The following is a 246,362-nucleotide window of genomic DNA, read 5'->3' on the forward strand; positions in this document are numbered from 1 at the left end:
ATACCTACATGGCTTTCAGCTGCAAAATGCAGTCTCAGATATGAGCAACACACATGTAAAACAGCTTTCCTACCTGTTAGCTTTGAAAAGTACCCTGTGTCATCTAGCAAGAAACAATTCCTCTTGTGTTACGAGACAGAGCTTAAACACGGTTTTGTCCCATGTTAATAGTTAGAGAATGCAATATGGCTGTAGAAGCACAGAACTGTTTGTGTAGCACTGAATATACTACAAAATTATGAGATTTTACTTATTTTGGTATAGTTGTTGAAGTGGAACATTACAGAAATACAAGTAGGAGCTGGCTGACTGGTTAGAAAATCTGTCATTTACCTGGGAAGCTGGCTGAAAACACAGAAGTTGGAGGAGAAGAAAGCAGAGAGATTAAGGAAGAAACAAAACAAAATAGCTGTAGATCTAAAATCAGAAAACTTTTCACTGTGTCTTTTTTCAAATACACTGTACCATTTAGCAAATTCCAAAGCAGACTGCACTTCACTGGGAGCCAGGAGAGGGAAGTAGGACAAAAGCCTTTATTAACAAAGGTTCTATGAATCTGTAAAGCTCTTACAGTTAGCAGTGAAAACTAATACCATGGAGATGCTAACGGTGGAGTAAGACTTTTCTAAGAAACTAGATATAGTCCATAATTTTTCAAATTTCATTATACTGGAACCGACTTGGTTATCCTACTTTTTTTATTCTTGGTTTCCTTGGGTTTTGAGGTTTCTTTTTTAAATTTTTTTTTTTGAGGCATGTGCTTTTGTTATTGCTAGGATTTTTTTACATGTGGTTTTTTTTGGTTGGTTGGTTTTTGGTTTGTGGTGGGGTTTTTTTTTTGGGGGGAGGGTTATTTTTTGTTTGTTGGTTGTTTTTGGTTTTTTTCTGGCTAACTGACAATCATTTCCAAACACCATGTCTTCAGGATGGGACTGATGCCATTTTTTCAGTACTGTGAACCCTGTGACCACATGTAACTTTCAGCATCTTATCCTAACAGGTAAAACACTACTAGGTGGAACAGAGTAATCTGTCATGTTACTAGTTTGATTCAAAAGAAAATCCTCTTATTTGAGGATGTGGTATATTTTTTCATTATCTGCTTCCCCACAGAAAATATTTACCAGAAGACTGAGACTTTTTTCCTAATCAAATCAGTGGTGCCTATAAATTAAGTTGTGACTTCTTTTCCAACATACTTGTAAGCAGTTTTGAATTACAAAATCCAGAATACATATTTTTGCAAATTCTAATCTGTCCGTTTCAAGGTGTCAATAATTAAATCAAGTTTAGACACAGTAATTCGAATTTGTAATGCTTCAGATGTCTAGAAGCCAAAACCCAAAAGACTAAATACCCACTATCCTGTAAATTTGTCTTCCAAGTTTTAATTTGTCCATCTGTCTATACTTGACACAGTTTTTTTTCATTATGTTTTTTTTTTTTCTCTCAGGACTGCCAGTAACAGCTTCCCCCTCCCTCCCTAAACACTGTAAAACTATCCTGTGTTGTTTCTTGTGCTATTGAGTTTGACATAAATGAAAATTAATTTGTATAAGGCTTGCTTATTAAGAAAATAAGGAATTCTATTTAAATGAAAAATAAGTATTCTAAAAGAGTGCATTTGTGTCCTCATAAAAAACTCATTCTGGTTTTAAGTGATCAATAAATAGACAAAGCTTTGTAATTTGGGCAATGCTGAATGCAGTGCCTATTGTTCAACCTAAGTCCTTTCCTGTTCACCACTTGGTGTATTAGCCTGTCCAGTATAAATGACACAGAAATTTGTCCGTCAGCTGATTTGTTCTCCAGCATGTTGCTCTTTCTTGTAAATTTTTGTATGACACTTGAAGAAAAATTACTGTATTTTCTCATATCTAGTTCCTTTTACTTTTTTAATAACTGAATGTTCACAAAGAGAAAGCTCTTAGCTGTTGCAGTCTGTTTCAGGAGAGATACTTCCAGTATTCTTTCTTCTGAAAATTCAGCAATCCTCTTGCTATTACTTTCCTACAGTGAGTCATTTTAGACTGTGATTTTATACAACTTGGCAATAGCCACCTTAATTGTTATTGACAAAACTGCTTCTCGAGCATTCACACACCATTTAGGGACTTGCATCTGCACAACGCGAGACTTTTAACTGCTTGGACTGGAGTCCCTTCACAGCAGCTGGCTCCGGCGAGCTCTGAGTGACCCTTCTGACTCCTGCTCATGCACACTCTCCAGACCTTCCCCTTCCTGCAGACTTGACCCTAGGCTTCCTGGACCAGAGCCTCAGGCATCTAACCTTATTAGAAAAAATAATTTATTCAGATGGTAAAGCTGGATAAAACAGCTCGAGCTGGGTGCCTCCTGAAAGGGAGCAGTGGCAAATAAATCCCTGGGCCGTTACACACTTAACGGTCTCTGCTCTCGCCCTTCACACACTCTTCACGTGCCCTTCTGGTGATTTCTGGTCTGCAGCCTTCTAACACCTTGTTGGATTCTTCTTCTGCCTCCAGGCAGGCCATAAACAGCTCTTACCTTGTCCAGCTGCAGCTCCTGCTGGTTTGTGCTTATGGTGCACCGGCTTGCTGGAAACATGGGAAACTGAAAAGTCCTAGGCTTTGGGTAAACACAACTGCAACTGAAACATCACTGTGTTGTCCATGTTCTTCTCATACGAAATCCAAACCCCTGTACCAGCTACTGGGAAGAAAATTAATTCCAGCCCAGCTGACAACTGATCTAGGTCAAAGTCCACGGCTTGTGGCCTAAGGTTTCAGCATATCCAGCTACTTGGGTTAAGTAAATAATAAGAATATACCAAATTGCACGTTATGCTTTAACCACTGCATCCTAATGCTAAACAATGGACTCTGAATGATTATTTCTATTTAAAACTTAATTTAAACTAATCAACTAGATTTTCTTGACATTTGTCATTCTTCTGATTTCCTGTACAAATCTTCAACAGTATTACAGAATCACAGAATCTCTGGGGTTGGAAGGGACCTCAAAAGATCATCTAGTTCAACCCCCCTGCCAGAGGAGGATCACCTAGAGCACATCACACAGGAACGTGTCCAGGCAGGTTTTGAATGTCTCCAGTGAAGGAGACTCCACCACCTCTCTGGGCAGCCTCTTCCAGTGCCCTGTCAGTGACACAGTAAAGTTTTTCCTGATCTTTACGTGGAACCTCCTGTGCTCCAGTTTGCACCCATTGCCCCTTGTCCTATCACTGGACATCACTGAAAAAAGCCTGGCTCCATCGTCCTGACACTCACCCTTCACATATTTGTAAACATTAGAATAATAGAATCACAGAACCATTAAGGTTGGAAGGGACCTCAAAGATCATCAAGTTCCACCCCCCCTGCCATGAGCAGGGAACCCTACCCCTAGATCAGGTTGCACAAAACCTCATCCAGCCTGGCCTTAAAAACCTCCAGGGATGGGGCTTCAACAACCTCCCTGGGCAACCCATTCCATTTCCTCACCATCCTTAAAGTGAAGAATTTACTCCTAATATCTAACCTAAATCTCCCTTCTCTCAGTTTAAAACCATTACCCCTTGTCCCATCACTATCTTCTCTGATGAAAAGCCCCTCCCCAGCTTTCCTGTAGGCCCCTTTCAAGTACTGGAAGGCTGCTACAAGGTCTCCCTGGAGCCTTCTCTTCTCTAGGCTGAACAGCCCCAACACTCTCAGCCTGTCTTCACAGCAGAGGTGCTCCAGCCCTTGGGTCATCTTCATGGCCCTCTCTGAACCCTTTCCAACAGCTCTGTGTCTTTTCTGTTCTGAGATCTCCAGAACTGTACACAATACTTCAGGTGAGGTCTCACCAGAGCAGAGTAGAGGGGCAGAATCCCCTCCCTGGCCCTGCTGGCCACACTTCTTTTGATGCAGCCCAGGACACAACTGGCTCTGGGCTCCAGCGCACACTGGCAGCTCATGTCGAGCTTCTCATCTACTACCACCCCCAAGTCCTTCTCCTCAGGGCTGCTCTCCAGACATTCTCCCCCCAGCCTGTGTTTGTGCCCGGGGTTGCACCGACCCAGGTGCAGGACCTTGCACTTGGCCTTGTTGAACTTCATGAGGTTGGCACTGGCCCACCTCTCCACCCTGTCAAGGTCCCTCTGGACAGCACTGATGAGGTTGCCCCTCAGTCTCCTCTTCTCCAAGCTCAAGAGACCCAGCTCCCTCAGCCTTTCCTCATCAGGGAGATGTTCCACTCCCTTAATCATCTTTGTGTGTCTGTGCTGGACTCTTTCAAGCAGTTCCCTGTCCTTCTTGAACTGAGGGGCCCAGAACTGGACACAATACTCCAGATGTGGCCTCACCAATTTCTCACCAATTCTCCATCTGTTCCAGATTGTATATGTAGCAACACAATAAACCCTTTTTTTTTTTTTTTTTTAAGGGTTATTTAAAAAAAAATAGTAATAAAAAAATTCTGAATCTCATAGCCAAAGGTGGGCTGGTTAACCTAGAACAAGGAGAAGGAAGAGGAAAAAAGCCCCTTTTTCCTGAACATTAGAAGGAGTTTAGACTGCATAGGTTTCTTTAAAGCAATACTAGCTACTGATACAAGTTTCCCATACTGAAATAAATTTTGGGGAAAAAAGATTCTGAAATTAGGGGAACTGAGAGGTCTTTGCCCAAAGAAACAAAAAGCTCCACAGAGGTTAGGGAGACCAAGCGGCTGTTGCAAAGACACATTGTACATTCAAAGCGGAGTTGGAAAAAACCTGCTGAGATGGATATGACTAAATACAACTACAAAACTTTAAATACTATTTTTGTGAATCTAATCAACAAAAATAAGTAGAGATAGGGCTTAGGCAGAAGGGTATGATTGGAAAATACGTGTTAACAGCTTAGGATAACAAAAGTGATTACACATTTTCATAGACTTCTGAGTGCGTGCTTCTAGCTAAGAACACACAGCTCAGGGCTCTGCTCATGTCTAATGATACTTTTATGAAGATGCTTACTATGCTTAGTGTCTTCCAAAGAGTAAAGTAATGAAAGTGAGTCAGCAGCATTTCATTTATTAGAATTAACTGATGAGCTAACAAAGATGTTGCCCTCTGTTTCAGATCTAGCAAGGCATACTGCTTGTCATTTGCTATGCCAAAGGCACAGTATCCACAGTGAGCCCCACGTCTGCAGCAGAAGGTAATTACTGCCTATCCAGTTATGCTTCAACTTGCAGCTTTTTCAATTTAACTGCTTTAACTGTGTCCAAACCAAGAGTCCTAACCTCTGTTCTGACAAATGAGTAATACATATAATATCTTTTTAAGGTCATATGAAAGCAGAATTCTATGCACTTCCCCTATACATCAAGAATAAATCACAAGTGTTTTTGTTATATTTTGGTTTAAATATTCAGAAATACAGAGAAGGTTATACATAGTGTATAGAAAAACTTGTGAGATCTTGCATGTAAGTTTTGCTGTCATTAGGCCATCTCAGACCTTGACTAAACTCAAAATTGTGTCACTAACTTCAGGTAAAACATTAAAGGGAGTTTAGCCAAACTGGTTCAAAACCTTTTACCAACATTCTTAATTTGATTTAATTTAACTTGAGCCAATATTTTCATTTTTATGCAAAACACCTGCCAGTCACTGCAAGTTCATTTTCTGTTTGTTTATTTGAAGCCAATTCAGGTGACTTTGCATTGGTTTAAATCAACTACCTATGGAAAAAATACCAAACTGAAGATGTTCAGTTGGAGTTAGGAATTAACCTGAACTTCTGCAGTAAATAGCACAACCATGGCTGAGGAAAACAGGGTGACATAACAATTAGGCTGCTTTCTGTAATAAACATTTTGAATTATATTATTTAGGATCAGAAATCAATAAAGAAAAGTTGCACAGATGGTTACAGAAAGGGGAAATGAAAGCACAGGTGGAAGGAAGTGGGAAAGAAAAGGAAGAGGAAAAAAAAGGAGATTTTTAAAACCCTTCAGCCTAAGGAGGATTAAGAACTCAAAACTATTTGCTGTATCTTTTTTCTGTTCCGAGCATTGTGTATAAACCATGTTCTTAACTATCTGACTATGAACGCACACGCATGTTGTCCTTGTTTAGGGTATTTTCTATCTGAATGTTTCCAGTACAGACAAACAAGCTCCCATATCCCTGTTATCTGTACCAAAATCAAGATGAAGAAACAACCATTCTTTATTAAAATTTCCTCTTTGCTCCACTATGAACTTTTGATAGCTTCCAAGTTACTTTCATTAATTTGTTGTGTCCTTGTGCCTTCTAAGAGATACACATCAGTAAAAATTACTAATTCCTCTAACCTGTAAACCTCTGCTAACCATAATGAGGCAGCAGCTGTGCTACTCAAGCACAGACTCTATTGAAGTTCATGATACTGTCAGCAGGAGCTGAATTATAGATTATAGATTATAGACTGAAGCACAGCCTGGGATGAGGAGCATCTCTTTGCACTTTGATCTGTTTGATTTCTGCTTGACATCCTTGCTTGATCGCAGTGCAAAACAACACTTCATAATGTCCCTCATTCCTGCACTCGACGGGACAAGGTAGCACTGGCATATGTCAAAGTGCTCCCCACGTCAGATTTCAGTGCCTAGTACAGTCCTGACTGACACGGAATGGAAGGAAGCATGACCAAGCAAAGGCTCAGTGGTTAAACATGCCTGGAAAGAGCCGAAGCTCTGGGACAGGCAGAACCTGGAATTGCATTCAGCCAGTCTTTGGTGTCGCTATTTGAAAACCTCTTAGCAGGTTTTAAATTCCTTGAGTGAAAAACTGTAGAGGACTGGAGCCCGCCGTGCTGTGTTGCCATGGAATTAGTGTCAGCTGAAGCAACACATGGAGGGAGCTCCAGAGAGATTGTCCCAACAACAGACCAAGCCAGCAAATCACCTGACGAGTCAGATTCCAGTGAGAAATGCTGATTCTTGGTTTAGGACATGGAAGAAAGGGCATTTGGCTCTGCAACCCAAAGCCACATCTCACACCAAAACCCAAACAGGCATCTTGAATTTCCTGGGGGGCGGGAAAAGTCACTCACGTGTTGGGAGGACACCTCGTTTGGGGTATACTAGGTTTTATCAGCAATTACAGTTTTTGTGGTCAAGGTTTGAGGAAAACCTGACTCCCAGCTATGGGATGGGTCCACAGCAACGCTGCTTTTGGAGTCCTAAATGTATCGTTCTTTATTACTATTACTCTTCGTTACTATTTATTACCCTTTAACTACCTTCAGAGCAACAGGTGAGGTTTACTTCCCTGGGGCAGGTCCCGCAGCTGTTCCCAGTTTCCCTCCTTGCTTCCTCCCCCCGGCACAAAGATCCTCGCAGGCCCCCACAGGCACCTCCCACACGGACCCACCGCTCCTCCGGCACGCAGCCGCACGCCGCGCACCCCAGCCCGGGCACCCCAGCCCGGGCATCCCGCCGCTCCCGCCGCTCCCGCACTGCGCATGCGCCCCCCGCGCGGGGGTGGTGCGGGGCCTCCCCGCCTCGCCCCGCCCCTCCCCCCGCAGGCCCCGCCCCTCCCCCCGCAGGCCCCGCCCCTCCCCCGCAGGCCCCGCCCCTTCTAGTACCTTCCCCCGCGGCGTGCGTCATCAGCGCGCGCCGCCGCCGCGCCGGGCTGTTTCCGGGCGCCGTTGCGGGCGGGGCGGTCGCTGCTCCCCCGCCCCGGGATGTCGGAGGGCGCGGAGGGTCCCGCGGGGCCGCCCAGCCCCCCGGGCTCCCCCAGCCGGGGCTCCGCCGAGCCGCGCATCATCAAAGTCACGGTGAAGACTCCCAAAGAGAAGGAGGAGTTCGCCGTCTCCGAAGGCAGCAGCGTTCGGCAGGTGAGGGGCCGAGGGGCTGGCGGGCAGCGGAGCGGGGCCTGGCGGGAGGCGCCGAGCCCAGGTCAGGGCGCGGCACCGGGCGCGGCGCTGCCCGGAAGAGGAGCCCGGGCCTGTGGTTTCCGCCGCCGGCGCCGCAGGGCGAGGGCCCTTCCCGGTGACAAAGCAGCTCCTGCTTGCCCGGGCTGCTCTGGGCGCTCTTGGGCGAGTATCAGGGCCTATCCTGGCTCCGGAGAGGACTTGGGCTGTCTGAGGCGAGTGGCGGTAGCGGAGTTACCTCCCGCTTCGTCTCTGCCTCAGTTTCTCCCCTCCGTTTTGCAGTGCTGCTAGCCGGCTCGGGAAGTGCGTGCAGCTCGCGTTCTAACCGTGAGTTATCTGTTGGAGCTGAGTCAGCCTGCACGTAGGAGGCTGGCTGGCTGGCTAGCTAGCTAGCATGACTATAGAAAACATACGCAGTCACTTGGTGTCGCAGGGCTGCGTTGCCAGTGGTTGTCTTGGTCTAAAACCATCTTAAAAACACCCAGAAGTTGTTTTCATTTTAGGGGAGTTACGTACTTTGGCTGTTCTTGCAAAATCTTCAGTACAAATTAAGCACACCTTCTGCTGTACTTAAGTGTGTTACTTATTGATACAGTACTTAGCATGGCAGTAGTGTGAATTATTAGAACCTCTTTTGCATTCTTGAGAAAATTTGTGCCCCTTGGTGCCTTGGACTCTACAGAAGCAGTGATACCTGAATCATCAACACTATTTCTGTCAACTCTTTGGTTTTCCTTGGAGGTTTTCCATGCAAGTATTGGCTAGAACTTAATTTGTTTAGATTAGAAAGCTATAAATCATAGAAAAGGTGTAAGGTAGAGAGTCTGTAAAGCTAGTGTCTTGCTTGTGAAGAAAGTAGATATTGCTGTGTTAAAATACTCTAGAAGGAGAAGTTCCCTGAAGGAGTTTGGGAGCTTACATTATTTTCCATAGAATTTATCTGAAATTCTCACTGAAATGTCTCTGAATGAGGCAACTCACTTTGACTTCAGATTTTTTTGATTGGGTTGGTAACTGCAGACCTCAACAAAAAAAGGATACATATGTGAGAGCCTGTGTGTCTGACTGGTGTCACAGAACTTGAAATAGTTCCTTATGGATCAACTAAAAGACCGTGTGGTTATCAGAGGGAGGTACTAAAGATGAATTAAAGGCGTTAAGTTTAAAATCTAGTGCCAGCACCTTAACTAGTATGTCAGACTCCTGCTCCCCCTTGCTGCTGTGAAGAGACAAAATGCTACTATTTCTTTAAAGTTTCTACCCCTGGGTCTGTTTTGAATACAGATTTTTTTTTTATGGGAGCATTTCGCTTATGAGTATCCCATACATAAGTTTCATTGAGATCTTCTCTCCAGTTGCCAGATGAGTGAGACTGCTCTGTTGTCCTCACTGGTCTTTTGGCAGCTGCAGTATTATATGCAAGCTTAATCTAGGCTTTTCTCCCAAAGGTAAAATGACTGTGTTTGCTTTTTAATGTTGTCCACTGCTTTCCTAGCAATCTCAGTCTGAAAGAGGCACTTGTGATTTTTCTGGTCTCCATGTATTGAGCAGTGTCAATGCAGTTTCTGTAAAAGTCTTTGCAGGTTTGGGTTATTTTTTTATTTTTAAAAGAGAGATTCGTAGGCTGGATCTAACGTGAGGATTGCAATTGTCCTGAAAAGCAGTCTGCCATTCATTTGGGTTCTTCAGGAAATATAAACTGATTTACATAAGATGTTGTCCTGGTTTGAGCCAGGATGAAGCTAATTTTCCTTTTACTGTTTTTTTTTTTCATTCGGTAAGCTTTCTTTTAACTAGCACCAGAGTGTTCAACTAAGATTGATAACAGTGGAATGTTTTTCTAACTGCTGGGGCTTCAAGGTCACACCTTCACTCTGCCGGCTCAGACACTACCGGGAGATCTGTGACCCTCCTGTAGGCAGCTGGGTTAGACAGACAGCAAAACTGGCCAGAGATGTTCCATTCCATGTATCTACGTAAGCTCAGAGGAAGGTCAGAGATCACAGAAGACAACTTCCTTCCTGCTTCTTCTTCCCTTCTCTTCCCTCCATGGCCGGCATCTGGGGAGGACTCCGTCCATCCATCACTGTCGACCCCCAGGCTCGAGCTCTCCTGACCCTCATGACTCTGTGCTTTCTCCAGCAGCAGCTCTGGGATTTTTCGGGACTGTTTCCAGCTCAGGAGATGCTGTGGGAGTTGCTGGGGGTGGGGGGAGGTGAGAGGCTTTTGCACATACCTGAACATATTTGTATGTAATTGTATATATTTTCTTATATCGTCAGTGTTTAATTAAAGCTGTGTAGTTCAGTTTTCAGTCCAGCCAAGTCTCTCTCTTTCTCTCTCTCCTTCCCTACCTGGGTGGAAAGGGGAGGGGATCGAGAGCATTGTTGTCGAACCTGAGTCAAATGGTGACAGATGTCAATTTTGTAATATATATGGCTTTAACAAAATTGTTTCAAAAGTGAATGCCAGTGGGATTGCTAGGTTTTCAAATAAGGAATTGTTTTTTAAAAAAAGAAATAGTTACACAGCCTAGCAAGATTATGAATTTTTACTGACAGCAGCCATACAAGTTTAAGTAATTAATAAAATGCACTGCTTAAAATGTCTTAGTTGTCCACAGTTATCTTAAATCCTGGATGTTGTGTCTCTTGGAGCTGCCGTTATTATATCTGCAGTTGTCTCTTGATTCTTGTGAAGTAAGATTGCCCCTGTGGGTTGACTGATTGGAGTCCCATACTGTCTCATAGCTGGTGCTTAAAAACTGAAAAACGCTGTCCTTGTGTGACTGGCATCAGCTGTTTCTCTTGAACTGGAAAAGTGAACTGTTGTTAATAGTAAGCATCAGCAGTTGATGAGATGTATAGAGCTAGCCTTGAAAATAAATTAGTCTCAAATGAGAAACAAATTGAACATCTGTTCAAATGTATCTGGGATCAACAAGTGGTTTCTTCTATTGGCCTAGGTGGGTCAGGAATGCCTGCCTTATTTGCAGTTTGAAAGAAACCCAAACAACTCTAAATTCTTACAGCAAAATAAAACCCATTCAGTTTTATATTTCTATAGCTGATCTATGGCTTGGTGAGCTGCAGTCATTTCAGAATACAGGCACAACAAAAATGTAGATTTTTAGGGAAATGTTTTGGGTAATCAAGGCCAGCCTTCTGTATGTTGGAAGACTTCAGCAACATAGCATTTGTTATTGCTGATCTGGTGTTGTACAGCTAAGACAGCAAGTACGAAGGTTGGAATAGAAAATAACCTTCAAATACATAGCTGCTCTGGAAGGTAATTTAATTGCAAGTGCCACCCATCTATCTTTTTTTCTGTGGAACCTGTTTGATTGTGCTGAGCACAGTTTGGCTCAATATTAGGACCAAATGCTTTCTTTCTTGACTGGCTATGATGCTCATCTTGCTCTGTGCACAGACTTCATGGATACATGGTAGGGATAGATGAATGCCCATAAGTCTGCTGACTTTAGCTGACCCTGGCACTGCTGACACTAGCTCAGTATAACTGTTTGTCTTCTGTCTTTTCTTTTTTTTATTTTCCCTTTGGTTTATTTTCTGAGTTCATGGCAATAAAATCTTTGCAATTGCTTGCTTAGCAGAGTTGATTTAACAATTGTTGTATGCTACGAGTGCTCATATTATGGACAACACAAGTCTTAATGTCTTAGGGAATGACCTGAATTTTAAAAGTGGTAAGATGTTGGAACTAGTTACGTTGCAAACCAGTTTCACTTTCATAGTTTAGACTGGTAACACCATAAGGGAATTTTGCTGAGGTGTCATGGTGTGCTTCTTGTAATGCCCAGTGTTGGAAGTTCAGATTTTCTGTCTGCCAATGTGCATGCAGACTGCAAGATGCCAAGGTATGAATTCCACAAACATTACAACTCTGAAGCTGAACAACATGCCTCGCTGTGTATTTTTAACTGTTAGGCCAACAAAGAGTGGATACAGCAAATGTGCATGAATAATTTCAGAATTTTGCAGAGAATTATTGTCAAACCTGTAATTATCTGAAAATTTCATAGTAACATCCATCCAGAAAAGTTAACAAAGTTGTATTTAGTTCCACATAAAGCAGATTTATTTAATTTGATTTTTTTTCAATTGTTATTTAATTCTGGCTTTTTTATGGAATTTTTCTTGAATGTGGAGTAGTTTTCAGTAATAGCATACTTAACAGCTTGTGGTAAGTTTTTAAAGCTAGGTGAACACAAATACTGTGCTTTCTAAACTACACTGTTATAAAAAACCTGACCTGAATTATACGTGTAAATATATATATTGTGTTGCGACTCTGCTTATTGTCAAGTGGAAGTCTTAAAGTTAAGTTCTCTGACTACAACTTGTGTACAGTTAATAGTTGAATCTTTTAAGTTCTCAGAATCCCAGAGTAGTTAAGTTCTGATAATGAAGATCACACAGTTGTAAATGTTAAGGAGAACATTGGGTGATTTGGTACAGCAGCATCTTTCTAGTCTTGCTTACACTTTTAGTGTTTTAATGTTTTACCTCATAAGAGCAGTTTAACTTCATTTTTTTTTAACTTAATCCAGTTCTTTCATAGTGTTTTTTTTGTAGTCCAAAGATTACTGAAATGCTACAAACAAAAGCATTTAAAACTATATAATGGAGTCCAGTTTGTTGCTCTTTTTCCAGAATTATGATTTAGCTTTTTGTTGGCACTCGTCACTTGAATATGTGAATTGTTTAACATTAGGTTTTTCATGGTCTGGTGTCTTAGTGTATTGAAAGTGTGATTCTTTGTGGGGTCTGCCTTGCGATACAGGCTTAGCCATGTTTCTTAAGCTTTTTTTTTCTTATTAGAATAAAACCTTTAGAGTAAGTTATATTTCCCAACAGTTGGCTTGGTTAGATGTAACTCAAAGTATCGGTTATATAACCACAGTACTTAGCAAATGTTTACTCATCAATGACAGGCAGATATAGTGAAATAACAATACATATTTAAACAATACTGTCAAAGGTCTTGTGTGGAGATACTTCTCTGTAAAGGAACAGTTTCATGTTGATATTTGATTTTTTTTACTCTTTTTAAACTTTATCCATGTCATATAGGACCCACCTTCTTGCCTGTGGATTTGTTCTGCTGGCATCCCTTACCTGCAGTTGTGGGTCATGGAATTTTCAAAGATCATCATGCATACTGTTAAAATTGCCAACAGCAGAGAAAACCCTAATGAATTAACAGCTGTGCTAGAGGTGTCTTGGCAAGATATTCTATACATTTATTTCAGAGCCCAGCCAGCTTCTCAATCTAGTGACTGTAAACCTTGGCTATATAAGAATGGTCATTGGGAGTAAGGTTAAGTCAAAATCTGAAAAACTGGGAATCACAGGGTGACATGGAGAAAAATGCTTTTGGATAGATTTCTTTTTGTTGATGGGGTTAATAGTTCCTACCACAGACAGTTTAAAGAGGATGTTAGCCATTATGTCTGTAATCCAGTCATTATTATATTGTGTCACCTTAAGTTTAACACTTGTTAAAGTCAGACAGTTTAAAGATGCTTACCTACAAGGTCTAATGAGAGAGAATTCTTCTATTGGCAGTAATTCACATCTCAGTGTTTCCTCAGGAGAAGTGGTTGTTGCCCCAGCTTCTCTCAAGTAAGTTGAAGGATAAAATACCTTACGCTGTCTCATGAAAATGGAAGTCTAGGGTAGAATCTCAAAAAAAGAGCTCTACTCTAGGAATCCCATTTTACACATAAACCTTTTCTGCCCTTTCCGAGTCTCAGTGACTTACTAGAGAACAGACTAGTTCTGTTGTAGCTACAACTCTTTCCACCAGTAGATTGCAAAGTGCTTTTATCGGGAAGGGAAGTACTGCTTGCCATTTCTTTTAAGTTAAAGCATGGGGTAGTGGAATGGATTGCTGAAGGGTGCCTGGAAGGGATAAAACTGGCTAGAACAGGAATCTTGAGCCTTCTCCACTAGGTTGCAGTACTGCAGTTTTTCTTTCCTGGGCTACTAGCCTTGTAAGCTCATTGAGAGTCTTGAGTTTGTTTCTTGAGATGAGGTTTTTTGTGAGTTTGATTTGTTTCTGGTAATTTGGTTGTGAAGCTAACATGCACCACGGGCAAAAGCACAGGAAGACAGTAATTTCATCAAGTCATAAAAGACAAAATAGGCTTATGTAGAAGCCCAGTTTCGGGTCTGCTTGCTAGCTACATGTCATCTGCTGCAAACAGTGGGCGGTGGGCCAAAAGTGCTTTCCTGCTTGAAACCACAAATTCTAGTCCCGCTTCCTGTATAGAGTCCAAGAATTGTGCAATGAAACCCTGATTTCACTGACTCACTATAATCCACAGTCATAAGTTTTCCAGTTATAGTTCATCAGGAATGGAGGCTACAACTGTTGGTGGCTGTGTTGCCATGGGTGTTTGGTTTCTTATTTGTAGGGTCAAGAAGACCTGTAGTTCTATTGTATAAAAGAAAGCTGGAGCTCATCAAGGTTAGCCTGTATTAGAAAACGCAGGATGTGGGTTTAAGAAAGACTACAGTCCAGCTATTATGTTTAACTGTGTAAGCTACGAGGAATGGCAGTTGAAAGTTTAAATTATCGTGGATGTGTTTTGAAACAGCAGTGCTGGACAAGTTAATGTGATTTGAAAATGCTACTTTGCAGTAGAACTATTTGAGAGACTGCTGGGAATATAAACTGCAGTTCCACCCTCTAGATACAAACCTTTGCTTCCATGGCATCCACTACTGTGTTCAGACAGAGTCTGGTGTGGGGAGAGTCAGTGACTTTGCTTTTTCATTGTCTAGATGAAGTTGTAGATTAGTATTTTCAAAGCAGTTGCAGTTTTTAGGGGCCTGTTTTCTGTTTTCTTTTCAGTGGGAATTGGATGTTAATTCCCTGAGGCCTCTTTCAGACTGTTACTGTATTTTAATTTTTAAAATGTGTCTTATTAAGGTAAGGTTTAAAGAATTTATTTTATTCTTGTCACATGAATGGATAGTGATATTAGTACAGTTGCTGTTTTTGTTGTCATAGAATGAGTCAGCAAAAGCTTTTGAATCATTATACAGTGGTAAAATATCAAAGGACAGTTTGCATGTTAAGATTTTTACTTTGCCTGGAATAACTTTTTACCAGGCCTGTCAGATGGTCACATGTTAATAAGTTAATGTTTAAAGTATGGATCTGCTCTGCATAATGAGAGTGCAAGAAGGTGTCTGTTTTAGTCAGCTGTTCTACTTCATGTGTATTCAGACATTTGCTTTGTTCAGTGACAGAATGTTTAGTTTAGCTCAGGTATGAGTATGCATTTGTTCAGTATTGGACATCAACACTGTGGTGTCCACCCATACCTTGCAGAAACCTTCAAAGGCAGTCAAGTTGAGCAGGTGTAACAGAAGTCATAATTGGCTTTGTGGAGCCTTTTTTTGGTGTGTGTTAACATGGGGGAGTGGGAGGTAAAGCAGAGCTGTGTTAGCAGAGCATCAGGCTGAGTTTTTTAAGTTGTGTAGTTATAAGGACATTTGGCATGGAAATTAAAAGTGTAAACAAAAAGTGCTGGTGTGCTGCTAAAAAAATGTGGGTGTTCTCAATGTGGAAAAATGACACTGTTCCTTTCCTTCAAAAACAAAAAAGGTTGATAGAAATTAGTTACCTTGAGGTAAAATGGTAACGTGGGCAAGGTGCTTCAATGAAACTAGCTTCAGATTTGCTGTAATTAATGTCAGATCTACAAGTTGGCCTGCTTGAATTACTTCACTCTGGTTAAGAATGCTTTCTCCTTTTCTCCCTCCAGAAACCTGAGCTCGATCTAAATGCTAGTCATGTGTTTCAGTCTGATTCACACTGTTTCTCTCCACTGATTTGTCTAATAATAATGTATAGAATTGACATAATTTTACATTTTAGGTATTGTATTGAGTTACTAGAGGGAATACAGTGGACTAGTTTGTGTGAATATGCTAGGTGTTGGGTATGGTGGAATATTCTTTGTTTTTACAACTTCAGGTCCTTCTTGATGCTTAGATATAATACCTTTGTGATATCACAATGTCTAGTATTATTACTATGAAGTAAAACCTCTGTTTTACAACAGTAAAGCAACTACTGCTTGTACTCCATGTTGATAAAAAGGAAGAGTTGGTGCAGTAGGAGCACTGGACAGAAATGCTCCTAACAGGTGACAAAGTATTTTAACTGTAATGAACAGGCTGCCCAGAGAGGCTGTGGAGTCTTCTTCTCTGGAGACTTTAAAGACCTGTCTGGATGCCTGTCTGAGTGATCTGCCCTAGTTTTTGTTCCTGTTCTGGCAGGGGGGTTGGACTCTATGATCTTCAGAGGTCCCTTCCAATCCCTAACATTCTGTGATGTCCTATTTATAAGTTCAGTTTTACAAAGTGAAGATTTAAACAGTTCCAACGTTTATTTTCTTACAACTGTCTAAATGTATATGAATTTCTGTAATAATCTGATTTCCTTTATTCCCATTGCTGTTGATAGGTTATGTTTAATTTGAGGCTTTGAGGTGATACATGCTAGATTGACGTTTATGGTTTTCTTCATTGTTCACGCTGTTTTTCATTACCATGATGCTGTAGCACCTTATTCCTCAAATTATTTGCTGCCAGTAAGAGTGGTGAGAAGTCCTATGAAAACTACATAAATGAGGTCTGTGGGAGTAAGAAAGCAATTGCCAGTCATTTTTCTTGTTCTTTTACTGCCTGAATTTAAAGAAACGTCTGGATTTTTCTGTTTACTCTGGGAGAATGGTCTTGCAGTTTAGTTATCCTTAACACTGAGCAACTAGGAATGCTGAAGATAGGTGTTTGCCCAAGAGGATGGCAGAGGGTCACAGATCTTCCGCCCTCCTTGACTGCATTTCACGATGCAGACAGGAGTGACTGGTGCCAAACTCTGACCAAAGGCTCATAATCCTCCAATATTGGCAGAGATCATGTGATGCTGAAGACTGGATTATTCAACTTTTGATTTTTAATTTTTTTTTCCTCAGAAGAAACATACTAGATGCTGACAGCTCAGATGTATTTAAAATGTTTTTGACCTTCTGTTCTACAAATGGATAGACAATTTGCTTCCCCCGCCTCAGCACAAAAATTGCAGACCTGATCTGTTAATGATGTTATAATTGACTGTTGACACTAGTCTGCAGACTCATTTGCAAAATGTCTTGCATGTTAACCTAGGTTTTGTGTGGTAGTCTTCTGTGAGCGAAGAGTCAAAACCAGAGGGCTTGGTCCTGCTTATACCATGTCGTTTCAGAAGTCACAAGGTTGTGCTGAACACAAGTGAAGCTGATGAAGAGACCTCACTCTTGTTTGGCGTCTTGTTTTTTTAATGTAAAAATTCCTGTTATCCAAAATTGGCTCAGTATTCTTGACAGTTTTATTACTGTGGCTGTAAAGAGATCTGTTGTGCATTTTAGATGATGCATGTAGAGGTTGTTTTGGGGGTCCTGATGCATTGGCAGTTGCATTCATGTCTTACTTTGGTATTGTTTTTCCAGATCATCTGAATAGCATTAAATGCAAGTAGGGAGAAGGAAGTGCATAGCCTTTGAGGCTTATAGACTAGTAATATTAGGTAGTGTTTGGTTATGTTCTATAAATGATGTTCTGCTTCCTTAACCTTGTGGTCTAGAAATGTGTGACAGGGCTTGGTTTAAGATATGAGTGATATGATTTATTTTAGGTAGTCCTGTGAGGAGCAGTGATTTGGACTTGATGATCTTTATGGGTCCCTTCCAACTTGAGATATTCTGTGATTCAATGAATATTGCTTATACTACAGATAGCATGAGCCTTCTAATGAGAATTAAGTTGTCGATCACACTGTCATAATGTATTTTGGAAAATATAATGATACATGAGTTCCGGTAAGTGACTACTCTTTCATTTGGCACAGTACGATAATCGTTTATTCTTATGCATTATCTTTGTACCAAATTGTGAGTATTTCTGCAGGTTTTTTGTTACTTTGGAATGCATATGAGGAATAATTAACCAGAAGAATGCAAAATAGGAAGCAACTGTCTGAACAGTTGCTCTGCAGGGAAGGTTCTGGAGTTTATAGTTGTTAAATGAGTCAACACTGTTACATGAATCTTTTCCCACATGGATTTCTTACTTTTTCTTGTAAATAGGAATATAGCTTGCAGGATGTGGGGTTGTTTATCCTGTTGTTCCACTAAATATAGATAAGAACTGGTGTGGAATATCTTGTCCAATTTTGAGCCCACACACTTACAAGATGTAATTGGTTTTGAAAATCCAAAAAGAGGTGGGAATGATTGGAGTAGAAAACAACCCTCAAGGAAAAATTAGCCCTACTGCAACCCTTTATTCTAAGGAGAACACCTATCTGTTTGCATTGTCTGTTGTGGGCAGGTCAGCGAAGTAACAGGATATTGAGACACTGGAATAGATTTTGGAAGAAAGTCACTGGAGACCTTAAAGAACACACTGTATAAACATATCAGGAATAATTCAGGGAAGTTAACCACTTTGGGGAGGAATGGACTGAGTGACTTTCTGGAATACTTGCAAGTCTAAATACTGCCAATATAAATGTTGATTTAAAAGTTTTTTCCTCAAGAGCTTGAATTAGCTCTGTGTGTAGACTTTTTAACTAGCCAAGGGCAACCTCCTACCCAAACACAAAGGCTTTTTACCTCTGTCTATAAAACTTCAAAAAAAATTTTTTTGCCTCTTCCTGTGCTTTAAACTCTTCTAATTATACACTTTCTAACCATAATGCAGGGAGATTTAAATTTTTTAGTCCTACCTGTTGTAAAATGTAATTATTAGTAATTAATTGAAATATTTTATTTTCCTATATGGAGTGAGAATTGCTTAAGATGTTTGGGAAGTTTTTGAAAGTAGTATGGTCAATTTAATTTTAAAATGTTAAATAGGGTGAACTTCTGAAGGACTTCCTAACTGCATGGTATTGTTTTAAAAATGCAACTGACTAGTCTTGTAGAATAAATTTATCTGACTTTCTTATAATACAATAATTCCTTAGCATTTTTCTTGTCTATCTTCCTTTTAAGCTTCATGGATTTTTGCTTTTGGTGTGAGCATTTTTGTAGAGAATAATAGATCTCAGTCAGAACTCAGTCAAAGCATAATCTGGTTACTATTGGCTAGGAATGCAAGAAGGTATATAACATGTTTTGTTGTTTTCATGAGGGACATTAGTTTGAGTTGGAAGGGACCTTCAAGATCCTCTAGTTCCAGCCCCCCTGCAGGAGCCTTCCACTAGACCAGTTTGCTCAGAGCCCCATCCAACCTGGTCTTGAACACTTCCAGGGATGAGGTTTCCACAACTATGCTGTGCATCCTGTGCAGATGTCTCACCACCCTCACACTGAAGAATTTCTTCCTAATATCTAATCTAAATCTCCCCTGTTCCAGTTTTGATCCATTACACCTTCTGCTATCCCTACAAGCCCTTTTAAAAAGTCCTTTCCCAGCTTTCCTGTAGGCCCCTTTCGGGTGCTGGAAGACCACTGTAAGGTCTCTTTGGAGCCTTCTCTTCTCCAGGCTGAACAGCCCCAACTCTCCCAGCCTGTCTCCATAGGAGAGGTGCTCTAGCCCTCTGGTCATCTTTGTGGCCCTTCTCTAGACTTGCTCCAACCTCCATGTCCTTGTGTTGGGGGCTCCAGAACTGAACACAGTACTCCAGGTGGGTTCTTAAGAGAGCTGAGTCAAGGGGGAGAATCATCTCCCTTGACCTACTGGCCATGCTTCTTTTGATGCAGCCCAGGACACAGCTGGCTTTCTGGGCTGCAAGTGAACATTTCTGGCTCATGTTGAGCTTCTCGTCCGCCATCATCCCCAAGTCCTTCTCCTCCAGGCTGTTTTCGATCCATTCTCCACCCAGCCTGTATTTGTGCGTGGGATTGCCCTGACCTAGGTGCAGAACCTTTCACTTGGCCTGGTTGAACCTCATGCGGTTTGCATGAGTCCACCTCTCAAGCTTGTCAACATCCGTCTGGATGGCCTCTCTTCCCTCCAGGGTGTTGACTTCACCACACAATTTGGTGTCATTGGCAAACTTGCTGAGCATGCACTCAAGGACACGGTCCATGCCTCTGATAAGTATGTTAAACAGCACTGGTGCCAGTACTGACCCTTTGGGAGCACCACTTGTCACAGGTCTCCACCTGGACATCGAGCCATTGATCAACACTCTTTGAGTGCAACCATCCAGCCAATTCCTTACCCGGGGAGTGGTCCATCCACTGGTTTTGATACCAGGATGTTGAGCGGGACAGTGTCGAAGGCTTTGCACAGGTCCAGGTAGATTATGTGAGTTGCTCTTCCTTTGTCCACAGATGCTATTACTCCATTGCACATTAGGCAGGCAGGATTTGCCCTTGGTGAAGCCATGTTGGCTGTCACCAGTCACCCCTTTGCTTTCCTTGTGCCTTAGCAGAGCCTTCAGGAGGATATAGTCTGTAGTTCCCTGGGTCTTCCTTTTTCTCATCTTGAAAAAGGGATTTGTTTCCTCTTTTCCAGTCAGTGGGGGTTTCTCCAGACTGCCCCGACTTTTCAAATATGATGGACAGAGGCTTTGCAACTTCATTGGCCAGTTCCTTCAGGATCTGTGGATGAATTCCATCAAGTCCAATAGACTTGTGCACCTTCAGTCCTTCAGATGATCACAAACCTTCTCTTCTCCTACAGCGGGGAGGTCTTCCTTTTCATAGTCCATGCTTTTGCCTTTAACTGGGATGGTTTGACCAGAGCCGTTGCCAGTGAGGACTGAGGCAAAGTAGTCATTGAATACTTCAGCTTTCTCTATGTCCTGAATGGCCAGGTCTCTATTTTACTTCTGAAGCAGGCCCACAGTTTCCTTCATTTTCGTCTTTCTGCTGACATACCTGAAGAAGCTTTTCTCATTGTCCTTAACATCCCTGGCCAGGTCCAACTCTCTCGGTGCCTTGTCCTTCCTTACCTGATCCCTTGCTTTTCTGACAGCTTGTCTGTACTCCCCCAAGGATACCCCTGCTTCCACTCTCTGTATACCTTGTTTTTACATCTGTGTCCAGGAGCTCCTTGCTCATCCATACGGGCTCTCCTGCCAACATTCCTCTTTGCTGGGACTCATTGCTCCTAGGCATGAAGGGGGTGATCCTTGAATATGGACCAGCTTTCTTGGTCTCTCCTTCAGGGCTTTGTCCTATGGTACCCTTGCAAGCAGATCCCTGAAGAGATGAAAATCTGCTCTCTTAGAGTTGAGGGTAGTGAGCTTGCTTTGCTCCTTCCTCTCCACGCTAAGGATCCTGAATTTAATCATGTTGCTACAGCCTAGTCTCCAATTAAGTCTTACATGATCAACCATCAACAACATCATGTAGCTATGTCATATGTTGAATGAGAAAGCAGAGCTGTGTGAGAGATAACTTAGCCTATGTGGAAAGGAATGCTAGTTTTGATACATGGAAGGTAGCAAAAATATCTCTAAGAAGAGAGGATACTTCTCTATTTGATTACACCAAAAGTGTAGACAGATTTATCATACTTGTGACATTGCATCCTCAGTCTTTCAATAATGGGTGGCTTCAGTGGTGTGTGCGTGTGTGTATATATATTAGTGTATGCTTACTAGTATGTAATTATGTAGATGCTTTACTGTGTGTGCGTATATATAAGTAGTATATGTACTAGTACCTATTTATTGTTACAGATGCATGCCCGATTGAAGCTGCAGTAGTCTTTACATGGAACCAAATTTTTGTTGCTGCTACTTATATATATAGTGATCTGTACGAAAAAGGAATAATTTATTAACTGTCTTCATATGGATATAAAAAGTCTAGAAAACTTATTAAAGTATTTCTAGATTGTGTAAAGCAGAAGATACAGTGCAAATGGGATAATACATTAAATATGAACAAAGCAGCCTGTCCTTAAATTATTTAAAAGTTACAGTTAAGTATTCGGTTTCACAAATGTATAATACTAACTTTTTTGTTTAGTTCAAGGAAGAAATTTCTAAGCGTTTCAAGTCCCACACTGATCAACTTGTGTTGATATTTGCTGGAAAGATTTTAAAAGATCAAGATACTTTGACTCAGCATGGAATTCACGATGGACTCACTGTTCACCTGGTTATCAAAACACAAAACAGGTAACCATAATGATGAGTGATCTTTTGTTTACCCCTAAGAACTGAAAATACTCTGAATTCTTAACAGTTTTTTGGGCAAGCCTAGATTTGACTAAATAGATTTAGTCCCTGTTGGTGCAGCCTGAAATTACAGTGCTCTTTTCTTTGGTGTGTTTTGCATTTTAATTGGATTAATGTTTCTAAATAAAAGTCTCTTGCTTTTTTGTTATTTAGCTGTCTGGGTTTAGTGCTTGCTTTGTTTTGGCTCCATAATTCTCAGATAATCAGCTCTTAACTGTCCATAGATAAGTTGCGAAGCTTTTCTTTTCACACATGAAAACTTGCAGTACATCCTAGTGTTCCGGTAAAACAAGGAAAGGAATTTTGAGAGAACGGGTTTAGTGCAGCTAATTTATCTGGATGAACTGGAAGTCTTGGATTTTAAAATGTTATTTGTTTTGGTTAGGCAACTTTAAAATGACAATGAGAAAACTACTTCCTGTGAAGTGCACAGAAGGAAAAGGCTCAACTAAAAAGTCCTTCCAGTGAGAAGGGTAAACATAACCCTCGGTTGAATCTAGCTTGCTTAGTCAATAACATGTTTGTTGTTCTAGACTGAAATAAAGAGTTCTCACATCTGTTCTTCTTAAGTCTTTTTTGTTTGTGGTGGGGAATTCCTCTGGTGCGAAAATGTCATATTATGAAGGAAAGATAGGAAACACAGGAAAGAAAAGAAATACACTTTCACTTTCCAGGCCTCACCATGTCAGAAAGGCCTATTAATGATGTAATTAGATTTAGGCACCGGTTGAAATCAGCAGCATTAACATTAAATGTAGGTACTTGTTGAAACTGATGTCTTGAATTCCGTTTTCACATCCTGGCAGGACTATCTTGTCTGTTCTGGAGTTGTGTCTCTGTCAAAACACTTCTGTTTGCTCTGGCAGATCTCTCTCTTCCCAGCCTGAGATTTAGGCCTGACAGTCATCCCAGTCTTGTATACAGCATTAGCTAATACTGCAGTTTTGTGCTCCATACATCTAGTATTCTGCTGTTGTCCTGACTTCTGCTTTTTTTGCCTGCAGTCTTGAGTGTGGTGAAGAGGCTTCATAAGTAATGACAGCAGGATGCTTGTTGCCTGGCACAGTCTTCAGAGGGTTCATAAGTTGGATCTTCACTAACTGTACTGAAATACCAGTGCCAGTCTTTCCTACCTTCTTGCACTTTTTAAGCAAAGGAGCACCCATGTGCAATGGCACATTTATGGCTTTTGGGGAGTTTTAGGTTTCCCTGCATAGGTCCTATCAGCATTCCAACCCATGTCTCCCATCTCTCCCACCTTTTGTGAATTATTTTAGAATAGTTATTACCACTAGAATGTTTTAATCGTGTCTCAGGAAAGGAAGTACAAACAAAAAACTACAGACCCTTTGCTTGTATCTACTCTATCTTCAAATGAGGCAAGTGTTTTAACCTACTAGCTTTGCTCAAATGAACTAAACATACGCACCTAACACGTGCTAAAGAGAATTTCCAATGTAGTCAAAATCATCTTTGAGAAAATATAACGTTGTCCTGAACCATCTTAATATTCTTCTTACTAAAATACTTCATTTTTATGCTTGACCCAAAAGGCAAGACTTCAAACAAGCTGCTGTGGCCTGGCAAATGCTGATTTTCAGCCACAAGTATCAAGACTGAATAGTTTCCAACCACTTCATGCCATGCCATTTGCTTTTCTGTCGAATGTTGCTGCTGTTGTTGCTGCCACGTATGTGAATAAGCAAAAGCTTTTTCCAGAACTAGATCTGAAGATAACCTTTTCCCTTTGAACAAAATTAGATTTTTAACTTCAATTAGGAATCCTCATATATCCCAATCAATCCTTATTGAAAAAATATTGTATTACTGTGCTACATTTTCCAGAATGATACAGGGTTCCCATGTCATTTTATAACCTGGCCTATGCAGTGAGTAATTAGCAGTAAAACAGTAAAGATACAATGAATTTCTGAATACAAACTCCCAAGTCAACACCTGTAATTTTTTTTCACAAGTGACAGGAGGGGACCCAATGGCAAAGTGGGTATAAAAGATGATGTGCACTTTACAGGAATTTCACTCTCTCAAAGACTTGGGGCCAACCGACTTGACATTTAAACCATTATCTTGAGGTTATATGTCTGCAGTTTCTGCAGAAGCACTATGAACTGCAAGTTTCAGTCTCATATACTTTTCTGTCCTCCTTTACAAACCTTCTTGTCTGTTACATGAAGAGGTACAGTTGCTTCTAAAAATAGTTTCTCAGTAGAAAAAGCAAAATAGAGTTTTATGCTTATTAATTTCCTTTTGCTTACGAAGGAAAGATTTGTGTTCTCTAGACCAAAGGAAAACAAGTATCTCTAGCAGAAGATCCGTGGTCAGTATAAAGTCTGTCGTCTGACTCACTGAAGTTAGAGCTCCTTGGCTAATGATAGTTGTCTTGTGTTCAAAGTTAGCAGTTGCTGTTAGTGTTACTGAGTATTAGCGCTTGTTGTTCTCAGGAGCCCAGAGTTACACTCAGATGCCTTATGTCAGGGCAGTTTATGTCAAAGCTAGGTGTCCAGGTATTCCCATTCCTGGATTGTTATTGTCTGTCTGGAAGACTTCTTCTAGATCAGGTTTTTGTTCAACAGAATCTGTATGTGTTTTGATAGACTTTAAAGTAAGCAAGAAAGGAGTTAAAATTAAACTATGCAAAACCAAGTGAATGGATTAAGGTTTTAAAAGATCTTGGGGATTCAAATTAATCTGTCCTCCTTCACACCCAGAACATTAGTAAGAACTTTAATGAGGTAATTTGGTTCCATGGCATCCTATATCTTCATGACTTGGTATGGCATGTTATATTTACCTGCTTACACAAGCACACAGCTCAAATCAGCAAGGTATATCAGCAGATTGAGACTGCTTAAAAGCTAGATGATTTGGTGAAAGAGCTTGCTTTCATTATTTGTTTGGTTTCTGTCTTTAGTTTTGGTGACTGATGTTTAACCTGGAGTCTGAGAACTCTTAGAAACCTCAGGAAAGCCTCTGGCCTAGAGGCATCTCTCTGGCTTGTTGTTTTGATTGCTTTGCTTGCTTGGAATTTTTTTAGGTGTGTGGCTTGTTTTTGTTTTGTTTTGGTGAGGCTTTTTTTTGGGTGGGTTTTTTTGTTGGTTTTGTTTCTAGGATTTTGTTGTTGTTCTTTCTGGCCTTTGTTTTCGTAAAAGGTACTCTGAGATGAAATAAGGTATGAAATTTAGTGGACTGTCAAATCCTGGAATCTTAGGGCGAAGTCTGAATTCTTCATTTCTGCAAGTTACTCTAGGCTGTAGTTCTGCAAATACAGGCATTTGAGATTGATTGTTGGAACAAGCAGGGAAAGCTGATACAGGTTTCTTTTGACTAGAGGTAAGGTTATCTTTACACAAGCTCAGTTCATTGATCTCTTTTACTACATGGCAGGCACCAGTGTTTGTGCCTCAGCAGTACAAAAGTCTGTTGAATATAGGACTTGGGCAGTCTTTACAGCCTGTGCTAAGTTATGTTGGCTTTCAGTTTTTATATGTTACCTTTTCACTCTGTTCTTGAAGGTTATTAAGTTTCTGATATTTGTCTTTTAAAAAAATCTGTCATTAAATCTTGCTATGCTTTATTTCTTTAAGCCCCAGGCATGTAATCAGTAGTATTTGATTATACTGGAATAAGGCAAAGATCCTTTAAGCAAGGACAGAGGAAACAATTAATTTGTGGGCATCACAGGGATAGGATGAGAAACTGGTAATGGCTGCAGTGGTGTCCATCCATTGTCTTAATATTTCAAAGTACTGTTCAAAAAAACTGACTTAACAGGTGTGTGAGAGATTTGTTTGCAGGAAGCCATCTAGAGATAATAGTGTGATTTTTGAGAAAGAATCAAAATGTAACTTAAGATTCTCTGGTATGATACTACTCCTGTATTTAATGGCATTACTTACATTTTCCTGTTAAACTTTTAAACTTGATTTTTTAGATCACAAGACCACCCAACTCAACAAGCAAACACCACCGGGAGTACTGCTACCACATCAACATCAAGCAGTAGTACCTCAACACCAGCTTCAACAAATAGTAACCCTTTTGGCTTGGGTAAGAGTATTTGTTAGGTAGCATGGATTCAGGTAATTGTCCGTGAAGCTTTATTCTAATGTAGACAGAACTTTAAAAAAAAACAAACAAACAAGCACACCACCCAAAAAAAACTTATTACAGATACCTGTGGAATTGCTTGTAGAAGGTTTCTGATCAGTAAGTTATCAGAGGAAAGTTATTTCCTTAATTTTATATGCAGAACTTCAGACATACTGTTTCACCATCAGTAGTAAAGTGCCACTGATTCTATTTTCTGGCAGTATGGGTAAAGGAGCTCCTTCCAGTGTCAGTGTGCTCCTGAAAAGTGCACCTGAATTGCTGTGAGGAGAATACTGATGTAGTTTTTAACTGTAAGATGAAGCCAAGATCTGGAACAGAAGTAACAAAATTGCTGCTAATTTTACAACTTGGCATTGTCAGTCTTCTCTTTCATTAATAAGTAGGCTACAGTCTATTGACTTAAAAAGACTACCTGTTCCCATAATCAGAGTAGGGTATTTGATTTATTCTTTTTAACTTACTTTCTTTTTGGGGTGAGGAAGAAATAGATTTGGAGAAGATAACCACAGTAGGCAGTTGCTCTTTTAGGTGTAAACTGATCTTCAGACTGACTAGTATGTTCTTAAATGTTTTGTTTGGACTTGGCAGAGGAGGGGAATTCAAAGCATAATTAGTTATTGATGCACTAGTAAGAAGAGGAGGTCTACTTTTAATTAGAATAGGAAATATGAGTCATATGGAAACATCTCTCTTGGTCTCTTCCAATCAAGAGGACACAGATAAATCATTGCTATAAACGCATTGGAAAGTGTTGTGGGGGGTGGGCGCATGGACACAACAGCATGGGACATAAGGTCCCAAAACTTACCTCTTGTACCTTAGCTGTGGAAAATGAGAAGAAAAGCTGCTAAAATGGTGTCAAGTTATTTTCAGATGCAGTTAGTTGGATTTTTAGTTAGAAGTTTTGTTATTTAAAGAAGCAAATTCTTAGTGGATAACACCTTGACAGCCTTGCAAGGATGGACTTTCCATTTCTTTTTGTTGCTTTGAAGTGTGGGATATGTTCCAAGTATTTTGTATTTAGAATCTGGATGTGTTCAGAAGTATATGAGATGGTGAAAGTAATTTTTATTTTTTTTCATCCTCTTAAAGGTGGCCTTGGAGGTTTGGCCGGTCTGAGTAGCCTGGGCTTAAATACATCAAACTTTTCAGAGTTGCAGAGTCAGATGCAACGGCAGCTTATGTCCAACCCAGAAATGATGGTTCAGATAATGGAAAATCCATTTGTGCAGAGCATGCTTTCAAATCCTGACCTAATGAGGCAGTTAATTATGGCTAATCCTCAAATGCAGCAACTGATACAGAGAAATCCAGAAATTAGCCACATGCTGAATAATCCAGATATAATGAGACAGGTATGTAGAAGGATCTCTTAAGTTCAAGAGCTTTGGTTATGCTGTAACTGTGAACAACAGAGCAGGAATTCGATGTGCTTAGTTGAATGCTTCAACATTCTTCAAGTATTTAGGCTTTAAAAAAATTCCACGAAAGTTGCTATAGGCAACTATTGTTTGTATTTCTAGTTGTTAATGTCTAATAAACAATATCTATAGATACTGATACAGACTGATAATGGAAAAAATCTGCAGCATAGTTTAAAAAGATACTGAAGACTGTAGTCATATCATCTGAGGTCAGAGTTGGATGTCCTTATGTATGCTTGAAACCTGTTTAGCCAACAATGAGTTTACTGAAAGTAGTGGTTCTCCAAAATACTGCACATTATCATTTTATCTAACTATGGGTACTTCTAAGTGCTTTTAAAGTTAGATTGTATGGAGGATACGCTGTGTGGCAGAAGGTATCAAAAACCAAATAGATGCTTTTGAAAATGTAGGTATTTTAAAGTTCCTATTATAGGCTGCCTGTCGTAATGATGTTAGAAATAGTAGGAGTATATTGTATTGAAAAAAATGAAGATGGAAAATAATAGTTTATTCAAGCTTTTTCTTCTGTTTAGCCAGTCCTTCCTGACCCCATCACAATAGTGACATTTGTGGCAGCATGTCTATAAATATCTAAATATCTAATTCTGTTGAGTCCCACTAAGCTGACTTCTTGATTTGGCTTAATCATAATTTTGAACTGGGTTAGACAGCAATAACTGACATATTGCCAAATACTGATGTTTTCACTTAAGAATGGATTTCTTATTAATACAGATTAAATGTTCCACTTCCCTAGACTCTAGAACTTGCTAGAAACCCTGCAATGATGCAAGAAATGATGCGAAACCAAGACCGAGCCTTGAGTAACCTTGAAAGTATACCAGGTGGATACAACGCCTTGCGACGTATGTATACAGATATTCAGGAGCCTATGTTGAATGCAGCACAGGAACAGGTGAGAAAAGATTGCAAACACCACTGGAAGTAAACATTTTTTAAAAATAAAAACATGTAACGTAAATTTCCAGATGTGAACCTGGCAAAGCATGTATTGAAGCTTGAAGTTACTATGTGACTCTTTCTTCTTTAGAGGAAAGACCTCTAAAACTTCTGTGCTCTTCTAGGCTTGAAGAAATACAGAAACCACTTTGTGAGTTTGAGAAGCTGTTTTAAAGTTAATGAATTTCTGTATTACTTACATTTGAATTCCTTTAAATCTTTGCCTTAGCATTTTGAGGTCCAGGAATGTTTTTTAAGAGTGTGTGTAGTCACTTGGAACCTAAGATGGGAAGAAAAAAAACCTTTGAAGTTGGAAACCAGTTTGCAAGATCTTACTGTGAATGAAATACCAGTGTAGCAGCATCACTACTTTAAAAAATAAATGTGATGCAGGTTTTTTTGAGGTGCTGGTGTCTCTCAACATTAGCATCTTTTCAGAGTACTTACAGTGAATTACTGTAGAATGGTGAGTACAACTGATAACTGATCAAAAGCCATCACCATTTATCTTTAGGTGTAATTTTGGAAAGGTATCTTACCATTTATAACAGATTTTCAAATGGTTGACTTTAGTAGATGGTTCATGTTTGTTTTCCTTGCTTTGTAGTTTGGAGGTAACCCATTTGCTTCTCTGGTAAGCAATGCATCACCAGGAGGGGACAGTCAGCCATCTCGTACAGAAAATAGAGATCCTCTACCAAATCCCTGGGCCCCTCAGTCCAGCTCGCAAACTGCCACAAGTACCAGCACCAGTGGTGAGAACGATGGCAGTAGTAGTGCTGGAAATAGCACCTCTGGCAGCTCGGGACAGAGCTCAACTGTACCAAATTTGGGACCTGGAGTAGGAGGTGTGTTTGTTATTACAATTGTATATATTTGCACATACTTGAGAGTTTACTGAAATGATTCTTTCACTGGAAAGAGATTTTTTTTTTGCATCAGAGTATTAATTGCTATTTACTTTTATCTACTTTTGTAGAACATTTGACTAGTATCCAAGTCCTCTGTAGGAAGGACAAACATGAAAAGTAAACTGGGAGTGGTAATAGTACTTGTGTATTGCCTTAAAATAATGAAAGGTCAGTAATCTTTAAATGAATGATAGTATCTTTTTGGTTTAAAGGCAACTGTGAAAATAGCTAATAATATAGGTACTTGATGGGAATGCTTGTTGGTTACAGCCTCTGCCTTAGCTTCTAGAGCAGATGGGTCTGTAAGCAGAACCACATTGAAGTGTGCTTCAAAGAATAAAACTCTCAGAAACCAAGTGGTTATATTGTGGTTTTAGGGAGTCTAATCTGTCTGATGATAGTCAGGATGTCTACTAAAGTGGCCTTTTACTTTTTTTAAGCTGGCATGTTCAACACACCAGGAATGCAGAGCCTATTACAGCAGATAACAGAAAACCCACAACTTATGCAGAATATGTTGTCTGCACCCTATATGAGAAGCATGATGCAGTCATTAAGCCAGAATCCTGATCTTGCAGTACAGGTAAACGTGTTTGGTGCAGTAATGTGTGTATTGAAGTTAAAGACATACAAAACCACAAAAAAAAACATATACAGAAAAACAAAAAACCAAATCCCAAAACAAAAATAAAACAAGCAAACAAAACAACCCACAACCCCGAGAGATGAGTTTATGATGTAGTTAAATTTTCACTTGTGCCAACATCCCAACAGTTGTCTCTAGTCAACCGCCTAGATTTTAATGTTAATGCCGAACTCCCTGGAGTTACTACCTACGTACATTTAACAATTTGTTGCAGTGAGATTTTTCAGTTTGTAGTTGGACATTATGCCAAGCATGCATCTAAAATAACTTAGAAGTTTGTGTGCATTTTATACAGTCCTAAATTTTTGATCCAGCACTAGGACCAATTAGACAAAATTAATATTTGGTTGTAAATTAAGCTAGATGTGCCAGTTAAGAAATGCCTCCTCTAGCTCAGGAGGAGGAAGCATAGGGACTGGAGTTGGTGTCATATCTACATGCTCTTCTGGTTTTAATTTCTCTTTTGTGACCCACGCTCACTGTAAAAGTGCAGATACTGTTTATGAATGGTATCGTAGAAGTTCTTTTGAATTTTACTTAAAGCTGTAATATCCAAAGTCAAATCCTGGACAGAGATTTTTTTAAAAAACATATATTTTTTCAGTATTAAATATTCACTTGGAAAATATCCTTGACTTTGGGTGATGTTTACAGGGAAACTGTCACTTCGATCTGTCATGGAGGCTGAGCAGAAAATTATTTTCTTGTAATACAAGTGAAGTTGTCATGGCAGGTATCTGGCAATGCATTAACTTAAAAAAATCAACACTGAACAGAACGAAACAGCAACAAAAACAAAAGCAAAACCCAGTCGACCCCTGCAATGTGTTTAGGCTGTTGGTTCATAACAAATTCTGGCCAAAGGAGAAGTAGATTTATTATTATTATGTGAGGTTATTTTCATAGACTATTTCCCTGTCACTACTTGTCTTAAAACTCCCTCTGTAGTTCTTACTGCTTGGTCTTTGAAGGTAAATATTTTTAATCCCATAGATGATGTTGAATAATCCTTTATTTGCTGGAAATCCTCAACTTCAAGAACAAATGAGACAACAACTTCCTACTTTTCTTCAGCAAGTAAGATGAGATACAAGCTGTTAATAAATGCAAATCAATTAGCAATAATTTCAATACTCACTACTAGAATAAAGTTTCACTATGCTTTTCACGTGCTCCAAGCCTGCCTTAAGTATTTGGTAAAGATATTATGCTGCACATTGAAAGACCCAAGTTATTAGCTAATAAAAAAGAACTGGATTCTGAAGCTTTTTGCTCATAAGTGGTGTCCTGAGGCCGTCTTCCCCTTTTAACAGCATTTTGCTGCTACAATATGTAGTAGTACTGTGCTCTCTAAATAGGAGCAAGCAAGATTTAGGAACAGAGGACAATAGTGCTTGGGTTCCATCATTAGGCAGTCCTTATGAATCAGAGTAAGTGTGTGTTGCCAAGATCTGATTGCATGCAGGTGGTTGTATGAGTAAAATTATTGCATGCATGAATTACAGTAGCAAGTTCAGTGTTCAGAATAAACGGTTCAAATTGTTTCAACGAAGGCACAGGAGGAATAATTTGTTTCCTTTGAGCATCTCCTTTTGTCTGTATCGCCCTGTGGTTTATCTGCACAGCTAGTTTTCTGTGCTATTCAGTATGTCAGGTCAGATGATCAGCAGCATTAGCAGGTGAATTAAGTGGAGAAATACCTGTGTATTCTCAGAATGTTGACAACATTGCAGCTCATGGCATTTGTTTATATTATGGGAGTTGGTGACAGAAGCCATGGAATGTTCCTGTACATATGGAAGGCATCTTTTTCAATAAAGGGCAATTGCCCAGCAGAGGTAGAAAAGAATTTGTGCTACTTAAAATCTAGAATTAGTAACATTAATGTAGACAAGATCTGGGTGAAGTAAGTGCTCTAAGAATTGTTGGGCCACCATTTCTGTAAAACAGATCCAAAATTTGGACAGTAAGTCAGGATTTAAATATTTTCTTAAAGTAGTTGCACCAGTTTTCTTTAGGCAATTCATAATGTTTTCCTCTTAAAAATTTGAGGAAACTTGGCCACCTAAACATTTAGTTATTCTCTGACTTAGCTATCAGGAAGACGAATGTAGAATACTAACAACTTGCTGTACCTAAGTCTTGTTATGCACCCATATTTCAGACCAGTTTTTCATGTTGTATTCTGCAATTCTGCTCTGCAGCAGAGGAAATTTGACCTTAATCTGTGCATTTCTATATGAATCCAATACATTTTTGGAGCAGAAGGAATTAGATCTAGTTTCCAAGTGAAGGCTGCTAAGATTAGTAGTCCGTCTACTATTTGAAGTAGGTCTGACTATCAAGACTGTGTCACTTGTGACTGAAACACATTCTTCACTTATGTGTGGCATCTTGAAGCAGAGGCAAGCATAAGCCATTAGTTTTGGTTTTGTATCTACAGTAGTCAGGTTTCTGGACATTTAATTTCAAAAATGAAAAGGACTTGCCTTTTAAATTACCTGTGGCTATGAAAGCCAGTTTTTAATTGAAGTCACAGTAGAGGGAGATCACTTGAATGTTATGCATATGCTTGCTAGTGTGCTTTGTAGTGTATTTGCAGTTCTCTAGGTTGAGGGCACTACAGGTATGAAGACAGGCAGAAATATTCATGATCAAACTCCTGTGGTCTGAAATTAGTTAGGGGAAATAAACGTGTAGGTTTTTTTCTTGCACATCTGTTAGTCAAGTTACATTGTGTTCAGCATTGTTGCTTACCAGTAGTATAATACAGGAGACTACCTCTGGAATAATGTGGTATAATACAGTCCTATGGCTTTGAAAGATGGTGTGGTCTGCTAGAAGAGATAACAAAAAATACTTTTTCCTTGTGTACTTCTTGTTTGAAAGGCTTTGTCTGCATCTAGAGAGTTCATTGATGACCTCCTATGAAAGTTTTCTCAAAAAAGAATATTTTCATGTAAATATTCAAATATAAAGTTGAAAAACAAGTTCTGAAATTATGTGGGATTCTATAAAACATCTAGTGACAAAGATTAACTTTGAACACCTGCATATGGTTAAGAGTTTCTCTCCTTTCTTAGATGCAGAATCCTGACACGTTATCAGCTATGTCAAACCCTAGAGCAATGCAGGCTTTGCTACAAATTCAGCAGGGCTTGCAGACACTAGCAACAGAAGCACCGGGGCTTATACCAGGGTAAGGATTGGTTTTGCAGATTTAAACTTGAATTTTCTCTTCTGTTATGTTGTTCATTCTTTTTCAACACATTTACTCTAGTTTTTACTATAGAGTCTTCCTTCTGCTTTTTTTTAGTTTAAATAAGCTTTTATAATTTGTCATATTGTTGCCTGCCACGAACTTTTAAACAGTGATGACTCTCATCTTTGTCTTATTGCTTTACTTAAATTGTCCTCCCCTCTTTGGCAGGATATTTACTTGGTAATTAAATAATGAGAAGAGACAAGCTAGTATTTATTATTCAAGTGGTGTATTTCTTTTTCTGTAATTTATGCAGATTCAGTCCTGGTGTAGGTGGATTGGGAAGCACTGGAGCTCCTACAGGGTCCACTATACCTAGTTCTGTTCCTAGTGAAAATACAAGTCCAGCATCAGGAACTGCTGAACCTGGTCACCAGCAGTTTGTCCAGCAAATGTTGCAGGCACTTGCTGGTGCAAATACTCAGGTAAAGTACATCACTATATTCTAGATTTGTTTTATTATTACTTTTTTTTTTCATAGTATGCTGCTAGAAGGGAGGCTGAGGGGAGAATTCCCTGGATACTTCTGGTCAAGGCAGAGAAGAAGAGGCTTAAAAGTAGTGTTGCAGCTGTGTGAGTAAATGCTGAAAAAACACCAAATTTGAGTAAAAGTGTCCTCTGAGCAGTTGGTTTTTATACCCTTGAATTTCTGCAATGCTTGGGAAGATTGATACAGATTGAGGTGGTAAAGTTCCCTGGCAAGTGAAGTGTGGGCTCAGGCAAGAGAAAAAAATTAAGCATGTTGAATACCATTACCTCTGTGTTTTTTTTACTGTATTGCTGGCTGTTGCTCTCTAGCTGTGACTAAGCCCCTGTCCTAAGTTTGGAATAGCCGCACCCTGGTTATTTGAAGCCTAAGTTTGCTGGATGGCTTCACTGACATCCTGCTGGTCCAGACTGCAAGTGAATTTTTTTAACATACTGAGTGTGATCAAGGCTTTGCATAGAGCTCCAGAAGTCCAGCAAAGCTTGCAGCTTGATGGGTAGCTGTAGGGTGGTGAGCAAGACTGGCTTCAAAGGATACATGCTGCTAACTCTCAAGAGTGCTGTGTTAAACAGCAGCTTTACACTATGGTACAAAGTAACGGCAGGCTGCTGGTGGAAAAGGGCATTCCTGCTTTTTCTGCCTCTTGGCCACAGCATGAATTCAGCTTGCAGATCTGACAGCTTCTTTCTCTTGTTGAACCACTAACCCATCTTGGTGGGTGCCACTTTGCAGAACCATATTCTCATACATTTTTGGCTTATGCTGTCAAATCTTACATACTGAGTCAAAATTCTGTTTAGCTTTGCTTGGGGCGAGTGGGTAGTGGGGGATGGTTTTTAAAGTTAATCTTACATCTTGACATTGTATTGGTTTGGAACCATATGCAGATTTTAAATACTGGTAGTAATCTCTTTGATGTATGGAACTGTTGAACTGAACAAAAGGAGAACTCGCATTAGCCACACAAGTTTTGTGTTGGTATCTAAATCAACTCATTGATTGAAAAAAGTGACTTCTCAGGATTATTCCCGCGTATTATTTTCTGATAACTGTTCTGACTAGAAAATGCCTCTGAACTGAAGATCAGCCACTGAAAAGACGCAAAATATTGCCATGCGTTTTTGTGAGCAGGATCATCCCGTAAAGCACAACTGTCAGTTTACCTTAGACTGAACCTTTCTAACAATTAGAATTTTTGTAGTTTTAGTCAACAATACTTGGAGCACTAAAAAAGAGGTGATTTTTATGGCCAGGAAAAAAAAGGCTCTAGGCATTGCTGAGAGTGACATGATCATAATCCTTGCTGTTCCATGATACTACCTTGAGTTCTGTTTAATTTTAAAAAATACCTATATGCACATCTTTAATAAATTGTTCATGGGACATAAATTTACCCTGTTTAATTTTAATTATTTTTTGTCAAACAAGCAGCTTTGCCTGTAGTTCAAGAATATTATGTAAGATATGAAGGTTCTCTCACTTGTTAAAATTCAATTGCAAATTTAATTTATCTCATCATATAGTTTGAGGATCTTAAAAGTGATGTAGTCAGAAATCAATAAAGATGGAGAGTGGTGCAGAACCAACTATGTTTTTATCCTATACTTTGATAAATGTGTGTTAGGCTTTTATAGCTTGAAATTTTGTTTTTAGCAGTTGCAAAATCCAGAAATTAGATTTCAGCAACAACTGGAGCAGCTGAGTGCAATGGGCTTTCTGAACCGTGAAGCAAACTTACAAGCTCTAATAGCAACAGGAGGAGACATCAATGCAGCTATTGAAAGGCTGCTTGGCTCTCAGCCTTCATAGCAGTGTTTCTTTAACTTGAAAAAATATAATTTATTTTTGATAACAGCTCTTAAATCTTTAAAATATTTGCTTTATTTCATTCTGACTCTTTGGATTGTCTTACTCGAACTAAAATTGGTCTGATGCATTTTAAGGTGGAGTGCAGTAGTTTTCAAACAGAATCAGTGCATTTTCACTCTTGTTGCATGCATCACACTTCTTTTGCTCTGCATTATTTGTGATTTCTTTTTTTTTTTTAACAATATCAGCTTTCACAGTTGGGTGAACGGGTTTTGTCAGACCTACAATTGTCCAGTTTATTTACTTCTTAAACATTAGCCTTCTGTAGTAATTTATGTAGAATAAAAATTAAAAAGGAAGCAAATTAATTGAAGCTACAATTCGTGGGTACCAATACTGCTTATTGTGGTTTTTGGCATGTACTTTTTTTTTGCTAGCAAAGTGCTGTAAGATTTTTACCACTTAAGTAATCTTTCTTTTTTTGCTTTAATTTGTATAAAGTATAAACACAATATATATACAATGGAGACAGCTCATTTCTAGAGATTGACACATTGCAATAGGATGAGATTGCAAGCAATGCTAAAAGTAAGGAAAAAACCCAAGTAATTAAGACCTGGTTTTGGTGTAGGATCTTCCAAAATCTTTGGTAATCATCTCAGCAAAAGTAGTTAAGCAAGTTCAGTTAAAATATACTAGAATTACTGTTCTGGTTATCTTTTTACATCTGACTGTACAGAAACTTGCATTATTACATTGTCTCAATATTCACAAAGATTAACTGTAAATTACCTTTACCATTGTGCAAATTAAAGGGGCACTGCTTTGTGCTCTGGACCTGCTTCTAATGCTTTTTGGCCTGTTCTGTTGAGATCCTAACATGAATTCTGATTTGTAATTGGAAACATTTCAATTCATGGTCATGTGATACTCTTAATTGCTTTTAACCACCATGTAAAAATAACTGTATATCTTTTAAGTTTTTATTGGTAGTTACTTCTCTTGTGCACAGGTAATAAATGAATTAAAAAAATCTTTAAGCGCCATGTCTCCTTGTGTTTGCAGTTGATGATTACCTAGAATTCAAGATGACTGACCAATTCAAGAGCTGGCATTTGAGTGTGAGCTCTGGGATTATTCACCAACTCTGGACTAAGATCAGTAAACGACTCTTGAATTGTGAGGTGGAGAGAACAAAGTGGGAGGCATGTGATGTTGGAAGACTACTGGTTTAGATAAAGTGGGGGTAGCAGAATAAAAGGCATCGCTTTGTGTGTTATTGAATCACATATGCCTTTTATTGGTCTTTCATGTCAGTATAGTCGTGAGCATGCTCACTGAATTCCTGTATTGCTTTTGAACACTTGGTTTGAACAGTCTTTTTGTTTTGATGGTACAAGTGTAAATTAACTTTGCTCTAAAAAATAATTATTTGCAAATGGTTTTAAATTACTCATTTTAACTCAAAATTTTTAATCAATTTGACAAAGCAAAATGATAATGTGATATAAAGGAAGAAGTTGAGCACACTTCAGCTTATAGTGAAATTTTTTGGCAAAACCATGGATGCCATTTCGTTGGCAGTAACTGTTGTATTCTTATGACAGAAGAGAAATTTCACTCACTGTCTGGTTACCTTGTCTCTTACTTTTGGGTAAGTAAATTTGTCAAATACTGCTGATGTGTTGGGGACTGCGAAATGTTAAAGAAAATCTTCTGATTGGTGGCCTCTGCCTTTGGGTAAGAGTTTCATTGATGAAACAGCATAGATTGTGAAATAAACAGGAGTAAATTAAAATATAAACTATCAGTAACACTAATATAACCAAAACCTTCAAAAATACCTACAGTTAGGGTACAAAACTACTATTTTTATTTCCTAAGCAATGATCAGACCCATTGCCATACCTTCACAGTGACTTCTACTGGGTGGGTAGCTTTCATTGCACTGAGGACAAGGCTGTGACAGGGAAGTGATAGAGATAACAAGTAGTTTCTGTATAATAGTCTACCTTTTTACAGTTATTTCCACGATGACTATTTATTAGAATCTTCACAGTAATTAATTTGACTTGACCTGACAGTATGCCTTACTGAGACCTTGCTTTAAAGACATAAGACTCCTCATCTGTCAGAAGGTGGCAGGTCTTGAGAATATAATCCATAGCACCCAAAAAAGGCTGCTGTCAACTGAAGGGGGAAGGGTGAGGTGAGGGAGTGATTTTTGCCAAGCTTTACCAAGACGCTAAAACATTGAATCTAACTAGCATGAACACTTCAAACAATGTGTTTCAGTTGCATGTTACAAACTAAGAGACACTATATGTTAAGTAAAATTTTACTGCAATTCAAGAAAAGGTAAAGCTTGACCTAAATTCTACCATGAGCCCTTGAGTTATGTTTCCTTTGTGATACAATTGATAATTATCAGTAACTGTTGTCAACTGGTAGCAACCGTTACAAACTGTCTTGTGGTAAAACACTGCCATCTTTTGCATAGGAGGAAATCAAGTCTGTGAGAAAGCACAGTAAGTGCATCTAGGTTTATAGTTAGGGTAGATGTTTTATTGCATCTTCAACAATAAAAGGAATATCATACTTGTTGGCTTAATAGCGTACTAAAATGTTCCTGGTTTTGTGCCCTTCCCATAGTACCACTTATTGCCCTGTTTCTTCTCCCTCTTCAAAATTCATTATTCAGAAGCACCATCTACCTCTTCTTTCAGAAGTCATCTTTTAGCTTTCATTACTTGTATTTGAGCACTTGTTTTGAGCACTTGTATTTGAAATCTGCTGCTTGCATTTTGGACCAGAAAAAGGGCATGTGTGCCTCAAGCTTGTCTCTATTTTCCTACTTTATTCTTTTCCCCTACATTGGACCAAATGATCTGATAGGTTTCTCTACAAAACTGCTTTGCTTGATTATCAAACTATTGCTAGAGAAAGTAACTGCTGCTAAAAGAAAAACCTGGAAATCATGGAAGAGTGAACTGGTAGATGCCGTTTAAAAGGTTTAAAATGTGTACATTCAAATCAAATGCTGTGACAGTACAGCTGGGAATGTGAGAGCAAGAGGGCTAGTTTTGTAAAGGAAGTGGTTGAATTCTCTTGGTTTTATGTTTTTGAAGTTGAGCTATATGGTACTGTGGCAAAAGTTTACAAACTAGTAAATTGCAACAATTCTGTCCAGCTAAGTACACAAACCTGGTTCTGTCCTGAGAAAAATAAATAAATTCAGGTAGAGCTAATGAAGATTTTCCCAGGAGTCTTGTAACCTTTTCTAAATAAGCAAGGAGGAGCTTTTGACACTGTCTCCCATAGAATCTTCACTGGGAAATGGAGGGAGTGTGGGCTAGAAGAGTGGACAGTGATGTGGATGGAGAGCTGGCTGTGTGACAGAACTCAGAGGGCTGTGATTAATGGGGCAGGGTCGAGTTGGAGGCCAGTAACCAGTGGTGTCCCCCAGGGGTCAGTACTCAGTTTGGTCTTGTTCAAGATACTCATCAATGACCTGGAAAAGGAGACAGAGTGTATAGTCAGCAGGTTCACTGAAGATACCGAACTGGGAGGGGTGGTGACACTCCAGAGGGCTGTGCTGCCACCCAGTGTGACCTGGACAGGCTGGAGGGCAGAGAAGAACCTAATGAGGTTCAACAAGGGCAGGTGTACAGTCCTGCACCTGTGGAAAAAGAACTCCATGCACCAATATAGGTTAGGGGTGGAGCTGCTGAAAAGCAGATCCGAGGAGAAGGATCTGGGAGTCCTGGTAGATAGTAAATGATCCATGAGCCATCAATGTGCCCTTACTGCCATGAAGGCAAATGGAATCCTGGGGTGCATAAGGAAGAGTGTGGCCAGCAGGTCAAGAGAGGACATCCTCCCCCTCTACTCTGCCCTGGTGAGGCCACATCTGAAATACTGCATCCAGTTCTGGGCTTCCCAGTTCAAGAGAGACAGCGAGCTACTGGAGAGAGTCCAGTGGAGGGCAACAAAGATGACTGGGGGATTGGAGCATCTCTGTTATGAGGAAAGGCTGAGAGAACTGGCACTGTTTAGCCTGGAGAAGGGAGATCTTATTGCCTTTAAGTATCTCAAGGGTGGGTGCAAGGTGGATGGAGCCAGACTCTTCAGTAGTTTCCAGTGACAAGGGGCAATGGGCACAAGCTGGAATATGAGGAAAAACTTTATGGTGAGGGTGATGGAGCACTGCAACAGGCTGCCTGGGGTGGGTGTGGAGTCTCCTTGTCTGGAGATATTCAAGACCCACCTAGATGCAGTCCTGTGTCATGTGCTGTAGGGGATCTTGCTTTAGCAGGGGGGTTGGATGAGGTCATCTCTAGAGGTCCCTTCTGACTCCTGACAATTCTGTGATTCAGAATTTAGAGGGAAGGCATCCGTAAGAAGTGTTCCTGAAGATTTCACCTACACTTTCCAGTGAAAGTAATGGCTTCTTGGTTTATACTTGTTTGTTGAGGTGGGCAAGTTCTGTGATATGTTTTTTTCAGCTGTATCTTTCCCTCTGGGATGGAGCCAACATAGAGGCAATCTCCTTTCTCTTCTGAGAGAGAAATGCATTATAATCAGATCAGCAGTCTGAAAAAAAATGGTGTAACGTTTAATATCTTAGCATGTTCATCCACTTACTGTCAGCTGTCCCTTCTTAGAAATTAGTTTCTCATGAACACTAGGTCTGCAAAAAGACCAGCTTCAGGGGCTGATAATGTCTAGGTAATGTGGAGGCTGGGAGAGAGGAGGTACTGAGGTGTCTTGTTTTAATGGAGGGTTAAGTGGGAATTAGAATCTTCAAGCACAGGGCATTAGAATGTAAGACTAAAGTATTGAACTCTAGTAGTGGAAACTGCACCTTATCATTCACAAGATTAATAGCATATTAATTTAAATGGTTGCTTTGTTGTCCTTTCACAATCATTTGAACTGTGGAAATGCTTTGCATTGCTTGGAAGTAAAAGCAAAAGGCAAACTGTAAGGTTTAAGGGAAGGCAATATTCCTGTCATTGGAGCAAATGAGAAATCCCTGACCTAATTTGAAGCATTAACTGCCTGTTAAGTAAGAACATACTATTTTGTTTAGAAAAGACTTCCAAAACCTAAGGTGCTTTTCTTTCCTAAGAGGGAATGCTTTTTGAGTGTTGGGTACAATTTTCTGTTAGTGCCAGACACTTCATAAGCATGCTATAAAAGGTAACAAAGCAGATCTGAAAATTTAAGTCCCACCTTTTGGGACTTAATATTATGTAAATGTTGCCTGATATTTTTTATTTATTTAAAGGTCTGATCATCTGTTTGTGACAGGATGCAGCTGCTTTCCTGTCACTGTACAGTTTTGCAGAAGTTTCATTGTGTCTGAAAAAAGTAAGCATAAATCTTAATTTTAAAATGGGTATATCAGAAGAGCTCTTTGTGCAATGGTGTATTGGGAAAATATGAAGACTTCATTAAAAGCAGGGGTCCCACAAGGGGGTGCCATTTATTTGATTTTTCACAGCTACTAAACTAACTTTCACCCTTCTGATGAGTCACTTGGTCTGAAGAGGTGCCTAGTCTCTGAAATTTGAAGGTGTTAAGAATCAGCTAGACCTGCCTGTCTCTTGCACTTTCCCTCTGGGTCTGAAGCTTGCACCTTGGCTCTGAAAACAAACAGGCTCTGAATTCAGAGGAAGCATTTTTTCTAGTGCTGCTGTAGTGTGCAGCAGCAGACTACAACTCGTAACTGCCCGGTGTTCTCTCTCCATGTCACAAGCAAACATGGAAAGACCACTTCTGGGTTGGTCAGTTAATGGCTAAAATCCCAAATCTTTACAAATGCCCATGTTCGGGAAGATAACACCCATTTATGGCACCAATCTAAGCACATTAGTTTGTTCAGTAAACCATAAAGCCCTTACTACTCATATAGAATGAGATCCAAGGCAAACATTTTTCAACAAGTGTCCAGGTAAAAATTACACCAAAGATGCTTTGAAACATGAGGTTTTCTTCTGAAGAAGTTAATCACTTATCCTAGAAATAAACAACTTGCATGACACACTAAAAATCCATGTGCAATGGCACATGGGGATGACTCCATTCAGATGTGGCTCGAGTCTTTCTTACAGAAACGACTGCAGTTTTCATTAAAAGGCACCGCTTGTGTCAGAAGGCATAAAGAAATTTTTAAAAAACTTTAGCAATAAAAAAGGATTTTAACCTTAAATTCTGTGAGTTTGGTAACTGATTGGAGATTTGGAATTTTCTGATGTGAAAAATGTGTATTAGAAATAGTTTGATACTAAGCTTTAAAGCAGTTGTATGAATACCTATCCATAAGCATATCTTAGACTGGAGATGGGCTGAGGCGAAGACCAAAGCACCAGAAAAGGGAAGTGAAGGAGAGGGTCCAGCTGTGGAAGTTAGCTTTTCTAAAAGGAAGAAATGTCTACCAAGCCAGAAAGAAGTATCTTAGATCACTGACTGTCTTGCTCTCTGCTGCACTTCATCAGTGGGTACAGTTCATACTTGAAAGATGCAGCTTCAGAGCCAGTATGATGCCACTTACACTTTATTCATAAGGCTTTCCATACAATGATATTCTGTATATTGCCTCACCACCACTACCTTTTTCTTCACATTTTTCAGGTGTTCAAGGCATACAAAAAGAGTTCATGAAAGCTCTCAAGTCACCAGTACCCTGGTGAGATTAGCAAGGACACAAACACTACCACTTGTTGAAAATCTGCCAGTAAGACAGTGGTAGGATCAAGCATGGAACTTCATCATGCCATTTCTGCCTCTTCTAGAAAAATATACAAATAAAACAAATCTATTTCATCTCTCAATAGCAGATGTGCCCATCTCCATGTTTGGCAGTAAAAATTTAAATGTGTGACTTTTGGCAGGATTTGAAAAGCAGGCTCTTCCTACAGCAGGAATTTTAACTTCATATGGTGAAATGTTGAAGAAGGTAACAGATTTTGAGAAAGTGCTCTTACAAAGTGTTTTACAAAGCCATGATAAAAATGCCAACAGCTCTTAAGATTGCAATCCATTTAATTATTGGGGAAAATAAGGGGTTTTTAAGTTGATAATGAATTTAATACTTAAAATGCAGTTTCATACCTTTGATATCCTTAAAGGAATTTTACTATGTGTAATTCAGAAACTCACTCAAGAAAAACTTCAGCCTGAAAAATGGCACGCTCGATCTCCAGTACTATTTCAGGGAGAGATTTTTCTGGACTGATAGTAATAAAGTTTTCTGGTGCACTAGGAGGCTCCAGGGTATCAAACTGAGACTTGAGAAGTTCAGGTGCCATAAAGTGTCCTCTCCTCTTCTCCAGGCGGCCAGCAATGACATCTATAGGCCCATCCAAATGAACAAAGAGGATCTTAAGTGCTGCTTCTTCTGGCTGCACTGGCTGCCTGCTTTCCATGGCAGATGCACCACTCACTAATATATGCCTATACATCGTCTTCAGTGCAGAACAGGCCAGAATTGCATCTTCTCTAGATGAGTCTTTTCTATTAAAAATAAATAAAATACAACCACATGTGGTATAACAAAACATCACATTAGTTCTGCTAAACAAGGGAGACAAGCCCTTGATCCTTGCAGAGGACAGCCTTTGGTGTAGTGGCATTTTTTACTAATTTTGACAGGATTTTCCCACCAAATTTCCAATGCAGAAAAAAATGTGATTTGAAAGTGAGGTCAGGCTAGTCAACCTTCTGGTAAAATTTCAGTCTGGAGATCATCTTAATAAGCCACCACTTCTTCCTAAATTAAATTAATTTCTAGCACAAGGAAGTGTCATGGTAATTTCCTTAATTGCAAAGAACAGGAGCAACTGAATATCCATACAAACTCCCACCCAGTATCTATGAAATTCTTATACTGATCTGTCTAGAAAGTAAGTAGCTGCTGAACAGTACAGAGCAGGTATACTTCCAACATCTGTTTTCACCATCTCAGTTTTAACAGCAATGTTAAATTTCATGTTTCCTGTAACCATATTAATTGGCAGGACTGCATATGTGCCCATTTCAAGTTAAATAAGGAATTAGATGCAGGTAAATTAATGCCTTGCACATGTATTGTTTAACAGCAAGGTTTCTTAAAATTAAGGAAGAATTAAACCATGGGGGTGTGTTGCACCAAAAAGCAAATCCAGAATTAGTTTTCTCTATGAAGAGTGACTGAAACTACTGCCTAAGAAAATACTTCCTGTAATCAAACTAAAATTGGGTATAAACCTATTGAAAATCACGCTACATGCATCAGATTTTGGTTCACAGGGAAACAAGAACACCTACCATTCCACCTAGGCAAGCCAATGCCAGCCTCAGCTATTTTTAAGTACTAGTAATTAAACATTGGCATCAGGCTCTTTTAAAGTATACTTGATTTTGCAAAGTTTCTGGAGCTGGGCAGTGGCCTTGGGCTAGGAGGTAGTACAAAACTACCTCCAGCATAAGATCCAGCATAAGAATCCAGATAAATTCCTCAGTTAATTATTAACCCATGCTCCAATGAGATACACTCCCCTGATGCGCACAAGGCAAGTAACAGTCACTGTGTAAAGCTGGATTAAACAGTCCCTGCTCTCCCACCCCTTCCTAGATATTCTCTAGTACGTCTCTGTCTCTCACATAATGGGGAGCCCAGAACTGGACTCAGTGCTGCAGGTGTGGCCTCAGAAGGACTGCCTCCCAGCAATACTTGGCTAATGAAGCCTGGGATATTGCTGGCCTGCCTTGCCAGAAGAGCACATTGCTGGCTCATATTCAACTTAGGTGTCCAGCAAGGCTCTTCCAGGTCCCTTTTCTGCAAAGCTGCTTTCCAGCTGGGTGCCTGTACTGGTTGTTCCTTGCCTGTGCAGGGACTCTGAAGTTCTTAAAATGCATGAGGTTCCTGTTGGCCCATTTCTACCAACTGTCAAAGTCCCTCTTGATCAGCCACTCCTCCCAGTTTGGTGTAATCTGAAAACAACTATCATTGGCAACAATTTTCCCCACACTATTATTGGGGATTTTTATTCTACTACATACATTTGCGATTTGGAATGCAATGGGGAAAATACTTCAAGTACCTTTTTCATCTTTAGCCCAAACTCATTAAAGCTAGATGTTTTCTTACCTCCTTAGTATATCATGCAATGCACAAAGCCAGGGAATCCTGTCCTAGAAGGAAAACAAGTTAGTTCAAAATTGTTTATGAAATTTAGTTGAATCAATTGCTTCTAAAATCTAGAGCATTTGACTAAATGTGAAAATTAGCTTTAAGCTGTACAGCAAGTTCAGTTTTGATTCTCTTTCTTCCTTATTTGCTACCACTGCTTGGTGGCTAATGAGAAGTGCTAGGCATATTAATAAGATATTTTTAGTGAGATAGTACTTTTTATGCTACAAATACCTAAAAGTATCTGATGGCAGTAATAGGTATTTATGTGTAGCATGCACCTTGTGAACCTTTGAAGGTTTACAAATGAGCTTACAAATCAGCTCTCTCTTGCTTCTATGAGACAGTTGAACTTTACAGCCTGTACATAAAGCTTTGAATCAAAATTGAGGTTTTCAGGAACAGACCTTAATTTAGTTGTCTGCAGTAACTTGTGTTGTTTTTACATCAGTAGCACTCACAGATAAGTGTAGTCATAGCCACAATCTGGCAACACCTTTTCTCAGTAGTTAGACAATGTGAGTAATCATATTAGCTTCTGATCAGCTTCTCATTATAGTATTAAAATGTAAGTTCCCACAAACTTTTTCATACCTATTGAGAAATAACCTATTGCTCCCATTTCTTCTTTCAAAGCTGTTGCTGGTGGATGAGCTCAACAAATGATAACACAAATAAATGCAACATTCTTTTGTTACTGTAATTACAGAATAACTTCCTGTTGGCATTAAGGCCCTCACAATTCTGCCATTATGTATTTAACTCAAAGAAGCAGTATGTAATCTAAAGCTGCAACTCTGGATATGGATGTAGAGATTTCTCAAAAGTCCTGAATCAGCTCCAAACCACTTGTGACCTACCAAGCACACTTTGATAAACTTTTTTTTAATGCAGAATCTTTTGTGACACAAGAAGCTTTCCCCTCCTGCCAGTTGCAGACCTATAAATTCAGCTTATGCTTACAGTCATCCCACTCTTACATAAAGTACAATCCACTGTGACACCCCTTTGCTGGGGTTGCAAAGATAGACGAGTCAATGACTGTTCTTCCAAGGTTTATATACAAGGTACCTCATCATTTAGTGGTATCCCCTCAGCCATCTTCTTTTTGTTCTCGAGAGAATGATAATCATCTGCATCATAGAATGTCCATCCCAGCTAAGGAAAAACAACAACAACAAAACAAAACACCAAAGTAAAATTATGCATCATTCAGCCACGGCATGTGAGTTAATAAGGATCCCAAAAAGTATGAAGAAGACGCCTGAGAATTACAGGCCTCTTACACCACGCAACTGGTTAAGGTTTGGAAGGGACCCTAAAGATGATCAAGTCCCAACCCCCGTCGCTATTTATGTCACGATGATTAGTGAAAATCACAAAGCTTAGCAGCAGCAGCAGCAGCTGACGCGTCCCGGCGCCAAGGTAAAGTCCGCGCAGGCTGCCCCGGGCAGGCGCAGCCGCCCCGAGGGACGCGGGGCCGCCCCGCGGGCAGCAGCGCTGGCCCCGCCCGCGCACACGCGCGGCTGCGGCCGCCGGGGCGGTCCCCGCCGTGCGGGGCCGTTCCCGCCGTGCGGGGCGGCCGTACCTTCGCTGCCAGCCGCGACCCAACCGTGGTCCTGCAGGGAAGCACAAAGAGCCGGTTACAACCTCCCGGCCCTCGGGCGAGGGCCCGAGACCCCGCACGGACGGGACCCAGCAACGCCAGAGACGCCGCCCGGGGCAGCGGCCGCGGGGCCGCCCCGCTCCGCCCGCTGCCCGCCCGCTACCTACTTCCCCGAGCCGCTCACTCCCATCACCACCACCAGCACCATGGCGAGCCCCGCCGCTCCGAGCCCGTCTTGTCGCCTTGCACCGCCCGGCCCAGCCCGGCCTCCTGCGCTGCGAGGCGGGACGGCAGCCCGCGGCGGCCCCGGACAGCCCGCGGGCGCGGGAGGCGTGTGCGGCCCCGCCCGGGCGCCCGGCGCGGGGCGGTGGCTGGCGCGGCGGGGCGGGGCGCGGGGGCAGCCGCGGAGGCGCCGCCTCCCGCCCGGGCAGCCTCGGTCCGCCGCGCCCAGCGGGGCCGCGGTGCACGCCCTGCTCCCGCAGTTGCTCCGTGTGCTGGAGTGCCCTGGTCGCCCTGCCCCTCCCTGTCCGCGGCGGTTCTGCCTGCTCGGGCGTGTCTCTCCAAGGGGTCCCAGCACAGCGGGCTCGGTAGCGCGGGCGGGTGAAGCAGACTGATTTCCACCATGCGTGTTAAAGCTTTAATACCTCTTGGACGCTGTTTTACCCTTTGCTCATGAACGTCTGCCTTTAAAATTTAATCAACCCCTTAGCCATGCGATGGCTAGCTCTGTTTTTAAGGATTGATCAGGTCACTTGTAAATGGTTGAAACGCTCCTAGACACCAAGTCTAGGCCACTGCAAGGTCTCCCCAGAGCCTTCTCTTCTCCAGACTGAACAGCCCCAACTCTCTCAGCCTTTCTTCATAGCAGAGCTGCTCCAGCCCGTGGATCATCTTGGTGCCCCTTCTCTGGACCCTCTCCAACAGGTCTGTATCTTATGCTGAGGGCACCAGAACTGTACACAGTACTCCAGGTGAGGTCTCACCAGAGCAGAGTAGAGGGGCAGAATCACCTCCCTGGCCCTGCTGGCCACACCTCTTTTGATGCAGCCCAGGACACAACTGGCTCTGGGCTCCAGCACACACTGGCAGCTCATGTCGAGCTTCTCATCTACTGCCACCCCCAAGTCCTCCTCAGGACTGCTCACAATCCATTCTCCTCCCAACCTGTATTTGTGCCTGGGGTTGTGCTGACCCATGTGCAGGACCTTGCACTTGGCCTTGTTGAACTTCATGAGGCTGGCACTGGCCCACCTCTCCAGCCTGTCAAGGTCCCTCTGGATGGCATCACTTCCCTCTAGGGTGTCAACCACACCACACAGCTTGCTATCATCAACAAACTTGCTGAGGATACACTCAATCCCACTGTCCATGTCTCCAACGAAGATGTTAAACAGCACTGGTCCCAACACTGACCCCTGAGAGACACCACTCGTCATCTGCCTCCATTTGGACATTGAGCCATTGACCACAACTCTCTGGGTGTGGCCATCCAGACAATCTCTTAACCACCGAGTGGTCCATCTGTCAAATCCATGCCTTGTCAGTTTGGAGACCAGGATGTCATATGGGACAGTGTCAAACACCTTGCACAATTCCAGGCAGATGACTTCAGTTGCTCTGCCAGCATCCACCATCTCTGTAGCCTTGTTGTAGAAGGCCACCAGATTGGTGAGGCATGACTTGCTCTTAGTGAAGCCATGTTGTCTGTCACCAGTCACCGCTTTATTTTCCATGTGCCTTAGCAGACTTTCCAGGAGGATCTGCTCGAGGACCTTGCCAGGCACAGAGGTGAGACTGACCGACCTGTAGTTCCCCTGGGTCTTCCTTTTTCCCCTTTTTAAAAATAGGTGCTATATTCCCTTTTTTCCAATCAGCAGGAACCTCACCAGACTGCCATGACCTCTCAAATATGATGGACAGAGGCTCAGCAATTGCATCCACCATCTCCCTCAGGACCCGTGGATGAATCCCATCAGGTCCCATAGATTTATGCACCTTCAAGTTCTTTAGATGGTCACAAATGTGCTTTGCTCCTACACTGGGGGGATAATTCACTCTCCCAGTCCCTGCTTTCACCTTCTGTGGCCTTTGTGTTGAGGTTGGAGCACTTGGCCAGAGAAGACTGAAGCAAAGAAGTCATTGAGGACCTCAGCCTTCTCAATAGCCTGTATTACTATCTCACCCCTTTCCTTCAGGAGAGGGCCTACACTCTCCTTGGATGTCCTTTTCTCCTCAACATACATAAAGAAGCTTTTCTTATTGTTCTTAACATCCCTGGTGAGATTTAATTCTAGCAGGGATTTGGGTCTCCTAACCTGATCCCTAGATGCTCAGACAACCTCTCTGTAATCCTCCCAGGATACCTGCCCTAGCTTCCACCCCCTGTATGCTTCCTTCTTCAGTTTGAGCTTTTCTAGGAGCTGCTTGCTTATCCACACCAGCCTGCTGGGGCTTCTACCTGGCTTCCTCTTAGTTGGGATGCAACGCTCTTGGGCCTGGAGAAGGTGATCCTTAAATATCAGACAGTTTTCATGGGCCCCTCTACCCTCCAGGATGTTATCCCAAGACACTCTCCTGAGCAGATCCTCGAAGAGGCTGAAATCTGCCCTTCTGAAGTCAAGGGTATTAAGCTTGCTGTGAGCCCTCCTTGCTGCCCTAAGGATCTTGAAATCCACTATTTCGTGGCCACTACAACCAGGGCTGCCCTTAAGCTTAACATCCCTCACCAGCCCTTCCTCATTGGTGAGGACAAGGTCCAGCATAGCACCTGTCCTTGTTGGTTCCTCCCCTACTTGGAAAAGGAAGTTATCATCCTCCACTCTAGGAACCTCCTGGATTGTGTTTTGCATAGTGGTTCTTCCTACAGATGTCAGGGAGGTTCAAGTCTCCCATGAGGACCATGGCATGTGAGTGTGAAGCTGCTCCTATCTGTCTATATAGTGCCTCATGTATATTACCCTCCTGCTCAGGTGACCTGCAGCAAACCCCCACCGTGATGTCACCTTGGCCTTTCTTTCCCTTAATCTTAACCCATAAACTCTCTGTTGGCTCCTCATCCATCCCCAGGGAGAGCTCCTTGCACTCCAGCTGGTCTTTGACATACAGGGCAACACCCCCACCCCATCTCCCCTGTCTGTCCTTCCTAAAGAGTTTGTAACCCTCCATTCTGACGCTCCAGTCCTAGGAGCCATCCCACCAGGTCTCAGTGATGCCAATGAGATCATAGCCCTGCAGGCTCACCCTCATCTCTAACCCCTCCTGTTTACTCCCCATGCTGCATGCATTTGTATAAAGGGATTTAAGCTGGGCCTCCAGTGAGGTTGCCTGATTAGCTGACCTGACCACCACACCACCCCTAGGCTCATCTGTAGTAAGCCTCGCTTTATTCCCTACCCCCTTCCAACCTAGTTCAAAGCCCTATCAATGAGTCCTGCTAATTCCCCTAGTACCTTTTTCCCCTGTGGGACAGGGTCTTTCCATCCAGTGTGAGCAGGCTCAGTGTCCTGTAAACCATGATCAAAAAACCCAAACTCCTGCTGGTAGCACCAGTTTTGGAGCCAGGCATTCATCTGTGAGTTCTTCTTGTTAACCCACTCATCATTCCCCAAGACTGGAGGGACAGAGAACACAACTTGTGCACCTGAACCCTTGACCGGTCGTCCCAATGTCCTAAAATCTTTCTTTATTACTCTCAAACCTCTTTTCTCCATCTCATCACTACCTACCTGAAAGATCAAAAGAGGGTAATAGACTGAGGGCCGTATCCGACCAGGAAGCTTCCTGGTTGTATCCTTTATCCTGGCTCCAGGGAGGCAGGATACTTCCCTGTGGGAAGGGTCTGGCTGGCATTTGGGACTTTCAGTTCCCCTCAGAATGGTATCACCTCTCACTATCACCCTCCTCTTGCTCTTCTCAGAAGCAGTTCTAATCTGAGGAGCTGGTTTCTTTGGCAACTTCTTAGGAGCAGTCCTGCTGCATCGAGTTGGCAGCTGTGGCAGCTCCCTGGACATGACTTCTTCAGCATCATTGTTTGACTGGTCCCCTATCTCCAGAGCCCTGTATTTGTTCTGTAAGGGCACCTGGAAACATGGGGAGGGTCTGGTGAGAACTCTTCTGCTACCCCTAGCAAGGACCTGCTTCCATTCCCCCCATCCTCTCCTAGTTCCCGCCCTTCCTCCTGGTGATAAGATGGCTGGGGATCTTCTGCCTCTTGTGAAGCCACCACCTGCTGCCTTTTCCCTAAGGACGGCAGGGTGCAACTCCACCAGTCTATTTCCCTTTCACATTCCCATATGGTCCTTATCCTCTCCACTTCCTGCTTAAGCTCAGCAACCAGGCTGAGCAAACCATTTACCTGGTGGCAGCACACACAGATGTTGTCTTCACTGTCACCTTGTAAGAGTGACAGACTCAGACACTCCACGCAGCCCGTCACCCAGACAGCTGCCTGCCCCTCCAGCAGACCAGCCTGGGTTCCAGCCCTGCTGTTAAACGAGGCTCTCGGCTGAGTGGAGACCATCTCCCACCCACCCTGCCTGCTGAGCCCTCCCCAACCTTCTGCGGTAGCTTTGGGAATGACCTGGTAATGCTTTAGAGGCCACACTTTTCAATATAGAGTAGTGCACACTGTTCTTCAGGTTACAGGTATTGAGTTGTTCCAGAACAGGCAGTAAGGCTAATTCTAAATACATTGATATAATGTCATTTGTACACTCATGATTATCTGACATGATAAATTTATCTGTGGTTAGAAAAATCTGGATCTTAAAAATTATGTTGTGGGGTTTTTTAATTTTTTCTTAAATATGCTCTCCTACAGATTTTGAAATGGTGTACCGTACTAATTTATCTATGGCTTCATGCATTTGCTTGAAGAATTGAGGTTTGAAAGAATAGAAGAAGTCTTAAATGAACATGCTATTAGCCTTTCTCATCCATCTAGTTAGCTGTAATTCTTTTGTTTCTACAATTCACCTTCTGATTTCTCTGTTAACATAGAGATAAATAGAAGAGTGTTTTTCTTTTTCTTTAATTAAAAATAGTTTGATGGGCACTGCCACAACAAAAGACATGTAATTTGAAAATTTGATTTTATGATAAAACATCTCCCTGTTTTCACTATATGCATTTCATTTCCTTTTTTTTTTTATATATGACTAAGTTCATTACTCTGGACAGAAAGCAAACCAGCCAACCAAACCCCAAACTTTATTTAGGTAATAAATCTGGTAGTGCTGGTGATTGTTAGTGAAATAAATTAAGTTAGTTTTTTCTTTACAAGTATTTTAAGTTAGTTCCTCCTTGAAGGAATATACTTACTAAATGCATATCCGTTAAGCACATTGTGTCTCTAGTTTCTCAAATAGAAGTCCTTCTCCAAAATGAAGATGATTGAGTTAATTCTAGTTTTATAAGCTAAAAGGGGTAATGTGACCTTATATGAATCAAGCTATAGAAGAAATTCTCAGAAAGTACATTAAGCTTCCCAATCTGCATGAAATGCTATTTCCTTTGCAGGGCACTTCAAATAATATTAAGAATGATAAGATGCCTTGCATTTTTTACTGTTTTCTGTCCCTGATATTTTAACTGAGGTTGGAGCTGCCTGTATTTCACATACCTATTCAGAGTTCCTTAAGAAAGACCAGAACCTTCCACATTGTTAGGCTACAGCCTGAAAGCCCAGTCCTTAAATTACTAACATACCACAATTATTCCTTTGATGTGCCCAATGGCTGAATAAAAATGATACTCTAATTGCAGTATGATTGTGCTAAAGTAATTGAATTTGTCTGCATCTTTTCAGTTTCCTGGCTGATTGCTTGTGAGGCGGGGGAAATATTTAATTCTGATGAGAGTTCTTGGAGATTCACATGAACAAACCCAAAAGTACCCTTGGTCACTTTGACCCTGGAAGAATTATCACAACTGCTGTTCCTCTCCTCAGAACTAAAACTTTAATTTCTCTGTCACAGCAGTCCTTGAGATTTTGTTAGCATCAAGAGTAACTGACTGCTCTACCTACAGTGCACACCCAACCACTTTTGTAATCAGATTATCACAATTTTATCCAGCCTGAATACTACAAAACATTAAAAGAAAAATCTGTTTCTCCATTTGACAGCTGTTTTTCATAATGCATATCTTGATATTTCATAAAAAAACTCTATGCCAGGCTGGTGTGATGTCGTCTAAAAGCTATTTTATATTGGTGTATTAGCAGGAAGTCTTGCCAGAACTTCTGTTTTACTCAAGCCTGGGCTAACAAATCATGAGCATGTATCAAGAGCTGCAAAGGCAGCAGTTTACTCTGCAGATGCTGCAGCAGGGAGGGGAAACAGACAGGGAGAAAAAAAAATCAAGTTGTGCTAACACAGGAGCCCATAGGCACTGTGAAGAAGGCAATTTTATTCAGACTCCCTGCTTGTGTGGTTATTTTGATTTGTGCAGCTAAAATTCATTTTAGTAGTCAACTGGAGAGATGACTGGATAAAACTCAGCCAAAGGGTTGACTTAACAGGATCACATTGTGTACGCTTCAGTATCCACTTAAGATCCATTTAAATTTTACATTCAGTAAGATACATGGATCCCTCTGGTTTGAGTTGATTGAGGATTTCCTTTCCAGTCTGTCCTAGTCCCAGACAAAATAAATATTTTCCCCACTTACTCTTTCTTTAATAACCTGGAGGAACATAGTCTTAAACTCTGTCATTTAATGATATATGCACATTTTAGGAAATTAATTCTGATCCTGTCATCACATTGAAGACCATTTGCTATTAGTGGCATCAGGACCTTTTCTCTAGTGTTTGAAATTCTTGTAATTTCCAATGTTGGTAGAATATATAACTTGATTCTGAAGCTCTGATGTAGTTATGTAGAAGATGTATGGTTTAATGAATTCCAGAGTACATTCACATAGCTGAAATAGGAGATAATGCAATGTAACTGTCTTCCAATGTTTTACTTATTACATGTAATAACAGGAGGAATTAAAATATAATGGTGAAGGATGAATGGTTAAGAATTAAAGGCAAAAAACCCCTCAAGAATACTATCACAAAACCTAACACGTGCTTCTAATCCCCAAAGAATTATCTAGATACCATATTTTAAAGAACATATTTAAATGGCAGTTAGTCTAATTTATGACTTATTGGAGTGTTTTCTGTGTCTCTCAGAGCCTCTCTGGTTTGACTAATTGTTTGATACTGAATTTCTGCAATTCAGTAAAGCTTCATCAGCCGCATAAATTAGTGGCCTGATTTTGAAGAAGGATAATAACAAAATATGAATGGAAGAATTTTTGTTTTCTGGAGTTATTTCTGTTTGCCTTACTGTATCTGCTTCCTTCCCAATGATACTAGAAAATGTCTGTTGTATTCAGAGTATTGCCAAATTCAAAGTAGAAAAGAAACATTCCCACCCTAATTCCTAAGTGAAATTCACCTCAGCATAATGGTGAACCACTACAGAAGCACACAGACCAGTTAGAGCTTGCCAGCAACATGGACATCTGTTTCTCATAAACATGAGGACTCACATACATTGAGTAATCTGGACTTCCTGTATCTTAAGGAGGGAAGGACTGCTTTTCAAGCTGCTAAGGCTCAAATGTATGTAAACTTTAGGGGTTCAGATTAAATCCTGCATATGTATTCACAGTAAATACAAGTTAGAGTGTTAATAAAGTGTGTTCACTCTGAGGATATGCTGGGATAGGCTATACTGTGGTGTTCTGTTAGTCTTCATTATTAAGTAAATAATCTTTAAATTCTGGCTGTGTTAGTAAAACTGCACTAACAATTTTCAGAACTTTTTTCTATGCAATGCAAAGTCCGTCACTACACTGCCTGAAATCCTTTCCTTTGGATTGTACAGTAGATAGTTGGGGTACTGGGGAGAATTTTCTACAAACTGGCTCTCTATACACAGGATTTCCCAGTACTGGGAAAAAAAACTGATCAGTTTGATGAATCTGTCAAGCTTCCAGATGTTTGAGGTCAGTAAATCAAACTAAAGCTGTTACAGGTTTCAAAAATCACATGAAGTATTTGTACACACAACCTCATCACATTTTTTCATCCTCAAGTCCAGAGCTTTAGGGTACAACTTTCATTAACTAAGTGGAAAATAACTTTTATTTTTCTAGTACAAAAAATCCAGGTAAGCGGGGAAAGACTTTGTTGCTTCTAACTGACTTAAGTATGTTCTTAGCTTGATTGCAAAGGTGAAGGAATGACAAAATCAATTGAACCTAGCTATAAGTAAAAGAATAATGCAATACCATGTTATAACCTGTATGTGTCATAGCTCAATAATTTCTGTATAGAAAAGCCATCTAAAACATTGATCTAAAAGTTGACTATGCATAATTCTAATAACATAAGCTATTGTTAAGGCATTTTTGTTTTTCTCATGACAACAAAGGAAATACTATAATATGCTTATGCAATGTCTAGTTGGCTCACTTTCAAGATAATTAATGTAGGTAAGCAGTGGAAGATTATTTGTCTTTTTATATGGTTGTTCCTTACTGTGGGAAACTGTTCTACTGGGGGTAGCCCCCCAGTACCGGCTTGTGACACATTTTGAAAATATCTTCACTTTATGATAAAGCTGATATTTATCAGTGTAATCCAGAGTAAATCTTTTGATACCAACTCTAGGGGCACATAAGAATCTTACAAAATTTAATTATGTATAGGAAACCAAACTCTGTTTTTCCACATAAAAATTTCTCCAGGTGACATGACCAAAATCGTTGCATTACCACATAAAGAATCCTGAGAAGTGCTTGACAAAGCAAAATCTGTCTGAAACCGTGCAGTCATAAAGTACTATTCTGCCATGTCAAGAGTGTAGAAAAATGGCAAATTTACGGTGGTTTCAGTTCAGAGTAACAAGTGGAGCTGCAGCATTGTGATTCAAAAATGACTGTGAAAGAGATGCTCAGAGCAGAGTCTGGAAAATAGGTGGTTCTTCCTGCCTGGGTGGGGAAGGCTGCCAGTGTATGTAGTGCTCATTATGTGTGCGCAGCAACTGCTCGCAGGCCACAGGCATGTGCAATCTGGAGTGATTTCAGAGTTACTGCAGTGGCAGACTGGGAACAAAGAAGACCACAGAGTTGTGGGAAGACAATTTTCTTTTATTACTCTCTTCAAAAAGACACCAGCCATAGCTAAAGAGAACATATGGAGAGCTATGCTGTTTCTATTCCAGTGTGAGACTAGAAGAAGTATCTTCTCCAGAATCACTTAATCCCTTTGAAAACTTCTGATCTCCATTGGAAGTACAGGCTCTGCAACAGATGCATTATTTATCTTCTCATCATGTACTTGTCTTTGAGTAACCGGGGTGCAAAAGTTACATGTTCTGTATTTCAGCATCACTTACAATAGCAACAGCACACACTGATGCAGAAACATCAAATGTGAAAGCACTCGAAGTCTTAATAAGAAGTAGCCACCTGCTGGCTTTGGGAAGTAGGAGGAGAAAACCACGTATGTCTTAAAGTACTGCTCCTACAAGTAAGTTGCAGTAACTGATGAACACTTTTGAAGTGTGCTTTCTTACTGTCTCTGATGTTTTATGCATTTCATTAGTCATATCCCTTCCTTGGACAGCCAAGTCTTCACTCTGCAATCACCATTGTACTTAGCTCTAATGCCATTGAGCTTCAGATGTGTAAGGAAGTTTGGCAACAGAGGTAACTGTAACTTTAAATCCTGTCCTTATTGGCTCTTATGCAATTAAAAGAGCCAGATCAATAAAAAGCAATAGTCCTGACAGTGATTTGGAAGGGAATTAATGACAAAGATCAGAGCTACAAAAAGTGCTGTAACAGAAACTGAATACTGTTGCATATTATTATTTAAAAAACACTGTGCGAATTACTTTAATAACAGACTCTGGATAGAGGTTAGAGCTGGCAAGATTAACGAACTTGAAATACCTGTTGTATGATACACGTTTTTCCTGTACTACTAAATTGGTTCACAAAATGTACTAGGAACCTGACTTACGTCACATGCAAAGCAGAATTTTTATTTGCTGGACTTCACCTTGATTTATGCAAATTAGACTTGGTGTAAAATTTGATTCCTCACAGAGACCCCGACTTTGATGGTCATTCCTGGCTGGAAAAGCACTTTCAACACATTTGAAGTTAGACAACTGCCAATGCAGACAAAGGATGTAAAATTCAAACTGTATGATGGGAGTATTAAAAACCAGAATAACCTCAAAAGAAGAAAAGAAAGAACAAAACCTATCAAAACCAGTCTAAACACTTTCGGCTGTTTCTGTGCAGCAGCCACAGAATGAGGATGTTGCTGCAAGTGGATTCTGCTCATGGGTAGCCAGATTCTAACCAGTAACAAAAAAAAGAAAAAAAAAAAAAAGGGCACAGCAAAGACTTGTTTGGTGGGGGATTATTTCTCTGTGCATTTGGTAAGCAAGGCTTTTGGGATGCTGAGAGCTCTTCAAAGCCTAGCTCTGAAGAGCTTGCTGGACTGGCTACCTGGTAATTGATGCTAATGTAGCTTTTATTTTATGGTTACTGTCAGCATTACTATAACTATCAACTTTTCCTTTTGTTTTTATCCTCCCTGCAATGATAAATTAAAAAAAAACCTGACTAATTGGTGTAATATTAGACTAGATTTTTAATTGGAGCCTTGCTAAACATTCATTTAGGTGAATCCTATTAGAAAGAGGAGCTGTTCAATCTATAGGTACGCAATACCTTTTTTCGCCAGCTGCCAACACTGTCTGCAAATATACCTCTACCCACTTAAAAATGAACTTTTATGATGGACAGATTTGCACTGCTGTGTTCTTTGTCCACGCACAAATACAGTCAGGTGACCCAAGCTCTGCTTTTCAGCTTGATAAAGAGAAAGACTACTAATTGCCTGGTATGGGAATGGTTGTTAAATTCATCATAGGCTGGGGAGATACATGGATGTGACAGCCACCCTGCATTCACCAAGATACTGCTGGGTACCTGTAGGTATTGAATTAATGACAGACATCTGAAACCATCAGTTTTGTCACATGCAAAACCTGTTCGTCTTTCAGCAGTGTGACCTTCATACTTTTTCTGAGGCTGTTAACAAGCTCATAAGCTTACTGCATGGATTGTGTGAAAGTACTGAGAGAACCAGTAATGAAAGAAGTGTTTGGAAAGAAACATGGTCCTCAAAGGAGAGAGGCTTCTTGGAGGGTATGAGGGAGCAGCACTCCAGATCTATTTTGGGAAATGGTATCAAAACCCCATTGTAGCCCCTGCTCATGTGCATCCCAAAAGGCCTGCCTGGGAGGATGAAGACTGCAGTAATGGCCTGTGTACGGCCTTGGGCCTGCATAGATGAAATAACGATGACGATGATCGAGGGGTGGACGGGGCATAGGTCCACTCCAGCTCCTCACACATGTATGGCTCAATCACACGTACTTGTTGTGAAATAAAGATTCTAGGCCTATAAAATAGGGGGCTGCAATGGTGGGCTTGGGGAGTTTCATCAACACTGACTATCAACACCGCCCCTGCCCCGTTGGCTGGACCAACGATGCTGGATCCAGGACTGGTGATTTTCCTGTCCTCTTTATCTCTCTCTCTTTGTCTCTCTCTTTCACTCTCATCTCCCCCTACCTCACCTTTTTCTTCTCATCCTTTTTTCCTTACTTAATATATATATGTGGGTGGTTTTGCAAGGGGGTCCAGTTCTAATCTTCCTGGGTTATTAAATCTGGGCCATGTCAGGGGGCCAGCAGTGAAAATCCTGAGAGAGTACACTGCCTGTGGTAGTTTTCCTGGCAATGGCATTAGAAAAACAGGACTGGCTATATGTTCCCTTAAAAGAGAAGGATATTAAAGATACATTTCAGTCCCTCCTGATAAAAACACCTTGGCAAGTCCCAGGACCCAGTGAACCATGATAATAATCTCACTGACTGTGCACACTCTGAATCAAAGGCTAGGAGCTGACATTTGCCTTCATGTCAGTTGTCTTGTATAGATTAAAATAAATGTAAAGTTTCTTCCAGTTTAAGTGACTCTCAGGGGTGGTATTGTGCAATACAGTTTAACTTGGACAAATGCTGATTGATATACTTTAGCTTCCAGGTGATACCTGCAGGAAGTTTGCTAAGAAGTTTGTACAGTAAATTCAACCCATCATTCTCCACTGGAAGGGAATATTGTAGTGTTCTTCCCATACCTACTTCTGAATCTTTGCAGATGTTGCTAAACTTGAGCAGTGGAGGAAAATGCATACTTCTTACACACCCCTGCTCCCCCTGTGAGCCCTGCTGTGACTGCCCTCACAGTTACACCTGAGGAGTTTGGAGGCCAGCAGGACCACCAGTTCTGTGCAAGTTGTGATACATCTGTACAGACTTCAGTAGGACTTTAGGTATTTTTGTTAGGGTAATTGTGGCCAGATATATCACTGATAGTTTTGCCTTTTTCAGCTGATTTGGAGTGAGAGCAAGTTTAGCTTATAACAGATTTTCCCTCAGAAGTACAAACACGAAAAACCTAAATACCTTGCATATTGCTGTGAAATAATGTCATATTTTTACAGACCTTATTGCCTTTTCATTCATGTAGTGAATATGTGATGGTTTTGTAATCTTTTTGTAATGGAAAAGAAAGCAGAAAGCCTATGTGAAATAAAGTTTAAGCTTCTGTGTTGATTCTGTGCTTACTGCAATCAGTAGACCTTTTGCTTTTTAAACATTTTTTCTTTGAAAATGATGTATCTTTAAGTACTCTTAGGGTTTGTAAGTACGGGAATAGGCATTATATAAATAGGCATTAATATTTTATTTACAGTTTTCAAGTTATTGGTGTAATGTTTAGGTGCAAGAGACCTTTCATTTCAAGATTCAAATCTCCCCTATTTCCTTACAATTGTTTTCTGCTATAAAATGAAATATATTTTTTTACCTTCCAATACTTAAGATTGAAGCAAAAGTATCCCCTATGTGTGGGATCTCTCTTTGTACATAACAACTGACAAACTTACTTGTCTTCACATTTTGAGTGCTGCCTGGTATGCCCAGCTTTTCTTAGATAGTTCATTGCTAGTTTCCACTTGGCTTCTGGGTACATCTTACAGAAATACAGTGTGTGTCTCAAAGACAATTCCATTTAATAAAATAAAGTATAAGCACAAAAATTTGGGGCCCTTGTATGAACAAGTTTTTTGGCTGGTGAACGGCGTCCTTCAGAAACCATCCAAACCTTCTGTGTAATGGAACCTTTAGGAACTGAGAAAACTAGCTTTCCTGTGGACCTTATGGTTTTGACAGTAAAACTTACACTTTCCTGACTATAGTAAAATGCTCCTTGAAATACTGGTTCATGGCTAGCTCAACCGCCACCCTCCGCTCTTTAGGAAGAAGCCTAATGTTCAGATTATCTGTCTTCAGCTGAAACATTTTAGAGCTGGAAATCCTAATCCTATTGTGGAAGGAACTGAGTCAAATCTAAACTGTGCTAGACTTCATTAATTTTAATGAAGTTACTGTTGCTTGCTTAAGGCATCGTGGTCTCTGAGAGTCATTGTGCAGGCTGTACAGCCTAGCTGTGAGAACCTTGAGTGAGGCCCATGCCGGAGGCAATGGGTAAGTGTGCGCCTAGGGGAGGGAGGTTAGTGTGTCATGCAGGACACCCCTGTGGGGACAGTAAATGGCATATCTGCTCAGCCCGTGGTGGAACCCAAGGTCTGGCCTAAGGCAGGCATGTATACAGCTGCAGAAGTTGCATTTATGTATTAATCTTTCAGTATCTGGAAATACATATATGCATACACATATATAAAAATAAAATTAAAGAGGCAAAGCTGCTGTGATGATTGGTCTCTGGAGGGAAAAGCCTTCACTATTATATTCTGTAATTTGGCTCCATAAAGTCATCCAAAAATAAAAGCCCTGCTGAAGCTCGTTAGTGCTCTCTGCTGTCCCTGACCGTAACTTCACATCTGGCAGCAGTTCATATGTAAAAAGAAAACATGAGCTGCTGTTCCTCACTCCATCCAGACATGCTCAGCCCAAAGCAAATTAATTCAGTGACCAGAGAGATGAACAGAGAATGAAAAACACGACTGTTGCATTGAGTGGTGGTAGTCTTGAGACTAGAGGATCACTCTAGGTGATCCTGCTCTGGCAGGGGGGTTGGAGTAATCTTTCGAGGTGCCTTCCACCTCCTAAGATTCTGTGATCTCGAGTGCATTTCAAACACATGCTTGCACACCAGCATTTGTTCTTGCAGCCATAATTATCTGGTATGGAGATCTTCCATGCTCTGCAGTATGAAGCCAGGTGAGCGTTTGGATGGATCTCTCTACAGCATGCCATGGTCTTGGCAGCAGTAGCAGTGGTGCTCCACTGAGTGAGAAGTGAAGAGATGTTTGTGCAAGGTTTTCTGTTGTTGTTTTGTTTTGGCTTTTCATTGTTGTTGTTTCATTTTGTATTAGTACTTTGTTAGCTCAGCATTTGCTGGTAACTGAATTGAATTTATCCGTATGTTGCTTTGTGTTTTCTAGTATTTGCCATACTATTTAATGTCAGTCCCTGAAGTACTTGACTTTTCAGGTGATCTTTCCAAATGCTAGCTGCAAAAGGGTTGTTTGACCTCAGAGATACTGCTAAACGATAGGGGTGAACTCAGTCAAACATGGCTGTTGAAATATGTTTGAGGGGTTTTCTGTGTAACTGGTAATGGTATGAAACATTTAAGAGCCGCCTTCTTGTAGGGAAAAAAAAAAAAAGCCTATAATGCTTTTTGGATAAGGATGGGATGCCAGTCCTAACCTCTGATGCAAAATCCATCTGATGGATTTATATGCTACAGCTCCTACTGGGCAGAGTGTTATCTTTCATTATCTGGTTGTTTGGGTTTTCACTTGTTTGTTTGTTTGCTTTTCCTATGGGGAGGAGTACTTGGTTTTGGTCATTTCATACATTTGGTGACTTCATGCTAGACAGCTGCTGTATTCTGTACTAGTAGTGACTGTATTTCTGTGGTAAGTGAAACAGAGAAGTCTGTAACTTGTCTCACAGGGATCTCGGGCACCTCCAGTCTACAGTGTATGGGGTACCACAAAGGCAAACAAGGTGTCAAAAAGGCATATGTGACTTGTCTTTAAACCAGGCAAGTAAAATTCTGCTGACCTCTGTGCTTCTGTAGCTGTGCTGCTGTCTTTACACACCAGTTCACACTTGCTGTTTAGAGATGCGAATTTCACACTGCAATTATCCTGGTGTCTGTAACTCTGAGAACTCTTGGGAAGCTCATCCCTCTCCACATGGTTCTGGGAATAAAGGGGAAAAAAAACAACAAAAAAACAACCCTTGGACAAAAAGTGTTATTTTATTGTTAGTGAGTGAGTGTCCACAACTGATGTCTCAGCTGATAAGGCTCTTCTTCCATACTTTGTGGGCTGACTCTGGTTATTGAGGTGAATAATCTGTTTTAAGTACTCACTGGCTTGCTTCACTATTCACTAGGCAATTGGAAGCATTTATCATTTATGAGAGGCATATACTTAGAGATTTTCTTTTATGTTCCACATTAAAGGGCTCTGCATTTTTATCAGCTGGTGAGGGTGAGCATTATGCACTTCTCATTTGTTTGTGGTTGCATTTCCTGCTGTTAGCAGTCCAGCAAGAAAGTCGAATGAAGAGCTTACAGGAATAGCAGTGCTTCAGCTTTGCCATTGGATTTTCAAAAGAGCATTACAGAGCTATTTTCAAAATATACAAGTTTACAGAGGAAAAATAGGCAAAATGACTAAAATACACCTTGTGTGTGGCTGCTAGTATGTTTTTTTTTTTTTCTTTATAGGCTTCCAGTCACATCCCATTTCACCCTGTTTTTCATTTCACACTGGAAAAAGGAAGTGCTCCTTTTTCAACACAGTGCTGATGCCTGTTTCATGGCTGGTCCCTTTAGTGCTTGCTTCCTGCACGGTTTTGCACAAATTTATATGGCCTTGTGTGGTGGAGAATGTAACAGTTCCAGAACATAACCAGATGCTATTTGTTTTCTTTCCCGCTTTCACAACAACAGGGATGAGACTGCACCTCCCTTACGGACTGTTCTTCTTCCCTGAGGAAACAAGAGACTTGCACTATTACAAAGTTGCATGATGTTTTTGTCTGTTCCCCTACAGCACACTTACCTTCTTTTGTAAATGTTGTTATATATATTACGGAATACATGTATGTACTTCACGGAGTCCTCCGGCGTCGGGCTGTGTGTTGGGGTACCCCGGCAACCCACGCAATGGGCAGGCAGGCAGCTTGGGGACCTCACTCCGCGCCGGCAGCTGAAGGGATGTCCCGCTTTCCAGGGCACCGGACACTCCCACGCGAGTACCAGTCTCTCAGGAGCTCTCAAAGCCCGGCGCAGCACGCCTGTGGCGGGGAGGGCAACCCACCGCCCCGCTCCCGAGGCTCCTTTTTTTGCCCAGCCCGACGGAGCGAGCCCCTCGGGGAGCCCGGCCGGGGCCGGCGGGGCGGAGCAGCGGGGGGAGCAGGTGAGGGCGGAGAGGTGGTGCCGCCGCGGGCCGGGCCGCCCGGCGCCGGGGGCGGGCGCAGGAGGATGCTGAGGCGGGCGAGCAGAGCGCAGCCTGACGCAGCGGCGGCCCCAGCCGCGGCGGGCGGGAGGGCGGGCGGGCGGCGGGGCGCCGCGGGGCTGAGGGGCGGTGCCGTGCCGTGCCGCGCCGCGCCGCGCCGCGGTCAGCCCGGCGCCGCTGCAGGCTGGCCCCCTGCGGCTGCCTGCGGGGCGGCGGCAGCGGCGGCGGGCCGGCTGCCGGGATGATCCGGTTCCGGAGCTCCAGCATCAGGTCTCTGAGCCAGGAGATGAAATGCACCCTGCGGCTGCTGGACGACTCCGAGATCTCCTGCCACATCCAGGTGCTGGCTGGGAAAGGGGTGGCGGCGGCGGCGGGGCGGCTCGGCGAGGCAGCAGCAGCCCGGATCGGAGGCGCTGAGCTCGGCTGGGACTCAGGCGGCGGCTCCCCGGTGCCGAGGCGGGCGCAGGGCCCGGGCAGCGGCTCGGCGCGGCCGCACGCCCCATCCGTCCCTCTGCGCGGGGCTCCGCGCACCTGCGGCGCCGGCAGCCGCGGCTTCCCCGCCGCTTCCCGGCGCTGCGCCACGGCGCTGCACGGCGCGGAGCCCGCCCGGCCGCTGCCGGAGCCGGGAGGACCGCCGTACTCCGGCAGCCCCCTCGGCGTCGCGGCGGGCGGGAGGGTCCCCCCGGGCTGCGGAGCCCTCGGTCCCGGTGGCCTGGCGAGGCGGAGGGACCCTGGCGACGCCTTCCCCGTCCCGTCCCGCGGCGCGGCCAGGGAGCGGCCCTGTGGGCACTGCTTGCTGGAGCTGGTGTGCGGGGGGACCCGCTCTCCGGGAAAGCCCTGCCCGGGGAGCGAGGCCCGCGGTGTGCGGTGTTAGGAAACGCCGTTGCTGAGAGAGTGGGCAGAGTTCAAAACGAAGTGCTGCTCCCCCTTCCTCTTAATTTAAGGCAAAAACTAACTTAGAGAAGGTTTTTCACTGATAGCAGTTGCGCTGTTGGAAAGAAATAAACTTTGCTTTGTGGTCCTTCTTCTGATTACATAGTCCCTTTTTATTCCTTCAGGTAATGAGGAGGCAAAGGGTCTGAATTTCTGGCAGAGCAGCAATGCTTGTAGCATGTGCAAGCAGGAGTATTTTAGGTTAGGAGTATTAGTATTTTGTTAGAAGTGTCCTAACAAGACCCATTATAGAAGTCTTACGGATTCTTAAACTGCAAGCATTGGAAAGCAAGTCACTCTGCTTGAAATTTCCATGGCATTCATAGAATAGAGCATTCATGGCATCTATATCAGAAGTGGTCTTTAAGGAAGTTGTCACAGTTGGTCTGTGTGTCTCTCTGGTAGTATGAAATATCCTCAGTTTTAAATCAAGTTCGTGGTCTTTTACAAAGACCAGTTATAGCTGAAAAACTCAAGTGACATGAGATGCAAGATGCGTTTTCCCTTGGACCATATTCTGGCTTTTATTAGTTTCAAAGGAGCTGTTTAATACTAGAAAAGGATCTAATAGTTCCAGTTGGAAGGGACCTACAATGCTCATCTAGTCCAACAACCTGACCACTTGAGGGCTGACCAAAAGTTAAAGCATGTTATTTAGGGCATTATCCAAATGCTCATTTTTAAGGCATTCACAGGCATGGGGCATCGACCACCCCTTTAGGAAGCCTGTCCCTGTGTCTGACCACCCTCGTTTTAAAGAGAAATGTTTCCTAATGTCCAGACTGAACCTCCCCTGGTGCAGCTTAGAACTATTTCCATGTGTCCTGTCACTGGATTCCAGGGAGAAGAGCTGAGCACTTCCCTCTCCACTGCCCCGCAGGAAGTTGCAGGTTTCCAATGAGGAAATGACAATGAGGTGACAACCCCAGCCAGAGTCCTCAGCCACTCCTCACAGGACGTGCCTTCCAGCCCTTCCACCAGCTTTGGTGCCCTCCTCTGGACGCATTCAAGGACCTTCACCTCCTTTTTAGATTGTGGGCATTCAAGGACCTTCACCTCCTTTTTAGATTGTGGGCAGAGCTGCAGGCAGTGCTGGAGGTGAGGCTGCACCAGCGCTGGATACAGCGGGATAAACCCTCTCCTGACCAGCCGGTCACACTGTGTGTGATGCACCCCAGGATGCAGGTTGCCCTGGTGGCTGCCAGGGCACGGGCCTGACTCACACTGAGCCTGCTGTGACCAGCACCCCCAGGGCCCTTTCTGCCGGGCTGCTCTCCAGCTGCTCCTCTGCCTGTCGATACTTCGGTACTAGCTACACTCAACACAAGGCCTGAAAGCAGCAAGAAATTACTGAAACAGCTTGTACCTGTAATCGTTGTAGTGCTCTTGGTATTGAAAAAAATGGTTATGCATTAATAGCTTTAATGTATAAGAAGCAGAATGGCCTTCAAAGTCCTCTCAGAGCTTAACACAAGCTTTGCATCTTATGTGGCATCTTTAAAAATTAGTCCCTTTAAACAATGATTAATTTAAAATCAGAAAGTGAGATGGTGTCATTACAGCTCAAGAATACGTACATTCTAAGAGAATGCCCTGAGATGCCCACAAAGTAGAAAAATAAGTCATTACGTATTAAATTGTTAAGGTGAGGTAATGAGCTCAGAACCACTTGAATTGTATTGTGGTGTTGTGGTTCATTCCGCAGGTTTTACACCACAGTTGAAAATGTTTTAATTATCAGTATTCTAAGGGTAATCCTGATAACTGAATTTTATTATAAACTCTTCTAGAACTTGTTTTCCTGAGTCTGCACACTGGACAAAAATATTTGAAAGGTGGGAATGGCTCCTGCTTTTTTTTGGCCTGGGATTTTTAGGTGCTGAAATTCTAACCATGTAAATGCAGACCCTACTGTGAGAAACTACTTTGCACTTGGTCAGTTCAGCAGAAACATGCAATTCTTTATGGCATTTCATAGTTCTGACTTACCTTTCACTCTTTTCTGTGCCACATGCTTCAAAATGCAGTATATACAGAGGAGATAAAGTTTAGCCATATAATATATTTATCCTCTTGTATGTGTGTAGCTGTTGAAATATTAGACTAACAAATCCCAAACTACTCAGCTTTTTTGTCTTTAGCCTCCTGATCAGGTATGTATTTGAACTTCGTAATTTGGATAAAACTTTTTAGGAGCTTTTACAATGCTGCAAGTTTATTTTTGAATGGAAAAAAAAAAAAAAAAAAAGTTGTGAGTTTTGTACTTGCATATCAGTGCATATTCAGTGGTACAAAATAGTGCAGATGATGTGCTGCTGGCTTAACAGCAGAAGATGCCAGGGTTGTGCCAGCTGGAACATGTTGGAAAGCTTTGTTTTGGTCATTAAGAGGATAAGCCTAGTTCTACAACACTGAGAAATGCCAACAGAATCTCTTAAGGACACAAAATGCAGTAAGAAGTGGTGATGACTGAAATTCTAGCTGCGGATTTTCAGAGTGGAAGAAGGGGGGATAGGCAGCTAGTCTGGATGGCAATGTATGTAGCTGGTAATTTGCTGCATTTTGGCGTGCAAAGTTTTGCCAAACCCTACTTTGCAAGTTTATCTTTTCAACAGTTGACTTGCACACAGGGGCTGGTATCAAGAGGACCCCAGTACTGCTTCAGTGCACTTGAAAACTTTGCAGATGCACTGTAGGTCTTTGGCCCTACAAAATGTGCAACCAGAATAGTCTATTAGCTAAATCATTGGGAAGTAGTGTTAGGAAGAGTAAGCAGGAGCAGTTCTATTTAAGTGCTGCATATATATGTCTATTTTTTTTTCTTCTTGTGCACATTTCATAGTGTTAAGGTAGGAAAATGAAATGCATTTTGCTTTTTACTATTAAAATTCTTTCAAAGCAGTGTTTCAGCAAGCCAGGATGTTAATAGAGCCTCCTTTTGGAAATTCCGTTTTATAGCAAACAGTCTAGTGACAGCATATGGGGTGGTGTGGGGAGAATCACAGATGAATCACGCATTTGCAGACTCCAGCCAACTAGTTCTCGAGCTGTGCAGCTGCCATGTAGGTCACCAAGCTGCTGAAGGCTAGATTTGCAGCTCAAAGGTCGGGATTCAGGATTCAGTGTGCTGTCCTTCTTATCTGAGAGACTTTGTGACTGCAAATTAGCTGAAGAGGTGGCAGACACAGGGAGGGACTTGAACTTGAGAGACACTTAACTAATTCTTGTGATGACATTTGTTTTCTCGAGGTTTTTGTTTGTGAAGCCTCTCTAGGTCCTCTATGTTGGATAGTTTTACAGCAGCACTAGGGTGAAGTTATGGCGGCACAGCTAAAATGCAGAGCTTATGAAAAACAGCCTGAAGGGCCAGTGGCCACTGTGTTTCTGTGTGCAAGGAAAGCTTGTGGTGACCTGCTTGTGCAGGCTGCCTGATAAAGCACGGAACGACGGCTTGAAAGAAGGCAGTGGAGGAAGCAGGTCTTCAAAACTATTGGAAACGTGTCTGGAGCAGCAGGAAGACCTCCTTTCTGCACGTACTAAAGAGATACTTATTTTCTGAGTCATTGACATAACGAGCACTTTACTCCCATTTTTGCAGGCTTCTTGCAAAAACTTCAAGCATCTAATTAACCTTTTAGTAACAATAGACTAAACAACTTAAAGAGTAAGGAGTTATTATTTTATTTTGCCCGTACTTATTTCAGTTGTGAGTAAAGTTAACTGTCAAGGTCCTACTATGGTAGACTGTTTGTTACCAAATATGTAAGTATACCTTGGGTTCTGAGGTGCTGGCATGCTTTAAATAGGCATGGGCTTCAATATACCTTGTTTAACTGAAGTGACTCTTCAGCGTGCCACCATTCCTTTAGCTTTTTAAAAGTGTAAGTGTGTATTAGTAACCATTGTAACTCTAGATTTGTTTCTCTGTATGAGATTAATATGAAATTTATAAGTTCACTCTAGAAAATGCTGCATTTCATTAATTATTTTTTAAATTAATAAAAGTTTTACTTCACTGCTAGAGCTGCTCAGGTCCAGCTGTGCAAAACCAGAGATAAGGTTGGCATGAGTGAGACTTTTCTCTCAGCTGGAACCTATTATTGACAGTGGTTGTGAACTTTCCTGTCTCTGTGTTTATTTTTAGAAATAGTGTATGATCAGACCTTCTGATGCCTCAGCTCATATGCAAAATTGTGTAGAAATGGGGACTTTGTAATGACACAGGTTTTGCTTTTCATTAGCTATCCCAAACAATAATCCTGATAGATACCCCAAAAATATCACCTGGCTACACTACTGATTTGTTTTTTAAAATGTATCTAAATTATTATTTGATTGCTGTTTAAAAGAACAAGCTTGAATTCCTGTTCAGCTTCTGGGCAAGGAGAATATGTAATTTTAAAAAACTGTTTTAGAAATCAGGAAGAAATCAAGAATAACAAAGCTTTGGTTTACTCATGGTCTATTCTTACACCTTTACCTTCATTTGCATAAGTGAAAAATTGGGTGACAAAAATCTGAGAAGACTCATTTCTTTCTGTGGCTGATGGTCCAATAGTGTAAGATCGCCTTGTGCCTTTTTAATCTTAATTCAGAAGCAGTTTCTTTGTAGTTTGATTACTGCTGCCTGTAATCCAGTAGTTTGGCTAGTAATTTAATAGCTTCACTTTTTTTTTTTATTTTTTTTTTTTAATTCCTTCCTTATAAATGTGGCAAACACTGTCCTGCCTAGTTCTTTTTGAAACACACTGATGACTGGAGACTTGCCTTCTTGCTTAGTATTTTCTGCTTGTCTGTGTTTTACAGGCAAATGCTAAATTTAAAAGAAATCTGTTAGCCAAAGAACTCTCTTTAAAATTTCCATCCCTCAATAAAGTGCAAAAAACCAAAACAACATGTTGGAGCAGGCTGTGGTAGAAGAGTCCATGTCCATGAATCTCTCTGTGAAGATGTGCCGAATGTGAATGATTTGGAAAAATAAGTGGGAAAGGGAAGGCAACATGAGAAATGAAAAGGGCAGAGAGGCCAGAGATGGGAAGAAGATAGAGAACCATGGCTGTGGAAAGGGAGAGGTTAAGGGATTATGCAGGCACCAGGCAGGAGATTTAGTGAATTCGTGTTTATCCTTTAAGCGATGTCAGAACTATTACCAGAAAGAGTCTTATGCTGCTGGGATGATGCTGTAATGGTTCAAAATAGTAGGATGAGATAAGGAAGGGGATGCAAGTGGACAATGGATTCTGCACTGTGTTCTGTTGACATATTTTGGAAACTGCATACTAGGGTTTGTATTCATAACTTCATGCTTGAGCCTCTAATTATACAGGTATTCGTGGTGAAAGTTGCAGATGAGAAACGTCTCATTAAGCTAAGCCTATAGGTTAAAGCTACCTCTGTTGTTTCATTTGTTTGATGAAATTTGCAGTGATATGTTTTCTTTTTAATAGCACTTACGGATGTGCTCTTAGCTCCTTTGAGGGCTGAAAAGCAAATGAGTGAAAAGTGCTACTTGGAAGCTACAAGGGTGTTAGGAACTCTGATTTACAAATTAGCAAGTCTGTTGTCTTGATAGGTTTTGGTAAGTGTTTGTGAAGCTCAGCGTTTACTGAACATTGGTTTCTATATCTGTGCTAGGGGAAAGACGTATCAATGTGTATTACTTAAGTGTTGCTACCAATTCACAAACTGTTGTTCATTCTTTCCAGTTTAACTGTGTGTTTCTTCCGTGTTGCACTTACCGTTATTCAGGTTCTGCTTGCTAGTAAGCAAAGGTGGGGGAATTGCCATATGTGCTTAAGGACTTGTCAGGCCCAGGTTTGAAGATGAACATGTATTTCAGTAAATACAAACAACACAGATGGTAAGTATCTCAATATATTGGTGAGGCCTGATGCTGCAGTGTGAAAGAAAAAAAATACAAAAAGTGCAGGTATCCCTAGACAAATTGAATTAGTTAACAGGGACAAGCTAAAAGGATAATTACTGATTTAAAATTTGTGTCATTTGTGTTTCGACACTGGCTGACACAGTAGGGATGGAGCTGTAGTAGTAATAAAAAGCAACTAGAAAACTATAATGCAATGCATCACAGCTTACATCTCCAGAGTCTGCAAATCCTTGGTTTGATTCTGTGAGCTAGAAAGTTGCTCCTGTGAGATACAGGGTGCTTTCTGCTTGCAGGAACTTCATACACTCTTCCGTCTTGAAAGGGCTCTTAGCATCTCACGAGGCTTAGTCTTCTTCCACCTTGAGGTGCTCTCACCTGTCCAAGCATCTTCAGTGCACTGATACAGATCTAATGCAGGAGGCAGCTGAGAAGTGGTCATTTGGCAGAATTAATTGACTTAAGATTAGAACCAAAATGAATGATTTGTCAGGAAGATCTCTATTTCCACTTTTTGGTTGTATTTGCCTAGACTGAAGTTTCTGTATAGGTAAGGAATGCTCTAACAATGTATATCAATTATCCTGAAATGACCTTTAACAAATGAAGAGATTAGTGCCTTTCCAATGCGGGGGTGAAATAGGGAGACTGGATTTTGCCTGTATGCTGGTCCTCTGAAAGAGACAGTTAGTAAAACCCCAAAGTTTAAACACTTAGGTGGAAGAAATGGCAGCTGGTTTTTCTCTTCTACCCCCAAAATAGCAGGTGAGAGAGTAATTCTTTCTGTGATAAAATGCTTGTTTTCTGTAGCACAGGTCTCTGTCCTTCTGAGTTTTTTGGCTCATTGAATCAAACATACTGAAATCTGCTCTCTTCATCTTCTTCAGCTCTCTCTTTATGCACTTCCCTTCCACTCCCTGTTGTGGATAATATCAACCTGTTGTCAAGGTTCGTAATGTCCAGATAATCTTTCTCTTCAAGTCAAGCTGTCATCAGATGGCTTCTGCTCTGTCTTTCCCTGCTGCGTATGGAAAGTATCTCCTCATAGTTCTTCCTTCAACTGGAACTGCTTGTCTGTTCCTTCGTTCTTTGTTTGCTTAAATACAGCCTCATTTTTCTGCCTAGCCTTGCTTTGTTTGAGACTCTTTCTAGACCTTACAAATAGTCATTTTGTTCTTGTCAGATTACCTTGTTCTCGCTCTGTTTCATTTCCTTGGCTGATAGTGAAAACTCAATTGTAATAATTTAGCAGTAATTAAATTCATACTCCGTATTTTTCTTTCTGGCATTAAAGCAAAAGATACACTCTGTCTTCCTTCACTCCTATACAGTTTATTTTTTCCTTTCTAGCTACAGGGACTCAGTTCATAAAAGTGTTCTTGTTTTCCTCTTTTCAGGGCTTAACACATTTTTTGATGGAGGTGTGTAGATAGTAAGTTCTTGCGGTTTCAGGGTGCTGTCAAGATAGATACTGTTCTCCAGCTCATTGTTAATTATGGCAGTAGTAGACCAAGTGTGAATAGTAATCGTCCCATTCATGGTTGGTGTTTATGGGAGTTACTGATAAAATTGGATTAAAGAGGACCTAAGTTAGAAGGATGAACCTTGGTGCTCTAGTAATGTTACACTTAAAGAAGATGTTTCTCCTTACTGAAAGTAATGCTGGAAACTTGGGATAAAATGCATCATACCAGTCTGTATAAGGTTAAGTATATGTATAAAATTTCTCAAGGTTGCTCACAGCTGGAAATGAGAAGATATGGGCTATATATAATGAGTTCTTTTTTTGGCATAAGGGTTTGCCAGCAGAAGTGACTCCTGCAATAACTAGAAATCTGGTCATTCACTATAGAGTAAGAAATGTAGGTATTAAGTGGGTTCAAAAAGGTTGCTATTTAGAGGCTTCCTTTAGTCAAGTATTAAATGAGTCAACATATTAATTTAAAACACTTACTATTTTCCCTTGTTGATTTAAACTTCAGGAAGAAATAAGCAATCTGAATTGAAGATGTACATTGCTCCTTGCAAACATATTATCTCACAATTATATTTTCCCCATAGCAACTCTCTTCATAAGATAATTGTGCTTTCAAAAAAGAAAAGAAAAAAAAAAAAAAGTAAAAATAGTAAAGATTTGCACCTGGCAATTTTTTGTCCTGGTGTTGTAATATATAAAATTACTGTAAGTGGACACATGTTGCAAAGATAACTTTGGGTATTTCTGACAACACAGTGTAAAGTCTTTTTCATACAGTCAGTCTGTACTCTCTATGCCCGCTTTTTTGGGTCTTTCATGTAACTGCAACAGAAACAAAGTGGGATTGCAAAACGGAAACTAACGAACAGTCCCCCCCAAAAAAAAGGTATCAGGAGAATTTACAACATGACTTAATTTATAAAATATGAAGTAACAAAAAATAAGTTAAAAGCAATTTCAAGTTAATCATGAAATCCTGTGGAAATTGATGCATAAAGTTCATGCTGTAATGGTGTATTTGTATGGTTTCCAGGCACGGAGGCTACTGAAACATTTTTGTCTCCAAAACAAAGTGTCTGTGTGTGAACTGCCTTTTGGAAATTGTCCTGGACTGTTCTAGCTGCCAGACAATGCCTGGAAACTGGTCAGCAAGAGTGCTAGTTTGCTGGCAAGGCTGATGGATTTCAATACCTCAGAATGCTTGGAGGGTTTTAGTAGTTTTAGTGTAGATGCAATCTCTGTTTTAAAAAAGAAAAAATAAAATAGGTTTTGTGAATAACCAAAGGTATATTTTATAGTTTTGATACTAAAATAAGTGAAATGGTAACTGTGCTCATAAGACTGTCCTTCTAAGTGGAAAATCTGTATTGCATGGAACATCTTAACAGTTGGTGGTAGTCAGACTAGGAGTAGCACTAGTTTTAGTAGTGGTTTACAAAGCAGCTGTGTTTAGGATCCCTGGCTGTGATCTTGTAATTTTTGAACCTGTACTTTTTTTTTTTTTTTTTAAATTAATACTTTTAGCAATAGAGTCTAATGGGAACATACTCTGCAGGATGGTTGCAGGATCAGGAGAGCAGGTCATATGTTGATGGCATTTTTGTTTTTATGGACACAAACTCCAAACCTTTTGTGGAGTGAGAAATGAGATGTGGTGATTTGAACAGTATTTGCAAAATGGCAGATGAGATGCTCTATGGGGTGTTATACATGCCCCAGAGATGCTACAGAAGGTACTTTTAATCCTATTTCTTTAGATTTTTCAGAGTAAGATAAAGCTGATCCTTCACTGTCACTTTAAAATCCAGTAACAAAGAGAAATACTTTGCAGTCAGAGAGTGATGTTTGCTCTTGTGTTAAATGGGACAGCTGCTGGGGTGCAAATTGAACTCTGAAACTGTGCAGTGCCAGCCTGAACTTCGGTGACTTCAGGGATTTATCTTGAGACATTCAGTGTGCCAATAGGTGAAATGCCGCAAGCATACTGACTCTGCTTGATCCTGCTCTGTGTAAATTTTCTTAGCTCCATCCAGGTAAGAGGAAGGAAACAGCAGAGGTTTTTACAGATGGTGCTGTGAATGATTCACTGTGTAGACTCAGCCCTTCACATGAAATCGCTCCAGCAGCTCTTGGTTTCCCTGCCAGTTACTAGGTGCTGATCCAGGGAGGCTTTTATGTTTTGACTGGAGAATCCACTCATTTTGCCAAGATTTCTGATTTAGTTTTCTCATAGGATCTGGCAGTTGGTACTTCACAGCAGCTAGAAGAGAGAAGATTTGAGCAGGAATTGTGGCTAGTGGTCATTAAAGCAAAAAGAGTGGTACATCTAAGTGAAAAATGAACAATAATCTACACAGTTTCAGGACAATGTGTTCAGAGAAATTCTGGTTATTTTTTGGGTGCGGATTACGTACATCAAAGAAGTAACAATTTTCGTTCTGTAGCTTCTTTGAGAATCAGAGGCTGGTTTCTATCTTGCCCAGAAAAGTTAATGGTGTAATTTCAGGGAAAACACAGTAAGTGAATGCTTCATTTATGTGATGATTATGAGACCACGTAAAATAATTAATTTACTTGGCCTGAGCTTTAATTTCAATAAAGGAGGGAGAAATACAACTGTAGAATAAGATATTTCTGGAGTTGGATGCTGGTGTGTATGGGAAAGAGAGCAAGACTTGAGTTGTGTAGAGATTTCAGCTGTTACATGGTACATTGCAGAGAAGATGTCAGTATTGACTCCACCCTTCCAGTGTTTGCACCAGTTCTTTGTCTTATTCTGTTACTTAGACACACTGTCCAGTCCCAGATGACTGGAGGCTTGCCAATGTGATGCCCATCTACAAGAAGGGCCTGAAGGAGGAGCCTGGGAACTACAGGCCTGTCAGCCTGACCTCAGTACCAGGGAAATTCATGGAGATTCTCATCTTGAGTGTGCTCACATGGCAAGTGCAGGACAGACACGGGATCAGGCTCAGCCAGCATGGGTCCAGGAAAGGCAGGTCCTGCTTGACCAACCTGATCTTCTATGATCAGGTGACCCACCTGGTGAATGAGTGAAGAGCTGTAGATGTATGTCTGGATTTTGGAAAGGCCTTTGACACCATGTCCCACATCATTCTCCTGGAGAAGTGGGGGCACAGACAGATGCACTCTCTGCTGGGTAAAAAACTTGCTGGCTGGCTGAGCCTGGAGAGTTGCAGTGAATGGGGTTGGATCCAGCTGGCAGCCGGTCACCAGTGGTGTCCCCCAGGGCTCAGTTTTGTGTCCAGTCTTGTTTGGTATCCTTATTAATGACCTAGATGAGGGGATTGAGTACTTCCTAAGAAAGTTTGCAGATGACACTAAGCTGGGAGGAGGTGTCAATTTGCTTGAGGGTAGGCAGGCTCTGCAGAGAGACCTGGACGGACTGGATTAATAGGCTGAGGCCAATTGTATGATGTTCAACAAGGCCAAGTGCTGGGTCCTGCACTTGGGTCACAAACAACCCCATGCAAAGCTACAGGCTTGGGGATGAGTGGTTAGAAAGCTGCATGGTGGAGAAGGACCTGGGGGTGCTGGTTGACAGCTGCCTTAACATGAGCCAGCAGTGTGCCCACATGGCCAAGAAGGCCAACACTGTCCTGGTCTGCATCAGGAATACTGTGGCCAGCAGGAGTAGAGAGGTGATCATGTCCCTGTACTCAGAACTGGTGAGGCCACAAGTGGAGTCCTGTGTGCAGTTCTGGGCCCCTCACTACAAGAAGGATGTTGAGTTTCTGGGGTGTGTCCAGAGAAGGGCTACCAAGTTGGTGAAAGGTCTGGAGAATAAGTCCTATAAGGAGAGGCTGAGGGAACTGGGATTGTTTAGTTTGAAGAAGAGGAGGCTGAGGGGAGACCTCATTGCTCTCTACAACTATCTGAAATGAGGTTGTGGGGAATTGGCGTCTTCTTTCAAGTGAATAATGAGAGGAAATGGCCTGAAGTTGCTCCAGGGGAGGTTTAGACTGGATATTAGAAAGAATTCCTTTACTGAAAGAGTGGTTGGACACTGGAACAGGCTGTGCAGTGAGGTGGTGGAATCACCATCCCTGGAAGTATTTTAAAGAAATACAGTGCTTAGTGACATGATTTAAGCACTGAATGGGTAAATTAGGTAATGGTAGGGGGATTAAGGTCCTTCAAGGTCCCTTCCAACCAGGATGATTCTATATTTCTATGGAAAACGCATAATTTATGTCTGTGATCCCAACTGCTGAGGTAATTTTTACTACTCTAATCTGTTTACCTCCTTATTTCTTCATTTTTGCTTTAAGGTGTCCAGAGGTGGTCTCTGTTGCAGTTAGGTTTGTGTAAAAAACTTGCCATGTCCCTGCTCTGTTAGAGGCTGGTAAAGCTTGAGAATGTGGCAAGAGTCACGGAGTGGGTTGGATTGTGGCAGCAGGGGAAACAGGAATTGTAATTCTACTCTGCAGACCTACTGGTTTTGATTTCTTATCCTTCCCTTTTTTTTTAATGGGGCAATGTACTGCGTTGGATACACAATACAGACATCAGTTGTTGAACATCATTCCCTGGTTTTCTGATTCCCGTCATTATTTCACAGAGCGAAGAATTGTTCTAAATTTGTACTAATCATTGCTTACTTTTTTCTGATTGACTTTGTTTATTCCCCAAGCTGCTTCTTTGGGTCATAATTTTCCTGATGATCTGGAGTCAGTCTTTGGACATTGATTACCTGTAGTGGTCTGCATGGTTGTAAGGCTTTTACAGTACCCTAGTTGTTTATATGTTTGTGTTTCACTACCTGTAATTTATAATTATCAGGTTTTGTTACAGCCAGGTCATATCTTAGAAACTTTGTTTCTTTGCCTTCGTGTTTCTTAACTAATTTATTCTTATCAATTTAATTTATTTTCATTTACTTTAAAATCAGAGAAGTCCTTATTTTCATTGTCTGCTAGGCTGACCCATCTCAGCTCATATTACTTTTTTTTTTACATATCTTTCTCAAAGCCTTAATAGAATGTACATATTATAAAGTTGAGATTCAGCACTTTCAGTCTTTATAGTACAGATTTTTGCCTGTTCTTTACATTTGCACTGTTACATGAAATCCTGAATAATACTGGAGTGGTTCAGGTTCTTTTTGCATCCAGCAGAGGTTTTCCTATAGCATGAGGAAATAAACAGTTTTTGAAGACCAAATCTTCCTTCCTCCCTAGCTGGATTTCCTGTTAAAACTCTTAGCACCACTGACAACACTCTTCTGTATGAATATTCACTGATTTCTTTCTTATTGTGCTAGGATGTGTTTAGACATCATGTCTTGTTTGCGGGAAATTATAGTTAGTTTTCTGTCATTAAGTGATAAATAGTTCTGTGAATATCTTGTGTCCTGAATGAATGTATTTGTATTCATAGCTCCAACATCTGTATTTTAAGTTCTGTTTTACTCTGTGAATATTTCTGCTGTTGTTGCTCTGTGATCAGAACTATTGTTGTAATCCAAAAACTGCAAGAAAGTTGTATTACCCTTCTAGTTTTCTCATATATAGCTGGTATTCTGAGTGTGGAGGGACTGTTGTAGATGATGCAGATGCAACAGATTTTATTGCATTTGATGCTTTTCCATTAACTTGCTTTTAAGAGTTCTGTGATTAGCTTAGTGATTTTGGTGCCCTCCTTCTGCTTAGTCAAGTTGTGCTTTGGTGCTACTCTAACAAAGGTGAAAATTCTACCAGGTATTGGCAGGTGTGGCCCAAGACATAATATATTCTTGATGTCCAGGCAGGTTGCTAGCTGTGCCTATGATGTCCTTACTCCTCTCTGGCCTCAAACCAGCCTCTATGATTCTGTTACTTGCTACCTGTCTCAGTGTCACTAGTATTATTTGTGTTGCCCTTCTTCTTTATGAAGGAAACCCCTTTGCTTTCAATCTTGACCACAGAGATAATCTGTTGAAGAGGGAACTTACTGTTTCTTTTGTTCACTGCATCAAAGTGGGTTTTTTCTCTCTCTCCTAGTTTCTGGGTTTTTAAAGAACAGATAGGCACAGTGACATGTAAATCCTTTTTAAAATTCCTAATGCACTGTCTTGACAGTACTCAGAGAAGACAAAAAGAGCTATGTTCATGGTGAACCTGCAGAGCTGGTTTGTGCCCTACATAATACTTGGCAGTTTTCTGAGAGATACAGAGGGAAATGCATTTTCTAACCTCTCTCTGCCTTCTCTCTCTCCTGAGATTCAGTGCTTACGCAGAAACCAAAATGTTTGCTGGAGGAGGATACTGAGTGTTTTATCCAGCAGGCTGAATGATGAAGAAAGGTTATAAATCTAGAGGGAAACCTGTTTAATGAATTCTGTTTTCCTTTTGTGTCCATACAGATTTGATAATGCTTTGTAATTAAAATTGGGTCTGCTTCTACAGAATATTGCTTTTCTCATTTTGAGCTATGTAGCCTTTCCCATGCATTCCTGAAATAGAACAACTAAATGTATGCTTAAAAAAGGAGAGAAGGCCGAAGTACCGTCCTCCCAAAGGTGTACTGGGGTTCCTGTAGCAGTATTTACTTGCAGAAATACCATGAGCTGAGTTTCCTTGCCAAGAAGGAGGTTTCTGCTTTGTGGACAAGATAATTGTGTATTTCTGTTCAAAGTAAACATCATTCTGACACATTTCATGACCGCAAGATATTTTATGCACTCACTGGAATAAACAACACATAGGGCTGTCTTGGGCACTTAGTCAATGGATAGTGTTGTTCCTGCTTTTACACATCTTTCAGCTAAATCAGAGATAAAAACTAAACCCTAGCACTTGAGGGTGTGTGTGGAGGATTTTTGACACTGGAGGGAAGCGAGTCTGTAAAGCCTTAATGACTGTTCTGTCGTCTATGCAGAGTTACTTTAACCTGTTCCAGATCTGCTGTAATATTGATGACATCCTTCACCTTGTTAATGGCCCAAATGTAACAAATTGTATGCTGGTAGTCTAATTTTGTTCTTCATGTAGAGACCAGACATAGTGAAGACCACATATAAGGATGTGAACTATAACTACAACTTTCACATGTAACATGCTTTCTGTTAAGTGAATGAAAAATGTTTAAAACTTTGATTTTCTGCGCTGGGCACTTGCTATTGCTTAGCTGGCATGAGACATTTTATCAGGCATATTCTGGAACAGTTCCCTGACAGTGAGGCAATTAATAACATTTTGCGAGATACAGTGGTCAAGTCAAATGTTGAGTGACTGCCTTTATCCTAAAGAGAGCATGAGCATCTGGGTCGGTACATAATGCCTGTTGCATTTCATCCATTGTGGTCTGTGTGGTTTGGAGTTTTGCTGAAGTGTTGCACAGCTTGGTGTTCACAGTTGGTGAAAAAGTAAACAAGGGTCATAAAAATGTTTAGCTAGACTGAGCAGTAGTGAAGTTCAGGTTCACAGTATCGGTTTGAAAATGCCTGAAGTGGGGCTGCAATGACCCATGGTTATAGTCAGGGCTGCTCCTCGGAAATGGGCTTGCTGAGGTGGCTCAGTCCCTGAGATAAATAAGAGATGCTTTCCGTGACTTTGGTGGTCATAGTGGAACCATCTATCCTCAAATATTTATTTATAGTGTTCCTTTGGGCACACTGAGAGGTGCATATCTGGATTTCAAGGATAAAAGCTGCTGTTGGGAGAGAGGCTGTAATGGAAGCCTTCTAATTTGGAGTGCTATATGAGTTCTGCAGGAATGACTACAGACTTCCCAAATCTGGGATACAAACAGTAATGCTCTCCCCTCTGTACGTGTTTGTATGCACACAGGGGAACATCTTCCCTGAGATTCATAAAAAGCATTTAGTTCCTCAAGTGACTGTGTGGGATGGAGTGTCTTGCACTGACCTGGGACTTGTGTGCTGCAAAGCTGGTCAATGAGAACGTACTTTGCTACATGTAGTGTGGAAATCTGAATTACCGTTCGTCTTTATTGACTGCCTCTTGAGCCTCTCCTGCTTTGCAGAGACAGGATGGAGCCTGCATTGATCACAGCATAGCTGTAACACTCTTCGTAGATTTGCAGGGTTACTCTGTCCCTTCAAAATGCTTGGGAGAGAGCCAGGCTGTCTGTAGAATCCCAGAATCACCAAGGCTGGAAAAGACCTTTAAGATCACCAAGTCCATTCTCCGACCTAACACCACCACATCAGCCAGACCGTGGCACTAAGTGCCACATCCAGCATTTCCTTGAACACATCCTGGAACGGTGCCTCTACCACTTCCCTGGGAAGTCCATTCCGATGTCTAATCACCCTCTCCATGAGGAAGTGGTGCCTAATATCCAACCTAAACCTCCCCTGGTGCAGCTTCAGGCCATGTCCTCTTGTCCTGTCACTAGTTGCCTGTAAAAAGAACCCAGCCCCCTTCTGACTACAGCCTCCCTTCAGGTAGTTGAAGAGAATTATTAAGTTCCCCCCTGAGTCTCCTCCAGGCTCCAGAGTTTCACTGCTCCAGAGCTGGAGGGGATTAATTGACAATTGTCTTCTTCTGCTGGGTGAGATAGATACTGCATCCCAGAGGGATGCTAAGCATTAAGCTTTCCTGTGTCTTGTATTTCTTGCGAGCAGAGGTATGGCCCTGTGCACAGCAGTGCTACTGCCAGACCTCAGTTACTCCTGGTCATGTGAAACATTATGTTTTTCTATATTATTTACAAGATAATAATTCAGGAGTACAAAAAGAGAGCACAGCACAGGAAGAATTCAGAATTTCCAAAAATTATACCATAGGCCTTTCAGAGGCTTATAATTTGGTGAAGGCAGAATAATTTCTTTCATAGCCTATTGTTCCTCAGTGCTAGTATTACAGATTTTCAATGTACTGTTTTTTGCTTTCTTGCAAAAGGGACTGAATAATTGTCCTCCATGCTAGTAATCTGTTTTTCTCTACAATGTTACAATTTTGTTTTTGCAGGATTTCCTATTTTTAAATGATAAATTTATGCTTTAGAAGTTTGAGTGACTTTCATTAAGGCTGTCTGCTATTTCATTTATGTAATTTAAAAAATAAAACAACAAACAACCACAACTCAAATGCTTCAGTAGTCTCAGTATACCTAATGAATGCAAGGATCTTAGTGCCAACATGCAAATGGCAGCTTGACATAGAGAATGAAACATGTGGAGTACATTTCCATGGGCAGTGGTAGCAGTGATCACTGTGTTTTCACAATAGTGCCCCAGAGCCTAAGGTGTGAATAAGGACCCCATTTTGCTATGCAAACAGGAAGTAAGATACACTTCCTAGTCATGTCTGAAGACACAAACACCTAGTGGAATAGCATGTTGTATAAATAAAATGGCTTGTTGCCATTTACGTGAGTGTATATGAATCTACATTTGCCCTTAGATCATGGCAACCAGAAGTGAAAACACAATAGTCTGAAGCCTTTTTCCCCAGTACATTTTAACATATTGCAACAGTAATCTAGTAAATCATGCAACTGAGTTGCAACTGAGTGGGCAATTGTGTGCCCACATTCTTAAAATGCCAAGGCAGGCGTGGGCAAACAGAGAAACAACATGGGCAATGTCATGTAGTGGTTTCTATTGTCATCTTTGCCAAGAAATGAGAAGTTTATAGAAGATTATGATGGAGTGTATTTTGTGTTCCCTCCCTCCTGTCAGAAGAGCTGACCCGGAAGGAAGTAGAGAGCTGCTTATTTTGGAAATTTACAAAAGGGACTGTGGGATGTGAGAAGGCAAGGTGATCACTATTCTCTGTCACTCAGCAGGAAGGAGACAAGGAGCCATGAAGTGAGAAGGTCCTGGTAGTCAGGGGTGAGTTACAGCTGGGAACAGATGGATGAAGAGTAGTTGGTGGAAATGACAAAACCACTGGAGGGATGCACAGAGGGATATGATGAAGCAATAGACCAGGGATGGTAACAAAATAGTAGCTTGTTTTATATACCTTTGTCTACTTAGTGGTTAGGAGGAATAATTCTTACTTGTAATAAGAATATGATTTTAAGAAAGAAAGTAGATGTCTGTTAGGAGAACATGAGCTTTGTCATACTTAAAAATTAATTGAGCAAATAAGATCTTTTTAAGAGCGTTCTTTGACAGGCCCAAGGATGTATGAGATGTGAAGCTGGTTGTATTATGTACCAGGTGTGCTTCCAAGAAGTTAATAAATCTCTGGACACTATGCTGTAGAACTCCATTTTCAATTACTGAATGATATTACAATACTTCTTTGTTTTGAATTTGGCATGGAGAATCCTGAATGATACGCCAGGACCCAGTGGTGTGTTGGCAGTGCTGCAGTCTTCTGGATGATATAATCTAGATTTAGACTTGCCTTGTTTTCACAGAATCACTGAATCTTCATGGTTGGAAAGGACCTCCAAGATCACTGAGTCCAACCATAAACACAAAAACCACCCCGAAACACAACCAACCACACACACTTCACCAGAAAACACCAACTAAAAAACCCCACAACCCTACAATCTCAGAAACTAGTGCATGTCCTGAAGTGCCACATCTACATGTTTCTTGAATACTTCCAGGGATGGTGACTCAACCACTTCCCTGGGCAGGCTCGTCCAGTGCCTGACCACTCTTTCAGTATGGAAATTCTTCCCAATATCCCAGCTGAACCTCCCCTGCTGCAACTTCAGGCTATTTTCTCTGGTCCTGTCATTATTCATTCGGGAGAAAAGGCCAACACCCACCGCCTTTCACGTAGTTGTAGAGAGCAATGAGGTCTCCCTTCAGCCTCCTCTTCTTCAAACTAAACACCCCTAGTTCCCTCAGCCTCTCCTCATATGACTTGTTCTCCAGACCTTTCACCAGCTTGGTAGCTCTCCTCTGAACATGCTACAGCCCCTCAATGTCCTTCCTATAGGGAGGAGCCCAGAAATGCACACAGTACTCAAGGTGCAGCCTCACCAGTGACAAGTACAGGGCATGATCATTTCCTTACTCCTGCTGGCCACACTATTCCTGATGCAGGCCAGGATGATGTCTTGGCCACCTGGGCACACTGCTGGTTCATGTTCACCTGGCTTCCAACTAGCATCCCCAGGTCCTTTCTGCTGGGCAGCTCTCCAGCCACTCATCCCCCAGCCTGTACATTTACTAGGTTTGTTGAGACTGAAATGCAGGACCCAGCACTTGGCCTTCTTGAACCTCATACAGCTGGCCTTGTCCCATCGATCCAGCCTTTCCAGGTCCCTCTGCAGAGCCTTCCTCTGCCCTCAAGAAGCCCTCAAGAAGATCGACACTGCCATCCAGTTTGGTGTCATCTGCAAACTTACTCAGGGTGCACTTGATTTTTGCATCCAGGTCATTGATAAAGATATTGAACAATTGTCCACAATATTAACTACAGGCTTGAAAGGTGAATCTCAACTCTATTGAGCTCTTCAAACTTCTGCAAAATTTCTCTGTTTTTACTATGTACACTCTGACCTAGAATGGTATGATTTTCAATATGAGAAGCAACTTTTAAACTTCCAAAAGTATTACACTCTTTAACAATAAAAAACAGCTGGTATATCTGACATGTTAATGTGAAAAATGTAGAGGTTATGTAAGATGTAACAAGGTATTAGGAAACACTGCAGTAGGGTAAAAGTGCTGGTGAGCTACTTATTGCCTTCCAGAGTAGTTTGCTCCTTTGGAGAAAAAAAGTTGAGTCACTAGGGAAAATGAAAATTCATTTATGAAAAATAATGTAAATGTTTCATTTAATTTGTATCAGGTATTTGACTAGATAAAGTTGAATTAGACTAGATTAATTTGCTAAATGAGGGTAGTTAAAATTAGACTAGATAAAAGACTTTTGGCAAGAGGCATTCATGTTAGTCCTGGAAGACTGCAATATAGGGAATGTCTGTCAGAAAATTAATAAAAACTTAAATACTTTAAAATGAACATTTCATATTTGGCTTTTAAAGGATTGTTTAATGTGATTAAGACTTATGTGGTGAAGAATGCCAACAGACTGTGACTGTTCTCAATTCCTGACCAAAAATGTGAAGGAAACCAAGTGCATGCTTACTCCATTATTCAGGAACTGCTCAGAGATATTACATGTAAGGTTTAACATGGCACACCTCAATTATGACGGTGGTTTTCTTGCTTGCAACAGATTTCCCCTAAACTTTATTGGATATTCAGAAGTTAATGCAAGTGTACATAGTGGTCTTCTTACTGCTAGTGTCAGAGATGTAGGAGTGAGATATGCAAATGCACGTACCTTTCATTTCATCTAGAGTACTTAAAATGTTTTTTTTCATCAGTTATAACCAAGCTATGTAACAGATTACATGTTTGTTAACTGCAAAATGGGCATTGAACCAGTGCCTTTGAATATGAAGGGACAGAAGTTCAGGTACTTTAAAATGCATTGGTGCCAGTTACATTAGCATGTAAATGATTAGCATGTGACATGTAATTCCTGGCAGAGTGGGTTTGGAGGTAAGTTAACAGTTATGTATACTGCTTTACAGCTAATGTATGTTACTGTGGGAAAAATGTTATAATTTGCATCTGCTTTAGGCGAAGTTGTACTGTGAATAATACACAAAGCTTATACAACTTTTTAAAATTTAGATGAAGGTGTGTACAACTCATTTGTTTAACCAGTTAGTGATGTCACTTAGAAACAAATCCTTAATGCAAAACATACTGCAGGAAATGGATCAGTTTTCAGGTGTAAAGCACTTCACAAGCTTAGGGTGGGAAACAAACAACTTTATATACAGAAATTTTTGTGTGGAGAAATGGTTAGCTCTTTTTAAAGAAATCCTCCAAAGTGCGTTAAGTGAATGGAACCAACTGAGGGATCTCAGTGCAGTCTGTGGAATCAATATGGCTGGGGACATATTCCTTACAGTCCTCCCCTGTTTCCCCATGTGGTCCCTCCCATGGGAAAGAGTCCTTTATGAACCTCTCCAACATCAGTCCTTCCCAAGAGATGCAGTCCCTCAGGAGCAAGCTGCTCCAGCATGGGCTCCCAGAGTCACAGGCTGCTTTGGGAATAGTCAGCTCCCCTGGAGTGGGCTCCTCCATTGGCTGCAGGTCCAAGTCCACAGGCTGCAGGTCCACATTTGCCCCTCCTGGTGCCTTTAGGGGATGCTTTGCTGTATTTCTCCTTCATGAGTGCAGGGGTACCGCTTGTCATCTCGCCATGGGCTGCAGGGAAACTTCTGGTTGGGCACCTTCTTCCCCCTTCTTCCTTAACATCCTTAGGATCTCCACTCGGGCACTGCTCTCAGCTCTTCAGCTCAGTTCTTCTACTTGCTCTTGGCTCTCAGGTCTTATATCATCAGTTCTTTCATAATGTTAATTGCAGAGGTGCATCTATTGCCTCTCTAATGGTTCAGGCCTTGGCCACCTGAGCTGGAGGAGGTTTTAGTAGCTTCTTACAGGAGGCACCCCTGGGGCTCTGAAACCATGCCAGAACCAAACTAGCACACTGGATCTGCTAGTGTAGACGTACTGACAGTCTTGTTTTTTGAGCAGGAACAGTAGCTGCTGGTTTAAATGTTACAGCTGTTACCTTCAGTACTGTTTTTCCAAGAGAATGAGAATGCACTACCAAAATCACATGAGCATCATGACCAGCTTTGAAGGTTAATTTTATGTAACAACTCTGAGGTCTTGTCAGACCAAATTAATAATTTGTATGAGCCTACATAGTTCTCATGAAGACATCTGTTTGCAAACACTTAGAATGCTGAGATTATTTGTTTTATGTGCTATAATGTCTGATTTTAGGGCTGATGCAAGCAGATAAGGAACTGGAGCTTCCTGTTGTGATGTTGCTAGACTTATTGGTGATTTTTGAGTTGCAGTCAGGGAAAAGCAAAGGTTACAAACCATCCTGTTGTCATAAGAATCCAGTAATCCAGATTTTGTTTAATTTTGTCTACACAATACATTGAGGAATAGATAATGTAATATGTAGTGGAATATAAAATTTTACATAATTAATGCCAATTAAAAAAAAAAAGTCAAACTTTGTGAAAGTAGAATTTTGTATTTCTTTATCCAGTATTTACAACAATAGCTTTTTCTTGAACAATCATAGTTTGTTCACCTCAATGACTTGTACAGACTTCAGAAACTGACAGTATAAGGCTTTTTTCCTCTTTAGTATTGTGAATGAAGTGGTAACAAGAAGTTGCAAGTTCAGAAATATACATTAAAATAGTACCATAAACAGTCCATATCTTCAGCTGTACATACTGCTTTCTTTTTTTTTTTTTTTTTTTGGTAAACTGTTTTTATGTGTAAAATGTTTAAGTAACTTGCTGGATTACCTTCCAATCCATAGCTTAGTTTTAATTTGTGGTTGTCTATTTTGTTTGCTTTTCAGTTGAATTCTAGTGCCTATCCCATTAGAACAGAAGACAAATAGGAGTGGAGCATTGAACTCATCTTGGTGATAATTGTTTAAAAAGTCATGTATGTATACTCAGTACAATGGCATGGTTATGTTGGTTAACATTTTCAAGGATTATTAACTAAAGACAGTTAATTGAAAGAAAAGTGCAGATATTAACACGGAATTGTTTATTTTGTGTGCTAGTAGTTTCCTAGTTGCTATTGTAAAGCCAGCATACCTGTACAGTGGCTGCAGTGCCTATTTGTTGTCACGTTTTACTGGCAAAAATAAGCAAACAAAAATCTCAACTAGTTTAGAGTTGGAGATTTTTCCCTGCTACCATAGAGTATGCCTGACCAGGGATTTTGTAAATGTTTCCACCTTTGCAGTTTCTATTATGGTTCGGTTCTGCCTCTAGATGCGAACTGCTGCTTGTCACTGGTTGCACAGGGTGGACTAAGTCAGGGCTGTGGGCTGCTGGACTTCTGCTTTGATGGTATTGCTGTATTGCTTGCTCTGCTGGTATGTAAAACAGAGTGAAATATCAATTGAAAGGGAACTTACAAGGCTGTTTGTTCTTTTTAAAAATTGTTATGCTTAGGAGGAGAGAAATATAAAGGTCTGAAATATTCACATTTACTGAAATAGATATTTCAGTGTAAGTAAATGTTCTTTGCAGAGGGGCCACAAAAATGTGACAGTCCTAACTTTGTGGGTTTTTTTGTTTTTTTTTTTTTTTTTTTTTAACCACAACAAAGTGAATTTTGAAAGCATTTTGAAGGAAAGAGACAGCATTAGGTTGGAAATTTCCTTTTTACAATTACTAATTTTCTGGGAATAGAACATCAGTGGTTCTCGACATGCAAGTCCTACTCTGCTTACAAAGTAGCTGGTAAGAATCAAGCCCATTAAGGATACAAATTTTTGTAACTATTTTAAGAGCGAATGTCTAGCTTCTGCCATTTTCATTCCCATAAGGCTGATCTATCCTGTATAAAACAGCTAAGTAAATTATTTAAGTGGGAGACTGTCAACAGACATACTTCAATTGAAGGGACAGAAATTTGGGAGTTTTTAATCTGTGATGCAACATAGTTTATAGAAGGGACTACAATGAAGTTTTTTTCTGATTCCTGCTGAGTGCTTCACTAAATGCTACATAATAATACTAAAGACTGAATTACACAGAGGATTTCTGTGTCAGCAGAGGTTTTTAGGTAAATGGGAATGAGTGCATTTTATTACGTAGCTGTTAAAACATCCATTTATTTATTTGTGCATATATTTATTTTTAATATTTATATTTATTTGTTTATTTTAGGGAAGTCATGTTTGCCTGAAGGGAGCAAAGCAGAAACAGCATCTGTATTACTTGTGGAGAATTCTTTATTTTTAATTCAACTCATCTTACTTGATCATCCTGAAAATCCCTGAAGTCTAGAAGCTGCGGCCATCATAATCAGAAATTTTCAGCTCAATTATTTGACCAGAACCAGCTGGTAGTTTGAAAAGGAATCCTTTCCTGCCTGTTATCTTTTGATGTGTGACTAAAGTCTCAGACATTTAACATTTCTGGCCTTTAATCAGTTCTATCCATCTGTGGTGTTGTTGGGCAGTGTTTCAGAAAATATTCTGCTCTCTTGATACACATGCACCCCTGTTTATATGGATGTCTTGCTTACTGGCATAGGAGGCAAGACCCAGCTTCTGCCCTGGGAAGTTTTTTGTGATGTGGTGTTAAGAACAGGAGCCTTGGCATTATTGCAGGTGTTTCATATGTCCTTCCTCTTGTGCAAACCCCCTTCTGTCCCAGAGCAGCAGGTTTTCTCAAAGCTGCAATTTGAGAATAGCATCTTGTATTAGAGGGGTGACAGTGGTGGCCTATGACTGTGCCACCAGAAGTACAGGCCACCCATTGGTGGCCTCTGCTATGGCTGCTTCCTTGCCTTGAGGCAGGAGAAGGTCCTTTGTCCTGGAGCTTGACGAAGAGTGGGGCTGATTAGGAATGGTGCTGGGGGGTTACATGGGATAGGGATAATTGCCTCCACACCTGAAGTATGCAGTAGGGTTGTCCATGGGAGAGGTTTGTGTATGCTCTTCTGTGAGAACATTTTATTTGTAGCATGCAGTATTTATTAATTAAGATAGAATTTGAGTAAATTATCAAAGTGGTGATTTTGCTGTGCTTGAAGCTGTGCTGTTTTTGAAGGTCAGGAGTAATAATCTGTTAAGACTACTGTTTCTGATTTTTTTTTAACCTTATTTAAAAATTTATATATTTGCTGTTATTTAAAATTTAACCAGAGCCCCTCCTCTTTTATGTGAGCTGTACCAGATCGGGACTCCAGGTGTATGTGTATTATGAGGAAAAAAATATGTGTAAATGGAAGGCTGAATGGTGGTTTATACTTAACCATCTCTGACGTTAGTTTTGATGGAGTCAGTCCATTCTGTAACAGGTTTTTTCATTGGTAGCTGACATTCCTCAGTTCTCAGTTTTTGCATTTATATGACTGCTTACAAAAACTGTTCAGCTTTTGGACTTTTGAAGTGTGAAAACTTTTTTGAATGTTTTCTTCTGCAGTACCGCAGTGTCAAAACATTAAATTGCAACTGCTGCATAATAGTAATGGCCTTCCTATATTGAATACTATTAGATTGTATATGTGTGTGGGCATGTATGTGTATAGTACTTTCATTATTATTTTTGTTGTTATTTTTACTTGTATTATTATTTCTATATTATTATCATTATCATTATCATTATCGTTATTATTAGGTGTATAAGGACAGGATCAGGTAAAGTAGAAATGTGGAGATGTTGGTGCTGAGTTTGATGTGTGCCATGCGTTTCACACACCTTTTGAAACTTCAGTCAGAATGTCTAATGGAAATGTTACTTCTTTTTTTCCTTCTTCTTTATCTAATTTAAATGATGTGGTCCATTCTTACATAATCCTGGTTCTATATGAAATGTAAATATATTATTACTTAGTCTACTGCAAATCCCCCACAGACCATTCTGTAACCTGTGCTACTTTATTCCTCCCTTGCCACATTGGTTGAACGGTGCAGGTGGTGAGGATTTTTGCTGAAATTTGTGCTTCTTGTGTTCTGCATTCCTCTCAGTGCACCCCTTTCCACATCACGTGCTTTTCAAAGCTATTGCACAAGGTGACATAATATCTGATTCTGCTGGAGAAACTAATGACGTGTCTGGCTCAGTTTCAGAGCCTGGGCTGATCCTGACTTTGCTTTTTACAACTGCAAATTTTTTTTTTTAATTTTTTTTTTTCCAGTTGCTGCTGCCCCATTTATCATGTTATTATTTTTGGCTTTTCAAGTTGATCATATAGTCTCACTAGTTGTGCTTTTTTAACCTGTCCCACTGTTGCTCTTCCTCCTCCCTGCATACAAACTCATTAGTACATCTTTGATAAGCTTCCCTAAAAAAAAAGAACACAGATTATTTCTTCTGATTCAAGTTCTCCCAATAGGCAATTCTTAGAGAGCTTACAAAGGTTTCTTTCATGAGGGCTGCACGCAGCATCTGAAATGCTTTCAAGGGCCAACTTCCCAAACCAGCTCCATCCACAGGCTTTTGGTGAAAGTGTTGTCCCCCTTTGATGATCTGTTATCATTTTATGAGTTACACTTGCTTGGTCATTAAGGTATTTGCTCTCTCAGTATCACAGTTAACAAAGGACTAGGTAATTTATATGAGTCTCCTGAAAGTAGACCTTGATTAATTCACTGTCCACATGGTCAGGCATTAGGGAGTAGTTGCTGTGTGCTGACTCTAGCTCTGCAACACCGAAATGCGCTGCATGTTTCCTAAGCAACTGGGAAGTGCATGTTGCAGCTACTTCCCAAAGCCCTGGGAGAGCAGGGGAAGGATTTCCTGCCAGAGGCATTGCGTATCTGGGCCATTAGTGGAGCCTTGACAAAGCACAGCCCTGGCTTGCTATTAAAAATCACTGCATGCCTGGTTTAATGTTAGAAACCCACAAACAGTAGCAACTCATTAGCAAATGAAATTGTTCAACATCAGACACTGATTTCAAAACACTAAAGAATTAATTTGTAATAACACTCAAAATAAATGTAGAGTCTTGTGCATATAACACTTTTTGATTTATGTTACACTGCTTGGTAGATACTGCATTATAGTTAAAAATTAAACTACAGTCTGCTCTTACTGCTGGACACCTTCACTTCTCTTTTCCTTCCTCCTGTATTTTTTTCTGCTTCCTTTGTAGTGCCAGTTTTTAGTAATTTAAGACTTACTGATAAATCTGATTTGGACAAGGTAGGAAGAAGAAAAGGAGAAATAAGGACTGAAATAAAGCAGGAAATGTAAGAAATAAAGCAGGAAATGTAAGAAATAAAGAAGAAAGGAGAATATAATGCTGTGGTCAGACACCAAAATTTAAGAAAATTAACTACTTTTCAAGCTTTAAAGAAGCATAGCAGATGGTCAGTTGCAACTTTTAAATTGTTTTCATTTTTAAATTCTGTCAGATGATTCAGCATCTTTTGAGAGGGTCGTAATTAAGCCTGCTCCCCCCTGCAAAAGAAGTATGGAGGACTGGAACAGGCTGCCCAGAGAGGTTGTGGAGTCTCCTTCTCTGGAGACATTCAAAACCCACCTGGATGCATTCCTGTGTGATGTGCTCTAGATGACCCTGCTCTGGCAGGGGGGTTGGACTAGATGATCTTTTGAGGTCCCTTCCAACCCCTACGATTCTATGATTCTATGATTCTATGATTCTATGACATCATATTTCAGCCTTTTGCTGAATAGCACTAATACATTTTCCTGATTCTCTGACCCAGGATGTGGTTTGAAGTTAGGCTGAATTTCCCACTCTATCAAACTCAAATGATGTCTCTTCCTATTTCCTAGTTATTTGTAATGAATTTGTATATACTGCCATATATAGATAAATTAATTGTATTGCTTTTGTTACTTTCTGTCACTTGCACACATGCATGCACATGCAAACATGTTTGTGTATCTGTTTTAAAACACATTTACCTGAATCAGGCTGTTTCCCAAGAAAGCGAGACCAATTCTCACTTTATTTGCTCATCTAAGATACATCTCATTATGAAGATGAGATTTATCTTACCTCTGCTGAAGTTGTACCTAGTGGACAACAACTTATCCATGGAACAACAATGTGCCCTTGTGGCCAGGAGAGCCAGTAGTATCCTGGGATGCATTAAGAACAGTGTGGCCAGCAGTTCAAGTCCATCTACTCTGTCCTAGTAAGACCACATCTGTGTAATGTGTCCATTTCTGGGCTTCCCAGTTCAAAAGGGACAAGGTTATGCTGGAAAGAGTCCAAGGGAGGGCTGCAAGGGTGATTAAGGGACTGAAACATCTGTCATATGAGGAAAGTCTGAGAGACCTGGGGCTGTTTAGTCTTGAGAAAAGAAGACTGAGAGGAGACCTTATTAATTACTACAAATATTTGAAGGGTGGATGTCAAGAGTGGGCCAGGTTCTTCTCAGTGGTGCCCTTTAATAGGATGAGGGGAAATGGCATGAATCTACAACACAGGAAATTCCACCTCGACATGAGTAAAATCTTCTTTACTGTAAGGGTTACAGGGCGCTGGAACAGCTGCCTAGAGAGGTTGTGGAATCTCCTTTTCTGGGGACTTTAAAGACCCCTCTGGACATGTTCCTGTGTCATCTGCCCTAGGTGTTCCTGCTGCAGCAGGGGCGTTGGACTTGATGATCTTTTAAGGTCTCTTCCAACCCTTATGATTCTGTGATTCTCAAGAAGAGAAAAAAGTAAAAATCTATGTTTCTGGTATCATCTCATACTACTCCTTTTGGCTGGTTGTCTCTTGCCACTGTTTCTCTCTGTGCCTCCTGAAGCCATTGAGTGTGGGATTTGAAAGGGACACATTAATGCTCCTTTGCTAATTTGCAGTTCTTCTTGGGTGTAAAAATGTACTAGAGACAGTGTGGCCACTTAGCTCTGAAGTATTTTCTTGATTTGCACCAAAGGCTTTGGGCTCTATGCAAGTTGTAAGAGAATATATACCTGCCTGGGATGATACATAGTTGGGAAAATGCTATTATCTTGCTGCTTTGTGGGCAGAGCAATTAAGTCTTATACCTGTTAATTTTTTTTAATAGGCTGTGACCTTATATGCAAGTCACGCATCTGAACAAGGAGTTGCTTGAGACTGAGACTACCAGCTCACTCTGATGTTCTAGGTTCATGCAGCTTCCACTGCCTTTTAGGATGAGGTGTTACAAAATGGTGTGTTTTTACTTGTTTTCTTTATGTGGTTTAATGGAAGAGTGGGATACAATTGCTGCAATTTGTTGTTCTGTTTTCTTGTGTGATCTCATGAGTTTAAATGGTTTTTGAGATGGCCTTGGTGAGGCCACACCTCAAGCACTGTGTGCAGTTTTGGGCACTGCAGAATAGGAAGGACATTGAGGTGCTGGAGAGGGTGCAGGGAAGGGCAAAAAGGCTGATTAGGGGTCTGGAGAACAGGTCTTATGAGGAGAGGCTGAAGGAGCTGGGCCTGTTCAGCCTGGAGAAGAGCAGGCTGAGGGGAGACCTCATTGCTCTCTACAACTACCCGAGAGGGCGTTGTGGTGACGTGGGTGTTGGCATCTTCTCCCTAGTGACTAGCAATAGGACAAGAGGAAATACGGTCAAGTTGCAACAGGGGAGGTTCAGATTGGATATTTGGAAAAATTTATTCATAGAAAGAGTGGTGGGGCATTGGAACAGGCTGCCCAGGGAGGTGGTGGATGCACTATCCCCAGAGGTGTTAAAAAAATGGATAGATACGGTGTTCTGGGAAATGGTTTAGGGGTTAGGGGTTAGGCTTGATGATTTTAAATGTCTTTTTCCAACCTTGATGATTCTGTCATTCTGTGAAATGTATGGTATGAGCTTGGGGGAAAGGTCAATGGTTTTGTGATATACTAGTCCTCAGCTTGTTTTTTTTTAAGATCTCTTTTGCTAGTATGCAACTCCTGTCTGTGATTATGGCCTTTCTTTGTCACAGCTGGGTGTAAGAAATGATGGAAGGAGCCATGGAGGGGTCTGTGTTTGTCAGCCTCTCTAACAAAAAATAAAATAAAATCCAGCATATGGGGAACCAGAGACCAGCTGAACTGTAGCCAAGTTGCATATTAGCTAAAGACAGCAACTGCTGTGTAGTTCTTGTCAAAGGACAACACTAATCTCATTGAATCATTGTTTCCTACGAGATAATTTTCTCCTTTTGCTTGGCTCAATAGCTGTGGTTAATACTGTTTGCTAGGCAAGATGCATACTGCTAGGATTGACTGAAAGGCCTTGGTATGGTGGCCAGTTAAATCTGTGGAGAAGGTGGTACAGGTTAACTGTGTCATAACACAATCATGCATAAACTCACTAAATTAAGTACTGTAGCCTCAGAGAAATTTGAATTAATTATGTGATTTATTTTAAAACGTGAAGGGGGAAGACAGTAATTTGAATATTGGTTGTGAGTTAAGTCTGCCTTATAAAGATAAAGAAATTTGATAAAATGACAAGATGGAGTGTGTTTTGCTTTTCCAGTTGCAAACTCCATCTCCCAGTTAAAGTTTATATACTGCAAAAATGGCACCCTGTTTAGTTCAGTATTTGCTGGTACTTGACTCTTCTTAGACATGAGTGGTGTAGCTAATTTTAAGCCAGTGGTAGAAACTTATATTTGAACCAAGCAGTTCTTTGATTTCTGCCAGAAGAGTGCTGTTCAGAGTTCCTGGGATATCTTTACCTGGCACTATATTTTGCTACTTCAATATATGCCAAATGTTGAGTCCCTTGCTGCTACTGCTAGTGTACCATGTGCTTTCCCTTCTCTACATCTGACAGAAGGAGAAGCTGCAGCTGCTAACAGGAGATGTTAGCCACAACCAAATTTCATTATCTTCCTTCTTAGCTCCAATAATTGCCCTTTATACTGCCTCTTGACTTCTTGACTGAAGAAACAGGAAATGCTGCTGGTAAAATTTCATGGGCTGAAGTGGCTATTGCATATTTTCTGAGATACAGCATTGCAGATAGAATCACAGAATGTTAGGGATTGGAAGGGACCTCTGCAGATCATCTAGTACAATACGCCTGCTAAAGCAGCTTCACCTAGAACAGGTTGCACAGGGTCATCTCCATGTGGGTTTTGAATACCTCTGCAGTAGGAGACTCCACAACATCTCCGGGCAGCCTGTTTCAGTGCTCTGCCACCCTCACAGTAAAGCAGTTTTTCCTCATGTTCCGATGGAATTCCCTGTGTTCCAGCTTGTACCAGTTGCCCCTTGTGCTGTCAGTGGGCACCACTGAAGAGATTCCGGCCCCATCCTCTTGTCACCCACCCTGTAGGTGTTTATAAGCACTGATAAAATTCCCTCTCAGTCTTCTCTCCAGGCTAAACAGTCCCAGCTCTCTCAGCCTTTCCTTGTAAGAGAGATGCTTCAGCATCTTTGGAGCTCTCAGCTGGACTTTTTCCAGTAGTTCCCCATCTTTATTGTACCAAGGAGCCCAGAATTGGGACACAGTATTCCAGATGTGGCCTCACTAGGGCAGAATAGAGGGGGAGGATGACCTCCCTTGACCTACTGGCCACACACTTCTTGATGCATCCCAGGATACCACTGGCCTTCTTGGCTACAAGGGCACATTGCTGGCTTGTGGTTAACTTGTTGTCCACCAGGATTCCCAGGTCTGTCTCCCCTGAGCTGCTTTCCAGCAGGTCAGCCCCTAATCTGTACTGCTTCATAAAGTTATTCCTCCCCAGGTGCAGGACCCTACACTTGCCTTTGTTGAAGATCATCTAGTTTCCTGCTGCCCAATTCTCATTTGACTTCTGGTGTTCCTAAAAGCAGCTGAGAAGATCTGTGAGAAGAATTCAATAATCAAAAGATCAGAAAATAAATTATAAACACACTAAAAAATACTCTTACTTCAAAATTGGTCAGTGTGTCTACCGCCATATGTTTTCCCTATTGTAATCTGAACATGCTTCTAGTTGATATTATCTGCGTCTAGACTGGAGATTAACACTGTATGCCATTTGAAAGCTCTGGTTATAAACTCATCTGGAAGGCACATTTACTTTAATTCTATCAATTCTGCAAGAACAGCCTCATGAAATAGTGTGAGGGTAGGAGGAAAAGAAAATAGAACTGAAAATAAGAATCTTTTGTTGTAAATTCAGTTGAGGAGTGGATATTGCTAAGACTTAGATTTCCAAGAAACAATTAAGATTTTTAGGAGTTGCAGGGGTTCCGGGTTGGTTTCTGTACTTAGAACCCTCAAAGCTGTGCTGAAGATAAAGATGCTGTTACCAAACAATCCAGCACCTTTTATAACAGTCTGGAGTAGAAAGCCTTACAGCTTTAATTTGGGTTTTGTTTAGTCAATTTACAGGCCGCACTTTGAGTAACCAGTTGAAGCTTTAGCTGTAATCCTTTCCCTTGAAGTGATCACTGCAGTGGCTCTTACCAGGGCTCCAACCAGCTGAGCATTTTTTAGAAGTTAGCAGAGAGATCTATTGAGGAGGCTGGGACTGCAAGGTAAAATTAACTATTATGACATATTAGGTCTTTATGCCAAAGTAAGAGCCAAAGAGAGTTTTGCTTTTCCAGGAGATCATGCTTGATTTCTGAGACAGAATTGCAGAAGGACAGCTAAGATTTCTAAATGCCCTGTGTTAGGGCTTACTAATATTGTGGGTCCTCTTAAGAATGGTCCATTTGCTGCTTTTGTTTGGAAGAAACACAAGTAAAGATGAATTTGGGTGCTGAGTGGGATGGGTGTCCCAAAAGTCTTTTATAAAGTGATAGTTTACTCTAAAAGATTATTCAAATCCAAAATACTGTTGCTGGTAGGGAATTTTGCTTCTTTGTAACTCTTAATATATGTTTGGGACGTTTGACTCAAGTCTGACAACAGTGCTCTTGATCCCCTCCCACCAGGTAGGGAAGGAGAGAGAGAAAAAGAGAGAGACTTGGCTGGATTGAAAACTAAACTACACAGCTTTAATTAAACACTAATGATATAAGAAAATATATATGATTATATACAGATATGTTCAGGTATGTGCAAGAGCCTCTCACCTCCCCCCACCCCCAGCAACTTCCACCTCACTGCCCTGAGCTGAAACAGTCCTGAGAAATCCCAGAGCTGCTGCTGGAGAAAGCAGAGAGTGATGAGGGTCAGGAGAGCTCGAGCCTGGGGGTGGACAGTGCTGGATGGACAGAGTCCTCCCCGGACACCGGCCATGGAGGGAAGAGAAGGGAAGAAGAAGCAGGAAGGAAGTTGTCTTCTGTGATCTCTGACCTTCCTCTGAGCTTATATAGATACATGGAATGGAATATCTCTGGCCAGTTTTGCTGTCTGTCTAACTCATCCTCCTATGGGGGGGGTCACAGATCTCCCGTTAGTGTCTGAGTCGGCAGAGTGAAGGTGTGACCTTGAAGCCCCAGCAGTTAGAAAAACATTCCAATGTCTTACCAGCCTAGCTAGAACAGAATGTTGCTTGTTAGAAGAAAGCTTACTGAAGGGAAAAAAAATCAGTAAAAAGGAAAATTGGCTTCATCCTGGCTCAAACCAGGACAAAGGTGTCTCTGTGCAATTATTTTATTAAAGCAAGAATCTTTACCTGAACTGGTGGTATTTATTTTTCTCAGGTAGATGTTCCTGAGGGCCAAGTAGAGAAAGATTCCAAAGGCTTTAAAGGTAGAAATTTGAATGCAACAAAGAAATTGAAGCTGAACTGCAAGCAGCTGCATTTCCCCTGTTTTAAGTATGTACTCAGATGTTTGACCTAGGGTGATGCCAAATCTATACATTTTACCCTAAGGATCTTAATTTCCAAGGATGAGAACCCTCTGTTTAATGATTTGAGGACACTGTGATGTCTATTAATATTGATTCCATGGTGATAATGAGTGAAGCTGGTGATATTTTTCTTTTAGCTTTATTGTGTATCCTCTAACTGCTGTTCTTAAAAAAAACAAGTGAAATATAAAACTTCTAGTTGCTTTCATTAAAAGGGAAAAGTAGTAGTAGAGGGAAGAGGGAAAAAAGCTCATAATTGAGGTTGACTATAAAAATGGATGTAGTGATATAATCATACACTGCTTGTCCTAGAAAGTGCAGTACAGAGGGAGTATTTACTGTACTGCATATTGTGTTTTTCTATAATCATATCAATGGTGGTATTTTATAATAGTTGCTGGACATGCTGCATATTAAGTTCTCTTAATATCAAAGATATTGTTCATTCTGTAATGAAAATGAGCACATATTTTGGATGTATCTTGTGTTAGCCAGTAGCAGTGTTTCAAAATTTAGAAGCTGTTATGCCTTGTGCTAATTTTTACTGGAAATCACCATTGACAGAAGCAAAGTTCTTCTGTCTTTAAATAGATACTAATTTTTCTCTTTTCATGGCTAGACCTCATCCAGTATTTTTAAAAGTATTTTTAGCATTTGTAGGAGGAGTGTGCTACAACCATTCATCCTCTTGCCTGTCAGTTGTGCAAGTCAGGGGAACTCTGATGCGACCATGCTTCTCAGAGAATTTGTTTATGCCTTAGGGTTTGTATGCATGTGGGCTTCATCACACGTTTGCAAGAGATAACTATTTTGTGCATCCATACTTAAAAAGAGTTTTTTGCATATAGTGATTTGTGACAGCTCTTGAGAATATAAATGGGAAGGTGGGAGGAGAAGATATGCCTCTTCAGCCTAGTTATATTGAGAATTTCTGTTTTGATTTATTTTTAATCTTGTTATTGGTTAATGTAGATTAGTGGTTTTGGTGCGGTATATGCCTTCAGTGATACTTTACAGGTAAACTCAGATATTGAACAGCTGGTTGCAGTTGCTGCTGGTACACAAGAAGTGGTTTAGATATGTTAAACTTCTTAGTTAGAATAAGATGTACTGATCAATATAGACAAAGTAAGCAACTAAACATAACATTTTCTCTTATGAAACAGAATTCTGCCTTAAAATGAAGCTCAGGATTTAGTAGCTTGTTTAAGAATGCTTGTTTGCCAAATATAGTTAAAAAATAAGATATTAACTTGCTGCTCTAGGGTCTGGAGTTGCTTTTAAGCCAGAAGTCTGCTGAGAGAATACAGTAGAAGCTGGAAAGTAAATGGGGGCCAACACTTGGGATCTTACTAGTTTAGTGGTTGTCAGCTTTCAGACTAGTTGACAGGGATGTACTCAATGTGGAGGATTTTCTGACAGTAAGATTGTAATTCCATTCTGCAAAGGATGAAACTTTTTTTTTATAAATAGTTGAATATAGTTAGTCATTAAGGAAATAAATAAATTTTTCATTAAAATGTTATTTTTACATATTATTTGATATCTTTTTTCCCTCAGCTGAAGTGACTGTCAGCCTTATTCACTCATTTCATAAGTATGATTGTACTGAAACTGTAAATTACTGCATTAATTACTTTCCAAGTAAAGGCTGTCCAGCTTGTTGTGCAGTTTTGCCCTGGACTGATGGATTGTACAGGAAGGGGCTGATACGGAGCTGCACACACTTTGGTTTTAAGGAATGATTTGAAAATGGTAAACAGTATTCTATCTTGAACTAAATCTGTAAAATATGAAACAAATTTAAGCAAGAAGTAACTGAGCTAATACATTGAGACATTTCTGCAGTTTATGTACCTTTTGCATTGGTGGTAAAGGCAGACACCACAGATACCGCTGCAGTTTGTCATCTTTTGATTTACACAGTAGCAGTTCTTCTGTGCAAGGGCTCATTCTGTTTCCCATGCTTTCTTTTTAATTGATAGTGAATCTGAAACTGCCTGCTACCTGTAAATTATTATATGAGTGTGTTAGCTGTCTGCTGTTTGACCATTACTCCCAGTGTTTTCTTCTGCTTTTCTGTAGATGTTGTTACCTACTTAACATCTGAAATGGGAAACATGTTCGAATTAGTGCACACCATGCTCATATCCTCTGGTGGCTGGGAGGGGGCGTTCTGCCTGCCTTGCAGTTTTAAAGAAACATTTATGGTAAATCTTTTGCATAGTGATTTCTAAACACTGAATTTACTGAAGTCTCTTCTTTGGATTACATTTGGACAAACGTTTAGTCTTTAAGTTGTTATTTTTAGCCTGTGTTCTGATTTAAACGCATTTATTTTCTTCTTGAGGCCATGGAAATTGGAAAACTCCAATGAGCAGAGGGCAGATGGTGCAGGCTTGGAAGACCTCAAGTTTTATCTGCCTCTGCTGATGATTTCTTATTTGTGTGTCCACGAGTCTTGTAGCCTGTTTCTTCTTCTTTTTTTTTTTTTTTTTTAAATAATTACAGTAAGAAATCCTCTGAGTGGAAGGAAACATCAAAATGTAAAGCTGGTATATTTCAGCTTCTTTGTCCCTTATGCCATTATATATAGTTTACCTGGCAAAAATACTATGTTGTGATTTCAAGCAAGGAAACAGTAAGCCAATAAGGAAATAATTCCTTTATTGACACTTTCACTGTAGTGAGCTTACATTTTCATACTAGCCATTTATGATGCATTTTTGAACGTGCACTTCCTATAGAAGTCTGCATATAGCCACTTAGCTTCTCCAGAGCGTACAAACCCTGGTTTAGGAGAAACAAGAAGCAGTGTATCTTTTTAATAGAGAGTTAGTGATGCAATCCATCACAGTACTGCTGACTGAGAGAGACCAGTGTTAATCCTGTAAACTTTACTCTCATGTTAATCATGTATACTTCACTCTCTTTTCTTACTTGTGTGTGTTACAAACAGATGTACTTTCAACTGTATTCAGAATTCAGTGTTGGAGGCAGAAAAGTAAGAATGAAGAGGCTGGCAACAATGGGTCTACAGCTAAAGAAAGCACATGAGAGACACTTGTAATAACCCTGTAAGCAGTTGCCTGATCTTAAAGCATACCAATGCCCAATGCTTAGAACTTAGGTATCTATAAGTGAATATCTTTACCCCTCCAGTTTTGCATGAAAGTGTAAGTGGTGTGCATTTTCTCCAGCAGTTGACAAAAACACACAAGTAGCAAAAGCCAGTTGCAGCGGTGCCACTTGTTCTTTGTTATTGTTTCATGCTTGTTTCTAGACACCTCTCACAAAAGTTGATGTGGCTGCTCTCCTGTGCCAACTACCCTGCAGATTTGAAAGGGTTAAGCTTCTTATCTCCCTTCAGAAATGTTGATTACTACAACAATAGATTTGAAAATAAATGTAAAAAATTTAAGGAGCTATTTACAGGCCCTAACAGATTGGATTTTTTCTGAGAGAAAGGCAGGTAGCTTAAAGCCATTTCACAGGACAGCCAAGACTCAGATGTTCAGAGATTTGTCCAGATTCACACAGGCAGGGTAAATATTGGACTACAGAAGTTTTCTTTGGTAGTGGGAAGCTTAGACTCCTGTGTTCACATATGGTCAGAGAAAACCATATGGTTTGAAGTCTTGAACAGACATCAACAGTTCTAGTGCAGCTTTGGTAAGGCTTGCACACGTATACTTGCACAGGAAGTGAAAAGGGATAGATTGCTTCAGCAGCACTCTGTGTATGTGCACCTTTTTCTTAAATTGGTAACATGAGTATGCAGATCCTGTCCACAGTGACAGAAATTTTGAAGTGGTGTCGTGCAACAGTGTCTGCTTATAAAGTGATTTATTGTCAGGGAGTTTTCTGTTTTTTGGGAGTCTATGAAGCCTCTGGAATGGTTGCATTAGTTTTGAATGAGATTATTGTGGTGAACTTTCGACCTCCAAAGTAAAATGTCAACATGCAAAGTAGCACATCTGGTGTTTTGATACTCTACTAAATTTTTACTTCTCAAAATGAAGTTCCTAGCTGCTGCCAGGTGGAAGGACGATGGATTCCTTATGTGCATTCTGTGTGCTTCCTCATGTGTGACCCTGATTCTAGTCCATGCTTCACAGTGACTCCCTATGGAGTAATTTTGATAGTGTGTACTTTTGCAAAGTACACAGTAATCCTACTTTGAAAGTAGTCTTTAAATTCCATACTAGTGTTCTTTGAAAAAAAGACTATTTGTGTGGGTTGAAAAAAGCTAAATATTTTAAAATCTGTAGAGCATTCTCTGAGCTCTGATTTACTGATGCCATAATGATACCACTGAATTTACCTTCATTAAGCACCAATATCTAGGTACTACAGGTTTATATAAGGTAAATTTTAGGAATGCAAGCTAGTTTGCCTTTTTATATAAACAATGAAGAGAGACTTCAAGGCTCTGGGACAGCTGGTTAGGGGGGTCTGGAGTGCAGGTAGTGTTCACCTCCATACCTGCTGCAAGAAAGAATGAAGAGATAAACAGGAGGAGTCTGCAGATCGATGCATGAGGGTGTGACTGGTGCCAAAGGCCGGGCTTTGGGTTTTTTGATCACTGCTATGTGAGACACCTGGCCTGCTGGTGGCAGGGGTGATGCACCTGTCCCAGCAGGGAAAAAGGCTGTTGGAGCAGGAGTTAGCAGGGCTCATTGACAGGGCTTTAAACTAGATATGAAGTGGGGAGGGGAGATAACTGGGCCTGTTAGGGACAAGCCCAAGAAAAACATGCCAGGGCTTGAAGGATGGTGGACTAGGGAGGATTCTCACTCTGTTATTTCATTTGAGAGAAAGGTTAGATGTTTAGAAATCATGGAAGCACCCAAGAAGGGTCTGGTAGGAAATGGGGCCCACAGTGGAAAAAAGGTGTTGGAATCATTAGCTCATCTGAAGTGCATCTGTACCAATGCACTCAGCATGAGCAACAAACAGGGAGCTTGAAGCCCTCATACACCAGGGAAACGATGACATAGTGGCTGTCACAGAAACGTGGTGGGATGCATCACACGACTGGAGTGCCACAGTCGATGGCTACAAGCTCTTCAGGAGGGATAGAAAGGGAAGGATAGGGGGTGGAGTGGCCCTATATGTTAGAGAATGCTATGAGAGCTTGGAAATCAAGTATAGTTATGATGAGGCTGAGAGTGTTTGGATCAGCTTAAGGGCCAATAAAGCTGATATCGCTGTGGGAGTCTGCTAGAGACCTCCCAACCAAGGCAGTGGGATGGATGAAGCTTTCTATTAGCAGTTGGGAGAAATCTCCCAGTTGCTGTTGTTCTTGTGAGGGACTTTAACCTCCCAGACATCTGCTGGGAATACAACACAGCAGAGAGGAAACATTCCAAGAGGTTCCTGGAATGTATGGAAGATGACTTCCTCACACAGCTGGTAAGTGAGCCGACCAGGGAGGGTGCCCTCCTGGACCTGCTTCTGGTGAGCAGGGAAGATATTGTGGGGGAAGTAGAAGTTGGAGGCCATCTAGGGCACAGTGATCATGAGATGATTGAGTTTTTGATCCCTGGAGAAACAAGGAGAGGGGTTAGTAAAAGTGCCACCTTAGACTTATGGAGGGCAAACTTTGACCTGCTCGGAAGACTGAGTGACAAAGTCCCATGGGAGGCTGCCTTGAAGGATAAAGGAGTCCAGGAAGGCTGGACATACTTCAAGAAAGAAGTCTTAAAGGCACAGGAGCTGTCCCCTGTGTACCAGAAAACCAGTAAACAGGGTAGGAGACCAGTCTGGCTAAACAGGGACCTTTGGCTGGACCTTAGGAACAAAAAGAGAGTCTATGACCTTTGGAAGAGGGGACAGGTCACTCATGAAGTCTATAAAGATGAAGTGAACCTATGCAGGGTGAAAATTAGGAGAGTCAAAGGACAGCTGGAGCTCAAACTAGCTACAGGTGCTAGGGATAATAAAAAAATGTTTCTACAAGTTAATTAACAACAAAAGAAGGATTAGGGAAAATCTCCATCCTTTATTGGATGCAAAGGGAATCTTAGTAACAAAGGATGGGGAGAAGGCTGAGGTGCTCAACACTACGTTGCCTCAGTCTTTAGCAGTGGAAGATGTTTCATGGATATACAGGCACATGAGCTAGGAGACAGGGAGGAGATGCAGAATGAGGTTATCACAATTAAAGAGGAAGTGGTCAGAGACCTACTACACCACTTAGACACACACAATTCTATGGGAGTGGATGGGCTACATCCAAGGGTGCTGAAAGAGTTGGCAGACATGATTGTCAGGCCACTTTCCATTATTTACCTGAAGTCCTGGCTAACTGGGGAGGTCCCAATGGGCTGGAGGGTAGCAAATGTAAGACCCATCTAAAAGAAAGGCAGAAAGGAGGATCCGAGAAACTACAGACCTGTCAGTCTGACCTTGGTAGCAGGGAAGGTCATGGAGCAGATTATCTTGAGTGTTACTAGAAGACATATACAGAGGACAACCAGGGGGTCAGGCCCAGTCAACATGGGTTTATGAAAGGCAGGTCCTGCCTGATGAACCTGATCTCCCTCTATGACCTGATGACCCGACTATTGGACGAGGGAAAGGCTGTGGATATTGTCTGTCTGGACCTTCAAAAAGCATTTGACACTGTTCCCCATAGAACTCTCATAAAAAAACCTGGCTGCTCATGGTCTGAATGAGCATATGATCTGTTGGATCAAGCACTGGCTGGATGGTTGGGCCCAAAGAGTAGTGGTCAATGGAGTCAAATCCAGCTGGTGGCCAGTCACAAGTGGTGTTCCTCAGGTCTCAGTGTTGGGACCATTTCTGTTTAACATCTTTATTGATGATCTTGATAAGGACATAGAGTGTATTACCGGTAAGTCTGCAGAGGACACCAAGCTGGTGGGAGTGCTGATCTGTGGGGGAAGTAAAAGTTGGAGGCCATCTAGGGCACAGTGATCATGAGATGATTGAGTTTTTGATCCTTGGAGAAACAAGGAGAGGGGTTAGTAAAATTGCCACCTTAGACTTGTGGAGGGCAAACTTTGACCTGCTCAGAAGACTGAGTGACAGAGGATAGGGAGGCTCTACAGAGAGACTTGGATAGATTAGATTGTTGGGCTAATGTTACTGGTATGGGCTTCAACAAGGCCAAGTGCCAGGTTCTGCACTTGGGCCACAACAACCCCAAGCAACACTACAGGCTGGGGGAACTGTGGCTAAAAAGCTGCCTGGCAGAAAAGGCCCTGGGGGTTCTAACTGACAAGCGGCTGAATATGAGCCAGCAGTGTTCCTAGGTGGCCAAGAAAGCCAGTGGCATCCTGGCTTGTATTAGAAAAATTGTGTGACCAGCAGAAGTAGAGAGGTGATTGTGCCCCTGTACTCAGCACTGGTGAGGCCACACGTGGAGTATTGTGTCCAGTTTTGGGCACCTCAATTCAAGAGAGATATGGAGGTGCTGGAGTGAGTACAGAGGAGGGCAACAAAGCTGGTGAAGGGCCTAGAGAATAAATCTTATGGAGAATGCTTGAAGGAGCTGGGAATGTTTAGTTTGAGGAAGAGGAGGCTGAGGAGACCTCATCAGTCTCTACAACTACCTGAGAGGTCATTGTAGAGAGGTTGGTGCTGCTCTCTTCTCACAGGTAATTAGCGACAGAACAAGAGGGAGTGGCTTCAAGCTGCAACAAGGTAGGTTTAGACTGGACATTAGGAAAAAAAATTTCACAGGAGGAGTGGTTAGACACTGGAATAGGCTGCCCAGGGAGGTGGTTGAGTCACCATCCCTGGATATGTTTAAGGGTGGTTTGGATTTGGTGTTGGTGGATATGGTTTATGGGAGAACTTTGTAGAGTAGGGATGATGGTTGGACTCTATGATCCCAAGGGACTTTTCCAACCTGAATGGTTCTATGATTACATGATTTATACAAGTTTTCTTTGTGCTAATATCCTATGTTACAGTATTTAGAATATTTAGTTGTAATATTAACTTTTATTTTAAAGAACCCGCAAAAGTTAAAGCAGTTGTTGAAGTTTGCATTTATTTGGAACGGAGTTGTTGATCTCAATGAACTGAATGGCATCACTGTAGTTCAGGGTCACAGGGTTAATTTCTCATTCTTGCACATGAGAATTGGTATGCAAGAGGGAAGTTGAATGGGTGGTAGGAGGCTTTTATCCTTTCTCCCCAGAACAGTTTGGCAGAACTTGTATGACAGCAGTGGGACACATGCCTCTGTCATCCTATTAAAGAACAGTGAGCTTCTGTTGTGTTTCTGTTAAATGCAACCTCTGTGGTATTTTTAACAGGGAGCAGATCCCTTGTTCATGCATGTTTCTGGAGAAAAATGACATGCAGATGAATAAAAGTTGTAGGCTGATGCTACATCACATACCTGCCAGCCAGGCTGGCAGGGAAACAAGTGAGATTATTAGCTGTGGACACAAACTGGCATTTCTGCAAAATGTTACTCTACTGGGGCTTGTTTTAAATAGTCTGAACAGCCTTGAGGAACTTGACCTGGTAGGGTCTAAAACTGGTATGGAAAAGGACGAGATTGAGGAAGTGAGCAACAACTACAAACCTACACTGCCAAGCAGCAGACACCTCTCTGTGTTGGCATCCTGTTGGAAATGTTGGTGTAGTTCACTGGGAACTGGTTTGCAGTAGAGGCAAAAGAGGAGAAGGAAGGATTTCTGAATAAAGAGAGGATGTCAGAGGGGAAAAAACCTCAAACTCAAAATACTGTGGCTACGGTTTTCAAAACAGTAGGGTCCCAACTTCTCAGGAAATAAATTCACAGAGGTGAGTTGCAGGCAAAGTGCTGAACTTTCTTTCACTAGGAGCAAGTGAAATTCTCAGTCTCAGCTTCTTGAACTCAGTGTCTCAATCTGTCTTGATCTCACTTTCTCAGACTGGATTCAAAACTGGTTTGGCCTTGGTGTCCTTGCTGAAATAGGAAGCATAGTGCCAATTTCCATCACAAAGATACCACACGAGAGATGAATCTATTAATATTTATTGGAAGTGTTATGTGACAACAATGGGAGCTCATATTATGCTCTAAAATGAAGGATTGCAGAACTTTCTGCATAGATTTTTTTCAATAATGTGGTATGTGGCCAATTTGGTAATTAAGTCAACACCTTATTTAATCTGGCTTCTGCAGCTCTGATGCATACAGGTCCTGCAAAGCAATGTTGTTGTACAGATTACTTTTCCCTAGGAAGTTCATGGTTCTCAGTCTGCTGAAACTGAAGGCCCATGCTGAACTCTTCATCTTGGAGGAAATGGCTTTCAAGTGGTGAATTTTCAATGGTGTGATTAAGGACTGTTTCAACTGTTTACTCTTTCCACATACAATTGTTTAGTAATTGTCCATTCATTTTATATCTCCCTGTATTAAGTAATAATATTTTAAAAGGCAAACCTGTTTGATGTTTTATTTCTAGTTATGTTTCCGTCAGCAGCAATTACTTCATTTCCTTACTTGTGAATGTAAGAGCTGTAGGACAATGGGAATCTTGTGCATGACTTGTAAGTAGAAAGATTACAGACTCCTTTTTTAATTTTATTTTTGTTGCAGAAAATAGTAAACAGTTTCTCTCAAAAAAAAAGCTTAGCGTGGTGAATATAGAAATAGAAGGAGGGAACTAGGGGAGGGAGAAATACTCCTGCCCAGGCAACATTTGAGTTTCTCTGATGAACCAGAAGAGTGTTTAATTCAGTTGTTTTAGTTTTTATTCTGCTTTTTGTGTTGCTTCCTTAAGGGAGCAGGCACTGATGACTTTTCCCCCTTGCATTTTCTATTGCTTTAGGCTTTCATTTCATTCCCATGGTGATTGCAATTTTTTGAGACTTGGCCCAGAGCACAGTAAGCCATGATCCTATTTTCGTCATCTTTTGTACCACCCTATTGCCACTGGTACAGTGCTTATCAGGGAGGTAAAAAACCTAGAGAGACAAACTGCAGAAATTTGCGTGTATGCAAGAGACAGTTCCTCTATGGTCAGGTTATGCAAACAATCAACTTAGAGGTAGTTCTCCCTTCTTGTTGTGTGAAATGTTTGCTTACACACCCATCACATTGCCCTAGAAGTCTGTAGCCTTTTTCTAGACAGTAAAATAAACTTATTTCAGATGAAGTAGTAAAGATTTGAGACAAGTCTTCTAGACTCTTCAGGTGTTTCATAGTCTGAATATCTTGAAATGCTAGCACTTTGTGAGCCTTATTTTTGTAGTTGTTTTCAAAAGATAATATTTTACTTTATAAACAGATAGAAAATAAACGTGTAGATGACTTAAAGCCCTCGTGTCTTAACCAGAACCAAAAGGAAGAGAGTTATAAGAAACTTGTTAGTGCATATAGTTGTAAACTATAAATAAATAAAAACTTATCAGTGTATGAGCACGTGTATGTGCATCTGTACAAGTAATGGTTTATAGCTAGTAATGCATGTGTCTTGCTTTCAGGTAAAGGTAGCTCTGTTAGCTCTCCAGACAGAAGCCTTGTAACAGGTGGCCATGATCCATGCGGTGCCTGGAGTGCTGAATGGCCATGGGAGTGCATAATACGTGACTGCTTGATGTCCTGGGCAGAGGGTGATCTACTTACTTATTTTATCCATTTTTTTTAAACTGCAGAAGGAGGGTTTTGCTGTTCATTCTAGTCAGCTGCCCCTGCCTAGATCTCGTTGTGGGGCTTTTATGCTTCTAACCCCTGAGCATGGTGCAGGGATGGAGGTTGTGGAGTGGCTCCTGGCTTGCTGTAGAGAGGTTGGCCTTGTCCTGTGCCTGGGCTGCTCTCTGCGAGGAGAGCCTGAAGCACAGGAGCTGCTTGTTGGAGGCCACTTTTAGGTCAAGCTTTATCACTTCTGTGCCAGATACAGGAGAAATAAGGGGTAGGAGAGAATGCTTCATCTTTCTCCTGCTTTCCCTGAAATTTCTCCACCTTGCTGCTTTCTTAGGTGTCACAGCTCATTTTCTATACATCTTTAGGGCATGCATTGACCAGGTGGGATACATCAGAATTTAGGCATCACCATATAAAAGAGAAAAGCAGCCAGACTTAAAAGCTAAGAGGGGATTTGTTTAGGTAAATATAAAACCAAAATATAGAGAATAGCATTGGGCATGAAGTGTGAACACACTTGTCAGCACTTTTCAGTGCTAATAATAATTTCATGTTTTACTGATTTCAAATGCAGTTGGATTGAACACTTTGAGAAATTATTCTAAACCTTCCGTATGCTTCTGGTGGACTGTGTAGAAAAGGTCAGATTTTTTAATTTGAAACTGATGATCACTGAAGAGCCTGTTGTCTGAAGGATTCTCAAGCCTGTTCTTCAGGAACAGGTATCTGTATTTTGTAGAGCCCTTCTGAAGCCAATAGCATCTCTGTTGGTTTCAGTGTTTACTTCTCAAGGTAACTTTGGAAATTCAGGACCTAGTGGTGTGCACTGGCTTGAATGCTAGATTTAATTTAACCCTTATCTAGATGGAGGTGGAAGTAATAAACGATTGATCAGGAAGAAAGTATTTTTTGTGGCTCTAAAGAAAATGGCTTCTTTTTCTGAGAAGGAAAATTGTCCTTTATTTGAGAAAGTAAGTGAAAGCCCCGCATTGAAAATGTCAATAACTATGGTGACTGAATGATTCAAGGAAGGGTTTCTAGAACCTCTGATAGTACATGTTGCTTTTTAAATGTTCACTTTCAGTAGGTATTCAATATGAGGTTTTAAAGATATGAAAAATACCTATAATTAGTTTTGCATGTATAGTTTAGCATCATATTCTTTTGACCCTATTTACAAAATGTTCTTTGGTAGCTTCCCCTCTGTACTGATGTGATCTATAAAAATTATCAGAACTGTCAGTACATATGAAAGGAGTGAGAATTTCCCATCTGCTCTATTGAATATGTATTGTAATTAGATTTCCTTGTGTTTTTGCAAGCGTAAGTGCTGTTAAGTCATCAGTGCTCACTGGCAGTGTTCTGTAACAATAGAGCATGAAAATGGGGAAAGGCACCCTGCTGGCAGCAGTGCCATCCATTACAAGTTTTGCCTGAAACAGCAGAGAAGAAAATCCTACTGTTACAGTCCAGTAAACATGGGAAGAATGTGCGTGATGTTAGCAGCAAGCTAAATTCTCTTGCCTGTCCATAATGGTCACTTATGCTGTAAGAAGTAGATCATGACCCAAGTAAAATTATAGTATCTACTGTATACTTGTGTGATTTTTTTTTTTTTTAATTTGATTGGTGATTTGTTTTATTTTTAGTTTCCCTGGCACTTTTTTTGTATCATGATACAGTTTTTGGTGTGTGTGTTGTTGTTGGTTTTGGTTTTGTTGGTTTTTTTTGAGGGGGGTTGGAAAGCAGAAAGGGGTTTTCTTGTTTTTTAAAGGTATTTATAAGTACGAAATTTCCAGTGGAAGAAATGGGAAATCTGCTTTGAGATCAGAGCAAGGTGAGTAATTGCCATGAGCCATGGAGCATGTGCTGTATAGGTTAACTCTCTATGTAGTGACATGTAGAGGAGAATTGAGGAAGACACAGTGATAAGTGCTTTGCTGAACTGTGGGAACCCGTGGAGCAATTCACTTTACAGGCTGTGCACAGGAGGCGTGGCTGCAGTAATGTCCAGAATGGTGCTTTGAACTAGGAAAGCATTTAATTTCCTTGTTTGATGTATAATTCATACATGCAAAACCCAATTGCTTCATCTTTGTGCACTAGAGGAAAAGATTACTCTAAATACTGGATTTTTCATTATATGATTCTAAATGCTGAATTTTCTGTTTCCATTATTTAATTTAAATTATTTTATTTTTTTGTTTTAAGCAGCAATTTTTCAATAAATACTCATTGCTATATTAGTAATATTTATTCAAGTACTAACTGCAAAGAGCTTTTTTTCCTCTGATTTTTTTTTTTAATAAAGAAAATCAGTATCCATTTATTGTAGTTTCTTATTTGAAATGTCTTTGGTAGTATTACATGTGCTTATACATAAAGGGGATGACTGGCATTTCCTGAAAAGAAAGATCAAAGATCATAAGGATGGTGCAAAATAGAGATCAGATGCGTTATTCAGTTTCCTAGGGAATTTCAAAGTAAGTTACTTTAAAGATATTTAAGATTTACACAACTTATTGGTCAGCTTACTTTTGAACTAACGAACATAAAAGCAGAACTAATTAATTAGCTTTTTCATCTCTAGAAAACTTTAAAATTAAATTTACTCCTAATCAATGAAATGAATACACAGATGTCTTTGGTTTAATTGCATAATTTACTCAATCCGTTTGCCTTGAAGATGTCATTCCTCTAGTTCTGCTGGTTTGAGTTCATACCTTTGCCAAACAATGCTCTGAGGTAATTTCCCATGATTGGGAACAAACCTACCTCCTCTGGCTTTCCTTTGGGAATATAGTAAACTTTTCAAAGGGTCCTGCTGCAAGTAGGTTGAAGGGGTCCAGCAATCTTGGATCAGTAGCTGTTTCATCCTGGGTAGTTCCCGTGAGTATCTTGGGGTGCTAGGGGTGCAGCACCTTTACGCTTGTGCAGTGTAACACTCCTCTTGGCTGCTGGTTAGCTGCTGGTATAAAGCTATATGTATTTGCCCTATCTCTTTCAAGTGGATGCCCCTGGGCTCTTGGTGAGTCCTGTGACTGCTGAGAGTTTTCTGGATTTCCCTGCCCTGCATGGAGGACTTGAAAGTGGACAGGATTATCTGGGTCGACAGCTCCCCTTCTGCAAATCTGAGGCTGGCCCTCCTACTTTTTCCTAAGAACACATGATCTGTGTGTGTGTAATAATACCTTAACACATGCATGTGTTTCAGACCTTCAGAAGTCTGTGTGATGTGCAGTGCTATATCTCATAATGTTAACACATTGAGAACAAAAACTATTAAATTGAGAGTAAGGAAATAGGTAAGTAAGTTGCTACAAAGAAAAGCATAAGAAAGCCTGATCCTGGCTTGCTCACATTACATAAGCCTTTGATTTGATGGAGATCAAGACAAGGGAACTTAAGCACTGAACTCTTTATTCCACTCTAGGAACTGTGTACAATTTTGAGAAACATAAATTAGCACAAAGAAGTCCTTTTGTGATGTGCGAATAGCAGCTTGCATTGTAGGCTGAGATGCTATCCTGAGACTGCAAAAGGCTGTGTGGTGTGTGCTTCCTTCTTCCCTCCCCCTTCCCTTTCCCATTCCCCTTCTCTTTCCCCTTCCCCTTTCCCTTTACCCCCCCCCTCATAGCTGTTAACTTCTTCAGCCTCCATCAAATGTGAGGTTAGTGGGGCATTTCACTCTTGCAGAGTTAAGCTCTGAATTTTTAAAAATAAAACCAGTAAGATTTGCAGAGTGGGTCCTAGGATGTGTAATAACTTAAAAATACAGTATTTTGCAAGGGTAATTCTCTAAAATCAGCCTTTGAACTAATATTTTTAAAATGCAATTTGCAAGTAAATTGAACTGTATTATTTACCCAGGGTGGTTTAATAAACTTACAAAAATTCTTCTCACACGTATTTTTGAAAGCAATGAAAAATTTGTCATAATAACCTGAAAGTCTGTGTACCTAGCAGGCTCAAAGCTGGGGTTGCTGAGGTGGTAGCAGTGTAGTGTTTTATGCTGATTCTGTTGCCACTCTCACTCTTACGTGTTTTAGGCATGGAACACCCTGAAGTGAGTTAGAATTAAATGTTTGAAGGGTTGAAGGTGCTTTCAAGGTCCTTGCTTTCTTCCATCTCACTGGTAAAACTGGTGTAGAGCCAGCCTCAGTGAACTGTCAAGGCACAGCTGAGTCCATTGCTGTATGTATTCCAGAGTGCCCTTGTAATCTTTCCCTCCGTCGTTATCTGGGATGGTTCCACCTTCCTCTGCCCTGTATAGTAGTGTGCCAGCAGTGGAGTCATCTGCCTGTCGTGGGCTGTAACCCAAATGACTGATTGTGGGATACAAATGATGCCTCTTATTTCCTCTACGTGATCTTTACTGTGTGCTGGACTGTGACTAATGGTCAGAATAAGACCTTCAGTTTTCTGTGATCTTCTCTGTGAAACCAGGATAGGCAAGAAAGTCTGCAGTTATCTATCTATCTATCTATCTATCTATCTATCTATCTATCTATCTATCTATCTATCTATCTATCTATCTATCTATTTCCTCTGTGGTGCTTTGGTGGAGGTGGGACTACCGTGTTTTTCTTAACTTAGGATGCATCTAGGAAAGAGCTGGGATATTTCCATAGTTCTTTTTTTTTTTTTTTTTCTGGTGGGGAGGGGCTGCCAATACAGGCACTTGCATGCATATGAAAATAAACTCAAAAATTGCAAGATCGGCTTCTGAGAAAAGCAAACTGTATTTGCACAATATAGTCTGCCTATTTTTTCACTTCCTGGTCTATTGAGGGGGATGTTTTTTCTTTAGCTTGTGGGGCCTGATATCCTTGTTTTTGTGTTGTTTTTTTTTTGGTTCTTGTCCAGTTTTATGGCAGCTGAAGCTTTCAGGAATAGATGAAGTATCATCATGATGTAAATGGCATAATCGAACTTTGATGGTCAGTTTAGTAGTATCATCCCTAACACCAAGTGATGTGTGTAGATGTTGTCACAGAGAAAGATAGGATGGCTGCTACCAGATCCTGCACCTGAGAGGTGGAGACCTGGTCTTGTTGTACCACTTGTTTTGAGATATTGTGTTTTTTATTTTGGTGATCAGATAAATAAACTGAAAAAAGTGTGAACTTTTAGTGAATCTGTCAGAATTTAATTTTTTTCCCCACACAGATACAAAATATAGTTATCCAATAATGCTTGTTCAAGTAGAAGAATCATAATGTTTTCATTTTCTGGTAACTTCAAAACTCTCCAGCAGAGTCCATAATTCAGAGTAGCAGACGAGGAAGAGTGAAGTAAGCTGGGAAATGTTCTCATTAAAACAGGGGAGAGTCTGAAATGGCTGCACAGGGTCTAAAGTGGGTGGAATTGCCACCCACTGTGATCAGGATCTGTTTTCTATGTCTGTTTCCTTCTTAGCTAAGCCTTTTTTAGGGAACTTGGCAAATATAAAATGCAGCTGAAGTGTTCATTGTGAGGCTCTGAGGGTTTCACTTGTGTCTGCCAGGAGGAAGAAGCCAGGCTTATTTTTTCTCTGATGTAGGGTAACATTAGAAAATTGTCCTGCCACAGTGAGACTGTAACACAGCCAGGGCTGATGTGTGGTCCCTCATGATTTTGGGGCTCAGGGTGCGCAGTTTCATCCCCAGGCAAGCTGCCTGCCTGACTTCTGTTTTACTGATCTGTCGTGAACTTACTGGAAATGGGTGTTTCCAGTGCCAGTGCAACAGGGATGTCCATATGCCTTATTCTTTCCTAGCTCTTCAGCAGCTATTGCAGAGCAGGGCAGAAGGCACCAGTGCAGGAAAATGGCTTTGCTTTGCGAGCTTATTGTTGTTTGAGGCCTGTGTGTGTGTGTAGTCTGCTGGAGTCAGCACAGTGGTGCTTCTGGGGGTGGAGAGAGTGCCCAAAATATATGGGGACAAGATCTGTACTTGAGCAAGGGGCTAAAACTCACTGGACTCAGGAGAGCTGTTCTCATATCAGATAGTGGCTTTGCCCACAATTATAAGAAGCTGCAAGCCTGTAGTTCTCACCTAAGATGACAAATAGAGCAAGTTCATGGCTTTCAGCATAAATCGGGCATCTGAACGGGTCCTCATATGTGATTTTCCTAGTGCTTGAAGGCTTTGTTGTTCCTTTCATACTTTTTGGAGAAAGGATATCTAAATTTCACGGCTGTTCAAAATATCAGGGGCTTGTTGGTATGGTGAAGTTTTGCATCATTTTAAAGCATGATACTGAAAATCAAGGTAGATTTTTGAAATTCGTTCTTGTGTATGTTTATTGTAAGGCTAGTTTGATTGGTCTCTGAAAGTTTCACCCTATATGGTGCTTCATGTTGGCTGTTCAAAGATATTTTAGGGATTTAACAAAATAAGGTTGAGGTGATATTTTAAAACTTTTTAGGAAAAGCTCTGATTAAAACTTTGGAATGTGTCCTGATTTGCTAGAAAGTAGATGTTATTAAATATGACAGCATTTATATTTTTAAAAATAACAGGTTTTGAATTTTGTCAAACAGATCATGGTCCTTCATGAAATCTATTTAATCAAAGTAGATTGTTCCAGACAGATAGCTCTTTTTTTCAGTATATTTATTTTAGTAAATATGTTTGTTGGGAATTATGGTGCTCCATGTTTCCATGCTGACAATTTAACTGAAGCATAATATTTTCCAAGTGTGTTTTTGAAAGCTTGTAAGGCAGTAGAATTAAACCAGCAAAAGAATCTGTGGATTTTAAACCTTTTTTTTTTTCAAGCCTTAAATCAAGATTTACTGTCTCATATGAAGACACAGTGCAGAAAAAATGTAATTATTGAGCTTGACGTAAGATAAAGCTGGCTAGTGTGAGACGTAAATCGGATAAAATTGTATGTTCCAAATTATGCAGACAGCCAAATGATCTAATGGCCTTCTCTAATTTTAGAATCCTTTAGGCCTTCTTCTTGACATCTTTCTTAGATATTTATATAATAAGTGTTTGTGTGTGTATAGACACATGTGGATAAAAAAGTATGGTGTGTATATGTGTGTATATCAAAGATGCATTATAAGCCAGAAAAGGAAGTGCCTTTTATGAGCTGAATTCATGATAGCTGAACACATGATTTTTGATCTGTGGGCCATTGCTATTACAGGATCTTTAATATTTCAGGATTAATATCTGCTGCTCTCTAATACAGCTATGTATGACTATGTACTAGAGGAACTCAGTGAGGTCGCTCTTTAAACAGGTAGTCATATGCAGCAATAAATACGGGTACTTAATTACTGGAACACCTCTCAACCACCCTGTAAATCTGTGTCCCTCAGGAGTCTTTCTGACACTTGAGCACTGCTAATCACTTATGCCTGCTTTCAAACCTTGCCCTTAACTCAGTGCACCTTTCAGTGAAATGCTCAGAGCTTGCCAGCTGACTTTCACTTACATTTGAGTTTCTGTTTTTTTGTTGAGAGAAGATGGCCAAGAAAAGCTGCAGAGCACATTGGCTGGTGAGTGTCTTGGTGTGCACTTCCCACCATTGTGGACGGAAACCGGTCGCCTGGTATTGAATGGCAAAGATGAAGACAGGCAGGACTGGGAAGGGTTAGAGCAGATGGTGGGACAGGGCAGCACAAAGGTGGGGTGTCACTCCTGCACTAAGGTTTAAACACCTTGGAAAAAAGGGGATATTCCACCTTACCTACAAGAATACATCCTGACTTTCTGGGTCTCATGTCTTTGTTATGGTTGTGCTTAACTGTGGTACTTTCTCAGCTGATTTGGGGGTCCAGTGCTTTCCCCAGCACTCTTTGGCAAAAACATGAAAACGGGTGGTTTGGATTACTGACACAAGTGCACTTGGTGGCAAAGCCTTCCCCAGCTTCTCTGCTTTCCTTCTGCTGGCTGCTCATTCTTATACTTAGGACACACAATTAAGGATGGTTCCTGCATCCCATAGGAGGGGTGTAAGGACACTGAAATTTCTGCTTTCTCTCTTGCCCAGTACCATTCTGGCTTGTTCATTTTATTTCCCTTTCTTGCTTTACTGTCTCAGGCAGAAAGAGAAATCCAAAATACTGCCTTTGCTGTAAGACAAAGGTACTTTTTCTTTGGTGTCATCTGCTCACTTATTTAACTCGTTAAATTTTGAAAAAGATGATCATTATAAAATAATTGCATCCTGAGGTTTTGCAGTCAGTTTTGGCACAGCATATATGAAGGTGTCAGAGCTTTGCTTGTTATAATCTGTCTGTCAGCCTTGTGTTGGCTCTAGCTCTTTCTTTTTAAGAGATTTTTTTTTTTTTTTTCTCCACATAAGCCTGTAGCAGCCATAAATGATCTGGGTTAAGAGAAGAGAAAAAACACTGGCTTAGTTTGCTCCCAAATTACAAGCACAGATCTTTCAACACTGAGAGGAGAGAATACTTAATTTTATCTTGTTTGCTGCAGCTCTGCTTTCACTCTAAATGTGACAGGAATGTAAAGACGGACCTAACAACTAATTTGTTATGGAATCTGTAAAATGTATTGCTTTGTTATTTTCTCTTTTTTTGCAGCGTGGCTAATGGAACAAGCCTGTAGAACCCTCTATTGGGGTTTTTGCTAGCCATGATTTAAGATGTGTTCTGTCTTTTGTGATGATATCTTAAACAGTTCAGAAATAATTTTTGTTTTAAAATCTAGATTATATCTAATGGTTCTTAAAAGAAAAAAAAAGAACACCATAGTTGAACTTGAAAGAGAGAAAAGAAAGGAAAAGAAAGGAAGAGGAAGGAGGGAAGGAGGGAGGGAAGGAGGGAGGGAGGGAGGGAGGAATGAAGGAAGGAAGGAAGGAAGGAAGGAAGGAAGGAAGGAAGGAAGGAAGGAAGGAAGGAAGGAAGGAAGGAAGGAAGGAAGGAAGGAAGGAAGGAAGGAAGGAAGGAAGGAAGGAAGGAAGGAAGGAAGGAAGGAAGGAAGGGAGGAAGGGAGGAAGGGAGGAAGGGAGGAAGGGAGGAAGGGAGGAAGGAAGGAAGGAAGGAAGGAAGGAAGGAAGGAAGGAAGGAAGGAAGGAAGGAAGGAAGGAAGGAAGGAAGGAAGGAAGGAAGGAAGGAAGGAAGGAAGGAAGGAAGGAAGGTTCATTGGCAGATGTTGACTTCATCACCATGACTGAGGGTCCTTTTAGTCAGGAGACATTGTCTTCGATTTGCAGCGCTTGTAGAGACTCAGCATGCTTCAGATCTGATGTTGCCAGACCAATACCAAAACAGCTGGGCTTGTGATTTTGGAGTAATCCACATAACAAGGGATCAAATTCCCATAATATCTAGTAATATATTCTGGTTTTTATGTAAGCTCTTAGCCTCACATGTCACTCTAATAGCCTTTCAAATGAGCATTAATTCAGCACTTCGGAAACCTCTTCCTCCAGGGATTATGTTCCATCATCTTTCTTATCTTTCTCATTCCCTCCCACCCAGTGCATGCACACCCCATGTCATGCTTGCAAGCATTCATGCTGTATTTCCTCATCAGAGTAGAGGAACATGGGGGAGTAACCCCAAACTGAAGGGGTGTGGGAGACCAGCTGAGGTGCCATTACCAGTGTTTACAGGGGCACCAACTGCCCTCTAACAACAGCAGCTCCCTTGCTCTGCTCATCTCTTCTTCCAACTCACCCTTCTCCGCTGTGGTCGTATTTTCCCAGTTGGTGTGGAATCAACCGAGTAGCTGTTCCTGCATGACCCTCACCATGTTTAGGATTCAATACATTCAGCTGAGCCCTGATGTGTCGCTGTGAAGGGGCATTCTTGCCCCTCACCAGTTGGTAGTTTTCCTGTGAGCAGCTTAACTGAGCTGTATCACACCATGTTGATTCTCTGTTCTGCGTGTGCTCAGGGAAGCATCTTGTTTGGCTAGAAGCATTTTTGCTTGCTTTTATTTTTCAAAATACTTCTTTTTTGTATAAAAAGGGCACACTTCTGTGTACCTGTTAGAAAAGATACAGTTACAGAACTGTATTTGGAGCAGAGTATGTGGGAGACCTCATTTTCTGGGGCTGCTGAACCCACCAAGAAGATTCAGTAAGGCAAGGGGCGAAGGGAGGTTTGTTGCCATTACATGTATCAGGGCACATGACGTGATTTTGTCAAAATCTTGATTTAGCTCTCAGGTTGCTTTGTAGGTGAGGGCTAGGAACTTATTCTTGAAATCTCTCCTCTGCATTGCTGGGTGTGTGGTGGTGTGTCCTAGCAGTGTCTTCCAAGGTAGTTTTGATGTCAAGGATGCAAGAGAGAAAGCAGAATTAGCTTTTCAGAACAGTGCTGGGTATTGCAGAAAATGATAGATTTGTTGTCAGATCCCTCAGCTCCTTTTAAGAAATCAATAGTGCCTCAGATAGCATCACAAAAGCTGCACTAATGGAAGCTGTTACCAGAAGTGAGCAGTTAATGTTGCAAGCCTTGTGTGACGCCATCACTTCAGGGACATAAAACCTAAATGACCAAGTGCTGCCCATGCACAGAGGGACAGAAAACAATAGTGAGCCCTGTAAATGAATATTGCATTTGTGGTTTCTTAAGTGACCATCTCTGCCTGGCTGGTGGCAACTTTTGAGAGCAGCAGCATGTGAACTATAAATATTTCTTTTTATCATTTATAATTTACTCTTGGCTCAGAGTAGTTTACTTGCAGAGTGGCATTGGGGTCAGGAGCTGGCTGTGTCAAAGCGGTTATCTGTGTTCACTCCCTCCAGCCAGGTTTAACTGCAGTAGAATACAATTTTCATTTTTCGCATTTTTTGATATTTATTAGTTTCCATTGCACAGGGCTGGCATTGTATAATTTTTCTATAGTGTAATTGTTTCTCTTCCCCAGTCATCTTTTATTATTTGACCAATATAATCCTACAATAATCTCAAATTTAAGAGAAGGCAAAAGTCTGCTATCGTATGGACAAAGCTGTCCATCTGTTGCATAAGAATAGAGGAAAACTGAAGAAAAATAAATTACCTCAAATAACCCTTTTCCTTTTTGAACTGAGGTGTCGCACCAGAGGAATTGTCTTTTACAAATATATTTCTGACATCATTACAGTGGATATTTCTGGGTACATTTTCAGAACATTTAGCTGCGCAGTTTCATTAAAGATTAATAGAGCTTCCACATCTGCATTCACACATATAGCCTTGAAATTGCTCTCCATTTACTTCTTTTCTTCTCAGTGTAGACTTTTTTCTCCTTTTTTCTTTGTCTTCTCCTTTATCTTCGACATTCATGTCTATATTTGTTGTCCAAATGAAACAGTAGGAAGAGGCTGGTTTGCATGTGGAGTTTTTTTGTTGATTTTTGTTTGTTTGTTTGTTTTTTGTGGTTTTGTTTTGTATTTTTTTTAAGGGCTCAGAAATTTGAGTTTAAAGATTGATATCTGGAAAAATAATGTTCTTCAAGATCCATTCCATGTTAGCAAATGAGTTCTACAGCCAGAGTACAGATAGTTTGTGTTTCAAGCATTAAATGTTCTTGTGTGCAAAAGTTATCACTAGTGGCTGCTAAAGTCCCTATTAAGTAAAATGAGCATTAATTCTATAATGCACTCAGTCATGTACTAGCATGTTTTTCTTTTTTCCCCCTGAAAGTCTTTCCCGATTCAAATGAGGGTAAAATAAGATGATAATTCAAATTTGAAGTTTTACTTCTGTTAGTTTTGGGTGAGGTGGTGTTGTTACATCACTGCATTTCTATAGTTTATGCATTAGGGAAGCTCTGTGCTGAAGTTATTGCAACCAAGGGAAATGTATTCCATTTGCTAGGGGACTTATTAGAAAGAGATGCTTCTTCCATGTTTGTTTGTTTGTTTGTTTTTTTCAGGAAGCGAGTAGATAAACAAGAGCAAGTATAGTTCTTCCTCCAGTACATTTTCATATAATAAAATGTGTTTCTGCTCCTGCTGTGCTGGGTTGTCCCTCTCCTCCCTAGAGGAGGAGTGTCCTGTTCATGCCTCCATTCTTCCCATATCTTGATCCTCTATCTTGTTAGTCAGCTTCACCTGGATGGCATTTGTAAGTGGATGGTGTTGGGGCTGGCTTTGCAACAGCGGTATTTTATCAGAAAAATTTTGGGTGTTTTTTTAGCAGCAACAGAAAAGTAAATTGCAGCTGTTCCTTCTTACAATTGGGAAAAATTTCCAGTTAAATGCTGTGTAATAGTCTTCCAGTGTATTTTCAAGTAGTTTAAAATACCAGAGGATGCTGATTGGGACCAGGAATAAAATAATTTTGAAGGGTTACAGCATTTAATTTGAGGAATTAAAAGCATGTTTTGAATTGTTCTTTATATTTTGAAGCCATTATGCAATGTCCAGTTCTTGTGAGACTCCTGTAGAAGAACATTCCTATTGCTATTTCCAAAGATGGAGCAAAAACATCAGAGAGGTTGTCTGTGTATTCATCTCGTGAGTAGCTGCTGTCATTTGTCAGCAAATCCACACATCTGAAAAGCGCTAAGAAGTTTGCTCAGGGCACTGGAGGTTCTATAAGGGTTAGGGCTGGCCCAGTGCTGTCAGCTTGGAACTGAGCCCTATCCACCTCACTGCCTTTGGTTGCTGCAGTATGAGGATTTTATTCTTGATGTTACTATTTGGGTGGGACTAAACAATTCATCTAGAAGAAGCTGCAAAATTCAGGCATACCAGGTTGCCTTCCTCCTCTGTGCCCTCAGTCTTCCTCCTTACTCAGCTCCAAAGGGCTGATGTTAAATCAGTCCCATCCCCATAGCATGTGCCCCAGTCCAGCAGTGATGGACTTTTTTGCTGTGCCACTGGAAACAAATGCAGCTGTGATGACAGCTGACCCAAAATTGACATGGAGAGAAAATGGCTCCCAGATACCCTGTTACAGCCACACTGTTATGCACAAGGGCATGCTCCAGTGCTCAACTAGAGGATACTTGTCAATGGGCTGGAAGACGTTTGCCTGTTGGGATTCAAGGTATTTCTCTCATGAAAAGCCGAGAAGAAGTATGATCTCATCACTGGAGGAAGATGTCCAAAGGGAAGTCAGAAGTGTGAGAGGTATCTGTTGAGGAGGCAGGTTAGCAAAACCCAAAGATGTGCAGTGCTGATTATAAATTTTGCCAGGTATTGCCAACTATGCTAATTCTATTTTTCTATGGGTAAAGCTGCTTTTTGAATTATGTTTGTCCTTCAAGGAACCACATGGTTTTATCCATGTTTCTGACCTGGTTTGGTTTCATTATATGGTGGTATTATGGTTATTCTTGAATTAGTGTGTTTAATTTTTTTACATCCATAGAACTTCAAAGTATGTTACACGCTAAGGATAGCAAGCATAAATAATCAGATGCTATTCTTGTCTTGCTTGAGAGCCTGAACTTTTCATTTATTTAAATGGAAAAAGGGGTTTAAGTATGCTTTTTATTTTTTTTTATTTTTTTTTTCAGAGGTTTTACATTAATCTTGCAAACACTTAAGTATGTGAGTGGCTTTACACAGAGGGTTGCTGCTGGGAACTGTTCACACAAGTGAAGACACTTAGTGGGGTGAGGATTGAAATCCCTTGGGTAAAGAAACGCTGTGTTTATGACTCTGCACTGCTTCTTAGTAGTGTCAGTGGCTTCCTGACAGAGATAAACACTGCTGGCAGGACTTCAGTGATTAGATAACAGAGCAGTTTAATCTACTTGTGACTCTTGCTCTTCCTTCTGACAACATTAAGATAAATTGATGCAGAACTCCATGGTGAAGCAGATGCAAATAGGGAAGACATTTCACTGCAAGATCTTAAACAGCTATGAATGGTTTCCCTCTGACTTTCAAAATTGTGAAGCAGTCATAAATATTTGGTGATCTCTTTTTACTTAATTGGAGAAGGGAGAACAAGATATACCCTTCTGTGCTTTCAACTTACACAAGAAGCTAAGAATAGTAATAAAAAAGAAAATAAGTCAACAGAGCAAGCGCAGGACTGCGATGTTGTGTTAAACATACACTGCTCAGCTGCCACAGAGATCTTTCTTTGGGTTAGTTTCTGCAACAGAGGAGTTACCAAGGAATTGGGTTTCTCAGCCCTAAATGTGCAGTTGTAGAAATGGAAGCTGTATTAATGACATCTGCTAGTGAAAATGAGGCATTTCTGCAGTGTCTTACTTGTTTCCTAGAGCTGAGAAAGAAGCTGAGGTTGTCCAGTTGAATCTGTCAGTGGAGGACTCTGTTTTCATGTTTTGTTGGAGTGGAGAATGTCCCTTGTTTTGCTTAATTTTTTTGCCAGCAGCTGCTATTTTAATACATGCTTGTTTGAATAGCAAAGAAAACCTTTGATCCAGCTTAAAAAGCAGAAAAGCAGAGTTTAGCAGTTACTGCAAGTTGACCTTCTCTGTTCAGGGGTTCTGTAATTTACATGGCATTATATCCTTTGCATGTGTGTTCAAGTTTGTTGTGGAATTTTAGTGGTATTAAGGTCGGATATTCAAATACTTTAGGAAAAACTTACCCTTCTTGTCTGTGCCTGTTTATCTGAGCAAATCAGAGAGTCATTCCTCACATTATTTACAGGAATCTCCAAAAGACTATTTTCATGTGTGGAATGGCTAAATTATGGGACTTGTTTATGGCCATTATAAAAAACACTTTTCATAGAGTATAGGTTAGAGAAGTCTGAAAGAAAATACATCTAAGTTGAGACAGTCAGATGTTGTATTTGAATTAATGAACTTAGAAAAAAAAAGACTTGTTTAACTTGGTATTCTTTCATTGAAAACATTGAATTTATCACAATCCAGGACATTTTTGTTCTCTTGCTTATACACCTTCGTGACTGTTGTTTCTGCCTGAGTTCTTTACTTGAGAATAATTGATGACTTCTGGGTGTACTCTGGTAATTGTCAATGATTTCATCTGTGAAGCTTTTAAAAATCTGACTTTTGCTCTCTGATTCCTGTGACTGGTTGCTGGCATTCTTCAGTAGTGTTTGAAATAATGGCCTTTTTAATGTTCTAACAAATATGCTGAAATTAAGCATAAAAAGATTTTTCTGAATTGCTGCAAAGCACTTTATTAATATAGCAATGTTTGGGGTTTGTTTTTGTCTTGTTTTTTTGGTTTTGTTTTTTTGTTTTGTTTTGTTTTGTTTTTTAAGGGATCATTTAATTGGAGAGCTATAGGCAACTGTCTGAAATTTCAGGCAATGTTTTTTATTCATTATTCTGTGACCCAGATCCATTCTTGTGCTCTGTTGTGGATGACTGGCAGTTCCTAATGTAATTTATCCATGTTCTTTCATAAATAACAATAAGCTTTGTATATAATACATTATTTTTTAGTATAATATGTAATAAGTGTATAAAAAACCCACAGAAGACAAGAGAGATCTTCATATTCTAAAGCTCAGGAAAATTTGGGGCATTGTTAGAGACATGTAGAAAATGTTTATGGATGCTGTCTGCAGAAAGCAAAATGAACAACCATTGCCCATCCTTTTTGCCAGACTATGTATTACAGATTCAGACTTGAAGTGCCCTGTGCCACATCAGCTATTTTCCTCTGTGTAGCAATTATATGTTTTTCAAGTCTCAGGTGTTTAAAAAGCGTATTAGCGTATAATTTAGAAAAGTATTTTCTTATGACAATACTCATTACGTTAGGTATGTGCCTGTTTAGCCACTTTTATCTATCTTAAATCTTTTCTAATATATGGTAATGAATCACATGGAACTTGAAGCCCGACTGAATAGTGCTATTAACTGAAGTATGTACTAACCAAGGGTAAGGTTATTAACTAGTCTTTTTCATTTATCTGTGGCAGGCCTAAGGTTTCCTAGAGCATCAGTTTAGCTTGGAGGCTTTTGTTCTTTTGATCGTTTTTGTTTGGTTCATTTCCATCATCTATCTTTCAAGCAAGAAAGTAGGGCATCAATTCATTTTAGAAAGGGAATGTTGTTACTGAATTGAAAAACATCTCATATATGCCCTCCCCTTTTATCAGATTCCTCAACAACTGAAAAAGACTTTTGTGATTATTTTGGATGGGTGAAGCAAAGGAATTGTTAAATGAATGAATTAGAATGTGAGCTTGTAGAAGTTAGTAGATTTACTGACTGTTCTTCTAGTAGCATCCTCAAATATTGTCAGATGAGAATATGACTAGCCTGGTTTCCTGATTTCCAGTGTTTTAAAATTGAATTTCTTTTGTACACTGTTATCAGTAAAGCCTATTTTAATGTTTGACTCTACCTGAGTCATCAAATAGCTCTTATTCCTCAGTTCTATTTAGTTCATTGTAGATTCATCTTAAAACGATGTGCAACTTACATTTCACATCTGTGTTCAATTTTTTCCCTAGTGCTTCTGTACTAAAATGTCACTGTGCAATTTTGTCTTAATATTTTGATGGTCTTGCTTATTGTATAGTCATAAAAGTTTGCAGACATTGTTAAGATTGTAAGCTAGAAGATACTTCATTGAGATACGACTGTGTGTCCATCACAGGGAAAGCGTTGGCTTTCTTTTTGTACTTTTCCATCTTTGACACTGACTTTGCCTTTTAAGGAAAGTTTTCTCTGTGTTGTCACTGGCATGCCCACACTTGCAACTGGGTACAGTATGAAAAAATGTCAGTTTATGTGTTAACCATTATTAACAGCAAACTAATCAGTTTTTAAGTGTCCCAAGGCTGGAAAGAAGCAATTACAGCAGGAAACCTGCTGCAAAAAAATTAGCAGTGCCAGGTGCAAAGCATAAGTATGAGTGAGCATGTACAGAAAACAGACAAATTGGGTTGACATCCTTTGACACTGGCTGTTTAAAAATAGGAAAAAAAAATACGGGAGTACCATAGTGCAGACAAGGCAGTGAAATCCTCTAGGCAAGTAGCAGCATAAGGAAGAGTAAAAGACACATAGTGAAGGGTAAAATAATAGGAAGTAGAAGGTGGTGGTAAAAAGGTGTAGTGGAAATAAATGGTTTGGACAGTAGGAAGAGAAGCAGAGGTCTCCACCTCTAGGAAAAACAAGTTTGTTGATAAATCAGCAATTCCATTGTGGCTAGAAGTGTATTTGAGAGAAGGCCCCATGAGGCAGGGAAGGGGACAGCTGCAGGAGCTGCAGCCTATCCATGCTGTTTAGGGTTTAAATTGCCTGTTAACTTCTTTGAGACAGGTTGAATAAGGCATAGCATTAAAGCTTTCAGTGAGCAATTTTAAGGAACTATTATTATTATTATTATTATTATTTTTTAATGTAATATGATTGCACATCCTGTCTAGTTACTGTTCGGTAGACATTAAAGTGCTAAGTTCAGGTTGTTTCATATCAGCAAGGGCAGAGCTGTACAAACTCACTACTTGGTCCACAGCAGAGGTCTGTCAGTGCAGGACTGGGGTAGACAGAGAGGAAGAAATGCAGAGACCTGATACTGCAATGTAATGAAAGCCCATTGTCTGCTTTGAATGGATATAGAGTGTTTTAGAAGAACAGCTTTACCCTGGTGTTAAAACTCACACAACACAATTGAAGAAAAAAATCACATCAACTGGATCGGAAGAAATGTGAAAATTCATATACATTCTTTATATCAGGCAGTAGATTATTAAGGACAAATTTCTTCAGTATTGAGACTGAAGAAAGCAGAAATAAAGAATGAGATTATTAACTGAACATCATGTGTACAGAAAGTTTCCTTAAGGCTATAGATAGTGACAATGGAAAGATGAAAACATCTCTTTCGGTCATTTGGGCATTTCTTCCTTGTACTGTAGTGCTGTCTAGGAATTAAGGATCAGGTCTGTCTTGCTGTGGGCATTGCATAAAGATCTAGTAAGGTACTCATTGCCAAAACTGCTTGCAAACTAGGGAGATACTAAAAAACACACACTGTTTTAAAATTCCAAATATAACTGGGCATCTGCTATGCTATTGTAGCATCAGGTGGAAATATTTTTACTGGTAATATATTATATGTCATATATGTGCAGCTATAAGAGTAGTATGAGTTTTCCTGAGGCAGGAGTAGTGATTCTGTTATCTTAATTAATCACTTTGTGAGTGTGCAGAGAGTATGCTGATCACTGATCTCCTGCATCTTTTAGAGAAGATGAATGCTCGAATGCTCATCTTCGTCTGACTAAGAACAAATTTCATATGTAATTTTCCTTGACACTTTGATTAGATTTTTTTAATATTTATAGATGTCAAGTTCAGAATACTCAGAATAATATATCCATTCTTTCTCTTTTTACAGAGGGAAACTAAAGGTCAGTTTCTTATAGATCACATCTGCAACTATTACAGCTTGCTGGAAAAAGACTATTTTGGCATTCGATACGTTGACCCTGAGAAGCAGAGGGTATGTATATGAACTCTGACTACATTTACTTTTAAGTAATGTTAAATTGATTTTTTTTTTTCAAGAAGCAGGCAAGTTCTAGTGCAAAGTTATGTGTCTCTGAGGGTTTATACTCTGGCTATAATCCATAGAGCTTAGTGAAGTGGTATTATTAAATTAATTTTCCCTTCCGTTCATGTATTTAGTTTCAGGTAAATTGCTATATTCTGATTTATATAGTTCCCTTGGGCATTGAAGGTAGAAAAAAATCTATAGGCATGACTCAGAGGTACCACAGGGTATCTCTAGGCTCTGGCAGTGCAATGGAGTTTGGGATTTCTATTTTTCCATAGTGCATGGGAGTGTCTTGGGAGACATAGGCAGCAAAAAAATTCATTTTTTGGCAGAATATGTTAAGAAGTGATGCTTCAGAAAAAAGTTTAAAAAACTACTCCCACTGGGATGCCTGTTATGTCATACCGTATGTGGTTCTCATGTTTCATGTTTCATGTTTCAAAGAGCCGTTAACTATATTGACAAATTTGCTGCAGTATCTTACTCTTGTTAGGTATATAGTTGTTCTTTTACATCTTACAGTATAGCTAATTGTGTGTTAAGTCTGTGGAAGATTATACTGAAACGGAAGTTTTTTCTTGATCAGTAGTAAAAACCAATCTGAGAAAACATTTGTGTTCTTATATAAAAAATCTTAGGTCTTAATTTCCCTTTGTATCCAAAAACTAAGAAAATACTGTAGCCATCCTTTGTGGCTTGTATCAGCTGGCCCACTCTTCTCTTGTTAAGCAAACCTCTCAAGCGTACATTTTCTTTACATGCATTTTAAACTGCTGATTTGTAATTACTCTCATTTTTTAAGCATATGGCTCACTTCTCTAATTAGGTTTTAATTTTTGATTGTAAACTCTCTCATGATTTAGGATATGAATTATAAGGGACTTTTCCTTATACCAATTAAAATACACTGGATGCTGAGTTGAAAGCAATATACATTTTGCTCTTAGGTTTATTACAATATTACAAAATTAAAAAGATAAATAATTTATAATATTACAAAGAGGACTACTGATTTTATGTCATCTGGGTCTCTTGAATCTCTAGTCTGGTTGAGGTTCACTTACCTGAGTCTTACCTCTTTATCAGATACAGATACAGATACATTAATATCTTCCAGTCAGATACAGGAAGAACGTGAAACTATAATTACAGTTCTTCTGCTCTCAGAATAAGACTGGTCTCATCTTTTTCTGATCTTAAAGAAACATATGAAGATAAAGTTCATCAGTAAATTGCTCAGTAGAAAACTAGATGAAATAATGTTTTTGAAATTATGAAATAGGTGAAGGCTCTTCTCACAGTACTGTATTTTAGCAGTTGTGAGCTTAACTGTTTGAAATTCACATTTACAAAACCCTCTGCAAAAGCCCCGGAGATTACACAGTAGTGGTTGTTGGTTACAGAAATTATCTGTAGCAAATATAAGATGTAGTGGGGTCACAGGGAGAATGTCACATCACTGGAGCCACCTTACAGGAAAAGTACTTAGAGGTCTGTAGAAGAGATTTCTGAAGCGCTGTGGAATCTTTGCAGGTCCCACCAAGGGAAAAGGGAGAGACATTTCCTGCAGTATATTCTTATGGATTGGTCAGCAGTCTTACAGAACAGAAACAGTACATCAGTTAAGGTCTATGGTTGGAATTTACCAAGAGCTTCTTTCTAAAGCTAAATCTGTTAATTTGGCTGAGAACAATTGCTTTGAAGGAAAGTGGTAGTTCATCCTAAACGAGTTCAACAATGTGTGTCTGACAATGTACTTCAGTGCTCCATAGACAAATAAAGAGATGCGGGACAATGAATAAAGTAAATATTGCCTGATCTGCTTTTGACAATACTGGCATGATGATGTGAATATGATAAAAGACGATGCTTCGATTGCCCCTTTTAGCGTTGTATTTTCAGAAAAGTGTGATGTCATTACACCCCAGAGAGACCTTGGCTATTGTGATCTAGATGTCTGCATTTAAGAAAGATCATTGGCAGAAGGAATATTAGATGGGCAGAAGGAGTCTTAGAAAGATGAAAAGAATGGAAGGCTTGTTTTTGAGATTATGTTAATAAGTGTTTAACCTGCTTAGTGCAGCAAAACAACGATTAAAGAGATATGGTTATATGTGCATCAGAGTGTAAAATAGAAAGAAAAGGAAAATTTAAGGAAGAGAAGTGGTTTCTTAATTAAGCCAGTGAGAGCTGCAATGTCTGAACAGCCATGATGGAGGGAATGGGGCAAAATTTTAAGCTAGATTTGTAAAGAAGTTTAAGGGACATCTCTATAATGTTTTGGAAGGGCTTTATATTAAACATTGACAAAGAGTAGGCACCATCTTCTGAAGTTTCTTCCAAAGAATATGTAATAAAAGCTGAATAAAGGAAGAGTAACGTTTTTGGTTATCAGTTCTGATGCAGGTAGCATGCAATTCATGTTGCTTTGCTCATTTACTTGGAAGTGTTGAATGCCTCTGTTGTAGCTTATGTTCCACTGCATAGCCTCTGTCTTTGCACAGAAGGGCTGTATCTGTGTTTCCAAGTGAAACTGCCAAAATCATGCATTTAATTCTGGCTTTTAGTGAATTATTCTTAATAGGGTCTTTGAATAGTTAATCCATATGATATAATAGTATATTGTTATATAATGTACAAATATATACATATATATGTATATATAAAATATATATATAGATATTATGTGGAATTAGACTTGCTGGCATTTAGCCTACTGGTAATGCTTGCCTCCCCTTTGTTCGTATGTAATTTTTTGTGTGAGGGTTGCAGACTTGCTCCAAAAGCTAATTTGCAGCCCTTTTGTTTTGTAATCTACTGAAGGAGCTGAAGCAGGCGAAAATACCAGCTTTAATTAATCTTAACTGCCTTCTTTCAGAGTGTGCTAACCAATTGTAGCATTTTTACTTGGGAGTGTTGAAACACATGGTTGAGTTTGAGAATTTAAAAAAACTCTAATGTTTCAATATTTCAGATGTTTCAAATTAAATATTTCAATATTTGGGTTTGGGACATTCTGAACTTCTATCTGAAAAAAATAGATAATTGAGCTAATTGTCTTAGGTTGGGACAAAATTTTGAAGTGTGGGAAAACTGTGGTGGGAAACAGCCGTTGTTTTTGTAGGTTATTTTCCAAGTAAGTTATAACATATACTCCTTCCTTTCAGCCCCTCTTTTATAATTATCTTTTCTTTCTGCATAAGTAAATGTGTGTGGATATTTTAGGCATACTGAAACATAAAATTTTCTGCAGATTTTCATGTTCTGTTCTAAGCCAAAAAAGAAACTCTGGAAGATACTCTTAACAGAAGGCAGCCCAGTACCTTTTTTATATTTTTGGATATACACGAGAGTAACAATGACAATGGCCTAAACTTGAACTAGCAGTTGAAGATTCTAGGTTCTGCACCATATCTGCTGTTTTATATTCTATCATCATATTTGGGCGTTCCTTTGGGAAAACTGTTCCTTAGAGTTGCTTCAGAAAAGCCAAGATTGTACTATAAGTATGCAGTAAATTGCAGTATGTCTTTTTATGTCTAACGGTACTATGCTGGGAGTTAATGAGTTCTTAGTGTTCATGCATTAGTTGTTGAAATTTTCAATTAGATTGCTGAGAAAACCAGGTTTATGGGATCACACTGCCTTTCTGCTGACTCTCAACTGTAGTTAACTTTTGATGCCAGTTTTGTTTGAAGTTTGGCTGGGGATATAGGTCTTAAACATTAAGTTTGTGTAAGGTTTCATGAAGATAAGCTGCCATGTTGGTGGGTAAAAGCCTACTGCTCTTCTCACTGCCCTTTGCCATAAGTCAAACCTGCTCCATAGGGAAGCTAAGAGGGGTATTATCTTGAGGCCAGTTATTACACTCTGACCCTTGAGGAAATGTAGCATGGCTAATTCTGTGACAGATACCCCAGGTAAACTAAGCACCTTTTTTATGTTTTTTGGGCTAGGAAGAGATGGGAATAGGAGGAAATAATGAACCTGCTGATCAGCATCTCTCACTGGAGAGGATCCCTTGTTGAGAGAGGCCATGGGTATTGACAGTAGTGGAGGATTGGGCTGAAGGAGGAGGATAATATGGTGAAATTTATTCTATAAGTCCTTTAAGGAGAGCATCTGAACAGTGATTTAAAGTTGGAAATACTTAAGTTTCCTTTTTTCCCCCCCAATGGCTGTGAAGTCTCACCAGCTACTGTAGAAATGTTTGAGATGGTAATCACCCCAAAGCATTAGGATGCTTTGTTATTTGGATGTGCTGCAGGGTTGGCTGGGAGCAGCACAGCGGGTGCCGTGGCTTTATCTCTGCTAATGTATGTCTGTCAGTATGAAAACAAAACTTTCAAGTCAGTGAAACTGATGTATGAGTACGCTCCTGCTATGCAGTCCATCTTGAGTGGTGGCTGTGAGTACACAGAGGTTTTCTGACTTCCCCAGATGACATTGTGCCCCATGGATTTGCTGGCACTCCTGCCAGACTCCCCCTAGAGAACTGTTGCTAATACAATTATTGTTTTGCTTTCAAGTTTAGATGCACTGAAAACTGGTAGGCACCTCTACACACTGGTAGTTTTTTGTCAGTTTACATGTTTATTTCACTAGTAAGACTGCTGGAAAGTCCCATCTCCAGGGGAACCTAAACAGGCTTAAGAAGTGGGCTCATGCAAAATATATGAAATTCAACAAAACCAAGTGCAAGGTTCTGCGCCTGACTTGGCGCAATCCCTAGCACAAATACAGGCTGGGTGGAGAGCAGATCTTAAACAGTCTGGAGGAGAAGGACTTGGAGTGATGGTAGGTGGGAAGCTCAACATGAGCCAGCAATGTTGGCTTGCAGCCCAGAAAGTCAACTGTGTCCTGGGCTGCAACCAAAGAAGTTGGGCCAGCAGGACAACGGAGGTGATTCTCCCCCTTTACTCAACTTTTGTGAGACCACACCTGGAGTGCTGTGTCCAGTTCTGGAGCTCCCAGCAAAAGAAGGACACAAAGCTGTAGGAGCAGGTCCAAAGGAGAACCATGAAGATGATCTGAGGGCTAGAGCACCTCTCCTATGGAAACAGGCTGAAAGAGTTGGGGTTGTTCAGCCTGGAGAAGAGAAGGCTCCAGGGAGACCTCATAGTGGCCTTCCAGTATCTGAAGAGGGCCTACAGGGAAGCCAGGGAGGGACTTTTTATAAGGGCAGGAAGTTGACAGGACAAGGGATAATGGATTAAAATGAGAGGAGGGGAGATTTAGGTTAGACATTAGGAAGAAGTTCTTTAGTGTGAGGGTGGTGAGACACTGGAACAGGTTGCACAGGGAAGTTGTGGAAGCCCCATCCCTGGAAGTGTTCAAGGCCAGTTTAGATGGACCTGTGAACAACCTAATCTGGTGGGAGGTGTCCCTGCTCACGGCAGGGGCTGTGGAACTAGATGATCTTTAAGGTCCCTTCAAACTCAAACCATTCTATGATCCATGGTTTGTGTCTCACAGTAGGTCACTTCCTATAGATATAGGCAGAATATTTGTTTAATCCTATAACCTATTTTGTTCGTCATTGTCCCACTATTTAGTAGTGAAGGAAATTTGAGCTTGGTATCTGTAAGTAATTTATTTATAATGAAGTAGAACCTCTGTTTTTAATGGGACATGTACACAAAAAATACAGCAGTACCTCATCAGAGTGACTTCTTGAAAGGGCCAGCAAATCTTGGGTGCAGATGATCTCTGCTTTAGTAATGGCAGCTATTTCCTACGCGGCCTCAAAAACATGCACTTAATCCCAAATGAGGGGGGTGAAGGCAGGCAGAAGGAGGTAACAGATAATTTTCAGCCTCAGTTTAACAAAACTATGTCTTTGTGTAGTGACTTGTAAGCCTCCATACTGTTATATAAAGACAGTTATCTGGGAGCTTTCCAGTGTCTTTGAAAAGGTAGTAGGAGAGGCTGAACACCAGAGTGACTGAAACATAGGTTTATTAAAAGTTTCTCCCTGCATATGAGTCTCTTCTCCTAGAGAGAGTTATCACTAAAAGTATGTGCTTTTGCACAATGTCTTGCATTTACCCTTCTTGCTGTGAGTAACTCAGGTAGTGCCATTCGAAATGGCTTGTAGATGGGAAAGAGTGCCATGTAATTCTTGTAACAGAACTAAAATGCACTTAAGGCAATAATAAAGCAATTGGTATTGATATATAGTTTTATAAATACCATACTTAGTAATAAAATTCATTGTTGCAGTTGCCAAAGATATTTTTTTGAAGTGTAAAAAAGTAAGTATTTAGACAAATTGGTGGAAGTCTATGAAGACTTACAAACAAATTTTAATGGAGGCTGGAGGAAAAAGCCAAATTAATACAATGGGAGCTACTACTCTTGTTCTTTTTCCAAGCATTCGCTTCAGGCCATTTTCAGGGACAAAGCGCTGAGTAAAATGGATACTTGCTTTTACAAGTAGAGGTAAATTTATGTGCTAAACGAATTTGTTGGCACAAATTAATAGTAGTGTAAATGCCCATATAGCTAAGCAGTAATGCTACAAACTGAAGTATCTTGTGTGACGCTTAGTGACCTTGTAACCCAAAGCAATCTGTAGGCTATTTTAATGAAAATAAAGATGTGTTTTCTGTAATTTGTGAACCTGTTGGCTGTGAGCGTGTGGTTGCTCATGCATATATACATCAATATATGCAGATGTTATGGTCAGATGTTCAATTGATACAGAGGTTGTGGATCAGTTGAGCAACTCCAGCTTACAGCACTGGAATTTCTTTGAATATATAATACTGTGAACAGCAGAGTGAGAAATTTGAAATTTGTTTAATAAATTCCAGTTCAGAATCATACAAATGGTGATTCTGTTCCAGTGTATGGTACGATTTCTGGACTAGTTTAATTTTTGTGATCCTGATGTACGTAGTTTTTTTGTGCTTAGCATATCACTAACCAAAGCTGATTCCCTGATTCTGGGAACGGTATGCAGAACAGCCACTTTCCTGCAATAAAAAAACCACTGGTATTTTTGGTATAGAGGTTCTTGAAGGCATGAAAAATGGTGTCAGCCTCAGGGCATGAAGAAAGAGACATGCAGGGTGCCTGGGTCATTTGGCATCTGTTATGCTGGTATACAGTGGGCACGCAATTAATTTGCTTGTCTGAGTTACAGTTGGATACTGTTACTTTTATTTTAGAGTCTGACTTTTGGCATGTGGTGACCCAGTGCAAATCCCTGCCTTGAGGCTAAAGCAAATCGATTTTGCTTTTGCTTTACATCCAAGGAAAAGGTTAGGTATTATTTTCAAGATTAATATAGGGTTGAGGTTTAAATAAAATTAATTTTACTACTTTTCTAGCAGTGTTTCAGTGCACATCTCCATTCTTGTGCTCTCTTCTGTCCATTAAACAAAGTTTTCAGATCTAGGCCTTGCCTGACTGGAATATTCTTGTGACATCTGCAAATTTTTCTGGTTCTGTTTTACTATATGCACATCTGACTGATTGACTGAGTGTTGTTTCCTGAGGGGAATTTAAGTATAGACATCATTCAGCCACTTTTGGTTGCCCCTTCATTACTGCTCCTCTTGCAAACACAGGGACTAAATCAAAAGCCTCTTGTGTTGGAGGAGGGGACTTTTCACTGAATTCATTGGACTTCTGTTTGGTCAGGTCCCATGCACCTGCTTTTGGCTTGTCTCTTTTTTAGGAGGTGGTCCTCTGTTTATGCCAGTCTTATGCAGGAGTCCATATGAAGAGGGGACTGGAGCACACATCTTTGCATTCTAAAGTGGCTGTTGCAATGTAGAGGAAGAAGAGTGTGGGGATTTTAATGACACTTAGCCCCTTACAGGGGCTGTAACAATAGATATGGGACATCGTGTCCTCTTTCCTCCCCACTTATTCTGAACTACCATACTGAAACCAAGCTCAGTCCTGTCTGAGCTTCTCAGTGAAACACTTAACGTGTAACAGGTTGGGGGCTGAAGTGTGTTTACTCAAAGCACATAAGTGTTTGTGCAGTTAAATTGACTTTCTAGAATGGTGCTTTTACCCTTGTGTGGTGTTCTTGATCATCCTAAGCTTTTGCTGTGAAAGCTGGAAGCACATCAGCTGCTCAGCATTTGTGTGTAAGCAGGAACACACCTGGCCTCGCTAATGACTACTCAGTGCCACTTAAAGGCTGATCAGAGGTGAAGGCTGTACTTACAAAGTAAAAATTGCACTAGTTTCAAACACAGCATGCAGTCACATTGAAACCTTAGTCAGAAAGCAATTCTCAGCATATTTTAGAGTCCTAGGACAAAAAGTGCTATCCATAATAGTTTTCTTATTCACCACTGACACTAGAAGCACCAAGACCCAGTAGCTATCCTGTGACTGACCTTCAGGATCTCTAAATATCTTTTTCACTGCCTTCTATTTCTGTGAGAATGTTTGCCTGACCATTCTAGATACGCAGCTGTGACTCAAACCTCTTTCAGCAGGAGAGATCAAAAGTTGGCAGTGCTGAACATGTATCTTCTCACAGGGTCCCTGGTAGTAGCTTTAGGTATTTGGATTAGCATCAAAGTCTCTTCTTCTCTACTGGGCAGCAACCATGTTGCTAACGTGCCATCAAGGAAATGGGAGGCTCAGCCTCCACAGGAATGATTTCTGATTATTAAGTATTATCGTGAGTAAAACCAAGCTGGTTTGAGGGTGTAGGCCAACATCCAATTAAAGCAACCGTTATGGACAGCAGCATGAAATACATGAGGCAAAAATGAAACTAATTTTTTTTTTCCTACCCCTAGTTTGCACATTTTACTGCAAAGAAAGAAATCAAGGATTCTTGTGTCTGGTTCCAAGTTTACATCTGTCTGTTTTTCTTTGTCTGTTTTATTTGTATTATGATGTGTTAGCCTTAGAAGAAACAATTGGAAGTGCCTGTCATTTGTTCCCCTGTTCCTGCAAGGCAGTATGGCATACAGTAGTAATGGAAATTTTTTGCAGTTGATGATTCAAAATGCTTTTAGGATTTAGCCTGACAGGCTAGCTAAAAATGTTATATTTTCCTTTCATCTGATGATTTTTTTTCTTTTTCAGCAAAATTGTTTAAAAAAAAGAAAAAGATTGATATATGGAAAAAGCATTTTCCAAAGCCAGATGCTTTTCAGTTGAAATTTCCTGTAGAAAACCTTTGATGAATTTATAAGAACCTTAATCTGGTCCTAGCTATAATAGCTAATTAATCTTGGAATAAGTATAGCATGAATACTCTATAGTAGAGATGAGGCACAGTTATTAATTATTAATAGTTAGTGCTGTAAGGCTGGAAGATAAGTTCCCAGGGGAAAATCTTTCCTAAAACTCAAGTTGAAATACGCAAACAAAAATAGGGAGTGGCTATTTTCAGAAGTACTAAGAATGACTAGATGTTTATCTTCCCTGATTCTCAGAGAGCAGTAAGCCCCTAATTGCTGTGCCTTTGAAAATCTCCACGAATTGTTAAGTAATTGCTCAGTTTGGTGGATGATTTAGCTGAAGTGCCTACGCACTTGCAGTCTTCCACTAACAGAAGCTCACCACAGAAATCTGAGCATCTGAATACTTCCTGTCAATTCCTTGACCTCCAAGTGAAAGTCTAAACTGCTTAATTGCTCAGTGGCTTTTCAATCAATTTTTAACTCATGCAAGTCAAGTCTTAGTGAAACATGTTTGCTTTTGGATATGTTAGCTAACTCTGTGTTCCTGAGGTCTTGGTGAACTGCATGAGGAATCTCATTCATGTTTCCCCTGTTTAATCACTCTTTGCCCTTTTTTACCCCTGACTTTTTTTGAATAAGTAATTGGCTTTTACAAACAGCTGTAAATGCTGACCCGGTCTCTGCTAATACTTCAGCCTGGCCTTTCAAAAAGAAATAACAGACACATTGTGTTCATATTTCAAACAAATAGCTCTTAACTCTCAGTTCTCTTGGAACAGTACAGCACTACTCACCAATCCTGGCAGAGGTGAGGTGAACATATGAAGAGGTTAAGGAAAATAAACTTGCATGTCTATATGTATCTTGACTGGCTTCCTATCCATGAATTCATCCTGGATTATGTATCTCTGCAGTACTTCAGACTTTATAAAATACCTTAAATCACCTTACCCTTTTATGATCAACTCTCACTCCCCATTATTCAGAGCAAAATGTATAAATAATCTATCTGTGTGATATAAAAAAGAATGAAATGAGCTAGATATTTTGGTAAGTTGGTGAAACAGTCATTGCTTCTCAATTCTGTTTCTCTTTTCCCCATAAGAGAGATAGTGGGGAGAGTAAAGAGGTGAAGAAATTATGCTGAGTTGCTTTTTGTTGTTGGTTGATATTTGGGGTTGTTGTTTTGTTGTTTTGTTTTTTGAGTACAGGGGTTCTGTATCAGTCTCTCAGTGGTAAGTGAGCTTCAAACAGAAATGCATACTAGTACTTATCTCCAATATTGCTGTAAATACATGTGGGAGTTTCTGAACATCTATAGTATATGAGCTGTGTATAGCTGAAAATGTTATTTCCGAGGTATTTGTTTTATCAGAAGTTCTGTTCCAGAAAACTAATTTACCCCTGAATTTGAATGAATTCTTGAGACGTCATGATTTTATAAATAATAATTCTTTGTCACCTATTAACAATTTCTACAAAATATTTTCATCTGACCTTTCTCTGTAGTGGAATTACTACAGGTTATGAGGAAAAAAAAAGCAGGTGATGTAGGATATTTTAAGTATTACATATGGTTCAAAAAATGATGGCTTTTCTTTTTTCAGTAGACCATTGGATTTAAGGACTAGAATGATATGGGTTAAAAATGAAACCACTTAGTGCCAGGCTTTTCAGTGTTGATTTTGCTGATTAAAGCTGAATACTATTGAATACTATGCTTTTTGACTAGCTGCTTCTGCACCACAAATTTCATTTTAGTGTTAAGATTTTTTGCTTTCAGGAAAAATCCTAGTACAAAAGCTGTTGGTTGTGGTCAGAACTAGGAGCAGTATCAGCATGTTGTTTTGTCAATCAAAGCATCCTCCTGAGCAGTTCAGCCAGTGTTAGTAGGGCATGTGCCGAGCTCTTAAATAAAATGTGAGCGTAGTTTTTGTCACAGAAGCATCTGTATTTGTTTTCCAGAAGGATAAAAAAAATTAAAGTTTTACTGTCATTGCAGTCTTGCCCTGGAAAGTTATACATCAGCTTGCAGGCATCCGTACCTCTCTATTCTGCGTTGGCTGTTGGTAGTGTAAACATTTCTTGGAAAAGTAGACTCCTTTTCACTTCAGATTTTTAGTTCCTGCCAGAGAAGAACAATGCATAGATCGTGTTTGGAGAGTGCTGAGAATACAGTATTTACACGTGCTTTAGTTATAAGAACTGTAGAAGACAGCTTTAATGAACAGATGTTGTTAACATTTCTGAATAGTTTGTCCTACTGTCCAATATGATAATTCTTCTGGAGAAAAATGGCTGGAAGTGTAAACCTGAAATTGTCTTCTGCAAACTAATCACTAGAATCTGTCTCCTTTAAATTTGTCTTTGAAATATTTATTTTATTTTTGTCTCAACTGCATCTTATAAGCAGTGGTAACATCAAGTATGCTTATACAGTGCAATTACAGTATCCTAACAGAAGGGAGGTGCCTTTTCCAGTTCATGTGTGTCTCAGTGAAAGAAAAATCCTACTTCCCATTTTTGGTACCAAATGCATGTACAACAATGTCATTGCCTGCTGTCACCCTTATTAACTGCTATTCTCTGTTTGCCTTTCCAGCACTGGCTTGAGCCCAACAAGTCTGTCTTCAAGCAAATGAAATGTAAGTGTTGAGAGCTTGTATTTTTAAATAGTTTTTGAAATGCTCAAAGGTTCCTGTGCTTCCATGCAGCAATTTATATATATGCTTTATTTGATTTCTGGTGCAAATAAGCCCTTCATATCCTGTCTGGACTCCTAAAAACTCCATGTTACGCTCATTTCACTGTGTCACAGTGCTCTGCACACAAAAATCTTTCCTTTGCTGCTCAAGGCTATAGCCAGAGGCTAGCTGATGCTGTTCCCTTCCCATCCCATCCATCTTTCCTTTCTTCCTTTCCATCCATCCATCCATCCATCCATCCATCCATCCATCCATCCAATTAAATGGTTTATTTTTGATCTTTTGCCGCCTTCTCTTACATGCTGTTAGCACATAAGCTGGCAAATTAATAGGCCTGTTGCACTGGAATTTGCAGTCAGTACTGTTCTCCACTCTAAAGTCCTTTGAAATTGTTTTAATTTTGAATATTTTTAGTGAGAAAACAAAGCCTGTGATGTAGGAAATTCTGAAAAAGTCTTGGGCATTTTACTATACCAGCTGCCCCTTATCTGACAATTGAATGACCACTTTAAAGGAAAATGCTTACAGCTGTCACAGAACTGATTATATTCACACTAATTTTGTGTTGAAGAAATGTTCTGCCAATTGAGTTGTTGTTTTGGGAAGGTTTGTTGTTCATTTTTCCACTACAGTATGTGAGTAAGTGGTAGAAAGTAAATTGCTATCAAGGAATTGAGGAATTGTCTGCCTTGAAAATCTTATCTCAGTTATACAATTCACTGCCTGTTTGGCTTTCCACTACAAGAGTATGGTGAATGGGACACTAAGAGGTTCTCATGTGTGTTTCTCCAGTGATGTTAAAATCTGTAAGACAAGGGTCTTACTAAATGTTTCTGTATTATAAAATGCATTTTTGGAGGAATGTTAGGCTTATGATATATTTTAAAATTAAGATGGAAAGGAAAGTGGATAGCTATGAGGGTTTGCTCTTTTACATTTCAAGCGTTTATTGTTTGTGACTGGTTTTCTAACTGGAAAAGAGGAGCAGAAAAAGAATATCCTGTTTCCTTCTGTTAATTGCAGGGTACCTGCTTATCTGGATGGAAGGGATCATATTTTTTTTAACGTTTCAAATTGCAGGTCAGGATTGTGCTATTCTTGCAGGTGTTGCTGAGAAAGAGACTGTTTAGCAGGCTGTGGCAGCCTTATTTTGTATTGCTTGCTACACTGCTGAGAAGAACTATTGTTACAGAAGCCTGAGTCTAGGAAAAGGTTTGCAAAGTAGGATTCCAAATGCCTTTCCAAATCTTCTGCATATTCTGTGCATTAGTGTATACTTCTGCCATGTACTAGGAAAACATTTCCTATTATAAACTCTGCTATTAACTGAATGTGGGCTACTTTTTAGTGCAGTGTATGCCATCCTTTCCTCACTATGATACTGTTTGCACATGGGGCTTCTGTTGCTTTTCTGTGGTTGCCACATACTGCTTGAGTGTCGTTACTCAACCGTAACTTCTATATGTATTTTTTCTGTATTTTTACCAAGGCCGAAGTTTCAGTTGTTTAATTGACAACCAAAAATTTGGGTAAAATTCAGTCTTGTAGAAGGCTTGTACTAGCCAGGTCCTTGCAGAGCCATGCACTAGCTGTTCATAATTCTGCATCCCTATTTCAAGCATTAAGTACTTCTAAATCTGCCGGAACACTTAAAAGTCCTTTTTTGCTGAGAAGGAGGTCTTGCTCATTTGATACAGATTAACTCTTCTCTCACATTTTCTAAGTGGAACAGTATTCTGCATGAGCAAGTTTTTTCTCTTGCATAGTTTTAATAAGTGTAGAAGTAGTAGTTAGAAGAGACAACCATATAAGGTGACTTCTGTTATCTTTGGCTTTGTCCAGGCAGCATCACTCCTTAGTTCATTTCTGGATGACTGTTTTCCTTCCTGGGACATTGAAAACAGTTTGCCTTCTGGTTTGCCATTACAGGGCAGGGAGGACATTAACAGTCCTCTGTTTTGCAGCTTAGATCCAGTCACTGTGAGACAATGCTGTGGTCACATCTAAGATGCTGAAGCCCAGGGAAAGTAGTCTGAGTGTTTGTTTCTCTTACCTTCACTGGTCTTGTCCAGATTCCATTAGCTTAAATGTTCAAATCCTTGAGAACGCTAAGACTTGTTTTCCATTTCCTGTTGTTTGTTTCTATTTGTTATTGTTTCCTTTCTTTTTTTCCTGTATTTTTCTTCTCTCCATCCTCATCTCTTGACCTTCCTCTTTGTGTCTTAAATGAGTAATCATTTAAACAAGTAAAAAAATGGGAAATTAACAATTTTTGTTAAGGCTGACCAAAAGTGTAACATGATGTCTTGAAAGTGGGATACAGTCTTATAATAAGCCTTTCATCTTCAAAGGCATTTGAACCCTCCAAAATATACCAACTGTAACAAAAGATGTAATGCATTTTTATTTTCTGTTGCTTTTTTCATCACATGGAACTATGTAATACCCAGAGAGGCATTTCTGTAAAGATGCAGCATACAGGTAAATTCTGAAGTCAAAATAGCTCCAAGTATATTAAGATTGTTGAAGTAATTTCTACATGCAGTTCATGCAATCTAGTGAGCCAGTGAGTGTGAGGAGATGGTACAGTAAAATGTTCCGGTAGCTTAGTGATTACTCTTACAGGTTGCAATAACTACAATGCAGCTCTCAGTTTCACCTATTCTCCTATTTTCTGTGTAGTTTTCTTCTGACCTTTTCTACTGCCTTTCCTTCTTCTATAAAAGCACTATCTTTTCAAGATTCAGGAAGGTTAGACTGACTATGTGCATTGAGTATACGTTAAGAATAAGGGACTGTTAAGATGAACTGCACTTCACGATGAATTAAAAATGTATGCATGCTGTCTTTTAAAACAAAGCTAACCCCAAAACTCCAACTTGTTAAACGTAGGAGTTAATAAATGTTAAGACCTGCCAGTTACCATGGCCTGTGTAATCTAGGTGAGTTTTTTCCCCCACACCATTTACCTTTTGAAGATGTGGATTTTCTTTTGCACTTCAAGCTGGAATTCAAAACATGAACATTACCTGGTACCTGCATGTTCTCCCTGATGTGATATTTTTAAGCCTTCTGCTTGATTTTCACATCTTTTATCCTAATGTGATTATCACAAGATGCCTCTTTGATTAGAATAATAGTCTTTGATTTGCTTTCTGTCCCTCCTATAATCACTGAAAGATCATTGTCCTAGGATTAGATGACATCTTGAATGCTATCCAAGGTGCAACAGTGGGACATAAAGCTGTTCTCATTAATGTAAAACTAAGAGACACTGATTGCAGAATTAATTCGAATAGCGTTATTGTGACTTCCCTTCTGCTTCTCTTCCCCCCCTTCCCCCTCAGAATACCCATCCCCCCTCTCTCTTTCTTCTTTCCTTTTCTAAATTGAAAGTGTTGTACTTAAGGCCTGGTATTGATATTGTAGCTCAAGAGCAGGTAATGTAGTCTTATTAAATACTGGAAGCAGAAATAGTTCTGTTGTCTCTAGCTTAATTAACAAAATACATTTAACGGTTACTTCAATTTTGTAATCTAGACATTATCATTATCACGAATAACAAGTATACATCACATCTTTGTGACAAGAATCAATTGTTTCTTATTTATCAATTGCAAAAAAAAAACCAAAAAAAAAGGTTGCTCAAATGTGTTTTGTACCTCTTGGATCAAGCAGTAAGTCATGTGAGGTACAAAATAGTTTATAACTTGATTTGCGTGGGTTAGCTGTATTTTACACATGCGTTTGGCCTTCTTCATCGAATGTTTTATTATTTTCATACACATATATAGCATTTATTGGTTTTGTGTGAATTCCTGCTTGATGCTCCAGAGCTAACCATCACACAGGCTACTCTGTAAGACTCTTGGAGGCCACTCCTTTGGAGTGGTTGAGGCAATGTTTGTTTGCTACTTTTCTCATGCATTTTCTTTACAATATTTCAGCTCATCCGCCATATACCATGTGCTTCAGAGTGAAATTCTACCCACACGAGCCCTTGAAGATTAAAGAAGAGCTCACGAGGTATTTTTTGTTTTTCTGTGCATCATTAACAAACTCAAAATAAGACAAATTATGTTGTGTAGGGTAGGACTTTCACTGTTTATGCTAAAATACTAGAGTAGACAGATATTACTACACAGTGCACAGATGCACTACTGATATCTTTTTTATTTATTGTGATACATACGGATATTTAAAAGCAGTTCAAGGAGGCTTTTCTTTAATATACGAAGAGGCAGTGATGCTGTTGAAGAACTTTCAGATAGTGAGGTCGTGGTCAAATGACTGGGCAAGGATTATCCTGACTCTTCCCTTGGCAAGAATTGTGGTCTTGAGTAAGTTCCTTTTATGGCTTAGTTTTTCTGGTTTTTGAGTGAAATAAGCTGTGAAGTTTAATTCAGTAGTAGTCCTAACTCTTTTAACAGGAATATGAAGCGCCTCACTGAATTTTCTCCTGTGTGTGTCTTTATGATGAAAACAAGATGCTATTTTTAAAGTATTGATTGACCTTTAGAAAACTGATGTCAGGGTGCAGTATATTTATATTTTTAAACATACAGCTGCTTGTCTTGTTGCTTACATTGGAATTTTCCAGGCTGTGCTGTGCAACAAATCAGTCATACTTAATGAATGGGAGTTTTGTCCTTACTACTAGCCATTTTGAATTTCTGTTGCTCTCGGTATTTTTCAAGAAATGTACTTGGGGTGAAAAAATGCAGGAAAGTAACAGCTCTTTTGACCTCTGCACCAGCTGTGCAGAACTGTATGTACACCTTACTGTGCTGTTTGTCAACAGGTCACATTGCTGGTGCATGTTGCAGAAGCACAGAGCACCAGAGCACTTGTTGCTTTGAGTTCTTCATTGGTGCTTTCCCCAAGTCCTGCAAATTCTTATGCTCACAAGTCAGTTCATGAGTGGGATTTGATCCCATTATCCCTGGTCTCATACTGAAAGTTTCAGGAAGGGCTTGCATTTTGGTGAATGGTTAGTTTCTGTAGAGCAGCTGGAACATGAAGTTCATGTTTGCTTGGGTGAAATACTGAAACTGCTTGTAAACAAAGAAGCCAAAGAGTTTTCATTATTTGTTAGTGTTTGTCCTTGAATGAATTTTTTACTCTTTGTGAACCAGAGTATAAATTTTGTATAGACCTTCCTCATTCATAGTCCTTAATTAAGTGAACTAAGTGACACTTTTTTGTTTGTTTGTTTGGGTTTTTTTGTTTGCTTGTTTTTTTAACTGCCTGGATACCCTCCCAGAAGAAGTTTTATTGAAATACAAAGTGTCTGGAATCAGCTCACTGAAGTATGTTTTGCTTTCAGTATGTTTTAGGCTTTGCTGGAACACTTAAAATGAATTTTAAAGTCAACTTGCTGTATGGAAAGTATTTGATGGTCTTTCATTAAAATTAATGGTATTAACACCTTAAAAAGGAGAAAGAATTTATCTTTATATATGTCCACCTAGTGCATATGATACCTTTACATATCTGATCAGCTTTATAGTTTCCCACTACTGCTATTTGGGAAGCTTTGCTTTCTCTCTGCCAAGTCTCTTACACAATAACAAAGTATAGAAAATGCTCCTGAACTCAGCAAATTAAACGTAGTCATGTAACTTGCCTCTGAGAATTTGCTTTATCATCTAAACCAGAGGGTCAGATTCAAGGTAATACTCTAACCTGGCTTAGGTTCAATTTTTTTCTTGCGTTGCAGTGATGGGTGAAATTCAAGAAGAAAAAAAATCCATTAGTATTTGACAGAGGTCAACTATGAAACCTTGGTATCCTATTAGCTTTTTGGTAGTTTATTTAATTTTTTTTTTTGGTAAGCTCTGCTCTTCTTACTGGACAATCACTTGTGTGTGCTTAAAGTGATTTGAAAATAAATTATTAATATTGTGCTCCCTTTCACTTAAAAACCATCTGCACTTCATAGCTGTATATACAGTTAGCTGAGTCAGAGTAATAGTGGATTGCATTTCTGCTACTCTCCATGCCTAAGCATGTCACAGAGCTGTTCTCTTGCTTCTTCAACTGGGTAGAAATTTGGTGGGTATCTATAGTCCCCTTTTAGATGATGAGATTAATACTCATCCAGCCACATTGTCATGCTGCTCTTTGGTCCAGAATGTTAATAAACTCTGTATAAATCCCGCATGGCGGGGGGGGGGGGGGGGATACAGATACAAAGACTGTCAAAACAGTCTTTGTAAAAGCTTTATAGGAATAAATCTTTAATGAAGTGTCTTAGACACATTGAAGAGACATACTGATGTTAAAAAGAGCTATTTTCCCTACTCTTTAATAGCAATATCTAATATTAAAAATTATAATCTATTCAATACATGAATCTATCTGTATATGGGGTAAATAATTTAATTTCAGTTAAATCAATATAACACTATTCAGGAGTTAGACATCACTTGCAGGAAGAAAACTGAGGACTTATCATTTCAGATTATTGCTGCTTCATTTTTGTCCTACTTTTGGTAAAATGGGCTAAACTGTAATCCTTAGGTAAGCCTATGGTTTTACAGGTGGAAATATTTTCAGGAAATTAAGGTGGAAAATAACCTAGCTGAAATCATGCCTTTGTCACTAATATTATAGGAAAAAAACCACAACCCTAAGAGCCTGAAAATGTGTGCACACCATGTATTTAGGGGCCAGGAGTGCCTTGGGCAAAGGACTGAGCTGCGTGCTTGCCTGTCACTACATTTCGTTCCACTTCTCAGGATGTCTGTGATGTCTGAGTCACAACATATCATTCCAGCCACTTACTTTCATCTTTCCTCGTTTTAATTGACAATCTCTCCCATAGCTATGCTTTTGGAATAAAATCAGTGCCTGCCTCTGGATGTTAAGGCACTTTGACATATTATTGCTAAATAACCAATTTTGTGTACTTGGGACAAAATTTCCTCCTCTTGCTGCAGCAGGAGGTTTTGTGTGGTCCTTGAACACTTTTCTCTAGAGTCAGCTGATGCTAGGATTGCGATTCACAAGTTAACTTCAGTGGCTGTAGGGGCTGTCACCTTGAGCTCTCTTGTTTCTGTAATAACAGACTAAGAGAAACCCAACTTGTCAAGGAAGTCCAAGAGTGATGTTCTTCTATGCTGGTGTGATCTCTGAGGATTTGACTTGTGTTTCATGAGTAGTATCTGGAGGATGTTAGCCTCTTCTGAATGGTACATCTGTGGCTTTCTAGCTCTGATTGTCTAGCACTTAGAGGTGATCAGAAGTCAGAGCAAAGTACTTCAGTTTCAGAAACAGCATTTAACTGGCTTGGCTGAGCATCCCTAATGAGAGTAATAATTGATAGTTTTTAGTTAGGCGATAGCACCATGATAGGCAGGTCTTTGCATCTCCCTTGTTCCCTGCAATGCATACCTGTAATACAGGATTTCAGTTTCTTTTCTTGTAAAATTAGTGTCTGATCTGCAAACTGTTTCCTAGCTGGTCCCACACAAGACTGGGGTAGAGGCCTTGAATATATAATTTTTCAGTATTATTGCTAATTTATTTACCTTCTAATTATTTTTTTTTCATCTTTTTGGTGCATTCCAGTTGTATTGCCAGGCTTCATGGTGAGAGGGGTTTTTCTTTAGCTAAGTGCACAGAACCACCTGGAGAAGAAAGGATATTCCAGAGTTTGCTCCGATGGTTAAGATTATTCTGCTTGCACAGCATATAAAGTTATAAAATTACCATGAAGAAAGTTGTAGCTACAGAGGTAATTCAATTCACAATACGCTCAACATCCCATGTCACTCTCAGGAAAGCACAGATCTTTCCAGATTGTGCTTTGCCTCTCTTTGCTATTCTTTGATCACAGGTCAGAGACCTGGGAAGGTCCACAGCTGGGAAAGCCTGAGATGCTGTGAACAAAAGGAGAACTGTCAAGGCAGTGTGTACAGGACGATCCAAAGACTGGTCACACTTGGGCAGAGATTTTTACTATTTCATTTCTTTTCACTCTTCTTGTTTAGGTAATAAATAAATCATGATTTGTTCTTATGTAATAAAGTAGTCCAAGGCCTCATGCCTTCCTGTCCCCGAATCCCTACATCATACTATGTATATATTATTAAAATGAGATAACACAAAGTAATTTGAGGTCCCAAAGGAATTATCTGAAATGTTACAGATAATACTGTATCAGCAGTAATCCATGATTATTGTGGAAAAAACAGACCTAGAAGATGGTGTGGGTGAGTAGCTGGTGGAATTAACCAAAGATTAATTATTTCAACTAGATTTCACCATGCTCTTTTCTTCTAATCCACATTGCCTAATCCAAGATGCAGTTCTTCAATCACTAGGCTGTGATAAAACAATGTAATGAGTACTTTTATACAAAAAAAGCAGATTAAAAAAATGTTTAACTGGAAATCATATAAAATGACAAAGACTAGGGGTATGTAGACATGGCAATTTCAAGAGCCCTCAGCTAGCTTGGCTGAAGAACAGTGCAACCGCATGCATGCAATGATTGACTGATCTGGTCTCTAGCAGCTGTATGTGACATTGCCTTGTGCTGGAAGAGACTGGTGCTTTTCCCTTCAGAAGTGAGAAGCTAGTTGAGGCTGCCTTTCTTGAGATGTGCAACTGTAACTATGTTTTGAGGCCACTGCAAGTCCACTTGTCTTGCCTTTCTTGAGGCCAAGTTGGCACTTGGCAAGTGAGTTTATAGTTTTAGTAGCATTGGACTCACAATCAGACTGAATACTATGTCTTAAAAATGAATGAGAGTTGGTAGTAAGGGCAGTTGATGGTGGCAAGCTTGCAGATAGCATTTGAGGCGGGGGAAAAGTTATCCAAGAGAATCCTGGATTTCTTGGTGGAACTTAAGCCTGTGGGAGAAGGAGGCCTTACATGGTAAGAGGTCCTCTTGTGATCGTCTGAGAGGAAGACAGGGGGGCTGAGGAGATGCAGTTCAGTTGTGGAGGCTTGCAGAGGATAACCTATTGCAATGCTGTGGTGGGGCATGTACCCAGTATCCAAAACTTGTCCCTTACTGCTTCTTTGTCCTCTTTATTTGTCGGTGAAGTAAATTCTTGTGTAGCTGTCACGATCCAATATTCGGATACTTGGTGATTTTTACAGTCTTGCCAGGACAAAACAAATACAATATCGACTGCACAGATAGACACTGGGGCTGGTGTGCAGTCTTACAAGAGATTGGGCAGAACCCTCTTGCTTTCTAACACTCAGGCTGGACTCTGCCTTCCCTCTCTTGGGATAAGCTGCATGGCAGCTGCACCCTTTGCTATCCGGCAGAACCTGTGAAAAGGTTTAAGGGTGATCCCAAATGGTGAAATTAAGAAACAAACGAGGTCAGATGTCAAGTGCACACCAAATTTATTGAAGTGACACAACATAGTCCTGAGAGCAAACAGGACAGGGAGGAAAACAGAGACAGAGAAGAAAGGGACAAAGAAAAGCAGAAATACAGGGAATAGCAAGGACAGTAGAAGACAGAATGTGAAGTTAGTGTCCAGAATAATATACGTAAAGAACTCTCAAATTCTGCAGGGAGAGGAGGGCACCCAAACTGGTAATACTGTATACATGTGGTGGTGTTCCTCAGCGGTCAGTGTTGGGACCAGTGCTATTTAACATCTTTGTTGGAGACATGGACAGTGGGAATGAGTGTATCCTCAGCAAGATTGCTGATGATACCAAGCTGTGTGGAGTAGTTAACACCAAAGAGGGAAGGGAGGCCATCCAAAGGGACCTTGACAGGCTGGAGAGGTGGGCCAGTGCCAACCTCATGAAGTTCAACAAGGCCAAGTGCAAGGTCCTGCACCTGGGTTGGCACAACCCCAGGCACAAATACAGGCTGGGGAGAGAATGGCTGGAGAGCAGTCCTGAGGAGAAGGACTTGGGAGTGGTAGTAGATGAGAAGCTCGACATGAGCTGCCAGTGTGTGCTGGAGCCCAGAGAGCCAGTTGTGTCCTGGGCTGCATCAAAAGAAGTGTGGCCAGCAGGGCCAGGGAGGTGATTCTGCCCCGCTACTCCGCTCTGGTGAGACCTGGAGTACTGGGTACAGCTCTGGAGCCTTCAGCACAGGAAAGCTCTTGGAGACGGTCCAGAGGAGGGCCACGGAGATGATCAAAGGGCTGGATCACCTCTGCTATGAAGACAGGCTGAGAGAGTTGGGGCTGTTCAGCCTGGAGAAGAGCCTTCTCCAGAGCCTGAAAAAGGGGCTACAGGAAAGCTGAAAAGGGACTTTTCACCAGAGAGGGCAGTGATAGGACAAAGGGTAATGGTTTTAAACTGAAAGAGGTGAGATTTAGGTTAGATATTGGGAAGAAGTTCCTCACCATGAGGTCAGTAAGGTGCTGGAATAGGGATGTAGTTCTCCCCCTGTAGACAGCACTGGTGAGGCCTCACCAGTAATGTGACCAGTTCTGGGCCTCTCACTTCAAGAAGGATATTGAGGTGCTGGAGTGGGTCCAGAGGAGAGCAATGAGGCTGGTGAAAGGACTAGAGGGAAAGTCTTATGAGGAGAGGCTGAGGGAGCTGGGGTTATTTACCCTGCAGTAGACTCAGAGTGGACCTTGTCACTCTCTTCAACTACCTGAAGGGAGGCTGTAGTCAGGTGGGGGCTGGGCTCTTTTTCCAGGTAACTAGTAACAGGACAAGAGGACATGGCCTGAAGCTGCACCAGGGGAGGTTTAGGATGGATATTCGGCACCACTTCCTCACGGAGAGGGTGATCAGACATTGGAATGGACTTCCAAGGGAAGTGGTGGGAGCACCATCCCTTGATGTGTTCAGGGAAAGCCTGGATGTGGCACTTAGTGCCATGGTCTAGCCGATGTGGTAGTGTTGGGTCATAGGCTGGACTTGAGGATCTTGAAGGTCTTTTCCAACCTTGGTGATTCTGTGATTCTGTTATGGAAGTCCCTTCCCTGGAGGCCAGGTTGGATTAGGCCTTTTGCAGCCTGGTGTAGTGTGGGGTGTCCCTGCTCATAGCAAGAGGATGGGAACCTGATGATCTTTAAGGTCCCTTCCAGCCTTAACCACTGTGATTCTATGTGCATCTGCCTTTTGCTGCTCTGCACCTCTGTATGCACAGAAGCATGAGAAAGAGTGGTGCAGTCAAAGTTAAGTACCACACAGAGCTAACAGTTTTTGAAACATTGCTGGATCTCTCAAGGTGACTGTGTCTTTCAGCTGGAAAGGTGGCAACAACACTGGGAGAAATGCTTGTTACTGGAATAAAGGGAGTGAAGTGACGTGAACACAAGAAAAAACCACTATGTGTACAAACCACAAAGTTTGGCTGTGGGAAATTTTTCTTGCCACATTGATCATCTTAAAATAGAGAAATAAACTGACTCCTAAGCAGTTAGCAAGATAGTCTCTGGGGGTCATGAAGCCTGCTTGAAAACAAGAGCAGATACTGCTGACCCTTCATCTGCGGTTGAAGGAAGGGCTTGGCTAACCTGGAATTGAGTCATCTGTATTGCAAACAGATAATAAATGGAAATTAGGTTGTTCCAATGGTAGATGTATTTGTGAGTGTAAGTGCTGAAGCATACACTACTAGCTTGCTGGCAAGCCTGAGTGCTTAGGGCTGTAAATCAGGCCATAAAGTTATGCCAGGGTTTGCATAAAACAACTGTGGTAGAAGGACACAAGCAGCAGCAGAATCACATCTGATTTTGCAAGTTATTTCTGTAAGTGTAGGCAATTTTAAGTGTATGCGTAAACCTTAGTGAATTCAGGATTCAGGTACACATTTATTGGTCTTTGCTGACCTGGGACATAAATTACTTTATCAGGATTATAGGAAGTGTCAGAGGTTGAGCCAGGCTTTGGTAGAGTTGCAGTATCGGCTTTCAGTCCAAAGTGTATGTATCTCCTTCGTTTGAAAGAACACAGAATCACAGAATCTCATGTGTTGGAAGGGACCTCAAAAGATCATCTAGTCCAACCCCCCTGCCAGAGCAGGATCATCTAAAGCACATCACACAGGAACGTGTCCAGGCAGGTTTTGAATGTCTCCAGCAAAGGAGACTCCACAACCTCTCTGGGCAGCCTGTTCCAGTGCTCTGTCATTCTCACAGTAAAGAAGTTCTTCCTGATATTCACATGGAAGCTCCTATGCTCCAGTTTGCATCCATTACCCCTTGTCCTATCACTGGTCACCACTGAAAAAAGCTTAACTCCAACTTCTTGACACTCACCCTTTACGTATTTGTAAACACTGATGAGGTCACCCCTCAGTCTCCTTTTCTCCAAGCTAAAGAGACCCAGCTCCCTCAGCTTTTCCTCATAAGGGAGATGTTCCACTCCCTTAATCATCTTTGTGGCTCTGCGCTGGACTCTTTCAAGCAGTTCCCTGTCCTTCTTGAGCTGAGGGGCCCAGAACTGGACACAATACTCCAGATGTGGCCTCACCAAGGGAGAAGAGAGGGGGAGGAGAACCTCTCTCAACCTCCTAACCACACCCCTTTTAATACACCCCAAGATGCCACTGGCCTTGGCCACAAGAGCACCTTGCTGGCTCATGGTCATCCTCCTGTCCACCAGGACCCCCAGGTCCCTTTCCCCTATGCTGCTCTCCAACAGGTCAGTCCCCAACCTATGCTGGTACATGGGGTTGTTCTTTCCCAGATGCAAGAATTGCCTATGTTGTATTTCAAGGGTAACACCTTAATGTCTGAGACTATTATGGATGCAGATATTAATGTTAACAACAACATTGAAGATCTTTGATCCTGGTCAGTATATAAAGTATTTTCTTACAAATGTGACAAGTATGCACACTCCTACCCAAATTCCCATGTTCATTTATATAGAGTTTTACTGGAATGCATAAAAATGAGCTTTTGCCCTCATCCTGTGGGATTTCTTTTAATGCTGCTGTTGTGTTTGATCCTAAGTCCTGGTGTAGTATCTTAGTGACCAGTCACGAAGTGTTGTGTTTATGGCCGTCCCCCTCTATTAAAAACATTGTTTTAATTTGACTGAGCTCATATATGTGTGTTTCCAGGTTTATCCTAATAAAATAACTATATATTGGGGATGAAGGGGATTCCCTGAAATTTCACTTCAGAAATCTAACTTGTGATTTACTGCAGAACATTTGAAAGGGAAAAGAAGAGCTGCTACTTGACCTTTAAATAGGTGCTTTGAGTCAATTCTTGAAGATTTTTTTATTCTCCTTGGGCTCTAAGACAATGGCTTGTAATAGATGGTCAAGGTGGGCAGCATTGGTGCCTAATCATAGAATCACAGAATTGTTTGGGTTGGAAGGGACCTTTAAGATCATCTAATTCCAACCCCCTTGCATGGGCAGGCACACCTCCCACTAGACCAGGTTGCTCAAAGCTCCATGCAACCTGGCGTGGAACACTTACAGGGAGGAGGCTTCCACAGCCTCCCTGGACAGCCTGTGCCAGTGTCTCATCACCCTCACACTAAATAATTTTTTCCTAATGTTTTAATTACTCTTCCATTACCCCTCAAATTATCACTACACAGCATCGTAAAAAGACACACCCTGTAATCCTGTTGCATAGGAAAGAACTTCCTGCAAAACTGATTTTTCTTCTTGTAAATACCAAAATATTAATAGAAAAGTAACTGTTCATAGCGTTTGCTTTCATCTGTACATCTGGAGAGCTGGACCTAGCATGGTCCTGAGATTTCAGGTTCTTAGTTCTTGTTTCAACCTCATGTCGGTAAATGTAGGTTGGGAGCAGGGGGTTATTACGTGTTTCCAGAAGCTTGTTTACTTTTACATCTCATTATAGTAATGTTTAAACTCAGAAACCACCAATCTGCAGTGTCACTGGAGATCTGTGAACTTGGTTTCGGCTCAGTCTGATGGTCACTCTGGAGAGCCACAACCCAGTTTTACACCCTGGCAAGACTTGACAGAGGTTTTAGGACAGGGCCTGCTCGTTTTCCCAAGTTATGTGTGGTACCTGCGTCAGTATACTGTGCCTTTTCCCGTAGTCTGTCTTTGCAGATTAAGAATTTTTACTGCATCTCACTGAGGCCTTCGGTTCACCCTGATGTAGTTCTCTTCTGGAAACTACCTGTGCTGTAGCAGTATGAAATTATGGAAGTGTAAGCTGTTTTGGACACTCATTACAGGGGAAAAAAAATTATAATAAAGGCCTTGAAGTTCCAAGTTTCACACTTAAGCTTGTAAAACTGTTGTGCAGTGAAGGGATATGTTGACAGTGAGAATAAATTGTTTTTCTCAGTGGTAACTGTCTTGTATGTATGTAGCATTTCGAAACAATTCAGGGAAAGGAGGAAAATTTATCTTGCCCTTCTGATAAAACTTCCAGTCCTGCTTGAATCCAGAACTCACTGTAAGTTTAAGATTAGATACTTGGTGCATGCGCTCATTGTACACACACAACCAAGTAACTTGGGCAACATATGTGTGACTTCAGTGTTATTAATAAAGCATGTTTTTATTGGCTACACTCTATCTGAAGGTTGTAGAGGACTGGCAGCATCAAAAAATGTCCTGAAGGTCTGCAGAAGGCACTGAGTCTGATGGCATCCTCTAGATAGTTGACTATATTTGGCTAAAGCAGTGCTTAAATAGTTTATTTTCCTAGAGGGGTGAGGCTCCTGAATGGTGCAGCTGTAACCAACCTGCTTGGTGGCTGGGAAAGGAGCTGAGGCTGAGTCATGGGGCTAAGAGTTGGTCCATCTCTGTGAGGCTGTTCTCTGAAGGCAAGAGCAAAAGAGAAAGTGATGGTCTCATGGCTGAGCCTTTCTTCTTGCTATCAGAAATAATGCTAGTGGGAAGCAGCAGGCAGCTAGAATCTCCCCAGCTCTTCTGGGGGAAGAACAGCTCTGAGAGGAGTGGGAGTTTATACCCAGGCAGGTTCCCCAGATTTCCTGTGCCCTCTACCTTCCTGGGCCTCAGGCAGTCACTTCCACCTCAAAACTTCATCTAGGATTCTTTACGGAATAATAAAAAAATATCCATTCCACTGTGGTCAATGTGCTGTTTTGTCTACAGAGAGAGAGATTTTGTTGTGTAAACCTGTATTTAATGAGGGGAACTTAAATTACTGTAATATATTTCACATGACTAATGAGCATTGTAACAGCTGTACAGTTTAAATAAAACACTCTCCAAACTACCTTTTAGTGGGTTTTTATTACTTCTGCTGTTATTATTTAATTATTACTGAGAAAAATTGCATGTCTTAAATCTCATGCCTTGAATCTCATGTCCTGTGGTTGTGCCTTGCCTCTTTTTCCTGCCATTTAAGATAGCAAGAGAGATCCAGAATAGTTGCACAGCTGATTTCTCACTGATAAGTTAAATCTGTTATAAAAAATGCCACATGGTCTCCTAATTTTTTAAAATTATATTTCAGATACCTCTTATATCTACAAATAAAAAGGGACATTTTCCATGGCCGGTTGCTGTGTTCTTTTTCTGATGCTGCCTACCTGGGTGCCTGTATTGTCCAAGGTAAGTTCAAGCAGTAGGCTTTATTAAATGCTTAACTCATAAAGTGTGTTCTGTTGTGAGAATGTAGGTAGCAATAATGTATATATGTGATTTTTTTTAGTTATATTGTTTCCCTACATTGATGTGCACAGCTAAAGTGTTTTAAGCAATCAATATATTAGCCTACTAAAACTAAACTGAAACTTATAAAAAAATTCTAGTCATAAAAAAAGCAAAATTCTATTCTGAATCCTGGATGTAAATTGAGCCTATTCTGTTTGAACTAAGCAGAAGAAGGTATCATTCGGTGCCCTTTCTTATGGTAAAGAAGACCTGTGTGATGATGGAATACCTGGCAGAAATAGTAGACGTAATTCAAGGAGAAAGGTCTTTTTTATTTTATTTTTTTAATTCTCTTTCTCTTTCTTCCCATAATTTCCTTAGGACCATATTCAGGTACCTGTCTTGGATTGCACACAGAGTATTAGCTAGCTTTCTTATTAGGGACTATATATGTGTGGAAGTCCCCTTTATTCAGCTGTAACATGAATTAAGCTCTTAATGTATTATAAGGAAGTGTATTCAAACCAAGGTTGAGTCTACACCTTATTAAAAGAGGCTTATTTGGAAAATGAAAACATGTTTGGGTACCAAAGTGACACATCTTTTGGGAGACGAATCGGATACTGTGGGCTGCCTTAAATGGTGCTACAGCCTGTGTTACTCAGCTAGAACAGTATTAAACCAGTCTGCATCAGTGAGGATAAAATGATGTAAAGAAAGAGGAGAATCTGGAGTGCGTTGTTTTAGTTCTGCCTGTTACCGGAATGACAGGTACTCAAAGGTGGAGTATTACCTGTGTCTCTGTTTCTGCCACAAAAATAATTTAGATTTGTTAATTATTACTGCCATTAATAAACAGTGAACTTCACTTGAAACTCATTGAAGTGACAGTTGCAAGGACTTTGTTGTTTCAGTTAACTCAGTTCTTCAAAGCAGCATTTCTTGAGAGATGCAGAGTTCTTATTGATCATGGAAGTGTCTTGAATTACACTGTATTTATAGACTTTTTTCCTTATTAACTAAAGGTGCAAGTGAATGTTTCTGTTTTGTTTTGTATTTTGGATCTGTTTAGCTGAGCTTGGTGATTATGATCCTGATGAACACCCAGAGAATTACATCAGAGACTTTAAGATTTTTCCCAAGCAATCACAAAAGCTCGAGAAGAAAATAGCTGAAATGCATAAAAATGAATTCAGGTAATTCAGAATGCTTTTTAGTAAGAAGAAAGCTAAGAAATACCTTTGTTTCCAAATAGTGTGTTAACCTAGGAGTTTTTTTTTCCCTTGTGTTATAATAGAAGCCCTACCAAGAGATGGTCTAATATGCTGTGTTTGAAAATTTGGTTTCAGCTAAGTCGGTTTTCTGTTGCTGTTAACCTTCATTAATCATAGCTGATCCCTGTGTGTGTGTTGGTAGTTTAGTCTGCATTTACTTGAAATGTAGGTCTGGTTAATGGGAGTGTCTCACATCATGAGTGGTGCTCTGGTTGATTAGTGGATTAACATCTTTTGGCTAGGGGTCAAAAGACTTGTGTCTTTTGCTGTGAAATTTCTGTATTTAGTGCAATTGTGAAATTCTTGATAGGTATTGACCTGACTAAAACTGTAATAAAGTTATTTTGTCTGTAGGTTGTTAACATAGAGGTGAATTGCACAGAAATGTGTTTAAATAACTTATTTGGAGGACTAAGGAGGTGAGATTCAGAACTCGTAAACTTTTAATCGTGTGACAGGGGAGTGGAGAAAGATGCGTTAATCAATCCTTTGTTTTCAACGTTGAGTGTGTATGTCCCTGAAGGATGGTGTTTTCAGGAGAGAAGGATCAGTGCGTTGTGCAACTGTACCCTCCTCAGGCTGGTCAGCGAACGACACCCTCAGGTGTCGAGGGGGAGACTAGCGCGATAGGTCGTGTCGCTGAGCTGAGGACAGTCCTCGGAAAAGTAGATCGAGAGATGCCAAATTCCGGGGGCGGGAAGAAAATAAAAAAATACTTTTCAGAGGAGATAAAGCTTAAAACACACTTTTTCCCCCAGAAGCCTGTATCAAATATGATGCTCAAAGTGCAACATTCATGACAGTAAGCTTGTCAGTATTGATGTGTCTTCTCCTTTTTTCTTCCCGAAACCTATATACTTTGTTTATATTTCTTTCAGTGAAGCGTTTTAAATAGCACAGCTGCAGATAATACTTTTCGAGCAGTTCAAGCTGCACTTTACACAGACCTGTAGAAACAGCCTTTAAAAAAAGGAAGTGTTGTTCCACACAGTGCCTACAGATTTCCAAAGGATAAATTCAGCCTTTAGAAACTAAGATCTTTCATCCATTAAGCCAAGGTGCAATTGAAAAGATTTTGATCAATTCAGTCTTTCAAAAACAGGCTAGTCCTTTATTAAAGTTAAGAGAAGGGAATGAAGCTGGTGTTTTGTGTATTTCACAGCCCTGGGAATGATGTAATTTTCTGCGTTGTTTTTTTTCCCTTGTACGTAATCCTGCCCATCCATTGTGAATTTAATCTGCTAGTTCTTCTGTTATGAATAACTAGGTACATTTTTTAGCTCCTTTTTTAAACCCACTTTTGTGTTAGTGTAATAATGTATCTGATCCTGTGATAGCAAATGGTACAAGTACAGGTCCCTCTGGGATTCTTCTGGTTGTGTATTCTTCCCATCAATGGCTTCCCAGCATGTGACTGTCCCCTGACTTTCTTCAGTAGACTTGTTAAGAGACATTATTCATTATTGCCTTTTGGAAATCAGACGGTGTCAACCCAGCTTCTTTTCCCTGTGGATCTGCTGATTCCTGCAGAAAAATCCAGGATGTGTTTATAATTTATGGCAGATCTCTCCTCATATATATACTTACATGTATATGTTCCTCAATTATCTTTCTTTTCCAGATTTTACCAATTTGTGTGTAATGAAAGCTAGGCTTAGCGGCTTACAGCTCTTCACAGACTTCAGGAACTGTTTTCTTTCACATATGTCAGCATCTGTCTAGTTACAAAGACAGTTTCAGAGCTGTCTGGATAGCTACTATCTGGCAATTTTTGACTGTAGCTCTGTCTTCCCAAAATTGATATCCTATTACATTTTTAACATGAAATGTTCACTGGTCAGATAGATGTTTTGCCTTTTTCTGGATATTTAATTCAATGGATTTCTATTCTAGGAATGCAAATTAATAAAACATATTTGTCCTATAATGAACTATATATGGAGAGGTACCATTCTAGATTGTCAGATTTCTGTGTCAGTCTGGAAAAAGATTATTAGAAAAAACATCGAACTTACAGGTTTCTGTCTGGTATTGATCAGCACATCTGTTTCATTGCATTCATCAAGTTGGATTTCCTGTTAAGAATTAATTTTTTGCTGCTCAATGAGTATGTTTTTTTAAAAGCTGCAAGAAGTTCCCCATGCCTTTCTTTAACAAGATACTTGAGTGATGTGCTAGCTGAGTGCTAATGTTTGAGGAGAGCAGAAGAGACTAAGCAATTTTAGTCCAGCTACTGTTCTTCTGCCTTCAGAAGAGTTACTTCTGAGTTTCAGCACTGCAAATGAGTTTGGTTCTGTTTTGTTCATATGTGTAAATAAACAAAGATCATAGCATCTATCTTCTGCAGTAGGGTCCCATATAATCAAAGCCCTGTGACTTGGAAAGGGCCAGTTCTTCACTGAATTCTGTGTTGGTATCCTCAAGGCCTGTTCGCTGGGCACATCTTTTCTGTCCTGCAGTAGGATGAAGTAATTTCCCTTTTGAAAGGTGCATGAAGACAGTGAGGAGAATGTTTGGGAAGCAGCAATAGTGTACTGTGATGGCTGCCAGTGAATTAGTGACTCATCTTGGGTCATTTAGAAGCCCTATTCTTATTAATTAAAACAGATATATGACATAGTGCCCCTATTTCTTATTCTCTGTGGCTGTGAGAATGTCACTGGATTTTAGCAAAGTGTGACCATCTAGGTGACTTTCCACTGTGCCTAATTGCAAAAATATAAATATAAGCCAGCTTTATTTAACTGTGATTAATTGGCTTATGAACTTTAATTAATTATTCTTCCTTCATTGAGAAAGTAGAGGTACAGGAGTAATTTCATTGAACATTACCAATGGTGGGGCAAACACTTGCCTTGATTTCATCACAGAACATGTTCTAATTTTCTTTTGATTCCAAGTGAGTCCTCTTCTGAAACATGGTATGCCACTGGGAGGTGAAGAGATAATGCTTTCAGGACTTAAAAACTTCGAATATGTGAGGATGCACTGGGAACTGATGAGACTTAGAGACTTGTTCTTAAAATAATTAAAAATTTATTCAAATGTTATATTTTTACATATGGTTACAACAGAGCATAACTACTGAAGTATTAGTTAAGTGCATTTCTGTTTCTCTGCCAGTCTTAACAGCTTGGAAAAGATTTGGGCCATAAAAATCTAGATATTCTCTGAGTGTATTCTGGCATACCTTCTTCAAGTGAAGTGAATGCTAAGGTCCCTCCCGAGGTTGTTCATTTGCATGTATGTCCCATATCCCTTTTAGTTAGATGTGTGCCAGCGTTTGTAAGGTTGCATTGTAAATCACATCAGTGAAATGGTCCCAGTTAAAAGTTTTTTATTTATTTATTTATTTATTTTATTTCCTTTTTCTTGACTTCCATGCAAAAGTACATGGAACCACACATTCAGTTCTTACGTTGTTTTGGCAGCATTAAATATATGTAATACACTGCACTGTGGTAAGTGTTTAAAGCCGTAGTTCATTTTTATTTCTGGTGTCCAAAAGACCCCAGTTTAACAAAAATATAGTGAAGAATTCTATATAGATTTGGGGGAAACAAAACCAAAACAAACCCATCGAATGAGGTTAAACAGAGTAATTACATCTTCTAGGTAGAGGAGGGGAAAGCTGAGTGAAAGGTTAATTCTTCAAGCACAACAGCAGGGATTACTAATATTTCTAGGTTTTAAACTGAAAGATTACTCAGGTGATTTTAGTAATCTTTTGGGGATTTGAGGGTTGGGTTTTTTGGTTGGTTGGTTGGTTGGTTTTGTTTGTTGTTTGTTTTTTTTTTTTTAAACACATCAGGAGTTTACTCCTTTCAGATGTTCCCAAACCAGTTGTGCTTTTTCTGGCAGAATTAGTTCTGTTTGTTTGTGCAAACTGCATTAGTAGCTGGCCCAATTTTGCTTCTAGCTATTGCTGTTGGCTTTTGTGGGCTCCTCTTGCAAGAGTATGGATTTGTATGTATGTACACACCTGTGTCAGTACCATTCTGAAAGTGGCTGTGACTTCCGTGTTGTTCCAACTGTGGGATTTACTTCAGATGACCAAATAAAACATCACATTTTTAGTCCAGTCACAGTCCTTTCTCTGTTTTCCAAGACAAAAAATTGTTTCTATGAATGTATACCAAATCTTACATCCTTTGACAGAACATTTCTTACTCTGATAAAAATCCCTGGCTTTTGAAGGATACCTGTCAGCTAGAGCTTCTTGAGGCCAGACACCTGAAAGTACAGACTTCTGAAGATAAGATCTACATAAATCCCTATGATGAGACTTCATATTTGTAGAATTCATGGGTTCCCTTCTTTTTCTTTTTTGAAAAGACTCAATGGTTGAAAAGATTTTTTTTTATCCCACCTGAAAACTAATGATCCATTTTTACTTATTTCTGATAGATGAAATTTAGATGAAAGTGTTATGTGAACAGGCATTATTTTATCTAAAAACCCTACACAAACATTAACTTTGTCCAGTACGTTATAGAGTTACGTGATGCCGTTTAAATGCCTCTTTCTGGCTGACCTCATACAGGTAAATGCAAGTTAATTTTTACTGCTTGGGATGTCCAGTGTGGATAGAGAGTTGGGAAGGTTGAATTGCTACTGTGTTGGCTGTCATCTCCATTGTATCTCCAGCTTTCACAAAAGTTCCTTGTGGGAGAACATGTCTTGGGAGAAGGAAAAGTTACCTCTGAGGACATGAAATTTCTGCCATGTTCTGCTGTTAACTATCTCAAAACCAATTTAAACTTTTACAGTAAAGGGAAGTACTTTATTGAAAACCAGAGTATGGTTGATTGGTACTTGATACAAATTGATACTTGTCTTTGGTCCAGGATGAATGAGAAATGTTTTTTAAATTTTATTTGGAAGCCATATAATATTTTAATCCTTTGTTCCATCACCTACACTGTAACTGCTCTGTGGGGATTTAAGCACTTTTGTCTTTCCTCCAGTGCTCTAACTCCTCCTGTATTCCCTTCGTTATACCATTGCTTACCGTGAGTACTTAGGCTCTGGTGCCAGCAGGAGTACAGGAATTCTCAGTCTCTGCTGATCTGCCTCTCCAGCTCTTGTGCAGACATGGAGCTGCCAATGGAGCCACTGGCAACCATAACTACAAATGTTACTGTATATTCTGGGAGGCTGTCCTAGAAGACTTGGCAAGGGTTGCTAGAGAATTCTTCTCTTTGTGGGTGTTAATATAATTTGATCCAAGATTAAAGCAAGTTCTTGCATGCTGTTGAATACATTAAGAAGCACTAAAACCAAATTCCTGTTCAGCAAGTCCAGAATATGATGGATCTTGTATTTAATTTAAGAGCTTCTTGTAATTATAACTACATATTAACTGCTTTTATGCATTTAATGCTGGCAGCACACTCATCTATGCTTTATATTTAGCTTCTTGTATTACCCTAATCACATCGGTGTCTAACAGCCTAACATACTTAAAGTGAGTCTGATGGGAAGGACATACAGTGTTCTCCAAAACGTGCAAGTCACCTTAGAGGAGACAGAAGCCATTTGCTGGGGATTGAGGATCTCTTGAGGTTTACTTGGAGAGGAGTATGGAAAAGAACAGGACCTGAGCTACAGCAGGGCTAGCTAACTTCCAGGCCTCAAGAGCCAAAGTCGTTGTAGTTCTCAGCTACACAAAGTATATCAAGGACTGGAGAGCTGAGAAGGACAGTGATGTGTAGTGGGAGTTCACAGGCAGATGGTGGTGACAGTTGCTTGAGGTCCCACCTACATTACAGTCCTGGGCTACACTGAGTGTACCCTTCATTTCAGCCTAGATAGCCCATGCTAGCTCATTTACAGTTTTCTGGCGTAGATATTTAGATTTATCCATCAGGCTGTATGTGATACATATCACTGCAACTTCAGAATTATCTAATTATATCTAATTTAGCAGTCTGATATTAAATGCCATGGTGTTTGGCATAATAGGTGAATGCTTTGTTTGTTTCTACTGTGCTATCTTTTCCTGATGTTGTTCTTTCACTCTATAATTCTTATCAGTTGTAATTTGATTGAATTAGAGACATAGCAGGAATGTATATTTATTAGAAGTTTGAAGTAACAGTTTCTTCTGGTCACTGAGTACTTTCCCTGAAGAATAATGTGTGTGTTGCTTTCCTCAAAGCTTGATCTTCTGAATTTATTTATTTTTTCTCACTCAAGAGTGCTTATAAACAAACTAAAGAACCATAGTTGTAATTCTGCATGCATTTACTAGAAAATTGTAAGTGAGTTGCTTCTTTGTTGGATTGGTGCTTGCATGACACAGAGAGTATTTTCAGAAACTTTACAGTGAGCAGCAGCTTTACCTGACCACGATTTTCATGGATGATGCAGTTGCAGCAGTAATCTAGGGAAAGGAAGTTCAGAGACAAAACAGGTATCTTTTCCCAAAGGTCTCTCTGACACAACAAAAAACTGAAAAGATATATTATAACATGTGGTTTTTCTTTTAATATGAATTCCAAGGAGTATTCAGTAGAAAGGATAATCTAGTTGAATTGAAAAGGGTAGCTGTTTTTGTTGTAACCTTGATCATTTTTTAGCTTTAGGAAAGATTGACTTTGTGTGTGAACATGCATGTGCTTCCCCTCTCTCCCCAGGAAGATTGGTTATAATAATGATCCACAAATGTAATTGTTTTCTTTATGGAGCTAGTTGTTGCCTGTCTCTGGTGAGGTTTGGATTCAGGTTCTGCATATTTAGCATACTGCTGAATTCAGATGTCTGTGTGAATTTCTACAATGTGGGTATTTCTTCATCAGCTGAATAGATGTATTTCCTCTGGCCCTCTCCTCCCTCTGCACTTCTTTATCTGGGAGATGTGTCTGGACCAGAAAGATGAATCCAGTAGATGTCTCTGTGTCATGGGAACAGATTTAAAATTAATAGTAGGTAAACTAAAACCGCATTTGCTCCATAAATGTATTCTCTCTGTTGAATAGACTTTAAGCTGTCTGTGTCACTGCATCAGTTTATGAAGTGAAGCTGAAATACGAATATATAAACACAGATTTTGGAGAAATCATCTCAGCCTGATCTCTGAAGCACACAAGTAATTTGAAGTGTTCTGGTAGCAGGAGTTATATAAGTGACACATGTGTGCCTGGTGTAAAATTAAACCCGTAACATTTAATAGACTCAGTAATACTAAGAGTTTGATTGTTGTTTCAAAGTGATTATTCAGGTTTTTCTTGCCCTAGAATGCTATCTATCTGAGAGGAAAAAAAAAATAAAATTGCAGTACCAGTTAAAATTGACATTTGGGTGTTCTGCAGTTTTCTAAGTTTTATGTGTTCCAGCAACGTTTCAGCAATTCAACTACTTGCCAGGTGTTAAGATCTCTTCTCATATGCAGACCCAGCAAAAGGGTGACCTGGGCAGTTCTCTGTGGAGCAGTGCTGCTGCCAGGGCAATGTGCAAATTCTGACAAACTGAGCCACAGCCTACAATGAAATTTAGTTTATCAGTGTCTTTGTTTAGTGCTTTTCTTTGAAAATATCACCACCATTGTGCTATTGTGTCCAGTACAACTGAAACACCAGTAATTGTAGCAGATTTGTGTTCTGATACTACACAGTCTCCTTAGCACCTTCATGATGAGTAAAACTACTGGCAGACTGTCCTGGTTTGAGCCAGGATGAAGCCAGTTTTTCTTTTGCTGATTCCTTTTTTTCATTTCAGTGAGCTTTCTTCAAACTGAGTCAAACAGTGACACAGACTCTATTTGAAAACATCTCCACTGTCTGCCAGCATCTCCTGAGTTTAAAGGAAAAGCAAAAACTGCTCAAGACCTTTAGCACTATAATTTTATAGCAGTTGGAATCTTAGCCACCTGTAAAAAGATGTAAAGAAACAACAGCAAAACCTCAGCCATGTGTTAAGCAATTCTATGATCAGTATGAGGTGCAGCTAAGTATATTGATACTTTATGCAGAATTCTGGGGTTATTTTTTTTTTTAGATTAAAAGGAAACCCAGGTAACCCTGCTCTGCTGAGGGATGTCCTGGACAAGATCTGGGATATTAAAAAGAGAATATTTCACAGATGGAAATCATTCTTTGAAATAGTCACAGGGCAGGGACAAGGGTGTTTGATAGAGACTGGACGTTTGTTATTTAAAGTTTTATGGCTTGTAGTTTGCCCTGGTTTGCTTGGAGTTGAATATGTATTATTTTTAGAGGCCAGATCATTATGTACATGCTTATTTATTCTTTTAATTACTTGCATTTAAACACCCTGAAGACAATAAATACACAGAAATTAATCGTACATGAGATGTGCTCAAGTACAGTATTATTGTATGCTGCATGAGATAACTTTGATGCAGAGATGAGGCAAAAAGATGGACAATAATTACGGCTTTTAGTAGTAGTAGTAGTACATTAGTAGTTTCCCCCAGCACTTTATAAGTCAGTAAGAGAATCTGAGAAGACAGATGAAGTGACTTCACTAAAGTCATTCAGGAAGCAAGAAACCAAGCATAACATTGCAAAGGCTTTTTCTTTGCTGTTACTGCTATATAGTCCTTGTTTTTAACAGGAATTAATGTTCAATCCTATGCTGTCTCATCCTTGACTGTCACTAAGTTTCACTACTTTCTAACAGATATGTACCTCAAAGGAAAGGTATGAAAGAGAGAAAATTTTTAAGTGAATTGTTGTGGACAGCCAGCAGAAGCAGTAGAACATTGCTGTGGCACACCTTGGAAGCATTCCCTGCTGAGCTTCCTTTGAAGTGTTGGATGCCCTGTGGGGAGCAAACGGAGCTTGTAGACACTCCAGTGCCTACTTCTGATGAACCTAAAGGGAAAAAACAGCATGTTGCAGAACTATCAGTCTTCTGTTAAAATATTTGTTTCATAAAAATTTTATTAGGAACTTTTTGATTGATTCTTAGGCTGGATAATTAATTTGTAGCTAATGACTGTGCAGCTCAAATTTCATAAATAATCCCTATTTTATTATTTGCAAGCTATACAGAAAATTTTCTGTGTAATGTTTTTTTTTACTGTTCTTGTTCAAAACCTTTGACATGCTGCAGGTGGATGCTGTATTGGTGGCAAATATGGGAAGGGAATACATCTTTCACTTAATGCTGAATCCATACTGAAAAATTTGGGAAGTCATATAAGGTCAGAGGAGTGAATGCACTGAGAAACCCGACTTTCCTGAGAGAATTGAGTGCTTTGTCTAAATATTCTGTGTTTCTCCAGCATAAAAGGCATTATTGAAATATTTACCTAAGTGAGCAAACTCCATACATTTTTGTGAAAGGCTGTTTGTTGCATGTAGAAACCTGAGAAGCTTTTTAATAAAGCGAGCCAAAGGCATATCTAATGTTATATCAGTGTCTGATAAAAAGTGTTGATTTCCTACAGTTACATTTTTATATAGTAAGGAAAATTTCATTGCTAAGTTAGAGATGGCAAGTGTATTATCAAGGCTTGAATATAATCCTTTGGTAAGGGGTGAATAGGGTTTGTTTCATTTGATACTACCCTTGACGCTTCTGCTCTGTAATGTTCTTTTAAGGCTTTGTACAATAGCCATTTGATTAGCCTGTAATCGAGTAAGATCAAACTTGCCTGTGTCTTCTGCTTTGTTTGCCAAGTACCACAGCTTATTCCACTTTATATGTGCAAAGACATCTTAGTTCCAGAGGCTACAGGTGAGGAGAGCATGCTAATACTTTTTTATTGTGTCTCTTTAATTATAATTGCAATTTAATTTTTTTTCCCCAAAAACCCACAAATCACATTGTACCAAATTACTTGTTACTTTTTGGTCATTTCAAACAAGAAGACTGACTATTTTCCTTTGTACCAGCAAACGGTGGTAGGAAAAAGATACATTTTATGATCTTATTTTTCTGTAAGCCTCATTTTCCAGTAAACAATCAAACTGTCTATTTGTTTGGCTTTTCACTATGCTGCATAAGCATTCTGAGTAATTTAGGTCATGTTAGTTAATTACTTCTGTCCTGTGCTGTTGTTTGCTACATGAAACAAACTTGTTGCCTTTTTAAGGCTCATTTGTGGTCTTACAGTTGTGATTATACTTGAAGTTGTGATTTATTAGTATTGAAAAGGGAGAAGAACAGTTTACTAGAGCCATCAGAAAGTTGATTGGGGGAAAAAAAAAGTATTTTTGTTTTGTTTGCTACTTTCATACTGTTTTCCACTTAATTATTTATCTGTATAAATGCACATTTGTGATTTTTGGCTTTCCATTTGATACATGTTCTTCATTGGAAAGTGGCAAGAAAAAGACCAAAACAGGAAAAGGAAAGAAAGGCAGTTCTTCTCTAATCTTGCGTGGTTTTTGTTCTTTAAAAGCTAAACATAAATAAAAATGTGATCTAAAATCAAGTGCAAGCAGGACCAAAAAATATATAGAATAAGCCAAAGATGTGCCATGGGATAAACTGGAAGACAATGAGCAGTGACATACAAATTAGCATGAACTAAAACTTTGTAACATAAAAGGTTATTGACATTTACATTGCCACAGGGCATGGGCGGGGTAGGTTCAAAGTAGGATTTAACATACACAGGCATGCTAGATGTCTTAATTTTTAAACTGGACTTTGGGTCACCTCCTGAATCTCTCATGTTAATGCTTGTTGGTTTCCAGCTATTGGAGGATAGCAGAATTACAGTTTTTATATGCCAGTTCCTCAGTGCCATTGGTCACAATGTGAGACTGGACCCCAAAATGCAGGAGTAAGATAAAGTATGACTGTTGTTGTGTTGCTTCATGATTTGTCTGTGGTTAATTTTTTTTATAATTTTCATGAGAAGCATTTATGAAGCCTGGCTTTCTAAAGGGCCTAAGCACTGCTCATTGTCACAAAAACATACTGTCTATCAGAATAATGTCCTCTAGTCATGCAAATATGTGAATAAAATAATACTTGAAACATCTCTGACAAACAGGCATTCTAAATCTGTGTTAGAGTTTATTGTATTGTCAGGGGTTTGAGAACAACCCAGGAGAAGAGAGTAACCTAAATAATAAAACTTACTCTAGAACTCCACTTGCATGCCTTATTTCAGGCTCTAGTGTATATTAGTTGTTGATTATAGACACCCTAAAAATAGGAGCATATAATGGAAATGCTGACAGATTCTGAACTATCGTGATGGTAACAGGCACTGCTATAATTAGGAATGCATCTGAGTAGACAGTGTAATATGATTGCTGTGTTTATACCCTGTGCTGGAAGGAATGTTTGTTAATCTGCACAATCCTTTTAAATGAAATGGGGAGCAAGAGTTGGTGGAAAAAAGATGCTGAGGTTTATTTTGTAGTCAGGCTGATGTGCACATAGATTAAAAGACAATACTTGCAGGGTATTGGATAACTGTGGTTAATTGCATAACATCCTTTTATCTCAGGACTGAGAAAAAAAATTAGAATTTGCCTGAAAATATCAGGCACTGTAAAATTAAGCAGGAGCAAACATGAAAAGTTTTCAATCTTTATATTATTAACAGAACATAGTTGAAATAGTTTGTATTTCAGTAAGAACTTTTCTTTCCTCCCTTTTTAAGCATTTGAACTGTCCAGTCAAAAAAGTTTTCCTCCTGTTTCATTTTTGCTGTAAAACTACTCTTTCTTTCGTAATTTCAGAGGCCAGAGCCCAGCTGTTGCTGAATTTAACTTGGTCCTGAAAGCATATTCTTTGGAAACTTACGGTGTTGATCCTCATCCATGCAAGGTAACAGTTCTTTTTACTAACATTTAATTAAAAGGCGTTAATTGAATTGATTTACCCTATTTTTTGTCCAGGTACAAATAGGGAGTAGTGTGTAAAAGAACTTGCCCTGAAATTACATATTACTTTTAAGCACTGGGAGAACATGGGCTGGTTGACGTTTCTGCATCAGTTAAACAAAAGGTCTCTCCAGAGGAAGCAGGACATCACAGGAGAGCAGAGTTAGAGTATCATGACAAAACCTTTGATTATACTTCATAATTTCATAAAATGCAAATGTTTCTCTAGGGACTCTAGTTGTGAAATATTTTGTTTGCCAAGATTTGCAGGAATCAGCATTGCTGATGTCCATAAGATGCAACAAATTGTTAGTCCTTGGCAGATTAGTTTTTCAAACACCACCAAAATACTCAAATATTTGGAAGAACAGCAGACCAAATGTACAGAGGGGAGAATGAGATAGACATTTGCATATTCCTCCACTTTCCTGTTTTGTGGTTCTTTATAAGAAGGTGATTCTGATTACTATTGCTGATAATCTCTTACACCTGCATTCTTGATGTTGTTTTTATCTGCATAATCTGCAGTGTTTGTTTTTAGAGTTAATTGCTTCATGTTTTAACTGCTGCTATTGCTTTGGCTTGTATACCACCACATTTGGTGGAAGACCAGTGTATTCCAGTTAGCTGTTCTGGTGGTGAGTGCCTTTAAAAGTTATCTCTAACACAGAGCTGAATCGGATTTCATATACACTTTGCTAGGAATGATGGTCCTGTGTGAAATACTGGGTCCAGTTCACAGCTCAGTGACTTTAGTAAACTTTAGTTTGAAACTACTGCAAATTTTTAGAGGCCATCCCAAAGACCTAAGTTGGCGCTTAGGACAGAGTCAAAACTGGCTTTGAATTTCCTCCACCTGTGTGGCAGGGCTTGCAGTGTGGGGATATGCAGGGATTCATAGCCAATGCTTAAAGAAAATGTTTCAGTCTTCTGGAAGTGAACTGCAAAGAAGGGTGCTTCCCTGGCTTCTTATGACATGCTCCTTCCAATGCTGTGGCTCCAGAAGAATCACTGTTTCTGTTCTCCTTTATTTTATTGCTAGAACATAAGGCACAATAAAGCTGACTAACTTTAGCAAGGTGAGGGTCTGGAACTTAGGATGGACCGGAAATCCATCTAATAAAAGACTCACCTGAATCATTGCTCAAAGACTATAAGCCAGAACTTTTATTGTGAAATTAAAATTTTTTTTAAGTATTTCCTATTTAAAAGGCAAGTATCACCATATGTTCTGGTTTGCATGCAAGAGTATTTGCTTATTGTAGTAAATGCTGTCTGTCAGCAGTACGTCAAACACAGTCTCTCACAGAGGAGCAATGTATTGTGAAATCTTAAAAAATATCAATGCTGAAGCAGATATGAATTCCTGGCTGTAGTTTGTTAGCACAGTAAAAATGGGACATACACAGAATAATGTTGTTTACAACAATATTAGAAAGTATGCCTAAGGATTTCCTGTTGTCATCAGCTATAAGTAGATGGAAACAAAGCATAAGATGCTATCACTCAGTTAATTACCTAGAAATAAATTAGGTCTGTATTGCCAAGAGCAGGCTTTGTTCTTTAGAAATCTGCAATTTGAAGGCAACCTTTATTTTGAAAAGGAAAACAAAATAGAGTTAATCTATAATAGAGTAACAATGTGTACTATCAATAAGAAATATGTCACTGGATGAGGGGAAAATTATATTTCTCTCTTCTCTTTCAAGGACTCAACAGGAACAACTACATTTTTAGGATTCACAGCTGCAGGATTTGTAGTTTTCCAGGGGAATAAAAGAATTCATTTGTTAAAATGGTAAGCGTGTGAAGTAAGAGCAGATTAATAGGCAAGTGTCTTTTATCTTTCCTCCTTCCTACTATCCTCCTGTACATTTGTAGTCTCTAAGGTGAACTACGTGAATATTCCTTCTTTCACCCCATCATGTTTCTGTTTTAAAGGATTTTAGATGATAAGTATTATAATAATAATTTGGTCTCATTCCTAATCCAGTTAAAATTATTCCACAAGGTGGAATAGTCAACACAGTGCAAAAATGACAGAAGTGTGTAAGTTGATTTTTCCCCTATGCTGTAAATCACCAGTGAGACTTATCTTTATTTGTAACTCTTGGAAATGTTGCTGTTTCCTCATTTAATTAACCTCGGTTGAAAAACTACAAAAGCACTTATTTAGTAAGCACAGGACGAGGTGAGAATGCCTTAAAATTATTTTTTTTCAACCTCTTTTTTTATGAAGTGGAAACTTATGCAATTATCTCTGTTTTGTCTGGCTTTGCTTTGATTTTTCGCTCCTGTAAAACATTTTACTTAATTGGGCATCCTCTCAGCCATGTTTGAGGGAGTGGTAAAACCAAGCTCCCGCGGGAGGTATGACAGCAGCTGGCCATGCCTTCATCAACATGGTGCAGAGTAGGCACAGTCACGCTCAGACATTGATAAATCTCATTTTAACCCTGCTGCTAAACAGGTGCCAGCAGCAGTAAGATATGCCAGCAGCAGCACTTAGATATGTCTGCTCCATCTCAGAGCTCCCAGCCTGTCTTGTGGGATGAGGATGAACAGGTGGTGAGGAAAGGGTGAGGTGTTTCTTTGTGTAGAGCTGGATTCTTTGCTGTGTATCCATAGAAATCTTCCTGAGAACTGAATAACTTGAAATCCTTGGAGGTATAAAGTCAGTGTAGTCCTGCCTGTATGATTCAGTTCCCAGTGGAGCTCTGGGGTCTTGTCTGTTGAGCAATATCCAATTGTGATCATGTAGTTTCCCTAGGGTTAATTTCAGGAATCCCTAGCCACAGTGCTTTGATGGTTTACATTTGGCATGACAGTCTTAACTGTAACATAAATCTTGAGTGCAAGGAGAAGAGAATAGCACTTGCCAAGCATGTACCAACCATACTGTGAGAAATGAGTTTCACAGTGCTTAGTTTTTCATATTACTCAAGGATAATATGTCCGTTTGGAGACCCTGGTGTATTAATTTAGTCCTTGGCATGTAAACCAGATACAAAATGAAATATTGATAGAAGAAAAACCATTAAAATGTTTGTGTTACTCTGGCTATTGGAAGGTTGATCTGATGAGATTTATCTGAACATCATGTACTACTCCTTTCATTTCTGAGACCTATAAGAAAGTGCTAATATCTTTAACTGATACTAGCTGAATTTGCAATACACAATAAAAATAAAAATTAATATTTGAGATTTCCTTTTCAAGTGAAAAATCTTTCTCAATTAGAATGATTTTTTTGGTGTTATTCTTTACTGTTACAGCAAAACTGTTGTTATAAAGTTCATAGGATAGCATTCTTCTTGCCTACAGAATAGCTGCCATTTCAATAATCTGGTATCCAAAATCCTTACAAAAAGTTTATGAAAAACTACCATGTCTCCATTTTATGACAAAATTTCCATTATGATTTAAGCAGAGGCATTGTATTGCCTTTATATGGAGCACTGCTCTTCCATATGTAGATCGTGTGTTCAATCTTGGTTAAATTAAATTTTGAAATAAGTTTGCAACTCACAAGGCCCCAGTAATAAGTGCTGTCAAACATACATATTTTCTTCCTGTTGAGTTCTGACTCTAAGTAGTCAGTTACTAAGATGTGTGATGTGTAACCTCAAAGAGGTAAGGATAAAGATGAGAAGTTGCTGGTAAAATGTGCTCTCATCTACAAAATTGTATGCCTTCTCATGCAACATATGCAGGCTAAGAGTGTTACCATTCTCTGAAGTTAATTGCATTAGAAGTTCCAAGATTTTAAGATATAAGAGAAATTACAAACTGCACAAGAAATAGAATGTAAACATAAGCTTCTGCCTATTTTTAATTTCCTCTTAATTTTCCAGCAGCCAAAATTAATTATTTGAAGGTGAATAAGGATGTAAAAGAAATACTCTGGGCTTATGTTCTTTACTTTAAAGAAAATTAGAATATTAAATACTTTATGCTAAAAATTGTAAAATTTCTGTTGAGGCTCTTTGTCGTTTGACAGCCTGCTTGGCCTTATGAATCAGTGAAACTTGCATGCAAGTTGCTTTCCTTACCTGTAAATCTATCTATTTTTCCTATACTTAAATGATTTTTCTCTTTCTAGGTGTGATGTTTATAAACTGAAATTTGAAGGGAAGACTTTTTATGTGTCCGGAGCTCAGAAAGGGGTCAGTTAAAATAACCTCCCTATTTGATTTAGAATTAACTAAAACATAATGTGATTTTTTTTCAACCAAACAACCTACTAAACAATCAATAATTGTACTCCATAGTGTAGCTAAACGGTGGACTATAAATGAACATGAATATTGCTGTTTGCAAAAGAATGTCTAATTTGCAAAAGGTTGAGACATATCTCGCTTAACATTCATACAGTGCTGTGTCAATTGCTCATTGTTTTGGTCATCTGTGTAGTCGAGTTTCAATGGATTTTAAAGCACTGAAGCTGTAGCTTGCCACTTTAAAGCATGAGTGACATTTGTATATGAATAAAAATTCAGGTGGGCTACCTGCATCAGTGTGAGGTATTTTTTGTTTATTACTATCATCTCCTCAAATTTTGTTCAGCTGAACAGGCTGGAGTCTTGCAGTACCTGAAGGGGGCCTACAGGACAGCTGGAGAGGGGTAACAGTTTCAAACTGGAATGAGACATTAGGAAGAAACTGATTACTGTGGAGGTGGTGACATGCTGGCACAGGTTTCCCAGGGAAGTTGTGGATGTCCCCTCCCTGGAAGTGTTCAAGCCCAGACTGGATAGGGCTTGGAGGAGCCAGGTCTAGTGAGAGATGTCACTACCCATGGCAGTGGGGTTGGAACTAGGTGATCTTTAAGATCCCTTCCAACCCAAACAATTCTATGATGCTCATCTCTGCCCCCTCCAAGCATCCTCTCTTATTTCTGAAACAATTGCCTGGGCAGCTTAAATATCAGACACGTTTGTTTGTGCTTTTGTGGGTGAACCACAGATTGAGGCTACACAGGAAAACTTAGTCTTCTGTGTGTTTGGTTCAGGGTACTGTTGTCCGGTACAACTACTTCAGTCTTTGATAAATGAGTATATTCATTACTTTTATTTGCCTTCTTTTCCATGTAATAGAAAAAGGCCGTACTGTCATTCCATACCTCTACACCAGCAGCCTGCAAGCATCTTTGGAAATGTGGGGTGGAGAACCAGGCTTTTTACAAGTATGTAAACTAGAAGTCATTATCTGTTCTAAAAGTAAAAAGATATGCATGTGAGTAGAATTTTGTTCAATGTTAAATTTTCCACTTGATTAACAGAATTCAAAATGCAAACAGAAAATATGCAAGCTAATGGGGAATATTTTTTTTGTGTCACACCATTTTATAAATAGTTTAAGATCTAAATGAGGCAGGAGGGTTTTGGCAGTGAATTATTACACTTTTTTCTAGCACACAGTTTTTGCTGCTTGGTAGTGTGACATTGGACAGCTCCAGCAAGGGTCCTTCCTGTGGGCTGCAGTCCCATAGGCTAAACCTGCTGCAGCATGGAATCCTCTCCATGGACCATGATTCCTGCCAGGAGCTCTCTCCTGTGTGGGCTTTCCATGGTCTGCAATATGAGTATCTCTTCCACTGTTGAACTCCATGGGCTGCAGAGGGACAGCCTGATCCACCATGGTCTTCTCCACAGGCTGCAGTGCAGTCTCTGCTCTGGCACTTGGAGCACCTCCTCCCTGTCTTTCTTCTCTGACCTTGATGTCTGCAAGGCTGCATCTGTCATGGTTTTTTTTGGCTTTCCAAATGTCTTCAGAGCACTACTGTGGGGTTATTTCTTTAGCAAGATTGTTTAAAGTTGTGCTTGCCTGTTTAGATTTCGGTGGGTCTTTTAACAGGACTACTTTAGTAAAATGAAGATTGGTAGTGACATTCAGTGGAGAGGAACCTGGCTAATAGATTGGAAAATAGTAATGGTTGATATGCTGAGTGCAGAAGAATAACAGCAATCCTTCAAACATGAAATTAAATCCAAAGCAGTCTGTGAATAAAGGTTCAATACACTAGTTTTGAAACAGAAGAAGTTTTCTTACAATTCAGAGAAACTGAGCTGTACAGTATAGACGGTTAGTTACATAACAGCATTAGATAAATCCTGTTTGTTTATGGTCTGTATGATACCAATAAGGTATTCAAATTAGATTAGAACAGACATAGCCATGTTGTGTAAGTAAAGATGATGATAACAACATTTTAGCTTAATTAGATGTGGTCCTCTCCTCTGGTTAGAAGAGCTTGAGATGTGTACTTATAGATAGGATCAGATCTCTTGATATGTTTTGAAAAACAGCTTTAGTCCTGTCTCATTTGAAGTTCCTGGTTGACTGTTGTGATTATTTGCAAATAGATACTAATCACAACATTGTCTAGTAGGCTCTGGAAATGAGAAGCTCAATATGAAATTGATTTGCTGTTGTGAAGGCAGAGAACATCAAGGAGATGGCATGTCGGAGGTACTTGTCCATGATCTCTGTGATAAGACAGTGATAGTAGGTTGCTGTGTACTGTGTGATTAGAGAGAAGGAGTAGGATATGATGCAGGCTGCTAAAAAGTTGACTGTATAGAGGCATTGGAAATTCAACTACTTTTGGATACAAGTGTTCCCACTTTTTCTGTTTTATGTACACTTTATATTCTAATTTGTATAAAGGCCTTAAAAGAAGTTGGAAAGTCTTGTTACTGATTATTACTTTGTGGTATAGAAATAAGAAAGTTCTAGTTGGCCTTGCTAATTTTTGCTTATCCAGTTCCTTCTGTGCTAAAAATGTGACAGTCCATGTTCTTTTTCTTCAAGGTATGCAAAATCCAGTCAGATCAAGACCATGTCCAGCAGCAAGATATTTTTTAAAGGCAGTAGATTTCGATACAGGTGGGTGTTCGGTGTTTTTTTTTTTCATGGTAAACCATTTCAGAAATTAAGATGGAATTTCAGTAATTACCCAAGGCAAATTGAGGGCTTTTCCTTCTGGAGGACCTGTTCACACCTAATCCAGGTCAGGATTAAAAAGATGTTCTGTTGTCTCTTTAGCATCACTTATAAAATAAGCTAGAGGCTTTGTGCAGACTTCTGCCAAAGAGCAGTTCCACCAGGACAGGGTTTACAGAACCACAGAATTGCAGAATGCTAGAGGTTGGAAGGGACCTCTGAAGATCCTTGAGTCCAACCCCCCTTTTAGAGCAGAACCAAATCTAGGGCAGATCGCTCAGAAATGCATCCAGGGTTCTACTTGTGGAGCAGCTTTTGTGAAAACAAGGATGAGTCGCTAGTGTTGAGATCGTATGCCCCCTGTAACTGGGCAGCTGTGGACCAGGGATGCCTTAGTGGGACCGTTCAGTCCCCCTCCTAGCGTTCTACTACAATAGGTTGCTTTTTCTTCAGTATCCCTGCACACAATGTCATCTGGGACATTATATGTGCACTACATGGGATTTTATTGTTTTACTTTTTGCTTTCTTCATTTGGATGTAACTTACTGTTCATGTATGAATAATCCTTGTCATGTAATGAGTTTCTCTTAGCATTTGCTTAATATTTATTTCATGTTTTAATGCAGTGGAAAAGTAGCCAAAGAAGTTGTGGAGGCAAGCTCTAAAATCCAGAGGGAACCTCCAGAAGTTCACAGGTATGTCTTGAAGTTCAATATTAAAGTTTAAGGACTAAGGAGGATTATTGTTCTCTACAGAGAAATTCTCTTTCCTTTACTGGAAGATATGATGGCTGTAATTCTGAGCTTCTACAGTGAGGCATGCAAGCCTTGGGAAATTCATGTTGTCAGTGTTACAAAATTCTGACAGTAGTGTATTGTCTCTTACACAATGACAATCGGTGCAGCTTTGAAACAGGGTTTAACCAATCAGTCAGATAAGTATTTTATATTATTTTCTGTGTTATGACATAGACCATTATTACATGTTCCTGACAGAAACCTACATTCTCATTTCATTCCTAGTTCTTGCTTGGTTTTGAAAGATTCTGTTTTGTGGATGTATATGGGTATGTTTAAAGATACAGTTGATAATTTTTCCATAACACTGTTAGATGCTAAAGCAAGAATTTCATTCAGTAAAGAGAAGAAAAGATTTGGCTTGTTAGAAATGAGCAGCGGGATTTTGCAGGCAATCTAATACTTTCTTCTCCTTATCACACATTGTAGTGACAGTGAAAATTCATAAGAACCTAATTAAAGTTCTTCAAAACAGAAGAAAGAGGCCAGCAGGAAAATGTTATTTTAAAATTTTTTTTAAAAGGTTATGTAACTTTCTGGTCATTCTACAGCCATATCCCTAATTTTTTTGTGATTTTTTTTTTTTTTAAAGGGCAAGGAGTGTGTGTTTGTTTTATTTTCAATTGAATATGGCTGTTCCATTTATATTTAAGAGAAAAGTGCACTGTCTTTGCTAAAGGGTAGGAATATATTTGCAGCAAATATATATACATATGTTGCCCAGCCCTACTATGTAATTAACAGTAAGGCCATGCAGGGATGCTTGTGAACATGGCTTTTGCAGATTACATTTAAAAATTGAGTAATTGATGGTCTAGAATGTGTTAATTGAGAGGACAGAAGGCAGAATATAGGTCCATCATTGAGGAAAGGTGGATTAGCTGGGCACACAAATGCATTTTAAATGAAAATATATACTTACATAAGGAAATAGCTTATTACCTACTTTCCCTAGGGTTTCTTTCTTCCATAGGATAATAAAAGATTTTTCTGGTAAAATTGTTTTTTATCTTGTATTTTTCTTTGCTTTGCTTCCAGTATTTAAAGTATTTTAAACATATTGTTTAAAACTCTTAGTGTACATAAACAAACAGATCAGAGGGGAAATATAGAGCAATGTCATTTGGATTTCACACTAAGAAGTAGTAATGTATATATTTTTTTGTGATTAACATTATTTAAATGTGTGCCTTTTCACTATTATGGTAGCACCAAGTTTGCTTTGCTGCAAAGACTTAAGAAAGAGTCTAATGATTTCAAGTGTTTTTATAATGCAGGTTTTGGAATGAGAAACACCAGTAGATAGCATGTCCTTCAAATAGCACAAGTAGGCAAAAAACATAGAAAATTTTCAGCTCAAAAAACCCTAAGCTTCAGAAAAAAGTTACTCTGGGAAAGAGGATCTGAAGACAGAAAATGTTAGTTTTTCGGATGTGAAACATTCGGAAGAAATTATATGCTTGAAGGTCAATATAGATATCTTTTTATATGTATGAAGTTTTCTCTCCTGGTGTCCCCCCCCTCAAAGTCAATCCAGTGGTACCATGGCTGCATTGAGAAAGAAGCATGCAGTTATGAGGAGATTACTGTTCAGTATCTTTGTGTTTGGATATTACACTTAAGGCACTACAGACTGAAAATCTATTGGAGTGTGCAGTGATGCAGCATTAATGTGGTGGCAAATTCTTCTGATGAATACACAATGAATTATTTAGTATTTTGCTTCTAGGGCATGCCTGAAGGAGGGATCTTTGTAAGTAAGTATGGAGTAGGAGGCCTATGGGTGCTCCCAGGCACAACACCTATTTTGGGAGTTGCTTGATAGCTCTTTAAAGCAAGCAGAAAGATCCAAGGGATGCATACCAGGTCTGCAGAGGTACTGTTGGGTTGGAGTGATTGCAGTTATTGTAATCTGAGTGAGAAACTTGTTTCAATAGTGCAAATTTGAACAAAGTAGTTGTTAGACGCTGCTCACAGGGTGCAAATGGGAACACAAGTAGTTTTCGGCATACATTAATGAGCAAGGAATCATGGCCATTTAGCAAGAAAACTTGTTTTCTTTCCTCACAATTTTTAATGACATGTAGTGTGACTTAAATAGTAAATCTGTGTACTGAGTTTACCTAAGCCCTCAGAAACATGCGGTCCCTTCTTTTCACTTGCAGTAGGTTCGTTGTTCAGTTTATTTATCTACATGGAATTTCAAGTTGAGTCTTTGTGCAAACTTGAAATGCATTTTGTGAAACTTCAGCACTGTACCTATGTACCATTTGAAGTCAGGTAGAATACTCCTCCCCTTCATCTTTGCATTTGTCGAAAGAAAATATTTTATAATGTAGTGGTTCCTATGTATTGCGGGATTCTAGCTTCATGCATGTATTTTGTAAGTGATAACTTATTCTAAGGAGCCATTTTATTTTCTTAGTAGTATGACTTTAGGCTAGTGAGCCTCGTGACTGTAGTGAGTCAACAGCATCCCTTAACTTTTCCGAGAAAGTTCAACACCTGCTACCAGGGAAGTTTCTTACAGCTAAGACAAGAAAGAAAACCAGCCTGACCACCTGGAGGCATGGTGTAGAGGCAGTGTCTGGGGTTCATGAGAATGAGTGCATTGTATATTTTTTAACTGAAGAAATATGGTTGTGCCTGCTTTGGTCTTTAGTCTGCAATGCTCAACCATATCGAATCTTCTACTCACTCCTGGTAGCCATGGAACAACATCAGGAAAATTATTTTATCTGCTCTGCTGTCCCTTTCCTTGAAGACAAGTACTCATGTCTGCTGTCAATGTGGAGAGGTGCGTCACTGAAATCCTACATGAGACAAGAAGGAGTCAGGCTGTGTAAAGGGAAGTAAACCAGCACAAAACCTTCTCTTACAATTCAGATGTTGAACGGTTTGTATCTGCTGAGGGTGCAAAACAGCATAGCTGAAAGCAGTGTTTGGTGTGCAGAACTTGCTATGATGGCTCAAGGCCAATTGTAATTTATGCAAAACAATTCTGAGATGAGACATATTGGACTGCGTTTTTTTCCTTGTGAATAACCTGACTCTGTTTTTCCCATTCTTTTAGAACCATCATTACCCAGAGTCGCAGCTCTCCCTCATTGAGCAAGCAACTCATAATCAACATGGAACCCCTGCAGCCTCTTCTTCCTTCTCCCTGCGAGGAGGAAGAGTTATTTTTAGATGACGGTGAGTCACTTGCGCAATTCCTGCCAAATGCTACTAATATTTACTATAAAGATATACCAATAAAGGTGTGTTCCTGACTCAGGGATATAGAAAAAATCTAATAATTTCTAATAGGAGTGCATCTCTAAGGCTCTGCACATCATAATGGGAAGTTATCGCTAGGTCAAGGAACTGTGTGCAAGCCTCATGTGATATACATTGTAAGAAAAGTTACTGCTGTTAAGCTTTCTATTTAAAAAATCTTTTTTTAGTTTGTTAGGTGAGAGGAACTCGACAGGAAATAAATAATTAAACATAGCAGCAATTTACTAAGTAGTAACTGCAGTTACTCAGGAGTGAAAACTGTCAGTTTATTGCTTTTTCTTGCTTTCCTTGACTTCTAAATTTATATCTTTCTATACTAATGTTAGGAAAAACTCTGCTAATTTAATCCCATTAACAAAAGGAGTTGTTATTGGAAGATCCATTTGAATGTATTTTGTAGAACAAGGTTTTCCATGTATATGTTTATTTCTTGGTGTTTTCAAAACTCACATTCAACAACTATCTTTGTGAGATGCAGCCATTACAAGGAATGGTATTAACATCTTAACCAGTTTAAATGAGGGTAACTGCATTCTGCCTAGTAAAAAAGGAAGCCAAACAAAATCTAACAATGGTTCCTACTTCAGATGCAGTGATCTAATTGTTTCAGAAGTTGGGAAATATGACTTCTGCTGTTGCTGTGTTAATTAATGGGAAACAAAACAACTGTACAAATGTGTTCCTTTTCATGGGGGTGTATCCTAACATCATTTTATAGGAGTCATATGAACATGCTGTGTTCATTCTTTGGAGTTTGAATGCTGAATGTAGTAAGAATAGGACAAATTAGATCATCTGTATACTTAGCTTAATATCATGAGTGGTAGTAGCTGCACAATGTGTAGTTAATTTTAACAATTAGTTTTTACATCTGCTGTGAAATACCTGTATCTGAGGATTCACTTTCTGGCAGCCAAGTACCAAGCACTGTGTTCTGCTAGGCAGTTGTCACCACTGCAGAGTAACAACAGCTTGCTGATCACTAGACTGCTGTGCCACACTTAGAACTCCAAGCAATGAAACCCATTTTTGGAAACCACTGACTTGATGAGTGCTGTTTGAGATTTACAGAATTTTGAAAGTCGCATTTCCTTTTAGTCAGACTATTGTTACTACAACAATTTAATAGAAATACTTGCTGATTACTTTCTTCTAGAATATGTTTTGCACAGTTAAATACTACCAGCTGCTAAGTTAACAGTACTTAAGTCTTTTTACAGTTTTTTTCTGCAGTTAAATTGGTTATCTTATCAAATTACAACTTGAACTGATCTCACAGCTCTCTGATGCTGACACTGGCTCTGGGAGTGAACTAGGAGAAGGAGTTTAAAAAAACCCCAACAAAACACAAATCCAAACCAAAAATAACATCAATAAATAAATAAACTGAACCAACAACTCCCTAACAGTACAGTGCTCCACTACTGAGTGGCTCAGCCTCTTAAGTGCCTCCTAAGAGAGTGCTGAGCAAGGTCCTGTGTGAGGGTGAGGGCAGGAGCAGGAGGTGGGGGGAGGGGAGGCAGCTAGACCTGGGACTGACTCAGCTCTGTTGCGAAACTGCTATTAAGGGTGCTACACGTGTGAAACAGCCTTGGCATTTCTCAAAACATTCAGGCCTGAGGAAGGAGTGGACACCGTGGTATGCTTTCCAAAGGGCCTGGAGATGCTGTTAAGAACACAATGGGTTGGCTAATGCAGTTTCCAGGACCCATGCTTGTATTTTTACAAGGTCATACTACCTGCATATGCTGCTGTTGTCCGAAACCTTCACATGGTGCTGCACTGTGTTGTGTAGATGGGTCCAAGCAATTTGTTAGCAGAGCCTGGCTATAATGGTGCTGTCAGCGGCACATATCTTGGGCAGACTCAGGAGAGTGCACAACTTTGTCTTTTGGCTGAGCACAACTTACTTGTGCTTAGTTTGAAATTGGCTTTATATACTATGAGCAAAACACATAGCCAAAAAATATGATAGCCTTGTTGTCTTGAGTAAATACATCTGCTTCCTGAAACTTCTGGAGAGATTAATTCTGAGTTGGCTGAGTGTGGGTGGGATGAAACTGAACTAGCAGAAACTGCCAGGTGAGAGGGAAGATACGGTGCCAATCACTTGATTGTTGCTAGGGGACAAAACCATTTAAGAAAGCTACAGCAGACTCTGGGGAATTTTGAGCAGCTTCAGCCTGCCTTATTGTCCTGTGGATAATCCTTTTAGATGGAAAGTAAATATGATGCAACCAAATACTGAAAAGCAACTAAAGCTCAGCCATTCTTCTGTATGAAATTTCATTTTACAAATCTGCTTTGGCTATCATGCTGAAGTGAAGCTGCCTTCCAAAAAAGCCCAAATTTTCCCACGGTTTTACAGACATGTAAGAAAGGTTATACTGATTACTGATCACAAATAACCACTGTTTGTTGGAAGAAAGATACTGAATACCCATGATAGTCAGCTGTTATTTCAGCAGTTGACACTTACAAAAAAGGGTTTGAAAAGAAGTAATGGCTTTTTTTTTTTTTTTTTTTAATTAGAATGTAGGCAAAAATATATTGAATTTGTCTATTGGTGTCTCATGCTTCAAGAGGCTATTCTTTAGTCTCCACTTAGAGGCCATATTGAGCTGTCCAATTACTAATTTAAGCACCGAGATTTGAATTGGCATTCTTACTTAAATGTGTTTTATTCCTTTTTTAAATTCCAGTTGTGTAAGTGACTTGCCAAAGAGATTGACCACCACCCAATACATATTTTTTTACAAATTAATAAACTAATCTCGAGTCCTAAAGCTTCAGGTTTTGCAGGTCATCTCCAAGTGCTGTGTTGTTACTGTTTAAGATTGTTCAAGCTTTTGCAGTCCTTATTACTGGCTCTTGTTTTACACTAATGTCCTTTCTGCCTCAGGAAGAGGGAAGAGGCATGGTAGGGTAAAGATACAAACATAAAATTACCATTGTGCATAGAAGGTTACCACATGGAATTAGATTTTATATTTATGAGTGCCAGATATGCATAGACTGGGAATTTCAGCCCTTTGAGCTTAAAAGACATTCTTCAAAAGGCGCCCAGCTGCAAAAGTTCTAATTGTATCCAGAAGTATGATTTCAAATTCATTTTTGTCACAGGTGGGCAAATTAGGTCTTCCTGAATGGTCCTTTTAGGTCCCTTCCATGGTCTGTGGTTCATATAGAGCTGAACATGTTATATTTCTTTTGGTATTGCTATGGGAATTGTATGGCTGCCTTCTTTCACTATCTGATTTGGTGAGACGTATTATTGTTTGTCCTGATCACTTACCAATTATTTTTCAGGTGGTAGATCTTTGTCTTTGGATTTCCCAGCACCAGGTGCTATCAGTAGTCTCATTTAAAAAGAGAAAGGAAAAAAAAAAAAAAGCAAAACCACCTCTGAGTCATTAATATCTGAGGATATTAATGTGGTTTTGACAGAATGATGAAAACTTATTTTAAGTTGGTTGATACTTGTGTACCAAGGTTTCATACATGTTGTTTTTTTTTTGTGTGGTGACATTGACTTTTACCTTTGAAGCAACCAAAATGAAAGTAGCATGATTCAGTCATTCTTTTGATTAATGTACTTTGTACTGTATTGGAGAAGAGAGAGAGTTGATGGCACAAACTCATTGTAAATTCACATTTCTCAATTTTTCCTTCCTGTGGGTGACATACTTTTTATATGTCCTCACTGATATTTTAAGAAATTTCTTCTTATGAAGTTGTATGTCTTGTGTTGTGTGCAGAGATTGGTACCCTTCAGAAAACTTATTTTTATGTGTAATTCAAGTATAAGAAATACTGTATTGATGACAATTTAGTTGTCAATAATTATATCTTTATTTTATAGCATGAAGTCTTTGCTGCATCTTACAAACATGTATGGGAATGATCAAACACCAGCTACTACCAGTCTAGTTGCTTGTCTATGTGTGTGAGTTCTCCTTTATGTAAGTTTTTGTTGTAGAGCAGAGGCACATGGAGCTTTTGTGGGTACAGCTTAGGCAACAACAAATGAAAAACTGGCCACTTATGAATAAAAGTATGAATAAATATTAGAAATATGCTAGCATAAGGTGAAATAATGTGAAGTGTCTGTTCCCTAGTTATGTTTGTAGAGCCAGAACACACTAACAGGTAATCCAGTCCACCACTTCTTTTTCCTGGGCACAACTCAGTGTTGTTTCATTTAATTTTTATTTGGAAAAAAACAATATTTTGGTGCTGACTGTTTCTCTGGGCAGAACTAATACATAGCTTGTCAGTGTTAATATTATTAAAATCATACGTGCTGTATGCAAAACACAGTTTATTTTGGTACATCAGATAGAGAGAAATTGACAGAAGCAGTATTCCTGTTTCCTGATTGTACCTGATGTGTGTGTGTTTGTGGTAACAAAAATTGTAATATATACTTAATTAGATATCTTAGTGTTTTTTCTAAATAAAACATGTCTATGTTTAGATTTCTGTGGTCTGCAAAGATAATTAATTTCTTATAATACTCCATTAAATTTAGTAGAGGACAAATTGAGCATCCTGAAGTCAGATTATATGTAACAGAATTTTATACTTGGTTTTTTGGTAGATTTTTTATGTTGCGATTGTTCTCTGATTTATGGAATAAAGCCTGGTCACCTTAAGCTTTTCCCACTACTGCGTACTTTGCCTTGCAATTTTCTGGGAGCCTCCCAGAGTGTTCTGGCCTCGGAAGATCTTGACGTCACTGTGTGCATCACCATCTCCGTGTTCAACAACCTAAGTTGAATTTACAGTCATCTAAGAATGTAATTGAATCCTACAAGATATGAAAACAACTTGCACAAACAAACCTTTTGCCTTAAGGTAATATTACCTAATGCTAGCAACAATTAGCTCCGACAGCTTTTTTTGTAACTTATATCTATAAAATAAGCTCACTACTGTTACAAACAGGACAACATTGCCCCCATCATAATAATAAGATACATCTGAATTCCAATGACAGGTGATATAGTTCCTTTCCACAGATGGATTAAAACTGTTATGCTTGAAAAGAAGTTTCCTGTTCGTTATTTTTATTGTATGTGGAAAGATACTAATTTTGTAGAATGTGTTCGTTAGTAGTTTTAGTTTTCTGATTTTGGGAGGGGATTGTTTCTGCTTTTGTAAATCATACTTTCTGAATTTAAGGGAGATTTAATAACCATCATCTGCTTTCTCCCTCTGCTTTAATGAATGCAAAGGGTCTGCCTGCCACAGTTCCCACCAGTCATTAGCCTTTCAGCTGTGTAATATCTAGAGTAGCAATTTAAGAAGGAGGAGGGTGTCAAGAGCTGCAAACCCATCTAGTTTCTGAGGATGGACCCAGCACCTTGCACTTGCTCTTCTGCACACAGAGTCCCAGGCAGCTCTGCAGGAGAGAAGCAGGCTCGTTGTCTGGAAAACCTTTGTGGAAAAACGTCTAGCTGTTTCGCAGGACTTGCTGCCAGTGTCAGGTCATGCAAGGTTGTTTTGCTTTTAGGAGATAAAGCCTGTTTCTTAGTAGCTGTGAGCTAGTAGTGGAGATAGGGATTTGCTGATTCAGCTGCAAGATTTCAACATAAATCTCTCTTAGTTTTATATACATGGTTTGTGGTCAGGGACTTGAAATCTCATAGTCATACTCTTATCATTCCTCTTTTGCATGAGCATGGTCACATGAAACATAAATGATACATCTTTACTCATTGCTATGATTGTGGTCCTGATGGAAGTGATTCACAGCCTTGTTCAGGTGACACCTGTGTCTTTGATTAGGCTTTCCTTTGTGTATTAAACATGCTGGTTATTGTAAGACTGGAATTTTCCAGTTTTTGTAGCTGTGTATGCAGTGAGGATTCAACCCTTTTCAGTAATATTTTAATGATCCTCTTTTGGTTGCAACCACAGTTATGAGAATAAAGATGAGAGAAGCAAATAGAATCTTACTTTTGAAGTGGTGACAAAATGGAGATAAGAAGTGAAGGGGATATTCATATTATATGGGCCAGGCAGAGGACAGGAGTCACCATAAAGATGCTTTCCAAAAAATCCATTGAAGTAGATATCTTTAATAAGAAAAATCAGCCGGTATAAAATACACATTTGCAGGACTGTGTTCCCTTTCCTCTTCTTTGCTACATATTTACATGCCACATCAATAATTTTATGGTGCTGAGAGAACAGGGGTGTCAGATAATGAACATTCTGGGAAGTGAGAGCCTGCCTCTCCCCCAGTACACTCCTTCCAGTTTATCTTTGTAGTTTCAGTGGACCCAGTAAGGGCTCCTTTCCCACTGTGCTGTGCACATGTTTGCATTCCAGCTTCCAGCTGGAGTGAATTGTCAGCAGTCAGCATATATGTGTCATGCCTTTTTTAGGAGCCTGCATATTTCTGTTGGATGGGGATTGGGAAGTGCTGAGCCTTCTGAAGCAACACGTCTTTCTGGTGAATGTGAATATGTCCAGTAGTTGTCCATAAGGGGGAACATGAGCACAAGTACAATTAAAGATATTTTTCCCAAGTGTAGGAATTTTCTTTTCTTTTTGCTACACAGGCAGATCAGCTTTGATTTTAGGCTTGAAATGAAAGCATTTAAATCTCACAGGTTTGCCTTGTGACTGAGTTTAGTAAGCACAACATAGGATTTTTCTTCTTGTATCTATACATTTTCTACAAATACTTTCCAGCAATCGTGGGGAACTGACATCAATGGCCAAATTGAAGGTCTTTAGAAAAATAATGGCCACAGTATCATTTTGTTCTGTGAAAAACAGACCCTAAATGCTGGCCTTCTCTTTTGCTGCACTATGTTTTGATGCCTTGGATATTTTTATGTTTGTGTATGTGGTTCAGCTGTTATACTAGCAACTGCTAACTGAGATGGATGCTGTGGAAGTTTGTATTCCAGGTTAGGAGGCATTTGGAAACATTTAAAAATAACCTCTCATTCTGTTCCCTACGGGGATATTTTTATTGGCTATGTTAGAAGCTTGTCATTTGATTAATTGAGAGTGACTTGTGTAAGTCTTTTAAAACTCAGTGAGAACTCAATAAAAGGTCAAAGCTGGTATGGACAGAGTCTTTACAGGACTTTGAGAAGAGAAATATTAGTCAAAATGGTGAAATGTCTTGTTAAAATCCAAACCAAGAGGAGCATTCATTTGCGAATGGTTAACCACTGCAGCAAGGAGGTGTGCATTCGATTACTACGGCATGGCTCCAAGATCACAGCCAGGAGGGCTGGTAAATTTACGTTTATTTTATTCAAACCTGTCTCCCTCGTTCCCTCCCCTCCCCTACTCGTAGTTTATTATACTGATAGCAGTCTCTTGGAAGGGAACTGTACTGTGAATGACAATGTTACATCAAGTACAGCAGAGAATAAAGATGAGTTACTGATGAGAGCAGAGTTTAAAATGGGGAATGAATGAGACGAAACTTGTAAAATCTTACATAAATTGTGGATTTATTTGTTAATTGCTAAGAAACAAGTGACGGGAATTTTGCCCTTGTGTTTTTCTTGAACTGAGGGGGAGAAATATGCTGTAGCTGTGATAATTTCTGACAAAATGAAATAGTTATTAAATTAGCTGATAGGTTGGTAGCAGCTGAATACAGTAGTGGATACAGATTAGCATTTTACTGCAACTGAGTGGGTTTGGTTGCCAGTTCATAACTTCATTGGTTGTATTTTTCTAGATACTGAATAATTTAATATACTGAATAAAAGAACTGGAGGAGGGTGGGTGGGTAGAGGAATCTGAGAACTCTTTTGACTACACAAAACAGGAATGCAACACAAGGAACAAAAAGTATTCAGTATTGTTTAGGATAGCAGTGAAAACAAAGGAGGTTTTTTTCTTGTTGTTACACCAAATCCATTTGCCAAAGATAGATTGGCTCCTCTGTCTATCAATCTATATGCTTCTGTTTCCTTAATGAAGACATTTAAATATTTGTTTCTTTGTGGCTTCTAAGGTTCTTATTACTTTTGATATTTTGCATATATAGGTTGACAAATTTCAGTTTCCACACACCTATATAGAACTATGCCTTTGTATTCAATCTTCATTTCAGAAATTAGTATTTACAGGGGAATTAACTGAGAGTGTTCTGGCAAAGACCAGAATATTTTCACACTTTTGACGTCAGAAAATCAGAAAGCAATAAGCACAGCAGATGTGGGGGAACTTGCTTTGGGCAGTGATTTGTCTCTGAGTAGCAAGAGATCCTGGCTGCCTTTGCTTCATAAATTCACCACTCCGGAGGAGCTATAGTTTCTACCAGAATGCACCTACCTGCCGTGTTTCAAAAATTAGCAACATTGAAAAAGCATTAGTATTTACATGTATTTTGTACTCTTTCACTGCAGAGGTTAAATGCTGGCTCAAAATATATAGAAGCCATCTTGGTAGTTTAGTATGATACCAGTCCAGTAACAGAGTTATGCTTTTGGGCTACCTTGGTTTTTAAAAACTTTGGCTTTGCAGTACTGTTCATAGAATGTCATTCCTTTTGGTGTATGCATGCATAAAACCTTTATATCATTGTATAAAACCTAAGGACTTGAGTTAGCTTGTGCGCCTCAGAGCAGGGGCACAACTCCCTGGGAGAGCCCTACTGCTGAGTGAAGATGCTGAAGTATCCCACTTGTCCTTCTCTTGGGACACTGAAAGTTGCTGCAAGCTCTTCAGCAGCTCCTCCCCTTTTTCTGAACTGCTGACAGAGGCATCTTGCCCTCTCATTTCTGCTCCCATGATATACAGTTCTCTCGCCCTGCTACTCCCCTCAGCCTTTTTGTTGCTTAATCCTAGTTCTGGAAGGGGGTCAGCAGTGCTGTGGTGGGCTCCTTCCAAGCCAGAGGGAGGCTATAGACAGGCAGCCCAGAATGCTCGCTATGCTGCATGTTCTGTTGGCTTCTACCTCTGCACTTTGGGTGCCCTTTGTGGGGTGTGAAAAGCAGAGCAGTGCTCTTGGGTGTCTGCACTACCTGTGACATTAATTGAACACTGTGACACACAAGGCAGTTGGGAGGCCAGTTGTAACACTGCAGAGTCACAGGGCCTGCAATTGATGGGAGCTGGCAACTGTGACAGGGCTTTGCTCCCTTCTAGAAGTTCCCATAAGGCTAAAATGGCCAGCAGGAAAGTCAGGTCACTGCGTAAAAAGGAGTTACTATAAACTGCCATCAATTTACTCCCCTTGCAAAGCTAGAACAGGTGTCTTCTGTGGGCACAGGATGTGGTAAGGTGGGGATCTATGGCCTCAAGCTTCCAAGGGCCGGACATCTGACTGTGTTGGAGATCCTGCTTTGATTTATAACCTGTGTTTAGTGCAATCCTAGATTCCTTTTCCCTGTCCTACGTTTTCTTAGTGACATCCGTGCACTTTGTTCATTTGAGAAAGTTGCCCTCTCCTTCACTCTAAAAGGTCATTCTATTCATAGTACAACAAAATTTTGTCCACATTTAAAGTAAGCAAAAGAATACACAGTATTTATAGAGGAAGTATTAAAAGAGAGGGGAAGGAACTGTCCTAATTGCAGCCTGGCTAGCCTTACTTGTTTACCTCTCTGTATGAAATATTCCCAGTACTGCTTTTTCTGGATTGCACCTAGTTTTTCAGTTCTCTGTTTAAAATAAGGAAATCTTCACACTTTTTTCTTTCTCCACTGTAAAAAGCATTTACAGATGTCTAGTTGTGTTTGCATTTATGTTCTGTAAAGCCATGTGCAGTATATGGCCATCAGGCAATGTGTGAACTGAATTTTTTAATAAGCAGAGGATACATTTTTTGTGCTGTATTTTCAGCAGCTGCAGCTTCTTAAGAATGGTGGAGCTGGGGCTGCCCTTCATCGTGCTAATCCTCAGCTGCTGGTTTTGGCCGCTTCAGAAATACTAGCAGCTGACAACATTTATGTCAGAGCTCCTGCACGTTCATGTTCACAGCAGATGACCGCTGTAAACTTGTGTTTTATTCTGCTGTTCCTGTTCCTATCTGCTGTAGCAAGTTAGAGGTTTGGTGCAATTTTGGTGGAAGTATTTGAGCAGTATTTGGTGGAAGTACTGAGCTTTGACTAACATAATGAGATCTCACTGGCTCTGTAGAATTTTCCCAGTTGCCATAAAATCACAGCAAATTTTTGCTATAGTTATATAAGAAATAAAATTTAGTTTATTTACTTGATGTTTCAGTAATACGTATTAAAAGATTCCGTTCTGTGGAATGTAAATTGCCAATAAAAATATGAAATTAAGATTGGAAGAAAGAAGTTTTCTCAAATGTAATTTAATACTTGACTCATAGTCCTTTAAATCTAAATGAAGTAAAAAAAAAATAACCAAAGAAACAGTAGACTTTTGAAAATCTAGCCACCAAATAATACAAAATTATAACCTTATAAGAGTAGCAGCAAAAAAATTGTTATGTATTAGTAAGAGCAAATAGTTTGCAGCAATTTTGTAGAGTAATTAAAGGATACTGGCTTTGGGCTTGCTTTAGCTTTTATATTCTCTTTTTCATTGGAAGACTTGGAGGATTTGTTTTTTATTTGAACCTGTTTTTATTTCTTCAGATAGCTGTTTCTCTTGAAGGCTATCCAAAAAGCAAATAATCTGAAAAACTTGCTCTTTTCTAAAATTTGTGTCATTGAAATATTTATTGTACTAGAATGATTTTGAATTTTTGGTGCTTTAAGTGCACAAGTGTTGTAAATGGTATGTGCCATAATGACACTTCACTTGTGTCTTTTGATACCGTCAAAATCTGAGTGACCCAACATACTTATCTATACATTGCAACGTGACTAGAACTTTTCTGTGGGCTTATTTTGACCAGGTTTAATTGCTAATTGTTTCCTCAGTCCTTGACTTGAGAAATGTGGTGTTTTGTGTAATATGAAGGAACAAAAAGACCAGCTTTATGTATATAATATTTTAAATATCAAATGAACTTGCAACAGCAGCAGTTAATGTCCATTTAATTATTTTTTTTCCTATTAAAATATGGTTTATTTACACTTGTATTTGGCTGATGTAAAATGCATTTACCTTGATGCAATATGTTTTAGCAACATGTAAATGAGCTGAATTTTTTTTTAACTTGTCTTTTATTTGATTCTAAGGAACAGGATGTGATTTTTTTAAAAGAGTAAGTGCAGGATGAGTTGGCAGTATTAGTTGTTTTCGTTTCATGTATGCCTTACTCTGATTGTGTGGCTTTTAAATTATCTACTCAAACTAAGTAGTGTACTGTGAAGTGATGTATGCTTCAGAACTGCAACCCGTCCCAGTTTTAATACAATCTCTTCAGAAAACACTAATCTGAAAAGGTTCCTTTGCTGCCTCCTGTCAATAAGTTAGTCACAAAGTCCAAAGTTTGCCAGTTATTTAAGAAAAATGCATTTATAATGAAAGGTACTATGATTGTTCTTGTTTATGTTCATTATGTATGTTATGCATGCTGGAATTAACTCTGAGGAAGGAGAGAAGGCTCAAGAATTACAAATTGGGATGACTTTTCTTTGCAGTAGCTGCAGCTGTCCTACGATTAGAAACATGATAAAGATGCATTACTTACCTTGCATCTAAGCAGGTATAGAGAAGCCTATGGCCAGGATTCTCAAATGTGGGAGGTTAAAATTAAGTCCTTTAATCCATATTGAGGTTCCTAAGTATGTGTCTTAACTTACCTTTTACTCCTATTAAGAGAAAGTTAAAAGCCCATTTGAAAATTGAATTATGCTATTTGTGTATCAAAAGATACATGCAAATGCTTAACGTTAGGCACCAGAGTTTAAAAATTTTGGTTTTTATATTTTAAGATAACATCACTCTCAAATGACTGAGAGTATAGTTTAATCCCCCCAAATCTGTTCTCACCTCTTAGTGTTCATATACTGTTATGTCTAGTTTCAATCAGTCTGTATCTTCCTCTTTATGGCTGTTTCAAGTGTATTTGTTAATGCAAATACTAGTGTAGACGATTGATTCCAGCACAAAACATGTTTAATGCTGAAATGTGATGCATTTCTAAGATGGTGGTGGTAGGAGAGGACAGAATCATTGAAGCAAGATTTAATTAGCTAGGCAGTCAAATTAAGCTAATGAGGAGACTCTTGCATTTTCTTTTTTGAGGACAAGGTTTACCTCAGTTATGCTGATCTGATGGCTAGGCACTGGTAAAAGGAGCACTCCTCCTTTTTCCCTCTGTCCCCTGTAATGTGCTGTGCTTTTGAGAACAACTGAGAAGCCAGTTCAGAAAGAAATCCATCAGAGAACTAACCCAGGAAGAAAAACAGTAATTTTCCGAGGTTAGCTTTACAATCTGACACGCTCAGGGATGAAATGAAAGAAAGAAGAAATTACATTTGTGGTTGTTTTAGCCAAAATGTGAAATCTCACCTGGGAGGCACGCCTAGCTTATGTCCTAGAGAGCAGGAAAATAAATTACAAAGGGACAGATCTGTCTGGGCCATTTTGAAGACTTAAAAGGGGAAATGAGTTTTAATAACTTACGTGCTCTAATGAAGAGGGGTTACTTCCTGAGAATGGTGTTCTCTAATGAAGAGGCTTTCTCTAATTAGAGATTCAGAAAGTTGTCTTGTCAGGTAAGGAACAAGCTGGCTTGTTCAAGGTGTGATTTAATGTAAGAAGGTTTAATATGCAGGTTTTCTGTAATTTCTTATATATTTTAGAAATATTTTTAATACATTTTATTTTTTTATGTTGCTTTTTTTGGTATTTCATCCTAGCTGGTATAAAGTTTGGTACAATTTTTCAGGTACCACATATTAACAAGCCATTGGTCACAAAATTTTTTGGGACATCTGTAAGCTGGGGTAACTTAGTAAGTACCTTACTTACCCTTTTGATTGTTTGGAGAACATGCTTACAGAGCTGCAGAGGTAGCTTAGAGGATTTTGTGAACTGTTAGGTTCTCTGGCATATAGCCAGGGTACTCTGGCAGGTGTTTCCATGAGAAAGTGTCTTGACATGCTTTAAGATTCCTACTGCAGCAGCCTTGTCTCGTAAAGTATTAATCTGCATGTTTAATTTAATTTACAAAGTTTGGACATGTTAACTTTGTATTGGCAGATATTGATGATTCCAAGTGAGTTCACTATATTACAGAGGTCTTTTGCTGAAATCACATAATGGGTTTATTTTGAATTATATGTATTATTTCACATGAATTTCCTGAGTTACTTGTTGGACAAGTCATGTAACATTAGTTTTACTTGCTGTATTCTCACCTATATGTTGCATTCGGATTAGTCATTAGTAAAGAATGGAGAGATGCTTAACATCACAAAATTAGAAATACTAACTGTCATGTATTACTGTTGCACATGATACTGTGCATGGTCTCTTCTTGCACATAGGTGGCATCTGATGATGATAATGAGTATTGGACTTGGGACAAATGTAAAACTTGTTGCCCATCACTTTGAACTCTGTGCCAGTCTCCTCCTGTCCACTCCTGCAACTGTCAACTAGCAGAAGTCACTGTCATGTTGTTGTAGCTGCAGAACAGCTGGACTCTTTTGCAGATTTATTGGTGTTAGTGTTAGACTGGAAAAGTAGTGAGTTTTGAGAGGAGACAGCTTGGACAGAGAAGGGAGTCATAAAAAGCAAGCATGCCAGTAAGGCTAAGAAAGACTCCTCCTTAGTGACATCTAAAGGAGAGAGAGAAAAGAGACTAAGTATGAAGAATAGAAAGGTGACTGAAGAAAAATGTGACATGAAGAGGAGGAGCTTTATAAAGATATGAGGTGTTTTCATGCAGTTTCAGTGATACCTAATGATCAGACTGGATGTCAGCCTTCTTCTCCTTTTATTCTCTCTAGTAATAATATGAATTTATAATGAGAATATTTTGTTTCTTTTAAATGTCATCCTCTATTAAAAATTCCCAGCCTCAGCCATTATCTTATCACTTTCCTCATTATCTCAAAGAAATAAAGGTGGGTGGTTGTTGTTGTCATTATTATTAACCAAACAACACCAATTCACATATGTACTAGGTATTCATTTATATCAGAAGTATGATTACCAGTAGAAAATAAGCTGTTATTTTTTTCTGTTTTGCATTACACCAGTATTAGTGGTCGCTGCATCAGACAAAGTTAAGCAGATCTGATGTCCTCCAGTGTTGTAAAGATGTTGCCCTCCCCTGGGGCTTTTAGAAGGCTTTTCCATATTTTTTTATTTGTGTATGGTCTGGTTTCAATATGCAAAATTATTTCAGGCTTTGGAAGGCTGAAATTTCCCACTAGGAAGGCAGAAATTTAGGATCACTATGTTAATCTCCTTTTTTTCAGGTATCCAACTGCCAAGGGAAGATGAGATTTCCATACCTGTGACTTCAAGTTCCCCAATTAAGGACACTGAGGAGAATGTTGATCTTGTCATTGAACAGGAAGAGGAGATGAAAGAGGAACCTTTAACCATTTCAGAACTGATATACAATCCTAGTGCCAGCTTGCTGCCCACCCCTGTTGATAATGAGATTGACATGCTCTTTGATACCTGTCCAAGAGTAGAGAATGAGAAAGATGATACAGATTCATTTGAGGAACTGGAAGCAGATGAAAATGCATTTTTGAATGCAGAGGAGGAAGAACTGAAAGAAGCTCGGAGAGCACTTACGTGGAGCTATGACTTTCTAATGGGCAACATAGAGGTGAATGCCTTTGTGAAGAGTTTCTCTAGACTTCTCCTGGTAGGCTTTGGACTGTTGTTGTTTGTGTTCCCTCTTTTCCTTGTCCTCTTGGAGTCGGACCTTCAGATTTCCTTTCTCCATGAAATACGTCAGACACCGGAGTTTCAGCAGTTTCATATTGAGTATTACTGCCCCCTTAGGCAGTGGGTGGCTTGCAAAATAAACTTCATTTGTGACATGCTGGGCAGCTTTTGAATTTTAAATAAATATGATACAGCTAAGGGCTATATTCAAAATTTCAGTCAGGGCCAGCTTTCCATAATGCCCCTGGGCCATCAGTTGGTAGTTGTCTTCATATCCGGTTCATTACAGACTCTTTAAGTTCTTAAGTTCTGTTTAGATGCTTAAATTGTCCCTTTGCTTAAAGGTTTATACAGTCACCTTTCAGTAACCAAAAAGCAGCTTTATTTTAATTGCGTTTCAGACTTCCTGCTCATTTATTGCATCAGATAAGACGGGTCACAGTAAGTTTCATTGTCTTTAACCTTTCAATCTATGACATTAAATCCAATGAAACTGAAAGAAAAAGGTTTTTTAATATACTCCTTAGTGCAGTGGTCTCTTCTAACCAATGCCTATACAAGCAATGTTTATGCTGGGGTTTTGTTTTTGGTTTGTTTTTCTGTTTCTTTGGTTTTTTACATTTTTATGTGTTTAAAACATTTTGGTAAATTTTTAGCAAGAGACAACTTCTGATGTTATTTAAGTGTACAAATTGGTGAGAATAATGCACAAGGGCATGTAGGGTGTTTCAAGTGTTTTAGCAATGTTTTGTATTTAATATGCTACCTGGAGAATTAATCTCTAATATATCTCTATACAGATGGACTGTGGTTTGGGAAATAAATAGAAAGTTCACTCATGTTCTGTATGGGCTGCCTATGGGAGGTGAAAGGACACAAGTGTGCAAAAGAATTTCAGAAAGGCACAGCTGGAAAGCTTGGGGAAGTGAGCAGAACTGAAAGTAATGATCCTTCCTCTTACCTATTAGATTGTCTTACACTTTATCAGTGCTGTAGAAAGTCTCTACTAGGTAGTCCAAGTATGTTTAGCGAGATAGTGAGTCTTCAGTCTAAATGTAGATTATTGTACATAACATGGAAGAAGACAATAGTAAGTAGCAAAAAAAAAAAAAACAAAAACAAAAACAGAAGCCAAAACCCTAACTAAATTAGTAGGTGAGTGACCTACATTTAAAAATGATACAGAAGAAAAATTTACTGCTTTTTAAAAACAATGCATTAGGCTGTACAGTTGACATAAAATATTCTATTGACTCACAGTTAAAGGCTTAAACACTTGGAGATGCATCTTCATCCATAATACCCATTATTACTAACCTCAAAGGCAACATATTTTCTGTGCATACTAATATGCTTCCTGTCACATATAGCAGCATACTTACCCTCTTGCCCTGTTATTATGAGCCCAGTTACAAGATTTAATGCTGTTTTGTGTAATATGGATTTGTGTATCTAAAGGTATTCCAATATAGCTTAGAGAATATACTTGAATAAAATATTGGCAATGCTGACAACATTTGAAGGCCCTCAAATATACCACAGAGGTTGTATTTAAAAGGAGAAAGTTCTTATTCTTTTCTCCACCCCAATCTTAGTGCAGACACATTTCATATTTAAAATAGGGAACTCTGATCTTGGCTTCAGAGTTTTTCTCCTGCTTAGAGATTTATGAATTGGAGACATTTTTCAGGCTGTTTTACTAGATTGCATTTAAGACATTGTAACCACATCTTGAATTCCTGCTGCATGAATTATTTCAGTTTTGGTATCAGAGCATCAGTTTTGTTCCGTTTTCTCATGTAAGCCTTTGCAAATGTGTAGTTTGAAAACAGCAATTTTACTTAGAGAATTTCTCCTTCCCTTCCAATCTTTTCCAAGTTTTAAAGGACAGAACAGTTAAAGGGCTTAGGAGTTCCTTTTCTCAGTTGAAAACTTTGAGATTGCTATGAATTTCCCAAACAACAAAGGGTAAATTAAACAATGGCCTTTTTTCTCTTGTCTTTCTTTGTCCTTCCCAGTCTGTTCCCCAGAAAAAATAATTATTAATTAGTTAATTGCTGTGTATTTCTTCTTGTGCTACTTGCAGCTAACTGATCCTTTCCCATGAGGTAATAATCATTTAGCCGAACAGAAATGGAGAGTGAATTAAAGCAGACATTTGGCCTTAAGGGGCAATTACTCACTTGCATTTGTTCTTAACAAAGGAGTTGGAAAAGGTAATTGGAGGGGTGAAGACTGTGAGAGCTGGTATCCTGCTGCATTATGGAGACATGGTTCCATACAGGCTGCCACATAAGTATTTTAATTATTTTTTTAAAAAGCATCCAGCAGTTAGATCCGATACTCAAAAATACAGTCTTTTCCCTGTAAATTACAGCACTGCAGAAGTAGGAATATTGCTATGCGTGATTTAACTCTTATCAGAAAATAGCTGAGTTGCATGAGAACATAGTCTCAGAAAATGTCCAGTGCAGTGAGGTTTTATGTAGGGTTAAATGCAAGTGTGTGTGTGTGTGCACATGTACCTGCCTTTACTATGTGCATACATTCAGCCCTGGCCTTTTAAAGTTCTTCCTTCCTGATACTCTTCCTGATAGTCTCTGGTCTATCAAAGTAATTTAACTGAAAGTTATGGGAGTCCTGTAACCTAAAAGCCAGGACCCAATAATACACACAGAAGGGTATGTTTGGGCATATTCAGAAAGAGCAGCAGTCTACTGTTTTATTGGTGAGGATGACAGACATTGATTATGGAGCATCTCTAGGTACAGTATTGTGTATTTCTGTCTGTGCTTGGATTATATTGTAAAATGTTACGTACTTGAAATCTATTTTGTGGTTTGTCTAACATTTATAAATAAAACTCTGGGAAGAATTAAATATTGTTTTATTTAATGGAGACTAAGGGGAATATATCTGTAACTCAAGCCTTATCTTTGTACAGTGAATTTCACATTTCTATATGTCAACATCCTGATTGTTTTGTATGTTGATATGATGGCAGGAATACCTAATAAAAACACACTGGAGAAAAGCTTTCTGCAGTTATGATGGTTCTTGGTGAAAGATATTTTGTAAATATTAGTTTTTGTTGAGAATTAGTCGGTACATGATATAGTACAGATTTCTTACTACTCTTAACATTTTTTATGTAGCTTTTTTATTAATCAGCTGATGAGACACTAAGAAAGTGCTTTAAAATAAGACATTATTAACATACACTCACAGCAAGGGGCTAATGTTTTGTATGGATTTGCTGTAGAATTTCTTACAGCTGTGTTTTTTGATGTGGAAAAAAGTCTGAGAGACCTTGTGAAGATCTCTACCATTATGGCTGTTAAATGCCATGCTGCAAGGCTTTGATCCCATAGTCTTTTGCCTTTTTCTGCTCCCTACAATGATGAATCCTTTATCAGCCTTATATTCAGAAATTTGTAGGAGCTGCTATGACATTTTAAAGCAATCTTTCTTGCATTAGTGCTGTTCACCTCAGCCAGATGAACTACTCACAGCAATTTCATTGTACACTGGGGTCCTTGTTGGTCCACACAGGCCTCCCGGTGTTTTTTGCCTTACTTCCTCTTTGTTGGTGTGCATTGCTCCTAGGCTTGGAGGAGGTGGTCCTTGAATATTAACCAGCTTTCTTTGGCTCCTTTTCCCTCTAGGACTTTCTCCCATGGTACTACCAAGCAAGTCACTGAGGAGGCCAAAGTCTGCTCTCCTGAAGTCCAGAGTATTGAACTTCCTGTGCACCCTCCTCACTGCCCTAAGGATCTTAAACTCCACCATCTCTTGGTCATTGCAGCCAACACTGCCATTGAGCTTCACATTTCCCACCAGCCCCTCCTTCTTGGTGAGAACAAGGTCCAGCATAGCACCTCTCTTCAATGGCTCCTCTATCACTTAAAAAATGAAGTTACCATCAACACATTCCAGGGAACTCCTGGATTGCTTATGTCCTGCTGTGTTTTCCCTCCAACAGATATTGGGGTGATTGATGTCCCTTGTGAGGATCAGGGCTTGTGAACATGAGGCTACTCCTGTCTGTCTATAAAGGCCCTTATATGCTTGGTGTTCCTGGTCCAGTGGCCTGTAGCAGATTCTCACTATAATGTTCTCTATTTATCGTTTAATCCCGATCCCTAAATTCTCAGTCAGCTCTTCATCCATCACCAAGTAGATCTCCATGTACTCCAGCTCATCATTGACATAAAGGGTGACACTCCCTCCTCATCTCCCCTCCTCATCTTTCCTAAAGAGCCTGTATGCTTCCATTCCAACTGCATCCGTAAGAGCTGTCCCACTGTGTCTCTCTGATGCCAGTACGATCATAGCCCTGCAGGTACATGCACATCTCTACTCTTTTTTCACTCCCCATGCTGTGTGCATTTGCATAGAGGCATTTAAGTTGAATCCCCAGTAAAGCTGACTTACTGGCTAGAATTTCTTTGGGCTATTTCACTGGTGTTTCCCTGTTGGCTCCTATTACCTCAGGAGCCCCTGGGTTATCTCTGTAAGACTTCGTGTGTTCTGCAGTGTGTCCAGCACATCTCCAAGCAACAGGCTGAGGGCCCTTGCTAGCACCCTGTTACTCTAACCCTGGTGTGTCATCCCACAGCTGGTCACAGGGAAGCCTAATAGCCACCTCCCCCTTAAAGTCTAGTTTAAAGCTCTGCCAAGGAGCCACACTAGTTAAAACAGATGCAGAGAGCATGATTTGTTTAAATGGACTAGAAATTGAGGTGAAATAGAACACATTTCTTTGACTGAAGAGTAACTGGGATGTTAATTCCGTCCCATTTCCTGCCATACTCTATAAGGAGGACAGGAAGTCTGCCTGGTACTCATTCCTTCTTATGCACTGCTTTGCTGCTTTCAAAGGTCTGGCATGTTTGTGTGGGAAGGGAGCTCAGAGGCTGGAAACATAGAGTCTGTATTTCCAGCCATGTACTCTTGACTTCCTCCTTTGTGTATTTTGTCCTTCTGATTAAAGTCTCCATTGCTGTTCTGATTAGGCATCTACATTCTACAAAATGCAAAGCTCCTCCTGTCAAAATCCTCATTTCCTAAGCCACCCTTTAACCTTTAACGCATCTGCTAATATAATACACACCTGGGACCTCCAAACCATTGCACCACACTGCAGCACAGCTCCTGGATCCGTCCACACTCTCTATGCCCAGCACAGTCCCCACCCCCAGCTCCCTGCTGCTTCCTTTAGCCCTGTGCAGGCCTATGCATTCCCTCAGCCCCAGCACCAAAGGCTTTGAGGCCAGGTGGAGTCTGATCTGCCCCTGCAGCAGTGGCAGGCCCTTCCCACTGACCCCCCCAGAGAGGCCACAGAACTGTGCCAAGTCCAGGCTGGTGTCTGAGGCTTGCCTGGCACATAAGTCCCCACCTGCAGCCTCACTCCACAGCCCCCCACATTGCCTATAGCGCCAGGGACTGCCATGACCACCTTCAAGATGCTTCTGTGCTGTGTTTTGGCAATTCTGGCTTATGGAAAGTGCAACTGTCAGTAACAGGGCAGGCTATATCTTTAGCAATGCATAAAAGGGTATTTCTTTTTCATTCTTCTGGCATTTTACAAAAAGCTCAGCTTTTACAGTGAATGGGTTCTCCTGAAGACATTCTAGTGACAGTTAGTTCCTTTCCCATCCTTTTTTATTCAGCCCTGCTTTGACCCTTAATTTTCCTGAGCTGTAAAACACAACTGGTTTCTGTGTATTGTGTGCTGAACAGTTAATTTTTTGTGACTTGCATTGTTCTTATATGTTTGCTAAAAATCTACAATTATAGCAAATTATACTATGACCAAGCACTCTCAAGACCTTTATAAAGCACAATAACATCTGTTTCAAAGATTTGGGCTGTATGGGTGCCTCTACTCTCCTGCCTGTGAATAAACAGCTCTGAATTTGTGGTTGTATTTTGCATATTGAATTCTGGAAATATCAAGACACCCTTGGCATGAGACTGAGAAAAGCATTTAGCAAAGAGCAATCAGCAGAACTCTGAAATCACATGATATTCCTCCCACAAAGGCTGGCGTTATTAATCACATGACAACTTAGAAAAAGGAATACAGCAAATTTAAAAATATTTAATAATTACTGAGCATAAATTAAGCACACATCCCATTCAGTGAAAACATTTTTCAACTGTGAATGTACACCAGAAAATGCTAATTATGGGGTTTGACCCTTCCAAAGATGTACAAATCTAGGAGTATAATCCTGTTTGCAGGATTTTACATTTATCTAAGCGTTCAGCTTCCATGTAGATTATAAAAGAAGAAACACAGTGGTCTCTATTATTATCAGCTGTAAACTAGATATGCTTCAGATATGTTAGCACCTCCTTTCTTCAAGTTTTCTTTATACAAATCCCTTCCAGATATGCTGACAGTGTGGTAGATTTAGCCTGTTGGAAATGATGTAGTGGATCAGCCAGGAGCTAGTGATGTGGGAAGAGCTGTTTCAGTAGTACCATATCAGACTGAACAAAAAGCAGCAAACACATGTGAAAGACCTAAATAAGACTTGGCAGAATATTCTAGGCCTGGTCACATCGGTCAAGACAACAGCGGCTGGAGTCTCCTGCATCTACTTAATCACTGCTATGATGAAAGCCAAAGATAGAAGTGTAATTTTGAGGTTCCTTTCCTCCACCAAAACAAGAAATCACTACAATAAAGGCTCAAAAGTCCTGCTCATTGGTACCATTCACTTCCATGGCAACTTTAAAATGAGGTTATGTATGAAACATTTATCTCAAATCTAAACAGCATCACCAGCTATCTTAAAGTCTATTATTCCTAATCAGTTAATTGATTACTTGTACACAAAAAATAACTCCTCATTTAACTAATTTTTTTCTCATTCAGACCACAGCACATACTGCAAGTTATATAATAAGGAAAATGAAGGAAGGTTCTACACCAGTTTGGTGTAAACACTCGTTCCACCAGAGTTTACTGTAACAAAGCAAGATATTTTATGTATTTGTGTTCCTAGTGCTCCATCCTGGTGCTTTGGTAACATCAGTTGAGGTGTTTTTAATATATAATTTATGTATTTTAGCTACTTGCTTGGTTCAATCTAGGAAAACCATACGCTGAAGTTTATATGATAATGATAAGGATGGCACTGTAGTTATTTCAATGCTTTCAATACTACTGCTAATTTTATGAGCTTAGTTGTACATTTCTAGAAATGTAATTCCTGATTATTATTTGTTTTTTTAAAGTGTACATACCTAGTTACTTTGAGCAATTCAGGGCAAGGTACATGAGCACTGCTACCATACATCTACAGATATGGAAATAGCAAGTTTCTAACAATGCTGTAATTGAATTGCAAAATATATTGCATGCTTTCAGAGAAAAGATCTAAGTACAGTATTAGAAAAATCTGTAAGAACAATGGCTAAAACTTTATGCAATTTGTGTAAAGGGCTACAACTATCAGTGGAGCTAACATGTAATAACAAATTTTAATAATTGTCTACTACCTGAATTCTAAGCAAGATTTGGTGAATATGAAGAACTGTCCTTCTGTGGGAGCAGAAATTATTTACCACTGAACACAAAGTGACTTGTAAAGTGCTGGTCCTTTTTAAAAGTGGTTCAAGAGTGTCCTCTTGTGGCACTACAGAATAGTCCATCAGAAGTTGTCTTGCACAGAATCACTTTTTTTAATAATTGGATTTTGACCACTTGGGTGGTGGGGTTTTCTTGTTTGGTTGGTTGGGATTTTTTTGTTGTTTTGTTTGTTGGTTCCCCCTCACCCCCAACCTCCTGTTTTCATTTTGGTTTTTTTTGTTTGAGAAGTTTTTTTGTTTGGGTCTTTTTTGGGGAGGAGGGTTTCTTCATTAGTTTGTTTTCTTAAGTTATACTGAAGAAATGTTTGCGCACAGGTTAGAATTAAGCATTTATAGATTCAGGCATGAGTCTTTCAAGTTTTGGTGATCTGGAAGGAAGCTTTTACATCAGTTCAGGAAAACACAATGGCAAAGGTCTCCAATGGTGCTGCTCACCACTTTGAGGGGACAGGGCTAGGTGGCCCTGGTGTTGGTGGAGTGAAGAATGTGCAGTCATCCTGTTCAGCGCACTGCCAGTGTTGGTGGTGCCTCTGCAGGTACATAAACACGTATCTCTCCCTAGATACACATTATATGTATAGTATGCCCAAGTGTTGTGTCTGAGAGGGATAGTGAAAGAAAGATCTGTGTAAGTCCAGGGCTGGGCATACGTGGTTGTAATGATGCTGTCTCTCACTGGCACTTGCATGCCACTGGACACCACCCTCACCTTTGGTAATACCTCTCAACCCCTCTTGGAAATTACAAGCATTTATCATGTGGTCATGTTTCACTGATGGCGCCATGGATAACTGAGGCTAACCACACATAACACATTTCCTTGTTGACCTTCACATGCATAATGCAAGTGCCTATGCTGCAAATGGTGAAATGAACAAAATCGAAAATTATCCCCTGCATCAATTTATGGTGAGTGAAACAAGCAGGCAAAGTGCCCTGCTAGACCTGCTCCAGTGAAGGACTAGTAGGAGATGTGGTGGCTGGAGGTTGTCTTGTGCACAGTGACCACAAATTGTTAAGAGTTCTCTATTCTTAGAGATGCCAGGAGGGGAGGCAGCAAAACCACCACCCTAGACTTCTGAAGGGTGAACTTCAGCTTGTTTATTAGCCTGATTGCCAGAATCACTTGGAAATCTGTTCTCACAGGTATAGGAGTGCAGGAAGGCCAAACTCTTCAAGAAGGAATTTTTGAAGGTGCTGGAGCAGGCCATCCCCATGTGCTCTAAGGCAAGCAGGTGGCACAGAAGACCAGCCTGGCTGAACAGGGAGCTTTGACTGGTGCTCAGGAAGAAAAAGAGACTCTGCGGCCTTTGGAGGAAGGGGCAGGCCACTCATGAGGACTACAAAAATGCTGTGAGGCTATGCTGGGAGGGAATTAGAAGGTCCAAGGCCCAGCTAGAAATTAATTTGGCCTCCAGGGTAAAAGACAAGAGGAAAAGTTTCTATAAAGGTATTAACAACAACAGAAAGACCTGGGAGACTCTTCACCCCCTATTGGATGCAGGGGGAAACATGATGACTAACGACAAGGAAAAAGCTGAGGTGCTTAACGACTTCTTCGCCTCAGTCTTTAGTAACAGGACCAGTTTTGTTGAGGGGATCCAACTGCCTAAGCTAAGAGATAGGGAGCAGGAGCAGAACAATGCCCCCACAATCCAGGAGGAGATGGTCAGTGAGCTGCTACACCACATAGATGTGCACAAACCTATGAAGTCAGATAGGATGCACCCAAAAGTGCTGAAAGAGCTGGCAGGAGTGCTCACCAAGTCAGTTTCCATAATTTAGCAGCAGTCCTGTCTGATTTGAAATCAGCCAGTGTAACCCCAATATAAAAGAAGGGACAGAGGGATGATCCACAGAATTACAGGCCTGTTAGTCTGGCTTTAGTACCAGGGAAGCTAGTGAAGCAGATCATCCTGAGTACCATTATGCAGTGCGTGCAGAGCAACCAGGTGGTCAGGCACAGTCAGTGTGGGGTCATGAAGCAGGTCCTGTTCGACTAACCTGGTCTCCTTCTACGATAAGGTGACACGTTTATTGGATGAGAGAAGGGATGTGGATGTTGTCTATCTTGACTTTAGCAAGGCCTTTGACAAGGTTTCCCGCAGCATTCTCCTAGAGAAGCTGGCTGCTAATGGCTTGGATGTGCACAAACTTTGCTGGATAAATAACTGGTTGGATGCTGGGTCCAAAGGGTTGTGTTCAATGGAGTCCAATCCAGTTGGCGGCTGGTCATGAGTGGTGTTCCCCAGGAGTGGCTGGAGAGCTGCCCGGCAGAGAGGGACCTGGGGATGCTGATTGACAAGCAGCTGAACATGAGCCAGCAGTGTGCCCAGGTGGCCAAGAAGGCCAACACCATCCTGGCCTGCATCAGGAATAGTGTGGCCAGCAGGACCAGGGAGGTGATCCTGCCCCTCTACTCAGTCTTGGTGAGGCCACACCTCAAGCACTGTGTGCAGTTTTGGGCACTGCAGTATAGGAAGGACATTGAGGTGCTGGAGAGGGTGCAAAGGGCAACAAGGCTGATTAGGGGTCTGGAGAACCGGCCTTATGTGGAGAGGCTGAGGGAGCTGGGGCTGTTCAGCCTTGAGAAGAGGAGGATGAGGAGAGACCTTGTTGCTCTCTACAACTACCTGAAAGGAAGTTGTAGGGAGGTGGGTGTTGACCTTGACTCCCTAGTGACTAGCAACAGGACAAGAGGAAATGGGGTCAAATTGCGATAGTGGAGGTTCAGATTGGATATTATGAAAAATTTCTTCACGGAAAGAGTGGTGAGGCATTGGAGCAGGCTGCCCAGGGAGGTGGTGGATGCACTATCCCTGGAGGTTTTAAAAAAAAATTGGTAGACATGGCATTTCATAAGATGGTTTAGTGGTTAGGGGTTACAGGATGGGTGGTTGGACTTGATGGTCTAGAAGGTCTTTTCCAACCTTGATAATCCTATGATTCTTTGTGGCTGCTACCTTAAATTTTATCAGAAAATGATGTGATAAAATTGTCTCAGTGTCCTGTTACTTTCTGAAAAAGCCTTGAGGTGATACAAAAGAAACAGTTCACTGAGATAAAGTTTCCCAAAGAGCAGCTAAGAGCAAAATACTGTGGAAGCTTTTCTTGGAAAAATAAAGAGTAGGGTTCCATACAAACTATGTGTGTATACTATGACAATGCAGTTTTGAGCTCCAGATAGTCTCTAAGTCTAAAAACACTGTATTGTTATGACAGCTTCCTTTCCCTCATTAGCTATGTAGATCAGAATTGATTTTTCTCTTTTTCTTTTAGTGGGGGTGAACAGGATGTATTGGGAAAAACTGTCAGAGTTTGATCTAAGCCAGGGAGCTTTGGGTTTACAGTTCATTTCAGGAAGTAAAAAAAACCAAAGAGTATTTGAGAATTACCCTTAGGAGAAGACAGGCAAGCAAAAGCATGTGGGAGAGGCATGTTTTAAAACTTACTGAGGGCTTGTAACCTGAAAACCAGGTTTCTGACAACAGATAAAAAAAAACCATAGTACAATTTGCTTGTCTGTTCAGATAGTGTTTGCAAGATGAGGTTAGTTTCCATGTACTTGGGTGTTGTTTCTGTGCACATATTATTGGCAAATACTTGTGAATGCTAGTTATTTGTTTTATATTGCTTTTTATCAAACCTACAGAATTCTGGGTTACGCTTCTTGAAATGCCAGTTAAGGTTTTCAGTCAACTGCTTAGTAATTGTTTTTCTTACTTCTAGCAACTGAGAAAATGTATATCAGACTCAAAAGTAATATTTGAAATGTAGAAATGCACAATGTTATTATTACTGTTATGATTTAAATTAGAAGTGGAGAATAGAGAGCAGCTGGAGAATTTATAAAGAAATATATTTCCAAAAACCTCTTGATATGTACACAGAATATCAAGTCACAGAAGGCACGGGCAAACTGCATGAAGTTCAACAAAGCCAAGTGCAAGGTCCTGCACATGAATCAGGGCAATCTTAAGCACAAGACAGGCTGGGCAGGGAATAGATTGAGAGAAGCCCTGAGGAGAAGGACTTGGGAGTAATTGTTGATGAGAAGCTCAACATGAGCTGGTAATATGTGCTGGCAGCCCAGAAAGCCGATCGTGCCCTAGGCTGCACCAAAAGAAGCGTGGCCAGCAGGTCGATGGAGGTGATTCTCCCCCTTTATTCAGCTCTTGTAAGACCCCACATGGAATACTGTGTCCAGCTCTGGAGCCCCCAGCACAAGAAGGACATGAAGCTATTGGAGTGTGTCCAGAGAAGGGCCCTGAAGGTGATCTGAGGACTGGAGGGACCTCTCCTGTGAAGACAGGATGAGAGCTGGAATTGTTCATCCTGGAGAAAAGAAGGCACTGGGGAGACCTCACAGAGGCTTTCCAGTACCTGAAGGGGCCTACAGGAAAGCTGGGGAGGCACTTTTTAGGAGGACATGTGGTGACAGGATGAGGGAGGAAGGTTACAAGCTGAAAGAGGGTAGAGTTTGATTAGATATTAGGAAGAAATTACTGCCTATGAGGGTAGTGAGACAATGGAAGAGGTGGCCCAGAGAAGCTGTCACTGCCCCCTCCCTGAAAGAGATGAGTCTTTGAGTAATCTGATCTAGTGGGTAGTGTTCCTGGTCATGGCAGTCGGATTGGAATTAGATGATTTTTAATGTCCTTTCCAACCCAAACCATTCTATGGTTATGATTCTATGAAGTCTTTGGGTCTTAAAAGTCTATGTGAGAAGGAAATGTAAGCTGTGAAACAATGAAAAAATATTTTCTTGGAAGGAATTTCAAGTAAGTTTTTGAACAAAATTACCTGTTTTTCTGCACTGTCTCCGTTGTCTTCCACATCTTATTTCCTCCTGTATCTTACTTACATAGGTTGCTTATGGCTGTAGGTATCACTTACTGACTCTACTATATTTTACAAAATCACATGATAACATTCACTTTATGAAGCCTCTCAAGTGCTGCTGATTTTGATACAGATGTCATTCACTCCCTATAAACATTGGAGGATTTTTTCAATTTTAACTGAGGGATGCCCTTTCATGTGACTGTCCATCTAACAATCTTGTAGTGCCTTTTGCTGCCTGCTCTGCTGGAAATAAGTGGCCTGTGCTGACTGCTTGGATTCACTCCAGGGGCTTTGCCGATGTGGAAGTTGCTTCTGAGGCCAACAGGTATGCAAGAGCACTTTGTTAGAGCAGAGACTGGAGGAATAATATTTTTTTTCCTGTTTGCTTTGCTACCTGAATGCATATGTCCTCTGCTCAGTAAGCAGAGTAACTAAAGGGGAAGGAGGTGGAAGGCGTTTTTCAATGATATCGTATGACTTGTGAGTATGGACTTGTTATTTGCTTAGTATGAGTCAGCCTGCTTAAGTGCAGTACTTGGTCAAGGGACTAAGATCAGAATTGGAACAGCAGTTCAAGAATGTTCAGTGAACATAGCTGTGGCTTAATTTCTAACATAGCAAATAGCAGTAGAATACTGTGTAATATTTCTGTTGCCTTTTAATCTGTCAAATTAAATACCATTTACTTTTTAATTTTCATGCATTCATACATCCAGAGCATTTTTATCTGGATTAAAAATAAATAAAATATTTTTTTCCAGATGTTTAAGTAAGACAAAAAAGGAACCCTTGAAAAACCTGCCTTACTTACCATGAATACTTCAAACACTGAGAACTTTTAAAAAGGCAGTGGAAAGATCCCATATGTGCATATGATAATTCTAATCATGTGAAGACTATCGTTAAAAAAAACTTAAGCCTCTCACCTATTTCATGTTAGGCAGATAGTAGAACTTCAGTAAAGGAATACTGCTCTTATGTCTTTATTGGGCTGAGCTTTTAATCTTGAGTCTTTGTTGTCAGTAAAGAATTTCCTCAGTTGGGGATAGGATTAACTCTGTAGTCATTGTTATTACTAAATAGTAAAATATGGTGGTATCTTCATTTAAGCTTAGGTAATTTCAAATGGATTTGCATGTTTGGGGATTTTTACCCCACTACCATATTGCTTAGTGCCAAACAAAATCATGCAGCTTTGAATATATTAAATGAATACTTTAGTTTATTTTAGCATGCTTTATTTTCCTTTCAGATGGAACACCTTTCTAAAAAAGCAACTGAACAGCTGCATGCCAAAAGTCCTAGTGAGACAAGCACACCTCACACTCTCAAGTTCATACAGGCCAAGCATGGATCTCAATGTGAAAACAGAAAAGTTACCCATCCTAATGCTAAAAACAAAACAGAATTAGCAGCTTCTGAGGGAAAAATATTGTGTTCCATAATGAAGGCAGAAGAGGATGTCTATCAATTTCCTGTGTCAAACAGCGCTCAGCCATCCAAGGAGACAGTAAGAAATTACATGGAGTATCATAATGAGGACAGGATCAGACAACAATTTTAGGGTCAGAAGCATCTAGAAAATGTATAGGATAGAAGGATACTATGCCTGATTTTTCAGTTTTCTTCATCTTGCTAAGTGGTTCTTTCTCACCTCCATCATCCTGAGAAAAGATGCATTCCTGGTACAACTGTCAATCTCTTGATGTGTGTCAGAGCTCTAGATGTTGTATCTTTTTATTTATCATCATGTAGTGCAGAAAAGAATCAATTCCTGCAAATTTCTTAAGAGAGAATTTATTACCTTCTCAAAACAAATGTTTCTTTGGGTTCATTCTAACACTAATCCACAAAGAACAGTAATTATGGATAAATAGGAAGGAAAGTATCCTGAGATCTTCAAAGTTAATTTAGGCCAGTCTACAGCTGCTGACCAATCACAAAACCTCAAGGAAAAATATTTTGGAAGCTTGAATGAGGGACAAAGAAGAGTGGATGTTTGTCAAGCCCAGTCTCATTCTTCTATGTGTTATGAGGAAGATTATTCGAATACAGTTACAAAGATGCTGCATGAAAATACTGATAACAATTTTTTGTGCTTCCCTAATTGATAGTTCTGATGAGAAATGTACAGAAAGAATTGTTTTGACAGTGATGAAAAGTAGATCTGGAAGGAAGATAATACACAAAAGCCAGAAAAAAAGGTCCCTTTATTCAAAAGAGAAAATATAAAGTATTTTTGTTTTACTTGGTTGGAAAGCAATGTGTTTTCCTCAGTTAAAAAAAGACCAACAATAATGGAAAGTGCAGCATGGGAGAAAAGCATACACTAGATAATAACAATTATGAGATTAAGTATTTTGCCAGAAAGACTGACTTTATTTGTGTTTGCAAAAATATTACAGATAGCATCAAGGGGGTGGTGTTCTCTCCTAAAGCAAAATATAAAGTAGATGATTTGGAGGATTTGATCTTAAATTTTCAATTTTTTAAAGAGTGGACAGGTGAGAAAAACAAAGAAGCAAAGAAAGATGTAAAGGTACAAAAGAGGAAGACAAGTGAGAAAGTGGATTAGCGTGAAGTAAAGGGATAGTGTCCTTACTGAATCAAGTATTGACAGATTTTTTTGGTAGGAAAATAGTGCTCCACCTACCTGCAGAAGGTTCTGCTGTGGAGAGAGCAGTGGTTTGAAACTGAGCTCAGGAGGCAGTCCTTCAGGAAACTGCATGTCCTTTTAATTTTTTTCCAATTATAAAATCCTGAACTATCCTAAAAGAAATTCATGTAATCTGCTTCAGAAAAATGTCCCATCACCAGGAAACTGAGTAAGCGAGCAAACTGACTGAGCCCTTCTGGGCTGTGTGTTGTGAACGTTCCTGTTTTCAAAGTGCATGGGAATTGTCTAAGTAGGTCTCTTCTCATACTCTCACTGTGATGTGCTTGTCAGCTGCCTCACCCAGTTACTGTCCATGGGGTCCCACAGACGCAGAAGGACTCTGGACATAGCGGGTTTTGCTGCACTTTCCTATTCCAGTTAAGCATCCACATACTTCATAAATCTTATAGCCTGAAACTAGTAATAACAACATGGTGGATAACTGAAGTACTGCAAATAGTCCTTTTCAATATCTTTTTATTTTTGAGCAGTATTTAGACTTAGTGGGAATACATCCCATCCACAGATTTGCAGGCACTACTGTCCCAGTTTCTTGCCATGGGCCACACATACCACCTTTATTTTTCTTCAGAATACTTTCCTGCCTTTTATCCTTTGAAACTTTGAACTGAAATGTAGAATAGATTCCCTAACATTGTAGAGCCCTATAATGTTTTGACCTTTTGCTTTGGAATTTCTTAGAAGTCAGCACCTGACCAGTTGTATAGTGGCTAAAACGGAAATGCTGAGTTGCTCATGGAAAATTCAGAAATTTATGTTGATCCTGTTTGTCTTGTGGTGACAATGTACATATATAGAGATCTGGTAAAGTGTGTCAATGCAGCTTGACCACTGCTCATGTAAAAAAAAAAATTCTCATAACTCTGGGATTCAAACTAATTCTACGACCTAACTGCACGTATCATCCAGCTTCCCAATTTAGACCATGGAGAGAACAATGAATTGGGTAGATATGTACATCTATGCTTAGCTATGTTTTCAAAATACTACATTTGACCTTGGTTTTTACAAAGCCCCTCATCAACCTTTATTTGGGGGGGGTCTATCCTGAAGATTCTCACTTTGGGATTGCAGAGGCATGAGTATCAAAGCTGACTTGAAATTTATAATACCGTAGTCTGTTTTTGCAACACTATTATCTCAGTTATTTTTACAAAATGGCTGCCTTCCAGGGTATGGTAAGCAGTTTTAAAAGTAGACACTAGTGACCTTACTTCCAAGAGTCTCTGGTTCATGCTTTAGACTATGTTTCTAATTCAGGAATGAAGTGCTGATCTCTTCAGTATCTGACTTTGCATACATATTTGCTTGTACAAAAATTCATTGTCAGAGACTGTACTCTATTTGTTTATCATATCTTGCACTTACATGTAACTTTAATTGACTTCAAGAACAATAAAAGCAAAAGTGACTTTTTTTGCCTGATGAGGTATGGCTATGCATTCTTGAACTCCGTGATCTCAGAGGTCCTTTCAAACAATGACAATTCCATGATTCTGTGATTCTCACTGCTGTTCCATAAGGAGCTTCCACAGGTTTCCTTAAGTCTGCCACTGATGCCACTGGCTTGCAAGGGATGAATTGTCTGTAAGTACATTACAGTATCTGGATGAAGGTCAGTAAGCAGAAGGGGATCAAGCCCCTCTGGTGAGAAAGAACAAATGAAAACTCTAAGAAACACCCTAGCAACCACTGATAGATACTGAAAACTTCTAATCCCATTTTTGTGTTTCACTCAGGTAATTGTTCAGAATCTAAATAGCCTAATGTTCACAAATATTCAAACCTAAATTTTAATTTGGCAATACAGGCTCAATTCTTGTTGAGCTATAATTTTTTGTAGAATAAACATCTGTGAATATTTTATTTTCTCAAAAAAGAACTCCGGTTACTGCTGTACAATCATTGTTGTAAATAACAGTTTACCAATGAGAACTGCTGTGAATATTTTAATTTTTTGGAAATTTTTGAAGAAGAAGAATCTGCTCAGTTTTGGAGTAAATAAATGCAATTTTTTATAAGCTATTAAGTCCATTTATGGAATAATAAATAATAAAAAAATATTTCCTTTGTCTCTAATGAGTTATGTGGAGATGTTTGGAACTAGCTTCTTTGTATTGATAATCTGTGCAGATCACGGTTACAAAGAAATGTGTGCCTGTCTGGAGGGGAGATGGAAAACTGCTTCATTTTCAGGGCCTTACTAGAAATTTGTTATGTGCACTGTGACATGTAATGTATCCTGGTTTATTTCAGTATACTAATTAACTGGTTTTAGATATATTGTCTTTTAGGTGTGCCTTGTTTTTCTTTCTGTGAGAATCTCAGTATTATTGGAAATTTAATACAGCCTAGGTTTGTCCACATGTTCAGCTTCTGCATTAACGGGGACAATATTCCATATTTTCCATAATTCCATAATATTCCATAGTTTTCCATTTTCCTGGAACACAGAAAGACTGGTTTAATTTACTAAACCCCTTGCACTACCAAAAGGCTCTGTGAATTGTTTTCTTTTTGTTATATATTATAAATCAAGACAAATATAGCATGTACTGACTAAATGACCACATTATATGAAACAACCGATACGACTATACTTGTTTTATTTCATGCAATGTAATCCCATGAACATTTATATTTAAGTTTTAAATATTCTTACATGAGATTGTATCCATTATAAATTTTAGACTATTGCAAATTGTAGTTAATAATCATTGACAAATTGTGACTTACAAATTACTTTAACTAAGTATTTTCAGTAGCTGAAAATTAATGAAATTCCATTAAGGAAAATTCTTGCATACTTATCCTTTTTAAGTGATTTCCTCTCAAGGTGCCCTCTCTGTTTCATACTTTTGTTTCATTTTTAAGTTCACCTTGACATGATAGCTGTAGATTTTCTCCAGGTACTTTAAGTACTCCCATATGCAGTGCCCAGCTAAATGTACACAAGTGTAAGCCAAGAATGAAAAAAAAGAAAAAAAAGAAAAAAAAGAAGAAAAAAAAAGCTTTTATTGTTACAAAAGAACACATAAATATGTATAATCTTGTTAGGTCTGATCCTCATAATAAATTTGTCAGATGTTACTTGAATAAGTTTTCTGTAATGGAAAAGTCTTCCTGCTCTCCTCTTTCAGCAGAGATTTTGACCACCTGGGCTCACATGCATATGTAGATAGGGAAATTGTAGTTTTGTTATCAGTGGCACCTGAATGCAGATCTTTCAAACACATTTTTGGTCATGACTGAAGTAAGTCACTAAATCAAATTTTCTTCAGTTTGTTCATACAGTTTTTCAGAATCTTTCACCCATAGGAAAGTTTAATTCATTGCACAGAAATACACATTGCACAGAAAATGGAAGGTTTTTCATTATCAAATTATATTTCTGTTTCATTGGTCTCAAGAATTTAAGTCAAAACATAATCAAATAAAAGCACTGGCAAACTCTTATCCAAAGGTTGAAGGGGAACAGTTTAGAAACAAAGCAAAAGAAAATTAATGTGCACTGAATGACCTGAATGCTTAATAAGGAGGTGGTTTCTAAAAAAAGAAGAAACTCAAGGCTGTGACTAAGGAAGCAAACAAAACTGTAGGTCACCTGCTGTAGATAGCTCTGTCATGGCTTATGTCACATTCTCACAGTGAATTCCTGAGCAAATACTTACACCTTGCTCAAACAAACCTCGGGTGTAGCATGTCAGTGGCGCTGAACAAATGTTCTAGCAACCAAGCGTGCTGTTCTTGGGTGAGGCAGCAGCAGCCAGCAGGGGCCCTGTGCAAGTCGTGGCTCACCTCACGGCTCACCCCAGGTGTATTCTTTAGGTAGCTTGCAACAAGCCTCTGTGCAGGATCTTTACACTGTGTCGTAGGCTGGAGCATAATGAAGTAAACCAACTCATCAGGCAAGCATGGAAAAATCCCTGTCCAAGTCTGGGATTTTTCCTCTGGTGCTTTCATTTTATGCTGCATTGATTGTTGTGCATGTTGTAAAGAACGAAAGCTTCAAAACTCAGTGAGGTTTTTTCAGTTGTACACAGTCAACAAAAAAAGAAAAAGGCTGTCAGCTCCTGTGCAGTTAGGATAGGTACGAAGTGCTTCCAAAAGCAGCATATATATTCATTTTCCAAGACTGATTAAGGCACATTCCTATGATTGACAGTAGACACTTCTGTACATATGTTTCCATGCTATCAGCATTCTGGTACAAAAAATATAAAAAGTTTGCAAATAGGAAGATAATGTAGATCTTTGTTAACTTTCTAGGAACCCTCTGAAAACTGAAACTCACTTTTTTTCTGAGATCAATACACTTTGTTTTAAGGGTTAGTGTGTCTTTCAGACTGTGATGTTTCAGACTAACAGATTGTCATGTTCAGCTCATGATGTTGATACAACTATATTCTTCATATGTGTATTTTTAGAAATGTCATAAATTCTTGTATTCATATGTTCAATAACTGTAGTTACTTTCCGCTTGAACAGTTCTAGTTTCTTAACTGGTATAATTAAGAGCAGGGAAACACAAGGTTGAAGCCTACCCAAAACCAGATTTTAAAAAATCTGCCTGGAAGTGTGAAGCTGGTATTGAAGGTTCACAGTAATATAAACAGTGATCTTAACAAAACTCTCCACTGCTGGAACAGAAGGTATGACTGGATAGGAGAGCTAGTATTCTGAATACCCTAAGGTATGAAGATCCTGCACTTCTGCTGTAAAGGGCTGCTGTAAGTTATTTAAGCCATTAGGGTTACTAGCATGTATTTTATATTTAAGAATATCTTATTTTAAAAAAATAAAAAAAATCTATATTAGCTTATCAGAAGTATTCTGTGAGAAGACTAATGTAATATCTTAGTGGGCTCAATTAGAAATAATGAAATAATTTAACTGCACTGTAGCCATAAGTGCAGATAGGTGCTTTGGGTTCATCGGTAAGTCCCTCAGTTCTTTGAGCAATGCTCCGTCACACAGATGTCACATGTCTTTGATGTCTGGGGTTTATCTCCCTGAAAATCAAGCCCAGGTCTGTTTCTAATGCCTACTTCATAGTCTTAATTTCTGTCCTCCACCAGTTACTTAGATGTATATGTTTTTATTAACCTGTAGTAATGGTGAATGTAGTTTTCAAGAATGATTGTCAGGCACAGATTCGGGGACTGAGCATGGGACAGTCTTGTGTAATCAGGCACTTCCCTTCAGGAAATGGTGCTACTCTGAGCGACTAAATTATATTTGTTTGTTTAAAACAGCAGACTTCTTTAGCTCATTTATAGTGTTCTCTATCTCCTCTGAGGAAACAGCTGAAAATGGGTCTTAACAAAAGTTACGGATTTTTGTTTTACACAGAGCTCTTCTTAATACAAATCATAGAGGGAGGAGTATACATATTCATATCTATGTATATAGCTACCATAGAGGCAGTGACTTTAAAATAAATCTTTGATTTCCAAGCTCTGGAAAACAAAGAGCTGTTTAATACATACACTATGTACAAGAGGTTGTGTTTTTCCTAAGTTTATTAAGTCATAGCTAAATAAGTCTTTCAGTAGATGCTTCCATGTCTGCCCCAGCAAATTATACACATCACAATCTTAAAAACAGCAATCCATATTTTTCTGTCTATAAAGCTTTCTTTCATTATTAATACTACATTTGTAAAATATTTAATTATTATTCCATTTGCTTCTTGCATTTTTAGGTGCTCTGAACCTGATCTTGGACTACCAGCTGTTTCTGCAGACATGAATGCAGTCTGGGAGAGTGTGGGCTGATCTCCAAAGTCCTAGCTTACAGTATGCTACATGTGACTAGGTCATTAGTATGTACTGTTTGAACTGATGTACATTGTGTATAAAAGAGAAGAAAGAGATTAAATTGGTGTTTTGAAATAGCTAAGAGTTTGTCAAGTCACTTAACAGAATCCATTTTGTGCTTTCCTTCTTTTCAGAACTGCAATTTAAGTTAAAGGAGGTAAGTACTATGATTGCTTTAAGTTTTGTTGTCAAATCTTACAGTGTCTTTTGGCACACAGAAAAGGAAGCTAACGTGACTAACTTAAGATAGCACACACACACACGGTGAGAAATAGCAGATTCTAGATCTTTTGGGAATTAAGTTTGTTACTGCTGTTGTGATCATAGCTCATACAGCTATCATACATATCATGCATATCATACATAAATCATACAGCACCTGATGTGCACATGGTACCTTTGGAAAAGTAAACAAAGAAAGTTTTTTAGCTCTGTTTTAAATTAAACTAAATGGTACTTGAAGCACAGAACAGTGACTAAATGGAAATAACTGAGAGTTTTGTGGCATTATGAAATCCTGACCTGTAAGTTTTTTAAAAAAAAGAAAATTGAGGACTCATGAATGGCAGCATTCAGCTGTCTAAACAGTGCCCTCAAACATTTCCGGTTAGTAGAACAGATTGTAGAACACTTTTAAATGAGAGTATAAACTCAGACTGACGTACATTGAACATCTATGCGATAATGAGGATATAAAAAGCTATATGAAATACCATAATGGCTGTATTGCCATTATTATTATAATTTACTGCTTCAGTTTGGATGCAGAATATAGATTGGTGTACGTTAGCAGATCAGTCCTACTAGTTGAAGGCATTGTATGTTGAAGATTTAACTATCTTCTTGAAAATAATTTTGACAACTCTTGGGGAATTTTTATGGTACACTTGGAGATTAATAAACATTCTTAAAATACAAAAGAAAAAATTAATGAAAAATACATTGAGCAGAGTCCAACCACAATACACGGTTCTACAGGCAGTCTGAAAAATTGTGTTACAAACAAATTTCTCATACACAGTTCAATCCGCATCAATACCTTAAACGGTTGCATGGGGCACCTCAGCCTGGCAGTTCATTGATTCCCCATCCCAGCTCTGCTGCCCAAAGGTGGCCTCTGAGCTTGGTCCCCTGAACACTCACATTCCAGGATGATCTACAGGACAAGGCTGCTTCTTATCACAAAGGGAGACTTCACTTCCTTGTAAGGAGTAGTTCTGTCCCTAACAATCCTGCTTCCAGCCAGTTTTACCCTTCTTGCAGCCTCTGTCATGGTTTGACTCAGGATCGACAAACCAGTGACAACAATGCTCTTGATCCCCTGCCCCTCCCACCCAGGTAGAGAAAGGAGAGAGTTAATTAGGAGAGAGACCTTCCAGATTGAAAACTAGACAGCTTTAATTAAATACTAATAATAGAAGAAAATATGTACAAATACATACAAGTATGTGCAGGAATGTTCAAAACCCTATTGCTTCCCCCCACCCCCAGCAACTCCCATGGCATCTCCTGAGCCGTGAGCAGTTCTGAAATGTCCCAGAGCTGCCGGGAAGAGTGGCAGAGCAGGCAGGAGCTGAGGGGAGAGTGATGAGGGTCAGGAGTGCACGGGGTGCAGAGTGTTAAGGGTCAGGAGTGCACGGACCTGTGGATCAACAGTGATAGATGAATGGAGTCCTCCCTGAATGCTGGCCATGGATGAAGGAAGGGAAGAATAAAGAGGAAGGGGCTTGGCTTCTCTGATCCCTGACTTTGTACTGAGCCTTAAGTAGATACATAGAATGGAACACTTTGGTTCGCCAACTTTGCTGTCTGTCTAGTCTGCTCCTCCCTGCTGGAGGGTTGTATATACAACTCCTCTGCTGCTTTAGCATCTGAGGCTGCAGATTCAAAAAGCAGAGCTCGGTGTCCTTGGTTTCTCGACAGCAACAGAAACATTCCAGTGTTACCAGTCCACTAGCTGGAAAACTTGCTGCTAGTTAAATGAGAGCTCAGAAGGAAAAAAAAAACAAAAACCAGTAAAAAAAATTGGCTTCATCCTGGCTCAAACTAGGACAGCCTCCTCACCCTCCATGTCAGATCATTCCTCAGTCACAACTTGCCACTGCTGAGCAGTTAATATTAGAATTTTCCTTTCACAACTGAAATATGAATTCTTGGCATCCTAGATGCAGTTTCTTCTGCATCCTCTTGTGTGCTCAGCCTAGCAAACAGCATTCATTTATTTGTCTGCCGTGGAGATTTGTTTTTAATTTTTTTTCCCCTATGCATTGTATATATGTCTTGATATTAACCAGCTCATTCAAAGGCTCTTTCAGGTATTTATGTAGAAGACTTCCTTCTGTTGGATCATCAGCCTTAGGAACAACATTTAAAACAGGGAAGAAGAGGAGGTAATTGGGGTGACCTTTTCTAGTGTCTTGCCACACCCACATCTTTGGGTGAGGACTGTGTGAAAGTTTATCCTGCAGCCACGTTTCATTGTGATGTTGCTATGGGTACTGGTATACAATGTGCTGCAAACACAGACAAGGACTGAACTTTGCAGGCAGACCTATATGAGTGAGAAGTTTCAGTTACTTGGGAAATGGTGAACTGTTAAGGTTGGTTTTGTCAGTGGAAAGAGTCAAATCATCCATCACTGTAACAAATGATTAGAATTTGAGCATCTATTACGAGTATTTCGGTTACTTGACTTGGATGTATGCTAGAAGTAACTCAGGTTCCTTTCTGCTCAGCTTTTGCCTTGATGATGTCCCATGCATTTGACCTAACAGCTGTGGAGTCAGCCATGATAGCGTGCTTTTACTCAGTGAGCAGCTCAAAGTAAAGAATCACAGCATGCAAGAAGTAAAATCCTGGGAGTTAAGATCCTTTCAAGACCAAGATTAAGAAATGGGTTTGCAAGCCAACAAACACTCTGCTTAGATGAAAACCTTTGACAGATCAAGATCATGTTGAGAGGGTAATTCAGAATCTAAACTTGGAATTTGAAATCCATTTTCAAGTTCAGCCTGAGGAGTGTGCTTTAGATCATGAGTTTACTTCAAAGGTTTTATTATGCTTCTTGCTGTAGCCCAGATACACAGAGCCTTATTGAACAGGCTCAAGTAGTGCGGAATTAATTAGTTGACATCAAAGACATTGCTTATTTGGAAGCAGATGAAGTTGACATGAACTACCTGAGCAACACGATCATTTTCTGTGAAGCAAGCAGAGCATGACTGAGGTTAAGCTGTTCTTTATGCAAAAAGAGGAAATGGCCAATGCACTTTCAGTTTCTAGCAAGCATAAAGTAGTCTAAGCTTTATCATAACATTTTGAAACCAATAAAGAAATTTAACAAACATCTGAAAGTATTTTTTTTCATGCAGCTAAAAATTAAGAGTAACACTTCTAAGAAAGTAATAGTAGAAAACTTGATGAGCACAAAAAGTGTCGGGTGTTTTTATATCAATGATGTTAAAGGAAACAGAATTTTGAACATCCTATGTAAATCAATAAAATTGCGCCAGTGATGTTACTGCTTTTTCATATATTCTCCTGCTAAGAGAAATACTCTGACAAGAATCCAAGAAATGTTAACATTTGCTGTAGGAGATAATAATCTTTCAGAATAAGCAGTAAGTAGCAGAAGCACATTTTTTAAATACTTGAAATATTTTTGTAATATACACAAACTTGCCTCATACTAAGAATGTTTCGGAAAACAAGAAAAATGTTTCTTAAAAGTTTAAAACATACTAATAGAATAGATAGGATTACATTAATTGTAGCCTTTAAATATATTTAAATAATATATCTTTGGTGTGCACTGTGTAGTGCTGTCCTGTAATTAGTAAGGATTTAGAATCAGTGTAGTCAAATCAGCATGGCTCCGAGATACCTAGAATGGTACCACATTTGTTGGTGTTGATGTGCTTACAAGGCCTTTGCACAAGTGACAATTTCTGAATGTTTTCCATAAACATTAACATGAGGCTGGAAACACTTGGACACTTAAGGTAAACCAGATTGCTTTTGCTGCAGCTGATATTCAATCTGCATTGGTAAGACTTGCAGGATACAGGTTGCTCTCTCAGCCTTTTCTTCCGAGATAGTTGAGTCCCTTATTCATGGGACATCGATCTTCTTCATCCTTGCTTGCTAGAGTTGGTCCATATGACCAACTCAAAGTTGGCCTAGCTCTCCAGGCGTGTCCTACCAGCCCTCCCAGTGAGTAAGGATCACTTACTTTGGCCTGCTGGTGCTGCTTCTCCTAGTGCAGCCTGGGCACCTCTTGGCCTTCTGTTGGTGAGCTGCTGGCTCATCTTCAGCTTGCCCACAGGACTCCCAGGTCTTTTTATGATAAGCTGGTTGGCTACCAGATTCTTTTGGTGCATGTGGTTATCCCTCCCTCAATTGAGAAGCTTGCCTTTCACTTTTTTGAACACAAGATTCTTGTTTTCTTGTTTCTTCATCCTGCTGAGGTCCCTCTGGATAACTGTACAACCACCTAATGTATGAGCCATGCCTCCTAGTTTGTACCATCTGCAAACTTCCTATGGTTTACTCCACCAGTGGCTACTCTCCAACTGAGCTTTGTGCCACAGATCCAATACCCTCTGAGATCAATATTTTAGCCAGATCCTCTTCATGAAATGTTAAGTCTTCCATGCTCAATACTTTCCCCCAAGTCTCAGGGGACTGTGATTTCTGGAGGCAAATTCTACCAGTAAAGACTTAGGTGAAGGAGGCATTGGGCACCTCAGCCTTTTCCCTGTCTGCATTTACCAGCTCTCCCACTTAATTCAGCAGCATGCCTATATTTTTACTGCTGATATATCTGTGGAATTTCTTGTTGTCCTTCATATACTTCACTGCATTCAACTGCCTATAGTCTTTGACTTTCCTAACCCCATCCCTGTATGCTTGGACAGTGTCTCTATATTCCTGTTGAGTTACCTGGCCCTACATCCAACTCTTGAATACTTGACTTTTTATATCTGAATTTGAACACAAGTGTTTTGTTCATCCATGCAGGCCTTCTGCAACCTTTACTTGATTTCCCTCTTGTCTAGATGCACCATCTAGAGTTTTGAGAATGTGAGCCTTGAAAAACAACCAGTTTTCTTGTACTCCTCTCTCTCCAGGGCTGTATCCCATAGGATTCTTCTAAGCAGGTCCCTGACAAGGCCAAACTCTACTTTTCTGAGGTTAAGCATTGTGATCCTGCTTTTTGCCTTGTTTTGTCCTCTTGGGATCGTAAACTCCATCATCTCATGGTCACTGCAGCCAAGGCTGCCCCTGACCCATATATCCCTGAGAAGTCTTTCCTTGTTTGTAAGTGAAGCTCAGCAGAGCATCTCCTCTCATAGGTCCTCCATTGCCTGCCAGAAAGTTGTAATCAGTGCAGGCCAGAAATTTCCTAGCTCCTTATGCCCTCGTGGATGCCACTGCTACTGCATACAGTGGGGTGGTTGAAATCCACCCTAAGAATGAGGACCTGTGAATGTGAGTCTTCTGCCAGCTGTCTGAAGAACAGAAAATTGATTCTTGTAGATTTTATCTTGTTTAATTTCTTATATTTTAAACTTATTTGTGTTATGGGTGCTAACAATAGATGCTAATACAACGCTGATTGTTTGGGGGTTTCTTTTGCTAAATGATATTTTTCTCCAACTTTCCCACTCAGGAGTCTGTTATGATTCATTAGATTTGATGATTATTTTCCCTGTGATTTGGTTGTAGTTCTATTACTTCTGGCATTTATATACCTAAATCATCTTAACTTCTAATAGAAAACCATTAACTTAATTACGTCAATTAACTGTAAAGTTATGCTGTGCTTCCTGAAGTCCCTCTGAAGTTTCAGTGTTGGTCCCCTGTACATATCTGTGTTTTTTGTGTTGTTCTACAGGTGGCAGAAGTGGAAGCATGTTGGCCTTGATATCCTAATGTTAGGATTTCAGGACTTACTCTGTCATTCTATAATAAAAGCACAACCTGAAGGTATTTTACGTGCAATTCTCCTTTATGACAGAGATTTTTCATCTCAAGTTAAAACGAGAGAAACAGCAGTAAGTGGAAATGGAGAGACATATTTTGTCTTCGTACAGGCCTATAGAGGAGCAGAACAGGAGAGCAATTCAATAGTTTGCTTGTTTTCTCTTGATAATTGTAGATTATTTTACTATTTCCGCTCATTTGTTTGATGAATTGGCAAGCTGGTGAGAACTGCCCTCGTTTTCAGCCATTTTCTGCCAGGTGGAACAAGCATGCCTCATTTCCATATATACCAGAGCCTCAGCTTTCCATGCCATTTCTCCTGTGCAGATCCATCAGAGCATGTCATTTCCCAGTTTTATGTTTATAAATAAGGAAGTATATGGCAAAACCAAAGATGAAATCCAGAGTACCTCCTACAAAACAGTACTGTTTTGATTCCAGGGTTTATAGTTTTATTTAGTTAATCACGTGGTACTTTTGCCTTTATTGTAACTGCAGATACTATTTGGCTACCTGTTCTACCCATATGCCCTTTCTTACACCATTTTCTTGACAATTCAAGTTATTTGTCATCTGCCATATGGTCTATGTAGCCAGCTCTTTTATTCTGGGAGTCTCAGATTGATGATTTAAAACCTGTTATATTAAGTTAATGTTTTCAAATGTAGGCCTTTGTTCCAGATGTACAAGCGAACCATCTGAATTCTTTTCAAATACAGAACAGAAGTATGCATTAAAATTTTGCCTTTCATACAACATTGATAATTTATCCTCTCTGTCTGGAAGTGGGTTTACACCATCTGCATGATTTCTTTTCCCGCTAATTGAAATAAAACATATTAGTCTTTCTGGGTTGACATCTGACAATACAGATTTATTTCAGCAGTCTTTAGCTTCTCTTATCCTTTTCCTATACTTCATAATTTTAGTTTTATTACCATCTATTTTCTCTATCTAACATTAATTAATATATATATATTTATTTATTTCTAATTGTTGCTTCTAAATGAAGTTCTCAGTTGTTTAGACAAAGATGAGTGCAACTAAGGAGTTCCACCAAAAGCAACCCTTTTTACAGCTTCTCATTTTAGTTATATAGTTTTCTCTACACATTTATCTTCCCAGTATTTTTTCTTATGACTTTTTACATTGGGAGATTGTGTAATTGCCTTTTGGGACTCTGTTCTGTATTCCCATATTGAATACAAATGTGTCACAATAACTGTCTTTAAGCAAACACTAACTTCCAGTCTAGTAATTAATTGATTTTTATTCATTATAATGGGATAAAAGGTAGATGTATTACTAGTAGAGATATTTACAGTTTTGTGAAACGCACTTGCCTGGGTCAATTAACTTCTACAATATTAACGAATGTGACTATTTGGTGCTCATTGCATGAGAGGTCCTGTGCGTCCCCTAATTTCAAGTCTACTCAGAGTCCCCAATTTTAATTTTGACCCATTACAGGTAAAGTTCTGGAAGAATGAGTTATTTTGTTGTTCAGTTTGATCTGGAGCTAATATGAATTTTTTCCCCAAGTAATGCATAAAGTTGTATTCTATGAAGGTGAACATAGAGGACACTGCATATTTAATACTGAATTTGAATAGGAGTTGCATTGCTTGCTGGTAACAGTATCCTGTGTTGCTAGTTTTGGCATATCCAAAATTGTTTCAATTTAAGTGAAGTGAAATAGACTAAATTAAGACAATTTACATGTGCAGTCAGACAGGAAAATGAGCAGCCCTGTGAGACGTATCAGCAGGCATAGACATACAGGGAATGTATGTGATTGAGTTTTCTTGCTTATATGGGGACAATGGTCTTTGCTTATGAAGTAATCAAAGTTCATCTTTTGTTCATATTGTATTCCAATGTTATATTTTTAGTAGGAAAAAACACTGTACACATATATTCTGAATCTAATTCTTTAAATAAAGACTTTAAATATATTATTTTCAACCTGTTAGGCCATCCAAACAATGGAATAGCAATATGTGTTTGTACCTCTTTGTGTTTCACGGCAACAAGGGTTTCTTTCTGCAGGAAGGTAGACTCAGGTTGCAGACTACTGTTACTTGAAAGCAGAGTGGCCAATCAGTTTAGGGTTCTGTACCATCAACATTTCACTATCTTTTCCATGATGAAAACCACAGCTTACTGATAAGGGGTTAGTTCTTTGATCATTGTAAAGAGTTTCTTGAAGTAGCCCAAGTTTTTATGAGGCAAAATTCTTCTTTTCTTTTTCAAAAATATAGTATGGCTTATGTGCTGAAAACAGAAGTAATAAAGCTCCAAATTTTACAGGCTCATGTGAGTAAAAGTAAGGACTTATATTACACTTTTGTTCTATTAACTTATAGTATTTCACTTGTAAATATTTTGCAAATATATTATGCGCATTAAATTATATAGTAAAAAATTACATTAATATATCCACACTTTTTATCCAATTACATTTTGATTTTGTCATTTTTGTAGGCCTAAGGAGTGTAGTTACCATAGTCCTTCAAATAAACATGTGAAGATCCGTATATGTTTTAGAAGAAATAATAGTTTTAAATCTTTGAGGATCTATAGCAAGAAGGGTTTTTACTAGACAAATATCTCAAACCAGCCTTTCTTAGCAATAAAAAGATGAAAAAAACCTGTTGGTTTATCGAAGCTCTGTTTTACTGAACTGAAATAGTGACATTTCCTTCTATTTGAATCATGTTAGATTCTCAGAGAAAAATGCAGGTATTGATTAACTATCTCTGCAGCACTCCTCTTCAGGTGCATAATCCTTATCTTGGTTTTACAGCTGAGGCAAAGAACAATTAACTTTGATGCATGAGACTAAGCACGGGAACAGCTTTTTTTCTTACTTGCACTTTTTATATAGCAAAGTAACTGAGAGTGTTCCTGATTCATACAATTATAAATGTGAGGACATTCAGTTCCAAATAACTTATGATAACACAGCAATTTTAATGCTAATAAAACTTATCTCCTCATTTGAAGAACATGCAAGAAGCTCAGAGTCAGGAGTGGAACTGATAAACCTTTCTCATTAATGAAAGGGAAAGTGCACTAAAGAACATGTAATAAATCCTTGAAGTGTGGTTTTAAAAACCCATTATCCCTCCAGCAAATGCAACCAGTGTAAATGCAATTAACTTTGGGTGCCTTTAACAGGATGCAGATATCTAGCTACATGATCAGTCAGTATGCTCAATTAACTATACATCCTAAAAATAAGTCTGCACAGGACACTCTCAGTGCAGTAACATGCAATCCTCTAAACTCCGTTTTGCCATATTTCTGTATTCATATGTCTGCAAACTCTTTTAAATGGCAAGAGCCTTTGCATGTTGTAATGCTGTGGTTTCAGTGTATATTATGTATTTGTAATTGCACTTGCAAAGTGAGAGGATTAATGTGTCTTTTAAACTTGTACATTAGGTTTTACAAATTTGGTTAAGAAATAATTGCCTACATTGCTTTGCCCTGATCTGCTTGGCCATGTGTCAAAGAAGACTCATCTCTACTGAAGTTCCACTACTCTGAGAAGTTTGCAGTACAGGGAAATAAAAATCCCCATGTCCTGCAGCTAAAGTTGGTAAGACAAATAGTAAGCAAAGTCTTAATTTATGCTTTGTTTTGCTAGAATGATTGCATCTCATAGTGAGATAGAGTTTAAAGAGTTCCTGTTTGCCTTTGTTGATCACTGGCTATTTATATTAGAACTTTTGTTTTAATCTGCAGAATGAAGTATACTGTTTTATATTTCATTCACTTTCTAAATAAATTGGGACAACAATGACAGTTTTCTTCTAGTTTTTTGTTTGTTTGTGGGGTTTTGTTTTGTTTTGTTATTTCCCCAGACAACTGGGATTGCAAATCTAGGCTGTGTAAGTCAAAGCTATGCAAAAGTGTGTCTATTTATGTGATGATCTCTGCAATGAGTAATGCATGCTGTTACAGGCAGGAAGATGCAGACGACAGCCTTCACCATGACAGAGCCCAGTTTATCCCCAGGCAGGGTTCAAACTGGGTGGTACATGTGTGCATCTGCATTACCAACTTGTACAGTGTAACAAGGGAAGAACTGGGCACTGATTTGACATGAACTGGTATGCCTCTAGGTATGCTTCTAGGATTACATGTCTGTATCACACATTTAGCAGCAATACGGTTAATATAATTTGTCAGTCCTAGGAAACATTGTACATCTGTACTGCACAGATTATTCAAGTTAGATTGCTATGCAGAAGATGTTGCTGTTGTTAGCATAATACTGGACATGGAGAGAGAACTGCCCTTGTGCATGGTTTCAGCCTTGGTTGCACCACTTTCAACACAGCAGTGGTGTGCTTGAGTGCATACTGTATAGCTACAAGTATAGTGGCAAGGAACCTTTCCAGGACACTAAATTGCTGAAGTTCTTTCACTTACCGGGTCATTCCATAGTGTGACACTGTCATTTCAGACTGTAAATTCCTACCCTTTCTGTACCTCCATTTCTCACATGTAAGTAGGGAATAATGGCAGCTGTTACCTGACCTGTGTGTTGAAGACAATTTCTCCTCGTGGGGTGCTCTCTTGCTGTAGTGAAGCTCTAGTCTTAGACCTGGTTTTGAATAGTGGACAGGAGGTGGTACATGGAACCAGGCGTTAAACAGTTAACATAAAGCAAACTGCCTTGCAGCTGCCCACGAAATGAACACTGCTGTGCCAAGCAAAACAACTTCTGTTGAAAAAGACAGGATTTGGTAATACAAGTTAAAGCACAAGAATTAGATTTCCACAAACGTGCATTTTGGGCACCTTATTAGAAACTTCCTTACCATAACAGCAGTTAAAACTATGCTTATTCTCTTCTAAAGCTATCTTCAACTTGTATTTAACATACACAAATTATACTGATATGAAACTTTTATTAGGTATAAAATTTATAGATGGAATGATTTGCTTCTAAGTTGGTTTTGGTAAGTATTAAGTAATGACTCAAGAACACTTTGATGTTTATATTTTACAGATAACTGAGAAAAAACTTTTTACACAGAACACATTTAATTTCGAAACTTCCCCATGCTTGGATTTCTGTCTCTTATTTTTCCTACTAAATGTAATGGTTTTTTTGTGTGGAAAATTAAAATATTCTATAACAAATAACCACTAGGGGGAGCCCATATCATCACGGGTTTTTAAAATATACTTCGCAGATGATCCTGTGTTTAAGGAGTTAAGTGCTTTTCTTTAGTAGTGAAATGATGTTCAGACTTCTGTTCAACACGAGTAGTGAAAAGTTACCTAATGCAGTATGTTTCTGAATGTTACCTTTATATTGGGGAAGGATTACACAAGTCAGACTTTTATTTTTGGATGAAAATAGAGTCAAAGAAGGTACTAAAAGTCATTTGACTCATTTGGTCTCCACTGAATTCAGAAGTTTTCCTACTAGCTTTAATGAGATTAGAGTTTCATCCTCAGTCTCTTAAGGATAATGCACACAAACCTTCACAATCATTAGGTTCTGTTGATTTTTAAAACTCATGTGTTTTCAAGGATTAACATGGATTAACATAGATTATCATGGTGATCATAGCTACCATATAAATTTGAAAAAACATTGATTACAAAAACTCATGAAGCCCATTGTACAGTGATGAACTTCACAGATTCACAGATTCACAGAATGTTAGGGGTTGGAAGGGATCCTGCTAGAGCAGGATCAGCTACAACAGATCACACAGTAACATGTCCAGCACTGGAACAGGCTCCCCAAAGAGGCTGTGGAGTCTCCTTCTCTGGAGACTTTCAAGGCCCATCTAGATGCATTTCTGACTGACTTGCCCGACATTCTGTGGTAGTCCTGCTCTGACAGGAGTTTGGACGAGATGATCTCCAGAGGTTCCTTTCAATCCCAAGGACTTTGTGACTCTGTAACAGCCTGTAGCCCTCCATCCCAGGACTCCACTTGCGGGGCTCATTCCATGAAGTCTCAGTAATATCAGTGATCTCTTAGCTCTGGGTGCTGACCAACACTTCCAGTTCATCCTGTTCATTTCTCATACTGTATGTGTTGGGGTACAAGCATTCTCTCTGTGCTCCCAGGAGTAGTGGAAATGTTCCCACTAGTATTGCCAGCCTTAGGTGATGCCATGCCAACCCTTGGATTACCTGTTGCAGTCCTGTTGGTATCCCCTCTCCCCATCGATTCTAGCTTAAATCTCTCTCCTTCAGTCCTGCCAGTTTATATCCAAAGACACATTATTCCAGTCAGGACTGGTGGATCCAAGTCAGGCCCCAGTATGCCTTGTGTCTTGGAGGTTCTTCCATGGTTTAAAATCCCAAAGATTTGGTGGGGGCACCAGACCTGGAGTCATGTATGTCCTGGGCCCACCTGTTTCTACCAAAGGCTTTCCCTATTGGGAGAACTGAGGAAAACACTATATGGTCCCACATTTCCACATTTTTTAGCATTCTTCACAGGGCTCTGAAGTCTCTTTTGGTTGATCTCAGACTTTTTGTTGCCACACTATTTGTACCCACATGAAAGAGCAGGAATAGATAGCAGTTAAAGATTGTCCTAGGGTCTTCAGTTCTGTGGTGACACCCTGACTTTGATCCCTCTTTCCTCTGCTTTGCAAATGGGTGCTTCTGTTCCACACAGGAGGGAGTCACCAGTGACCATAACTTGCCATTGTTTCTCCTTGGCACTGGCCTTAATGCAGGTTGTGTTATGAGGGGCTGGTCTCTCTGATTTTGGCAGGCCTGCATGTGCAGGTTCCTCCTCTATCTGTGTGCTGTTCTGTAAGGGTATTTTAGAGGGTAACTCAGATGGTAAGGAGGAGTTTCTCTAAGCACTCCATGTTGTAACCTTCTTCCACTCCTCATCCCTTGTGACACTGCCTCGCTGCTGGCACAAAGCATATCAAAGACCTGCCTCCTTAGTGGTCATGCTGAGTTGGATTCTGTGTATCAGAGGTGGCAGAGTGTGGCTCCATTGATCAGTCTCCTTCTCAGACTCTTGAATGCTCCTCAGGCTGCCCACCCGCTCCTGAAGCTTGGACACCAAGTAGAGGAGTCCATCAGCTTGATCACACCTCCTGCAGGCTTGCTTGAAATCACTTTCCACCTCTAGGAACACCCCTTCACACATTCCACAGCTGGAAATCTTGGTGGTTGCATGTTGGAACAGGAGCTCTGTCTGTGTGTCTGCATTCATTCTTCCAGGTGCTAGAAGCTCAGGAGAAGCAGAGAACACTGTTTTTTTGCTGGGTGGTTACTGTGCTGCCATGTGCCTGCCCAGTGTGTATGTCCAGTGTACTATGCTCTTCTGTTGAAACTGGATGAGCAATTTGAGTATATTTATTTCCAAGTTAGCCACATATTTCCAGAGGAGATGTGCCTAGACAGTTTATTCAATAATTACAAGAAGTCATTCAACGTAAGTAGTAATAAGAGGAAGATTAAAGAAAAATGATGTTATATTAGGTCTACCAGGACAGACAATGTGGGAGGAATACCTACATAAATTTTTTTTCATAAGGTAACCACAGTCAGTTGGAGAAATCATTAATAACAGAGGTAAATGGGTAAGTACTCAGCATTTTCTAGGGAAGAAATGCGTAAGATAATGCTTGGACAACTTAGGTGTTGGCAATTTATTGGGCCTTCTGGGATTCCTCCCAGACTGCTGCTCTTAAGGAGCAAGCAGATGAAACTTCAGCCACAGGTGTAAGCATTTGTCATTGTGGTGGAAGAGGTATTGGAAAACTCTTAAAACTCCTGTAAGTAATGCTTATCTTTGGAACATGGAAAAAAAAGGAAGCTAGGAATCTTAGTGTGCTCAGAATAACTTCAATTCCTGGAGAGGTTTTCAGATAAATCATCAAATTACACTATTAATGGAGGAGGAAAAAAAAAAAAGAAAAAAAAAAAAAAAAAGAGCTGCTCTTTTCCAATCAAACGAACAGCAATATGCTAACAGGCTGTACAGAAAGAGTAAGATACCAAATAGGCTTTTGGCACTGTTCTCTGTGTTGTTCTCACAATCAATCAAGGGAAACATGCTACATGTAAATACCTGCAAATAAGTGAAAAATTGTTGGAACTGTTTCAAGAGTAGATGAAAGTGATTTTTATCAGTATAGAGAGAATGTTTTGAGCTCTTTAGAGTCTTTGTCCTTGGTCCTCTAATGTTTTCAGGGATGATTATGATGCTGTAGGCAGTTTGCTCCTTACATTTGCTTTTGACATCAAACTAAGGGCTGTGCAGAAGCTCTGCCAGTCAGAATTAGATAATTTGAATATGTATGAACAAAATCATGCTAGTGCACAAAAGGCAAAGGGAGAAGAAAACCAGATAGCTTCTGACATACTGACTGTTGAAATCTCAGAGCTACTACTGCTTATCATTGTCACAGATATTGTATCAAAAACCAGGACAGGAAGTATGCTATAGACTGATACTTAATTTGCAAATGTGTAAATATGCAGTTGCACATACACAGGTGTAGAGAAATGATCTACCATGCTTTATATAGGTATTATAACCCAAACAGATAGTCTGTCCTAGTTGTGCTGGTTTGGTTCTGGCACAGTTTTGGTAGCAGGGGAAAGGCACCAGGGATGGCTCCTGTAAGAGGCTACTAAAAGCTCCCCTGCCTCATATGGCCAAATCCTGAGCCATTAGAGACACAGTAGATGCACCCCTGCAATTAACATTAGGAAAGAATTTGTACAAGATCTGAAAGCAGAAAGGATGAAAAGCGGAGCTGGAGAGGTGAGAGAAGTGTCGGAGTGGAGCTCCTGAGGTTGGTGAGGAAGAAGGGGAAGGAGGTGCTCGAGCAGAAGTGCCCTGCAGCCCATGGTGAGATGGCAGGCTGTCCCCCTGCACTTGTGGAGGAGCACTGTGGAGCAATACCTGAAGACACCATGAGCGGCGAATGTGAACCTGCAGCCTGTGGACTTGGATCTGCAGCCTTGGAGGATCCCCCACCAAGGGAGGTGACTGTTCCTGAAGTAGCCCATGAATCTGTGGAAAGTCCACACTGGAGCATCTTGCTTCTGAGGGACTGCTCCTTGTGAGAAGGACTCATGAAGGAGAGGTTTGTGGAGGACTCTCTCCCATGAGAGGGACTCCGTGAGGCAACAGGGAAGGACTGTAAGGAAGCCTTCTTCCTGAGGAGGAAGGAGCAGTAGGAACCACCAGCCTGTGCCACTGGGGGGAAGAAGGAAAAGAAACTGGGAACAAAGTAATTTGGGCCTGGGAAGAAGGGAGGGATGGGGGTAATGTATATAAGCCCTGCTCTTAGGGACTAGGGGGGTTGGGGGGGCAGGGAAGTGCATGAGTGGCCACATGTCTGGTTCTTTGTTTTTGGGTTAGGCCCAAACCATGACACTAGGTATCAGCCAAATAAAGTGAACTACTCCTTTAGCAGTAAACACAAAGTGTCCAGTAAAAGCAAGTACCTTGTAAATAGATTTTCAGATATATAAACTAGTTTTCTTCAGTTTTCTTCTGTGGCTGAATACTCCCTAATGAGAACATTGGGTTAAAGAGTAAAAATATTTTAAGACATAGATGATTACTATGAATAATTCCATTAATTTCTCCAGCATATTTTCTGCAATTGCTACATCATTTTGTGCTCTTGTCTGTAAGTTTCATATAATTTAATTGAAAAAAAAAATTATTCTGCTAAAGCAGTTATGGAATATATTTACTAGCATTTAGTAGGTTTTCATTTAATAGCAATATTAATTCTGAATTCTGATGCTGGAAATAGATGTTTTATGATGTGTGGACTGCATACTCTTTCAGGTTTTTCTACTCATTGTTCACTTGCTTAAACTACATTTGACACCAAACACAGCTTTTATTACTGGCAACAGAAAGGATCCTACTGGATTCTGTGAGAGACAGGCTCTTCTTTTCCTCTTCATTCATAGACTTTTAAATTAATCTAAGTTTACATGTGATCTTCTTTCCACTGTTTTACAGCAAACCTGAACGTACCTTTGCATCTAAAGATCACTGTGAAGATTTGTTTCTTACCTGTCAAGGATTCTGATAACGTAGTCCTAGAAAATGCAAAATTATCTCGGTAGATGGGTACAGGAAGAATGATAGTTAAAAATTAAATATAATTTTGGATCTTGTTAATATATCTATCATGCAAGAGAAAGTTGCCTGAAGTATTTAACTCTTGTTCAATGAGCCAATTCAATAGAAATTCAATTATAGTATCTATTAATCTGAAGATTGCATATGTGAACCATTAATTAGTAACTGATTTACAGATTTGACAAAATGCAATAGAAATCTGTTTCAGTGTTTTCTTCCGTAGGAAGTTCTTGACATTTATGATTCCTTTTGTGCTACAAGAGTGAACAGAGCAGGTGCAGAGGTAAATCAGTTGCCAAGGGGACAGAATGTCAAGTAGAAAAAAACCACAGGGGGTATCTGAGTGGAGAAACCACATAATACCTGGTTGCATTTCTCCAGCACTAGCATTCAGTGCTGTAACTGGATGAAAAAAAATGGACTTACAAAGAACTTCAGATTGCTTTGTGAGGGGTGATTACTGGCTGCCTTGTAATGTGATTATCAGCTGCAAGCCTGCCTACTGTTCAGAGCACACAGTGGAGCTCAGGTCCCATAGGCTTTCCTGCACTAAAGGCTTTGGCATTGGGGGTTTAACAGGCTGGACAGGAGGTAAATGAGGACTCAGATCCAGGTGCTGTCTACCTTTACACACACTGTAAACACATACTGGTTGTCCATAAGAGTGAGCCTGGTGAAAGCTGTCACAGTGAAAGCTAAGTAAAGATAAACTGCCAATGGACTGTGAGAGTAATTAGTCCTGTCCTCTGACACCAGTGAAATTGTCAGCTTTGAGTTTTATGGAGTTTTGAAAATTTGTTTTTTGCCGAGGTCCAGTTTCCGTTGCAAGCCGGGAAAGAACGTGACACACCAATATGATGTAGGTTCAGTCCATGTTTATTAGGCTGCGTGCAGATTATATAGTCTCAGGACAGCATGTACGCCATCCACGTGGCAGAGCAAGGCTCTTGATTGGTTACTACACACTGTTTACATGTCCCCATTCCCCTTTTGATTGGTCCTGACTCCAAACCCTTTGTCCAGCCCCCCATCCTGTTTACCCCACTACCCAACTGCTGTACATGACCTTCACTAACTAGTTCCCACAGAATGGCCTTCACTGTTTCTCTTGTTATCTAAAGTTTCTCATAATCATTCAGCACAGCTAGGGCCCCAACAGTTTTTCTTCCAAGTCTGGAGAAACAGCCATTACTTTTTGGATTTCTATTCTCAAGGCATTTCTGCTGGGGAAACCCAAAGTACTGGTGATGTTTTAAAAACCTTGCTTGGTAAAAATAATGATAAAAGGTAATTGCCATTTGGACGACCTTGTGCAGTGGTATTTAACAGTTCTTTTTTTTTAATGGCAACTAAGTTTTTATCCTCTGTGTTCATCTATCTCAATAAATGTGTGTATGTAGACAGTGTTCACAGTGGAAGGTGGGTATCATTATAACTTCCAAAGAAAAGTTTTCAAAACTCTTCCCCAGATGAGGATGTAGCTGCTGCAACACTGTGCTTGCTTGGCAGAATGACAAAGCAGTGTCCTATGCAGAATACTATGTGGTGAAAACCTAGTGGTTTTGACAGCAGGGTTATGTCTACCTGAGGGAATCAATCATTGTAGCTGGTTGGATGTGTGTTTTTCACACTCCAGAGACACATGACTATGCCAGAATTTGTAAGTGTAGATAAAACCTTGAGATTATGAGTAAGTGACTTGCCTTAGGATTTGAGATTAAGTCAAGAGATAAGGTAAAAGAGGCATTAATTTCCCTAGTCTCTCTTGTCTGTGGTAGCAAATTTGCCTCCCTTGTGCTGTCCTTAACATCCGCTTCTGAGAGACCAAGTTTTGTTCAGACGTTTATGAGTTGCACATTCAAACTACATAAGCATAATCATAACATGAATCGTTTCTGTTTAGGTATGGCATCACCAAGCTGTCCTGATGTAAGACTGTACACATTTTTCTCTAAGAGGATTCTGTGCTGTAGCAGAGCTAATAAAAATGGGAAGAGTAGAACTGAATGCATGAACAGCTTATTTCCTGACTTTATATAGTGTCAGTTGGTTGATATGCCATGTAACATTCTCAATATCAACCTAATTGAACTGTGCATTTGGGAATATGTAACAGGCATTAGATTTGAATGATTATCTAGGAAAAAAGTCAAACCTAGTGAAACAAAAAGGAGTTTATTAACAGCAAGATCTATGTTAACATGATGTTTGGGGAAATAAAGGAACAAACCACACAAGAACTGGGGAAGATAAGCTAAGTTTTGCAATAAATAAGGGTTTATATATATTTTTAGAAAAAGCAAATCTAGGAAGTGAAAGGAATATACTGTGAATCTCTGTGTTACATATATATTGCTAATTAAGAAAGCAAACAATCTTTTGACATAAGGTATTTTGGTAGTAAGGTATGAGAGTGATTGTGCTACTCTGTGATAAAAGGAAATCTTTGCTTTGTGATACCTAAACAATAAACAGAAACCTTTGAAGGCAGGAGTCATGATACTTTTTAACTACTCAGACAAAGGAGCAACCTGAAGCAGCCTTGCTGGCTTGACATTGAACATGGGATCAGAAAATAAGTAAATCTGTTGTGTGGTTTGTTTGGGTTTTTGTTGCGGGTTTTGGTTTTGTGTGTTGTTGGTTTTTTGCCTTGTGCAGTTTTCTAACATTCCATTTGTTACTGCTAAAAAGTGTGATGCAAGAAACTGAGAATCTCAGCCAGATGAGACCAAATTTTTTTATTATTATTTTTTTCCTTTTTATAGTCAGTGGCCAGTTCTTTTCCTCATATGTTTTCTTGCAGTGGGGGTGGGATAAAAAAAAGAAAAAGTGAATAAACTTAAGAGTTTTGTAAATGTTGATGTGGATTTCTTCTGACATGTGTTTGGGCAATGGGTGAAAATACTGGTTAGAATCAGTCTCGTGGGTTGCCTGAATGCTACTTTTGAATGGAGCACTGTTAAACCGATAATTTCTGCTTCTTTTGCATGCTTAGGATCTGTATTGGTGCGTGGGGTATATAATTTCTCCTTACTGAGACTGATTCTTCCAGGTGAAGGGGAAAGCCAGTCTATTTCTGTTCAAACTCACCATGGCTAGCCATTTTTAAACTGTTAGCCAAACATCTGTCCTCATGGGACTCACATTTTGCCCTACACAACTTAGTCTTACATGTCTTTTTTGTTCATATCTTCTCGGCAGGATTTTTAAAATTTTGTTTGCTTTTCAGGACTGTGGGAATTGCTTTATTTTTTGCTACTTTTTGGGGTGTCTATGTGGTTACAGTAAACATAGAGTGGTTCTGTGCTTATTAACTACTCAAAAGATGAGTAGTACTCAAATGATCCTATAAATATACATATATTTAAGCAAAGTCCTATAAGGAAATTTCTTCCTTACTTTTTTAAGCATGCAAATGGTTCTACTTGTTTCAAGCTTAGCTGTAAAAAAATATTTTTTTTGTATACAATATATATAAATATGTAGGTATATACATATAATGGATACACATTAAAAGACCTGCATTACCTTAAGTGCAAAGTGGCACATCATAAAATTATTGTTTTAAAATAATGTAAATAATGATTAGAGTGAGACTATAAGTTACCTGTATTTCAGTCAAGACATAACTACAAGTGTGCATAGACAATCCATAGTGGTCAGCTGCACTGCCTTCAGAGAAATTCTTTAACATTCTGTACAAAGAACACATGTTAGGAATTAGGATGATGGAAACAAAACCTTGCCCATTTATCTGATTTTCTTCAGCAAATAAATGCTGTATGTGTCAAAGTTCTGAGGATATTTAAATGTTTTCTGCCAGTTTAGCATTGGTTTGAATTTTTTCTTTAGAATGGCATAAAAATGTCTTTATGGGATGAACTGCTGACCCTTCATCTGTCCTTCCTATCTCATTATCAAGCAATACCATGTACTATTACAAATTAAAGTATAGCAAAGCTTAGGGAGGGACTCTGCTCCTCACATTGAATTGGTATTGTATGTGATGGGCTAGATCCCTGGCTAGTGTAAATGGAACTCAGTACTAAATGATGCTACAGTAGCATTTAACTCTCCAGACCACCTCTCAGGAGTTGATCAAATTTGTTTATGTGTGTGGTTTTACCTTTTTTTCTGTGGCAAGCAGGGAGGAAGGAAGTTACTACTTCTTATAAAAGTCAGAGAGAAATGCAATCCAGGGGCAAAAGCAGACTCTTCAGTATAGCTTCAAAAGCGGGAAGCAGTTACTGGTGAAACAATACTATTTAATAATAAGGCTTCTCTAACTGACATAAAAGCAACATCATCTTCTGTACAGGCTGCCCAGAGAGGTTGTGGAGTCTCCTTCGCTGGAGACATTAAAAAACTGCCTGGACGTGTTCCTGTGTGATGTGCCCTAGGTGATCCTGCTCTGGCAGGGGGGTTGGACTAGATGATCTTTCGAGGTCCCTTCCAACCCCTAGGATTCTGTGATTCTGTGATTCTGTAGTAATTTTGGCACAGTCTTTAGTTTGTGCTTCTTCTTTCAAGGTTAGACATCTAAAATTAGCTGGTTGCAGAAGGACTTTAAGATTGGCCTGATTTTCACGGCTGGTGAGGGCAAACTGTATGGCTTCTGTACAAAATGGACTTCACGGTTTCAAAAGAAAAAAAGTGTTTAATTGATTTGGGAGATGTCTGTACTGATGTTGGCAGGTGCACGCAGAAGTCCTGCAGTTAGCTCAAAATGTGAGAGCAGGGGCCCACATGCAGCACTGCAGAGCAGAGCTCTGCCTGCCCAGCAGCAGGTCAGTGCAGGGGAAGCTCTTGTGCTTCTAGCCACCTCTCCACCACAACTGGTAGTATGTCCTTTAGACATATCTGTACTGGCTTTAAACTGGCTTGGCTAATCACTGGGATCACCATAAAGAGAAATGCACCTCATGCTAACTGCACAAAATATGTATTTAGCTGCTTTGGGGGTTTATACTGATTGCATTTATGCTCCAATGTGCTGCAGTGGTACACTAGAGTTCATTCAGTGCTAGCTGAAACATGGCACAAGCTGTGACTGCAGCAGCAGCTGCAGACATATGCCAAGTACCTGTCTGTTGCCTTCTGTTTCCGTTTCCTGTGCATCTACGTATGGTGGCATGACAGAGCAAGAGCAGGTGGTTGCCAAGTGCAAGAAAATATTTAGTTATAAATAAGCCAGCCAGGATCCATATCCTGTAATTAAGGTTTCACTGCCTGTCTTGACAGCTCTTCTCTGAGTTCTCTTTTAACACTTTCAAAATAACACCTGTTCTTCTTTTTACATGTAGGTCTTGTATTAAATATTAATCTCCTCTTACTTCTCTCCCTCACATTTTGTAAGGCAGGACTGAGTGTAATGACCTGCAAAATGTGAAAACAGACGGAACAGGTTATGAAGTACACAAAGAGAAGAATCATTGTTACGCTGAGAAATATTAGAAGTGGCACCAGAGGCAGAAAACTCAAAATAAATTATCTTGTCTCTTCCTCAAATGAATTTAAAAAGTTTGGAAAAGGCAAAAAAAAAAAAAAAAGTAATCATGATCACTGGAACAAATGGGTTTCTAAAAATAGATTTTAAATTATCAGAGAGAACGAACAAGAATAAACTTTAAATTACACTAAAAAGTATAAGAGACAATTCTGCTCAGGAGGAACGCTCTTCTCTTTAGTTTCCTACTAGATCCAGGAAATGAGCACATAATAAAGTTTCCAGCACTCTGCAGATTCAAACTTATGATGAGAAATTTAAACAGGGACTTTCTTATCTGAGGGTGTATTTGCCATGTTAAAGTATCTATAAAACCTACCACCTTGTCCTGGAGGGTTCATCAGTGATAAATGAAAAAGCAGTTTTAAGCTGCAGTCTGTTTTGTTGCAGAATACAGATGTTGTCTAGTGAATCATCCTGGTTAGTCACTAACCATACACTGTATTTTCAAGGCAGTTCGATTCTATACGAAGCTTGAGTTGCACATTCAGCTGCAAGTGAGGACTTTGGCGGCTGCTGTTTCTCAGCAATAGACTAGAGAAGCAAGTGTTGAGACTGAAGCAATGTGTTTTGTCTTCTGTTTTGTAATATATTTTCTGACTTTCGGCAAGTTAGTTTTTCTTAAGTAACAGTAAATTAATGTAAGATTGTATTATTTACTTATGTCTCAGAGGAATTACAAAGACTATCTTGCCTTTCAAAGGATTCACATACTTTATTGATGTGATACTTTGAAGTGTCTAAAGGGGGAAAAAATGTGCTCAGTGCAATGACATTTTATAATAGCACAGTGCAGAAACAGAGAAGGAAGGTTTCTACATTGTCTGGGATGTGTTGAACCCTGATTAATGTTTATATTATCATGCCACAAAAGGTACCTTTTAAGGTAATGAGGAAAGATAGTGAACTAGAATAGCACATCTGCTCAAGCCTAAAATTCTAAATAATCTGTAAGTTTAATTTCAGAAACAAAACAGATTTTATTAAATACGTTTATTATTTCATTTTATTAACATGCTAATATACTATGAAGTAGTCTTTATATGACCATACATGTCAACATCTGTTACTGCCTTCACAACTAATTTTTTTTTTTTGGTATCTTTTTCATTTCTCCAAATTCATTCCTCTTTTCTAATAGATTGTGTGTTGCTGTAATGTACATCCTGGAAGAGGGGCTGAGTCCTTCCAGGTCCTGAATTGTGCAGGATGCTGTGGCTAAAGGGCCTGTTGAGGAAAGTGAGGGGAAGTGTTGATATATTAGAAATCAGGTACAATCCTGAGAGATTTACATTAATATTTTCATCCACCAAAATCTTTAGCTTATATGTCTAGGATTATGGTCTACCTTTTTATCTATAAGAATGAAAATTTTGTATCATGAATAGGTTTCCATCACTCTGTTCCCCAGAGAAGGAGATTCAGATACAGGAACTAATATTTGACTACCTGCCCCTTTCCCTGGGGTTTTTTTAGAAGTTTCAGTTCTGCTTGTTTCTTTTCATATTATACCAGAACTGGATGACAGGAAGTAATCAGTTCCTCCCTCTCAGCTTTTCAAAATTTTTGATGTGTCAAGTCCAATTATTTAGGACAAGGAAAATTAAAAATAGTTTTAAAGCAATATGCATTAATCGTCTTAGTTTTGATGTTTCTGTAATTTCATTCTTCTCTCCCCAGACTCAGAAAACTAAAAGTATTTGGCTGCTGTTCTCTTACTGCCAAATGTGTAAGCTCCACGGCTAGTGGCTATCCAGATCTGCAGACACTGATCACTGGCAGAATCTTGAGCATTACCTATGTGAGTATTTAACACTGGGCTGGCAATTAAACAACTGACAGATGCTCTCTATTAGCCCATTTTCTTTTACCAGAAAGGGAAACGAATGAGAATAAAGGAGAAAGACTTAAGGGTTGGAAAATAAACTGCACAGCTTTAATGAAAACAATAATGATGAAAAAGAAAATTATGAAATATATACAAATATTTAGAAAACCACTATTGGGCTTTCTGCCAGTAATACTTATGTCTCCACCCAGGCTGCATAAAATCTTACAAAAAGAAATTATAATCGTATTCCACTTTCACATGCTAAAAACTATCCTTTGTTGAAGTCTTTTCTGCAGACTGAATTTCTTATCTAGAAAAGACTTAAGCTGCTATGTCTCACTGAATATCATTGGGAGTCATTACATACAGTTTAAAAAAAAACAACAAACAACACAGGGTAGAAAGTGCAAATGTATCCTCAGTGAAAGGGTGTGAATGCTTTCTGTGATAACAAACAAAACACAGATACTAATAAAAATAAATAAATAAATAAAAATAAAATAAAATATATTTTGAATAACTTTTGCTATTAAAAAAACAACCTCTTGCTATGAGGTCTCTTATTGCAAATAACTATCAGTTCCTTTATTTATTTTGGTAGTTTAAACCAACGCATTTGCATTTAGCATAATTGGGGAAGTAGTGATAGCTCTTGGTTTAGCAACAGAGGATGTTGGATTCAAGGTCTTTGGTCAATGACAATGATGTGGTTGCGGAAGGTCTCTCTAAGTCATGACAATGACCATGCTATAGCAGGTAAACCTTTTGAGGGGAGGATTCAGCCATATTATGTATACATGTTAATGGAATCAATATGTTTTGTAAATGTCAGTCCTAACTGTTGTGACTTCTATGCATTTTACTTTGTATCATAATTTGTTTTTGAAAGAAACCCAATTTTTTCAAGGAGCAATGAATGTATATTTCTAAGAGGTTGCAGAACCAAGAGTGTCTGTATAATGATAACTGTATACTGTTTATCTACAGAAAAGTTGTGCAAGCTTGAATGGCCATTCAGTTTTACTGTTTTCACTTGCCATTCAGTGTTCTGGCAGGGACATTTTAGGCAGTTATTTTGAGACATATGCCTAAAGAAAATGTTTGTATTTCCTTTCTCCTTTATGTGCTGCATTTTATGTGACAGATGCTGTTGTCCCCTTTATTGTGACACAGTGTCCTGACAGAGAAAAGCCTGCTGGGCTTCAGTGCCTATTTATGAATGATCGGGTACAAATTCAAATGCTGAAAGAAAAATGTCCCTATGTGACTCTTGTAAATTAGAATATTTCAGCCATTTGAAAAATCACATGGTTCTTGCTGGTATTCCAAAAGCAGAGACTTTGGTTTCTTTACTGGAGATGTCACTGTAGTGGTACGTGAGTCCTGGTTCTAGGGGCTGGAAGCATGGAAGTTTTAAATGATGTCTTATTTGGCATAGATGTCCAACTTTAAAAGCAATTTTCCTTCAGACTCTATCTTAGTAGGCTTAGTAGGCTAAGCTGGTGATCCCCTGTGAAAATATTTATTTTGCTATGAACAATCAAAATGTTACATTATTACTCTGTAAATATCTTTTAATGTTGAAATCATGATACTTTGTGCAAGACCAAATTACCAAGTAATTGATCATTTTCTATATAATACCGACAAGCAGTTCACTGCTTGTAACTGAATATTTTGTCCCACTTTTTAAATGTATATAAATGAAAAAAAAAAAAAGGTTACAGTATTTATTTAAATACAGAAATACTCTGACAGCATCTACTTCAGTTAAGCTTTCTTTTAATACTACAAAATCGTGAGTTCACTGAAGCTGTAACTTCTTGTAATTCCATCAAACTTTCTGCGTGTTTCTGTGTAATTGAAACCACAGAAAATGATGAGGTAGCAGAGATTGCTTCTGTCCATCTGTTTTGGGTATTTTGATGATGCCTGATGATAATAATCAAAGTGCTCTTTCATCATGCTCATTAGCCATGTTGCTGAATGGCTTAGCAGAGCCTGCTTGTTATTCATGAAAATTGAAATCAAAGCTAGAATACAGGGCTGCTTTCTTAACAGCCCTCTAGCATACTCACACTTATTAAATTTTTGGTCAAACAAATACTGCTCAAGTTTATAGCCTTCAAATTGGAACATGGCAGTACATGCCAGCAGAAAGAAAATGTTTAGAATAATAGGATTTCATGGTGTTATTCGATATGTTGGTTTGGAATAAAATTTATTCTAGCACACACACACACATATATGTATATAAATAAGAAAAAAATCAGCCATTTTACCTCTTACTTGGTCAGTTAATTCTATAAAATCCCATGCTGTTGTGACATACTTTATTATCCATTTTCAGTGAGATAATACATGAATGAACACACACCAGTGGTTTTTTGTCTTTTTATAAAAGATTGACATTTATGAGCTGCTTAGGCATGAGAATTGCAAGCAAATCTAGTGAATCTCACATTTAGAATTCAAATGAAGCAACTTGCTTATAGAACATTAGCTGTAACTCTTGGTTGAATATAATTCATTTATATGCTGGGAATCATTGTCTTTTCGTTGTCAAAAGTGAGTGCATTTATATAAAAGCCTGAGGACAAGGTGGAGGAGGTGCCAGTATGAGCAACTTTCTTTTCTGCTGATATTATCTTGGCCTGGTGAAAATCCTTCTCATTAGCAATTCTTGTACAAATTTCTTTTAAACTGAATAAAAGTTGACTGATACAGGAATTCAGGCGTATGTTGCCAGCTTCATCATCTTGCTGTGAGCTCTCTAGCAATAGGGAAAAGAAGGCAAGGTATTTACCTGAGGTTTAATATGCTGAAAGTAACTGGTGTTCTTTTTAATTTTCTATTTTTTTTTTCACCATAAAAATATTTTGTAGGGTTTTTTTTTACTTTTTTAGAATCTTCTTTTCTAATTATGGGTATTCAACTGTGGCTTATGTGGCATAACTTTCAGTTTAAGAATGTACAGTGGACTTCAGTAAAGGACAGATGTATGTTAATTACACACTGTGACTGGTACCCTTCTGTAAGCAAGAATTATTCCAGAAATCCTTGGTTAAGGCAAATGTTATATCATCATGACACAAATATGAAGGTTGGAACAGAATTTGCTGTGCAGAGATCCACAGATATTTAAATAGTTCATTCTTCTCATTACCTTTCTCTGGAATAAACCATTGGCATAACAAAACTCTGTACGTGCATAGGATGCTACCTTAGGACTGAGAGTTCTTGTTCCTCAAATGCTTAGGAATGAAAAATTGTCAATGAGACAGATTTTGTCTGTGGTCATCTTCTTTCTAACCTGCCCTGTCTATGCAATCCCAGCTGCACACCCTCACATCATCCTTGAATGTAATGTGGAGCTCTCCATTGTGTTATCTTATGGGCAACCAGTAACTTCTTCCTTGATTGTGACCTAGATTCTTCTTAATTTGAAAATCCAACATGCACACCCTTGATAAAAATCGTCTTGTTTCTAGTAAACCTTTAAAGCTGAAGAAGAAACATTTTAAGTGTTTTATGTTTTGAAGTTTATTGCAATTGCTGTCTTTTCGGTTATTACTGTATTAATTTATTTCTTACTTAAAGATAAAAACACCTGACATATATTTTCTTGGTAAAATCTTTATATATATGAAATACTTATTAGTTTATAATGTATGGAATATAATAAAAATACATTATTATTCATCTGTATGTTTTATGCATCTTCATATGACAGATGAACTATTATATGTAGAAATTTAACACAAACATGAGTTTTGAACATTTATCTAGATATATAATCCCTCTTAGAAAAACTGATTTACTATAATGTCTATGTGTTAGAAACTAGAGAATAAGAAAAATGTCAATAATAATTGATATATATACATTTACATATCTCTACATAGAAAAGTTTTCTACTTCTGTTCTGATGGCTGTAGGCAGTGGTTCCAATATTCTTTTTCAGATTGCTCTGATATATATATATATATACTAACAGGAAAACAGAGGTTTTCTCTATTTGAAGTACTTTCTTCCTGGAAATGTTAAAAGCATTTTGTTCTTTTTAAATTTCATGTTGTATTATTTTCATATTACAACTAATATGTATTTAATTGTTTGGTGGTTTTTTTTAATAGTGATACTTTAAATAAAACATACTTTTCAGAGAAATATTAAATGGTGTTGAAAAAGCAAGCATCTTGTAACTGTATTCTTAAAAAAAATGACAAATATATATTGTCTAGCAAACATGAAACTGGAACACAGTATCCTGTATATGATCCACATAACGTATGTGATCATAATCCTTTAAAAATTGTCTTTCAGATCAATGGTCTATGCACATATTGATTTTGTGTTACCTAAATGTAGGTGACATTCCAAATAGTCAGGTACACGAGCATAATCTGTATTCTCATTCAAGCACAACAGTCACAGATTTTATTCAGGATTTATTATTTGTATGTACCTGTGATGACTGGAACACTATTATTTCAAATATCAATTATTATTAACCTTTGGTTTTATGGAAAGCGTATAAATGTGATTTCTTATTCAGACCTGCAATTTCTCTCAGCTCATAGAAGCTGACTATGTTTATGTATGTGTATATGCATGTGTATATATGTGGATGTGTGTGTACATGAATGCCACACATAAGAAGTTTGTCATGGAAATGAATGAAAATAAGGGTTTCCAATGCAGGTGGGTTTCAGGGAATTTTTGTAGTGTGTTTGGTACACACTGTTGATTAGCTGCTTCAGTTTGTTTTTGGGATGATGGTTGCCTCTAAAATTGGAACTAGTGAGAATTCTGGTCGAAAGAGGTAAATCTTGTTGGATCACTTAATGGACCAGAAATGTGTTTGAAGTTTTTTGTTAGAATTGGGTCTCAATCCTACAACTGATGTGAGACTGTTTTCAGATTTTATATATGAAAAACCCAAACCAACAAACAAAAACAAAGCCAAAACCAACCAAACACAAATGCTAGGAGGCTATTTTAAAGATTTTTCATTTTAAAAAATGCTCATTGTTAAGTAGAGCAGAGCAGGATAGGATAGGAATGAAGAGAGGAGAGGAAAGGAGAGGAGAGGAGAGGAGAGGAGAATGGAATAGAATGGAATAGAATGGAATGGAATGGAATAGAATAGAATAGAATAGAATAGAATAGAATAGAATAGAATAGAATAGAATATGTAAGTATCAAGAAACCTATAGTGATCACCTATTACAACTGCCAGCTGTTGGTGTCATACTTGCTGTTTGACCAGAAGCATTTGTAATTAGAACAAATACCATCTTCAGCATGTGTTTATGTCTTTGTGTGTATGTATATATATGAAGATTCAGGTAACTGCAGAACCAAGGAGAGGTCCATGGTCTAGATGGCTTGCATGGGTCATCTATAACATGCTAGTGTTAACAAGACTTAATTTATAAGTTCTCTTCAGATTAGCTTAACTTTAATTTTTGGCTCAGCCTCTTCAGAGAAAGCATGCAAGCAAAATTCTGTGACATGCATCAGAACGGTACTAGAGTTGCAACACAGCTCTGGTTAAACATGATTTAAAGCTTGATTATAATTCTTGTTTTTGAGAGCTGGAGTCTGACAGACATAATTTGAATTGGTCTCACAATGCTGAAGGAACCAGTAAGGACAGCTGGTATTTCCTTCTTTTTTTCCTGAGGCACTTAGAGAGAGAACTGTATCCTGAAATGCTGGATGTAATGTTCTTCCACTTCAGGTACCCTTTAGCCACTTCAACCCGCCTCTCTGTGATATCCATGTCATATTGCTGGTGCTTTTCTTTTTCCCTTCTGTAGAATCACCGATAATAGGTATTGAATGAGCCTCTGCCTCAGGCAGGGTGTCATATCTAGATTATTCTTTATGGAGGTGTCTTTTAACCCCTCCTTGAAACTCCTCTGTGGTGGAGTCTAAGGCTGCTTAGGGCTCGAAATGCTTGCACACTGGGCAAGTACAAGAGGGGAAATACCTCCTGTGCGTGACCTATTCTTACACCCTTTTCTGCTCTTCTGCTGTTGATCAGTCAGAGGTGACATACTGGGATAGACCTTCCAGCTTTTTTGTGTTATATACAGATACCAGTACGCAGTATATATTAGGTACCTGTACGCTGTTTTTTGATGACTGACGGCCACATGATGATTCACACACCTCCAAATCCTTTCCTGAAAAATTGCTATCTAGCCAGTTTTTTCTCAGCCAACTGGTGCACTTAATCATACCTGCCTAAGTGTCATATCTAATAATGAAGATTTTGTCCTCACTAATTGGTATTCTGCTTTTTCTCTAATTTGCCTGAGTGTTTTCAAGCTCTCACCCTGCTATTTCACTTGCTCGTATCTCTTTTCAGTTAGGTTTCAACTACAAGGTTAGTACGAATATTCCTAAATCCAGCAGGGTTACTAGTGGAAATCTGATTAGTTATGTACCTATGACAGATGTCAAGGTTAACTTTGAACCCTAGGAAATACTATTCAGATATGGCTTTTCAAGAGAATTTCTCACAAGCATAACGATTTCATGTTACCTATTACTTTCTCACAGGCTGGTCCACAGCTAGTTCCTTCAGGCATTATAAGGCAAATGTCATTCCCCACATGGCTTTTGATTATGTTTCTTACAACTGTGTTCCAATTTATAAAGTCTAGGAAAATAATTGTTTGTATAAAAATACTTGTACTATCAAGGCTGTTCCTTTTTATAAAATTATTTTTTTTTTCCCCACAATTGAAAACATGTATCTCACACTGGATTTTAGATTTCTATTTTTCAGTAGTAAAAATCTACTCTGTCTATAGATTTGAAGAGAAAAGGGAGTGCTATACACCTATTAGTCCACCTGTTTACAATTGTGGATCTTAGTACTCTAAAGGTAACAAACTGAACACATTTTTATGAAATAATTATTTACATTTTAAAAGATCATCTTCTTCTTAATCTGTAGTTGTGCATCACAGATTTCAGAGCTTCATATTGAGAGAATAGTTACTGGCACATATAATGAATACACTCTCTTTTCATCATGATTCCATCTGTTAAAAGTCTAAGCACCTGCTAATTAAAACACAGAGAGAAAAACAGGTAAAAGCACATAAGGGCTTTTCAGTAAATTTTCAGTGTCTTATTCTGAATCACCATGTATTAAGATTCCAGACTGTGTTTCATAGGTAGCTATAGTAACATATTTTTGTTATCTTTTATATTTCCTTAATAGAATTCAGTGCTATAAAAATAACAATTCGATTTCTGTTTTGTTGTGTTTTTTGGTTTTTTTTCAGTTACATGTAACCTAATGTGAACTTTTCAGCTGATCCTGAACTTATTTTTTTGTGTGTGTGGTTTTTTTGGTTTTATTTTTCTGTGCTGAAAATGAATAAAAGTGATTTTTTTATTGACTACTTGGGTTGTTTGTGGGCTTTTTTCCATTTATACTAAGTTTGCGATGTATAATAAATAATCAAGATAATTTTAAGGGATGTTAATACCTGTGACTGCCTTCTACTGTGCTGGCTCCAAGGAAGGCTCTCTCTGTGACAGAATCTTATAAATGTTTCTGTTTATGCTGTATCACTTATGAATTAGTCAGATTGCATGAACACTTTAACTCTAAAATAATTACATCAATTTGTTTTGCAAGGATAGGTTGGTCTAGTTTAAAATTTAAAATGAAGCAAAGAAAATTTTACTACTTATTTTAAATATAGGTCAAAAGTGATTTCTCTGTATTTTGTCATGCAATAATTTTAACCATTCAAAACATTTAAAAAAGGAAAGGAAAGGCTTTGTCGCATAGTAGGCATTCATGTTCAAATAGGAATTAAGTTTACACCACCACCACTCCCCCTGCAATGAGAATGATGACAACCTCTCAAGATGCAGTTTACTCCTGAGACAGACTGGTAAATTCTTCATTGTCAGTTATGTTTCCTGAGTTCTTAGGTGTTGTGTTTTGAATTACAGTAATTGATCTTTCTTTTTAAATTACCATATAAACCCCAAAGCTTTTTTTAAAAAACAAAATAATGTTACACTTCTGTCTATGTTTTTATTTAAAGACAGTGGAATAAATGCAATCTTAAAATTTACCAGATACAGCTGGTCCATTTTGCATTTAATTAGTTTGAAATAAAATCTACAATACCTGAATGAATGAATGGTCACATACTGAATTTTCACATATGCTTCTTCATATTGATTAATTTTGATCTGTGCTTTCTTCTTTAATGCCTTGCTGCTTAAGCTATCTGGACTGACCCTGCTGAACTAGTGCAAGACCTGTGGATCATCTTGCATTTATATAGATCGGTTCAAATTCAGTTACATAATCCACGTAATTGACGAAGAGCAGTTGTTAGAAATACTTACCACTGCTTGCCATTATAGGAAATGGGAAGGTAAAGAAAGAGAGACTTATTTTTCTTTATCCTAGTAATTTATATACTTATATATTTTTAGGTTGCTTTCCAGAAGTGTGCCACTTGACAATTCTTCTACAGAATTAATTGGTACCCTAGTGTCCTGACTAGTAAATTAATGAGTGTGCCTGTGAGTGTAACTGGGTACTGAAACCCACCCATGTGTCATGGCACATACCTGTGCAGTCTGAGTGCATGCACACCATGTTTTTGCAACAGTCTCTGAACCATTCTAGCTGCTTGGAAATTATTCAGAGAGTGTTAGTTAGAGCAGGACAAATTTGTGTTAAAACAGGTCAAAGGACTTAACAGCAGAGGCAGCTGAATCATAGTGGCTAGGAAGTAACAGTAATATGCTAAGGAAAAGAAAATCTAGCTATTTAAGTTGGACATGTGGACAAAGTGCCTGTTCCTAACCTTGAAAATTATAGATTAAAATTCACTTTTAGTTAAAATTTTTTACAAATCCTGCTATCATTTCCTGAGGTTTTTCCCTTCCCAGCTTATACATAATTTCCCTGTCTTTCCTTCAGTTTCTCTAATGCATGGAAAATGAAACCTGAATTTAATTAACATTACTAAGATTCTGCATATAATATTAATTTATGGTTTTCCAAAAGTAAAGCTGACTCAGCCCTTATGATGACATGATGTGTAGGTCTCTGGCCTGTAAAACTCATGAAGGTATTCCTAAAGATATTTGGAAGTATTTAGGGTTACTGTTTTTTTGTTTGTGGGTCTCAGGGTGCGGCTGTTGGCTGGCTTTTGCTAGGACAGTCTGAAATGTGTGAAGCTCAGTTTCTGCAGAGAAGTCACTTTGGATTAAATAAAAAAACTCTGTAGCAACAAAAAAAGGTAAGTGTCTGGATTTCCAGGAAAATCCTTCAGTCTTTAGCTACAGCTGCAGCATTTCCTGTCAAATCCTGATTTTATAACACACATGCAAATATGAAAGCATTAATCTTCTCATTAAATACAGTATATATTTGTAAAGCATTTCACAGCTAACTTTCAAAATGCAACCAGTTTGTTTTACCCTTGCAGGAATTTGTTTGCACCACAGTGTGCTATAAAAATGTTAAAGTGATTCATAATGTCTGTTGTTAGACTATTTAATTTCATAGGTTGTACATAACTTTTTCAAAATTACAGATTAATTTACAACACTATGATATAGCTATTTTAGGTGGTATATTCAATACTACATAGTACAGAAACTCATGAAGAGTTGATTTGCTTACAAAAGATTGTATTTTATTTAGATAGAATGTTTTTTTAAAAGTTTATCGTGAAAGTAAGAGTGATTATCCACAGGATTGTCTTCAGTTTTAGCTTGAAACTTATCTGCTCATGATGACTATTTGAAACTACAGCTGTCCTAATTTCTGCTGAAGACTAAGTCACATGATATGCTTTTCCTCCTGCATGAGATGGATGAACATAATGGCCCATTTGTGCTGAAAAAAACCACCAGTAATCAACAGAGCACATTATGGTAACTGCCAGGTAGCAGCTATAAAGTGGTATGAAATACAATATGAACATATCCAACAGCTTTTAGCTTTGTAGTGTAGTTGGCTAAAGCACTTAGACCTCATCACAGCTAAAGCCTAACTTAACTCAGCCAAGTAAGTGGCAGTTGTTATCTTTAGGTTTCAGAATACAGGTGTGTTAGGAGAAGGATCAGCCTGCCACTTAAAGT

General features: G+C 39.5%; 3 protein-coding genes across 8 annotated transcripts; 2 read left to right on the forward strand and 1 right to left on the reverse strand.

Annotated features, from left to right (window-relative positions):
• The first annotated feature begins 7,610 nt into the window (after positions 1–7,610).
• UBQLN1 (ubiquilin 1) lies at positions 7,611–37,164 on the forward strand. Of its 5 annotated transcripts, none has more exons than XM_051642843.1 (11): positions 7,612–7,829; positions 21,871–22,022; positions 26,035–26,150; positions 27,306–27,568; positions 28,398–28,556; positions 29,208–29,448; positions 29,952–30,094; positions 31,151–31,234; positions 33,241–33,356; positions 33,676–33,844; positions 36,781–37,164. In XM_051642843.1, exons 1-11 carry the CDS (start codon positions 7,677–7,679, stop codon positions 36,793–36,795), a joined length of 1,611 nt encoding a protein of 536 aa, XP_051498803.1. In that variant the 5' UTR covers positions 7,612–7,676; the 3' UTR covers positions 36,796–37,164. The 5 variants fall into 5 exon arrangements, with proteins under 5 accessions (XP_051498802.1, XP_051498803.1, XP_051498800.1 ...); XM_051642840.1 differs by lacking the exon at positions 36,781–37,164 and adding an exon at positions 35,563–36,771; XM_051642837.1 differs by lacking the exon at positions 36,781–37,164 and adding an exon at positions 35,560–36,771 and having other exon boundaries at positions 7,613–7,829.
• A 5,094-nt stretch (positions 37,165–42,258) lies between these two features.
• IDNK (IDNK gluconokinase) lies at positions 42,259–46,790 on the reverse strand. The gene is made up of 5 exons (XM_051642655.1): positions 46,664–46,790; positions 46,479–46,509; positions 45,962–46,048; positions 44,849–44,892; positions 42,259–43,233 (listed from the first exon to the last, which is right to left on the reverse strand). Exons 1-5 carry the CDS (start codon positions 46,702–46,704, stop codon positions 42,876–42,878), a joined length of 561 nt encoding a protein of 186 aa, XP_051498615.1. The 5' UTR covers positions 46,705–46,790; the 3' UTR covers positions 42,259–42,875.
• A 16,539-nt stretch (positions 46,791–63,329) lies between these two features.
• On the forward strand, positions 63,330–194,901 carry FRMD3 (FERM domain containing 3). 2 transcript variants are annotated; one of them, XM_051643312.1, is made up of 14 exons: positions 63,330–63,428; positions 125,420–125,524; positions 137,345–137,387; positions 141,395–141,473; positions 152,822–152,919; positions 154,034–154,157; positions 165,905–165,992; positions 167,758–167,846; positions 170,151–170,214; positions 171,145–171,233; positions 172,862–172,936; positions 173,622–173,690; positions 176,866–176,987; positions 191,408–194,901. In XM_051643312.1, exons 1-14 carry the CDS (start codon positions 63,330–63,332, stop codon positions 192,001–192,003), a joined length of 1,740 nt encoding a protein of 579 aa, XP_051499272.1. In that variant the 3' UTR covers positions 192,004–194,901. The 2 variants fall into 2 exon arrangements, with proteins under 2 accessions (XP_051499272.1, XP_051499273.1); XM_051643313.1 differs by lacking the exon at positions 125,420–125,524 and having other exon boundaries at positions 63,332–63,428.
• Positions 194,902–246,362: the final 51,461 nt, after the last annotated feature.

Source organism: Apus apus, chromosome Z, assembly GCF_020740795.1.
Source record: "Apus apus isolate bApuApu2 chromosome Z, bApuApu2.pri.cur, whole genome shotgun sequence".
Classification (NCBI taxonomy): domain Eukaryota; kingdom Metazoa; phylum Chordata; class Aves; order Apodiformes; family Apodidae; genus Apus; species Apus apus.

Excerpts from the sequence above, each read along its gene's own strand:
- IDNK (XM_051642655.1), bottom strand. The coding sequence starts at position 46,704 with ATGGTGCTGGTGGTGGTGATGGGAGTGAGCGGCTCGGGGAA. Across the intron at positions 46,049-46,478 it reads GGTCGCGGCTGGCAGCGAAG|CTGGGATGGACATTCTATGA; the intron begins GTACGGCCGCCC and ends GTTTTTCCTTAG. Across the intron at positions 43,234-44,848 it reads TTGCATGATATACTAAGGAG|AAAAGACTCATCTAGAGAAG; the intron begins GTAAGAAAACAT and ends TATTTTTAATAG.
- UBQLN1 (XM_051642837.1), top strand. The coding sequence starts at position 7,677 with ATGTCGGAGGGCGCGGAGGGTCCCGCGGGGCCGCCCAGCCCCCCGGGC. Across the intron at positions 27,569-28,397 it reads ATCCAGATATAATGAGACAG|ACTCTAGAACTTGCTAGAAA; the intron begins GTATGTAGAAGG and ends CCACTTCCCTAG. Across the intron at positions 31,235-33,240 it reads TTCCTACTTTTCTTCAGCAA|ATGCAGAATCCTGACACGTT; the intron begins GTAAGATGAGAT and ends CTCCTTTCTTAG.
- FRMD3 (XM_051643312.1), top strand. The coding sequence starts at position 63,330 with ATGATCCGGTTCCGGAGCTCCAGCATCAGGTCTCTGAGCCAGGAGATG. Across the intron at positions 125,525-137,344 it reads TTGACCCTGAGAAGCAGAGG|CACTGGCTTGAGCCCAACAA; the intron begins GTATGTATATGA and ends TTGCCTTTCCAG. Across the intron at positions 173,691-176,865 it reads GAACCTCCAGAAGTTCACAG|AACCATCATTACCCAGAGTC; the intron begins GTATGTCTTGAA and ends CCATTCTTTTAG.